This window comes from Lepisosteus oculatus, chromosome 10, assembly GCF_040954835.1.
Source record: "Lepisosteus oculatus isolate fLepOcu1 chromosome 10, fLepOcu1.hap2, whole genome shotgun sequence".
Taxonomy (NCBI): Eukaryota; Metazoa; Chordata; class Actinopteri; order Semionotiformes; family Lepisosteidae; genus Lepisosteus; species Lepisosteus oculatus.
This window is the reverse complement of record NC_090705.1, coordinates 17817636-18105993: the sequence shown is the minus strand read 5'-3', so window position 1 is coordinate 18105993 and position 288358 is coordinate 17817636. Positions and strand designations below refer to the sequence as shown.

Genomic DNA, 288358 nt, shown 5'->3' with positions numbered 1-288358 from the left:
TCGTACCTTGTTACAACATGAAACATTTCAGCAAAGGAAATCTAAATGATTTTAAGTTTGGAATCTAAATGATATTCAGGAGCTAAAGTGTGCCCCTTCTCTACACCTACTGTAACTAAGTGACAGCACAGCTAACAAACACCTCTTCCTCTCTTTGCAATAATCCCTCCTCTCCATCATCATCATCATCATCGTCGTCATCTTCCCTGAGTGTCCTTCTTGTGTCAGTTTACCTAAAGAGAGGGGGCCCAATAGAGTGTAGGTCGGCAGGCATGAAGCAGGAATAAAGGATTATACAGTATGAATGGAGGCCTAATGCCTGTGGCCAGAAGGTTCAAGATGAAAACTGGAACAGGCATGCGTGGTGGGTAAGAGAAAAGGGCATGTGGCAGAGCAACTTACAGCTCAGCATCTTACCTTACCTTATTCATCATCCAGGGTTCAAAGCAGAAATATACAGTATACCGTATGTCTTTATCTTTGAAATTATGTCCTAAATTCAGCAGCCAGAATCCTGACCAGGTCTAGTGCAAATGATCACATTACTCCTATCCTGGAGTCCTTGCACTGGCTTTCAGTCAAATTCCGTGTGGACTTTAAGATCCTCATGCTCACCTATAAGGCTCTGCATGGCTTGGCACCTCAATACCTGTCTGAACTAGTATCTCTCTACTCCCCACCTCGCAACCTTCACTCTTCTAATTCTGGTCTCCTAACTGTCCCCCAAGCCCGTCTACATTGTATGGGTGGCAGGGCCTTCTCCTGTTATGCCCCCAAGCTCTGGAACTCTTTGCCCAAGGATATCAGAGAGTCACCTTCTCTAAACTCCTTCAAATCCAGACTCAAAACCTTCATCTTTAGAAGAGCCTTTACTTAACTGGTTCCATTCATGAACCCTCTGCTTTTCTTAGTACCACCATCCAGGGTCTCCTCTGTATATTGTAATTGTGTTTTATCTTGTGTATTCTTTTTATTTATTGTTGTTGTCATCCTGTAAAGCGCTTTGAGAAGCCACCTTTAAAGGTGCTATATAAAATAAAGTTTATTATTATTATTATTATTATTATTATTATTATTATTATTTACACCCTGCAACATTATTCAGATTTGTTTAGTTGTTCCAACTTGATCTGCATGCAGAGTTAACAACTAGTATCAGTGATTGAGAGCAATATTTCTGTTGGATTCAAAGAGATGTATTCACAAGCCTGCTTCTTTACAATAAGACTGCTTCACTTCAGTGGAAGTTCTGTTGCCTTGTTCTGAATCATCTAATACAATGCTGCTCATACCTGGAAATTTTGTCTATTTTGTGATGTAAATTGAGGTTTCAGAAGTGACTGTGTACATCTGACTTTTATTGTGGTTTGGAAAAGTGTTCATCAATGCTGGTTCTTTCTCTCCCCAACATATAAAAATAGTGTTGCAGATCCCCTTAAATGTGGTGAGGCAATGAGGTTTACAGGGTTACTGCACTGGATGTTTATTTGATGTAAATTGTCCAGCTGAAGAAATGGCAACCTGATTGTAAGGTTGAGGCTGAAAGGCCCTCCTTCCCTCCCTTCACAGGAAATGAACAAGGAAGCTTCTGCCTGGGGGAAGACAGGGTGGAGGAAGAGTGTGAGACAAGATGTGCAACGGGGCGCTCAACAGGAGAGATATTTATACGTAGGAGAATGGAAGTGGACGAGATTAAAGTTTGACCTCCTCCCGAACTTCTGCTCAAAAACTCCATTTTGCAATAATAGTAAAAACAACCAAAAACAAAAAAATGTTATAAATATCTGACAGCTGGTGCTAACAGAAGTCACAAATCTCCCCAGGCTCCACCAAGGATAGCAGTTACAGTAAATTCCGAGTAACAGAAGACAGCACAGACACTGAAAGTATAACAAAAAGTATGTCTCCTTGGCTGATGAAGTAAGGGGGTATGATATTACTGGCATTCAGTCTTCTTGCATAAAAGCAGACAGAATGCAAACATTACAAAGACAAGAAACTTTCTCTGAGCAGGAATTGCTGTCTGGCTGCCTATCCTCTTAACTCTATTGATTATGCTTCACAAAGAGGTCATAAATTACTTGAGATCATTTAAAAAAAAATATTCGGAATGCTTGACCTGTCAGTGGAGGTTAATCTAATGAGCTTAGTACATGGACCTTGTCTTTGAAATAAACCATAAATTGTCCTTTTCCACACTAAAGAGCACTTGCCTTAACTGAATAAGCATTTAATAAGGAGCAGCCCTATAGCACAACAGGACAGAGTATTAAGTAAGGGCAAAATTAATCTTATGCATGTATAGACAGACATGTATATAACAATATATATATAATTCTTACCAATTGAGAATATTCAATCACTCAATATTCATTAATTCAGATAACTCAAATTCAAAATCACCTCATCATGGCTGTTTAATTTCTGTAAAAATAGTTAGAAAGCAAGGCCCAAAAATAACGTAAATACCTGAGAATTTTTCCTGAACTCAGCTAACAAAATCTTTTTACTGGCTTTTAGTACATCACCTACATCATGATTTTTATTTTCATTTAAAAACTGCACATTTGACATAAAAAAAAAAATCCTTTCAAATTTGCACATCCTGGACTTTAATAAACAATACAAGAAAAGTATTTAATATCTGTATACAGGCCAGTAGTTTTTGAAGGAAATTTTGTAATTCAGCCTATTCCTGTATGTCAAATAGTGTTCACTTACAAAGATATCTCTTACAACAGTTTCATTTAACACTATGGAAACATTGCTTTTAGTACAGTACTGATTATTTTCTTTCACAAGGTATTCACAACCAGCTAAAACTGCTCTCTCCAAATGCTTCCTATATCTAATACATTCCCATTCTGAGTCAAAAACCTTCTGATGTTCTGCTGTTGGAATATAAACTATCCTTTTACATAAAATATTTTCTTGCCAATTCCAGTCAAGAAAATGTAAACTCACAGACATGTAATGCCTGAAATTGTATATCCAAAGATGCATATACTGTACAAAAATGTAATAAGGTGTACATCTTCATTTGTAGACTGATGCCCTTAAAGAAAACAAGAATCCCCTTGATAAATGCTATTTATAAATTACAATTCCCATGACTACAAGGCACAGTGCCATGACTTTGAAAGGTTGTCTAGAATGATATAAAGGGCTAGTTTAGGTCATCTGTTTTTTTTTTTTACTGATGTTTAGTTTTTTACTTGCCTTGTGTCCTAAAATGTGTGCTCTTGGCAATTCATCTATACAGTATGCTTTGTTCAACTAGACTTTTTTTCTAGTTGTTCTAGAATTGCTTCTGCAAAAGGTTTTCGAAAGAGCAACATTAAGAAATAACATGGAAAACTTTATCAACAGTGTGTGTTCTTTTAAATCTCAATGACTTTAATTAATGGAGAACCCAACTCCAAACAATTGACCAAGTATAGTAAGGTGCAGTATTTTGGTGTTTTTTTATTACCTGACTCAATTATATTAAGACTCAAGAGTGAATTTCTTTTTTATCCTTTGCCAGAAAAACTTGTTGTAATTCAAGTATCATTTTCATGGGTGATCTGTGGAGAATCAGACCATTTCAAAAGATAGAGTTTAATCCAAAGCCAGATTTGTTAGATAGTGTGGAGATTTTGTCATGGCACGTTGTTAACATCATTGCTATTAAAAAAAAACGGACATGTCATCCTGTAACATTCGCAAATGCACTGAAGCCTCTTTAGTGACCAATCTTTACTGTGAGCCTGGATCCCCTGGCTGGACAGTCACATTGGTAATGTAATGTTCTCATGTTATGCCCACCATGCAAGACCATGTTATCCCTGGAAGTGGTGCTGTTCATAAATAAAACTACAAAGAGTTTATATGTGATAGTAAATGCATCAACGAAAACTAGCAGTTGCCAACCATCCTTAATTTTATGTATTCTTAAACACAAGCTCCATCCCATCCCTAAGTCTTGTGGTGAAGTACTGTTCACTTAAAGATAAGTTTCCGTACACTGCCAACATATCTGGAGAATGTAGCACAGGTGCAACTTGAATGGGATAGATAAAATGTGAGTGGTGACTCAAGATAGATTTTATAATTGTGTAATATACTAAGGAGGACCATAGAGAAATCTGTGTCTGGAATTCCTCCATATCTCATTACATTTCCATTGCGTCACTGGTTTGCTTGAACAATGCAAGAGCCACCATAATGCGTACCATTTCCACACAGAAATTTTCACAAGGTGCATCAAGGGCAAAATAGCATTCATTGGTCAATAAAACACATTACCACTTTCTCTGCTGCCACCTCAGATGTTCTCTGCCCCAAAGAGGATGACAATTTCATCTTTTAGCTGTCAGCATTACTCTCCAACTGCCTCTGAGCATGAAAATCATTTTCATGCAGACAGAAAGCTGAAGTCAATCTTTCAGGAATTGTCTGGTGCTGTAGCTTTTGCTGTCTAAAAACAACCATACAGGTGGATCACACAGATGTGACATTCCTGGGACAGAGTGGAGATCCTCTACAATCCATGCCCTGTCCCTCAGAGAGCTGGTTTCCTGGTTTCTTGGAATTTCAGAATATTGCTCTATTTTACTGCTTGTCATCTGCAGGATTCCACAGCAAATAACCTGGAACTCAGAATGATAAATGCAGGCCTGTCACATTAGTTGACCTACATTGTTTTAATGTCCATGAAGAGGCAATCATTTATCATCTGTTAGACTCTACTAAAAAAGATCATCTTTGTCCTGGTACCCAACGTCACCACAACAAGACAGGATCAGAGCATTAGGCTTCAGGAGCTTTCTGTTGAAGGGTCAGAGATACAGTAAATGCTGTAATCAGAATGAAACCAAATATGTATTATCTAAATTAACTTTCACAGCAATATCTGGCAGCATGTAGAGTTACCTTTGGTTATTGAAAATGGGAAGATAATATGTCCCTGATGATTCTAGTTAATCTGACCTTTGTAAATCATGGACAGCGTATCTACCAATGCAAGGGTTAGCATTTTCAACAGAATTGAAATTTTGGATGAGATGGCTTGGTGGCAGTGCAATTAATGATTGGTTGCAGAATCCAGAATTTGCTGTTGAACAGAGCAGTCTCACTGTCCAAAGCTACTGAATGTGAACAATATCTTACAACCAGCCCTCCTTAGCTTATTAGACCAATCTTGTAGCCTGACAGCTAATTTACTATACTTGCTCAGGAGTTACAAAGGCATTCTAGTGTTCATATCTGTTTAAAGTGCTGTATTGGCCATCATGATGCCACAATATGAACCCAACTGACAGCAACATCTTCAAACAGAGACATCCCAATATGTTTGTGGGCCTTCTCATCATCACTGAACATCTCCCATAAGCACTTTTGAGACATTTTTGAGAGCTGACTCCACTTAGATTTGAACCATGTATCAGGGCACCTCTGATCTTCTACTGGGCATCTGTGACACTTGATGCTTTTATGACATCTGTTTAATCAGTCAGTTCATACCACGGTACACTGTGGTTGTTTCCCCTTCTTGCTGCTATTAGTGATAGTAACCACAGTACATAAGGCCAAATCCTGGTTTAGTACTCATCGGGCTGCAGTCTGGGTTCAGGTTAAGCAAAGTTAGAGCATATGACTCATTCCTCAACGGGATGTAAGTCCAAAGCAGGATTACCCCTGGTATAGCTAGTACCTATTTATTGATATCAGGTGGTCTGGAGCAATTTGGGGTAAAGTACATTGTTCAAAGAAAACAACAGCGGTGTACTATTTAATATGGACCTGAAACCACAACCCTCCAGAACCATTAAAATATGGAATCAAGATTGCTTTGGTGAACTAGTGCAATTTCTAACCACATCCAGACAACAACACTACTAATCAAAATTGGGGACCCGGGAATCAAACTGATTTTTAGGGAAATACCTGAAGCTTTCGACATTAGCCTATTCTTAAAAAGACCATCTATCCCTAAACCGGCCTACCCCTGGCACACATATCTATAGGTTTGAAAGTATCTGCCCAAGGATGTTTTCCCTTCAGAGTAGTGTGGGAGGACAAAAGGCTCCCACAGGACACTGATGGGTGAAGTATTCCTTCTCCATTTACAGGTTTCCTTTCAAGATCGGAGATACGTGCTAGGCAATTGTTATTCAACAATGAAGAATATTGAACTCTGCTAACTGTGTTAAAAAGTAATATAGGATAAACAATCCTGGACAGGCTTGATTATGCTTCATTTTAATATAAATCATCTAATTAACTAATTTCTCACCTACCATACACCTTTCTAGGGAGGCATGAGAGTACTTAATAATGAAATGTGTCATTCAAAAGTACAGATCAGAAATGTGTAACCAAACTATTGGATATATTATATACATTAGATTTTTAATTTTTATATTAGGATCATTCACTTATTTCATACAAGGTAATTGTTCAATTTGCAGGAATTAATGAATTAATTATTTTAGGGATTGTAGGTGATTTTTTAAAAATACTTCTGTTTCAATTGCCAATTGTCCATTGCTCACTTATCCACAGCACCTATCAGTGCTTATAGGAGAGGCAGATTTGATTGGAAGTGTGATGTGGTCCGCAGTGACATCACAGAAAGCCTTCAGGAGATGCTGTTGTTTCACAACCAGAGAATACCCCCAGCGACACTCTCTAAATTATTTAAACAACACTGGCAGGATTTGCGTTATAGCCAGTCAACAGCATCATCCAGACTCAGAATGCAATATCTGTCGATAAAGCTGGTTTTAGCCTGAAATTAAGCTATTTGGAAGATACATCCTGGTATTTACTTTTCACAATCAAACATTTGTTTAATTGAGTGGAAGAGGGAATAACAAGAGATTTTGTGAATCACACATTTTACATTAAACCTAAAAATCATGCAAGTATTTTTGTTTCAAACATGACACAAACATGTATTTTATTATCTTTTCCTTTACTCCAGTAAATTTGTCTGACTTGTAAATAGTCTTTTTTTCCTGTTACACAAGAGGGAGCATATGTTTCACTGAGCACAGCCCTCTCACCATTCTGAATGAATAACAAACTCTATAAAACATGGCTGAGGTAATTTAAGGAAAAGAGAAAGAGTCATGTGTTTGTTTGTGTTTCTTTTTTTCAACAAACAGCAGAAGAAACAGGAATTCTCTACACAGTAAACACTGAGTGGCTTTGAACAGAATTCCAAGGTTTGTACAGCGTACGCCTTGATAAACTAGCTACAGTAGGAGGCTCCACAGACTGAACTATTCCATTTTGGTTTTCAAATGGAATATCTGTTGTTTTATAAAGAGCAAAGGATATAATAACCCTTTGTGAAAATCTGATCCTGGCATTTGTAGCCATGCAAATTCAAATGATGATTTTCTGACGATTTGTCTGTGAGGAGCTGGCATTGAACCCAAGGATCACAGTCTGTTATGCAATAAATGAACAATCATTTTTTAAAGATTAAAAACACTCATGCTAGAGAATAATATTTTTTAACTGCTGTAGAGAAGTTCAAAAGTAGAAATTTTACATTACCTGGAGGATCAAAATAATGAATTCATCCAGTCAATCAATCCAGCAGTTTTTAATTTACAGGATACCTTTAATCTCACCATAAAGACAAAGCACTTTAGCAGATTGGCAGGGCAAAAGTACCTGAGAAGTAACACAGAAAATAGGAAAAAAAGCTAATTTAAACAATAATTTACAGTAGTCTGACAAGCTATAAAAACGGTAAAGTATTACTAAAAAAATAAAGTATTACTTTTGGCATAGAACAATTTTACATAGATTGTAAAATTGCAAGAAAATGCAAAATGTCAAAGATACTGTACTTTACATTAAAGAAACAAAAGATTAGCAAACAGTGGGGAGGGTCATAGGTTGTTTTTATTTCTGCCAGCTACCATTTACAGCTACTATTATGATGGTGATGAGCATAATTATTACTTGTATAGTCAATTGAGTATTTTAAATCTCTCAGTAATAGAAATGTTGTCCCTTGATTTTGTTGCACTACTTAAAGCTACAGTGTTTTAACTACAGTGTCTTTTAATAAGATTACATGGTATTCTATATAGAAAAATAAACAAATACAAAATCTTAAATCCACTTGCAGGAGATAATCTAAAGCACAAATCCGTGCACCTGACCCATATTTTCTGGGGAAAACTACCTGATCCACCCCAGATTGTGTCAAAAAGAGAAGTAATACCGAGTCATACAGCAGGTGCTGTGGTATTATGAAAGTACAAATTTGCAATTTCCAGAGACCTACGGGACAGTAGGAGACAGAGACGGAGAAAGCACCTGTAGAGTCTGAGGATAGTGAGAGATCCCTGTTTTAGTGACAAACTATTCTCTTTCTTATTCATAACATTTTAACAAATAGTTAACTATTTCTAGAACTATATCACATTCATTATGATTCACCACCAGCTCAGAAATGTTTATGTAACATTAGTTTTATTTTCATCACTAAGATTAATATCATACAGTATGTGGTATTGAAGCAGAATGTGCAATTTCATAGTATTATGCAAAAAAAAACATACAAAAAAAAAAGATTTCTAAAAAAAGTTAATTAATTCATCATTGTGGAATGCACACACATTTAAACCAAGCCTGATTAGCTGGTATATTTGTGTTTCATTCTCTCACTCAGTACAATTTTGCATTTTTTAAAAATAAAGTGAAGTATTTTTTTTTGTTTAAATGTTCGAGTCAGCTCTGCTGAGTAATTGTAGACAAATACTGATACAGGTAAAGGTGAGCAAACTCCAGTAACTTAAAATAAGTTCATGTTTTACCTCCAATAAAGCAATAAAGCATCCTTGTTTCCCTCCCACAATGAAATTCAAAGGTAAACAAACCAAGCACATTTTCATGTACAATTAAAGCCCTTTTTATAGGAGGATATGATCATAAGAATTCCATGTTCACTGCCATGGAGACAGCATATTTACTGGTAAATAGATGGATTTCTACAACTAGCCTATAAAATATTTGGTATAAAACACCCCACCCCCTCTGCAGCAGGAACAGATGACAATTAAATCTATGGATGTAAGGAACTCACCTCACGCCACACTGGTGTAATTATAACTTTGCTGTCGACTTCCAGATCTGACAGGCTCCTTCTTGTCTGCCCCTCAATGCTGTGGCATTTATTTACAATCTCAATAACATCTACAAGAAAATGAGTTGCTCCAACGCCAAGCTTGATGGATGGAGATGCTTTGTGGACATCCAGAGAAGCTGATTCACAAAAAAGACAAAAAGCGCCTTGGAAAATGTTTAAAAGAAAAGGATATTTTCCTTTTGTCAATTTCTCAGGTGTTATTTAAGATGGACTCATAAAACCCAAAGTCCTGCTATATAATAAAGTCCCAAGGTCCAGTTGTCGTCCAAAATAACGTAAACAATTATGGTTATTTGTTTTGCTTCTGGACGATTTATGGTGTATTTGTAATGTGTTTCAGAGGAGTGCTGGTGTTTATTCTGCTTCTGCCTGTGCTGTTTCAAATATGTGTCTCATTAGAGATTTTAATTATTTAATAAGAGTGAGGTATTCTAATTGGCAACCCGTTTATATGACTTATTTTTTCCCCTTTTTCCATTGCAAAGAAGAAAAAAATTACAAGTAGCTTAAATGAAAAATGAAATTCCATAAGTTGTAGTGACAAACTTTTCAGGTAATAAATTGGTGTTGTCTGAGACTGTACAGATGTGTCTGAAACGTACTGTACTGTAATATTGCTGTGTTATCACTTCCACAATTAAAGATATTATTAGACTAAGATATTCAGAATAAAAAACTGAAGTGTTACTTGTCTCCCAAGAGCAGTCTGAATCTGAGTGATGAATTGTGCCACAAGATTAAAATTATTCTAAAGTATAATATAGTGGAGTGAAAATTTTACTTAAAGATAAATTAACATTTATGTTCTTAAATTGCCAGACTCAAATACAGGTATATCCCAAATTTTTTAAAGTATTTTTTTAGTTAAAAAACTACTTTAATTCATAGTTTAGAAAAAAATGTTTCATATTGGACTATTTCAAAATGCATATGCTTTGTTTTTAAAAATGAAGTTGTTATTCATATTTCATTCAACATACATAATAAAACCTTTGTAAATTTACTTGAATGGCTCCTGATCTTCCCATTAAAAGGAAAAATGAAAATACTTACCAAAACAAACTATTTTAAAAGAGTGTTAATTATGATAAGCCTTTGTTCTTTTCTTATCTTAAAAGGCTCAGGTCTAAATGTATATTATTATTATTCGCAATAGGGGTGTTGGTGGTATTATTATGTTTTTATATTCTTGCATTTTTTGTACACTACACTACCATAAATCTCGATTCCTACCTAGAATGAAAGCCTTCATTCATCTAGTATAACATCATGGCTAAACATTTAAATTCTTCAATCTATCGACCATTATACTCTAAGCTTGTAAAATGTACAACCAAAATGTACACCCTAGAAAGGCCTTTATCTTAAATGGAGACAATTTCTTCTAAAGAGCATCCTTTAAAGTCTTAAGGATTCAAATTTAGGACCCCCTGTGATTTTAGCACACATTGAGCTAGAATGAGATTTTAGCACACATTTAGCACACATGCTGAGACCCATAGATTTAAGTCAATAACTCAGAGTAATAATTCTTTAACAAAAGTAGATGATTGAAATTACTTCATGAGAAATAATGGAAAATATGAATAACCTACTGTATGAATATGTTCTTTTTAATGTGTATTTAAAATCTTGACGTTTTAAAGAATGCAGTTCCAGAAAAAAAAATCTATTGATTATGAAAAGTTAAGCATGCACTACTGTTAGTCCTTGATAAAATCTAATCCGATAAAGGCTCTGTAATTATAAAATTAGTTACTGATTCATTATTATTAGTTAGAGGAGACTTTTACATTTTAGAATAGTAAGAATTGAGTTTTAGCTTCTGTGCTTTGATTCTGATCCAAAGTGTGTGTCAAAATAAAAGAAACAAAGGTACAAGGAAATCTTTTTTTCAGAGAAAAACAGCATTGTATGGAGCAGTGGTTACAGGCTCTACATTCGTTGTTGAAAGACTGTGGGTTCAAATCCTAGGTGAGCAACTGCTGTGATATTGTTGAGGAAATTACTCTACTCAGATTGCCCCAATAAAACTTCCAGCTGTATAAATGGGTACAAATGCATGTCACTTTGAATACAAGCATTTGCCACATTAATAATAACAAGAAAATGGTTAGAAACAAAAGAAGGACCATTCATCTATCTATTCAGCTCATTGGGTAGTTAGCAGTAAATTGATCTGAGGAGTTCATCCAGCTCAGAACCAGTATTTTTTTTTTACGTAGTTAGATGTCACAAAGGATACATTTATTTCAATACACTGTATAAAGTTACAGCCTATTCATTTTTATTTTGATAACTTTATTATATCAAGAGACATGTTGCTATCGTGAGTAGTGGTATGCTTGTGTTTTTATCTTGGGTTCAGATCTACGAGTTAACCTGGTTTTATATTTTTTCAACTCCTTTCTAAGGGTCAGGAGACAGGCTTAGAGACAAAAAGCTCCAGCTAAAGAAAACACTGTTCAATTTTAAAAATTGATTGATGACGAGACATCTTCAAATTGGTCTCTGAATGCTGCAAAAGCTCTGGGGCTGATGACACTTAAATTCTTGAGGGAAATTGATGTTAATTGCTGTCTAGACATTTTATTACTGGAACAGGACACTAACGATTCACAATCTTTTTTTTTACACATAAAAGTTCTGATTAGACTAAACTGTTTGTTTGTATCTCTCTTAAAAAAAATCTTTTCAGGTTAGAATACAAGTGAGAAGTATTTGATCTGTCCCCATCTGTTGCACAGAATTCTTAGTAAGACTGGACAAGTAGCGACTTGGTGCCATTCGTTAAAAGAACACAATTTATAGAAGTGTAGTTCATCTATAAGTATTTTATAAGGGCTTAGCCATATTGTACAGTTTGTGACAGTAATTTACTTCCTGGAGAACTCCACAGGATCACTCTGCCTTTTTGGACCGGAGCTATGACATTTATTTACCCGAAAAGTGTTTTGCTGTGCAAAATTATTATTAGCATTAGCAGTAATAGTACTAGTATTGAGTGAGTGAGTGCTACACTGTGATCAGCAGTCTTAAATATTAACCTTACTGGGCTGTGTAATAAGTTCTAGGTTGTGCTGGTTACTTTTTGTCTTATTTTAGGGGTGATATTAACATAAATATACCATGTATAAGCAGCCAGAAGCAATATTCATGGTATTATCCCTCCTTTATCCCATGAGAGAAGTGAAGGTGTGAAAGATGGCTGTAGAATAATTTGCAAGTGCAATTAAAAGTGAACATTAGGAAGCCACTCATGGTTTTAGGGCTCTAATGATATCGAGGCATAAAGATGTACCATGCAGGCTTTATACAACACATGGTACAGAAAAGCATGATGTAAAAACTGAATTATTCATTATTTTATTTAATTCTGTCTTAATTTAAACATATTCATTTTTATTGCTTATTTGAACATAAAATATATAAATGTAGTGCACGAGCTTGGAAAAATGCATTGCAATTAGTTCAATTGTTTTGTAAGGACTCCCAAGCGACTCAGCCAGTTAAACAGTAATCATTCTTACAAAGTTTTGCCTCTTCTCTTTCAAAGCTACTTTTCTTTACTGTGACAACAGCATTCTGCTATGTTAACGTCATTTTTTTTCTAAACTGAGCACAGATCCGACTATCATAATTTGCATAGCTTGATAACATCAAGAGATGTGTTGCTACCAAATATCTTGAATAGTGAGGACATTTTGGCATATTAAGGTTTTTGGGCATTGTAACAGTGACATTCACAATCTAAAGCAAAATATTATTCTTTATGTAAAAGATGGCAATCATTCTTTTGGCCATAATTTGTGTTAGGGTGCAGTGAAGAGGTTTGAATGGCTCAATTGTGTTACTGCAGCCTTAATGCTGACACTGAGACAGTTTACGTACACTTGGTAATCTGAATTAAGACACAATAAATGTATTGATTACCAGTTATTTTCTATGCAGAGTGCTCCTAAGGCACATCAACATTTCTATGTATATCAAACTCAACTCCAAAAAGAAAAAAGAACTTAATTATGTTATATAAGATCTGCACTGTAGGCCCCTGTCCGCATGGCACTTTAGTTGAAAATTACAGCTCTCTGACCATTTTCTCAGCTTGACTTGCATCCTTAAGTGGATTTATCAGCAAATCATAATTATTTTCTTCATACTTTGCTTTAATGGATATTCCTACCGAGATAAAGGATGCATATTTCTATTCATAAATTTATTACATGGAGGAAATGATTACCGATTTCTGGAGTCTTTACAAATTAATAATTTCCAGCCGTTTTGGCCTTTTTAAAATTGAAAACATAGTACTGGCTGCCCTTCCAGCTTTGCTTGTGCATATTTAAGTTCTTTGTGGAAGAACAGTTTAAAATTATTGTAGTTCATTATTAATAAGACATGTAAGTGCTGTAGGCTTATAGATGCCTGAAGAGAAAGAATTTATGACACCCAACAAGGAAAACAAAAGAACCAGATGTTGAAGTAATTTGGTGGAAAAAGAAAAAAAATTTCAGAAGCACTGCTATTGTGACAATAGCCCTTCACAGCTAACAAGCACAGCATCTGTGTGCACCACATTGAGTGAAACTAGTAACCTTCAGAAAAGTTTCCACTGGCAAAGAAACAAAACAAAAAGAGCCTCTCCATTTGTAAGATAAATGATATTTCTCAGATTATCTATAAAGTGAGGTTGCCTATGACTAAAGCTCAGAGGAAGTCACAGTTTCAAACAGTTTGCACAGATGGTGGCCACCCTCAGTCAACATTCTCATAAAAATGGGTATGAGACGTTTTTTTTTTCTTTTTGAATGTATGCAGACAGAGATAAAAGGTTGGAGTGTAAAAGTGTTTAAGTAGGCAGAGGTTGTAAAAAAATCACTATTCACTGCTTGCTCGGTCCTTTCTGCCTTGTTGAACTTTATTAAATTCTGTCTTTCTTTCTCTTTCTGGCTCCCTTTGTCATCTACTTCTCAAGCGTAGCTCACAGTATTTCTTTTTTTTGGAGAGGGAGACTGAAAAGAATGCACCAGTGATAATACCTAAGGTATCAGTAATGTGTTGTGCTTTTTCTATAAATACCAGGGAGAACAATTTGCTGATGGATGTTCAAAAACAGGAGTGCCATGAATAAAAACTGGAGGGTTTGTATGAAAATGCGCAAGGTTTACTTTACAAATGATTGTGCTTTTATTTTATTAAACATGCGAATTTCTATAACAGATGAACTAGAATGCTGCTTAACTAATTAACATTCAGCAAATTTCATCTCTCACAACAGTCACATTAATAACTCTTTGTGATAATCATCCTGAATGATGCTTAGCTGCAGGGTTCAATATTTATTAGTTAGCATTTCTTATAAATCAATTTTTTAGTCAATGAAAAATGACATGGTACTTAATCATGAGGCCAATCACAATGAGTGCTGTGTCTGACCCATCTTTTCTCCTCCGCTAGAATTTTTCACCTTACTGAAGAATTAGAAGTTAAATTCACAAATGTGGGAAAATATTTTTAACTGAGGTCATTTATTAGAGCAATGAATGTCAGTGATGGTTTTCTTTGTTCTTGAAGTAGATATGCTTTTCAGAGTGACAAAGATAAGGCCTGGGTTCACCACTGCCATCTTAGTCATGTCAGATAAAGCAAACTCCTTTTAGTTCAGCAATTCGAAGTTGTTTCTCTGACTCCCATGCACATTTCAGTGTTATTTCAATGCAAAAAATCACAAGAAATCAGAAAAAAGGAACAGGTCAATGTTATAAGTGGAGTGCCATGTTTTTGACAGCTATATTAACCCATTTCAAGAAAGTTAGAATGCACTTTGTAGTTAACCCATCCATAGATTTGAAGTCCTGAGATAGTAATTTTAGAAAATGTTCTAATTGACTTATTCAGACTCATCTCATTTGTTTGCATATTTTCGGTTATATAGTGTTTGTACTGAGAGCCAAGATTAGTTTTTTACAAACTCCTAAAAATTTCCTTGTAGAGCATTGTTCCAGACTTTGACCTTTCTCTGTTTAAATGAGCTCCTCCTATTGTCTGTCATCAATGTACTGTACTTGTTGTTAACATTGTGAGTGATTTTGGTAAATTATTTTCAAGATTTTGAATACCTAAATAAAAGTGTCACAAGCTGTTGGGTACAGTATGTAACCACTTGATATATGACATATTTTTCAGTCAGTCAGCTATTTCAACACAGTAGTTATTTCCTGTTATACACGAACCAGAAGTGAGCATTTTGGAGTGTATATCCTAGCTTTCTTTCTGGTTAATTTGAATTGTTTACAACATAACACTACAGTTGTACACTCAGTATTTAAGTACTATTATTACTGAAAAATACAGAGGAAAAAATAATAACCACCATCATCACTCCTAGCACCTCTGATAGGGGAGATGACAATGAGGGTTAATATTTATGTTCTCTGTATTTTGCAGGTCATATTTCAATGGCATAATAATACTTAGTGAAAAATACTATGGTAAGTCACAGTAATGATTTACTAGTAATGGGATGTGAGCCTACAACATTCCAGGTAGTGATACAGGTAGTTCCAGTTATAGTCCAGAATGCTAACCACCACATTTAAGCATTCACAGTTCTTTTTGTACCGACTCATTTACCATCACAAAACACTTTGTATTCTGATTTTTATTGCTCCTTCTGTATGGATAGGTGTTGTGTAAAGTCAAATTCATAGTGCTTTTTTATTTTAACTGCAGTTGCAGGGGTAATATACATAAAGAATACAGGCCGTGTTTATGTGTGATATTCAGTACTTACAGGTTTATTACTTTGACATAGCTGTGGCTGATGCATTGACGTTGCACAATATTTAAAGCAAGGCATTCTATATGTATTTATTTAATTAATTATATAGTTTTCCATGCTAAATGTGTGACCTGTTCGTTAAGTATGTGATTGAGATATCAAAACCTCTGCTATAAACGAGCAGAGCTGGCTGAAGGGGCCCTCTTTGACATTGCGCTCATAAATTCGGCTCAGACGCATTTGATCATCATCTGTTTATTCCCAAGAGCTCTTAAAACTTTGTAAATGTAACAGGCATCTGTGATCTCAGCCCAGAAGCACGCTAGTGCTGTCTGAGTGGCCCAGCCGGCAGTGGCCACCTATGGTAGAAAATCACGATCCTTAAAAACACAGCGACCCACCTGCTTGCTTCTCCAACACTGAGGGAATAAACTGAAGATCTTAAAATCTCATTTATAAAGAATCCAAGACATGGTGACATTGTGGTCAGTTGCTTTGTTCCATCTGAAGCTACCAAGGTTATACTATGACTTTGAGTTGAAAAATTGGTTTCAGTTATGTTTTTTTTTCTTCAGGTCAAAGAATTCACATGCTGTGTTAAATATATATGAAACAATGTACAAGAAGTGATCTTATTGTTGATTTAGATTTAAAAATATATAATGCACTTGTACAATATACACAGTAAAATCTAGAATTGTAATCAAACACTTATCTGAAGCCTTACTGGTCTTTATGAAAATCTGTCCGTAACAATAATGTGTGATGAAAGTGTCAGGTAGAAAAACATTTTTCCTGTTGTAGTGTATATCGTCTTCTCTTCTTCTCTTCTTACTGTTGTTTTGAAATGATCATTAATGATCATTAATGATTCATCATCATTATCATCTATGCATTCGTTTTCTAATTGTCTTTCCAATTCAGGGTCGCGAGGAAGCAGGCACCAATTAAGCATCCCAGCATATAACCTGCCACTTCATTGCAGAGCAGACTGAGACAAACAGACACACGTTCACACCAGGGCCAGTTTTCTCGGTACCCAATTAGTATACGAAGCTCTGGACTGTGGGAGGAAACCAGAGAACCTGTAAAAAACCCATGCAAACATTATTATTATTGTTGTTTAGGAGGTACACTTAGGAAGAGTTGCAACACATTGGAAATTGTATTATGTCTTAGAGAAACTGTAAAAGTACAACAATTACTCTTCAAAGTATGAAAAGCAGTTTTTGCTAATAATACAAATTAATAGATAAAAGTGAAGCATCCCTAGTCACTCAGCATCATGAACTACATTACATGGCAGCAGAACAAGACTCAGTTATTATTTTGCTCTCATCTGACACCTCAGATGTGTGTTTTAAGTTTCTCCAGGGACATTTTGATAAGGAAACATCAACTGTTTTGTGTCCATTCATCTACAGTATACTACAGTGTTTGTTGTCGGGAGTCAAAGCAACAGCAATGGTTGTGCATGAGATTAGCAAGCAGAAAACTCAGACTTAAAGAATGCAGTTTCAGGCATCCCAGTGATGAACTTCTACTTATCAACCTCTACAATGATTTTATTGCTATAAAACCCAAAACACATTTCAGTGAAGAATGGGGATAGTCTGAACAGTGTAAAGCAAGCAAACATGATGATATGGCATCACCAGCTCTTCTTAATGCATCTGTAAACCCTCTACTTCCTCTGCTGATGAGGAAAAAGGATTTTCTACTATTGATAAAGACCAGCTTGTGGATACTGATCTCAAAGTACAAAACTGTTACTCATTCTGCTTAATTTCTCTAGTATGACTAAATAATTCAGATTTTTTTAAAGTGAAATTAAAGAACTGCTTTAAAGCGGGCTTTAAAACTTACACCATATTGCCTCAGTGTTTGAGCATATGTGGGTTAGCTATTGAACTGAAAGGTTAAGAAGGGGAGGCCTTCTTTTAAACCACTGTGCTTGAAAACCCATATTATCCATTGCCACTGACTTTAAAGACTCGACAGAGCTCCCACACAGGGCAACAAATCTTCTGCAGGCTTGATCAAGGAATCATTGCATTGCCCTGCTTTTCCTTCAGTGTTGGCTAATGTCATTGTCTCTAATTGTTCTCTTGTCCCACCCATTGACTGAGGGATCCTCCATGCTCTCCAGGGCACCAATTGGCTAAAGAGAGAAAGAAGAAAAAGCAAAGAGGCTTAACATACCGCAGTGGTGCAGATTAAAAGTCTCTAAAAAGATGCCAGCTCAGAAGTGCCAGGTTTGCCTTATACTTTGCCTAGCAACCTTGTTTTAATTACAGCATTTCATATCACCAGATGGAGAAATTGAAAACAACAAGGATGGTGATGTGGATGGGAGGGTTAGGTGATGGAAAATAAACCTAACTTCAAAAAGCTACAGAATATAACACCAATACCAATAACAACATCAATAACTATTTTCAAGCAGGTATCTTTTGTTTAACACTTTCTATCCTTGCTTGCCTTTCTTCTATTCTTATTATAAAATGCACCACCAGAATTTCCTGAATCATGGTTAACGGGACATATTGTACATACAGATATATACCAGGAATAATTAATCCATTTGGTCACCGACTCCATAAATTAAATATCTCCCAACTGTTGAGACTCTTCTATTCTGGGTCATAAGAAAACAGATATTGAAAGTAGAAAGTAGATCTATATAAGCAAATTTAGCAGATTTATATAGTTTATTTACTACACATCCAGTATACAAAAAGTAGTACGTATAATAAAACATTCCTAACTGAAGGATGGAGTTCAACAACTAAACATTAAAGATATGTTGTATTTTTAAAATATTTGTAACAATGTTTGTGTGTTTTATCTCAACTATATACGGTGTTCTGGGTAAAAGTAGTCCTTCCATCAGTGTCTTCTGTTTGTTGAGTGTTTTTGGTGACCAGTTGTCTAAAAAGGGGATACAGGATGCAATACTGGAGTGCCTTTTATGTTGTTCAGATACACATATACAACAACAGGCATTGTTATTGTCACCTTTACCAGCAAGCAGAATGTATGGGAACTGTGGAAACAGAAGGGCTTACAACATGACTGAAAAACTGGACTTCCACTGACATTCAGCACAAAATGTGAACAACTTGTCCATAAAAACACTGCAGAGTCCCAAAAACATATTTTAAAGCTGTATCATTATGTGTAATTGAAACAAAGGCTTCCCATTGGGAAAAGTGGTCCCTGCAAACACAATTCCAGTCCTGGGGCCTCCAGGCAGATCACCCTGATCCACATTCCACAGATGATTTCATCAGGAAACAGAGATGGCAGTTCTTCACACCCCTTGCTTCATCCAATTCTGCACGGATTTTACTACCTGCAACAAATATGTGTGACCATGATTTCCCAGTACTTTCATATATGCTGTGGTGGTGCTAAACTGGAAACCATCCACTGGGTCACATCATCCACTCAGCAGAATAAAGCTAACAGGGATCTCTGGTCTCTGTTAATATCTGATCAAATATCACGTTTTGTGTAAAATCAGGTAACAAGTGAAGGGAAGGCTGAAGAAAACAGGGGTGTGGTTAATACTTGAACGTGGAAAATATAAAGAACCTTTTCATTTCATTATTTCCAATAATACATACTTTACTTATATAAGTACACAGTGCCATTTCAATGCCATGTTTCTAAAGCACATTGAAATGCTTACTTCTTTGTATGTCTATGTTTAAATCTGTCAAACTAATAATAGTATTTTAAATATAGATTTTAAAATCTGAATTTGTAGATGTTTCACACTGACCACTCAAAACTGTTGAACATAACAATATATTGTCATTCACGTTGGATAAGATCAGTAAGCATATTTTTGTCTTGGACAAGAGGAGGATATGTTCTGTTTTACTGAAAAAGCCATCTAAAATTCTGCAAGAATTTTTGTAAAAACTTTGTCAACTGCACAACAAATGTTTCCACTCAAACACTTCATTAAGCTATGGTTTGTGATGAGTAATGTTTTGAATGTGCTAAAGGGTTGTACAGATTTTTTTTTTTATGAGGCTCTTAGTAAAGTATACTAATTCCTGTTTTTGGTGATTCCAGGCTCATTTCCGAATTGTCACACAGTGAAGAGACAGTTCTACAGCTCAAACTTTATTAGCCTGAATTCCTGTCTGATAAAGAACAGAGAGGAACATCCTTTACTACAGTATAGCCTGCAATTTCCTTGCAGCTTTTATGACAATTGAGAAACTCATTGCAATCACTGAGGATTATTTGTTCCCTAAAGAGGTAAAGTAATTTGTTGCCCATTCATCAGTAATACAACACAGTACTGTTCTAGTCATACAACAGTAAATACAAGTGTACTAGGAGTTAGAAAGGTTTGCTGAAAGTACTACAAGTAAATATATTCAAATTTCCAGATAAACAGGGAGAATTAGCTGTTTCAAAAAAGTCATGTGTCTGGTATTAATACTCATGTCAGAAGGGCGACAAAAGAAAAGAGGCCATTTGGCTCAGATGCTCAGATGCTCTTTTTGTTCTATTTCACTGTAGGCCCATAGCCTGTACCAGCTGTCCTGGGAACAAACTCTTCTTGAAACCCGTAAAGAAAAGGAAAATTTAGGGTAGCTACTAAATCTCGTTGTCTTTTCAGCAGAAAAATAAAACTCCCTGGATATCGCCATAACACAGAGCCAATTTTGTATACAAAAAAACAATATTCACAAAGTCATAAACAGGGTAAGATAAATAAGAATGCATAATTGGTTGAAATCAACCCACTGAAAATCTTTCTCATAATCCTGGCATAAATAAGGGCTGTTCTTCATCGGGTCTTAAAGGTTAACAAATGAAACTTTACCTTTTTCTGCCCACTTTAGGCTACAGGAGTGTAAAGGCTATAATTAACAGCTGCTTTATTGCTTTCAGAACAGTAATTGCCTTGTATACCCTAGAGGTAGTAAAAATAAGGAATCTTTTCCTTTTTCCTTACATTTAGTCGCTGTGTTGGAATAACTGTTTCTTAATGCTGGATTTAATGCATCTTCTAAATATCAACCATGTTATTTAAACACCCTATTACCTTTGCAGTATCATTGAAACAACATACTCTGCTGCGGAGTCAATCACTTGGTGAGAAAGAGAGAGACAAGCAAGCAGAATCTTAATTACTGTTATTACAGGTACAATTTTTACAAAAGCAAATACATCTGGTAAGAACTGAAGGGTTCAGGTCTCCGTCTGAACAAAGTTGGTATCTGTCAGTTTTTAATGTAGAATATTCAGACTGGATAGAATTTTATAAACCATTGTACTGAGAGTTAAAGTTGAAATGAACCTCACACAAACCAGGACAAATTCTTTCACCAGACTGATTGTCAGCAGTAATCTGCTAGTTCACTTACAGTACATTTATTAGTGACTCAGATTATCCCTTTACAGTTTATTTTTCAATTAAGTAACAGATTTTTGGTTTCTTGATTTTCTTTCTTTCCCCTATGTGACAACTAAATACAGAGATAAAAGTCAAATTTAAAAGGAATTAGTCTGAAAATAAAGGGATTTGGCTGCATAATAAACCAACAGCTTATGTCGGCAGACTGAGCACACCGGAATAAGGAGCAGAAACACAAGAATAAAAAAGAAACTGTACAGTTAGGTTTGTACCCAGATCGGCATTCTTTCAGATTCTTTTTCCACTTTTTTTCTAAACATCCAGTGTGTTCACCTAAAAATGTGGAACTGGAACCTTACTGTTTCCAGCTGGTACTATTATGGCCTTTTTGAAAGGTTCCATCTAAAGTTACCAATTTATATTTTTCTTTATGGCATCTTCCTAAAATGAGAAACACTGGAGAAAGAGTAGAATCTGTAAGAATGTTAGTAGAGGGTGGAAATCTAAAATGACAATTGTGATGAAAGACGTATTCAAAAGGTAGTAGTAAATCACTTCAGAAAAAATATGTACAGTCTATATACACAAACCATATGGTGTATACATAATCATATACATAGATGGGCTACATTTGAAAAATAGAATTAATATTCCTTCTTATTCCTTCCTTCTTCCTACAAGACATTTTAGTATACAGCTTGTTTTTTGTAAACAAAATAAAATGTATTCAATGGAAGTCTTATTCCTTTCATTTTAAATTATAAGACAATCAAGAGGACTTATTTTTTGCTTTATATGAAATATTTAGTTTAACACACTCCCCTATTGCCAAGTTCTACCAAGTCCCATTTAAAAAAATGATGCTGAATTTAAAATATCATAAGAACATAAGAAAGGTTACAAATGGGAGAAAGTCATTTTGCCCAACTGCACTAGCTCATTTGGTAGTTAGTAGCTAATTGAAATTCTAATTGAATACTTGTCTACAAAGTATGAAATGTTACAAACAAAAGGCATGTAATTTAGCAGCAAGAAACTGCCACCGAAACCAAAGCCAAATTGGGTTATAAAGGAGGACTAGCAATGGATTAAAACATCAACCTGTCCTAATGCTTTTCTACACTTTTACAAGTGTAGCTCTCTGAAAGTGAAGGAAATATACTAAAGTGGCACTGAACCATTTATATACTTTATATTTATATAACAACCCTGCAACTTTTATTTCATTCAATAAGAGTTTATTTTTGTATACCCATCCTTACTTGTAAAATCGTGAAATATTGTGTCCTCTTTGGTTTTTTGCTCTTCTTGTACATGAAAGGCAGTATTACATAAATCCAAAAATTATGTTATTGTCTTTTATTTTTTAAAATGGCCTCCACAAACAGGGTACAGGATAGGTTTAGTTTGTATCAGAGTACCCCAAAGTGTCTGCGAGAAATGGCATAGCACACAGATTAAACTCTTTTCGCTTCTTTGTGGCTTGTGGTTAAAGACTGTATTTTTGTACTCAGTTTCTTTGACAACATCGAGTGTGCATGCGTCCCACAGACTAAAGCAATTTAGCTGCTGGTTTATTCCCTTCCCGGATGGTATACTCTTTCATTCCGAGCCCCATTCTTTCTTTGACTTCCGTCTCTGTCAGATGACTCCCTGTTAAAAAAAAAGAAGGACTTTACCAGAGCTGAGTTGATTCTGTGTCTCACCTCTGAGAGCACTATTTCAGCTTTTGTGTACATCACCTTGTGCTCCGAGGCAAAGCCTCTATACACTTTAGACCATTGCTGCTATCATGCAGCAGCTAACATTTATTGCAGAATCAATTCCATCGTCCAGCTCAAGGTACTCTGGCATTAGGCAGCCAAGTTAGTAGGAGAACAAACTACCTCTGGTTAGTATTTGACACCACATCTCTTACCACCTACAATTTTGGGGCACTCTCTGGCCTCACATCAGGAACCTGAATATTATCACAGATCTGCATTAACAGTCTCTGCCATCACATCATAAGTGGAGTCCCATTGTGTGACATCCTACTACACAGTGCAGGGTCATCGAGTCTCACTCCAGCAGTGGAGCAGATGATCAAGATCTAGCAGAACATGAAGTAGGCCTGTGCAGACGGTATAATCTGGAGGTAAGTGGAGAAGGTCAACAGGGAAAAGACGTAGAAGATCAGGGCGGAATGACAGACAGGGGTGCATGACGGTGGTGATCCGTTGCTCGGGGGGGGGCATGGCACAGGCAAACAAATCCAGACAGCCCAAGGGGGGAATTTGGGGCACAGTCCAGAGTCCAGAAACCGGGGGATCCATCCAAGACAAATAGGTTTAAAACCAGAACGGGATCCAGAACAGAAATAGGGAATAAAAACCAGGGTAACAAGGCTAGCCGCTCTGAAGCCTTGACTCAGATGGTCAGGATGCCATGAGGAAGCCTATGACGTCAGGTATCTCCTTGACCTGCTGCTAGGCGGGCTTCCGGGCGTCCATCTCCCAAAGCTGAGCCAGGAATAGTGGGAGCAACAGGCTTAAATAATGGAAGACTAAACAGGGGGCAGGTGCACATAATGAACTAAAATATGAAAGGGTCAGAGCACCCATAAGAAGAGGGATGACAATCATGAGACAAGCACTGTAGATCAAAAGGACTTACAGAAGATAAAAGACTGGGCAAGTACCTGACAGAAGACTTTTAATGTAAAAAATGTCATATTTTAGAAAAATATGGAGGAAAACACTGAGCTTTGTAAAATTTGGTATCTTATCATACAGTATGTATTACTGTTAAGCCTGACATAGTCCAATCTTTCATTTTGTGGCAGCTATCTACATTTTTGTGCCAGCACTTTCAGTGAGAAAAAACATACAGCTCTGTGTTCACTTGAAGCTCATGAAGAACCTTTGCTCCCTCTTCACACTAGCTTCAGGTTTCCCTCCTGAATAAATCAAAATACAAAATAAAAACAAATTACAGAAATATGAGTGGTTTGGATAGTGTCTTCATTCCCACCTATCTCTGACTTACCAGTATAAGACAATCAGCAGGTACAGCACATGCAATTTGACTAGATTACTCAGTAATATGGAACCAACAGTACACTATATTTTGTATTGGTCTTAAAATTAGGCTTCTGGAATATAATGTAACTTGGATGATCTTTGAAAATACAAATTAAACTGGCATAGACAAGACATATCTTGATCAATGTTACCGTGTCACTACCTTGCGTATAAGTCACTTTTGGCAGAAAATTTGAGTAAAAAATTAGTTAATGAACAACAATTTGGACATAGTTCCTCACTGAAGGGACTGATAATTAGTCTAGACTTGAGAATGAGAATGAGATAAATTGCCCTCTGTTGCTTTGGCATTTTTTCTTGTCGTAGTACAATTATATGCAAGACCAACACGATTCTTAGACACTATACATCTCATCTTTAACTTGATCTCTCCTCTGCATCAATCAAGCAGTGCTATGTGTTTTGAGGCTGTACCCTTATGATAGAATAATACATCAGTTACAGCTTGCAGCCAGTGACAGGAGAAGTGATGTCTTCAGATTTTAATAGCAATGCAGTGCATGTACTGTACAGTGGGAAATTGAATTGAAAGGTTTATAATATTATAAAGGCACTATCCAAAAAAAGTCCTTAGTGACTGACCAAACCAGCTCTCTGTAGCATATGGAGCCCTCAAATGATGACCTAGCCATGCAGCAATTTATACATGTGCTGTAATATTTCCTTTTGTGCTATTCCAGGGCTATGCCTCACTGAGATTAGATTATTATTTATCAAGAAACTGACTGCAACTTCAAAAAGATTGCAGAGCAAAGGAAACTGAAGCTTATCTGGACTGTAAATGTTCCACAATTATCATTCATGTCACCCAGATGCAGAACAGAAAACAAGGGGGATGGCAGGGGTCTTGGCTGATAGAACATTGAGAAACATGAAATATAAAATAGACTGTTTCTTTGAAAGAGGACTCATTGGCTTTAAGTCACATATTGACGATGTGCAGTTCTCAAATCCAATATGCTTGTGTATCTTTGCAGACTGAAGATTTTATCAATAGGCAGACACAAAATCTTTTTTTTTCTTTCGAAAACTCCAGTTTTTACATAGGTCAACAGATTGTTAATAGTCTGTCAAAGAATGATGCATTGATTGTCAGCAAAATGGCAAGATGTTTGTCCTCAGTTCTTCCCACAAGCATTAAATTTGCAGCTCACTCAAATAAATGACACTGTAGACCTGTGAATGGAGAAATGAGGGAACCTTTGTAAATGTGTGACTTTGACTCTTTTCCCCTCTGCTTTGCAACAGTTCACTTTCTTTAAGTATTAAGCAAAACAATTCCCTGTTTACAACAGTTCTTGCCATGAATTCCCATTTCCCCAGATTGTCAAGACATTGCAGAGAGAAACATACAAGCTTGGCCAAGTAGAAAATATGTAATAACGTGCAATGAATGACAGGTCTGTGTTACAGGGCCGTTTGGAATAACATGCAGTTGCAGGTTATGTCATTCAGGTGATGAAATTCAGCGTTAAATCTCAGAAGACTGTGCTAAACAGCTTTAGTACAATGCCTGGAGTGTGGGACACTTCTGGTGTTTTTTTCTGAAACAATAGAGAGACAAGGAAATGGTATTTGCAGTTCTACTGCTGTCACACTAAAAGATTTATAATTAGAAAAACACAAAGTACTGCATAAAATAGGATTGGAAAGCAATACCAAATGAATGTAAAGATGTAAACAAACTTGGAAAAAAAACAAATGACTAATTACAAAGTAAAACAGTACTTTGCTTCTAGTTTTAAAGGTTTTTGTCTGACTTAAAAAAAACAAAATATAATCATCTATGTGGAAACCCTTGATGGTATTTGCAGAATGGCTACCTCATGGTATTCTGGTCTTAGTTGTTTTCTGTGCTCCGTGCATGCATTAAAAAAAAAACTTTGTTCTGCATGAACCAAATTGGCTAAACCAAATGATGAAACCCTCTCAACATGAGCTCTTCACCACATTAAAAGGCACACTGCTATGTGCAGTGAGTAGCAGTCTGGTGTGGCCTTGAAAGGTTAAGAAGAAATTAGTTTTCTTGACCTGGAACCAGGTTTTTTTTTTACTTCAAAGGTCAGCTGGATGAGAAAGTGGTGATTTTATTGCTCTCCTAAAGTACTGTAGTCCACTGAAAGGAATCTCAAAATGGAAATGATAAGCATGGAGTTCCCGAAGAGAGTAGTACATCTGGATTGGCCTTTGGCTTTAAACACTGTGCATCAGTAGAAAATAGTGACTTTTGGAAAAGGAAAGGCCTCAGACACATTCACTTGCTATGCCAAGTACAACTGCTTAAATTTGTATGTTATTTTTTAAAACAGGTTTCCCGTTATGGGTCTCAAACTCAGTTCCTGGAGGTCTGGGTATCTTCTGATTTTTGTTCCGCCAGAGTTCTGAGTTAGAATGTTGCGCTAATTATTTAATTAACTTAATAGCTGTAATCCATCTAAATAGGCGTTATTTTAGGGAACTATACATTTAATGAAATAGTAGTTATGAATTATTTCATAATGCAGTCTTTTTTTTTCTTTGACTCATTGCTCATTTGTTCCCCATTTTTTTCTCCAATGTCAGAAAACACAATTTGCACTCATCCAGATCTGCGTTTACAATTCCTACTTATCAGCCCTGGAAGACATTAACAAAACACATGCATCTTCCTATGATACCTGGATCATCAAACCATCCTCTTCTTTAAGAGCCTGAAACACACTGCAGATCTCGGATGTTACCAATGACATGTTAAACTTGTCAATGATCAGTATCACTAGTCAATGATCACTAACACCTCCTTGGGCTGCCAACACTAGTAATCAGCAGCCAGAACGCACGGGTCATTGTTTTGTGACGCAATGGCAATAGCAATAGCAGGTACTGTTTTCAGTCAATGGTGACATTTGCAAATTGCCATCTTCCTAATTTGACTGTAATAGTCTCATGCTCTTGCACAGAAACTTTCACCACACTGAACAAATTTAGCAAGCATGACAACTTTTACCACTGGCATCTGCTGCTCTTTATCACATTCTTCAGGGGTGGATGTAAGCATACGTACAGGATGTTCAGCTGATTCCACCCGACATACCACAACTGTTGGTAAGTGATATAGCCTGGACTGGACCAGGCAATTTCCAGACTGGTGAACTCAACCTGCCACCTGAGCAGAGGATTTGAGCAGGCAACAATATTTTTATATTAGCCTACTAAAACTAAGGAAGTACTAAAAGTTTGGTGGGCTCGTGTAGTTTATGTCCTTGTTTTGATGAATTGAAAATGACAGAATGTAAAAAAGACCTTAAATTATGAATCCAAAATAAAACAAAGAAAGACGTGTGTCATATTATACTGCCTCTTACAACCAATACCTCCTACCTAAAGGAAAGGATAATTGAATTAGGAAATGTTGACAATAAGTATGTGTTACATTATGGTAGCAGGCACGTGTTTGCTAAAAAGTGGCAAAATATAAACAGCGGTCAGTTAAAGGTAATGAGTTTGCATGTACCACCATTGATGTGGGTTTGATCTTGGGCCTGACTGCCTTCCCCTCAAGAGTTGTATATCATTCGAAATAAAGTGCAGATGTGCTTTAAATATTGGTGTTCAAAATGACCTAAAGGTTATATATATATAAGGTAAGGTTACATATGTTCACTCGATTCCAAGAGAAACGTACAACCTGTTTGAAAAATTGCCATGTGTCCCTTTTTGTGTTAATTTTAATTACTGTAGCATGTGTTGTCCACTTTCACAGTTCTAAGATGAACCTACAGGAGTTACTAGCTATGACAGCTGTAAGTCATCAACACATTGAGTAAGGAAGGCTGCTCAGAAATCCTTGAAGCTGTTCTATGCTGCCTGATGCAGGGCTCATACTAGAACCCTGCCAACTTAAATATAAATCTAAGGTTTACATCTGTCCTTATTGTGGCTCAGTCTAGAAATGATTGGGTGACTCCTCTGAACAGAGTAGATACTATCACCACACAGCAAAACAAGTCAACAAGTCTGTTAATTATGCTGTGTTAAAAACACAGCAAATTAGGGATAATGAAAATTTAGCCTGATTAAATTAACAATGAATTACTATTAATACCATTGGTTTCCATTGCATTCCAATGGTCTGACAAGTTTTACTAGACACCGAAAAATAATAATGATGTCAACAGAAGCAGACAGTGGTCCAGTCTCGATGCTGTAACATCACAAGTGGATGAAGATGTCCAGGTTAGCATGCAACACTGTTCATGTGCTTGTGGGGGATCAGTTAATAAACTGATTAATCAGTTTAAACACATAAATGATCCTTCAACAAGCCCTGCTACCTGTAGCAGGTTCATGTGTACTTCCATTCTCCTCACAGCTTTTCGGCAGTCAGAAAACTGAGATGGGGTATTGTGTAAAATCATTAGTTAGCTAATTAGCTACTGTGTGTGACAGTATAAACACTCAAAACTCTAAGTGAGATGCTTGTACAGGTCATTTGGTTCGAAACAGTCTATAATGTGTGTCCCATTTTGTTTACTAGCTGTACATTTCATATATGCGACCTGCACTGTGTGTTATTGGGACATAATGTGACAAAATCCATATGGTTTAGTTTTATTATGTTTATTTTTTTAGAACAAATAATAAGCAAGTAAGAGCAATAAAATTCACAAAAGGGAAGGTTATAAAAAAATTAAATAAATATGGGTCTAAATAAATTCTTTAAACAGAAAAGCCATTTTCCATGCTACTACAGTGCAGCTGGGCTATACTGTACATCTTTCTATCAGAACCATTTCTGTAGACAAATGCAGCTAAGTGTGATTTAGAAGTATCTCCGATTCCACCCAGCCACTCCACATTCACCAAAACATGTGTTTAACTGCAGTTACACCTGCCAGAAAAAGAAATCTTCAGATGAAACCTGAAAATGAAAATTATGGTAATTTATGGTAACCTGGAATTGCATTGTTGTTGTGCAGCCTGGGTCTCATTGGCACAGTCACACCAATTACATATAAGAGCTAAGTAGTCACATGTGTTCAAACGCACTCTATCATAGGACATTTCCATAAACATAAATAGGTACTGATTACATCTGCGATAAAAAGGATCAGAAGCCATTTTCATCAGGAATCACTGGTGTGGTGGATAAGATAATGTGCTATAGTTTTAGAGAAAAAAAATGTTCTCCCAGACTGCATCCCAATCAGGACAACCATCCAAGTTCTCTAGCCCATGTAAAAATAACTGATTGTTAGCCATATGAATGAAGACATACAGTATAGAGAAGTCTTTTAGTGGCTTAAATTAAGTTGTCCGCTGGACGTGTGCATAAAACACAACCTCATGACACTGTGTAGTCACGAAGAGCTGAGTGGAACCTTACCTATTTAGTTGGGTTTATCTGAAATTAGTGCAGGTCAGTGTCATCCTATGGCACTGTAATTGCCAAGAGCATGGTTGTTCCTTGTGTATTGGCACAGTTAGGTAAAGACTTGGAAGGCAGCCAATAAAAGGTAATTATTCCATATCAGTAAAAGACGAAAACGTCAAAGGATGAGTACTATGAAAAAATTTGACTGTTTCTATAAGTATTTTAGTCAGTATTGATAAAAAAAACTATAATCTGGACACATCCAGCATAGTGCGGACTAAAACCTTTTGGAACTATCTATACTCTGTCAGCAGCCATATCACCCTGCAACTCACAAATGACAACCCACTGAAGTTAAGCAGGTGTGAGACTGGTCAAGGCTGCTGCTGGAAGCTCACCCTGCGGTCTATGTGGGTCCTAATGCCCTAGAATAGTGACAGGGATATTATACTGTAAAATAGGTGCCGTCCTTCAGATGAGATGTAAAACCGAGGTCCTGACTCTCTGTGGTCATTAAAACTCCCTGGGCATTTCTCGAAAAGAGTGGGGGTGTAACCCTCCTGGCAAAAATTCTTACTGGCCCTTACCAGTCATGGCATCCTAATAATCCCCATCTATGAATTGGCTTCATCACTCTGTTCTCCCGATTGATAGCTGATGTGTGGTGAGCGTTCTGGCGCACTATGGCTGCCATCGGGTGGGTGCTGCACATTGGTGGTGGTGGAGGGGAGTCCCCATTACCTGTAAAGTGCTTTGAGTGGAGTGTCAAGAAAAGCACTATGTAAGTGCAAGCAATTTTTAATTATTAATATATGTAGAAAGTATTCACATGCATGTTTATCTTAACGTTTTTCTCATTTTTTTTACATCATAAAATTCCTATGTGTGCACTGTCTGCTCTTGGAGCTCAATTTAACATGACTTACATGAAAACAAGTAAATCCTAAAGTTGTACATACTTAGTAAAGAGACATGGAAAAAGGACTTTCAGAACCGTTGTAAAGTATACTGTAACTTACACTGGTCTCCATCTCCAACCAGCCTCCTCTGCCATAATGCGTTATAACATTAAAAGATTAGGACATAGATATGGGATAAGTCCCATATTTTTACCAACCATTACTGCACTGAAAATCTCTAACTATACTGTCCTTAATATTCTAAAAACCTCAGATTGCATGCTTAGTGCTATTTCATAGTGTTAAGATGATGAGTGTTTTGTTATAATGTTTAGATGCATGCTTTGGGATCAATAAGTCTTCTACCATGTCCTTTTAAATCAATTTTAGCTTTTAATTAATTCTTTTAATATTTGTGTATTGTTTCTTCTGACAGGTCTTATCTTAGCTTGTCACATGTCATCTGAATCACACACTTTGTCCATAAAACTGATTCACTCATTTAATGATCTTGGTGTGCAAGGTGTGCCTTTTTCCACCATGATCATGCAGAGTTGATGGCCAGGTTAGGAAATCGGACTCACCCAAGAAGCTGCAACAGTTCCCAATGGGAAGTCAGACATGAGCACAAATGTGAACTAACACTGACAATGGTCCAATTAACCCAACTTTAGTTTTCTTTAGTTTGTTATTGTAGTTTATTGTTGTAGGTTGCTATGTGAGGTTTGGTGCTCCTTAAGGAGCCCCAGAAGGAAGGAGATTTAAATTTGGTCTTGACAAGGCCTGTAAAGGCAGTTGAACAAACAAACTTTTTCATTCAAGCTATTCCTGTCCACCTCGTGCACTTCACCAGATCCTGGTGCATAACAGTGCATGAATAAAAATCCTCAGAAGATATCAATGTGGTTCTATAGCCTCTTTCTTTCACTGAGAAAATTTTCCGACACGATATTAAGAGGCAACAGTTAAGTGGACAGCGGTAGCTAGATTGGCAAAAAGGTCAGCTCTTGTTTGTAACGTTTTCATTTGTTCTTGGTATATAACTGTGGAACCATCTTATTATGTCAAGATGTAACATTGAGCAATTAGACAAATTAGATTCTAATCTAATATTCAGATTAAAAGAAGAGATATTTAATTTAATTCTGACTGAAAACTAATATCTTCAGGACTATGCTCTTATGTTACTATTTCCTGTTTGTCAAGCAAGACTGAAACTTTTAATATTGTGCAGCATCCTAGTACTTAATCAGGTCTGCATGTATGCTTCCTATGCCTTTACTGGTGTTTCATTTTACTGCTATATGCACCCTTTGCATTTTGCCAGGATGTAAGTCACTTAGGATAAAATGATTCTGCCAAATGAATAAATGTAAATATAATAAACTTCTATCCAGTGGGAAATCCTACAATCATTTTATCTTCCATTTCATTTTCAACCACACTGTTTTATTTTGCTGCCAGGTTTAGGAATTTCTACACAATTTGTGCCTATTTGTCAAGATGTGAAAAAAATCCTACACTTTAACTAAGTTACATTTTTTAGCCACTAATCTGATAAAAAGTGTACGAGACATTTGGTTCCCAATACCATCAGAGGCAGATGTTACTAAAATGGGAAAATAGTTAATACTCATGTGAAAAGAGGCTATTCAATAAATCTTATTGCATTTTTAAACCAAACACAAACCTAAATCTCATGATACTCAAGTCAAAAGTCGACACGCACTTGACTTGGTGTGAGAGTTGTCTTGGCCTTATCATAAGAACAACACAGACTAATCTAAACAAAATAAATAGTCGAAAATAAAAAGTTCATATAAGATCAAATGTGACTTCCTATCTATCTAATTTTCTATCTGCTGTAGGAACTGGACTGAAGTAACACCTCCTTTCAATTCAAAATGCCTAGTTTGATTTTTCTTCAATTATCCCCCAGTGGAATGATAACATATTAATGCTCATATAATTAAACTGAATTTGTGGGCCACTTATAATCAAACTTGAAAATGTATTTCTGCATTTTTATGCTTTTATAGAAGTTTTTTTTACCCTCTCATTCCTTCATGAAAGACAAATTTAGTTTTACATAGTTTTCACTGCTTACATTCAGACTTTGGTTACCTTTATTTGAAAAAGTATGGACTAAAACATTTTAACTCTGTAGTTAGAATATGGAACTGGGACAATAAAGCCTTAAGTAACGTTGAACTACTGGTTTCAGTACATTCTTCATTTGAATTGTTCTGCTGTTGAAACAATGGAAACACACACATCCTCTGGCTCTTTGTTTATTCTGGGTGTAAAAATTTCCACTCTTTTAATTTCCTCATGATCGATTTGTCATAGCATTATAACTATAATAGCATAATTTTGTTTCCTTTGATTAAACCACAAATAGAGTGTGTGAGGTCTATGCCAGGCTATTTTAATAATGCAACAGTTTCAGTCAGACATATGAAACTTTTTCAGTGTTTAGACAAAGAAAAGCATGATTAAAAAGCATCACAAGAGATGGAAATAATCAATTTTCAACAAATTAAGAACTCTGAAAGCCAGATCATACTGAATATGTACTTATTATCACTTCGGAATCTATAATATATGTCCTGTGTGTGCTGGATGACAAGATGGCTCTGTGTATATGTTTCTTTTTAATATTAGAAGTTTCATTTTCTTTGTCAGAAAAATAAACTGTGAAATGCAAACTTGTTGAAAAATCTATCCTATCATCCTTTGACTAACAACTTTTAAAAACAATGTCTCAAGGCAAGACAGTCAATCAAACTGATTCCTTTAGTGGATCCATAAAAGCTGTCCAACATCACTAATTAACATTCTCAAATGATCCTTCTTTTTTTGTGAAACTGTCACTTTATACTTGACCCAAGGGAAACTGCCATCCTAAAGCCTATTTTTTTCACATGGCTTAACTCCGGCACAGCTGCAGAGATGAACATTGGTACGAAGTGCATATTTATTCCACACCATGCTGGTGTGAACATTATCAATTGATCTAGGATTTAAGTGACCCGTCTGGAATGCTTGACAAACAAATATTCTCATGAATTATACATATTAATGATAACTATAATTAATGGCAGGCTGGAAAGAGGGCAGGTATTTCCATCACCTAGGGCTGAGAGCTCTGCACATTAGCAACACAACGGTTCATTGAAGCAGGTAATGGATTGGACTATGACCACAAGAAAAAAATCATTGTGGAAATAAGCATGATTATTCATATAGCATAATACTGTGCTAAGTGGGCTGAGCTTAGGCAAGACATCAGCAATAGTGCATTAAATACACTCGGGCACAGATAGCATGTCTGCAAGTGTACTTAAAGAAACTCACTTATTTCTTTTTTCAACCCATTCATACAAGTCACTGCAGTTGTAGTTTGTAAAAGGAGTTTTAGAAATTGTATAAGAATGGGGGAAAAATAAAATCAGGAATTTCATCTGTTCATACAGTTACAGCAACTCACATAAGAAGATTATGGAATCAGCAGCTCACAGCTCAATGTCTTTGTGAACAGGTCCATATAAAAATTACAGGTAGCAGTCAGACTGAGTCTAGAAACATCTACCTAACCTGCAAGAACTGTTCAAATCTACTGCTAGGACTATGACTTTGAGGGTTATTGTCAATACACTTCTCAATTGGTCAGATCACAAACATCCTAGGACTTCCTAGGACTATGCATTGAAAGCTTCAGAAAAGATTTTTAGGTTAAAAGTAGAGGGTACTACCACACACAGAAAAAAGAACATCTTGGTTTTGAAGCCTCTTCAAGTGTCTGCCTAAATTCTACTTGATCCATTGCAGCTTGCACATTGACATAGGTTCCTATTTTAACCTCTCAGAGTAGCTATTATTCGTGGGAACCAACAGATTTGACTCCATTAACAGTCAACCTCAAATAGCTGCAAATATAGATCAGATAAGAAGTCTCAAACTGCAGGAACTGCCAGACAGCCTGAATTAGACAAGAAACAAAAGGCTAGGGAAGATACACATACTAGCTCCCCTCTGACCTTCTTAAAAAGAGCTTAAAAACTCTTGTAAGCTTTGTTTCTGTGCATTAGTCTTCCTTCTATTCCTTCACTCCAGTGGATGGAGTGCAAGTGTAGTACACTTCCACTGTAGGCAAGATGGAATGCATTTGGAAGAGTCATCCCAGGACTACAAGGACATCAGCTCATGTATCTCAAATGGAAAGTCTTATATCACTGTGCAACCTGGTCATTACATGTCAACTGGATACACAAATGATACAAAAAATCAAAGTAGCCTGGAAAGACACATTCTCAGAATTAAAGAAAACAAGAAGATATACAGACAGATTATTAAACCAATAAATATTGGAAATGTTGTCATGGGAATGAAGGAGTTAATATGACAGCGTGCTCCAGACAGTGGAAGGAGAACAATGGTGCAATGAAGTTGTCAGGGATGCCTAAATGTAGGCTAAAAGATGGACCCTGTGCGTGGACCGGAGAGGTGGTTGAATAAAAATCCAAAACGAAGCAAAGGTATCCAAATCGTTTGACATTAAAGAGGAGTCTTGGACGTTAAGCAAAGGTTGTTATCAAAAGGTCGAGAGAGAACTAGAAATTAAGATCGAAGGGTTGAATAGCTTTAGCTGAGAAATGTCCCAATATTGAGTGAGGACTGATTGAGGAGAGAGGGTTTAAAAAGGAAGAAGTGTGGTATCAATAAGTGCATGAATATGTGCGGTGCGGAGTGCGCGTGAGTATGTGGTGATGCCTGCGTGCTCTCGTGCGATTTCTGGCAGAAGTGGCAGAATGCACACCAAGAAATGAGACACAGCTGAGAAGATGAGGACAAACATGCTGTTTCTTTCCCTAAAACTTATCTTTGTTAAAGTAACGCAAAAGACCAGGTGCTCTGTTTTATCATTTGGGTCTTACCATGCTTTAAGTATTTTAGTTGTTTTTATGTTTTATTTTTTGTTCTCTGTTCTCAATTAATGTCAAAGCTAAGCCAGATTAAGGTGGTTCCCATCAGAATAAAGTTGTACAGAGGTACGCCAGCACAGTGACAAGACAACATCTATACAGTATATTGTATTTTGGGCTAAAGCTTCACAATAATGGCCACATGTTTACATGACAATTTGAGTGCATATTACAGAAATAATTCATAAATACCCCAGGCACTTCCACCTTGAATTCCTGTGACTAACACTGCTGATCTCTAACAATCCTGAGTGCATGTGGATACTGACTGAATAGACCATTATTTTAAAATGTTAAGCATTTTAGAATAAACCAAAACAAATCAGCCTGTAGAATGTAATTTTGACTTTAGTTTGACTAGAACATGGTAACAATAATTTGAACTGTTTCAAAACAAGTTGTTTTTGACTTTTGGATTAGCTCACACCTCACACTTGAAGAAGGCTCCACAGATGAAACGTTGTGTTTTCTCTCTTCTCTTTTCAGCATGGAATATAACTATTGTATGCCCACCTTGTCATGCTTTTGGGTACCATTTTAACTAAAGATGAGATAGCAACCTCACTGACTGTTTCTTAGTTACTTGGTCTTTTTATGGACAATGAATGACGAAAATTAATAAAACCACAAGCTAGATCATGTTCAAAATGAATGGTTTTGGACTTAAGCAGAAGTTTTCTTTCTTGAAAAATACTTGTTGTAAAAAGAGGCCTAGGTTATGAATGTGCAAAGCTAAAAAACGAGAATGTGTTTAGCTTTACACATTCAAAGCTAAAAAATAATCAAAGTTTACTTTTGACATTTCGACTACTCTATAGAATACTTTGATAGCTTCTCCTTCATCATTTTGACAGTTCCAAATGAGATGTTATAGTCTAAATATTAATATTGCCTTGAAGCTCAGGAAAGAATGAAAGACCATTGAACAAAATTATGGTATCCCACAGTTACCAAAATCATCCTCATCTTCATTTTATATAAACAAACACAATCCCAGTCCTTGTATGTTGAAAATAAAATATATTACATGAAAAATAGCAAATTTATGTGAGATTACTTAACCTTATACAAATTTATCAATAAATCAAATCAATGAATGAAATTATTTTTAAAAAGTATATAATGTTTATGTGGAACCTAATGATCTTCTATCACGGTACATATACTTCACATAGCACCTTTTCAGCCCTGTGAAGAAATCACAATTTAGCCTTTAAATATTTGCTTTTAATGAGTTTCTGAGTGGCTCAACATGTAAAGCCTGTGAACTTGCAATTCTGTCAATAAGACCCACATCACTCCCCCCAATCAATGCTAACTCTGCTGTGGGACTTGCAGTATGAGAAATGGTCGGTGGCTTTCACAGAGTGCTTTCAGCGGGAAGCAAGCACATTCCTCATCTCCCTAGTGCTGGTACAACAGAATAGCACTCAGCTAAGTTGATTGAATGCTGCTGATCCCCATTCAAATATAGTCATATTGAAAATGATTAAAAAGACAGATAATTGGTATTTTCATTGCATGAGGTTTGTCTATTGAAATGTGTTTTCTTTTTGGTGCAAATGGAAAATGATTCCTGTTTCCACCTTTCTAAGCAAGACACATTATTAACTATTCATTTATAATTTCACTAAACTTTGTCATTTTTTTGAAGGACAAAATGTGTTTTGCTTTGTTTTTTGTTTCAAACACAACACATCATTTACTGTGCCAGACAACTCTGGGAGGAGCTGTTTCAAACTTACAAGGCAGACAGACATCGTTGAGCCTGGGTACTTGTTGCATGTACGTCTGTTGTACCATATAATGTGAGCTTCTTATGTGCGTATAATGAGAAAAAAGACCATTTCACTTTTATAATGCACTGTATCCATATCTTTACAGCATGTCCAGACAGAGTTTTTTCTTGTTTGTGCTCATGATAGATACATTTTTAAGTGTACTGCTGTTCCTATTGCTACATTAATTTCACTGTCTTGAATTTCCTTTCAAAATAAAAATAAACCACAAAAATTGCTTGATTTTTAATAAGGGTTTATTCTCTTGAAGTGCCAAGGAAAACCTCCTCCTGCAATACATATACAGTAATTAAGTGTAGCCATTTATAATCACTGGAATGAAATAATTTCAGTTTCATCTAGTAAAACAATTTCATAACTTTTCAAGGGGACTGAATAAAGTGTGTTTTTTAAGTTGTATATAATTATTTAGAATAAAACATTATAAATTATTACAAAATTCTTCACTATATGAATATTTGTACAGTATAACCCTTTATTTCTACTTGAGTTTTACTTTCAGCAGTTTCATTTCCTTTTCTTGAATCATGAAATTTGTAGACATGTCGTTTGAATGTATTAGCTGCAACATGCAAAGACAGTTACTAAAACAATCAGTTATAGCTGATGTACAGCTAAGGATTATATTTAAAAATGTAACATAAAAGTCATATATTACCTCTTAAAACTACTATCAATAATAGCATGGTCCCTCAGACCGCAATCTTCATATTAAAAAGAAAAATGTGTCCATTAATTGTCTGACCGTGTCAACATCCAAGAATACATTTTATAAACTATAAAAAACTTCCCTACTAGTATAAATCTGTATTCAGCGTCCACCCATTCATTCCCCAGCAGTGTTTCAGTGCTTTAGAAATGGGAGATATTGTAGCTTCTTGTAGTTCACTCCAAGGGCAATGTAGAAAACAAAATCCGACATTTCTAAAAACTCAGGAGACTCACACTTATAGAGCTTTAGAGTTAAAATAAAAAGGAACAAATCATCTTTGGAAGAAAAAAAGTAGAAGCAAAACAAATAAAAAAGCCCTTACCTTGCGTGAGACACTCGGCTAAATGAATTACTTTAAGATTGCATGTTGCAATGAATCTGTAGAGGTCTTCAGTTTTAATTAGAGAATTCAAGACATCTTTTATCAGACTGTCAGTTACCTCTCTGCAGAACAGGAGTCCACTTTCTCATTTCTCCTCAAGGCTTGGTGTGGACTCTCTTGGTCTGCAGCTTCATTGCTTCATCTAAAAAAAGACATCTTACTAGTAAATTAATTTCTAAACTCTTGTCATACATATGTAAAATTGATTAAAAAAACAAAACAAAGAAAGTGGCCTGTTTATTTTATTTTTTGCAGTATATTTTAAAGTGAACATAGTTCTAAGCAGAGAATTGATTTTAAAGGGTACATTCTGTCAGTGAAATAAGGACAAAAATATTATTGACTAAAAATATTCATACACCTATTCCATAAATAAATCTCTTCATAGGTTAATGGTGTTAAAACACATATATGCTAATTAGGAATATTATTTCAAACTAAAACAGCAGGTTACTGGATACCAGTTCAGCTAATAAAGATACAGGTACATACACTACATAAATATTCATACTGTATATGTAGTATGTATTTTACATATATTTATTTTGTTGCTTCTCTGTAGTGTTTGTATACGTTTATTTATTTTTTTATTTAAATAATTAGTGTAATTGTGTAAGTGTTCTGAAAACTACAAATGCAGGCATCTATCAACTTAAATTATTTTTGAGAAATTGGTATTTTTATCTTTAAAAAATATATAACAAAAATAAAAACACGACCAGTTCAATTCCATGGAAAATTAAAAATAAAAGGCTATCAGCTAAAAAGTAAAAAATATATATATTTGTGCTTCCTCTTTCCTCAGATGTAAAACACTAGTTCACTAGTTCTACCTTTTGTTTCCCTTTCATTGGAAGTAACTATATAATTTTCTGCAAAACAAACAAAAAGTATTTTATCAACCATAACATCATCATAGTTTAAAAAAAAGTCTCAAGTCCTTTTTCTTAAAAAGGCCATTACTTAAGAAATGAAGGTGCTTTTTGATAATTTTGAAATATATTCCAGTAAACTGTGCTCTTTTGCTGTGTTGAGAAATGTATTACTTCCCCTATTCATTTCTTTCTGTTTTCTAAGATCTTCTGAGGGGAGAATTATTACATGACATGACAAAAAAATAGTTTCATATACCACAAAGGTTAAAAGCTATTTTAATTTTGCTTCTTATTTTGGGGCATAATGTTGTTTATATGGCATTTGCACACACTTGTTTTTATTTTCTTCCAATTTTAAGAAAAATAATAAGCAGTTGTAGTAATTTTAAAACTAAACGTTACAAACACTGTCCTACATAGAAGAAAAGTCCCACAAATCAAAGTCCTCTAACCTAACAATTATTTTCTAATGGAAGTCATGCACTCAAAGTGCTAAAATATTCAGGAATAGTGATCTTGTTAAGTGCCATGCAATATTTTCTTTTCAAATAACGCAGTTTATAAATGGAGAAAAACAGATTAAAGATCACTTAATGTGAAGTCTCTTTAAAGTGCTGTAGCAGCAGTATAAAATAATGTGTTAACCAGACGCCTTGCTTCTGCTGTAAGTAAGTTAAATAGAAACATCAATGCATAAAAACTACAATTCTGTCTTAAAATCAGTCTGCTTAAGGTTGTTGTCCAACTGTGTTGTCAACAGGCATGAGCCCAGCCGTATCAATGCTGTTCTGCAAGTCCTCAGCAAACACAAAACCAACTTATTATTCATCAATGAAAATCTAGCACCAGTTCTGAGAATCTGATATGGATTTATCCAAGGTTGCAATGAACTTTAACTTGATTGGGAGACCATTGATGCATTTTAATATCTGACTGCTGCATTGATTTTGAGTTCTCAGACATCTCTTTTCATTTCAGATCACCCGATTTAACTAATTAAGAAGCGGCGCAAACAGGCCCAACACGTCAGCTGTCCTTAAGAGGGACCTTTCCTTTTCACAGCTCTCACTTGCAAAGAAAGCTGCTTTGTCTTTTGTTTCTATTCAAACTCGGTGGAGTCAATTGTTCAAAGGAAGAGCAAGGTTTTCCTTACAGCGATTTTCTGTTTCAGCAAAAAAAATACAAATACGCAATTCCCCAATAGTTTTCATGACAGTTAATATGAATCATTACAAATGTCAAATTGTATTTGATTTTTTTCCCCCTGGTTCTTTCTTATTTCACAGAGCTTTGAAATAATCTTTCGTGAAAAGTGTTTTCTAAAATAAAATGTGTTGTTCTAATTTTATTTAAACGGTCCAAAAAGGCAAGAAAAGACACTTGTACAATAAACTAAAAAACTCAGCACTGGTTTATTTTATGTGCCTTCGATACTTTTTCTCTTTTTCTCCTATTTTATTGTTGCTTTCTTACTTTTACCCTTTGAGTCCTGCTTTTTTTTTTCTTTCTGGCCTTTTCCATTGTTATTCACCCTGTTTATTGCCTGAAGCAGCCCTGACATACTGGACATCATCTGAAACCACAAACGACAGGATGCAATAAGCTGGAGAATAGCAGTAATCTGAGGAAAGTTCTTCATTCACTCTTGCTCCTAACTCTCTGTCTTCTTATCCTACATAGAAAATAAAAAAATCAATACCACCTCACAGAGCTTGATAAAAGCGCTGGACGAGTAGAGCAGGCACGCTGGATATAGTAAATTAAAGTGATCAAAATTTTCCAGTCGACTCAGCCTACAGCCTACATAAACTAACAACCCTGTCTGCAGACTGCCTGTCATGATGCACACTTTCTATCTTCCTTTCTTGATTTTCTTTTGTATTTGTAACAGTGTCTGCACTTCTTTCTTTTTGTCTTAATGGTTCTGCACTACAGTATATATCCACAAATATGTGGACTTATGTGCTATATATTAAGTTGTTAACATGCACAGGAATAAGTAGAGATACATAAAATTTTGGAATTATATTTATATCACTTGAGTGTTGACAGAAAACTCCCAGAGAGAAAAAGTATATGAGGATCTGATAAATGGCTTCTACATATTATCCATAAGGTTATTTTAACTTTCCAATGCTGTGGCTTTGTCTTACAACAGCAGTCCCTGGTTTTATTATGTGTTTTCTCAAAAATGCCTTCGCTGGGACGGAAGTTAAGGTTCAGTTTGTGTTCATTTTCTTTTATTTTCATTTTTCATCATTTCTTTTTAAAAAAAGCTTACCCTCATGTCAACATTTCGACACGGAATCTCTTTGTCACCAGTGCTGCGAAAGTACACTTCTCTGTGGCCGAATTGACACTACAGCCATTAGCATACAGTGTGCATCATTAATTGCAATGAGTCACAGGGATGAAGGGTTGCCTTTAATTACCAAGTTAGCCACTTCCTTGAAGTTTTTAATAACCTTCCCTATTAATGCAGGAGGGACATGCTCACATTTTGTTTCGTTCCCACTCTAATGCCGGATCCCCTGATGTGGTGTTAATGTTAAATCACACAAGGGGCACAGCAGCACTCGACCAGAAAGGTACTACTGTTAACATTTCAATGACAAGAGCAATTTACAATACAAGACAGGAGGGCAGGTAACCGAGAGCCTGAAAATAATGTTCAAGCAGGGAGAGACAAGATGGGACAACGAACGGTTCAAGCTATGGAGCTCTTGATGTAATGTTGAAACAGAACCTACTCCAGAATGTAAAACAAAATCAAATTAGGAATTTCTTTTCCCTGTTTTACATTTGATTATTTCAAAAAACTCTATTATTATTCAATATACCTCACTATTATATCCTTCAGAGCACCTACTGGAGAAGCTGGTATTACTGCAACTTACACATCTTCTGAAAAGTTTTGAACTATCACCATTTTTCCTTGATGTAATCCAAATGGGCATTAAAGCATGGGCACAGACCATGCACAGCTCCACCTCTGCGAACTGACAGGTGCCTATAAACTGCCCATCCCAGTCAACAACCAATGGGACAATATGCTAACGCTATCACATGGTAGGGCTGGGAAAAAGTGCTGGCAAGGACCTGAATACCTACTGTATGCATCACGACCAGGATTTCACAGTATTTCTGACAGATGCAGCCACCAAATAATTCAATGCCCATGCACATGCAGGCAGCAGAACCTGCGCTCTAAGAAAGGGTCTATGGTATGGCCTTGCCTCTAGTGCAGTAAAATACCATCCTTCTTCTGTGTGGTGCAATACCCCACATTTTCTTATGCTATGGAAACTGCATCCACAATGCAACTGGAGAGGCACAGTTTTAACAGGGCCCGACTCAGCATCCTAGGCCTTCCACAGAGCAAGGCTTGTTCAGATGTTGGCCCTCATTCAAGGTGAAGGCACAAAGATGGAAAGGCATCCTAAGGGAGGCGGTGGACCCCCAGGAATGCGTAAGAAATCTACAGACTTCACACCAGAGCAATGCAGACAAAATGTCTTCACTGACAGGTAATGAAGATACCTGAAGGAGTAGCTGACGAAAACTCAGTCGTCACAGACAAAATGTGAAGACCAACCATCTACAAGGACTTGAAAGGTGCCTGAGTGAGAGCATAAAGGGAAACATTGATGTAAGAGAGGGAGTGATGATCAGTCCAAGAAAGGCCCACTTGCAGTTATATCTATTGGGTACGTGCACTCATGCAGAAACACACAGAGGTAACTCCGTCATTTCCTGTCACAAACGAAGTGGGCTTGTTAACTTATTTCCCCTCAGGAAAAGGAGCCAAGGTAGGGCTTCAGGATCCTGATTTGTCTAATGCGGTAGGGGTATAAAGATTCAGTAGCCATGCCTTGGCAGCGATATCCCATTGGTTGGTGTCTACTCATTAACATTAAAGGGAAAGGCCATTACCCTTCCCATTTACTGTCAGTTTTATACAGGCTTGCTTCCTTTGGAGATATGCACAAACTACCACTACCAAGCACTGGCCTTTTATTCTAATGAGACTCTGTTAGACTGAGTACCTCTGTGTGCTTAACAATTTAGAATCAGTTTCTTTACAAAAAAAAAACTAATATTTAAGCCACAAACACAAACTCCCAAAACTTAAATATGTTGAAACTTCTCAGTTCATTCATTTCACTTTTATGTTAATGTTAAAGCATGTATCAAAACTGCAAAGAAGTGTCTACCTCAAATTTGTAACAAATAGAGTCATTCAACACTGTGACAGCTTAAGGAATAAAGGCATTTAATAAAGAGAAAAAATAACTAAGTAATCAAAGGTTAACACCTTATATATATATATTCATACGTTTGCTGCCCCATGGCCCAACTGAAAACTGAATTAAATGTTGTCGAAGCTAACTTGAAACAGTAAACTTTAATAGGGAATGTGCTTTGTCTCTGCAATTTGTGCTTTTCTAAAGAACACACACTGAAAAGGAGCAAATCTAGTTATGCGGATATTTTCAGTTTGGCTAATGAAAGGTACAATTTTTCGCATGTTCCTGCTTTCTTGTTTCCCTGTTGTTCTTCCTTCAAAGAGTTGTAGTACTATATTGTAGGCTAATATTATGCCTTCAGATTGCCGAGAGATATTTATTTTGTGGAAACCACCCCCTGCTAGCATGTTATATCCAGCATTACACTGAGCATTAAAGTAGACCTTCTTGGAATTTAGAAGCAATTATCAAAAGCACGGCTGCAGACAGCTTTTCTAATATGTTTGTGTGGGTTTCAGAATTCAAACAACTCGCACACAAACACTGAATTGAAGAAGGATCTGATACTTCCACTCGCCAAATATGATAGTTAGGAAAACCCGTTCAATATGGAGGTCGTGTTCCCTGACCCTATAAATTGCTTGTATCTAACCAAAAGCACCTTTGTTCAGTCATCAGCAGTCCACGTGTTATGCTCCTTTGACAAATGTTAACATATTTTTGAAGTTTATCTCCAACAAAACAAGCTTTTTACCCCTCTGTTGTATATCCCTTAAAGCCACTTTCATGGAGTCATCTTTGAAGAGTAGTCTGAAATGTTGAAGTCAGGCCCACTTGGGAACTCCAGAGATTTTTTTATACAGAGAGGTGCTGCATTCCAGTCTTTGTGAAAGCTGTTGAGGAGTTTGGTTGTCCATCTTTGTACAGCAGTCTACACATCTGGTGCATTTCATCTGCTTTGCAGTGCTTCTATTGAGACCCCCTGGGAAAGGGAGTTTTATCTGAATTCTTTCGTCTTCAGTTAGCAGGACATTTACACTAATCTTAGTAATATACTTTAAATGGAATAATGTACAACTACTCATGCCATGGTTTGTGGATATTATTCTCCTGAGACGCTTAGCAGTAATTTGAACAGATGTCTGTCAGACAAATATTACAAATTTTTACATATTACAATATTCCAAAATATAAATAGTGCAAAGGACAAATATTCAAAATTAAAAATTGTAAATATTAAAATTAAATATCCTTAGTAGAAGATTTCTGTTCAATTTATTGCCCAGTATCCAAATTTTCCAGATTATTCATGGATACTAAAGAAAACTAAAGAAAGTCTCATCAGCTATTCAAATGAAATATACTCCTTCTGCTTAATGCTCATAAAGCTTAATGATTCACATTTTTCAGATTTATTATGTAATTACCCTAGTTAAAAAAAGGAAAACATTTCTTTTTCAGAATTTCTATTTTAAACTGTAACATACATAAAAGAAGACATACTCTAAAGCCTATATACAAACATATACAAAATATGACCATTCATTCAATTTAGCTCACTAGAGTCCCACCTGCCAGGCCTGCAGTTGCTCGTCTTCAAAGGGTAAGATTTTGCCAGGCATTTCTTGCGGCGCTTCATTTCTTGCACTCCAAGCCTAGAGCACCAGTGCAAGTGCTATGATGTTAGACAGAGGACTTTCACGGCTTCCACTAACAATCACATTCTCTCATGCAGCTGACCCAGGATTCCTCTGCTGACTTCCACCTGCTCCAGCTCAATGGAGCTCAGTCAGGTGTACACAGCCCCCTAGGAGCTGCCTAAGCCCAGAAGCTGGAGACCTGGAGTCTGGTCATAAACCAGCAAAGGCTGAATTTGTGGACAAACCACATGGTCTAATGCCTTTAGACATCAACACTTTATTCAAATAAGTCCATTAACATCTTTTACTTACTGTTGAATGTTCCTCAGCTCTTAGATATACATATCGTATAGTCTTGTGTTTTCTTGTACATACTGTATGTGTTATAGAAAAAACAGTGTGAGAGTGTGAACTTTATTTAGTTTCATTTCACTCTGGTTGGGGTGTAAAATAAGACTACTGTTTGCTGTAAGCACCATACCCACACCTCAGTTGCCACCAGTTGTAGCCTGGCAGCAAATAAATATTTTCCTCTGATGAGAGAGGGCCTACATCTAGTGTGATACCAGAGACTGCCATGTTCATAATGCCTGCTAGATTTCATCACTTTTTGGCCAGGAGTTTTCACATATTGAACAGAATGAGACATATTGTGGGAAAAGACTAATCCAATAAGGAACTTTTCTTTCAACACAAAATTATGTCTGTAATACTTATGATGATTACTAAATCACCCACAGGACGTGTTTTGTAAAGCAATACATCTTTGGAGAAATACATAATCACTATTGATGATGCTTACTTAATGTAAAACTAAAGCTTGGTGGCATAAACACAGTTAAGATGAATATGCAGTATTAACTGGATAGGCAACAGATAATAAAGTAAAAATAGTAGCTGCATCAGCATGCGTAGACTGCCAAGGAGCAAGTAAAGGTTGATTCCATGCTGAAAGGAAGAGAAAAGAGACACATCCTTCTTAAAAATATAGATACCTTCTAACAGAAGGCCCCTTGATACCCACATAGATTAATTATCTTTATACAGTATATGTAGTGAAATACTTGTTTTTAATGAGAATTTGCTAATAGTGGAAATGCATGCATTCATCCATTTTCTAATTCCTTCTTCCAATTCATCTGTCCTACCTGGCAACCAGCAGGTGCAAGTCAGGGTACACCCTGGATGAGATGCCAGTCCATGGCAGGGCAGGCACACAGACCCAGTCAAGCCTCCAGTCACAGCTATGGCCAATTTTCCAATTATCTTACCAGTATGTTTTTGGACTGTGGACAGTTTTGGACTGTTGCAGGAAACCTTAGCTTCCAGAGGTAACCCATGCGAACACCCATGCGAGTACTCCACACAGATAGCACTTCAGGACTGGAAGGGAACCCAGGACCCCAGCAATGTGAGGCAGTAATGCTCACCACTGCACCAAATGGTAGAAATAATATATAGAATGAGAACAATTTGAAATGTAAGCTTTAGAAATTCACAATTGCTTTGAAAACCATGTTATGTTTGTTTTTATACTGTAAGTATGGAAAAAACCTGGCATCTTGTGAATACTTCTCCAAAAAATAGCATTGAAATCTCCATTGTTAATTGATCATTAAGAGTAAAAATTATTTTCCTATAGACACTTTTCTGCCAGCAATGTTTTAAAAGAATTGGTGATGAAACAGGACAATCCAGTTCTAGGGAAGAAATTAAATATTAGCAATAGAACAACAGTACATTATCATATAGAAAAAACAAATTATGCATTCCATTTTATTGCACCTCTGTCAATTTGAATTACAAAAGCAGATATTTTTGTGAAACAGAAAGGCATCAAGCCAGCAAATGTGAACTGATGTTTTAGTTATACGTTTTTAGATTTAAAACTGTTTATAGGTTTTATTGTTGTTGTGGGCCAACATTTGTACTCCTATTAGTGTCGTGTAATTTAGACATTTATTTTTATTAAGTTGTGTTGGTAAAATATTAATTTATTTATAGAAGCACACTATTTGTATTTCCATACAAACTACATGGGTTTCAACCAGTTTATGTACAAATACTGTAGATATTTTAAACTGACAGAATCATTGTATACTTCAAACTTCTGAATATTAATAAGTTTACTGTAGAAAAGCATATGAATTTCCAATTTTAAAACAAATTCAGCCATTCAGTTTTTAAACAAACTGTTTGCTTTTTGCATTACATATAAATGCTTTCTGAAATACCATGTGGTGTCAGCACGCTCACTGTTGAAGAGGTTCAAGGGTAGGTGATTATCATGGTATTCTCTAAACAATTATATGAACCCATGCTAAATTAAGGTACAAGTAGAGGTTAATTTAATGCAAAAAAGTATGTTGAAATGTTTCAGCTTTCCTCACATGTGAAGCTTTGTTTTTCTTTCTTTTTACTTTTTAGCATAAATTTAACCTCTGCGTTTCCCTTTGTAGCTCATATATACCAAGGCGGTTATCCTCTCTAAATTATTATATACAGTACCATCATCTGTGCTACAAATTCATAGGACACTATTAGTGTTACAGATCAGTGGTTTATCAAGGACAATCACTGTAGGACTTGGACATAGTAGACTATAAAAAATGGAATGGTAAAATAACATTAATTATAAATACTTAGTGAACATAATCATGTTAATCACAAATTACTACCATGGTTTTCACATGAATATATATATTCACAACTGACAGCATACAATCTGCAACAATCTTCATCACAATCTTCTACTCCTTATATTTAGACCTACTGTATATAAAGAGACAACACTGCACCTGAAATAAAACACTGAATTAAATTCTTCCACTAATGCAGTGACATTCTCTGCTGTAAACAAAAGCTCCATCTCTTGAATAATTATGCAGGCTAGTTCAACTGCTGATCATTTTTGCAGGGGATCATGTACCACCCTATTTATTGAAGATACCTCAGAGTTTGCTACGTGTGGCTACACTTTGAGCCAGCCATGACCTAATAACCAGCTGACCTACAAAAGGTCAGACGGCAGGCAGACAATCTTGAGACGCTTAAAACTGGAGTAACCCAGAGTGCCCTGTTATCGTCCTGCTTCACAGATCAGCTTCAGTTTTCTTTGAGAGCGATGATGGCTTTGGTGTTACTGTGTTACTAATACACAAAACCAGCAATTGATTTTTCACCCGTGGTCTCACTATCTAGCACACACAGCGAGTATGACGATAAAGCTAAGTTTAAAAAAAATCACTTCATATTTTTGACTTAAATGGTTTGAATTGATTACGCAAGAATTCCCAGGGATGTTATAGTATATGTAATCGATAATATTTTAATTGCAAATCAATAGCCTTCTGTATGATGATGACAGCTCAGTTAGATGCATATTGTATATCCCATATCTTTGTAAGTCAGTCATTTTTTTATTGTGTTGAACAGTTAGCATATTTTTCTCATGTTTTTTCTTCATCTTTCATTTTGATGTGCTTATAAATATTTGACTATATTTAACTTTTATAACAAGGAAAATAATATTTCAATGCTATTTGCAGACCATTAGCTAAATAATACAATGTTGAAAATATTTCCAGCTAAATAGTAGGCTGACTTAAAAAAATAATAATTACATTAATTTGTAAGAAACAAAGCAGACCTTTTGGGTCAGGAGGCTAAAAGCACCCCAAAATACAACTGATCTGACAATTACAGGTACAACTAATGAAAGAATAGTTATTTTAATTTGTACTTGTACTTTTTTAAGGAAATTATGAATATGTGTAATTTATTTTACAATAATGTAACAGATTTTTTCAAAAGGAAAGTTGGCAAATATTTACCAAATTATTTTTAAATTACCAGCATAATATATAATATAGCATGAAAAAACCTTAAGGAGTATCATGCTACACATCTTTTCTTTCGACAATAATTAATTCAGAAATTATCTAGAAATCTAAACAAGGTCTCTTCTAAACAAGTGTATCCATACCGAACAGCTTAATGTATCTTTCTCCCCTCCCATTTGACAACACAAAATGCCGTTCTATATATATCTATTTTAATCTCTTTATTAAGCAAAAGGATTGCAATAGCAAATGTCACTCTTGGCAACTCAACTGTATAACAGTTGGTACTCACATGTTTAAGTAGTGGTTTAACAGTTAAAACCTTAAGAAAAGATTATGCACCTACTGTAAACAGTATGTGATGCATTCTTTGGATGAAATAACCATATGCTTTCCTAATAAACTCTTTTTAACAGGTTTTATATTATAAAGGAATATCAGCTGCCTAATTCATTTCCTTCCTTACTGTTAAATAGTACTTTGAAAACTACATATCTGTTATGAACGTGTCACATAGGTAAACATCCAATGAATGTTCTCATTGAAAAAATCATTGTACTTGCTATTCTTTGCAATGCTTCTGTCTCAAGACATTGTTAAGGTTAAATGACATTCTAATTAAATCAAACCTTAATAAAAGGATACATGTATGAAAAAAACGAATGTAAAGATTAGCAAACAGTTGAAATATGGAAATATGATGATTGATTATTCAATAATCTTACATAATTAAATATATTTTCACAAACAGTGTATTCTAATTTGGAAAACCCAAAAAACCCAGTGTAGTTTTGTTTGGTTTTATTGCCAAATATGAGTCTTGAAACCTCTGCATTTCACAGAAGTTGAAAACTTCATTTACACACTGGAAACACAATCCCTGTTTCTCGTGTTTCAGGTGACAAAGAAATCATGAGACAGTCATATGGACATTAGTGTGCAGACGCTGAATGGCTCCTCCAGTTTCTCGTTTTACTCAAGATCCCATTCAAGGGACAGAGCCGACAGAAATGCTGGAGACACACACGCGAGCACAGACACACACATCGACTCAGGCCACTTCTGCTCCCCTCTGAAATTTCCTTGGGTTTTTAATCACAGCGACGGCTGACTGATCAATGACAGATATGAGAAACAACTTTTGCATGCTAACAGTGCAGGATTTTTTATCTCAGATAATATTTCTCTCTTAAAGGGTTCCCACTCTGCCACATATTAATTAAAATCTAAATACTAAATATTGATTGATGCGTTATCAGGCCATAGCAGTTGGGCTCTGCCACATTGATTTTTGCTGTGATTTATTATCATATTTAAGAAAAATCATTTTGTGTGATTATACGAGGAAATAGACTTTAGTGAAGGTGTAATTCTTTTGTATCACTTTTGTTGTGTGGAGGACGGGCCAATTTCTCAATTGTAGCCAAGATTGCTGATATCTTCCAGTGCTTCATCTCAGCTGCCTCTGAAGGCTAATACGTTAAGCTTGTATAAGCAAAAGATCCTGGCCATGTCATTAGGAATAATAGGTATTAGGATTACCTCCTTAATCACAACAAAGATTAACAGATGGTATGAGAGCAGTTATTAGCAAACATCTTACATTCATCACATCAATAACATGATTCGTAATCAGGCTGTCTGTTATAGAGGGGTCGAGGCAGTTCTTTTTGAAGGTTCCTTGCAATCAGAAAGTACTATGTAACAATTACCTTTTGCTGAAACTAGTGTTAAATCTGTACTTTGGGATCAGTCCAAACACTGAGAAGGCAAACAGGAACTAATTCTGGTGCTAGACCCTCATAAATAAAAAAGAGGCTTCATTTGGGTACATTACACAGGTTAGATTTTACATTTACATGTATTCATTTGGCAGGCACTTTTATCTAAAGTGACTTACAGTCGCATCCGGTCAAGATGCTAGGGGTCCAAATAAAAATAACGTAAAAAATCAGTGAACATGGCATTAATGAATTGCTAGGATGTTGCCCAGCTCTAAGGAACTTCAGTGTTGCTTGACAGGCAGAAAGTACTAACACAAGAGCATAGTCAGTAAATGAGGGTTAGTCACAGGCCACTTTTAATGTAGATTTGAATTTTCAACAATCCTGTGCAAATTATTTTATGCCATAATATAAATGTTATTGATTTAATTGATGCTTGTGTTAATGTTTCATTTAAGAGGAAATCCTTCGAAAAGAAAGTATTTTTTTTCCTACTGGATGTGAAGCCTCCATGAATGCCATGGACGTATTTTGAACATACAAAATTCAGTACAATTTGAATCCCAGTAGTGCATTAGCAATTATTATTACTGTCTTCTATGTAGTGACACAGTGATACTTTGACAGAGCCTGCATATCCCATTACCCCGCAGTTGTACAGTAATGTATATTACTATTAAAATGTCTTGGACAAATCCAACCAAGATCTCCTGAAAACATCTGGATTGCACCAGGTGTTTTGGTATTGCCCTCTTTGACTATGATCCATTCGGACAGAGTAATCAGATCTCATTGGTCACCAGTCTTCCCAGACACCTCCAGTGCAAGATAAGCTCTCATAATCCTTAGTCAACATGGGTGGTCACTGTCAAACAAAATGTGGACACAAACACAATGTCACACTACTGGATGGTGGATTTCATCTCAGGATCTAACAGCTGTGATGGTGCCATCCTTGGTGACAAGGAGAGATCTGGCCTTCACTGCATGCAATATTGAAGATTACAACTGGAAACAATTCTGATTTAACATGGTATTCAATTGCCCCCACTATAGGAAAGTAGTATTACTAATGCTTTGGTAGATTTGAAGTGTTTTGAAAATACCATGCACTACATCTTTCACTCGAGTTGGCATTTACAGATTATTATTGCTCAATAAAACATGCATTGTCTGCTGACAGGTTACAAATATTTATTTAAATTCTTGTCATCACCCTGTATTTCTAAATACTGTGTACACATTATTTTGTGCTGTAGTTCATACCTGCTACTTTGAATTCAAAACTTAACTATTTAAAGTGCCCAGCCAAGGTTATCTGTGCCTGTAACGCACTGTTTTAAAGGTGTCCTTTTGTGCAAATTATATTGCCCTGTTTTATGGAAAAGGCAAAGTTCAGATAAATATGAAGGATGGATAATAATTACATATTTCTGGTCACCTCCACTTTAGAAAATAGCAAAGCAATAAACTAACTTTTGTGTTTCCCCACATAAGGTGTTGATAAGCTCAGCTATATCAGCCATAAAGATGCAGGGAAAAGGCTGAATTTAGCAAAATGATGAGCAGTTTAATGAATGTGTATACAATAGGGTGTCCCATATCAAAATAAGAACGAGGTCAAGTTATTAAATACACTATCAGTGTTTGCATACAGTAAATGTGGGTGTAGAGTTTAGATTGTAAAGAGATTAAGTTTGATAATTATATTTAAATGTAATAATACAACAGAGATTCTCTCTCTCTTATCCTTTCAAAAAGGACTTTCTCTATCTGCATGTTTATACAAGTATGTAAACATAATGAATGTGTTCTCATTGCAAGATCAGAGCAAAGGTTTTAAATAATGTAGATTTTATTGTAAAAGCATGCTTTCTGTGCTGTTCTTCATTCTTGCCTTCATATAGCAGTGATTTTTGCTCTCTTATTCTTTCTTAATTCAATCAATATTATTTGTTTTTATGTCGTTATATTATTTCATTTTTGCCACTACTACAGTTGAGAGTGTTAGAACTATCTGAGAAGGCAAAGTGGCTATTGCCCGATCTGGTTTGGTATTGCTATCACACTGAATGAACAGGTCCCTGAGCAGTCTGGTTCCAGCGAGCAATGTCACTTGTTGTAGCGAGTATGTTCCCAAGGTCAGCCCTGACAAGGAATTCTAATGAGATTAAGTCTCATCACTGGGGTTTTAGTCCTTTCTGCTCATGGTTCTGAAGTGGTCAAATAGTCTTACCGCACTGACCAAGCTCCCTGGTTAAACCTCAGTTCTTAATCTACTACCAGCTGCATTCCAAAGAACCCCAGAAGAATTTTCTCCTATTTTAGCCTTTTCACATTAATTTCTGTTTTTTCACTCTTATTTTATGTGTGACTGGACTTCTCTTATTCATTTCTGAGAAATCGAATATTTATATAAAAAATGGTATACTACTGATGATCTTTCTAAAACATTTTTGTCTAGTGGAAGACAACATTTTTGCTCACTTCATCATTGTTGACACAAATCACTGATTAATCCAGCATTTTTTAAGGTAAACAGTGACTACTTTTAAACAAAGAGATTCTGTGAACAGCACAATAACATTCATTAGATGTCACAGTAGGTTATGCTAAGGTGACTGACCCTCAACAGCAACTAGGATCTTGGCAGATAATTTGAGCAGTATCCAGAGAACAGTGGATAACTGTACTGCACTAAATGACATAAAAAATAAAATAAAAATAAAAAACACAAATCATTGATTGAAATGGACAAAGGCTAGCTTTGAAATCATATACAGTCCAATGAATTCAGTCTTGGAAGCATTTCCAAAACTGGATTCAGATGTAAACACAAAAAAGAGGGTATGAGTTTGAAGTTTATAGAGTAGATGAAAGCCTTTTCCCAGAACCTAAATACAGCAAAATGCACCGACTCACAGAACTGATACCTAATGATGGGTGATTCTTCGGATACTGCTATGACAAGACATTGTATATCTAAGGAGGTAAAGGATCAAACTGCTGAAGTAAAAATCAAACAAGCTTTTCCTGAACCTAACAAACAATCTTGTCCTGAGCTATCATGAAACCCAACAGTTTGGATATACTCTGGGCAAACAACAACCTGGCTAAGCTACAAAGAAAGTCTGTAAATGAAAGGAGAATACATGAACTTAAGAAAATCTAAACATTTTACATGCCTGTTAACAATGGTTGCAATGTACTTGCTTCTAATTGAATATTTTTCTAACAAAGCAATTTTCTTTTACATGTGTTAGATCTTAGGTGTTTAGCAAATGTCTTATGCAAATGAATTACTTTTATCTTATTTATTTACCTATAAAGGTATGAACAGTGAAATAAGAGGTTTTGTAATTTTGATCAATTAAAAAGAAGCGCAGAATAGCAAAATACACTACAAACATTCCCTGAAATTGTATAAAATAAAAGCCACAGGATGTCTTACTATCTTTTTTGTAACGAGCATAAAAAAGTTCAAAAAACATCTGAAAATCTAGAAACAATAAGACTAAAGATAAAAATCCAGTTTAAAATTCCAATAAATATAAAATGTGTGTGGAAAAATTCTCGATGTTTATGATTAATAATAATGCATAATAATCCCATTGAATACAATGCACAGCTGAAATAATTATTGAAAAATTCAGGACTGACAGTGATACTGCCGCAGACTCAGAAATGTTTTTAACATTTTAGAATTTGATTTTATATTTTTCACATTGGCTTTGTGTGTGTGTGTGTTTTTCAAACACTGATGACACCTACACAAGTAATCCACTTACAAAACTGTACTTTCAGTTTCTTCAGTCAGAGCACTATTTCTGTGCTCTGCAGTCATGTTCAGTATGACTATTTCTTTGTCTGCATCACAAAACAGATCTGATTCTTTTATTCATACCTATCTTGTCTCGCTGTCAGGGCTCTGGCATTCTAGTCTTTTCTCACTGTACTAAACCGTGTTTTTTCAGATAAATTATTTCACCAGTCTTGGCTCACAGTACTTGATCTGGCAGCGTGGATAAACAATCCGTGTGGTGCAGCTATCACTCTAAATCTTGAGCAGAGACTGTTTCGGTGGCTGCACTCCCTTTATCTTGGAAGTGTCGTTCCTAATTTCCTGCCAGTGGGGCCTCCCAGCATCATTTCATATGCAATCGGCTCTCCCAAAGATACATCCTGAGAGCATGTCAAGCTTTGGGGAAATAAAAGACAACTTGGAAGAAGGAAAAATGTACAGTATATTTGCTAATTCCTGGCTTTACATTTTTTTTACATACATGGCTGAGGTTACAACTGCAGCTCCATCGTTGTTTTTTTAACAAAACCGCCTTTTAATGTAATCACTTGTAGCTGGAGATCTGTTTGTTAGCAAAACACAGGAAAAAAAGATCCCAGTTTTGATTTCCATGAAAATAAACAAATCCATTCCAAGACCCTCGCTTCATTACTGGGCAAATGCCACCTCTTGACATATTAAGATGTGATGAAATCATGTACTTCAATAAGAAAATATGTTAGGTGCAGGATTCCTTTGGCTTCTGGTGAAAGTTTCATAATGAATTAATTAAAAAGTCCTCTAATTACAATATGCACCATGTCACAGTAGCAGGATACAAATTAATTGCTTACACTTTTATATATATAGCGCTTTTCTAGACACTCCACTTAAAGTGCTTTACAGGTAATGGGGACTCCCTTCCACCACCACCAATGTGCAGCATCCACCTGGATGATGAGATGGCAGCCATAGTGCACCAGAACGCTCACACACATCAGCTCTCAGAGGGGGGGAGAGCAAAGTAATGAAGCCAATTCATAGATGGGGATTATTAGGAGCCCATTATTGGTAAGGGCCAATGGAAAATTTGTCCAGGACGCTGAGGTTACACCCCTATTCTTTTTGAGAAACGCCCTGGGATTTTAGAGAGTCGGGATATCGGTTTTACGGCTCATCCAAAGAATGGCGCCTGTTTACAGTATAGTGTCCCCGTCACTATACTAGGGCATTAGGACTCACGTGGACCACAGGGTGAGCACCCCCTGCTGGCCCCACTAACACCTCTTCCAGCAGCAACCTTTGTTTTTCCCAGGAGGTCTCCCATCCAGGTACTGACCAGGCTCACACCTGCTTTGCTTCGGTGGGATGCCAAATGTAACAAAGAACATAATCATGAAGAGTTCAAATATTAAGGTGATTATTTTACTCTGATCAATTTTTATTTATAGCCTGGAAGGTGAATTAGCAGACTTATTCTTCTCGGGTATTACTTATTATGGCTTTTACACGGATTTAACCCCACAGACACCACCAATGAAAAATAATACTTAAATATATGTTTAAAACTTAAAATAACGAGCAAACACATTCTGACATTATCACTTTGAAGCAAATTATTCAGGCATTATCTATAAGCACTCAAAATTAGATTGTATTTTGGTGCATTAAGTCACTGTGTTTCTTTTTGCATTGCCATAAGCAAAATAAGGCTGAAAAATAGCATCTACAGATAAAATCACCTGAATTCAGTTTTAGGGCTTATAAGCATACAAAGAGATTACAGCTAATATGTAATTCAAATCCCCTTTGCAGTGAGAGCACCCACAGTAAGACCTGGGGACCACTAAGAGGCAGGGGGTGAAGGGAAGACAAGGCAGGGAATGCTGGGAAGGGCTGACACCTCCACTTGTACTCCACAGCTCATGTCAGTTCAACTCATAACCCTTTTGTTTTTTGCAATCCTTATGAGGTTCAATAATAGCACAATAAAAAAATAAAAATCTGTAAGACACAACTGTCAAACTACAGCTTCCCATGAAGCAATATTCTAAATACAGCTCTACACATACTGTATACTGCACATCAGATATCAAGTGGAAACTTGTGATCAGAATGATGCTGGTCAGATAGTTCCTGATCCAATGACAGTCATGCCCAGGATGCAGTACAGGTGATGAATTGCGTTCAATGAAGTCTGTGCAGGGGGACACACTGTTCACACTTTGTCTTGCTACAAGCGGTCCAAAACCAAGACCACAGTTCCAGAGCAGCAATGTGGAAGAAGAAGGAATTCAGCAGAAGCTACATAAGCTCAGACATAACATTTTTCATGGCTGAATTACAATATACTGCCTTTCCCATCTGCACGGAGGATTTTAAAGCTCACACCTGTTGCATAAATATTAAAGACTAAACTGACTAAACAATAAACTGATAGGTATCTGCCAGTTCTACCCCCTCTAAGTTAAGATATCTTCTGAGTGTATCTAAGATATCTTCTGAGTCACCATTCAAATACCCCTTCCACTGCAGTTACTATTATCACCTCGCACCAGAAACAGGCATATTAACTGATTTATTACATGAAATAAATATTCTTCATTATGTCACCTCTTCTAAGATTCTTGAAGACCCTGTGGTTGATAAAGCAATCTAGTGAATAAACTGTGTTAACATAGAATGCCAATATATATGTCTGGGTTTTTTTTTACACTGTGAAAAGATAACAACACACATAATTAGCTTAATCTCCACAACCTTCAAATCTCACATTGAACAAGAAAATGTGGATCTGCTTCCATAATCATTCCTGCTGTTGTATTTGGAATGCTCAAAGTGTTAGCAGAGCATTACTTGGGATGCATTTTAAGAAAAGGTAGACTTCATAATAACACTAAATATGAATGAGAAAGTAGCTCATTTAAAACACCAGTTAATGTAATAAAATATGTTTTTTTCTTTTACCATATAATAAAAGTGGCTAAATCTCACAATAAGTGGTTGATTATCTCTCTGTTTAAATACTGTATATATCCATTATCAGAAAGCTGCTTATTCTTAGTAAGGGTTACAACAATATATAAATATTGTAAATAAAATATATGTGACAGTCAAATGCTATCATATGATGCTGTCATCTGATGGAAACTAATGCCTTGAGGAATCAAGAAAGACACGTTGAATGTAATGTTTAACAGAAAAATTAAAATGATTATTTTTTTGTTCATTTTGCAGAACAATTCCTCAGATGGATGAAGCTGGTTTACTTTATGGCATTATAAATTTTGTGAAACAAATATGTTTCTTCAAAGGGTGTTTCCTTGTTGGCTTAATATTAAACTGTCAAAATGCTCTCTAGTTATAAATTTAATTTTTCCAGTCTGTACAAATAAAGGTTTTGTCTTAAGACAAACAACCATCCCTCCTTCTGACGCCTTTTGTCACTCCATGTGTTAGCGTAACATTCTATTTTCTGATACAGTGTGCTCAGTTTTAATTATGATATGGGTTTCAAAGGTTTTAATCTACAGATTCCTCTATTTCAACTAGATTTAAGAAATATTTACACTCAGATTTCAAACAACATCAGGTTATTCTGGAACCGCTTACAGTATTGGCAAAACACAAAAGGTCCTGACATTTGAGCTAACAGTTTCAACAGAATATTAACATGTTATGTGGACAAAACAACAAATCCTTTGGAGTGTCCGGAGTGTCTTGTTGTACCAGGCTGAAGAAAGAGATGCTTTGCAGACCTCCAGCTGTGACTGTCCAGTGGTCCAGACTATACTCATGCCAAAGAGATTCAAAGCAACTGAGTCTACTGTGGCCTGGCCAGTCACCAGGCATGAGCCCCATTAACCATCTGTGGGCTAATTTCAACCAATCCCTGTGAAATTGTTCCCAGCTAACCCACTTCCGAGAACTCCCTCACAAAGATTTTGTACCAGGAATGGGCCACAATCCCACGGACTAGGATTGTTAATCTCATCCAGACAATGCTCCTTTACACTAGTAACAAGGCTGTCTCCTCAGATATAAACAGCATTCAGATTTGGCTACTGCGCATAATTCTTAAAGAAAGATGTGAGTTCAGACATTTGACATATCTTTAACCTTTTTTTTATTTTAAGGAATCCAATCTAAAATCTGGGCTTTGCTTGTGTTTTTCAGACGCAGATGGTAGTTCTGGGCTCTGTCTTTGATAAAATGGGCTCTTGTTTGAACAAGATGAATTCAGAGATTCATACATTCTGAACTGCATACAAATACATCTGACAGCAGTCCCCCCATACAATATCCTCTCTGTCTTAGGTGTTTGGATCTGACACTTCCACTTTATTTTTCAACAGATGTGACATAAGGCAGCTCCTCCGCTAAAAGTGCTAATATCTTTCTGTGCTGAATGTTCTGTTTTTAAAAACGGTGTCAGGCGTTTAACAGTAGTTTTTGAGTGATGTCACTTTGTGGACTTGCTGACGTTAGTGTAAAAGGTGAAGGGCATTTTTCCGAGTTTCTGGTTGTACTTTCTCCTTTACTTTAGGAAGCAAATTTCTTAAATGAACCTTCTCCAGAATCAATGAGAGATTCAACAAGTAAAGGCTACGTCTCTTGTTCAGAGAATCTTGGCTCCAGCTTTGTCAGTAGCTGTGTCTAATGTTCCCCAAGTTGCGAGACACATTTGTTTGAGGCTGCCAGAGTTGGGTTGCTTGTAAGTCAGCACATGCAAGTTCAGCACATGCGAAGCTCCTCTGTAGACTAGCTGTGTGATCAGAGAGTACTGTGCCAACCATCCACCTGTTACATGAATCTGCTGCTTTACTGTAAGCTTCTAGCATAAAACCAAACAGGTGACTACAGTGCAACTTTTTATCAACAAGCACGTCCTTTCTATGCAGGTTTGGAAGACACAATCACAGATGTTTTTATTTAGAGTACAGAAGAGCAAATAATTCAATAAAAAAATTTGTCTGCCCACGGTCTTCAAAGTTTGTTATTTTTTGCAGGCGTTAACAGTTCCTATTAAATTGGGCAACTTCATTTCATGAAAAAAAAGACTTTTTACCTTTCTTGTTTTACTTCTGAAAACTAACTTATTGGTTCTCATTAGAAAAAAACAAACAAATGTTAGCCAAAAACAATGTTTTACATTGTATATTTCAAATTATTTTACTGGGTATATCGAAACAACTGTTGCAATTGTATTTGAAAGTTATTTGTTCCAATTGTTTCATCTAGACCTTGTTTGAATGGTCAAAAGAGAATGCACAACAGAAGGCACAACCTTACACGATGAGTTGTGGGCAATATGGAACAAACTCCCCAGACAGGAAGTTGAAGAATACTCTGGAATCTAGAATCTCTCTGATCAATTAGCAGAAGGAATCAAGCGAGAAAACACACTGGACTTGAATGATTCATTTTTCATGTTCCTATATAAATAGCATGAACACTGTGCTTCCTGTGATATCTCTACAAATTAACTGCTTTACAGTCACACAAAAGGTATTCAACTTCTTCCACAGGTGCCTTGGGGCTTAGAGACCAATCCTGTAAGAACATATGGGACAGGTCCAAGGGGCATCAACAATTAACACATTTTAAATTCCACTGATGTTTCCACCATCCAAAGAACTCTGTCATGGCAAAATCAGAGCCAGTGTGCAATTTTAAAAGGTGTTGAGACGTAATACAAGGTTGCAAATTGTACAAAAACACAGTGTGCCCTTCATCCCACTTGGCTATGTATAATTTCAGTGTCAGATTTAGAGTTATACCTCTTACCGTGATGGTGGAGAGAGATTCTGAAAGAACTCTTTGTGATTTAAGGTTTACAGTATGTGCACAAAAGATTAAAAGTAGGAGTCGACCTTTGCTCTTTATGCCCAGCATTTTTTATTTAATATATAAGGGTAATACATTAGTACCTAATGGGGAAAAAAACATTGTGGGAGTAAATACAGTATATAACATGGCAAATCACCCATTCTGCCACACACACACACACACTACGTCTATCATTTTTCCTGTCAGTTCCCAATTTGTCGTGTATGCTGGATTCGTTATATTTCTTCCCGTACAACGTCGTATCTTGAGGGAATATGGTTGCAGCTCTCAACAGAAATACACCACTGTGTCACAGTGTGGATACTGTACTGTAGTTAGTAGTGAGGTCCACCACAGTCGGAGAGCTTCACAATTTACTGAACTTACGTCATCATCTGGTGAACTGGTGCAACTCGCACAGTTCTAACAAATAAAGTGAAGTTGCTCCTGTAATGCGTTAAATACGCTGTATGTCTGCATATTAGCAGAATTTACGGTACCGAGTCTGCAATTTACAAGCCAGAAACTTTGAGCGCATTAAAAAAAAAACTCTTATCCAAACTCTATACAGTTACAGGCGACTTGTTTCTTTTATAGGTAGGAGATTTTAAAATGTATCTGGATTGTGTGTTCTAAGGTTTTATTGTTATCTTTTTGTTTATTTTTAAAACTAATTATTTTTAAATATGTATATGTTACGTATAGTTATATGTATAAACAGTACAGCAAACTAAAGTTTATTATTATTATTATTATTATTATTATTATTATTATTATTATTATTATTATTATTATTAAAAACGGTCTATTTGTAGAAAACAAGTCTCGGTTTACTCTATGAATGAAAAGAATACATTATACCACGTGGTTCCGCTTGGTCTGTAAGATGTATGCTTAACACTGTAATATGTACCTGAGGTACAGACTACTCGGTACGCCGAAAGGCTAAATTAAATCTTATTAACGCTTTCACGTACGACGGCGATGTGATAGCAGACCACCTCATCCACACTACAGCTAAACACCACAAGATTTCATTCTCTGTCATAAGGTTAAATTAGCATCACTCTACCTTAGCGTCCCGTTAAAGGATCTTCTCCTTGGCCTCCAACGAATCTTCACGATTTAATGTAAAAGCTGGTGGTATCAAAAAACGGAACCAGATGAAGTTTTAAAAAGTGTTCTGTTTGTTTTAAACGTTACTTCTGCATCGCAAGGAGTAAGGGCTACGTAAACACAAACAAGCAAAACCAAACCGGGGTTGAAGGGCGGACGGTGTTGTAATTTCGTATTCTGTTTTCTTTCCTCGCTCCCCTCACTCTGCGGATGTTCCCTTTAATATCGAAGGCTCAGAAACCGTTCCTTTAAATTACCTCCCAGATTATTGTAAAGTTAACTAGCCATTAAATATGATCAACATAGCGTGCACACTGGAAATAAACCTTTCCTATTCATGATTGCTCCAAAGGGATTCAGTTTCTTTCGACCACCTTTGCAACATCCTACTGTAAATACTTCATTCTAGTTCTGCGTAGCAGAGATTTTTAGTTTTTTTTTTCTCGTCGTAGGCAATCCTTAGGAAAACGTTACTGGTGCATTTAAGTGTTTAAAGATATTTGAAAATTAAAGAGATCCTCAGAAATCAAGGGCAATAAGATTTTCATTTATGTGTGTATATATACAGTATCTGAACGATGAACTCGGATATATCTCAATTATTTGAGCGAGTATTTTCAGATTTTAGATATTTTAAGAAACTTTTAAGATAAAGAAGGTGAGAACACAGTATGTAATAATATTTTTTTAAAAGTTTGAAAAGCAGTTCATGGGTTTTTTTTACTACAGAGCGGGGGCTGAGAAAATAAACCAATTCATCGCTTTTCTACCTACTGTTCTCGTTCCTAATAGATTTTCGGAACTGATCAATATTTTGATAAACGTTTCATTTTGCCTTGAGCAGATGAATTGCGTATTTTGAGAAATGCAGGCTACTGTATGTATTGGTTTAAATAGAAGGGCTTTTCTCTTCATCATCAGCAAAATAAAGATTAGGGTGGAGATTGTAAAACAAGCACTCTGGAGCACCACCAGATCTTTATTTCAGCGCCTTTGTGATGATATTGATGATGATGATGGCCAAGTGGACAGTTTGATTTTTGTGTGCCGAGCTAGTTATAAAGAATCAATATTATATCAAGGGGTAAGTTTCGTGATAAAGGACTTCAGCCACTCTGGCTATTCATCATAAGTCTGTAGCAAGCAGATAGGTCAAACGAAATTATATTGCACTAAAGAGTGTGTCTTCTTATCTCTATATACCAGGGGAATAAGGGACAAGCCGATCGATACAGTAGCTGCTGTATACTTCTTGCAATTATCAATAGCTGATTTTGTCTTCCCAGAGCTGCATCTATTAATACCACCTAATAACAGCCTTTTGGACATAACTGCAACCCGAAGGGATGAGTGAAAAAAAAAGTTTGTTCGTAGGACGACCTTCCTGTCACAGAAATTGTCTCGCTTGGCACAATACAGCTGAAGGATATACATTTATCAATTGAAAATAAATAAATTGATATACCATTTCAAGTACTATAAAATGTATTTGCTGAATATCAGTCACGATTGTTGGGTGGTATGTTGGTTTAATTTGTTCTCTGTTAATGTGTTAAATATTTCTGACATCTTCGATTAACACCCCAAAACGTCCCTGATAATGATAATTTCAATTACTGACAAATGACAAACAATCCGTAAAATAAGTACAAACGCAAAGAAAAAATATATCTGCAAAACGCTGTGTATGCTGTCGAACAACTATTGATATTTTCCCCATTCACATACTAAAGCCAATATGTAAAATAATACATTTTAAAGTTCAGAAACACTTCAGAATTATTTTCATATCATTGGCTAAAATGGATCAACTACTTCAGAGTTCGAAATGTTATCTTAATAAAATGAAAATTAATGAGTAAATGAGACTCTGTCTTAAGCCCTGCCTAAGCTTCAGACACTTCATCAAATTAATATTCAGGGACACCCCCGGCTGACACACACCTCACTCCCGCCCCCACACTCCCTCAAACTAAATGATGTCAGTATTTTAAACTTCAGAGAAGGCAAAAGTAGAAAGAGTCCACATTTCCTTTCAAATACTTGTACTAAACTACAGGACACTTTAATGTACTATATAAACAAGGGGTTACAGGAAAAGGCGTCAATCTGTGGTGTTCAATATAATGAACTTTGCTGGGCAGACAAGTAGTTGCACGTTGTGCTGACAATACAATTTAATTGTGACCCCTCGTTTTAAAAACGGATTTGTTTTCATATAAATAATTTAAATCCGTTCACCATACGATTTGATCATCCTTGTAATTTGTGACCGAAGCAACATTCATTCGTTTTAAAAGATTTGCACAGAAAAATCATGAAATACTAATTCTGCTCAATGTCATGTTTACAGAGACTTCAGTTTAAAAAATGTCAGATTTTGTCGTCACACACAAAATTTCGAATAAGAAATGCAACACAATTCAAACAATAACCTGACAAACACGGAACTTCATTATTAGATTTCTGCATTTCTATATATGATTAATCTATTAATCAAAATATTTAGTCGGTAATTTATGTATGAATGGGTGATGTGATTATTCGTTTAATTTAGGGGTAAAAGTTTGCTATTATCTATCTTTTTTATCTTTTCTCTAGAAAGTACAGAAACAGGAAGACAGGATGCTCAAAGTAATTATGTCTGCGGCTATCAGTCTTAAGTCGGATTAGTTAATGGAAAGGAACCAAAGTCATTCATTTACGCGTTTCAGATTAAATGTCATTACTACTTGTTAATTTTCCTTTCCGTTTTCATTAATTTTAAAAATGCAACTGCAGAAATGTACTAATTGGTCGCACATTTATATAAATATGTGAGGAAGACAAAGTATACGAAGAGAGATTTATTTCGTATATATAAAATATTGCTACATGTTTAGTACCTTTTGCGAACCGTTGGTATTGAAATGCAGCATGGTTTATTTCGTTTTAACTAATTTTGTTTTCAAAAGAAATAAAACACGTACTGTATATGCAATGTATATAAACTTTGTATAAATTCGCTATATTTTCAATATTAAATGTAGCTCACATTTTCAAGTTGATTTGATTTTATATTGTCACACTTTTAGGGGAACAAGCTTAATAAATAATAATTTATATCATATCAAATCGTTAATTAAAAAAAATAAAATACGGAATAGAATTTGACAGTGCACAATCAGGTTTGGCAATATAAATAAATGGCGCCATTTGTTTTTTAACGGGCTTTAAAAAGATATTAAAACCTCTTGGAAAAAAACTGCGGTATGATATAAAACATGTTTGAAATTGTGAAGATGTATCATTATAGACTCTCATGGTCCGGATAGGGGACGTGGAATCGCTCAAATTGTAACTGTGGTACATCCTAGCGGTGGCACGACGCAATGTAGAGGCTGATCTAAAACTTGGAGCTCAAGACTCGTTCTCACACGCAACACTCGGCTGTCTCCACGCTGGGAGCAATAGACATGGGTAACAACGGTAACGTCAGACCTCTTTTTTACTGAGCGGTCATCTTGTAAAGATCCATCACAAACCCTCGTCAAACTTTTATGACCATCTCCTCCGCGCAGGGAATCCGAACAACTGAAAAAATTACACGTTAACCTAAATAACGTCTCAATCCGAACGAAAGGACCAGAGAATTTGGACAGCGACTCGAGGTTATCGCGCAGCCGACGGTATAGCAGTGGGAAGAGGGGGAGAGAACCTGACCCGCACCGCTTGTAACCTAAGGGTGTTACTTTCTCTCTTTTCATTTACTTTTTTTAAAGAGAAGAAACGGAAGGATCGTCGCATCACACATTTGCATGCCGTTTTCAGTACTAAAAACAAATTTCAAAAGCTCCGACACTGTTCAAACAAACTAAAAGTAAGAACCCCTTAGGAGTTTATTTTTGACCGACGGACTTGAGGAAACAGCAAGCGCACCTGAAAGCAAACACTTAAACAAGAGCTCCCAGCTGCTGTCTAGAAACACAAAAAGAAGAAAAAGTATCTGCAACCGTCTTCAAAACTTTTTTTTCTTTTCTGCCTGTCTCTCGGTGGTCAAAACGGACTGAAATCCATCGGACAGGAGTTTCTTTAATGACATTCTGTAAAAGAAACATACAGTACCACGTACGCGAGTCAATTAAGATTTAAAGCTGCGAAGAGAAAAAAAACAAGGGGATTTTGGGAAGCACTTGAAAAAGAAGGCAAACATGTAACATGTACGGAAAAAAAACAAGTTAAAAACAAGAAAAACAAAAGAGGGGATGGAAAACGTAAACGAGCGTTACATTCGTCTTCTGTAAAATATTCAGAAGCCAAAAGGGAGAATCTAAAATGAAAATGGTTGAAGCATGGGATGTAAGAAAGCCAACCCAAGCAGAAATGAATTTTCACAACTTAGAAGACGTAGCCCCGCGGAAAGAAGGAAAGAACCTGACCTTCCTCAAGTGAAGACCCTAAGTGCAGGGTGTAATAAGCGGCGCTATTTGCAGTGTTGTTGGAGGAGGTGGACAGTGAAGCAGAGACAGATAGTTTGAGAGTGAAGCAGCTAATTGCCGAGTCCATCCCTCATTTCCATATCCTGTGTGTGTCCGCTGGACCTCAGCCAATCCCCCACTCACACCACCATTAATCGCAATGCATTATTCACTATCATAATTATATACCGACATGCGCAATCCACACAACAGCAACACCAGCTAATTTCCGTAATTTTGCAACTCGACTATTTGTGAACATTTTTTTTATTTGCTCGCTGCTGATGTATCTGCAAAAGCAGAAACAACTCGCAGCTTACCAACAGCATGTCGCGCCGCAAGCAAGCGAAGCCACAGCATCTCAAATCGGACGAAGAGCCAACACTAGCTGAGGTAGTTTCTGAAAATGGTAAGTCTGTTTAGGTGTTGTAGTAAGGCGGAAAAGAGGGGGGTGGGAGATTTTTTTGTGAATAAACAGGTCAGCAGAAGTTGCACAATTTCTCAAAACGTGCAGCCACTTTTTTCAGATCTAGATCACTGTATGCAAACGTAGCCTTTGACATCCGTTGTAATTTTACTGATTAGATATGGACTTCGTACTGAGAGAAGCAGTGATCTAATTTGACCTGGTAGTTTTGGAAGGATTTGGTGGGGTGAAGAGGTAAAAGTTTTTTTATTAATTTTAAAAACACGTTTTGTAATGTCTTACGTTTTCACGGCAGTTAGGTTGTACATTATTCTTCACTTTTTTGATATGATGTTTTTGTATAAACAGACATATACGCGTTCGGAAATATATATATATACAGATACACACGGTAGTTGGAGAACAAGGACTAATTCAATGTTCATTAAACATATACTTAGTTTCCTACCTTACAGTTTCCTACCTTACAGTTGTTAGCTGCCACCTAAAGCAGTTATTGTTCATTCTGATTTCACTTTTTTTTCCTTTTTCTGGTATTATTACAGCGAATGACCTTATTATTACCTTTGAAAAGTCATATTTTTTACTTGCGGATTGTTGCTTTTTTAAAGTTGTCAGTATAGCCTATACTCTACTTGACTGATGCTGTTTTGACTAGTTTAATGGATAATGTACACCCGAAGATAAAATAGATTTTAAACAGATAAGTGCGGCAATTTGGGTAGCAATACATAGGGCACGGATATTATAAAGATGTTTAACGATTATATAGGCATGTGTACTTTGCGTTATCAGTTTTGCTTGAGAGGAAGTCGTACAGTTGATTCAGAAGAAAATGCTAAATAAAGCTCTGTAGTGTGTCCCCTATTGTAATATGGTGGTTATATATTATTTGTTTACATGAAAGAAAACACTTTTATCATTTGCCAAAGAAAATGTCTAATTCAGGACCTTAAAATGTGTTTTTTTCACTAATGCAAATATTAATTATCAATATTAATGATATTAGTATTAACACTTTATCAGTGGGATTTAGTGCTGTTTCAGTTAGGTAAAGCAGAATGCCATAAAATAAATGACAAATAATGAATGCATTCTGGACAGCAACCTTTGTCATTAACCTTCGTGCTTTAATATTAGCTGTGTAAAAACGCATTTTGGAAAATAAACCGGGAAGGGGAAAATTTCGTCGTTAATCTTCTAATGTGTTCTAAAAACAAAGCACAAAATATTAACCTCATTTAAAGCAACGCACAATTGTAAAGACAACAGAAAACTTTTCTAATCTTTTGCGTCTTCCCATCTGATTTGAATCAAGACTGGGTAAAATGCTTGCATATACTGGGGTAGATTAAGTGCAAAGTCTCTTTGTGATGGAAATGTTTTTTGTTTACTTCATCACGTAGAATTTCTCACACTTGGTTTGTTTTGTATCGCCTCTCAATTACTGTGAGATGAGTTGGTAAAGTATTATTTTCAGAATGAAAGAACGATCTTTCACTTAAAGAACTACACCGCATCACAGTTTGGAATTTTGAAAACGTTATTATGAAACTATGAGAATAATATACCCACACACAAACACACTACAACAACCATTCAATGCATAAACACAACATAAAAATTAAAAACGAAACAAAGAAATCTGCACTGAAGAACTTTTAGTTTAGGAAATAATTTTAATTTATAAAACGCATTTCTTTCTTCCGCTTAATATACATTAAGTTAAAATGATCCTATTTTCATGTCTGTGCCGTTTGTACTTACGCTGAGCTTTTCAGAGCTAAAGGTTAGGGTCGAATACAATTGTAACGGAAATTGCATGTTGTATTACAAAGTAATTAAATGTGATTTCAAACAATTGTAATTAAACGCAGCACACGCTAAGATACATATGTATATAAGAATTTTGTATCAAAGTGTTTCATATCAGAATTGTTTTGCAAATATGCAAAAAACTAAATTAGTATTTTTGGTTAAACACACAGTTACATTTTCCTCTTGTTTGGTAACAGTAGTGCAAGAGAATTACTTTCCAGATATTACAACCAAAAACATAAACTATGAAAAATAGAATAAGAATGTAAATGTCTTAGTTATTGCCCTTTATTTTTATTTCCATTTCAAGAATGGTGTATTTCGTCTTTTGAGAGATAACAACAATCATTTAAGTGAATGTATTTAAAGCATTGCTTGCAAACCTGTTTGTTTCCCTAAGCTATTAAATAAATAGGCTCAAATATGCCAGAGACAGATGTATTTAATGCTTCAAAGCAAATTGTAAAGCCTTTCCCTGCATGTAATGTTGTCTCAGGTCATGGAAAAGTGGTAGATCATCCTAAGATTGGATTTCCTGCAGTTTACATTGTAATGTGCTGACATAGTTCAGCTCAACACCATTCTATTTTACATAGTAGTCTACAGAGAGGAATACTATGGTCAGCATTTCTTATTGATGACATTAAGTGCTGTTTTGGTATGCCTAACAAATCACTGCAGTTTCATTTTCTGCCTTTCTGAAGTTATCCAACACTATTTTACACTTCTAACATACAGAAGAGTTTGAAACTGCGTTGTAACATTCCATAGTACATCAAGCCCAGCAAACTGTATATATATTGACAAGGGTTTCACTTCATCTACGATTACTTGTGGGTTCTTGTGTGTCGGACTGAAGCAATTCCACTGAAAGAGAAATCATTTTGTCCCTTTGCCATTGCAGAAAGGGGTTTTCAGGTCATGTATATGCTAAACAATGCTTGTATTCTACTCATGTGCTTGATAACAGTGCAGGTGTTCAACTTTTAGATTGTTTCACCAAATATATTGTTACACAGGTTATTACAAACAATTCAGGCCATTTGTTTTAAAACACGAATTCTGAAATGTCGATCTTGCCTTATGTAAAATAGATTTAGTTTTATTCTTCCTTGATCAAGACCCACGGTAAAGTAATGCGATTCCCTTATGCATAACAAATAACTACTGATATAAAATGTGCGTATGATTTGTTTACCTGAAAATAACCTGTTTATTTTATATTATGGAATTAAACGTGATTTCAATGATAGCAGCTTGTCTTCCAACACTCTTATAATTTAATTGAGTGCATTTTTTTATTTAAAGTAATGTGCCGTTGTTCATAAGGGAACACCATTGTTGAAATACAGAGAGAACACTCTCCATCCAAGAACAAACTCTTAAAAAGAGCATGGGGTTGTTAACTCTATTAGACCTGGAGGCCTCCCAAACTCAGGGAAAAAATTGCAGACTATCCAGAAATAGAAGATTTTTTTTTCACACCGACAAGGCTTGTGTTAGCAGTTCATCTGCTGGGAATGTCAAACAGTTCACCACAGATTCCATTTTAAAAACTTCAGCACCTTTCATGCAGTATCTGATTCCTGAAGACTTAAACTCACATGTTAGGTAGTTGAATTGTGGGCTTGAGGTTGGCGCAGGTTGTAAGTATTGCAGTCTCTTGTTCTGTTTTATTTGCTGCTGGAGCACAACAGTACTTTACTTTGCTGAAGCACTTCAATTTAGTCTTCTGTTTTTGAGAAGGGCTGAGAAAGCTGGCATCAGGAACTCGGGTGGCTGGACTGATCACTTTCTTTTTCATCCCTTTAAAATATGGTCTGTGGGACCTTACCACATTTATTTTTCAGTCACTTTCTCGTAATGAAGAATCATTAGAAGTCATTGTGCAATAAGTGTATATAAGAATAAATACATGCAAGGAGAAAGAAAGATTTGTTTGCACACTTGCAAACACAGATATGCAATTATGTGTGTATAATGATTAGTACAACTGCATATACATTATGTAATTATAACATACGGTGAATTCAAAAACAGAGATCTTCAGAACAATGAGCGTTCTTCTCATAGTATTTAAAATTGTTGCCTAACCATCATTTGTAACAGATATTGTTCTTAAAAAATGTAATGAAATTCAGTTGGTAAGAAAAACAGCATATAATAATTATAGGAAAGATGTGGAATATATAACAAAATAGTAGTTTGCCATATATGCTTTAAATCTGTAGTTATAAAATGACATTTTTAACTCTTTCGTAATTGTAGCTAAATTCCAACATTTTTTTGTGATTCTGTTTCACAAGCAGAAAATGGATAACGGGTGTCTATGCAGCTAATTGTATCACACCGCAGAATTTCTCCAGCAAACCTGGAGCATTTGTTTCATTGTGTCAATGCTATTCAGATTGTGCAAATCTTTTCTGTACACAATCACTCCCAAAATCTCTGTTCCCCTCAGCACTGTGCATGCTGTGTAAAGCCTACTTTAAATGTTATACAACACCTAGTCCGGACACCATTTTGTCTCCAAGAAAAATGACAACAAACCAAAAAATAACAACAAACCCTTTTCTGTACAGACTGAAAGGTGAAGTTATGGGTTGTTGGGGTTTTTAAAAAAAAAAGTGTAAAGAGCTCTTTTTCTCGGGTAGAATTAAACAGGAGCCTACAGCTGTTCTTTTCACTTCTCAACCAGTGTTTAATTAGGATTTATTCATTATTTAAACCCTAGAGTTGATTTGACCTTTTTGTGTGTCTCTTTTGTATTAGGCCTGCATTGTTGTCAAATGTAGCACATTAGGGTCCTTTTGTGTGATGTCCCTGAAAAGGTAGGATCGCATGGAGTGCCAACAAGCTTCTGATGGCCTCCCCCTCAGGGTGGGTAGTTAGAAGTGCTTTGATAGAGCCTGCTGACTTAACCTTTGCCTGCCATGCCCTGCCAGGGGTGGACGCTAGATGTCAAGCTCATAATACAATTAGTACATCTGTGCCATTGACCTTGGCAGCATAGCCTACCAGTGTTCTGTAAAGTGTTAACACTGATTTTTGAGTGTTAACTCCAGATCGCTGTGAGCAAGCACTTGTGTACTGACTGTGGTGGCAGTGGGTCTCCCGAGACAGTGTGGCTATTAGGGAAAACCTTTCTTTTTCTTTTGCCGATACACATTTTATCGCAGAGCAGTCCTTCTTGCATTATTTTAAATTGGGCCAATAAGAGAATGGGTAGTTCCAGAAGTGGATCAAGACTCCTCGGTTTAAAGAAAAAATGAACAGTAGAAACATTTTCCTCTAGTTTCAATATTCAGCTGCAAAAATTGCATCAGTTCTTTTGAGTAGCATGTATTGTTTTAAAAAAAGTAATTAAAAGTCTAGAAGCGTTCCAAATAGTTTTAGCAGAGACAGGTCTGGTATGTTAATGGGTAATTTAATTTAGTGGAGTGCTTCATAGAGAGTTTGTTTTTTTGGTTTTCTGCTAAACAAAACACAACTTGGTAACTTCTAGAAAGGGCAGTGACAACATGGCTGCTTGTTTCTTCCTTTGTGCAATTTTATTTGGCTTTTTTTCATCACGCTTCACCATTTGGTGGAGATCTTAGGACCACCCACTTGGATGTGCCAAAGATGCTTGGAAGGAGTTGGCTCTCAGCTCACAAAGATGGCTCTTTTAATTACAACCCAGAGCCTTAAAGCGCTCATAAATACGAGGCCCAATTGAGAACACTAATCAACATGATGTAATGCAAGCCCCAAAACAAAAGTTTCATTATGGAATACTGTATCATAAGCATACATAAACAAATCGTTAATGCTTTAGCTGCTTGGCATCTGCATACAAGCACAAAGGCAGCACTGTGTGTGACCAAAGAGAGTTATACTGTACCCATTAAAAAGGCCATGGCTGTGAAATAGAGCTCTCTTGGTGACTCTACCACAGGTGTTAGCTACGAAACAAACGCTGAGATCTGGACCACCACATACATCATAATAAGCGTGCTGAGACAAGGATATTGTCAGTATATCAAGAGTGCCCTCCTCTGTTCATCCTCTTAACTGGCAGACTTCGCAAACAGGGAAGCAGTGGAAAAAAAGTGTCATTCAAACAGGAATTTCTCTACATTGTTAAACTCAGCAGGCTCCCTTATTTGCCTCCTTCTGTCTCACAGCTTGGGTTTGGTCCCTGTCGATTCATTTTTTTCCTTCTGTTTTTTTTTTAAAGGATTCAGTGCTTTTCTCAAATACTTAAAAGAACGAATTTGAAGGGGGGTGTTGCCAATCACCTTGCCTAATTTATAGCACTTCTGAAAAGCCTCTGGTCTGTTATCTTGGGGCACGTAACCAAGGAAATCACATAAGCACGTGATGCCACAGGACAGTGATTTTATAAGACAAAACAGTGGTGTTTAAATTAGGAGGACTTATGACATCAAAGCGCTCGTCCTGTTGAGCACAACAAAGTCTTGAAATTCTCTCTTCTATAGTATTTTTATTTTTGTTCAAAGAGAATTTTAAAAGAATCTATAAAACAGTTTTTTCACACTAGAAAAATAATTTTCAAAGGTTAAAATGTAAAAACCAAGGGAAGTTTATATTTAAAGAAAAAATATTTTTTGTTTATTTTTTCTGTCTGTAATTTCACAAATCAAGGAACTTTAAAACCAAATTGAGAAGCAGTTGTTTATTTGTAAATTAATTTGAAAACCAGAGTTTTTGGGTTCTTATTGTTTTGCTAATCTGTATTCAGAAATTCTGCAAGGATACTTCAGTTCAGTGTATTATGTTGATATTTTAGACTTGTATAAGACTTGTGAACGTTGTTTTTTCACAGATGGTGGATAATGTTTTTTGTTATTCCTTTACATTTTATAAGTTTTATATCTGTGTTTAGATACCCCATCAACAAGCTGCTTCATTTTGTTCTGAAGATGTATAATAACAATCCATTTAGTTTTAAAAAAAGAACACACACAGGTTTTTGAATTATACTTTTCTCATAATTTATATTAATCACTGAAGATCCTTAACAATGCTCAAGAATTGCTGCATTATGCAATGGTTGCAAAATAAAATTTGAAAGAAACTGTTTATTATTCTTTAGTTTAAACAATAAGCATAAGTAATAATTGAAGGGAAAAACAACACTATACTTTGGCAATATGGATAAAACTGCTATAGTCTTTATTTTTATGTGCATTTGGTGAGCCTTTTATGACAAACGGTGATGTAGAAAATAACACAACGACATTACACTGATAATGAGAAAAAAATGCTCTAATTCGGCTTGCAAATCGCTTTGTAAAAAGTGCCCTTGCTGCTCCAGTTAACCCAACCTTTGTACCTCACTCCCTCTATAATCTCCTGAGAAAGTAAAATACCCCATTAAAAGAAAGCGCTTTTTTTTCTTTCAATTTATTAAGAACTATTTTATTGACAGCTTTTTGTCTGTGGATTTTCGTCACCATAGACCAAGCCATTTATAATCGGAATGCAAGATCTATATTGTGTGAATCTCTTTTGAAAAAAAAATATTTTCCTTTCTTTATCTTTCAGTGAAATGTTTTAAAATCTAAACCGGAGAAAAAGTACTGGTGAAACCATAGTTTTTGTAAAAGGAAACTGAGATTTGGTGGTAACCTTCTAAGGATGAATATATATATATATTTTAAAAAGAGAACAATCTGAACAAAGAGATGATCAGTAATAATAAAATTACATGTTTAAAATATCATTTTTTGTTGCTGATAAGACACCTGTGTGTTAATCCTCTTTACTTATGAATATAATTTGTTTTTAAACATTGGGAATTATAATATTAGATATAATAAATTAATCTAAATAATAATAAAAAGATTGTGTGATAATTTGTATTTATATGAATAGTAAGACATGCTTTTAAAATGCATTAATACGTTACCTGCACTTTCAAAATGAAAAACAATATTTTTCAAACTTTTGTCATTTCAGTTTGCTAGCAGCATTTATTTTCAGAATATTGCAATATTTTATGAGACTTTGCAATCAACACAACTTTCATTTTTAGTTTTGCTTAACTTAGAGATTCAAAAACCTAGCAAGGCTAATCACAGAAAATAACAGAATCTTGTGGCTCTCTCATGAAAATAGGGAACCTCCTGAAAAGAGGCAAAGGAACCTACAAATAAAATCTATCTATTTTCTCAGTAAAAGGTAATTTCACAGTACAGCCTCTAGATAGGATACATATGTGGATTATAATAGTATATTATAGAGATATGAAAGATATATTACTTTTAATCACAACAAATATAAATTGTGTCACTGCTATGTATTTTAAGACAACCACATTACCCACATTAATACATTTTTCAGAATGTATTTATTCTAAAATAATTTTTAAAGACAATTTTGGAAAGTCTTCAGTCATTTTTATTCCACAGATATGGTGACAGAAGATCAGGGATTTTGCGGGGAGGATTATTATGTTGTGTAATGACACCACAGAAACTCAAGCACCCCAGCATGACTTCTACTGTTTTGACACAGTCACGCAAAGAAAAAAAAATATGCCGGAAAGAAATGTGTGCGTTAATAATTAATCTACCCCTAACCATTCCTACTAATTTTCCCTGACCTTTCAACCCTCAATTATGTAAATTTGCAGTTCTGTCTGTTGATCACTTAAGGAGATTGTGTTTATGCGCGGGTGTTGTGCTATTTTCAATACGCTGTTTGGCTTTGTTTGCTGTGAATGTTCTAGAAATATAAATTACATGTGAAGCTGTGGATTCAGCAGGAAAGCAAAGCAATCTGTTCTGGGATAATTGGATGTAAAGTGTGAAAGCACAAGACAAGTTTAGGATTTGAGCAATTGTTTTGTTTTTACCAGGCTGATGTCTTCTTTTACACGATTCTGTTTTCTTTCTCTCTTTAATCCACTTACTTTCATATTACACAGCAAAATAATAAAATTTTAGATACTGGGCTGAATTTTGCCCACGGTGTTTGAGAGGGAAGCGGCTGAAATTAGCTTGGTTCTTCCAAATCCTTTTGCTGATTATTAATTGTGTTAAAGAAACTGGACCCTGGTGGCAGACATGACCCTTTGGCGAGAAATTACAACAGGGCTGATGAATTCCAGTACTAATGAATCATTTAAGAAGACTGAGCCACAGCAATGAAATGTGTCTTCTAGCCTTATCTGCAAATGACAATGGAGCAACAAGAATAGGCCGAACTTTTCCTTTGAGCTGTTATCCCCATCTTTAATGTAGAAGAATTACAAAGCCCACACACTGTGCAGAAACTCTGTAAGGAGATGACATTAGTGGGCCAAGAAAAAAAAACAGAAGGGATTTTATTTTCTTCCAAATCTTGCCTCTGGAAAGAAAATGCTGTTCTTTGTAAAACAGTTTGTTTTTTTGTTCAAGTTGCAGATTTCTAATATGTACTGTCATATTGTTAATTTTCATATAGATGATTTTTTTACATGATATATTCTAATTGGGAACGCAATGCTTACCTTTTTCTATATTCATTGTATATTTTACATTGTTTTCTTTCAAATATTGTTAAAATATGTTTATGCAGGTCTTTCACAGACATATATATGCACCTGAAAAGGCTTCACAGTTGATCCCCCCCCCCATTTTTCAGTGTGGAATTAACCCCTACATGTTTCTTAATAGATATTTTTCATTTTTATATTACTAAATAGCTTAAGTGAAATGTCATCATTCATCATTATGAAAAGAAGTAGTTCTTAAAGGATGCGAATAGGGGAAGAGTTTTACCCATAACAGTTTTAGAACTAGCAAAACATTTTTCAAGACTGTAAAGATACTGGTAGTTTACAGAAAAAACTCATTAATGATACTATCGAAGGTAGCTTTCTCAACATTTCTGTCTCAATACGCTTATGATTGTAATCTGTATTATCATTCATATTGGTAGTTGTATGTACTGTATGTAGAATATAAGTATACTTTTTCTTTTACTGAAGCTATTAAGTTGACAAGATATCAATCCCTTCCATGTATTATACAATTTAATTTGTCCGGGCTATCTGTCTGCCTGTATCTATCTGTACATCTTTCTCTCAACCTGTAAATCTATATTGACCTCAGTTGCCTAAGCAGAAGTTTTCTTGTCAGTGTGACTAAATGGGTTGATGCTACTCATCTTTGGTATCACATAACAGTTGAAATAACTCAGTGATGTAGCTTGCCATGTTCAAAGTAGCAGGCATGAGCTGTGGAATAATTACTGAATCATTCCATCCTGCCTCACATTTATAAGAATTTATGAAAAGTAAATGTTACTGTAGCTGGTTGTCTCATTCCTTTGCAGCTGCATATTTGATCAGGTGTGAATTAGAATTCTGTTCATTAAACATGCTTGTTATTTGGCACATGATGGTAACACTAGTCAGAGGAAGTGACTGCCTACAACAGTAATTAAACATGTGTAACCAATTAGTGGGTTTTCTGCTATGGCACTAGCATGTAATTTGTTGAGTCCTTTTTGAAAGAAAAAAAGAAGAAAATAGGTATAAAATAAGTCTAACTGAATGCTACTGGTTTAAAGAGAAAACCTAAGTGATGAGGAAGAAGAAATTAAAATAACTGTATTTTTATACTGAATGTTAAGTTAAAAGCAGGATCTACCTAAAGACTGACATCTTGCTTGCCTTATAAAATGGTCTATTATGCAAATTGTATTTATAAACAGATTATTTAATTTTTTGTAAGTTCTGTATTATTCAATTACATAACTGTATTCTAGAACTTTCTTTAAATAAATAGTGATGCTAGATCACTTCTGTTTAAAATAGAGGCCAACACAATAAACAGAAAACCTTATGCAAACCCTGTCTACGCATTTTCTGAAGGACAATCATACCGTCAAGTTCTCAAACTGAATTAAGTTACCAATGGCAAGTTTATCTAATCAAGCATTGGTTTAAGACACACAGGGTTACATATAGTTTAGCAATGTTAAGTGAACTGGCAAAGGCATTTCAAATTCTAGTGGAAATGAGGAAACTTGATAGTGAAGGGGAATCCTAATGAGTCCATCAAAGACTTGATTTGTACCCAACAGACAAGGCAGCTGTGAATTGTATGAAAATATTGGAAATCAATAGCTTCTATGGAATTTCATTAAGAAGCAGTATCCACAATTGGTAGGCCCTCATAATTTGATGGATTGTGCAAAGAAAATTATTAGCTTGGTATGGGGAGAATGATAGCATACACAAACTAGGTCCTGAGAATTCTTGAAATAGGGCAATTTGTACAGAGTTAAAAAAATATTGATTTTAGTGATGTGCCAAAACAACTTCAGAGTATAAATCAGAGGGGACATTGTGTGTGTGGATTTCATTCATTGTCTGATGACATTCCTCTTGATTTTCCTGTAGCTCCAGGAGAAGGAGTGGATGATGCTGACAGCGGGAATGAAAGCCGAAGTGGCAGCGAAGAGACTCACGTCTGTGAAAAGTGCTGCGCTGAATTTTTCAAGTGGACAGACTTCCTGGAGCACCAGAAGAACTGCACCAAGAACCCTCTGGTGCTTATCGTGAATGAGGACGAAACAGCACCTGATACCCAAGAATACCCCACCGAACCTTCACCAGCCCCCAGCTGCCCCAGTGACCCAGCTGAAAGTGAGGACGCTGAGGAGAGCAGCGTGCCGATAGAAGGCAATGAGAGCTCAGAGGTAGCAAAGACAGGCACGGAGAAGGAGGACGAGCCCATGGAGGTAGAACAATCTCCCGATAAAGCAGTTGAACCCGAGCCAGCTGCATCAGATCCCACCGTTTCTCTACCTCAGATCCCCAATCAATCTTCCGTGACAAACTATAACATGCCAAACACTAACGTAACTTTAGAGACTTTACACAGCACGAGGGTAGCAGTGGCACAGTTCTCGCAAAACTCCCGAACTGGCACCAGCCCTGGAATGACCACTATGGCTATCCCAATGATCCTGGACCAGCTGATGGCCCTTCAGCAGCAGCAGATTCACCAGCTGCAGCTGATCGAGCAGATCCGCAGTCAGGTGGCCATGATGAATCGACAACCCATGCAGCCAGCTCTGAACCCAGCTGCAGCTTCCCAGGGCCCACCTTCGGGTGCAGCCACCAACCAGCTCCAGCTCCAGGGATTCATTGCACCGCAGGTTCATCAGCTACCAGCCGCGGTACCTTCTGCCGTAAATGGACAAGCCTCGAGCTCGCTGCCATCTACATTGGAGGGACCTCAACAACACGTTTCACAGCCTGTCTGTGGGCCAGCCAATCCAGGAATACCCAGCACAGCTCCTGTCCCAGCTGAGTCCAGCCTTCCCACATCAAGCTGCAATGTGGTGTCATCTTTAATGCCTCACTGCACTATTGCTAACACGAGTAACAGCTGCACCCAGCCGCAAAACACTTCAGCCTCTACATCAGTAGGACACACAAGCCTCCTTAGTCCGTCTTCAAACCTGCCACTACTACCTCAAAGCTCTTCAAGTAGTGTCATCTTTCCCAACCCCCTCGTAAGCATTGCAGCAACCGCAAATGCCCTGGATCCGCTCTCTGCCCTAATGAAGCACCGCAAGGGGAAGCCGCCCAACGTGTCAGTGTTTGACACAAAGCCCAGCTCAGAAGACCCTTTTTTTAAGCATAAGTGCAGGTTCTGCGCTAAAGTCTTTGGGAGTGACAGTGCTCTGCAGATTCATCTACGCTCTCATACTGGAGAGAGGCCCTTCAAATGTAACATCTGTGGAAACCGCTTTTCAACAAAAGGAAATTTGAAGGTTCACTTCCAGAGGCATAAGGAAAAGTACCCCCACATCCAAATGAACCCTTATCCAGTCCCAGAATACCTCGATAATGTACCCACAAGCTCGGGCATCCCTTATGGGATGTCTCTTCCTCCTGAAAAGCCAGTGACAACGTGGCTCGACAGCAAGCCTGTGTTACCGACAGTGTCCACTTCTGTTGGGCTCCAGCTTCCCCCTACACTCCCTAGTATGGGCACTTACAGTGATTCTCCAAGTATTACTCCCTTAAGCAGGTCACCACAAAGGCCCTCTCCTGCTTCCAGTGAATGTGCATCTTTATCTCCCAATCTTAACAATAGCGAAGCCAGTGTTCCAGTGTCTTCAGAGTCTCCCCAGCCCAACATTGGCAGTGACGCACCACCTGTCTTGAAACCAGAGGGGATTCACCTGCCCCCAAACTGTTCTATAAGACCAGGTGACAGCTCCACCACTGTGAGTCAATCCATCTCTTCAGCTTCCATCACTACTACAACCGCTGCTACCACAGCACTGGTCATGGAGCCTGGCACACCCACCTCCACTGTCTCCAACCCCTTACTTCCAATGATTTCAGATCAGTTCAAAGCAAAGTTTCCATTTGGCGGCCTGCTAGACTCTATGCAAACTTCAGAGACTTCTAAGCTGCAGCAACTGGTGGAGAATATTGACAAAAAAATGACGGACCCCAACCAGTGTGTCATTTGTCACCGAGTGCTCAGCTGTCAGAGTGCTTTGAAGATGCACTACCGTATACACACAGGAGAGAGGCCCTTCAAATGCAAGATCTGTGGCAGGGCATTCACCACAAAAGGCAACCTGAAGACACACTTTGGAGTCCACAGAGCCAAGCCTCCTCTTCGGGTGCAGCACTCGTGTCCCATCTGCCAGAAGAAATTCACCAACGCTGTTGTCCTGCAGCAGCACATCCGTATGCACATGGGGGGGCAGATCCCAAACACACCTTTGCCCGAGGGCTTCCAGGACAGCATGGACACTGACCTCTCGTTTGACGAAAAGAGCATTGATGCCATGAGCAGCTATGATGATGATCTTATGGATGAAAACTCCATGGAAGAAGAAGGAGAACTCAAGGAAGGAGAGATTGACCCTTCCAAACCATTGATCTCTTACTCTGGCTTGTCCCCTAACTCACCTCCATCTGTGATTTCCAGCATCGCCGCACTGGAAAACCAAATGAAAATGATTGACTCCTCCTTAAGCATGCACCATTCCTTTGGACTGAAGCCGGTTGAGAATGGGTGCGCAGAGAGCGATCACCTGACTAATGACTCTTCATCAGCTATAGGAGACCTCGAGAGCCAGAGTGCAGGGAGCCCAGCAATGTCTGAATCATCCAACTCCATGCAAGCCCTGTCCCCTGCTCACAGCAACACAGAAAGCCATCGCTCCAAGTCCCCAGGCATCAACAATCCAGAAGAGCTGCATGAGGTAGTAGCAACGGTGAAGTCGGAAAAATCAGATACTCCATCACCCGCACCTGAGAATGGAGGGGCATTGGATCTGACCGCCACCCAACCTGGCAGGCCCATCATCAAAGAGGAGACTCCATTTAGCATGCTGTTCCTGAGCAGAGAACGCGGTAAGTTTAAAAGCACTGTTTGTAATATCTGTGGCAAACCTTTTACCTGTAAGAGTGCATTGGAGATTCACTACCGCAGCCATACTAAAGTGTGCCCTGCTGTTTGCACGGTCTACAAGCGGGGGTGTTGCACTGTGGGTAATTTAAAGCAACACTTAATGACACACAAATTGAAAGAACTACCTTCTGAGATATTTGAACCAACTCTACTCTAGGTCCAAGCCAAAGTACCCCTAGCCTGGTTACCAGCACAGCGCCCAGCATGATCAAAATTGAAGTGAACGGGCACAGCAAGCCGATCTCCATAAGTGAGGGCCCACACCTTCCGGTTGGTATCCAGGTCCCTGCAGCGCCTCAGACGGCGATGAGTCCTGGGATCAACCCCATGCTGGCACCGCCTCCCCCACGCCGGACCCCCAAGCAGCACAACTGCCACTCCTGCGGGAAGAACTTCTCCTCAGCCAGCGCCCTGCAGATCCATGAGCGTACCCACACGGGTGAAAAACCCTTTGGTTGCACAATCTGTGGTAGAGCTTTTACCACTAAAGGAAATCTCAAGGTATGAAGCTGTTCTTTCAAAGAATTAATAATCTCTTGGTCATAAATTAGAACTGGATCGATGTGTATTTTGTTTAAAAGAGGCATTGTAGTCTGGAATTTACTGCCTGTGTGCCTATGAATGAAAGGCAAATTCTTAAACGTTCCTTAACTGGGAGAGAAGTTCTTTATGTGATGACAGGAGCATTTTCTAATAACAGCAAATTTACAAACCCTTTTCTAGCCAAGCACAACCTCCAAATTAAAATGGCATTGTTGTGTTTTTAACTTGCAGCTTTAAGACTGGTATAGTATTGAAGATATTTAAGAAGTATAATTTTACAATATAATTAACTGTAGAATTAAAGCTTTCAGGTCAAATGTAACTAAGAAAAAAATGATATTTAAATGAAAACACACCAACAAGTAACCTTAGCACAGGTTTTCTTGGGTATACTTTTATGATTCAATTCAGAGTGGAAGCATTCTGATCTTTTACACTATTGTTTTTCTACAATATTATGACTGAATTTTGAGACTGGTTTTACTGTTAAGGAAACTAGTGAACACAAGTTGGGTTCAGGAACAGATTCTTATTTAGATTTAATGGAGTTTGTAACGAATGTTCGGGAAGGAAGACAACAGGCAAGTTCAATTAGACTTGGCAGTCTATAATTTGAAATCACTCCTTACATCATTTCCTCTTCAAAAACTATAAATACTGTACGTCATCCCCTTCTCTCCCTCACATACGTCTTTTTGCATCTCACCTCCACCCCATTTCCACTTCTGCAGCTGCCCCTTCGTTACTCCTCACTCTGCATGGGGGTCCTAGACTCCTCGTCTTATGGCCAGGAAGTTAGCCCTCAGCCAAGCAGATTAAACTAAAGTTTTGCTAAAAACTCCATAATAAATCAATTTATTAATTTAATTCTTGGGTGTACTTCCTAGTGAATTTCAAGTAAATTGTACTAACAGGCCACTGTTACAAGAGGTGAAATATTATCAACAAGAAGTACTACAGAATGACCAAATCCGTTAGATTAAATAAAATAGCTACATTCATACAATTTACAAACATCATGTAAACTGTGATATAAAGTATATATAAGTGAACGAAAAAAGAGAACAATTTTCTGTTTTAATCTAAGGATATTTACCTGTAAAAGCTCAATGTTCTGCATAACCTGAAAAATGAAATATAGATATTTGAGGCTTTTCAAGACATTGAACAGAAATCCATTCTGCTTCCATAAACTGATCCATTGTGCTTGTATAGGTATGTACAAAATAATTAAGGATTTTCACCATCTGCTGAATTTCATCTAGATTTTGTGCTTCTTTTAAAATTCTAACCTATATACATAAATGTTACAGTCCTTATTTAAAATATTCATTTTAAGGTACTTGTTTCTTGTTTTGTGAAGTGTAGTTCTCATTGCTGCACTGTTTAGTCTGATGTAAAGTAAATGCAATTCTTGGGATGTTCAATATTGTAGATGATGCCATATTTTTACTTATCAAGGTGAGACTTTAAAATGGTGCTATCGAAGAGATGGGATTACAGCTGGAGTGAATTTTGCCAAGAATCAGTTCCTTCAATTTTGTCTCATCTGCATTTCTTTGGTTGCTATGGAAGGATAGGATATTCGAATTACTGCTTAGCAAATTCTGCAAATGAATCTCTTTTGTAAAATCTATGATTGTGAAAAGCAGCAATGTAGTTTTCTGGGTTTAGGTATATCACATTAGTTTTGCTAAAAGCTCTTAAACTGTAAATACGTCTGTGTGTTTTTTGTTAATGCTAGTGACTGGTTTATTTTGCATAATCTGATAAATTATAGCTTTTAATTTTTACTACATTTAATTTACTGAATTTCCATAAAGATACATGGTATTTTCATTTTTTTTGGGGTGGGGGGAGGCAAAGATTTTTAGAAGAAAATCAAAGGAAAAACATCCAAATTCTAAAAACTGTAGAATGGCCAATTCACATAAAGCAAAAACACAATTCTATGACCATATTAAACTGTATACTTCCTTTAAGAGCATATATCATACCAGTAACTGTTTATTCTTTTAAAATGTACTTTCAGTGGTAACAATGGACCTGTTTAAAAAATTACCTGACAGTGTTTTGCTGTTCTCAGTTTTGAAGATAACTACAATGTGTGTAAAACAAACAATATCAAAAAAGTTTTTCTTTGTCTTTGAAAAGATAGACATAATGAGATTAAGACTTTCAAGCCATTTAATTGTCAAAATAATCACAGTATGCATATGTATTGGAAGTGTCAGAATTTATTAACTTTATTATGGTAAATATTTCATATTTCAAATTTGAATCATTTTTACAAATTGGTTCAGTCTGGTACAGGATCTTAAAACACATCTGTTTATGTTTTTAATAGTATGGTTGAAATCGAAGGTGATTTCAAATTTTTAAAGAGTTAAGGTTAAATAGCCAATAAGAAAAATAATCTCATGTAGATGCCTTTGAGTGAGAGTTAAAATAATCTACACTTATCTATTTAATCTATTATACTTGAACACTTATATTGGGATTACTTTGTTATTACTATTTATAAATACATTTTATATACTAAAGTTTTGCTAACACAACCACTCATAATGTTTCTTGTGAAAATCAAAATGTTTATGTGCTGAGTTTGTGCACTAAGATGTTGAATCTTCAGATGATAGTGGCAAAGTATAAAAATCTAAGAAGTATACATTTTAATAAAATGTATTTAAGTACAAAATAAAACATAATTGATATTGGGTATTCATTGTTTTAAGGTTCAGGCAGTGTTATTACCTAAATTATGATGCTCTATATTAAAACAATATACTCCTATAATAGGTTTATTAAAAAAAAAAATTATGACCTCCAATTTATTTTGTATTTTACATGTATCTTTATCATTACCTTTTTCCATTACACAACAAAATGGAGCAAAATTCTATCATGTTAGTTTAATGATTGTAAAACACATTATTTTTCTATTAACATAAAAATATATTTTAAGTTGTTCATCATTTGATTTGATTTGATGTTTTAAAATGTCCGTACAAATGTGGTACAATTGAGGCCCTGGAAATTATTTTGCTTCAGAAATCTAAAAATCTGCACTTGTGATACCAAAACGTCTACTGATAATTTTATATGACAGGAATTATACTAATTTATTATTATTATTATTATTATTATTATTATTATTATTATTATTATTATTATTATTATTATTATTATGTGGTGAATAAGATCAAGCTGCCAAACTCAACCAATAAGGCACAAACAGTTTCTCAGTAGTACTTAGTATGAATACATTTCAATTAACTCCTCCCATATATAGAGTTAAAACATAAATATTACATTTTTATCAGGAACTTCTAGTATGAGAGCCCTCTCCATAGGGAGGACTAACTAAACTGCAGTCTTGATTCTCAGGAAAGTAAAGATGAGGCCATCTGAAAGCTAAAAACGCTTCTGTTGTTTTTTAATGTCCTTTTAGGAGCTGGCAATTTTCTTCCTGCCATGTGTGTGTCAAAAATTTTTCAGGTTAATTTCAATAAGTGAGGTCATTGTCGAGCTGTGAACTTATCCTTCTCTTCACTTGTTTGATCAAATTCTAATAATAACAAAACAAACCGGCGAATCTAAAACAATTGTATCCTTAATACTTTGGTGTTAACATGCCAGGAGGAAATAATAGTGCTAATTTCCAACCATACCCCCTCACTAACAAGGAAGAAAATTGCGCGGCAGACCAGTTGGGGGTAGAGAAACGGGTGCAGCCCAGTAAGCCTTTATGCCTTCATGAGAGCAAAAGAGAGAGATTAGAATTTGATCATCCTGATCTTCTGTCCAATAAACACCGTTCTTCTCTTTTTCCTGTCCCAGGTTCACATGGGGACCCACATGTGGAACAACGCTCCAGCCAGACGGGGGCGCAGGCTGTCCGTGGAGAACCCCATGGCCTTGCTTGGGGGCGATGCCATGAAGTTCACCGAGATGTTTCAGAAGGATCTGGCCGCCCGGGCCATGAACGTCGACCCCAGTTTCTGGAACCAGTACGCCGCAGCTATCACTAACGGGCTGGCCATGAAGAACAATGAAATCTCGGTCATACAAAATGGAGGGATCCCCCAGCTACCAGTCAGTTTGGGAGGAAGTGGTATTCCATCGTTAAACAACTTGTCAGGTGGAATGGACAGGGCCCATGCTGGCAGCAGCCCCCCCATGACTGGTCTGGAGAAGACAAGCATGGATGTTGGAGCGAATCGCCCCTTTTCTAGGTTTATTGAAGATAACAAAGAGATTGGTATCAATTGAAAGACTTGCCTTGAATGCAAAAGGAACTGAGTGATCAGTTCGAACTTTACCTTTATGTACTATATTATGTACAGATTCCTTTTTTGGGGGAACTATAGTGTTTGGTATTTGTTAGAGAACTGGTCGACCTTACCTTGCTTTTGTTTCCTTGCTATGTCGCTCACACCAAGAAAACTTTGTTTCTTGTTTGAGATTCAGTTGTCTTGCAAAATTTGCATGGTACTTAACTTTGGTTTCTACCAGTATGTTTGACACTTTTCGAGGGGGACAAAAATTTAAAATGCTTAAAGATTTTCACAATGGAGAGGAGAAACTCTCATATATATTCTGTTACACAGACATGCACCAGTTTGTTCTTTGTGTGCATTCGAAGAGACTAGCCATGATCTAGTGACTTTGCAGTGACTGTGTGCTCTACAACAAAGGGCCTTGAGTTTGTAAGATTAAACTGCATTGTTTTAGTGCTTGTCTAATATTTTTTTCTTCACATGAAGTAGAAACTTGAACAATGTTTGACATATTTTAATCTTTACATTTAGGTGCCCCAATATTGTCTTATATAAATGTCCAGTGTCTTTAGTATTTATAAAATTGAAAGAAATGCGGGTAAATGAAGTTATATTTAATAACCCCAATGGTTTTATTGATCCTTTTTCTATACTGCAGACTACAAATAGATTTTTTTTTTCAATAAAGGCAAAAACAATGTCATTTTAGCTTAACAAAACAAAATCATTGTTAAGTTTTGTTTGGAAGTCTAGCATGAGAATTGTGTGCCATTTATGGTACATGTAATAGAAGTTCAAAAACCTTTAGCTGCTATTTTGAAAGTTGTACTATTCCTAGACAACCTTTTTGGAGTTCAACTGTTGTCTTAAAGAAGAATAAAAAAATTACAGACAAATCTTAAAGAAGCGTATAATGTATGCGTATTTTTATTAAATATAGAGTTTAACCTAAAAGTCCAACTGTTTCGTCTGCACTTTTTAATAGAAAAGGTTTGTCTGCAATTTGTGTTTATCCTTAACTCTCAAACATTATTTTAATCACTTCATAGTTTGTGCTTTTGTAACAAAATTCAGTTTCATCGAGTCAGTCGATCCTTCATGAACAGACTTTCTTGTCAGTTACAACGTGACAACCGCGCACCTCATCAGAAGACGTTTTTTGTCCTCTGCAAACAACGTTTGACGTCTGTTGTAAATTTGTCTCTTTCTGTCTAGGAGGAGGGTGTTGTGCAGGCTAGACATAAAAAGGGATGTTTTTTTCAATTACGTGGGTGCTGCTTGTGATGGAAATGCACAGAAAAACAATGGTTATTATATGGATTAATTAAATTTTTTTTAAAAAATCACCCTCTGCTCATTGCTGCTTTTTAACCCCGGATTGCTGCAAAGCACAGTGCTCTTTGATCATCAGGACATCACCTTGAGTGTGGTTCTTGTATTAAAAAAAGTAATCACGCTCATATTGACAGTTTTCACTCAGAGCTATGATGCTAGGGAGGGTGGGGCATATGTAAAACTTGAACTAACAGTGTGTGTTTTGTGTACTACCTCATTTGTTTTTGCATTAAGGCATGGTGGGATTTGAAGATTGTGAAAACCTCCTGTGTAACACAAACTGTTCCAGTGAATCATTATGTTGTGCAACATTACCGAGCAGTTGTACCCCCCTTGTCCTTTTGAAAAAATGAAGAAAACAGGAAAGACCCCCTTTTCCCCCGTGGGCATTGAAAGAAAAAGTGAACTGGTCCTGGACAATCATTCTTACAAATCCCACCTTCTTATTGTAAGGAGATAACTCCCTTCAGCCATCGTGTAATTTAATTAAAAAAGTATATATAAAAAGAGAACAAAACTGTTGGAGACTTTTAACAGCTGTATATTCTTACTGGGAGAGAACAACTTGAAACAGACTTGTCAGCGATGCTACATGTCATCCCTGTGTACTTCTACTTTTTTTATCAGCACCAGGTGTGGGAAGGATTGCTAACTTAAGAAGGAAACTAATCAAGGTGGCTCAATGTTGCTGTGTGTTCAGCAGATGAATGTTGTTTCTTTTTATTTATCTGTCATTTTTTTCCCTCGTGCTTTTATTTTTGTTGATTCTATTAGTATTTGGTACCATGTAGTGTTATTTCTGCTCCTCTGGAATATTAAGTTAAAAGAGCTGTAAAAGTACTGTAAATAGGATGGTTGCTGGAGGTGCAGTAAAGACTGAACCCATTTTGTATTCGGGGACTTGGCTTTTCCTCTCTGCATGGTGAAGAGAGACACTATTTTTATACTGTGATACCATGGAGGGCTGGACAGCCACCTCGGACCAGCTGGGAATTGATACCTAGATAAAATATTTTTTATTAGTATACCTTGTTGGCTTGACACATCTACTGATTGAAATGGATGTCTTAGTCTTAGGTTACTATTTTTTTGTCATATGGAATTGAATAAAATCCAGGATGTAATATTATTCCAGAGGGTTTGGACTTTTTCAATAGGTTTGTTTGCTGAGAACTACAGTACAATAAAAGAGAGAGGCCTCTTGTTTCAGGTGTAGAAGGAGCCTGTTTAACATCTATCTGCTTTGAGATCTTCACACTGCTACACATCAGAGAAAGGAATGCATACAAGCAAAAAATAAGGTATTTTTTACGTAACTGTGAACTTCACATGAGATACCAGGAAGTTAAAGTGCATCTTTTAATCAAAATAAATATCTAATAGCTTGGTGCATGTCAAATTAGTATGTAGTTAACAGTTCTATGTGATTATTTCTGAAATTTAGATGTATTCCCAATTATTCATTCTTCCACAAGCTTAGGTTGGTAGATGTGGACTGGAAGAAATGTCTGAAGATGGTTTCTAACAATGCACAACGCACTTGGCAATATGTGGAAGAATTCTGTCTTCAGTGTAAGCGTGCAGTAAATAAGTCAATTTCAGCTTCCCCAGAAAATGAGTCAATATCTTCCTTAGCTCCCTGAAAATGGCTGCAGTTTTCTTAAATTATCCAGAAACAAACAGCATTTGTTACACAGGAGCATTTCAGATACACACAGAAAATACTTGGGACTCGGTTCCTTACATGTTTATCTCACATCAGCTTGAATCTATAAGCAGTAAAACCCTGGACTACATTAGTTAAAGTATATTTTGCAAGTGGCCCGTGTTGTTCCTGCTTGATCATAACTGAAACTCTTAATTCAAAACAACCACGGCTGCCACTGCAGTAATTGCTTCCAAATTTAGCTCCAGACAATTTTAAAATCCATTGTTTTCCTTAGAGTGTTTGTACCTACACAATGAATGCTTTTTAAAAAAACCATCCGTTTATGACATTTTCTCATGTATTAAAAAAAATCACATTTTGAGAAGATGAATGAGGAGAAATTAATAACATAAAAGTGATAATTATGTGTGCTTAAAATATTACCTGCACAAATACACTATCAAGAAGATTTGATAACCCTGTACGTTTGTCTTACAACAACTGCACAAAGCCACCCGATGGAATAACTTTAAGAACAAAAAGGAATGTGCCAGCCCAGTTTCAACAGAGAACTTTGAAATTTGAATCAACCTACTACAAAGTTCTTCTCTCTGTAACTCTCTGTGGCAGAACGCAATGCTGAGGACCACTGATGTATCGTTAGACAGTAATAAATGTTCTCATACTCAACATTGCTAGAAGGCATTTTTTGGACTAAGTATTCAGGAGCATATAGGATTCTAAGCAGGAATCTAAAGAATTAATCACTAAAGCAGCCCATAATGCAATGCATACAGAAAGTATGATGTCTAAATGTAAAATGTGCCATCTTAAAACTAATTTGTTTAATTTTAAGCTTAACGCCACATTTATTTAGCATCCTGGAGTCCAAAAAAAGATCAATTAACATACCCTGCAGATAGAAACTGCTGCTTTGGTATTTTATATAAATTTGTTTTCTGTTTTGGTACTGCATTTACAGATATGTTACTCAATAAGTATTTTTTGCACTAATAATAATCACATAGCACTCAAAATGCAGTGGAGAAATTGTGTGTAAAATGTATTAAAATGTCAACTTGATCTAGTCAGAAAGATTGTCTTACTACTGAACCTTTGAAGATGAAGCATGTCTAGATTATTATATAATTATATAATATATTATATAATAATAAACCCATAAAATAAAAATGAAATATCTGAAACTTGTATGTTTGCTAGTAAGTGAAAAGTATAATATTTTCAAACACATTTCACTGCATTGATGGATTGCTTTTTATAATTATTGTAACAAAACATTAGTTATTAAAAAGAGTACAAATGTCTAATTATAATTTCTCAGCTTTTGAAGATCTTTAGCACTGTTATTGTGCAGAATCATTTTTTTTAATTTCATGAATTTGTGAACAAGTAAAAAAAACACATTCCATTCAATTAGCAGACTTACATTATTTTTAATGAGGGTTTCACAGTTAATAAATAAAGCTATTAGTTATGTATACATAAACATAGCTTTCAGGATGAGTATTGGTACAATAAGAATGATCATTTACAATAGTATCATTACTGAACCTCATAGTTTGTTTTTTGATCTCTTGTAATATAGTTTATGTTTGCTATAATAACAGAAAGGTAGACCTTTGGTATATAGAAACAATCTGAAGATGTAATAATATATAAAGCATTCATTCAATAATTAGAAACTTTTTGTGTTCCTGACAATTGTGTTCATGACTGTAACTGCATTTTGTGCCCCTCCTGCACCTTCAGTAAAGCCAAATCTGAAACAATTAAAATTTTTCAATAAGCCCGCTTACATTCTCCTCAAAACTCAGCAGAGTTTTCGCATTTTTTTCCTCACAGTCATGTTTTCTACCGTTTAACCAAAATCAGCGTCCAGTGATCTGATGGAATTCATTGTTAAAAACGCAGAAGGTAGAAATCTCCTCACAGTTCTGATACTACACAAAAACGTGTGTTAAGACTCTTTCTCTGCAGGCACTAGTCCCCACAGGAAAGAAACTATGTGATTAAGTCTTTTTGCCATTGAACAGAGAATAGGCCAATTTAACAAAGGTAAACCCACATTGACTGAATTTTATATCTTACCTTTCTATTACAAGCTGCTGATGAGACAAAATGATCTGTTATAGGAACATGGAATGAACACCACGAATTATTTGAACAAACAGTAAATTCTCAGATTCGCAGCTTCATGTTAGATAATGTTTCTGCTGCTGCTCATCATCATCATAATAGTAAGGAACAATTCATAGAACAAGGATCTACACTAGGTATTCAGCTGTGAAATATATTGTTTTCATCAAATACAGCCAAAGAATTTAGGAAGCATCTGTTCTCCAGCTTAGTTTTAATGGAACGTTTCATGTAAAAGAACAATTAAGCCACTGTGCTGATATAATCTCCACTTAGGGCAATCATTTAACAAACAAGGAATGCATTTCAGACATGAGATTCTGCAAATAATATTACAGAAAACCAATTAGACATTTACAGGAGGTAGGCAGCATGTAAGTAAATACTACACAACTACAGTTTAACTGTATTCTGTTTTATACTACTCATATCTATTATGACTGCATACAGGCTTTTGCCAATACATACTGTAGTATTTAGCATAAAGAGTGTGAATACATATTTCTAACTTTAAGACATCTATAATCACATACATCTAAAAGTATTTACGATATGCCTAGGTTCTACAACATCAACATTTTCTTTGTAAAAAAACAAGAGGTATTCTATTTTGGGAAACTTGAAAGAAAATTGCATATTGCAAGAGCTTCTGGATTCTAAATCTTTATAGAGAGTTTTAACTATTACTGTATGTAGAGTGTTTTGTACAAAGCATTGTTTTAACTGCCATAGTTTGCTAATAATGAAAATTACAATGCAGTACGACATTAAACTAAAATTTCAAGATCTCTGTAAGGTTCATTAAAATAAATGAAAATCTAATCATACATCTCAACTTCCACAGTGTAAAAGCATTTGTTTTTAATTTCCTGCTGGTTCACAAAATTAAATGTAAAACGCAATTCAAATTTACAAGCTGATACTCTAAGAAGTGCAATAATGTATTAAACTTAATATGTTTAGAAAGTCTGAAATGTGATCATTACAATATGAACCATGAGATAAGAACTCATATCCCCTAGGAAACTTAGATACAGTACCCTTAGGCCTAAGAACCATGAATAGCTCAGAAAATACAAAATGTGGTCAACTGGAATGACAAATGGAAGGAGGAGGAGAGTAGAGAGCACAAAGCATTTGAGATGGAAGAAGTTTTTTCAGAGCTACTTGTCTAATTAATGAAAAAATCCCAAAACTGCTAAAGCAATCTAATATTATTCTACACTGATTTCAATATGTTGGCCAAAATTAAAAAAAACAACAACTAATAACTATTAAAAATTATTCAAATAACTTGGCCTATGTACCTTAAGCACAGTATGGTAAATTTCTTTATTCCAGGAGATTGATATGATTCCCTTTGTGACACACCTTTAAGTATTTATATCGTAGCATTGCTGCCACGTAGCGCTGGAACCACGGGATCAGTTCTGGATGTGGGGTGTTAATTGTTTGGTTCTTGTACGTACACCCCATGTTCACATGGGTTTTGTCAGGGTGCTCCAGTTTCCTTGGTGCCATGGTGAGTGTGCCCTGTGATGGACCGGCATCACGTCCAGGGTGTACCCCGACTTTGCGCCCATTGCTTGACGAGACAGGCCCCGGCTTGCTCATGACCCTGAATTGAAAGAAGTAAATATTGATATCTGGCTACAGTTTACTATTCCTATTTTAATTACTCAACTGCTCAAGACAATGTCTGGAAATGCTTAGAGGCACTTCACATCCAATTTGAAAATAACACTTGGCTCATGTCTGATGATGCAAGTTACATTAACCAAGCTTACAATGACATACTGTATGCTTCAGTGTTTGTCTGGTGATGTTAGCATTTGACTTGTCATAATATTTTATTAAATATTTTTGTAACATCTTGAAAAAGGTACTTCCCAGAAGAAGATTGAGCTCATCACAATGATAAAAAAACATATTTCAATGTGAGCTGAAAAAGCAGACCATCTCATGACATGACTCCTACAATACTGTTGCTACCTTGAAGAACAAAATTATGCAGTTGATATCATGTTTGTAATTGTGTGTTAATTTCATGTTTCTTTAAACCTGTTTTTATGGATACGGATATGTTTTATGGATAAAGTGTCCTTAATATTAATTGTTAAAAGTAATAAGTAGATAGTAAAGTAAACTAAAATTACGCATGATGCAAAATGTTTAAGAACTTAGTTCTGCCTCACTACAAATAAATTGTGGATTGCATCCAATAATTTGAAGGCCATAATAGTAACAAATAGACACACAATTTGCTAAAAAAGTATTAGTACTCTTAACTCCCTTTTTGTTTTGTTGCTGTGGGTGTTGCATATCCGTTATTACACACCGATGTTCAGGTCAATCAAAGTAAATGCTGAAGACATCTTGGGACACAAAATTTGCACAGACTACAGTTTCTGTTGACAGTAGTGTTGGGATTATTCAATTCTGAGTACTCTGAATATTTAATATTGATATTTAATTCCCAGGGCACCTGGATTTCTGTTCAGTATGTGATGGCTTTTAGGTTCAACCTGCTGAGTAGGTTTAATCACTATCTTTTGGACTGTTGATTTGAAATAACTATATTCTGATTCCAGTTTCTTCAGCTTGTCCCATGCTCTTCCAGCAATTGGATCATGTCCAGTGGAGTACTGGTTTACAGTTGGCGTAAAATTCTGTAGGAATACATTTAGGTTTTTCTACAGTTTGTTACAGCCCAAAGGCTTTGGTCTCTTCCAGGTCACCATGCTTTTAGCCAGTCCATATCTTTGCGCTTGGAGAGAGTGATATAGAATATTTTCAAATCAATTTTTTGTTTTTACACATTCACCTGAAATAAAATTAGATATTCAATGTTAAATAAAGGATGTTTAAGAGTTAAATAAATTATAGCCTCTATCAAAATTGTCATTTTTTGTTAATGGGATTATCTGTTCACTAAACTGGAAATTTAATACTGAATATTTGATAAATGACTGCTAATTGACTTGTTAATAGCAGAAACTAAACTGACATCTCCTGGAAGTATGAATTAAGTACAGGTAAACAAAGAACTAATAAACTATCCACAAAGAAGCCTTGGGTCTTCTTATTCTTATTGCAAAGAAAATGAAAATTCTAACCTTAATTTATCATGTTTCAATTTATCAGTATCTCATAAACAAAGATGCCCCTGGTATGTCGTGAAATTAGATCAGTTTGTTTGTATCTTTAACTTTTAAAACAACTGCACATAATACATTTGGAAGAGATTTGATTTCCACATGAAACACATTTAGCTGTATTTTAATGACAGATAGACCCCAGAGATAATGATCTATTAAAATTCAATTTCTATGGCTGCCATCCACACTCCTGTATTCAGTGACCTATAATTTGATTTAAGAAACATTCTGCAGATCTGAAAATCAAGCTTCCCATTTATTGGAGCCATTTATTGGAGATTTCAGATTAATTAGACTTCTTTGTGATCAATCCTTCCCATACTAATCTGTAATTTTTCCAACATTTCTCCACTTTCATTAATCAAATATTGTTCTTATACCGAAGTTTATTTTGTCTAAGGCTGCTACATTTTTAGAAGTACATTTAAAATCTGGGTTAAATTTGGGGAACTGCACATCCCCAGATCCATGAAAAGTGGATCACTTCAATTTTTACAGGGGAGTTATCTCTCAATAAAAACTATTATGTCAATCTCAGATACATTATATCCATAATAAACAGAATTGTTTTTCACATACAGTAAATCACACTTAAGTAACTTTAATAACTGCCTAATTCTTTCCGTGTGTCTCTTTGCCTCTGAGCATCATGGGAATCATTGGGAATATATAACCTCGTCTGCACAAGACCAAGTTCTTTAAATTAATTTTAAGCTGCTGCTTAGTGGGCAATTAAACTTGGCCAAGTAATACTACAGCATTTGCACTCCACAAATATTTTGGCAAAGATTTAAAAAAACTGGGACCTCATATTTAACTGAAATCATGTTCTAGTGAAAATAATAGCTTTGGTTTATTGGAGACCATTGAAACAAAGTAAGAGCCCAGGAAGCAAGAGTGAGCATCTGTTGAAAGCACATGTACCCTGTAGTTAGTCAATTTTACTGTTACACTTGAGTTTGATCTCTTTGATAAATGTTCTGTTTATTTTAAGTTTATTTGTTTCCTTGTTTTTATATACCAAAGTTAATGAACACAAACTCTTGTCAAAGTTAAGATATTGCTATTTATTCTTCTCTTTATTGATAGACAGTGGGCAGAAAGGTGAGGCATGACAAATACTAATTTGTATCTTGTAGCTGTCTAGCTGGAATCCTGGATGCAGAACACTTTAATATTATTATTTTTCTATCCTTTATCTAACCAGATAAGCCAATTGACCAGTTTGGGTGAAGCGTCTTTCCCAAGGGTACAACAGCAACATCCCACATGGGCTTTGAACTCACGACCCAGTTGTGAATTGTTTCTTTCATCATCTATCTCCTGCTCTGCACAGTATCACAGAGGAAGGGTAAACACACTACCTTCCTGATCAGGTTCCATAAGCTTCACAATGGCAGACACAAGACTGATGGAAAGATGGAGAGATGTGCAGAGATGCAGTCATCAAGAAGGTCATAGGATATGCTATTGCACCAAGAAAGCTTATAAACTGGGCTAAATAATTCTAACTATTCCCCTGGCTGAATTTTACTAAATATGTGCTGCCACTTACAAATCCTATTTACAGTTGACGAGTGACATTTGTCTAGTTTGCAAAGCATCTAAATTTCTACAAAGAAGTAATAGACAGTATGGACAGTGCTATGATATTTTAGATCTGGATTTCAGAAAAACATCTCAATCTTATTCTTCAAACGTTAAAGCTGTGGGAGTTAAGGGTGCACTGTATAGATGCATTCAGTGCTTGCATGAAAGCACATTTTTGAATAATGTGCAAAAAGACAGCTGCTCTTCCTTATAAAAATGAATGGTATACATCAAGGCGTTAATAGTCAACTCTTAACACCTGCTGAACAAACACAGCTTGTGACAACAACAATAGGCAACAACCAAGACACAGTTAAATCAATGAGGAAGACTCGATTAGAATTCAGATATGAGCATATATGTCACAAAGCGTTCTTTCCCTATGCAGACAGCACAATCTGGGGAGGATTGAGGAAAACATGGGGAAAAAAGCATGGAAAGGGCCTGGAAGGAAAACAGAGGCCGTGTCCAAGGTGCGCTGGTGTTCAGGGGGGTGTGTCCGAGGCAAACAAGTCCAAGGGAGTCCGTAGCAAATCCAAGAACGCTCCAATGTCCAAAACCTGGAGATCCATCCAGACACAGACAAACAGAGTTAAAAGCCGGAGCGGGATCCGACGAAGGGTCGGGGGAATAAAAAGGGGGTAACAGGACCAGACACTCCAATCCCGGACCCAGAAGGTCAGGACGCTTTTGGAACCCTGTGTCGTCGAGTCGCTCCTGGACTCGTGGGTAGGTGGGCTTCCAGGCGTCCATCCTCCAAAGCTGAGCCCGGATAGGCAGGAACACCTGGCTTTTATAGGACGGGGGGCAGGAACCGGAGGGAGGTACAAGAGATGAACACTAAACTAGGAAGGGCTGGAGCATCCTTAAGAGGAGGGGTTTACGAACGTGACAATAAACAGTTCATGGCAAATTAAGTTCAATGATAGTAAATGTAAAATTTTGCATATAGGCAAAATATAGTATATAATTACACCATGGGAGGAAAGGTGTTTGAAAGTGTACAGTGTTGACAGGACTACAGGATGAAATGTATTCATTTTTAATAGAATGTAGGCAATGGATAGAAGATACAGTATAAGAAGTACTAAGAGTCTAAGATACAAACCAAAAGATGTTGGAACATTGCATTAGTTAGATTAGTCTGACATGCCAAAGATGGTTCTAGTGACCACTTCACCACAGGGATTAGGAAATATTTGGGTAAATCCAATGCAACAACAATGATAGAAGGGTTTAACAAGATTCCTTTTCAGGACAGGTTGGAGGAACTTAATCTATTACATATAGTAAGATGTCAAAGATGGGATCTGATTGCATTCTTCAAACTTTTAAAGGGTATCAACAAGGTATATTCTTACAATTTATTTCAGGACCAGTTAACAGAATGCAAATATATAATCTGAAATATTCTAAATGCCAATTTTGTAACAAGAATAGAAAAATCTTTTGACAGCATACTTAATGAATGGAATATGATATCAAAACACATAATTAAGCGCCTTGCGGTGACCTTGCTTATGAAAGGCGCTATATAAAAATACATTGAATTGAATTGATAATTGAAGCAGATACACTGTCATTTCTTTTTTAATGGAAATTTTCTTGATTGCCATTTGTAATTAAAAACAAGATTTAGATTTCTACATTAAGTTCATCTAAAACTGTGGTTCTTTAAGTAGCTTTTGCTGTCGGTCACGTACACATAAAAAGAATGTTGTGAATGCTTACAGAGTTTATGTATACATAACAGAAACTCTACAAGAATGGAATGGGATGCTAGGGAATGAAAAAAAGTGGGAGAAGAAGAACAGAATTTAATTTATGATTGCTATTTAATAAACTCAAAGAATGTCTAAGCAAGCTTTCAGGTATTTTGCCCCGGTTAGAGATTTTGAAATGAAAATCTATTTTCTATTTTCTAATCACTTTATCAAATACAGGGAATGGGGATAGTAGGAGACTGTCTCGGAAAACAACAGACACACCATGGATGAGACGCCAGTCCATTGCAGGGCACACTCACACCAGGGTCAGTTTTCCCAGAAGTCTCAAATCAATGTCTCACTTAAAAATGCCTAATGCTTCAAATTTTGAATGAAATGACCAAGTTTCACATTCACATGGGAAATGACAGGAAACTAAGGAAAATTGTATTCAACTCATTATTCAACCCAAATTCCCTTTTATTCCAGTAAAGATTTTGTTATGCTCTACACACACATTAAATATATTTCTGTGTGAAGCTTGCAATGAGATAATTTAGGCCTTGCTGGATTTCTCTATTTAGTGACATTTCCCCATTTTTATGAATGGAAGTTACATAAGAAATGCAGATGAGATAGGCTGAGATGTACCCGTGGGATGTGGCTGGCGCGACACATGGAATCCAGTTTCCTACGTGACTCTGGCTGCAGTGATTTGAAGCCAAGTGAGATGGAGTCCTGGTGGTCTTCCACTGCCGCTGCCTGAGAGCAGGAGCCAGAAGTGCAGACTACCACAGGCCCAGCTGGGAAATATTATTACAGCAGAAGTGGGAGTTCAAATACTGATGGGGCAACAGCACAAAAAGCAAAGTGGCATCCCCCTTCTTTATTTTTTTATTATTCATAAAACACAACTGTTTCCAAGACAACACAACTTTCAGCAAATTAAAGCCAACAGTCAAGACCGCTGAGCTTTGAAGATGCGATGCTTCATCAATATTGTCTAGGAACTGTGGTTAAAAAAATGAAAACATAAGAACAGTTACAAATGAGAGGACGCCTTCCAGTCACCCATCTGACCTGTTTAGTAGGTTGTACCTTTTTGATCCAAAGATATCATCCTTCTGTTTCTTGAGGAAGCCAAGGTATTGGGTTGAAACACATGGCTGGTTAGGTTGTTCCATACTCCCATGACCCATTGGTTAAAAAAAGCACTTCCGCATAGTTTCCTCTGGTCATTTCTGGTTCATGGTTTAATTTTAGCAATACCTTTAAATATTTGTAATATTTGTATTAGTGTCCTTCCTAGTCTTCAGGTTCAGTTCTTTCAGCCTGTCAGTGTAATATGTTCCTTTATATCTCAGAATGCATCTGGTTGCAATTCTCTGGGGTGATTTCAGAGCAGGACTATTTTGTTAAATGACAACCAAAGTTGTACACAGTACAACACACAGTTCACAAATTCCAAATGATTGTTGTTCATCGCTTGATTTGAATTTTACATTTTGGGGCTACATAGACTAATATAATTTAGCTTTTTTTATTACTTCCACACATTGTCTGGAAGATGTAAACAATGTGTCAACATAAACACCCAATTGTTTTTAAAAGTAAAGATATAACATAAATATACAGTAGTTTAAATATTCTATATCAGACTGCTGAGGGTGAAGAGTCTAACCCCCATCTCTCTATATATAAAATGTACAGCTGTTATCAACAAGCGCCACCCACCAGGGAACAGGGGCGGGTGCTGAGGTGCTGTTACAGACCCAAGAGCAAGGGTGTCACAGTCCAGGGAGAGAGGCTGGCTCACCTCACCTCCAGTGTCTGACAGGCTGGCACAAAGCCAGCTTGAGGAGATACTGTCCAGAGAAGTCAGTGGCCAGACTCCAGGAGCTAAGGCTGGATGGGATGTCGGACTCCACAGGTCCGGATTTCTAGCGACTCCTGGAGAAAGGGCCACACTGGGTAGCAGACAGTCTGTTGGAATCTCCCGGCATGCAGGCGGACTGGGACTTGAACTGGAATGCAGGGAAGGAGTGCAGGGAAAACAGCTGTTGGGCTGAACAGAGCGAGCACTCATCTGGGAGTCTTCTCTAAAGACCAGGCCAGTGCTTTTCCTCAGAGTGGACTAGAGAGACACGCTATAGAACAGGCACTCCAGTCCACTCTCAGCAGCCCGGAGAAGCTCTGGACAGCACAGGCGTGGGCAGAGCTCTGTGGCAGAGACTAACTGACAACTCTCAGCCAGATACAGGAAGGGCTCTGCTGGGATACTGGAAGGTGGCTCAGGACTGAACTGGAGAGAATGTCAGTGCTGGATCTCCAAGGACAGACTGAGCAATGTTTAAATACCCCAGAGCACCTTCTGCCGTGTGAGTTCTCATTACAGCCTGGTGCTTTGCATTAGCAGTCTCCATGGTGATCAGGGAAGGGCAGAGGTGTGGCCACTGCCCACTGTGGTTGTGACACAGCCTGCTGTACAACAGCAGGGAGGACATAACAAGGCCCCTCTGTACACATAACAACTGTTGTTTGTCTTCTATCTATGATACTACATATTGTTGCTGAAAGGAAATTAAAATGATAAGGCCAAGTCCATTTTTGGAATGGAAGGGGCTGTGTATGTACCTTGCATTGTATTCTGAATTTCTGACTTCAGAAACAAATAGGAAATATAGTTCATTATATTGTTGTGCCCAAATAATAATAATAATCCCATAGTTTTGCTCTAGTAACCATGAAAAAAGCTTTCTTAAATTAGATAATACATTTTTACTCCATACAGTTCCTCTACAGACATTGATATAGCAAAAACAAACAACAACGAAAAGCTGCACTTCTTTTTCAAGAAACAAATGTGTCCCTGTTGGATACATTTACTTCGTAACACTCCCCACTTGGATCTTAGATACTGTAGAAACTGTTTTTAATTTTTCATTCCAATATTAAGGAAATTTGAAATTGCGATAAAAATGCCTAAAATTAAACTTTAAAAGAGCTGTTTATTGGATGAAGCATATGAGAACTGAAAGTCTTCCAAGTGACAAATAGAATTTTGTCAATTGTGGTCTGTTGTAACTCGTACTATAAGCTACAGTGTCTGTAGAATTAAATTAGCACAGCAGCTGTAATATTTGCATGTCTTCCAAACCATTTTTTCTCCCATTTAACAATCCATATAAAGCAGATAATGTCTGTGTTTTAACTAGAACCTGAAAATAACTTCATGTAATCAGATCTAAAAAAGTAACTGGAGACAGGAATAACTAAAATGAAAAAACAACATTTCTGAGCAGCAAGTATTGCAAAACCTTTAAGTCTTGATAGAGAATCTCAAGTCATTTTGGGTCCTGCTGGTAGTTAATTCCACCCCTTGTCTTCAGAAGCTACAAATTATCTCAATTTTAGTGCTTAAATGCATCTTTTTTAACTGACGTGACTAGTGTTGTGGGAGTCTGAAAAAAGCTACCCAGTCATGTTGTCAAAATTGATACCACGGCTTCTTTCAAGACACGACTGGATAACATCCTTGGACAAATTAACTACTAGCATCCAAATGACTGAGATAGGCTAAAAGAACTCCTCACATTTGTAATATTTCTTATACTTTTAATATAATATGTAACGTGTCATATTTTCCAGGGCGTAAAAAAATGTCAGCACTTCCTCTTTTAGATCTGTTTGTTCTTGTGTTCATTTACAATTTTTGAAAAAATTCAGGTAGATCAAAAATGTTTAAACCTACACTTTTATTAGCACCATCCATCGAATGATACACAGGTGATCTATTACAATAGTTAAATCCTTAGTCTTTTATTGATACTGTTACTGGAGGGGGAAAAAACTTGCTTTCACTAGTCAAAAACATTTCTTAGAAAGAGACAAGTCTCTCTATTATATATAAATCAAAGGGTTGTGGGAATTTGGAACATGCTGTCCAACCATTTTGTTGAAACAGATCCCCATGCTTCCAAAAAATGACATTGGAAGGTAGTCGGATCTCTGAGCTACTAAAAATCAGAGCTAGACGGACCAAATAACCTATAAGAAAAAGCAACATACCACATGGATGAAACACACACAAGGGAAAAGGGATTAACTTCATATGGTGAAATAGAAAATCCTGAATTGTTTGATCTGGATTTTTGTAAGCTGTACTTTATTGTCTCGAATGTTGCCCGATAAAATCTGTAGAGTTCAGGTATCTGTTTCAAATAGTAACAAATGATAGTAGCTGTATGAAGTGAGTAATATGAAAACATTGATAGAGCGTGCCCGCTCCATTGTTGTGGCTCCTGAAGTCCAGCAGATTATGCTTATTATTATTAATGAATGGGACTGACAAACTCTGACTTTTGAGATTCGAGGGGTTTTGAGAAGAGACTCAGACAGAGAGACTATTGTGGAAATATGGTAAACAGCTTAGCTGCCCAGTGTGATATTTAAGGATTTAATAAGTCAGTCAGGATTTTGAAGAACAGGCAGGTTTTGTTTTGTTTTTGATGGCTGCTTTGTTTCACACAGTGTAAATAAAACTACACTTGGTTCGTTCTTCATGGCTGCCGTATGTTTTACTATGACTCTCCAGTCAAAATCCCTATTTTAAAGGGCAACTGCAACACTATTTTTATATGTCATGGATAGAAAAAATTAACATTGGTAAGTGCGTTTTAAACCATAATAAGTAAAGTGTACACAGTAAAAATTTCCAGGCATATGCAGCACCATATTCTGTGATTCAAAATGAGGCAACAAAATTTGCAGTACGGTGAAACAGCACTATTACAATGTAAACAAGCACACTTATGAATACATCTTTTTTAATCAAATAGAATATTGTTCTCAACTTCGAGATAGTTTTGTAAAAAAATTGAACTTACTTTTTAACTCTGCAGATCACATTGGAAACTTTCTGCGCTGAAATACCTGCTACCAAACCTGTACTTATTTGCTTGTACATCGCATTACATTCGTCATTACAGTGACTAGTGAGCAGGAAGGGCATCACATCACAATTGATGGGAAGTTTTGCCCATGGTGAGACCAGGGGTTTGCGACAACATGGCAACTTACAGAACTTTTCACAGAGTTCATGAAGTTTTGTGATTTATTTGAAATTTTTAAAGATTATCTATACCATCAATGAATTTATTTTATTAGCGAGATTTAATAACCGGTTTGAGAAATCGGGGGTGTAGTTCCCCTTTAAGAAACCCCACATCAGGACTTTGTGAGTCTTTCCACTGAATGCCATGTCATAATTAATTGAGTGACATGTGGGCACATTACACATAAATGTTTCTAAGATACATTTGCAGTTGCAGGACTCTTAACACTGACATCCATTTGGGAGCCTTAAAGACTCACCTTCATTAAAAAAAGCCTCCATTCAGCTTGTCCTGTAGGAAGGAGGTCACCATTCAAAGCCTTGTGTAAACTGAGAGCAGCCAAGGGGTGGAGCCTTTCTGAACAAGTGCTGGTAAGTTTGAGTGGTAGAGGTGGAGGCTGGTGACCCAGCATACGCAGGTGCTCAAACTCCGAGCTCATACAGCAAGAAGAGGCTGACCTGAACTCTCACTGATGGATAGGTTGTATTGTAGAAAATGCCTATTTTTCTTAATCTCAAAGGTTTTTCACACTGTAACATTGACTATCAGCTAGTTTTATGTCACAGATTTCAATGACAGATTAAAGCATTGCCGGTATCTCACGGAAAATACACTATGTAGGTTAGATGTGTGCCTTTTAAGAAATCTTAGAAAAAACTGCAGTTTAAGCACAAATGTAAACAGACACAGCTTCAATGAAGTTAAAATATTACAAACAAATAACACTTTAACATCTTGGTGTATTTTGCTAAGGGTTCTTGCAGACTAAATAGAAACAATGCAAATTTATAGGCGATAAATCCTTGTTTCACAGTACAATGGAAGACATTTGAAACAAGCTAACATTTACTAATTACCCTGTTCATTTTTTTTTTGAAAAATATTGGCTTGTCACCAAAACAGGAAAAACAAACTTCTACTCATCTAAATGTTTTCATAATTATGTCATTTAAAATACCATGTTCAGTACAAACATGCAAAATATCCAATACCTACAGGGTTTACTCATCAGAAAATGTATGTTAGTAGTCTTTATGAACAAACAGAGGTTAATTCTGTATTGGAAAGGTGTGGAGGCACAACAATGGAAAAGTTGTGTTTCTTTCTTTAATTGCAGTGTGAAATCAACCTCTATGTGCTCTTTTGCGGCAGACTGATGCAGCTCCCGGCTAGAATCACTTTGGGCTCAGATGTCTTGTTTAGCAAACAGGATTTAAAGGCTTACTGGTAATATTTACAGTGGCACCAGGCATCAGCAGAGCTTTGAGAACTTGAGAAGGGTGGCCTCATTTATGTAAAAATTGAAGTGATTTGACAGAGATTCGTCTGAGATTTTATTTTCCCTCAGAAACCATGATTGAACAGTACAGCATCACAGCACCAAATGGATTATTGTGCTGAAATGCTGAGTGAAACAGGAAATGTAGTAAAACACAGGTTATATATAAATCCGGAAAAGTCACTGGAATTTTCCATAAGAAAGCAGGGTTCCATTGTTTTCCAAGGAGTTATACACAAAAACATGGAGTAATTTTGCCCAAGTAGACAAATGAGTACTCTCAAACTACTGGTAGAAGCTGACCTTGAAGTACATTTATGGAATGTAAATGAATTTGGGCGATTTTTCAAAAATCAAATAAGAGGTTAAAACAACATCCAGAATCTTTATTTTATTCAGTCGAAACTGCTTCTTTTCTCTGAGTATAGTTTTAGAAACTGGTCAGACAACAGCATGGATCTATTTAAATATTGGAAACCTTCCAAGATTGAACATATTCATTGATAAGATTAATTGTTGTCCTCTAAGATCCAATTATACATACTGTAGATGTGTTACTTATTTAATATCTAAGTGAATTGTTTGGGTTTAATCAATGTTTTTTCTGAATTTTGCCACCTGTGTCTGGATACAGATGATGGAATTTAGTCATGGCCTAAAACATACTCTTACAAAGATACAAGTAATAGTGAGTTATGCACAGAGCTCAATATAAAACAGTAATTCTATGTAGCTGGTATAAAATATATTAATAGTACAGTATATTAGTACTTTCATGCTTTCATACTATACTACTGAAACATTCTGATTTTCAGCCAAAACTTCTGATTGAATAGAAATGGTGACCCATCCCCCAGTTTTGAAACTCACTACTTCATGGAGCTTTTCCATTGTGTAGAAGCCAAAAGCATCTGGCAAACAGAATCTATCCACCAAGTGACATATGTGGAATTTGGCAATTGGTAGGTGGGTTAAAGTTTTAATTTAATCTGTGCCTAAAAACTGATATAACTTAATCACTTCCAATTATTTTGTTTTTAATATATGATGTGATTTTAAAAGTTGTTATTAAAGTTCAAGTGAACAAATGGTTCACTGAAGTTTAATAGTGCTGAGGGTTTGGTCCTCAGTCTAAATGAAAAGGACTTTGCTCTGTCCCAACCACATTACATGGGTTTCTGAAAATAATAAACTAGAAAGTATTCTAGAGCATTACAAATAATTTCAAAAATAAAGGACATAGTTTGACTATAATGCAAATCAATAAATAAATTAATAAATATACATCAATTAAGTATATACATAAGTTCGTATATTCTGTGTGAAAAAGATTTTTTCTAGTGTATAAACGTGCCACTTACAGTACTCTGATTCAACTGCTTATTAGGCAGCTCACTAGAAAATTGTACACTGCATAAACAACATTGAACAATTATACAACTAGTAGGAATGATTTACAGATGTTTTATACTTTTTAAAATTGCTGATTTAAATCTTTCCCAGATACATAATTATTTTCGAAGCAACAAGTTAATAAAAAACATAATATCAAAACATATTTTGCAGAGACATGCAGCTGACAAATTTTTTCATTGATCCATGTGAGTGCATATGTCCTTAAAATAGTTTAGTGAAAACTAGTATTCAAAACTACAACAGGTATTCTCCTGTTCTATGTATTCACACAGAAAATAAATGATTTGATTGGCTTGGACTGGAGAACCAAATGCAAAAATATAAACAACATTGTCATCCTGATAAACTATTCTAAGTGCATAAAAATAAACTCGCAATACCTTTTGTTGAATGTCTACATTTATGTTCAGATTCAATATCTGTTTGCTTTGAGAATAAAAACCATACTGATCCAAGCTGACATCCTTCCTTAATATTTATAGATGATGGATCAATCCCATTTGTATTTGCAAACAGCTCACTGTACATGAACATCTCCCTCTGTAGAGCTAATTTGTTACAGGATACTGCTCAGTGCAATATACAGCTGAAGCAAAATGAATGTAATGGTGACCTCACAGAGAAAAGACTATAAGCTATGAATGAGGCAGATGATGAACCTGAACTCCCAGCAGCAAATGCCTGGGTAGCCAGATGTGCTAGACTGGGATATTTTCTTTTGCAAAAGTATTTATTTTTTCTATATCTTCATTTAAAAAAAATCCCTGCTGCTCAATGAAATCATTCAGTGCGTATTAACCACTTGCCCTGAATATTGAATCCCAGCAGTACTGTATGTGCTGTACACATGTCTTAAATTCATCTTCCAGCTCTCATCTGCTGTCACATTAGTTCACTACTGGATTCCAAAGTTCATCCCCTTGTCCTTGGCAATGAGTAATGTACTGTAGATTCAGCATTGACACTTTTAGTCTGGGTGCTGCTTCAAGTATTCTGAAGGCCTGTTAGGATTCCCGCATCCTCCATACTTGACAAACAGGGCTCTAAACAGTCACGTCCTCAACAGCAGAACAAGCAGAAGAAGATGAACCAACTCACTATTTCAATAGGTGTTCTGGTATGTGACTTGTGGTAGACTTGTGTGGACGTTGGTGTAAAAAAGAAGTCATTCAAGGCTACAGTATATTCAATCTTCAAGTGCTGCGGCCTCCAGCTCATTGTAACAGGAGAAGGATAGCGAAGTCTGGAAGCTTGTAGTCATCATCGGGTATTGAAGCATGTGTTACAAGAGGTCACGGAACAACACCTGCTCTACCTGCTACAGACCATGTGAATCAGTCCCCTTCAGGTTCATAGAAGACAATCGCTCTTGCTTGTGAGAGAGATATAATAGTTCACTATTGTTGTTGCCTTGCACAAACAAATGTGTCTGTGCATACTTTTGTGCATATGTGGTCACAATGGTTGGATTTTATTTGAAAAAAAGCACAACGCTATTCTAAAAATGAAATTAAAAGACATAGCTGAAACATGATAGGATATAATTCAAGGAATTCTTCTCTGACTAAATGTGAAAGCAGTAAAAAGGTAAAGAGAAAAGGTTTGAGTAACACAGTATCAGCACATTAGCTTTGATATATTTAAGAAAGAATAACAGTGTTATCCATGCAACTTAAAAAATAACTGCTTATAATCCCTGAAACACAGTACTTTCAATTTCCTTTACTACATAACACATACACACATACAGTATACAAGTGGCTCCAAGCTGCCAGTTATTGTGCTCACAGTTGGTTATTCCATTAAATTCTTGCTAAATTTATACTAATGAGTGGGCCTAAATTATCTATATCTGCAGCATCTGATTCATACTTATTTTTAAATGCAGCATTCCAAACATATTTATGCTGTTTATCACTAATTATCAGATGAAAATCTTTCATTTCTTCTGAGTGCCCATATGAGTGTAAAGACATTTTTTTCAGTCTTGGAGTCACTTAATTTAATTTTTTTTATGGCGTTCCATAACTTAATATGCTGAATTTTTATCATCATAAAAGCACTTTGTTGGAAGTGTGATTTTTCTACATGTGATTTTGTTTTAGAAGTAACACAATGACAAGGTTAAACAAGGATTCAAAAACATGTCTGTTGACTTAGAACTCCAAAACAGTTCTAGTGCTCTGAGTCAATAAAAATCTGTGGGACAGTATGTAGAGCATAATAAATCATCTAATTACCAAAAACCTGACACCAGCATCCCAAGATGTTTGATACTGCGCCACGGCACTCTCATTTAGATAAGATGTAAATCAAGGTTTAAAGATTCTATGGTACCTTTTGCAACAGAAGGAGAGTCATGGGCAATCTTTTTTTAAAAAATAGGCTTATCTAATGTATCCATGTCATTTCCTCATTTGACATTCTTATTTTGATCAAGCTGCTGTTACCTCCATAGTAGTTGGTGCGCCAGAATCAGATTGGCTCCTTAAATAAGGGTTTGTTGATCCATGGGAAGTGACTGCTTTTGAAACACCCAGTGTTTCAATCAATCAAAAATCAAAACTGGGCTGTGTTTTTTGCTGATGTCTCCTGTTCATCTGTAAACTTATTCTCAATATCTGAAGCACTTCTCTGCTTCTGCAGATCTGGTTTAGAATCTTGGTTTAAATATGTATTATGGGATAGAGTAACACCCCCCCAAAATCAATTTTGGTGCAGACCAGAATAGCTCTGGAAATGCCTAATATTGTCACTGAGTCATGAATGTTGGTCTGAGGAGAAATGGAGACAAGATAACGCTTGCATGAACTTTGCTTCTGCCAGTAGTGACAGGATATGAGAAGAAAACAGATGAGCGACAGTAAAAGGGCAGTATCTGTAGAGCTGACATTTAAACTTGAAGCAGTAACATCAAGGTTTAGGTTGCCTTTGTCTTTGCACAAAGATTTAATACAAATGAAGGCCTACCTTTTAAATAGTAATATAATTTTCCTTTTAACAGAGGCCACTTTCAGTATGGCAGTATTCCTGAACACAAATCCAGAATGAAACCTAAACAACCTCATCTATCTCAACACTGATTTGGGTTTCGGTGTGAGGTTGTCTTCAGCTATTTGACATTGAAATGTTATGGGATAGGCTTCAAAGGAAATAATGTCACCAGCTGTGCATTGATGAGGGCGATGTGAGACACTTGTTTGGGAATTTTTGTAGCAAACTGTGTTTAAATTGTGATTTGGAAAGTTTTGAATATTGTCCCCATGCTGGTAATTTCAATGCATATATGATTATGCAGAACATCTCATGCCTTCTGGAGCTGGGATTTCCTCTTCACGTGAAAGGCAGCATCTGTTTTAATTGTATGGGATTTTTATTAAATGTATTATTTAAAGATGAATAAAGTGCCACCATTTAAAAACAGTAGCCAAAAAATCCCCAGATAAAACCTTAATAACAGGAACTAAAAAAATGCATGTATCCTTGTTTATCAAATGAAATAATGAGTCAGCTTTAGTAACACACTATTTTATTCCTTCAGGTTATGTCATCTGAGTGGGAAGAATTTAGTGTTCCAAGGGATACGTTCTCCATTTATTTTTACGAAAGATCAAAATGTATTATTTGTGGAATTTTAAGCAAGGTAAAGGGACAGAGAGTGGCAAGCAGCTCAACCTTTTTTTTATTTTCAGCTTTATCCTCAAGTCGGTTTCTTTTACGTTCCTCCCCGATTCTGAACCACTTTCTGAATCATGCTTTTGATTCAGGAGGGGAGCGACAACAGCAGCTGTCACCCAGCGCTTGTTCTCTCAATTCACCTGCTGTTAATCCAGGTGTTCCGCCGTCTCCCCCTCCCTTCCCAGTTCTGGGCTCCCCATCAGCTGATGGCGACGTCACCGCTCCGGGACACACTCTGACGTCATTCTGTATACAGTCTGGCCAAGATGGCTGACAGCATCCCGCTGCACCCGGTGCGGAACAACTCGAAAAAAACCTCTTACTACAACGCCGGGAGACATGCCAGGTAAAGGACACACGCGTTTTTCTTCGCTAAGGGATTGCACAAGGATGAAATACCAGGGCTGCTGATTGCACTGCCAAAGCTGTGAATACCGGGAAGCAAGGGAACTGTAGAAGCGAGACTAGCTTGTGGCACAGTCCAGTGATGATGTCTCTGGAGAGGGGTGCGCAGTGCCAGCCATCGCAAGAAAAACCGGAATACGAGGCCTAACTCCAAAGGCACAAACGCGTGTGTTACTGTAGCAAAATTCAGTTAAACATGAGGGCTTGTTTTGTAAACATTGCAGGCGCAGCTCGCTTACACGCGCACTAAATCACCCCTCCAGAGACAGAAGGATGATTTCCTCGCGTTGGTGTTGGCTTAAACATTGACAAAAACGAGTCCAGGATATTGTGTGCAAAATGCGCACAGTATTGCCCGTGAAGTTTTAGGAAATCGCAAATGAAAAGGGGTTTTGTTCATGATACTCTGTTGACAAATCACATACTAGGAAGTGCAGGAAGCACATGACTTTGCTAGCTAGTACCATGTGAGTCATTTAACTTAACTGCAACACTCAGCTGCAGGAAATCCTCAGGTTAAAACTAAGGTGCAGTCCAAGGCATAGACTCATGCACCAGTACAACAGAGTGTGACAAATACACAACACCTCTCAGTTACACATTATATTTTGGAAAGGTGTAGCTCATAATTATTTACATTGAGCAAAAGTCTGTGCTCCATGTACTCATTTTAATTGGGTATTCTATATTTCCAGTTTATGTGCTGTTCAATTCAGTTGCAGATGAATAGTGTTACTGTTAATATTGCAACCAAAATATTGCAATCCAAGTATAGTCTCTGGTAGCCATTTTTGCAAACAAACTTAATAAGCTTGTTAAAATTAGATTAAAAGAAGATTAAAGTTCAATAGATGTTCATTACATCCACAATGTTAGTGATTTTCACAGCCAGCATTGAGTTGTACTTTGTGAAGTACTGTTAGAAGCATTTCTCAGCTGGGACTTTATCCACTACAAATTCAAATCTCCTGAGTTCCAGCAGGACTTTCTCAATTATTGACCCCCTTACAGAACCTGTACTGTAAAAGTGAGCTTTTTACGTTTCTTCTTTTAATTTAACCAATATTCAACATTTGAATGATGTAGAAGGCACAGCCACCATCAGTGAGTAAATAGTGCAAGACAGGTTTGTAGAATAATTTTGCAGTAAATGTCCAGGAACATGTAAATGTTTTGCAGATTAGAGTTTGCATATACAAATTAATTTAATAGTTACTCTTTAGTAACAGGCATATGCAGATGTGAAATGTCCAGCCTGAAAAGCAGTGTATGTTTGAAGCAGGGAAAACGAAAATATACATTTCACCGTTGGAATTTACATTTCTGATTGCAAGTAGGGAGTAATCAATTTGTGAGGACTCACCTTATGCTTTAGACTTTAATTTTCACTGTGTTTAATTATTACTATTTGCTTTTAACCTTATCCTTTCTGTGTGTCAGCTGAATAACATTTGAATACCTGGAATTTAGTAAAGGAACATGAGTGTGATAAGTGGAATTTGATTTGCCATGTGCCATTAGCTTATTTTTATAAAATACATATATTGTTAAAAGGCAAAAACAGCATTATTCAAAATGTAGATACTTATTTTAGGTCCAGTAGGTACTGTAGCTGCATCAGCATGCGTAGGCTGCAAAGGAACAAGTTAAAGGTTTATTCCATGCTGAAAAGAGAAGAAAAGAAACGCAACTTTTCGACTGTGGAACCTTCTTCGGATGTCATACTTATTTTATGCTAAAAATTATTATGTTACAGGGCCTTCTGACAAAGTGCTTTTGTCTAGATAATTTAGATAATGTTACTGCAAAATTAACAGTATGATAATGGTACAAAAGAAGTTAATCTTCAACTCCGTTTAATATAATATATATGTACACATCTTGATGTGAAATATCGACACCTCTGATATTGATTGTTACCTTGTTATGATGTTAAACAAATATTTTTAACCCATAGCATAATTATTCATCTATAGCCTTTTTTCTAATATTATGAGTGATATGATATTTTAAATTGTGGTTATACTCTAAATAATAGATGTTTGGATTCACTAGATTTTCAAAAATGCAAGTGAAAATGTTAAGAGCTTTAGGACTATATCTGGTATCATCTTGGACTCATATGAATCATCACGTGATCATCTTAGACATTTCCCTTCAGCAGTGTTATCATTTAAAATCATACAAGATTATTATGTAATAATATAATGAATAGCTCTTTATATTTCTTGTTGGTGCTAATGGGCTTCCACAGAGAAAATCACTGAGCCAACTGTATTTCCAGTTGCTGTTAGCAGGATTGTATGGTATGTATTGAGGTGTGTTATGGGGGTACTGAAGTGTAGTGTTTTCATTCTTCATTTTGTAGTAAACAATGCACCAGCACCAGTGGGCCAGGTGGCTCTTTCTCATATAACAGACTACTTGCTTAAGATTTGAAAGTTGTCACTCTGTCTCTTCTTGTCCAGGAAAATGCCTGAAAATACACACTTGGGTCATCAAGAGCCAGGTTGCCATCATGCACTGGGATTCAAAATACAAATGGATAGACTTAAGTGTCCATGGGACGGGGCAGACAGGCTGACATTGACTTGACCCACTCTGGCACAAGCCTTTCCAATAAGTGAAAGGTTATTGTTACAGATGAAACCAGTGACTTCCCATCCAGCTCTCATTCTCAAAGTGCTAAGGCAGGTTTACACTGCGGATGTATAGCTCCTGGCAGCCAGCTGGCCAGGATGGTAACTTGCTGTCTTCTCCTGCCCTCCAGGCACGTGGATGGAGCGTGGAGTTCGCGCTGTGGAATTGGTCCATGTTCTGATTTTAAGAAGTGTACAAGGAGTAAGTGAAAGTAAGTCTTTAGTTAAGTGCAGGCTTGTTTAGTAAAGTGATGAGGAAAACGTGTGTGGTAACATGACAGAGCAGTGACTGGAGTTCCTGTAGTTTCCTCTGGAATCTCAATGTACATTAGTAGCGTATCAATACAGGCAAAGAGGCCTGACAATAACGGCTGTGAGCCTCCAGAAATGGAATTAATAAACACTTGAAGCAATGCAGTTGTTCTGGCCTTGTTAGACAAAGGGAATAAATGGCTTCTCTCCTATTGCCCAGTTGAAATTGAAGACGGATTTACATGACATACAGTATGTATGACAAATAGAATGCTACAGTATGTGGAGGCTCTTTAGAGACTTACCCAAAAAGACTCACAGCTGTAAATGCTGCCAAATTACCAAGCATTGACTCAGTTGGGAGCATACTTACGCAGTTAACATATTGTAGTTTGTATTAAACATTCACTTTAAAATTATTTGTAATAATTGTAGACAACATTTATTATTCAGCAGAAGTTATGTCATTGGAAGGAGGTGTCTACAGTACGTTTGCACTGTTTATTATTACAAACACCAAAAAAGTCAATATAGTAATTTAACCGCATGTGTTAGTTTTCAATAAATGATGAGAGGAGTTTTGTTTTTTGAATGTTGAGATGTAGCACTAGAGATTGAAGCTGTATATGTTTACGATAAGAAGGGGTGCTTCAAGTAACAGTGGGACAAAAAAGGATTTGTCGTCTTATTTTTGGGACTTCCTGATGCTGTCTTTTAATCCTCTCAGTTACTGAAAGGTGCAGAATTAAGTAGAGACTGTGGATTGCTTGTCACTATGTTGGTTTCCTGTAAACTCCGGCCAAGAACTCTAGAAGAGTAAAGTGCATACTTCACCAGATATTCAAGTAATGGAAGTCACAAGTGTCTTAATTTGTACTCCCCAGAATCAAGCAAAGAAAACTAGAGATAGAGTGGAGGTTTGAAAAGAAATATATTCAAATGCCTGGTTTGACTTGCAAAATAAACCAAAAGCTAGTTATCATACTTTAATAGGATTAGAGACCTTTATCTTGTTGGCAGCCATGGGACGATAGTGTGTCTGGTGTAAATACAATATTTGCTGCCTGTTAAATGTACTCCCTTCCCCTGTCCAATCTTTTTATTGATTGTGTAGGCTGTTCTGTGTCTTCAACTTTAGAGTTTAGTAACATTTGCCCCAAAAGAGCAGTCAGACAGGGTTCTGTTTCTGTTACATTACAAAGAGTACAAACATTAAGGTGTTTGCTTAATGTTTTTTAATGGATTTCACACATTTTTATAGGCCCATAGATGATATAGTGAAGAAGCCCTGCAGCAGTAACCCTGTTAGGATAGTAACTCAATCATGGGGATCAGTTTTCGTGGGTTTTAAATTGGTGCTTTAAACCTAAAACTTACAAAAAAAATAATGCACTATTAAATATCTAAGGTATTAGAATTTCTGCACTGATGGGAAATGAATCAGTGAATAAGTAGAAAATTAGTTTGCTTTATAGCTGTACGAATGTTGTAATACTGTTTGCTAAAACAACTATCATTGCTACTTAAGGTAACTTGAGTGATATAATTGGGTTATTAAAAGATTGTTTTGCATATTGAGATTTGTTGACTGGGCTTCTGCTGATCTAGCAGAATCCTTACCTCCAAGATAATTTTGGAAATAGTTTTTTTACAGCAAAGACCAGCTATTTTCCTTTGCCGGTATTTGTTTAAAATCTGATCAACTCTTCAGAGTTTAAATGCATGTTGGAAACTTCCAACTGTGATCTGAAGAACCCCAAATTAGAAATATGTTTCAGGAACTCAGCCTGGAAGTGTTGATCCTTGATCTATAATTGCCTCGTGTTGTTTAGACTTGAAAAAAAAATAGAATAAATCTGTTTAATTTTTTCTTTAGTTTGATTTAAGTGTAACGTGTATGTAAAATCCCAGGCTCCATGAATTGAATAATTTATTTTCAATACTGTTAATACTCATTTACAGTTAATCAAAAAGAACTGTTCCTGCTGACTGACTCCTGAAAAATATGTTGTATACTGTCTCACTCATGCTAGTTAGACTCATTCTCATCATGTAATCTTGAAATTTGAATGACCTAGTTTTGGAATAGAACAGGTCTGAATCCTGTATGCAGTATAAGCAGTTACGATGATGTGTGACATTTTTTAATGTTTAATTTATAATGATTGTTTAATTAACATTCAGTTGTTATTGTGTTAAACCTGATTTCTGGGCACTCACAGTTGCAAGGTGACATGGTTCTGAGTGCCATATATTTTTTCTGCTGTCTTAGTTTTACAATTTTAACTACAGTACATTGTTGTACTCAGTAGTAATCAATATTAATCTTGGTTGCATTAAAAAAGAGCAATTACATGGTCTCTTTCATTAAAGCACCATAAATTTATATTATTACCGCCTTGTAGGGAGAACCCACAATGCGTGGAAAAATTAGTTTCTCTTGTACTCACTATGCCAATGATATGTATAATTAATTTGTTTTAAATGTGTATATATCTGTGTGTATGAGTAAGTTTCGCATATATACACCACGTGCAAAACATCACCGAGATTAAAGACAACAAAAGTACATAAAGACACTGGAAGGTACCATCCACACGAGTATCCCGGAGTAGCACTGAATACTTTGTTCACTACTAGCCTGCATTCACAATTAAGAATACATTTAATATATGAAACCAGAATTTAAATCTATTAATATATTTTCTGTTATATACATTATACCATAAAATATCTTCTTGGGCTTAAATCGTCTTTCTCTTTTCTGCACTTCTGTTTGCAGAATTTAATTTTCTCTGTGTCTTTCCCCTGAATCAATATGATATGTACATTGTTGACTTTAACCTGTAAAACCAAGTGAATATTACAAACCTCCTATCTGATGGAGACCTTTTTTTTGCTTTGGTTCACACGTATTGAAACTTGCCTTCAGTGTCTGAATTTCCAGGTTGTGATTGGCAACTATGTAGAAGTTTGGATATTATCCAGGCCTTAGTCATGTTGTGTTCTGGCCAGCTGCTTTTTAAAATAACATTTTATTAACCGTACTGTTATACTCTAGGTAAAAGTTATTTTTTCAGCATAGCTGTGATGGAACAGAATCTGTTAAAATGGGCAAAATCAGTCTTTGGTTTTTGTAAAATCATGTTTCTCATTGAGCCTTGAGATAAGTTACATTCTCCAGATCAGCTCCAATTGGATTGCAAAATTTACCCATTTAAGCTCTTTTCCTGAGTGAACTGGGATGGGCCCCTTGGATGTATGTGGTGCTTTTTTTCTTCTGCTTGCAAAAAAATATCACAAAATAAGAATGATAACGATTCTAGAGAAGCTGAGTTACATCTTATGTTTGTTTGTATTTTTCACCATTTGTTGCCATTTGACACCAATTGTTAAAAGTAACTTGCAAGATCCACAGCAGCAAAGATGAATAAAGACTGTTCTTGGCTCCCCTGTGACATGTGCAGTCAAGCCACCTGCCTTTTTTGCCACAGTAATCCTACATTGCAAATAGTAGGTCTTAGGTGACACATGGAGGACTGACAGGCAGCCAAGAAGATTAAGCCACTAGGATTCAGGGTACTGGCGATCCAGAAGCTCAGCATGTGTTGCCTGACTCTGGTGTAAACCCACCCAGATTCAGCGTTTCTGCTAGGAAACACTGCTACTTGTCAAGTGACAGGGTGCTCACAGTAGACAACAATATTCAGTGTCCATCACAAAGGTACAAATGAAGAGCATTCCCTTTAATGGACTATTTCAATGGGGAAAAAGGTAACAAACATAAAGAAACATGCTCCTTTTCCTTCCAGTAGTGTTTATGTATGTATTTATTGGTACTTAAACTGTTTTCCAAAACTTTACTTAAACTAGTTGAGCAGACACAAGTGTTTTGAGTCTTTTATCAGTAACAAGGACTGGGAGTGATGTGCTTTGAGTACCAGGAGATAATTAATGATACAAATATTGTGCTTACATTTAAATATTTCTATTAAACATTTAGATGAAAAATTAAATATTTTAAAATATTCAATGTTTAAAAATATGAGTATAAATTGTTGGCTCTTTCAAATTAATCGTGAGCCATCAGTAGGTCTATGTTGGGGCGGGCTTGTAGGATTCCTGGGTTTCAACTCCACTGGTAGTGACCTTTAGCCCTCATGGTCTATGTGGTGAAAGAAAAAGTATTGCGAACCAGCCTGCAGAGTAATGCTTTCCATCTTTTTATTAAGATTTACTGTATTCTTAATTAATTTTGAAGCTTTAGCTTTAGCTCTGAAAATATCCTCTTTAGCTGCCACACTGTTGTCTGGCAATGCTTTTACTTTATGCCTTGACTGGAGTGGGTTATCCGCTTTGCCTTTGAACTGACATGGGGCCATGGTAATCTCTGCTCCAGGAAGTGCTCCTGCTAGTAATAGCCATTGTTATCCCACATACTGTACCAATCACCTTTTCCAAAACACTCAGATGCAACAGCAAAAGATCCAAGTAAGGTTTCCTAAATACTTAATCTTTCCAAAAGCCTGATGGTCAGAAATATGGTTTTCAACTTCTGTGCTAGAATGAGACTACAGCATGGACTTGGAAATTTCCTCTTGAATATTGACCTCAGGCAAATGTAGTAGAAGCTAACAACATTTTCTAAAATCATGATAATTCAGTGCTTCTTACAGATTAGTTATTTTGCTCCTCTTTTTAAGTTTAAATCATTAGCATGCAGTCTGTATATTTTGTGTTCTTGAGGTGGAAAACCATTGTAAGAAATCAGATTTCTGTAGGCCGGTGTGAAGCTTCAGATAATCAGGTGTTCTCTTTGTCTGTTAAAGGTTGTCTCTAAAAATAAAAAAAAGCTCTGGACATAAAAATAAAAGGTGGAGGGCCCATCTATTTCTCCACCTGACCCTAGTGTGTAAGTATTTCTTTACCTGTTAAACATTCAGGGAGTTTGCTAAGAGCAGTATACTTTTTTGTTAATGTTTTCTAAACTTCCTTTCATTTGTGTCATTGTCTTTGCTTTTCCACCCAACTGCAGAAATTTCTGGAAAGAATTGATCATTGGTGAGAAACAACATTGGTGGAGCCTGATAGTTGGGTAACTTATCAGGAAAACACCTGTGGTGGATCCAGTAATTACTCTGTTTTGTTCTTTACAGAAGAGTCATCTTTTAATCATCAATCAACTTTGGCGCAGAAAAATACATGATAAGTTTTAGTCCATAATGTAGGCATGTTTTGGGAGGAACAGGATTCATAAAGATTTTGGATAGCAGAGTTTAGGCCAGGTTGTAACCTTCACCCCTCCCGCCTAGCTATCCAACAGCTAAATGACTGTGCCAGCTTCCAAATTCTTGCTATCTTATTAATGTAACCAAACAATATTATCTTGAACAAGATGTTATTTGACAACAACTAGTTAACAGCATACTATATGCAGTTAACAGCATATAGGGTTCATCAAAGTTGTAGGCTACCATGCTGCCCAGAGAAGACCTTTGTGCTTGAAGCTCTATGCATCGAGCCAACATTGTGTTCTTTTTGCTTTTGAGGAGCTGTTATTTTATTATTTATTATTTTGTGCTCATTGAAGCATTAAATCTTTTTTTCACTTTGAAAACTAAGTGACAAGTAACAAAGAGACACAGTGAAGGAAACAACATTTTGTTCTACACCCTACTAACATAGCTCTTAAAGCTCCAAATCCCTAATATGTGAGCTTTTCTGTCACAAATAGTGATTGCATGCTATTTGTATTGATGATTTATTTTATTCATCGACAAAAAAACACATTGGTTAATTAAAGGAGTCTCTACAAAAAATTCAAAATTTTATGTTCATTGCTTCATTTGTTTTTAAATCAACCTAGACTTGATGTGATGATGTGAGACTTGAGAGCACCTGAAGAAGGCTTCATAGCCGAAACGTTATGTTTTCTCTCTTCTCTTTTCACCAATGAAGAAACCTGTTACTTGTTCCTTTGCAGACTACACATGCTGACGCAGCTACCCACCTGAACTATGGGTATTGGATGGCTGTTTAGCATTCATGCCTTTTTGAGGTGCTTTTTAAATAGACCACAACAGCACCAAAAACGCTATATTTATTGCAATGTGAGTATACCTTTGTAAAGCTAGTGGGATGTTGTGCTTGTCTTAATCCATTGAATTCTGGACTCCAGATATTATGCTGATGGGGGGATAAGAAATGCACACAGTATTTGGAGAGATTTTGACTGTATTCATTGGGAAATAGGTAGAAAAATATTCTACGCAACTTTAACAAAAATCTTACTCTGCCCGACATGGTAAAACAGGTGGAAATCCCTTAAGAAAGGAAAGAAAAATTGGAAAATGTGTTTGTTTTAATTTCTAAGGGAAAGTGCAGCCAATGCTGGTGAAGCCTCTCCAAAAATAATTTAGATTACATCTTGGTCTTCTGTTTGAGCCTGCGTCTTCTCTGGGTGCTCTGGTTTCCTCCCATGTTCCAAAGACATACTGACTATGGCTTGCTGTACTTCCTGGGTGGGCTCCTAATTTCCACAGACCTTGACAGGAATAAGCGGCTTTCTGCTGATGGATGGATTAATGTGTTTCCTTTCACAAACATCCCATACAGTAGCTTTACCTCAGCACGCTTCTCCGGAAACATAATGAACAGGTGTTGTCCTGTTTCTTTAACAGTTTTTTGACTGAAGCTCTTATGCACAGTGAAGTGCTTCTGAAGTCAAAGTGGAATGTAAGGAGAAAAGTGAAAATCAGTGGTTTTATTTTTGCAGTTTGTAAATGGTTTTGTTAAGTTCTTCGGAAATGCAAATATGTCTCTAAGGTTGTTTCTCTAGAACATTGCCACCGGAGACCTGTGACTTTTTAAGTAAATGGCGTACAGTAATCTGCTCGGATACCCATTTAATTGTCAGAAGACTCAAGGAGAAATGCCATTTGCCACTCACTGTTTTTCTATAAAAAATGACAGGGTAGTACACTTAAATAAAGGCTTCTTTTTTCACGAAACGCAGTACATGCTGTTGGAAATGATCTAATTTCAGAAATAAAATACTTTTGAACTTTAATGGAACAAATTAGCGTGGGTTTCTCTGCAAGCTGGGAAGAAGTTCATATAATTGGCACTCTGTGCTTGGTGGGCTACTGGGGGTGGGAATAGAATTTGATATACTATAGAGACTGTACTGCTCCTTGTGTATTACAGTAACACTCTGCTTTGTAGCATTTCAGCATTCTATATCCATTCAGAGAGGGGGTGAACAGAATACACAGAGAAGTGCTTGTGTTTGAAGTGTGTGTCTTAAACACTTGTTGCACAGAACTGTGTTAACAACAGTAGGCAGGTTTGATAGTTTTGGATTCCCGCTAGATTGAAGACAAGAAACCTCTTTTACAAGAGACTAAGTATTAATGTCATATAGGTACCAAAAACACAAAACATTAGTATTTACAAGTTCTGGGATACTCATGTGGAATATTCAGATACTCAAACTAAATATTCTCAATATTAAATATAGTTACAGCTGATAGAAATGGCACCGTCTTGCCAAGACAGTTGTCACTTGAGCTCATTGGGGAGAAAGGGCAGATATGGTGTTTATAGAGTGTTGTAAGTGGGAAAAAATGTCACTTGCCACTTGCTACTAGAGATTTTTGGAAAATCAATGAAATTCCAAAGGTTTTTTTGCTCAGCATCTGAACACAAAAAAACAGGTAACAGCACTATGATTTGTACTATATATATATAGAAATTAAAACCCAGTCAAATGGAAAAAAAAATAACCATGAGAGATATGCCAAACATATTAATATCAAAGTTCTCATAGTTTAACTTTGCTCTGAAACATTAACATAAAGTTCCACATTAGTTCTAATAGTAAGTAAAAAGACATTTTACTTACAAACACAACACACCTCCAGACTTCCAGTGTTTCTAGTGTTCAAGGTAGTATCCATTGATGTGTTTGTATTTAGTTTCTCAGACCTTAATGATTTAAAATCAGCTAATTAAGCAGATAAGAAGACAAACCAGCTGTGGTTTCCAGTTCCAAATGTAGGTCTGTATGAAAACATACAGGAACATGGCACTCAAGGACAGGAATAGCTGACACAATAGACTTGTAATATGACTGACCTGTTAATTGTACATATAGTTTGTAGCAAAATTTATTTTAGACAGTTAATTCAAGAGAGAGTTGAGAAATATATGTCAAAGCAAATTGATTTTGAAGATAATTAATAATTTAATTATTGATAACATAACTGTGGAATCGAATAACAACTGAATGAATCCCATTTCACTACACGAGGTAGTGTTCCTTGAAGTTGAAGTTTTAATCAGTTTGGACCAAATACTCTACCTACAGGCACAATAGATCATACATAGCCCTATTTGTGCAGGGTCTTTGTTTTCAGCCCAAAGACAACAAAATGCAAATACAGCATGGTGTCAATAGCAACAGTTGCTCTGTCAGATATGGCATGTTTGAGACACCTTTTTTCACTCTGGACGTTCAGTCCTGAGGAAGTTTTCAGAATGAAGATTTTTACTATTTCCAAAGCACATTAATTCAGCTGTCTGAATTTTGGACTTTGTTAGATGTTTTAGGTGAAATACCAAAGGTACCAAGTGTTGTGTGACACTTGGATTTGCATATTGTCAGAGACAATGTGGAAATGGGTTGTATATACATTATTTCAGAGTCCTTTTGAGTGGTTTGAGAATGAGACTAGATAAATTAGCAAGTATATTTTAATACATTTAAATATAAAGACAACTGTAACCTAGAAATGTTTTCTATTTACAATGTATCTGAAAAATGTATAAAAAAGTATCTGACTTAATAAGTGGTGCACTAACCACATACAATATCTTACTTCTGGTGGATAGTTTGCAGCATATGAAATATATTTTTTTCAGCAAGGTGTTAACTGTTGATTAGAAAGAGAGAACAGTTAAGTGCTAGAGGTCATTTGGTGTTTATTAATAGGTTATAGTAAAGTGAAATTGAGGCGGTTTAAACCTTTATTTTTACCTTTTCTTTTTATTGTTTTATTTTTTTCACTGATGTAAGCTTTCTGAGTTCACACTTTCCTGTTTTAAAGCAGGTCCCAGGACTTACATCTGTATACAGTTTATTTACATTTTTCCATTTTGAAACATTTGTTTTTTTATCCAGGAAGGTACAATGTTGTTTTTTTGTCTTTTCATTGTTTAATAATCAATTTAGAAATACCTTTACCTTTTTACCTGCTCCAAGATAATTCTTGAGCCTTCAAAGCCTTCATGAAACCAGCATTATTGCATTGATGCATGGTATTTAATTACACCTGTATGCAACTTCATTGACAAGAAAAGGCAAACTAAAATAAAGGCACCAAAAAAGAGACTTGGTTACAGCTTGCAACAAGCAGGATGAGAGTATTTGATATCTAGTACCTTGGATACAGGCTCTATATTGTGTGGTCACTGTGGCCTCCAAAGTCTTTTAAATAAAATATTTAAAAGGAAGCTGCATTCAATCAAACCTAAGTAATTAAATATACCTGAATTGTAGAGAGTTTCCACTGTTGTGTTTTAATCTGATCCATTTTTAATCCACAGTGGAAATGTATGTACACACATGAAGTGTGAAAATACCATATTAGCCTCTCCAGCAGTAATGTTAGTGACACCCCTCTCCCCCTTTATTGTCTGAGAGATCCTCTTTGTTGAACACTTGTGTCTTTATCGGAGTTATTTTATTCTTTTCAATAGAATTGATAAAAGCTTTGCTAGCCTGTTTATTGTTTACTTGAGGTTATTTGGTATTCTGCAAATTAATTTATTATAGTTTGAGACCGCCTTGTACTTAAAGATGAAGAGCTGTAATTCTTGGGAGTCCACAAAACTCATTTGGATTCTGGGAGTGAAGTACCCAGTCATGTTGTTAAGGCTTTTTTCAAGAAATAAGTGGATCGTTGGAAAATAAATAAGTAGAACAAATCATTTAATAAACCTATAGATTCACAGGAATTGATTGATTACTCCACAATGATAGCAGTTATTTGATATTAACATAGTAGATTTGAAAAATTAATGACTTTCAATCAGTATACATAATGAAATGTTGCTTCAAGAAAAGCTTGCATAAAGCAAACTTTGCCCCCCATCGTCATTTTTATGCTTTAAAGTTTTGTTGCGCAAAACAGTCTCTACTCATATATTTAGCCATTTTAGTGCTTTTTTCTGAATATCCCTGACCTTTCATTCATCTTCAATCAACTGCCTCAGAACCTCAGTCACTGGCTTCAACGTCCGTCAGTGTTGAATAGCACAGTTTCCTTTTCCTTCGCAGTTTTGGTTCTTTTTTCTTTATACTATATGTTTGTTTTAATTAATTCTATCTATTTTGATAAATGCATTCTTATATGCATACTGTATACTTTATTATTATGCATTATCCTGGGTTATACAATTCTAATGATTGATTTTTGATTGGAGGGAAACTCATTTTTGTGTAACAGATTTTCACTTAATGAAAGGTTTTTAAGCGGTGCGTCTCTTTTGTAAAACAAGGAGTTTGCATACAGGAGTTTGCATATGGGGAATAAACACTGGGTGGCCAGTGTAGCATAGCCAGAAAAACCTAAATGGCACATCTTTGGAAGGTGGAAGATAATCAGAGCCTCATGGAGAAAACCCACGAGAAACATAGGGATGCACATGCAATCTCGAAATCAGGACTCAAAATCTGTGAGTTAGCAGTGGTAACTAAAATACCACTGTGCAAAGTACTGCAACTGTTGGATCATTTATAATACATATTAATTGTTGGCTTTTACCTGTACCAAAATCTTTTGCAGAAGTCATAAATGTTTGAGTAAAAATGGTTATGCAACATTTTGGAGACCATATTGCACTGCTGTCTTTGTGTGTGGAATTGAACAGTGAGTGTGTTTCTTTGCCCTCTGTAGTGCTCTTTTTGTAAACGGACTGTTATCTTAATAAAGAGCAGTGTCTTCATATATTGGATGCACCTTAAGATTTACTGCATTGCAGACTGCTTATCAAAATTGATATGTGCACATATAAGTCTGAATCAGACTATTTTTGTTGTTTTGTTTGTCATGAGAAAGGGTTGGTTTGGAAAATCAATGCATGCAGTAAAGTACAGCTTAGTATGTATTGAAAGAACATATCATCAATTAAATGAATTGAGCTTTTCTTGAAGTTTATCAGACCCAGCTAAGATCAGGTATTGGGCTTAGCAAGGCTGTGACAAATGTTAGCCTTTTGCTGTACCAGGGCTTGCGGATCGATAGAGATCATCATTCTGATGTGCCTTTATCTTTCTAGCTCTCCCAAGTCTTATGCTATTTTTTAGCTGTGAATTCTAGGAGGTTAGTTTTTTATCAGCAAAATAGTTTTAAGGCCCCGAACTGTACTAGTTTCTTTTTGTTTTAACAATTCAAAGGGTTTCACTCTATGGAAAGAAAAATCCAAATCAAGTGGTTTCTTTAACTGGCTGAGATGATTTCTGCAGCTAAAGAAATGCTTCTGTTTGTTAAGTAAGACCTGCTAATCTGTATGCAAAATGCCAGCAAAAGCCTCTGTAATGGCTGTGACAAAAACAAGGGTTTTGTTTTAGTCCGAGACTGTGGACATTCTTATTTTTGTATCTGATTTGTGAACATGCTCACATTTTCCTTCTGTCATCTGCTTTGCTTTACCTGTTTTTCTTTGAATGACGAATATTTTTGTTCTAAAGATTTCTCTCATTATTTTCTATGCATACAAAGGCTATTTGTACTTCATCTGCTGCACAGAAGTTTTGCCAAAGGTTTTAAAGTTTCTGTATAAGGTACTAAAAATATTACTGTAGCAGTTGTAATGGGAATTTCACTTATTTCATTTTTGTAAGATACTTTCATTTGTTGCAGTAATCTCATAAGAATGAGTAAAGTCTTCAAATGTGGACAGCAAAATCTTGGCATGGGTTTTTAAACTAAAATGTATTATCCGGACAAGAAAGATCTGTCACCAATCATTTACAACCTCTTAATTCCTCAGGAATTTAGATGTGATCTTACACTAAATTATGTGAGTTTATGAATGGTGGAATAGAACTGAAATGTAATGAAGATGTCCACCACTTCCTCCTTGAAATTAATGAAACCTTAGGACAGGAATATCCACACTTGTTCCTGTAGATGCACAACTTGGTAGTTTTTATTGTTCCCCCTTAAATAATCAGTTTCTAGACAACAACTGATTTTTAAGTAGGTGATCTGTTCAGTCAGGTAATACAATGATCTTCTGAAATGAAAATATCAACACCTTGTAGCTCTCAACTGGTCTATTCTGGAATTAAGTGAATTGATGAATTCACAAAATTGTTCAAAACTCACGGGTTCCTGGTCTTAACACATTTCTGATTTAAGATATACGCAAGATCTGAGGGATTGTGTTTTATGGTGTTTTACTAACGTTAGAACGATCTAGAAAAAAAATCTTGGATGAGCTAAACTTTTTAATTTAAGCTCTGTTCCATTTAGTCTAAAAATTACATTCTAGATATTTGATGATTACAATAGTAAATGAGAAAATAAATATTTCCTCAAAGGCAGTAGAGTTGCCAACATACCATATCATGTTAATCTCACTGCACTGGTAGGACATGTATGTGTTCTCTATGTGTCTTGGTGGCAGCTGTTTGTGCTGAGCTTTGCTGGTGAAGGGTTTGGTGGTGGGTTATTTTTGTTATGTCTGACGCGCGCAATTCAATTCTGACAACAGGTATCAGGTGGAAGATGAGTCCTCCCACTTGGATGAGATGCCCCTGATGATGTCCGAAGAAGGTTTTGAGAATGACGAGAGCGACTACCAAACCTTGCCGAGAGCCAGGGTCACTCAGAGGAAACACAGCTTGGGGTGGTTCTTGCTGGGCGGGTGGAAAGTACTGTGTACCAGGTAGAGTAATGTGCTTTTATGTTGCCTCCATGTGGGTGCTTTTGGTGTGCTCAGCAAAACCAATGGGAAGATGTGCGTTAAAATGTGTGTTTCACATTTTTCTTCATTCATGCCGCAAATTTCAGGCATTTTTTTGGAATTAGTTGCTGTGTTAATAGAGCAGTAGCAGTCCACTGGAAATCAAGCATCCTGAAACTATGTTCAGATATCCGAGATTTAACTGGTGTAACAGACTGTACTGCATTGGTAGAGTCATGCAATTCTTTGAGATGCCCATCTGTCAGAGAAATATCATCAGTAGACAAATGCCTGACAGGATAGTTAGCTCTGAAGGGAATAGTAACACATCTATTGAATAAAATGATACAGTTGCTCTCATTTGTCATGTAGTTATACATCAGAATTCCCCATAAAGAGCACATTTGGTCGACTTGGAAAATACAAGGTGTTATACCTTAGTGTGATCTCTAAGCAAAACAACAAAATGTCCTGTAAAAGTCATTAGGCTCAGCTTCCTGTCAGTAGTGACGTTCTCATCACAGAACTTTAGGGAGGAGAAATTTGATAAGAAAATAAATTCATGAATGAACAGTGTTCTCTTATGTTTTTTAGTCTGGTTTTATGTTAGAAAATTGTAAACAGTTTTGTTCCCACTACCCATTCTGAAAATTAATCTGTCTACCTATCTGTCTATGCAGGAAGACTTCATCACATCATACAGCATCCATTCCAGATGCGTTATACATGCTTTTCTTCCAACCTCCTAACACATTGCTATCTCTTACTTCAGTATCAATTACCATTTTTTGTTTTACTGCATATCTGACCCTCTTTTGCATGTAGTTGTGTTTATGGGTGCAGTTTTGATTATTTGCTAATCATTGACTCATATTTCCCAATGTGTCATCCTCCGGATGGACGCATTTGAAGTGCAATAAAATGCATTAACTTACACAGGCATTGCAGAACATACACACAGATTTAAGTTTTTGTGCTGGGTAACCATAAGGGTTTTGAGTATAGAGTACTAGAGATTCCATCCTCTTTTTATTCTAAAAAATAGGAATAAAACCACTGCATTTGGAGGTCAAACACCAGGCAACAAATGTGTAATCTAGAGCTTTTTGGATATGTCTGCTTGATTCTTTCAGGATTTGACAGACTAAGAGTGGCATTTGAATTGGCCTTAGTTTCAGTGACACAGCAAGTGGGAGTTAAAGGCGTGGAGATCTAAAAATAAGTTTGTATGAAACATATGTATGAAACATATGTTGTGTCCCCTTTCAGCAACATAAAGGTTATGTTTAATGTAATTAGTTCACAGTAATATCAGTCGTTGTGCTCTTTCTTTAGCTTAAAACAATACAGGTAAAGACTTCAAGTGTATTTACAGTAGTAACACAATTTTATCATTACTTATATAGTGCACCCCGAAATACAGTGCATATCAAAGTAAAGAATACACTGTAGATCATCTGTCAGTGGGACAACACATATCTTGACTCTAATTAACTTCTCACAAAGGCCTGATTTCATTCCCTTGTGCTGGCCTGACCATTCTGGGAAAAAAATGGTATTGACAAGCTGGCTATCATATTTGTGCTCTTCACAGGAGCAATTTCTTTATGGGTTCCATGTTACATAAAATATGTAACTTGAAGGTAAAAACCTTGAAACCTGTAGGATAAGTTCATTTGAGTAAAGAAATCTTTTCCAGATAACCTGTATAGATTTACATGGAATTTGTGTCTCAGGTTGAAGCATATTAGTTAACAATGTCCGTGTGAAGAATGCATCCAGTGTTTTAAGCATAGTCTGGTACACAATACACAATAACAGTTTGCTCTAGGATCTTGATTATCAGAATCCTCACGGTCTCATGGCACTTTTAATGGGCAATGGATACATTTTTCTTTTGTACAGTAATGCTAACCTTTTGTGGGAGGCGTCTTGAGTATCAGTGTTTTAAGAAGCTGTCTGGGGTACAGAAACACATGAACATCATATTTCCTGTTGTTCATTCAGCTCTTCTGCAGTGTGTTCCTTGAAAAAACATGTTGCTTATGAGGAGCAAGAGCTCTTTTTTAAGGTGTTGTTTTAATTTTTTCTGTAGGCCATTTTATTTTCTCTTTTAGTTAAAATTGAGAGCATGTACCATTGCTTTGCTTAGTATGAGATTTTTGTAGAGTTTCAAAATTAATTCCTTTTTTATGTCTTTATTAAACTGAGATTGTAAGGTATATTGGTGGCTGGGGTGCAATGTAGAAAAACACTTTTGATTTGCCCAAGCTTCAGCTGATATAACGATGGATCGCATCATCAGCTATATCACCCTGCAACTAACAACTGGCAGCCCACTGAAGCTTGGCAAGTGTGAGCCTGGTCAGTACCTGGATGGGTGACCTCCTGGGAAAAACTAAGGTTGCGGCTAGAAGTGTTAGTGGGGCCAGCAGGGGGCGCTCACCCCACTGTCTGTGTGGGTCCTAATGCCTCAGTATAGTGAAAGGGACACTGTATTGTAAAAAAGTGCCGTCCTTTGGATGAGACGTAAATCTGAGGTCCTGACTCTCTGTGGTCATGAAAAATCCCAGGACGTTTCTCGAAAAGAGTCGGAGTGTTAACCCTGCATCCTGGCCAAATTTCCCATTGGTCTTTACCAATCACGGCCTCCTTATAATCACCTAATAATCTGTTCTCCTCCCCACTGTAATGGTGCACTATGGCTGCCATCTCATCCAGGTGGGTGCTGCACATTGATGGTGGTGGAAGGGAGTCCCCAAAGGCTGTGTCCATAAAAGTGTTATATAAGTAAGGAATCAAATATTAACTTCATTATTTTGGTGTTTTACAGCAAGAAAAGTACTATTGATTCTGTTTCTTTCTTTTTATTGCAAAAAGCTGCTGCAATCCTCTTCAAATCTCAGAAACACCATGAGTGCACATGCATGATGTTACATTGCGTATTGCAATGTCAGTGAAAGGTCATGTTAAGGGCTTTCACATGTTGTGCCCTGTTCTGTGTTGTGGAGAGGGCCAGAGTCAGTGTTGTGCTATGGGAAAGAATAGCAACCACCATCTTGATTGTTGATGGTGACTCTCATTGAGAGAGGCCAGGGACAGCATTCAGAGCCCAGCTTGTCCAGGCAGCTTTTGCAACATCAAATGATTCCCCTTCATGTGAGCCACATCAAATTATGAGGTAGATCTCTGTCTTTAACCCCCCTGTTGAACCAACCACTTTGGAACCTAGGCAGGGATCTGCTCAGCATTATGAACAACATTCCACATCAGACTGATGGTCTCCTCTGTTAAGCACAGATGCCTTGTGTCCAACAGTCTAGGGATGGCAATATAAGATTACTTCTAAGGGGACCAAGATTTAGAACTTGAAGACTTGGTGATTGAGGAATATACCATATTTTAGGAGAGGATTCTCCATCACAGGTTTAGGTATTTCACATCTTATACATCATCAAAACACCAATTTATCATTCTAGTTCTCTCCCACTACATTCCAGTTTCTTTCTTAGGTAGTGTATGTGATAGGTTGTGGCTCTTTTAAAAAAAAAAATAAAAAGCAAACTGCTTGTTTTCTTCTGTCAAAATACTCTTACTGTTTTTTTTTGTAAGCATTTTAGGTTATTAAATTGGCTCTCATTCCTCATTGGTTCTTATTTGTTGATGTGTCAAACAGCGTAAAACTGTTGTGACTATTTGTAATATTGGTGTTGAATTGAAAAAAAACCCTTGCACAGTTTTGTCTCAGTTTCCAAAGCATCTTTGAACAGCGCTTTAATGAATGTAGGTTCATTTGAGTTGCTTGTATTCACAGTTGCCACTTACAGTATCTGTGACGCTCAGTGCACTGTCATGCAGTGTAGTACTAATAATAGTTATATTAAACTTTATTTTAAATTGAACCTTTAAATCAGTCTTTTATGAGAGTATAGTCCACTTTTTTCCATTAAATAAATTCAGAAAATGCCGAAAGGGATTTCTACTTTTTATTGTAACCTTAGGCAAATTACAGGTGTTAAATGATTACGGCTTATCCAATTTTATAATGTCATGTATTATCCCATAACAGTGTGTACGATAGCTTAAAAATGAATCTTTAAAATTCAAAATATTCACTCAACAGTAATCTAATACTTTCTCTGGCAACTCTATATGGCAGTTTGATGTCCACTGAAGTAAAAAATAAGTCTTTATATCACGCTAACCTGGTAATTAACTAATCAGTCTTTTAAGCCCAGACAGTTACATCTTGCTAGCACCAATCTAGAGAAACAAAGAAAGCTCGCCAAAGCACTATTATGCATCATAAATGTGCAACTGCAGATAGCAGCCATTGCAGGTTTAGTACAAGGACAGACACTGCCTCCACTCAACCTCTCTGGTTTAACGAAACAATTACAAATCTTGATTGGTAAACCCCAGCATTTACACGAGTGTTTCATGGTAACATTGAAACTGTGGCACAGCAGGGGTTCAAACCTGCATTCTTCTGAGTATGTGACACATACTGTAGATTTGTTTTAACAGCATCAGCTCTGCCTCTGTCCGAAACATTATAGAATGCAGTGCCATATATTTCAGAAACGGTGGAAGCCACTGCGATGTCATCTCCATTGTCATAGATGTACTGTGTTGGTAAACTTGTGTGCCCTCAGTATGTTTGTCAGTAGTGGCTGCACATGTCAGAGTAGCTCAGGCCGGATTGTGAACGCACTGGTGACTGTGCGTGAAGAGCACGCTACACAGAGGACAAGTTTTTGGTTGACTTACTCAATCCGCGCTATTGGTCCAAAAAGGGCTTTGGGGTTAAAGGAAAAAAAAACACCAGCAGTTTAGCTACTGAATAATATAACCTGTTAGACAGCCTTTTGTTTTGTGCTAGGTTAAAATGATGGGAGCAGCCAGTTCTTCCAAACAAAACCTGATATGATGACAGGATTTCTCATGTTAAAAAAGTGAAGAGCTCTTCACTTGTATTTCTCATACCTTAGAAGAGAAATGAAATTGCCAGAGACGACCCGCAGTCACCTTTTTAAGTTATTACATTTCATTATTATCAGACAAATTGTGCTTCAATAAACTGAGAGCAGCTTTTAATAGCTTTCTTATGTGACTCATGTTTCCAGATTTATGCTATTTAGAAGCCCCAGTTCTTTGGGGGGGGGGGGGGTGACTCAAACGCTCATTTAACTGTTTTTTTTTGGTAAAAATACAAAACATATCCATATTCTGATAAACAGTAATGCATTGTTAGTTTTTGGTTTTAAGAATGTTTTTAAAGGATATTAAAAAAAAGCAATCACAGGTTTCACCTGCAGTGTGATTATCACTGATGCATCTCTATTCTGAGTTCAAATTGATTTTTTTTGTGTGAACAAATTGGATTTTTCACAGTTGACAAATTTGATGCTTTCCAGTAGTTAGTGTGCTTATAGTTGGGATTATAAAATAAAAATAATTCAAGCAGAATAACTCGGATGATCCCAATTTTCTGTATTTAAACAACTATCATTTGTGCAAATAATCTTTCATATGAGCAAGGAATTAATCAAATTTTGGCACATGGTGAGCAGCAGCAGGAAGGCCAATACAAACATAATTCTTTCAGTTTTATAATGTGTTTAAAAGTTGGAAAAGTTAAATTAATCAACATGTCAGATGACATTACTCAAAAAAACGTAACTTCTTCCTCCTGCTTCTAGGTATGTTGTGTACTGTACTGTATGTATCGTTTTGTGCAAGTAGTTATTTGTATAACAAACTGCAGGCCTGCCTGCTGGTTTGGTCCCATTTCTATTATGCACCACAGCCTTTTTGCATAGGTTATGGTGAAAACCACGATAAGAAAATGTATTAATATCTAACATAAACTCTTAAAGGTTTCCTGTTGAAATACTGGTTCCATACTTTTGATTTTGTGGATTTCTTTTATGCTACAATTTGAAGTTTGTAGTAGTTTTTGTTAGATGTAAAAAAATGGTGTGCAAGCACATGTAATATACACTATAATATACCATATAAAACACTATACAGAGTCCCACCATTTGCCTAAAATTAACATTGAAGTCACTTACTAAGACGTTCAGATCATTACATCAAGTGATAGCACAGCAATGAAGGAGGACTATACTTATAACATCTTAAAAAACATTAAAAAGGCCAAGATTTTTACCAAACTTTTATCTGAAATTCACTGCACTATAGTATTGATTGTGACGATTAAACCAATGAAAGAAAGTCTGATTCTTAAAGTAAATCCACAAAAGTAGTTTTATCACTATACTGTATATTACATATCATCATGGTTACTTGGTATGGACTTTAGATTAAAAAACATGCACAGTATTAAAATTTTTTTTACTTGCATCTGTATTTGTTTGGTTAAGCCTATATAGTTTTACTTTTTGTTATTCTTGTGCACAAGTCAGTGTAAGTCTACATACAATCTTCAAATGTACTTTATATGTAGATTTGTTAAAGGAATTAACCTGGCTGAGCTTCAATTTACATTTTTTTCATAACCCATATTGATTTTGGCAAAGTGCAATGTATTCAGAAGATCTGGATCTACAGTATGTAAAATTTTATGCCGAGTTAAGACATCATTTTTGATTAACTTCCTCGGTAGGCACTGTTGATTCTGTGCCGTCAATGTCTGTCGGCAATGATGTTGCTCAAGATGTAGTTTTCGTTTTCACGATCAACATTTAATACGAGAATATAATTGTGACCTATGTCAAGTGGTGTAGTGCTTGTTTTGCATTGTTAATGCACTAGGGCTGCATACTCTATAAGAGTTTGTATTTACATGCCACCCTCCACCCCCAAAATAAATGTGTTAAGCTTGGGAAAATTAGTGATACATAATGCAGGCAGATCAATACTCCAAGGTCTTTTTGGGCTGAATTGATTTTTTTCTCATGAGATTTTCATCCCTGGTTCTTTCAGAAACAGTTTATCAGTATGAAAATTGTGTGACTGAATGGCATTTCCATGTGAAGTGCAGGGCATATCAAATACTGGGATTAATCTGCTCTGCAAGATGGTCTAAAACACTTTCAATTAATCTGTAGCCCATTGTCTGTGCTGAAGCATGGGAAAATGCTGATCTTTGAGGGTTGACAGGACTAGAGAGCTGTGCTTGGCCTCATTACTTAGGATACCTGTAGAGCACAATTATTACAGTATATTTTACACAATGAAAGTATGTGTATTTCAGACTCTTCAGAGTTCTACACTTCAGTGCACAAAAGGCTAGGCTCTGTACTACTCTGCTCTCCCATTAACCCCTAGTGGGTCATTTAATGCCATTATTATAGAATTGTCTTGAAGAAAGATTTTCAGTCTAATTTGTTTCTGCATTTAATTAGTAGAATGAATGCAATCTAGGTGATAAAGGAACATATAAGGAGTTAAAAACAAGCATTTAAAGAACATTAAAAGACCAGCGTTCTGTGGCATTTCTTCTTCTTTCAAATATATTAATTTTAGTTTTTACAAACATCCTCAGCGTATTGTTAGCATGCTACAACGCTAAGGCGTGTTAGCTAAGCATTACATAGAACCACAGGGACTCAGCTGACAAACTGAAGGTGCATGGTTTTATTGCAAAGGATGTGTAAATAGCTCCTGTAATGCGGATCCTTACACAAATGAACTTTAACAGTAACAGGCTTATAGCTCAAAGGCTTTTTATAAGTTATGCTCCCAGTGTTTGTGTTTTTCTAATTATTTTTAATAAATCTTGAAAGGGACCATCTGGATAAAAACACATAATTCTTTTTAATTATTTAGCAATGGATTATTGCCTTTAATAATTATTCACAACACCTGTTGTTTAAGGTATCTGTATAATACTCTGCATGTTAGATTTTTGTAATCAGTTGTTTTTGCCTTGTAATTCAAAAGGCTGAGACAACAATATCTGTTTGAAATGTTAAGGGCTATTGTGCACAATCTTGCATGCCCACTTCAAAGGGGACATAATTTTAACATAATATTACTACATTTAAATTGTACTTAATGAGAATGTGACCTTTTGCAATCTTATTTGGATGTGTGTTCCCTCCTATTTGCGTAGCCTTAGGATCTTTTGGGATGAAAAATGTTATGTAAAAGACAATATTAAAAATATTTTATAGGGCTTATGTGTACATAATTTGCAACCTTCATATAAAGCAGTGTTACATGCTGCTTTTTCTAGTTCAAATTGTTTATATCCTAAATTACATGTATATACTGTATATATACACGTGCATACATAGTTTATATGCGTATGTTGTATATTTTTATGTCTGTGGAGATGCTTGTGAAAAGGCCTGACTCTGATGGCAGAACCGTATAGCTTTTCTGCAGTTTAAGGTGTCACTGAATCTTTACCTTTCAATTTAAAACTAAGACTGGGAGGTTCCTTGATATTGGGAAGGAAAACTGGGTTTATAACTTGCATGTATCTATTGAAACAAAACAAACTTTAAAATAGTTCAGGTGGGTACAAACTATAAAATTACAAGGAAGTCCACAGTTGTCTAGTTAAGATTCGATTAGTTATCAATTACACCAGATTAGACCTAGCCGTGATTTGCGTGGATTGGGAATCCATAGCACAAGCCCAGTATTTGAAGTCAGTTTTTTCCCTCATGATCTTTATTGAAACCCTGTGGGAAGCTTGTGCCAAGTATTGGGTTGTGACAGAAAGTGGGTTTAAGATTTGAGTTGATGCTGGCTGTAGGGTACATGCACATCTGGATTTTGTTTCAAATGTGTCTTTTTTTTTTCTGGACAGCTGCTGTGACTGGCTCGTGCACACATGCCGACGGAAGAAAGAGTTCAAAGCACGAACGGTGTGGCTGGGCTGTCCTGAGAAATGCGAAGAAAAATATCCAAGGAACGCCATCAAGAATCAGAAGTACAATGTCTTTACATTTGTTCCTGGGGTAAGTTGAACAAAATGTCACCCTCTGTTTTTTTTCTGTAAAGTTTTTAAAAAAGGAATATACAATTTCAATTTCTTTTCTGAAGTACAAAGAAGTCCTTTAGTTTTTACTCTTTTTTGATGAAAGTGTAGTTTTAGAAGCCTGAGACTTGCTTTTTTTCATTCATTTTTAATACAAAGGACTTCACATGCTATTAAAGAGTGTTTTATAATGGAAAAATAATAAAGTGTCTCCTTTTATTGGGTTTGTGTTATATAGTAATGTATGGGGCCTGTAATAATTTCATCTACTAATGACTGAAAATCATTTGTTATAGACTTTTCAGTTAATCCTGTTCCCCGGAGGTTTTCAATATGTATTTTTATTACTCGACAGGCAGACAATTATATTAGCAAACCTGTACTGTCACCTTTTCATACTGTGGTGAAAACCACAGACTGTCACCTGAGATAACAGCTGACGTGTATTAAGTGATAGGTGGTTAACTAAGCCTTCCTGTGTAGCACTGAGGACTGAGACCGACAGTCCAGCAGGAATCTGCACCAGCCAGAAGAAGATAACATTTGTGTTTTCTTCAGCTCAGCTGTGGCTTTTGTCCATCGTACTCCCTATTCTTTTTAATCAGTTAGGACATAGGAGTATTATGGACTGATACAAGGTATAATAGAGTATGTTAAGTGTAACATTTCACCATTATTTGTATCCCTTTGAAAGGAAAATTAATTAATTATTTAGGAATGAAAATAACCAAAATTATTTAAACTATAAAATTTAAATTCTAAAAAGACACTAGAACAAGAGGCAATCTTATGCTGTACATTTTTCCAGACTGTTCTGAGAGGCCCCAACTTGTAAGATTCAAGTTTTTCCAGTTCTGAAGAATTAATTTTTCTGCTTTAACAGATTTCTACTTAATCAAACAGATCTGGGTATAGTTAAATTTGTTCCTGTACATTGGTACTTAGTAATTTGTCTTACATTTTTGCTGTGGTTATATGTATTTGGTCTCCTTTGTGTTCAGCAAGTTTACATCTTAATGTTTGTGTCACCCTTGTCAGTCTTGCCTATTTAAATAAATAATTATTATATCTTCACAGCTTGGACATCAGCTCTAAACACAGTTATTTAGATGGATAAATACAAAACAAACTAGACAAAAATAGAGGTATTGCTTCTTGAGATAAAAGCTGAGAGCTGTACTGTGGGTTTATTTTTGTCTCGCTAAGAAATACTCTGTGCCGTGGAATTCATATAGACCAGTACAGTAGCTGACCACTTATCCGACAATATTAGAACGTGGTGCTCATATTTAAATGTTCACAGCTGGGCCTGCTTGATTTTGACATTTGTATTTTTATTGCACACCAGATGCCATTATAGGACACCGTGCTTTTAGTCTGAAGTGTTTTCAACACCTTGGAAGCTTTCCAGCAGATGCAATGCGTCTAGATCTCTACTAAAAGAATATTAAGAAAAAAATGCGCACTTAATTTAATAGTAATTTCATAGGCCTGCAAAACATAAAGTGCACAAAATAAAGGTGGCCTTTTATCCCATTCAGCACATTTGGTTTTTAGTTGAAAAGCTGTTGGAGGATCTCATCCCGCTGTTTCTCGAAGCAGGTGATGGTATTGGCTTCGACAGCATGGCTGGGCAGCATGTCCCACAGCTCCTACAGGTTCATCTCCGAGATACTGTTTTGTGTCACTGATTCCCCACAATGGTTGTTTGTAGAGGTAAAAATGTATTATGCTGTGGTATTGCTATTCTGTAAATTTATAGAATTTTTTCTCTTTACATTTAGAGTAACACTGTGACTGTGACTTTTGCTGCTTTGTTTACTCTGTAAAATGTGAAGTGTTAATAGTTGTGAATACTTTAGGCTACTGATAGGTTTACCATAGTGTACATAAGGCCATTATTTTCCATTCTGTTTTATAATTATATTAGCTTTAAAATAGTTGTTTTGCAGGAAATAATGCAGTGATATTTTTTATGAATCATTCTTGTATAGGGTAATATCAAAATATCAAAAAACAATGTTCTGCTTTGTTATAATTCCACATTGTGTTTGGAAAATATACTGTAATGGACAGGAGTTACTATTTTTACACAAATATCTGTTTATAAAGATACAGCACCACGGACTTGATACGTTATTCTTGATAATTTAAAAAAATACAGATACATTTTATTCTAAGACACATTTTAAACCATTTAATTTAATGAAATGCTGCATGTAAAACACAACTTTAATGCAACTATGTAAAACAGTTAATTATGAATCTGGATGTGCTTTCTGTCTTAACTGAAATTAAAACATGGATGAAGTGGTGAGCTGAGCCTATAATTTTGCTCACAACTATTTGTGTCTGCACAATACCTCTAGCAACAGTACTTGATCAGTGGAGGTTATTTCCAAACTAGATAAGAAATTGACATGTCTTGTAATGCCTGATGTGTTTATCTGGATGAAATATGTATTTATGATCTGATTGAGCATTTCTTATTCATTCTGTATTATAATCACCAAGCTGTTTTTACACTCTATCCTGTTCTTTTGTAGCCAAATTGCTCATCATAACTGCAGAATTATACCGTGCTGTTGGCACTCTTCCCTTCAGGTTTTAATTTAACGAATCATGCTGACTTCATATTGGGCATTGATTTTCCCCATTAGTCTAATACCGGGCAAATGCTTGAGATCTATTATGCCTCTTTATTAAAACGCACAAAAACTAATGGCTGCATAATTAAGAGACTGATCTTTTGTCAGTGCAATAAAATGTCAACTGTCATTCAGACAGATAAATATTCTCATCTTTATTGAACCAAGCCTGTGTTTTCTCCCTTAGTTTAAATTATTAAACACACAGAGATTGGTTAAGTAGTGTACATTTTCCTAAAGGTCACAAAGTTCATTAACTATACAGTGTCATTGATTGCAGCCCCTTAACATCACTGCTGTGGTATAGGCTTTCTACTCAGATTATAATTGATATAACTGCAGTACTCAATCTAGACCTGTCATGAAAGAAAGCCTGTTGCTTATTGCTTTTGTGGTTGTATAACGTAACTTTAGTACATCCCAGTACTTCATAGATATCCTGATGTGTTTGTTCCAATACAACATACTTTTCTTACTGTTCAGTTGTGTTTCTTTTGCCATTGGACATTAATACATTGAATTGTATTATGTGTTCCTAGTGCTTTGATATTCTGTTGTTGTGGCTACATTGTTAAAAAATGTTCTTTTCAGAATATTTTATTTATATTGTTAGCAATATCATTTGTTTGTAGTCACACAGACATTGTGATTTTTCTAATTGTGTGCAAAGGCATTTCATGTATACTTTCTACCTCTTACTAATTTGTAATAAGATAAGATCACTTTATTAGCCATATACGATTTCTTGCATTAGGAATATATATATATAATATATATATATTTCTGATATATATAAGGAATAATATATACTTCTTCCTGATACTTAAACTAGCCTCATGGGAGAAAACATCTACTATTTTCCAACAGATATCACTGCTGTAGGGCACACTGTCACAAAAAAGATGTACCATGTTACCAAAAAACACATTCAGTACCTAATTTGTTAAATGTTCAGAATTGTTTTAAATGCACTTTTTTGATATGCTTCCCCTCTATTTTTTTAATATTTACTCATTCTAGCAAGTCTTACAAGTTGAAAGTTTGTAGTTTATTTATACAGTATACATACTAGCAAGCTGGAACTGTAATACAAAACATACCAGCAAGGCTTCATTTTATACCATAGTCCTTGCCTTTTGTGAAGTCATAGATCTGAATGTAACAATGAAACAAAATTAAAACAACACAATTTTTTCCTGTTTTGTAAATATTGGTTTAGGATCCGTTCATAATGTGTTAGAAAAGCACTGCAAAAATATAAGGATACAACAGGTATTCATTATCCTGTGCTTTCTCCTTCCAAGACAGGTGTAAGATATTTTACAGAATTCCTGCTTGGTCAGTTACCACTCTTTTGCTGTGTCGCTGGTTGAGGACTTTACTTTTTTAATAGTAGTCACATTTTTGGATTATGCTATTTTATTTTATTTCTGTTGAACACTATTATCTCCAGCCAGGGAAAATCTTTAACCTTTGGTGAGCTGCTGTTAGACTGCCACACATCAAAGTGAAAGGTCACAATGTCAGTGATCCTTAACTGAGCTCTATTGTTCTAGTAAAGTTATCAAAGGGGTTTTTGCAATGAATATGGAGGCCGGACGTATGGTTTATTCACTTACTAATCCAGCAGATCTTTTTTTAATCAAATTAGATTGACTGAAAGAAAAGTGTTAAAATATCTAACATTATGAAAAGATCTAATGTGAATTGAATTTGTTGCTAAGAAATGAAACAGAAAAAATGCAGTTGTGCCTGGTACTTTGTTAAATGCAAGATGTGGAAAAGTGACCTCGTGAGCTTTCAGTTTCCTCCCACGCTGACATTATGTGTATCAAACTGGTGTCTACAATCAGTCACCTGATAGAAGGTTGAGCTATCTTCAACTGGGAAACTGATCACTATGGAAGTTTGAAAAGAAACAACATTATGGATACCAACAACACAGACACTTCAATATAGTGAGAAGGTTCTGAGGAGAAAAAGGAATGATGAGCAAAGGCTGATCAATCACTTAACATTAAAGCACTAAAGACTGTGTTTCAAAATGCAGATTGCAAGTGACGCGCACAAAGTGACTTAAATGCAGAAATATCCAGTTAGATAGCAGCACTTGTCAGCACTTCCATAGTGACTAATGATGAAGTCATAAGCAATCTAATAGTCTGCATTGTCTGCTTCACAGGGGCTAGTGCAAACTTTTGGATTTATTTCAAACTGACTGAATCATTTCGTACTTTAGCAGAAATAGATACTCTGTAAAGGAAAAGCAGAGTAAAAAAAAGGTCCAGCACAATTGTGACTCGCTGTTCCAGAAGCATTCAGATTTTCGTTTTTCTCTAAAGAGCAAGAAATGAATGCTGAACAACACTGAATCATCTGCTCAGAATTAGGGAATAATCCACAGTTTTGAGAAGCCTACGTGATATCAAGGTTTATCTTCCAGTTTTAACTTATCTTCTTTTCTTATCTTCTTAGCTTTTCTTCTTTATCGTATCTTCTTTTATCTTCAGTGTTAAGCTTCCAGTTCCAGACTTTAAAAATATAACTGTATTGCATATACTTATTCTTTTCTTGGGGGTCTTGTAGCATTTGCACACACACTCTGTGGAACATCTGTGGGAATGTAATTGCAAATTAAAGTTAATCAAGTTCCCAAATTAATTGTAAATGAGAAATTGTTCTCAATTGACATATCTGGTTAAATAAAGGATTAAACTCCTTGATCAGCACCTGTAATTCTCACTTCTACAGCCCACTCTCAATGAGAGGTTGGATGAGGCTGTAATTTAAAAACTGGTTCTGTCCTAATCAGGTTAATGCATTACCTGCTGCTCACGCAGGAAGTAACAAACACTAATGGATCTTTTTCCACTTTAATGTGTAACATGCTTCTGCTTAATCACAACTAGATATATGTCAGCTGTCTGGTTTGGAACTGTTCATGTTACTCTAGAAGGATGCTGTATCTGTGTACATGTTCACTGTATTAATTAATTGTTTTTCTATGTCTATTTTTCATTTAGGTATTGTACCAGCAGTTCAAGCTATTCCTGAATCTGTATTTCCTGGTGGTGTCCTGTTCACAGTTTGTGCCATCGCTGAAAATCGGATACCTTTACACTTATTGGGCACCTTTGGTAAATGCACATCAGATTGCTTTAGATATGCTATGTATGTGTGTGTTGGCAATTTGCTCTTTCTCCAGACAGACTCATTGGATACCAGTCCTGTTTGTAGAGGCGGCTGTGTGAATCACTCCGTGTACTCGGGGCATTCATTCATTCATTCGTGTTTTGCATCCCTTTTAATCTTTCTGTTTCGGTTGCTCGACATCCCCCCTTTCCTGAATGTCAGCTGTGTTTTTATCTTAGACATCACCCAAGAAAATCCATAATTCCCATGACAGCTGGGGTATCAATTACATAACAGTTGTCTTGTGTCAGTCCGTTTGACGCAAGATAAAATCTTTATTTTTGATAGAATCTGTACTAAGTTGTTAATTTTGAACACTGCTGACTTTGAAGTTAACCAAATTAAAAAATATATATTTTAGTTTTTCAGAGATGAAAATGGCTAATCAGTCAGGCTTTTTTGTTAAGAAAGTGATCACATTTCAGTGTCATAAATAAATCATTGGGAATACATATTTCACTGACCTTTTTCATTTGGGATTAGACAGCACACCTCAGTCCACTGACAAACACTATTAACTTTGCCTAGCTGTTGTTGACCTTGTGTAATAATTGGTATGTAGAAAAGGCAGTTGATATTTTACATTTGACTATAGATGGGTATTTTATAGTCTGTCATTACTTTTGTATTTAATTATTCCTTAATTATGCCTGTGATATTTTTTTGGATCTGTATTGATTTGTTTATGTAGGAATTTCATACTGTTGCAAAAAAGTTTCAGATCCGTTTACAAAAAAAGGGTAACACCATAGAAAATAAGGTTGTCAGTGTACATAAAACATTCATAAACCTTTTCAGGTCCATGTAAAAATTCTTTAAATATAATTACCGTTATTAAAACAGTAGGATTTATAAATCTCATGTACCCTGCTGGGAAGAGTTTTCAGATGTGTAATTTTCCAAGGCCTTGGCTTACAAGTATTAATTATGTTGAAGTTTTCAATTACATTTCATCTTTTTGATTTAAAAATTGTTGGGCCCTTGTTTAATTAGATGTGTAAATGTAACAACCCATATTTTGTACTGCCGCCATATGCACTTCTGCCACAACAGAGGAAGAAGACTAATGGTGAAATATTTTCTTAAAAAAACAAACACTTTTCTTGATGACCAAATACTGCCAACTTTGACAGTTTAAATATTTTTATGGCTCATTTCCTAAGCCTTTAGTTGTGTTTGGAATGAAATTATCGATATTTATTTTTTGAGTTTAGTTTCTGTTGTGCAGTAAGGTTTTTGAGATTCTATTAAGTACATCTAAAATTTTGTTCTCATGGCTTGCAAATATTTATCTTACTAGCATGCGTGTTTAATGTCATTTTGTGCTGTAAAGTTCTGAAAGCACCTCTCTTCGAACTTTGCTCACAGATCAAAGTGACGCAGAAATAAAAAGAAACAAGAAAAGAGGTGTTTTTTCTGCTCCTGCGTCAGTAAAAACAACATTACTTGAGCATGTCCCTTGACACCAGCCAAGAAACACATGATTGGAAGCCTTTTAAGAAAGGTTTTGGACAAAGTAGTTATATTGTTTTCCTTCCTTTTTTAATGGGTGTATGTGTAATTTGTGTGCTAGTTTCTGGAGTATACGATTCTCTATTAAGAAAACTATGCATTTGTAGACTACCCATTTTCAACCTTTAAAACGAAGCAAAAGCAATAAAATAGTCATTCCCTGAGCACAGCAGTAGCATTACATCTTGCTTTAATTTACAGTTTTTGAAAAGGCATGTTTGTTCTTCAGAACTATTTATAATGACACATCTCTCACAAAGATGCAACAGGAATGTATTTTTATGGCCACTGAAAGCGCCTGTGCTGTTGATACCACTGGATTATCTCTGCAAGCTCTGTTGCATTTGAATGTGGTTTCTTCCAAACGTTCAACATCCCTAAAAAGACTTTAACCACAGCTGGGCCGTTGGTAAGCCAGATGCGAGAGAGTTCTGTAATATACGTTTTTTTTAAAGCACCTGCGATACCTGCTAACAAGAGTTGTTGTAGATGAAGTGAAGAGACTAATATGGGTTTTAGGACTTATTAAGAATTGCCTCTAGCAGTTACTTTCTTGCTAAAACAGGTTAATTATGGTCAACCTTTGCTACCTAATTGTGTATGCATTTTTTTAAAGATATCTATAAAACATTTGGCCTCCTCAGGCATGGTCTTATATGATGTCATCCAGAATTTAAAACAACGTGCTGACTTTAACAGGTTCTTGTATAGCAAATCTGAAACACAAAAAATGACAATGTTTATAACTTTGTAATGCTCTTTGCTGTGCATCCTTGTGGTGCTCTGTCCTGCAGGGCTTTGTCCTGGCAGTCACTATGGTGCGTGAGGCTGTGGACGAGGTACGCCGCTGTCGGAGGGACAAGGAGATGAACTCCCAGTTGTACAGCAAGCTCACAGTACGAGGTTGGAAAACGTAATGCTTACACTTTTATCTGGTGCTATCTGATCGGGTCTAAAAATAGAAAACAAAAAAATAATGACAGTCAAAGTCGTGTTTTGTCTAAATGAGTTTGTGCACATTTAAAAATACACCAGGGAAGCTCTTACATCAATGAGATTGAGTTTTTCTTTATTTTCCGGTGAGTGGCCTGGATATCTCAGCAATATATATATTAAACTGTCTATCAGCATGTCTATCTGGCTATCTTAAGTGGCAGTACCCTGTTACAAAATGGTTTAATGTTTCAGAGACATGCAATTCAATACAACTAGTAGAAATTACTCTCAGTCATATTGCCTGTACTTGTCACAACTTTGTTAACATAGTTTTACAAGGCTGGAGAGAAAAAATAATTTTCCTGATAATCATTAAAGTGATAAAACTATGAAGTTTTTTTTTGCTTTTCATCTGTAATAACAATAAAACTGATGAGCCTAAATAATTTTAAATCACTTTGCTATATTTGTATGTGAATAAAAAAAAATAGGTTTTGGAAAATTATAAATTACATTTTGTTCTTTTCCTAAATCTGCAAGCACCTTAAATGTCAGAACTATATTGACCTCAAATGTATTTGATCTGTATAGCACAAAAGTGCCTTATGCACAAGAGTTTTTAAAAACTAGATTTTGTTTCACTGTGATTAAATGTGTTAAGCTTACAAACCAAAATTCTAGGGCAAAGTCAAAGAGCAGGACAGAAGACAGACTTGTGAGAAAAGTAAAATAATTGTAAAAAAATGAATTGAAAGGTAAAAAAATAACAGCTGATATTTGTTGGGATCTTTCTGCATAATCATTTTCTTCTAAAATGAAGACCACTAAATATTTCTTGGATAATGTTCTATATGATTAAACAGGAACACCATAAAATGCATTTCTTACCTCAGTATTGCCAATAAGATGGGAAAAGAGGCAACAGATTTTGTGATGTGCACAATGTTTAAATGGTGTTGCAAGGTGTTTCATATCAAAGTCCATCTTCATCTGTATAGAAAGAAAAGTGTGGTAAAGATTGTTTTTCTTTTTTTTTCTATCTGTATATGTATATATTTCTATCTGTATATGTATATTTTTCAATTTGTCATAGAATAAAGCATAAAACAGAAAATCTCAGCAGCACCTTGTTTAGTAACAGGACTCTTTCTCTCATATCCTCTTGTTTGCCTTGTGATCATAAAGCAGATAACTGGTAGAGTGTCACTTTCGCAGCAAAGTTATATACTCATAAGGATAATCTCAGATCTACAGCAGTTAAAAACACGACCTGGTATTCAGCCTCATGTTAAAGGATGTTAGTGGAATTTTCTGAAACATCAGAATATATCCCTATTGTATATTCTAAGTCCCTGTGTCACAACCCCACAAAAAATAAAAAATAAATCATTTTTAAAACAGTTTAAAAAGGTCTCTTAGAGATTTAAATGAACACACATCCACTCAGTACACTTGTTGGAATAAGAAATAAAAAAAAAAATGTGTTCGACAGTTCTGCTACAGTGGAGTGCACGATCCATCAGTGTTACATTAAAACAAGTCAGGAGCTTTTTTATTATCTTTTCCCTTTTAACGTAAATACTGTCAGTCGATGTGGTAAGAAGACCATGTTTGCAGTGTGACAGTGCCCAAAACATGTTACTTGCTTTACTTTGATGAGGATAAACATTTCCTTTGGTCCACCTGTAAGCCAGAGTTAATAGTAGAAGTAGTAGTATGTTGCTACTTCTGTTCATCAGCACATTCTGTTGGGCAGTGAACTTACACATACTGTACTGCTAGACTAGTTGTCTTAAATTTGACAGCATCTGCATTTCGTTTTAAAAAGGGGGAACATGACGTAAACTGAAGGCGTGCTGCACGTTGGCCTCACAGTGTATATGCAACGTGAAAATAAATCCTCATGTGAGAGTATTTTTCCCTTGCAGGCTGGTCTTTCTTTTCTTTGTGCAACTGAACAACATTGACTCACAGAGCAATGACCACAGTATAAACTTAATGTTCTCCATCATAAAAAAATCTGAACTGTTTGTTATTTGTTAAAATAAACTTTTAACTGGCCAGCTTTATGGAGACATCCGAAAACCTGGAAAGAAATACAGCCTACAACGTGTGTTAATAGGATTGAACTTCACATTTTTCCAGCCTATATTCCTGAGATTACTAAAGAAAGCATTCTCTGGGTCTCCAGTGTGATATCTCTGACCCCAAAAGCAAGATGTAATCTTCACTGGGAACTGATTTGTAGCAGACATAAGTGGGTATTAAATGGATATAATTGACAGTGACCTGGTGTGTCTCTGATTTGTTCTGGGTCCCAGACCAGGGATCATAATGGAGGAGTATTACATTTGCATGGGAGAATGCAATCAATCTCTGAGAGAAAGATGAGGTGAAAGAAAAAGCATAGGACTGTTGTGTGGGCTTTAGGGTCCTTTTCACAAACTAAAGACCATAATCACTTTTCACTTTTTTGAACGATGAAACTCAAAAACCTCTATATTTATGCTTTTGATGAATTTGCTTTGCATGGAATTTTAAACTACAGTTTCAATATTTAAAACTGTGAGATTCTTTTATCATTTGTCATTGAAAATGTCACTGATGTCAGTATTGATGTCTTCTAGGTAAAGTTCAAGTTAAGAGCTCTGACATACAAGTCGGAGACCTCATAATCGTTGAAAAGGTAATTAAGTTTTTTCTCTCTCTTGTTTGGGCTTAATTATTGTAAAGGTGGTGCTTGTTATTCGCCATCAAGCCAGTTATGTTGACTGGGTCAGTTAAAAACATACCTGCCATTCTAGAGGGGATCAGTCAACAATTGCAAACAGTCACTGCAGTCGCCACAAGAAGGTGGTGACCAGTTGGAATCATCTGTCAATTCTGACAGAAATCGTCAGAGCTAAGAGCTGTAAGCAAGTTTTCAGTCTTTTGTCATAGATTTTGAGTAAATTGAATAACGTGAGTCTTCATTATCTTCTGGAATAGTTTAAATAATTTAAGCTTCATAGATCCCAATAAGAAAAATAAGGGAAGGTAATAATTGTAGGAAACAGGTTGTTGCTGAACTGTGTGAACTCCATGAAACTGACCAAGAAAAGTAAAAGTGCGGGTGCTCAAATATATTTTTTTAGGTATTATAAAATTCTTATTCTTATTAATAATAAAAGAATAATGAGTTCTTGTTTTGAAAATCTTAGGCCCAGCACAACACTGGTGCTGATTTTCTACTCACATATAATTTGTGTCATATGGTGTGCCAATCTGAAGCAGACTTTAAAGTATTGTGGTGAATTAATTGCTTTGTCCTTGAAGTGCCCAGTTAAAACTGAAAGTAATCATCTATATAAAGTAATAGTCTAGATAAACTTTTTCATAATGTAGAACATACAGCATGATGAAAGTGATAATCTCACTCTTAGACTGGATGTAAAGACTACAACCATATATTAATAAACATTTTTATTTTGATCGAATTATTTTGTCTTTCGTTTGAAGCAAGTTCTTTTTTTCTTCCTTCTGGTTTCTGTCACTTGTTGATGTTGTACGAAAGCAAGTTTGTTGGCATGATACAAGTAACCTGAGACTCCAGTGTAATGGATTTATACCAGACTTAGTTGGCAGCTTGAATATGATCATGTTTAAAGCCGATGATCCACTTGCATAGTGGTAGTTATCTAGTTTCTGATAGCTCCTCTAAAGTGGTCTGTTACCAGAAGTCACAGATTTGGGCTTTTGTGTGCGTCAGCTGAACATTCAGATGTTGTGGTGGCAGCTGTTTTGTAAATTTGTGTTACAATTTTTCAAAACTCATTTTATTTCAGAACCAGAGAATTCCAGCTGACATGATTTTCCTGAGGACATCAGAGAGAAATGGTAAGGCCCAGTACACTTAGTCATCTATGAAGAAACCTCATTACAGACTAGTGGTGGGCAATGTCAGTTACACTCCCTTACACTCTCAGTAACAGAATTAACAAGAAATTGCTAAAACATGCACGGCAGTTAAAGCATTTCTCATAAATGTTTTTTTATTTCTAACCTCTTGTTATACTACTGAAATTCATTGGATTTCTCAGCCATTACTGCTCAGTGTTTTCTCTCCAATCCCTGGACCCGGATACTTTAAATACCTCTGCTGTATTTTGTTTTCCTGTTAAAGAAAATCACAAACAGGTTTGGAGTCCAAAACACATTAACTTGTAAATAGTCCACCATGTTAATGATAATTAATTAGTGTAATTGTATGGAGCTGGGATGTTTTTCTCTGAATATATAGAGCTGTCTCTGAGCCAGTGGGAGTCATGCAGGAAAGTTTGTTCCTGAAGTTTTCCTTTTCACTTAGAAATCAGGAAGTTTCAATCTCCCAATTTTATGTTCAATCTAAAATTTGTAAAACGTACACACTGAGAAGTGTCTCTACATTTTTTTTACAGTATAGTCCACAAGACCAGCTTCAGGAGGAGTTATCCTTATGATTTAAAACTAAACCCAAATGTTCCTTTACTCTCATCCCTACCTGATGTACAACATATGTGGATGCAACCTTTTTCGCTTATATAAATGTGATGATCCCAATTATGAAGCCATACAAAAAAAAATACTTTGTTACAAGCTGGTTCCAGAGAATGCCACTGTTAGCAGTGATGTAACTCTCAGGTCGCAATAAATAAGAAGCCTATGCACAGGAATCCTATGTGTTTTGGCAGCAGCTGTTTCTAACAGAAGAAACACTTTTTTATCAGTGTGAGAAAAGTGCAAGCTTAAAGATAACCACGAAAACACCATTCTATCTCTTGCTTTCTTTCTTTTTCCCCTTGGTTGGAGAAAGACCCCAAGATCAATATTTCTAAAACCTATTAGATATATTAGAATTTTCCATAAGTACTTAAGTTCTCTTAACTGCCATGTACCACAACAAAATTGCTTATAACATTAGATTTACCAGCAGTCCCTCTTTCACAAAACCTTAAAACCGGATTCAACTTTCCTCTTTCCCACAGCCACTATCTACACAAGGAAAATCTTACTCTCAAACCTACCTGTCTGGAAACTAAGAAACTTTGAAAACGTAATACTTAAGAGAATAACAAATGGCTTGAGTGAAGTTTTGCACGTACAGTCGGATAAAGTTTATCTTTAGGGTTTGTAAGACTGCCAACAATGTGTTCAAACTTCCTTAATCATTTTTTCCCCAAACCAGTTTTCTATCCTAGTTTCAGAGTTTGATTTAACTCGGGCTAGAAATGTTTTGACACCCGTCTCAAGCCACAGAATTGTATTGCTTCGGTATATTGCGGATGTTGCTGTGAACTGAAAACCGCACAATAGATATTGAATTAACAGAGTACTTCAGGAAATATCACAATGTCTGATTTGAACTTTACAAAGGAGAATTGGGGAGAAGGGCACTACTGTATTGAAAATTATCCATCTGTTTGATTTGACAAAGGTAATGAATTATTAACTTTAGGGTACATAATAAGGAGGTTATGAAATGCCACAGATAATGTGATCTGCTTGATGCAGTAATAACGTCCTTCTTGTAACTGTAGTCAAAGTTTCGTTCCTATATGGTAAAGCAGACAAACTACATTACACTTTGTCATGCAATTATAAAGAGGTTGAATTTTTTCAATGACTGGGCTCCTCATCAAGCAAATCTTGTGCCGGTGAGAGTGTGCTGAGACATAAGGGATTATGCAATGAGAATCTCAGAAAAATAGTGACTAGCTAATATGAATCATAATTAAGCACAGTTGTGTTATCATTACCTGGAAGGTGCCGTTATCTGAGGTTTCATAAAAAGATTCACAGTCGGTTGTCATTTTAATTCCAGATTTTGGAATTGACATGGAGTGCAGACATATAGTGCTTATATGGCACTATGACCATCATGATCTGTGTCAATGTTTGTTAATATCCTTTATATATATTTACTGTTTACTACTTACGTCTTTGGATGGTCATTATCTTCAGCTTGTCACTTCTGTGGCTCTTTTGGGTACCCCTTCCTCCCAGGCGGTCTGTGTGTGGGTGCCATATTGCCAAAGCCTGAGGAGATGAAGGTAATATGAGATTAATCACCTTATGCAGCATTTACAGCATAGAAATGGAGACTGACTTCTCGTCATGTCAGCTGAGAGAGTGCACTATTGGCATATTGTCAACTTGTAAGATACGCTACATGGAGCGAATCTGAGGCTATAAAACATGAAAAATTGATATATCACAGATCAGGTCTCCAGACCTGTGGATAATTCACAGTTTGATTACTTTATACTGCTTCCCTGCTTACATTTGCCTTTTTTCTTGGATCATGTGTAAGGCTTTGTTCTGAAAGGGTTAAATGTCCTAGTTTAACCTGATGCAGCAAAGCCTGCCTGACCCACAGCAAGTAGAGATTTGGGACCTTGGTCCCAAAGTCAGTTTTCTAATAAGGCTTACTACTGTCTGCACTTTGTAGCATCTGAGTGTGTTTGGAAATAATAAAAATAATATGTAAAGAATAAAAAAAGAACTCTCCTTCGGTTTTGAAGATGCATAGAACTGGAAAAACATTATATATCCAAGCAAACCAGTTGTAAGCAAAGGCAGTTGTTTTGCATGACCAGCATGGTTCAAATCGTACAAGCTGAAATGGTCTGGCCTTTGTTACGCTTTGTTAAAAAGAAATAAAGGGAGAAATCTGTAATGCATTCCCCAAGATTAAAAATTCATAAGACGTATTGAATCAGTGTGGAAATCCCGAAATATATGCAATTTGATCAAGCCTGGATTAAAAGCGTCATTGTGCTTGTCAATAAGGAATTGTGATGAGTTCAGTGGTATCATATTGACTGTGTATTAATACTTGGTGTCCTATTGGCCCATCAGCTGATTGTTTAGAATGTAAATGATGCTGCTGATGGCTCTAGTGACTGATGGCTTAAATTCCAATTAATCAATTGCTTCATCAGTTTCCTAATTCAGATCAAATATCTCTTGAGTGCACACTCTTCTTTCAGTGGTATTAGGAGAAATAAATGCTTTGGAAGTAATTTTCATCAATCTCTTATAAATGCCAATATGCCTTCTAGCAGGATTCTGGTTGATGTCTTTATGCCCGAAATGTTTGCATTGTATTATTTGTTTGTTTAAGAAGTTGTCCTGATGCAGAGGCTAAACCTGGCTGTGATGCAGATGTAGCCTTTCACACTACAACCATTTTATCTTGCGCTCACCATGAAAACTGCACACATCACTGTCATTTCGGCTCTTATATAAAGGCTTAAAAAATTAAGATGCTGGTAAATGATCTGGTATTATGTCTCCAAAGTCAATGTATTCTGTCTTTTGTTGATGTGTATACTAATATTTCAGCGTTGTTATACCTAGCATGCTGGCTACTAATATTACACAGTACTTTATTAACAGTTTATGATAGGTTCACGTGAACCTTCTGACAATGACCCTTCAATTAATTCACTTGGCATGGCTTGTCTTTTGTGACAAATATGTCAGCTGATCTTAAAGTCTATTGCCATCAAAGCGATCCGCTCCTGACACCCCTTGTCAATTATACAAAATAAAATCAAGTATTCATAAGTAGGCTGTAACAGGATATAGGCAGACAGATTTAATAATTCAGTTTTGCTGAGGCTTAACTGGCATTAGTTGTAGCTAATGGTCGCCTTAGTAAAAAATTCATTGGAAACAATGCTTGAGCGAGAAGATGGGCATAATTATGCGTACTTAATTTACATTAGGCAGCTGCAAATTAAATGCTGACTTTAAGGAATGCATCTGACCATGTAGTGAAGCTAAGATAGTGTAACCTTTACATTCATCATACTTTAAGTTTTTGAAATCGGTAATGTTGTATTACAGGACCCTTAACTACTAGTTGTAATGAAATTATTTTATTTTTATGATTATTTTGCAGACTTATTTGTTTGTGTGCATGTATACTATGTATGAAGTTTTGATGCTGCTCCATGAACTGAGCTATAAAAAATAGCTTAAAAGCTTCAACTTTAAAAAACCAGAACAGAATCCCCTAGAAATAAAAATGAATAGGTGAAATCAAAAAAGTTTTTTTAAATAATTCTATTTTAATAATTCTATGTGGTGATTTAGGGATATCACAGTGACCTTTCAGTTAGAGTTGCTTCTTCACAGGAGCTCCATGTGCAAGTGTTCGATTCCAGAGTGGAGTACTTTCTGTGTTGGGTTTGTCTGTTCTTTATCCAGGTACTTTAGTTTCCTTCCACCTTTCCTCTTGTGGTAGTGGTTGTGATTAGGCTGATAAGCTCTTGATTTGTCCAGATTCATAGTCTTTCTAAAATGATATTTAAGTACAGAAGACTTAATAATAAATTAATTGAAAATAAACCTAATTAAAAGCAATGTAAAAATGTAATTTTGAACAATATTTGAGTGATATAACATAATATTATATAATATTGATATTATATCAAATTGAATATTGAAAAATGAAAATGATCCTGACTCATTTTTTATCAAGCAACTTCTGAGGCATGGAGTGGTAATGTCATGGCTTGGACACACATGACACCCTTTAGAACCAACTCACTCAGTTTTATGAATTATAAATTGCTAGCAATTGCTATATTGTATGTTTCTCAAGCAGAAGGCATTTTCTGGAGCATCTGGAAATATCCTGCTTATTTAGGTAGTGGAAAATCTTAGACTGGCCAAGTCCGATTTAAATCCAATTTTGTAAGCATTTTGCATGATGAAAAAAAAAAATAAAATCAGAGCTTTCCAAGAATAGGCAAGGACTCAGTGGCTGCAGCAAAGCATCTCAAAACACAAACAGTCAGATGAGCTTCATGGGTAGCAGACTTCATGCAATAATTGCTTCATTAGGGTATGCTACCAGATACTGACTTTTACACTATGACTGGGATACTGTGTTACACTGTATTTAGTAAGTTAATGTGGTAGTCACTTGAATTCACTGGGTTTAACACAAAGTATGTTTTAGTTCCAAGATGATCAAAAGCATGCATGGAATTATCCAAAAACAACATATTGTCCTTTTTCATTCATATTAATCTTTGATATCATATACAAATTGATTGAATATAAAACAAAAATAACAGTTTTGACTGTGTTGTACCTGATACTTTAATGGAATCTGGAATGATGTGATCTGGTTAAGAGAAGTCATCTTCGGACCTCTATCACTGCCCTCCTTTTGGTTGTTGTTCTTCTAAAGCTGTTAAGCTACTGTTATATCAGTATCTGCTAATCTCAGTCTCTGTGTAGAATGGTAACCTCTTTCTGCAGTGTTCTTCCATGTGAAATGTAATTATTGATGAATAGTTGACATGGTTTTTACATCCCTCTCTTGAAGCCATTGTAACACACGTAGTATGCACTACTCTGCTCCTCATTTGAAAGAAACCAGCTGCTGATTGACTGTAGCTTGTTGCTCTCAAATTTTTTATGTACTCTCTCATACTGTTTATGTTAGATTCTAAGTGCTGTGCATAGAGACAGTGTTTCTTGGATGTTACTGAAATGAAATGGAGGTTAAATACATCCTCTGTTACATTTTAAGCTGGAACAGAAATATTAGTATGAAACCAGTGGCTTACGTAAAGTATAGTTTCCAGTTTTTAGGTTAATGTGTTGTATGTTAACATTGTATTTACTGTATGCAGAAATTATAGTTTTATTCCTTAGGTTTTCTGTTAATGTATTTTTGTGGGTTGAAGCTTAACGAGCTTAAAGTAACTTGCTTATCCCTTAACATAACGGGTGTGTGGCAGAAATAGGACTTGAACTTGAAACCTCCAGGCAAAAGTTTAACTGTTGGACTTATAGTCTTCACATGCATACAGTTGTTTAAGGGAAGTATGTTCACATCAGCACAATTATTCCAGTGAGATATTTATAAGGTGATACTCTGTTTGCTGTACAATTTCAGAAGTGACAAAATCCTGAGTTTTTTTTCTGTGTGTAGTATTTATATCAATGTAACTTGTATTATGGCCTTTAAGCACACATGATGCTTGAATTTAAACTCTGACCACACTATCTCAATTTACATATTTTTACAAACACACCTGTGTATTTGGCCATTATATTATTGCAGTTTTTGGAATAAATGCTTTCTTGAGAGTTGGACTACCACAGTGTATTTGAGTATTTCTTTACCAATTGGCAGAAAGCACACAAGCATTTTTCCCACAGCTCAAGAAGTCTGCAAAAAGCCTGTGAAGTGGGATGTTCGATTGTTTTTTTTAAATCACCCAAGATCTATTCTGAAAAGGAAACTGGCTTCAAAAACAAAGATATGTACCTTTTCTTACTTTGGTCATTAGTTTTGCATTCAGAATTGGTTTCTTTGAGATGGTGTGGTCTTTGGCTGTTGTTTTATCGAAACTGGAAATATGACACCTTGAAAATTAAAAATAAAAACAGGAATTTTAAAAATGATTAATAAGAAATATTTCCTTGTATTTATTCTTAATTCCTGCAGTGAGACCTCATTGACTTTGGTTTATGCAATCTGGAACCAATGTTGCTTTTTATTTTTATTTAGAATAGTGTATGTTTTTATGTTTTTTTAAATGTTTTTGTCTCGGCTTAAAAAATATTTTTTTCTTTGGTGGTAAATTAATACTTTTGGCAACTTGTGATGTAATTTGCTGTTATATGTGAAAGATATTGTGATCTGAACTGTTGAACAGTTTTTTTTCAGCACTCCCTAAATATAATGTATTTGTTGGTATGTGAATGTTGCTGGTTGTGCCTGTTCGCTCAGGACAGTGAGACACTTTATTTGCTAAGTTTTGATAAACAAGCTGAAGCCAGAACCTGTGGACCTGACTTTCTTTGTATTCCATTCGCGCACAGGATTTCATTACTCTGCGTAAATTAATTACAAGTTGCTCTCGTTAAGCATTATGTTGCCGCAGTGCCTTAAAATGCGCTGTTGGAATTTCAGATTCAGTAAACTACTCAGAGTTTTCCATTTTCAAGAATAATAAAACATTGTGGTAAATGGTAAATGTTTTTTGAACTGAGGGAGGTGTGTGTGTGAGCAGACGGCTGCATTACGAGGACAGGCGTCTAACAAACGCCTCTCCTGATGTGAGCTCTGTATGAAGTGAATGATAGGAGAACCTAGTGAAGCGTTTACAAGAGCCCTCTGAATGCTTTCTGGTCTTGAACTACATTGATCCCTGGTATAATTCTCTATGAAATTGATGGATGAGGGCACCCATTGACAGAAAGGGTAAAGACCACTTTGAGGTGCCCCCAGTGAATAAGTATGATGGAAAATAGATTGTTAAAGAAGATTTATGTATTTCTCTCTCCGCTTTCTGTCACAGAAAAGACCTGTGTCTGTGTCCTACCTATTCCGCATGTGACACTCATTTTTTCTTAACCTCTGTTTTTTTACACCAGGACATTCAGATTTTAATTCATGCTCATAGATTTTAAGCAGGCTTCAATAATAAAGTATTACATTTATCTAGTAATAAAAAAAATGTTTTTTAATAAATCTTCAATACAACAGTGTTAACATTCTCTGCATAGGATTCTAATAGTTAATTCATTCCAGTGATGTCTGGAGGAATGCACATATAAGAAAGCTTAAAAGTAGAGTAATATGTTTTGTAAATTACAAAAAAGAGATTCCACCTTTTTACACAAGAAAAGGTTTGTGACAGTTATATAAGATGAGATTAATTTAATGTAAAAACTGTATTTTTACATGTATTCTTTTGCTAATACTAGAATATGTCATTATATTATCCAAAAAGGACTGCAGTGCATGTTACTGAAAATGCTGAAGGTGTTTTCTTTAAGGATTTGTCCTTGTTTTGGATGGTTTTTGAATGAAAAGCAAGTACTGTTATTTCCAGGAAAAAAGAATGATGCCAAGTTGGCGGTGTGGCATAACTGTGGGTTCAACAAAATCTACACACAATCTTAAGCAAACACATTTTGGGCTCTGTGGCCAGGATATCCAATAGCAAGTCTGTATAATGGTGGGGGTCAAATTTGCTTTAATGGGAACTCTTCTCTTATGGCAGTGACATGTGATTTCGAAACACTGCAGATGAAAGCGTCATTAATTTAGAATGCACTCGATGGAAACACAATTACTGGGCAAAGGAGTGGGTGCAGGCACGGGCTCGCTGCAAGGAGCACAGTGTGAAAATGCTGCCTTCAGGTCAGATATGGTTTCAGGTGCTTCTCTCTCAACCATGTCCTTTCAGGTTGTTAGCTCTGCAAGCTGCTAAATATACAGGCATTAATGAATAAAATATGGGGTTCTGCTAGACTTTACTTACACCAGGGTCCAGGTACTTTGATTGTGACACCAAATTCATCCCGACTTGGGCACCCAAACAAAATGTACTTGCTGGCAGCTTGTCAGCCTTCCTCTTGACATCCAATCCTCTTCTTAATTTTCTCCTCCTTCTCAAAGTCTCTCTGCCGTAGAGAAGTATTTTCTTCTTGTTTAGTGCTTGATGCATTTTTTTTCCATTTTATTTTAAAATCTTCTCAATTATAATTTCTGTTATGTCAAAGGGGTGATCTGCTTATTTTTTGTTTGACATTTTCTTCTCTTTTGTGAGCAATCTTGATGATTTTTTCCGTTTCTTTCTCTTGTCGTGCAAATTGGATTTTAAAACCAGTGCATAAGATCAGGAAAAGAGGCAGAGAAGTACAGTAGTGCTAACTTTGTAGATCACATTTTCCCTATTATCTTCAGAGCGTTGTGCAACTTTGATTTGTTTCCTCACCTACCATCTTTGTAATCAACATTTAGATGTCTAATAATGCACAGTTCTCAGTAGGTAATCAAAGTGACAATTAACAATATGAGTTTAAACTTCAACTTGGATTATGAACACACTGAGAAGAATCATTTTGTACTCATCTTTTCTCAGCGGTTTAAAAAAGTAATATGCAGTTATTTGTTTTCTGTAAATTAAGAGATATGCAGTCTCTAAAAATAGTATCTGAAGACTGTCATTGTTGTTTAAAATAAGTTCCGCTATTAAATTACATTTAATACTTAATACTAAATACTTAGAATATTTTTTAGTGTTCCTTGTGATTTAATTCTGATTATTTTATTAAATATTAAAAAATGCCACCCTTTTTTTGAATATTAAAAATAATCTTGTGGTTTCTTTTAGACAGTTTTTATTATCTGAACATAAACTATGGGTTTTTGGTTTGGTTCAGATTTCCAACAGTAATATTGGGGGATGGCTTTAATCAAATTGGTTCTTAAAGCTTTAACGACAGGCTCTTAATTTAACAAGCAAGCTTAAATAAATGGTTCTTAATTACTGGCTAAGATTTATCCTGTGCAGACATTAGCATGAATAAGAATGAGAAGGCAACAGTCCTTGATTTGTCTGAATTACAGGGGAGATGTCTGGGTGCTCGGTTGAAGTCACTGTCTGTGGCCTTTACAGTGATGAATTTCAGAAATAATGTTAATAGTAATAATAAACAGTGGAATGAAGTGGATAATGATGTCATTTTGTAAACATTGTATGGAATCCTTTAAAACAGTTTCTTTTTGACTGGTAAGAAACTTAATTTTACTCAAATTGCATTGCAGGGAATTTGAAATGAATGTGCTGTGCTAAACTCTTACTGCACTCTTACTCTGACCCCACTTGATCGAATAAGAATAGATGCAAAAGACGCACACAAACTGTTGTATTTGGAACAAAGATTTATATATTTAAAAATATGAATATTCTCTCTGGTAGCTCCATAACCACAGTATATTTACAGTTTTCTTTCAAAGGTAGTCAAAGATACTGTATCTTTGTTATTTCAGAAATCCACAACTCCTCAGCTAACTACGGATTGCTATAAAGCACTGATATTTAGATACAGTTTAGAGTTTCTATTTTGTTACTTGTACTTTTCTAAAGCATTTATACTGTAGACTGTGAAGGATTTTTTTAATATGCATTTGGTTAAAAACTAAGTCTTTTAATTTTTAAAATGGTGATCTTTCGGGTTAAGCAATGTATTTGATGACTGAATAATATTTTACTATTTGTCATTGTTAACTTCGGATCATCTCTATATTATTATTACTACTATTGTTCTTTCACTTTGCCCCAGGTGTCCAAAATCACAGTTTCCTCTCTTTTTGGGTGAGATAAAGATAACCAAGAAAAGAAACCTGCTGTTTAGGGATAAAAGGTTCTTCTCCCTGGACATTCCTGATGAGGTTCTCTCAAGAATTCATTTCTTACAATTAGTTCTCTGTTTGCATCGCAGTTAGGCTTTCAAGCATGAAATTTCAAACATTGATCGGAATTTGTACTTTGTAAACACAATCGCAAATGCTTGCTTTTTAAGGTTCCATTCACTCACCTTAAATAAATTTTAATTGTGCTTTATCACACAAAAAGAAAGATTAAATACTTTGCTTACTAAGTAATTCTGAAACCTCTAAATGCTTGCTGTGCAGGAGGTGTTCCTGCTGATGAAAAAGTAAAATGCAAGAAAACTTTATTAAAGCAGTGTTACACTTCTCTGTATAATGTGCAGTACCATGTGTACAGCACGGCTCTTAAATCATGTCCTTTCAGACCTTGCTGCTACTGGCCTGAGTTTTGGATTTCCTGGTTATAAAATAGTTTTAGAGAGTAGAGTTTTTAAACCAGGTGAAACTTTAAAAGAAGGAAACACACTACACTGTCTGTGGGAGAACTCTAGTGGAGTTCATTCTGTGTGTAGATGACCATCTCCTCTATAAATATATTCTAATGATACTCATCAGGAGGTTATCTCATAAAGCATTATGTCTGCTCATCATTGCCTTTTTTTCTAGAGAAGCTGTATAATGAGGGAATGTATGTGTGTTGGGTGCTAAAGTGGTCCTGCTTCTCTCTTTGTGCATGACATGATTATCCAACCTTTCACACTCTTGTTTGTCAGTGGTATTTACATAATCTAACTGCAGATTGTCAGGCTGAAAGTTTCAGTTTTACAAATGGAAAGAAGTGATCAAAACCAATTTCCAGTATTCAAAATGAATCTTCTTTTTGATATTTTGAAAAAGTTGATATCAAACATTCAGTCTCGGAATACATAATTAGCTCATGCTTTGGGAGTGTTTTCTTCAGTGCAACATTTTATGTGTTTAACATTATGCTTTAGGTTTAAGTAACTTCTGTATACCTGGGTGGTTAAAATGGCTTATTATGAGGTCCTTTTTGTTTTCAATATTTCTGTTAACCTTTGTTGAAAGAAATGGCAACATGTTATACCAGATCATGAAGTTTTTGGTAATTAGGGCAAAGAAAAAGTATAACTTGCATTGTTAAAACAGTAGCCAAGCAAGTTGAGTCTCAGTGATATTTCTCCATCATCATTCTTTTACTGTACATCGCAATGCAGTTTGTGCTTAAATACTGAACATTATGAGTTCATAATATGTTCGATTTTACATGTGATATGGTCTTCAACATTAATCTGTTTCCACTTTTATTAATCTGACACTTTTACACTAAATGCAACTGTGTTTTTCCTGCTTTACCACTTCACTTTTAGATGTAAAAAAATTGTGTCATGCTTAATGAGGTATTTTAATTTGGAAGTGGGTTGTGGAAAAAGGACATTGTTTTTACCCAAGTAATACCTTTACGTATATGGAACATTGAGCATACGTGAATAATATTATGTTCTATGTTATGTTTTTTTTAAACATTTCTCAAACTAGCTATCAGTCATGCTCAAGTAAATGGTGTTCAAGATGGCGAGAATGTGCATGATCACCTGATACTTTAACATATTCATCAGTTTCCCCTAATCCTATTTTAAACATTCTGCAGTGCGTCTGCAGTGCTTTTTTATGGCTGAGGTTTTTTTCCCAAATCATGTAAACACATAGTTAAGAAAAGCCATATATACATATAAAGAGCAAGGACAAGGCCAGAGAAAGTCTTTCTAAACAGTTACGTCATTACATGAAATAACTGCTTCAGGACCAGGACAAGAGCCAAAGAAAAAAAAGATGCTAAGCAGAAATCCTTCGCAATTAACAGACTTCTATGCTTTAATTAAGAGAGAGCTTAACAACTGTGATTACATTTTTAAACTGATTACATGTTTTAAGACTGGTACACCTGCCAGAAATATACTGAGTAAACATTGTACTCCAATCATAATAGAACATTTTCTAACATCTGCTCATCTCCACTTATCATATTGTGTTTTGTGTTACAATTAAGAGTGTTTTTTATTTGATGGAAGAATGGATTGTATCGGTCTCCAGTGTAAATGACTTGTCAGTGGGCAACACTTATGCACTGAGGGTGTCGTATATTTTAATAAAGGCTGACGTGATCAGATAACGGGGTGAAACTGCAGGTACACTGCAGATTTCAGCTTCAGTGTTTTGCCACCCTTTACAAACAAAAACGTAGGCACTAATCTGCACTAAAAGCACTGCATGGCGTTCACAAAGTAAAATGTTTTTGTTAAAGTTCTTCATGCTATTTTTGTTTAAATAAACAAAACAGTATTTTTTTCAGCATTTGTTTGGACATGAGCAGTAAATGGAAAGAGAACATACTTCTCTGAAGTTCATTTTCTGCCAAGGCCAGCTGCAATGAAACTATATGAAGTTTAAAGTTGCTCTGAATGTAATATTTGCATTATACAGTTTGCACAAGATTTTAGTTTGAAATGGTCATGTTTATTGAGAGTAACAGTAACACTCATGGTCTACGGACCTACATTAAAGCCAGCTGAAGTCAGACACCCTCTGTGTTATGCCAGTTTTTGGGTGCAGTGGCCAATATCACACAGATATATGTTATTATTGAATAATAAGCAGTAAAGATAAATTTTACATTGAACGACTCCAGGATTATGATTTGTTTCTATATACTTTCTGTTTTTCATGTACAACTTTTGGACATGTGCCAGTTTGCTAGCAAACCCGGTTGTTTTTGTTACTTGAAATCTGTCAACACTCTCCGATTGAAATGTTGCAATATCTAACAATACTTTTATTCTAATTTTGTCATATCCATTGTTTTCTTATATTGGATAATCGTATAAGTTAAAGAGCCTGATGTCGCTAGCTCAAGAAATGGTTATGTCTCTTCCTGACTCGGACCAGGATTCTCTGAGCACTGGCATGCCCTTGGTTCAGCAGTACAGGGAGGCGAGCTGTGATTCGTTGGCCAGAGCTGTCTCGGGTCCCAACGAAACAGTGACCCCTGTGACCTCCTGGACTCCAGCAAGCTTGCTTTGACATCGGTGGACTCCTCTATCTGGTGCTAATCCTACTGCAGAGCCTAAATCTCATGAAGGTGTGGGCGGGTTCATGAACCTTATCTTCTCTTCCTCAGGCATCCTATAAAAGGACTGGAGACATCACTATGAATCGAAGAATAAAGGCAATTTGTAGAACTTGATGAATATCTTTATAGAAAAAAATATATATTTTAAATATTAAAAAAATATGATATAAACATATTATATTTTCACAGACTTTATTATATGCCCTAATTTTCGGCTGTTATTCGTATACTACAAAAGCAAAGGTTTTCTTTATTTGCCACAACCCATGTCTTAAAAAAACTAAAATATTTTGTTTATCAATTTACTTTTTGTGACAATTTAGCTGAAATTGGAGAGATTTTGAAAAGTTTTTCAAGAAACACATGGGTTTTGAAGAAAAGTGTATAGTGACATGTTTTGTTTGAGAAAAATGAGGAAAGAAAAATTAGGAAACATTTACAGGCTTAATGAATATCCATTACAGGGCTTTGAAGTAGCTGTACACCATACTGTATGTACTTTAACATAGTGAATTTTTAGATAGAATATCAGGGTTGGAAGACAATAAGAGAAATAAAGTAGAGAATTCTGTGTAATACAGTGGTTGAAACTTCAGCACACCTTTTGCTTTTCCAGCCTGTGCACTGACCCTGGTATAGCCATGAGTCAAGTGGCCATCAGTGAATAATGGCAGAGTCAGTAACTCTTTCCATGAGGCCCTCTTGCACGCATCATTTAACTAAGCTGTATAAACTCAGATGAACTTGTTTGATTCCTTGATGCTGAACCTTTAGTAAAAGGCTTGACTACCTTTGCACTAGAAGGTCTGTTCCATCTCCCTGTTTTCTTCAAGACTCTTAAAAATTCCTTGGCACATCAGATCAGCAGTTGTACTGTATATTGTATGATATCCCTAATTCATACCTGTTACCTAGCTGAAATGGTGCTGTATGAGTGGTAGTGCTGAAGGACTGTGAAAATGGAAGAGACAGAATAGCTGTTCTAACACACATGCAAAGCCCAGGCGAGGAAGCTGTGAAAAGGTTTTGACTGGAAATTAAATAACATTGTGTCACCAAGACACTAATAGCATTTTGGAATCCATACACAACATAAATGCAAGAAAGCTGGTAGAAGCCTTTTCGTAAAGCCTTTTTTATTATTTGTTTGTTGTTTTTCTTGTTTTCTCTCAAGCGACCCAGGGAAATTGCATTTGACCTTGTTGAGAATGAGGCCTGTCAAAGGAAGATGAGTGTCAGTAAAGCAGTAATCTGCAAGCCTTCCCTGGTGAGAGAGAGGCTGTGGACAATTCATGTTCCTTTGATTCTTTTTCTTTTTAAGTTTGGCTGTTTATTAGTATGCCAGTATTGAATATAACAAACTGCAGTTTGTAGAGACATTTGCAGCTTTTTTGAACCCAGTGTTATAGCTGACCTTACTGAGAGTCAATATTTAGGGTATTTCCTGAAAGGTCAGCACCATGCTGTATATGCTAGTAGCATGGTGAATATACAAAAAACATAAAGCTGTAAATATGCTGCCACCGCACTGTAATAAATTAAATCCATCTTTGGTTCTGAACTGAAGAATGGAGTGATTGACTCTCAGATATTTGAAAATCAATAAATAAAAAGAGGTCCATGCCCTTTTTTATACAGTGCATACTCACAGGCATAACAATGGTATTGAGATGCACATATGCTCAATTGTCGCTTTAAGAAACTGTCCACTTGAAGTTGAGAAACAAAAAATATGATTTTGGAGGATTATTTTCCTTTTGGAGTAGCAAAGGTCCTATTATTGCAAATAAGATGTCACGAGAAATGCATTCTTTGATGTTGACATAGAAAATACAGACGTCCAGGAAGAAAAGAAAGAATGTCAAAAACAGAAGGGATCATGAACAACAGCAACGGAGACAACTGCTAAAACCAACAATTCCTCATCCCATCTGAGTTGTCTTGCACCGGTCTGACTTTTGGGCCTGGAAACATGTTGTATTATAGTACTCCAGAGTACTGTAACAAATCAGCTCCACACTCGTTCAGAAATTCATATGTAATCAGTAGGGTTTATAATGATTTATAAAGATTCCTAGGAGTTTTTGACACTTACTTTATTAATGAAATAGGTATTATTGTAATAAAATGACGAGATGAAATCGCTTATTATAAAAGACACCTCAAAATGATTAATTGTAAACCTCCCTTAGCCTTTAGGTGAGAACATTTTTTTTCTAGTAGTAAACCTCCGTGCTCTTGCTGTCTGAATGTGGTTTTTATGATCAAGACTAATCGCTAACAGTAACATTTGCAGGATGTGACGCAGACGGCCCTTTTATTTGGCGTGTGTGTGGAGGCATCTAGCAGCGTGTAAAATCCAGAAATAATGATTTATGGTGTATTAATGATTTAATACAAATACATGTGTCTTATGGCTTCTATTAATTATTTTTACCTAACTCTCCTGCAAGTGTTGCACAGCTTTAGTCATTTTACCAGACAGAATAGCAGTGGTGTCTTCACTTCACTCTTAGGAATTGTGAAAAATCCTGATCAGTGAAGCTGGTGACAGGCACATACCCAGCCAGAAAAGTTAAAAACAGTTATCCTTGTTTATTCCTGAAAGCGTATCTTGATCGTGACCTTAAAAAAATTATCCCCTTCATGTGTGGGCTTCGTCCAGACCACAGACCCTCCAGAACTCTACTACATACTGCACTGTATTGTACTTCTTTTATGCAGACTGAAAATGTTGTGTGTTATTTATATTAGCTCCCTAAAAAAAGGCAACCTTTAACACTGAAGTTTAAACAAGGATCAATTAGGCATTAAAAATATTTCAGCAGATGATACAATCAAACCAAGCCTTTAGTCATTTCTCTGTCATTGCCTTCCCAGTGATTGTTAATGTTTTTTTTCTTTGTTTTGTTTGGCAACTGCTCCCAAAAACTGAATATCACTGACTTTTTAAATAAAAGTTAGAACAGTACATGCACTTAGATGAACTTGTTCGGCTGTTATCACTTTGGATTTTGTTGGAATTTAATTTTGTTGGAAATGTTTTTGTTCTTAGAAAATGGTTCTTTGTTCATTTTCACTTATGCCATAAAATGAAATTTAAACATAACCATCTGGCCACTTTAAGCCCCTGGTATTTGAAGACGAGCTAGAAGTGCTAGTGATTTTAAGCTGTAGTTATATTTAAGTTATATTCTTTTTTCCATTAAAATTATTCAAAGATTGTGTCCTGTCAGTGTTTTCAATGCATTTTATTTCCAAGACTGAAACAGCACTGCCTAGGTGTCTGTTTCTCACCTATTAATAATAAGTCACAACATTTAGGAAAATTTCTGAAAATTAACAAGTTTCTTTGCTCTGTGCAATACTGTCAGTGCAGTGGCAAAAGAAATGTTTAAAATGATCCATGATGGGAGAAATGTGTGATACTGAGAGTCACATTTTTTAAATTGTTCTCAGGTGCGTGTTTTATCCGGACGGATCAACTAGATGGTGAAACTGACTGGAAGCTGAAAGTTGCTGTTGCCTGCACCCAGCGACTGCCTGCATTAGGGGTGAGTAGATGTTTTTTTGCTTTATTTTTATTTCTTATTATTTTTTCAGGAATGTATTTTTTAAAATAAATTACTTGATCAGCAAGAGAATTCTGTGAATTGTGTGTATATTTTGTGGTATTTGTTCTCCTAAGTTTTAGAGGTATAAGCAATTCTGAGTTGTTTTGACATACATGTTTTAGTATTCAAATGAGTGGAATAATTGGGTACAACTCATACAATATAACTATCCCCAATATATACCTAATGAAGTGACACTTAAATTTTAAATTGGCTGAATTCTGCCTTTTAGACTATGGTGTTTTCATGCCTTTTAAAAAGGTAAAACGATTGTACAGAATTATATATAATAAAATACACAAACAAAAAACATACAGTAGTATACATTATAACACAGGGCAGTAGTTTAGTTTTTTTAATGATTGTATACAATGTTAATACAGCTAATGTGGTAAGAGGCTATTCAGTTATTGTAAAAGAATGCCAGTCTTAATTGTCTTATACAACATTTATCCTGAACTTATGTCAGTTGACAATGAAGATAAAAATGAAGAAATTAAGACTTTTTGAAGAATGCTTTTCATCAGATTCTGGGTCAGTAGAATATATGATCATTGAGCAGGAGGTACGATTGGTTTCGATTAATTCTTTTTTGTCTCTCACTATATACAATAGAGCATATTTGTAAACATTGTCTTCTATTTTTTAAAGATAAATGTCTTTTTGACTTTTAGTAAAAATCTATGTGTCTGTAAAGCCATGATATTTGAACAGCAATGCCCACTCTTTCTCCGACTTTCATATGGAGATCATTATTCATTAGGTTATTTTAGTGAGGCACTTCAGTGACAAGATTACAGACGACTTTGGTTTGTGTGGAGGAATCTGTTTCAATAGATGTATTATCAAGCTTAGTGCTATTCATGAATGCCACCTACTGGGCCTGTATTACAACAGCTGTGGTTAGCAGGGATGCTGCACAGGTGCAGCTCTTCTGAAACAGGAAAATATGAAAATAGAGAACACATTTCTGCCTTGTAGTTTTTTTAGCTTCTTGGCTATTTTGCATATGGTAGTCCTTCCGAAGTACCAAAGTTATTTTTCAAGATACACATGTTTTTGTGTTTCTATTCAGATGCTTCTATTATTCTGCATTTTGGGTATGTGCAAATGTATTAATGTATATTTTTCACATTTGTTTTATTTTCCTCAATGTTCCTGCAAACATAGGGAAAAGCACAGAGTCTAGAATTTTATGTTTAACCGCTTTTTGCACTGTACTGTATCTTTCTGTTTGACACAGAGTTCAGCAATTTGATTATGGAAGCTGCTGCAGTAATTCAATCATACATGCACCAGCATAATACTGCTCATACCTGTCAGTCATCTGTTTGATTTCCACATCTATCTGGTGTAATGGACTGTGGGTGTCTTGTGTTGACACGAGCTGTCAGTCCCATCATCTGCTCAGCATTGTAACCTTATCCACTGTGACACTGAGAATAAATAAGCCTGCAGGGTTTCCAGCCTTTTCTTTAAGAAGAGATGACACCGCCGAAGATGATCAGTTCAGATTTTGTTGTCTTCCTAAACCACTTAATGTGATCAGAGAATTAAAATTTCAACAAGTCATTTAATGATAGCTGTGCAGCAAGATCTGTAACACCCAGGTCAGGTTTCCTGCGGTATTGCAGTAATATCTAAGGCAGGTTTTTTTTTTCCTTTTGTTTTTTTTTTTACTGGACTCACTCCAATTCCTAGGACATTCTCTCCTACTTTATGTGATCAGGTGAATTTATTACAGGCTATGAGGTCACTGTGATTTTCAATAATTGGAGGCTTGCTGATTTATATTAAAAGATCCATAAAGTAGTAAACTGTACCATTTACATTTAATTAGTTTTATTGAGCTGTCGGCTGTTTTATTTGTAATGAACCTCATGTTATGATTAAGGACATATTTTAATGATCTTTAAGTGAGGTTAACAAATGTTGCCCTTGACCTGGTAGAGGGCATTTTTCCCCTTCCATTATAAATGGTAAGAGAGAATACTTGAAATTTTTTATTGTGGAAGAAACGGAAGAGAGAGCCATTATAATGGCATTATTTAGCAGTTTTAGCATCTTACGTTTTAGGAATAGCTGGCTTGTTCTGGATGTGATATCACTCTTCTTAGAAGATGTTTTTCATTTGCTTCTGAGTAATAAGAATTGTAAAATGTGCCCACCTCTTTAGTTCCTTTTTACTATACTGTATATTATTGGCAGAAAAGTTGTGAGTATTTACAGAAAGCTTTTTATCTGTAAAATAGAAAGTTATTACAGCTTGTTCAGGCATTTTGGGACAATGTTTTAAGTTGAATGAATTTAGCTGAATAATAAGTTAGTTGAATTTAGAATTTAGCCGAATTCTAAAGTCTGTTTAGAAAGACTTTCTCTGGTTTGTTCAGACATGGTACAAGCAGTGGAGGTGTCACTCTGCTACAGTGGGGAAAAAAAGATGTGGCCCATGATTGGGCAGACCTGGATTTCTAAATGGGCCTTGAGAAGACAACCTTCAGATGTTTTTGCTTTGAAAGCGCTCCTGAACGTAACTGAAGAAACGCATCTTTACAACGGTATCCTGGCTGAATTATTCAGCATTTACAATCAATTTTAACCCCCTCAGCTGGGGTCCCGGTCAGACCACAGGAATGTTGACGGGTCACAGCAGAACATGATCCGGCTCCTTACTGCCACGCTTTCCACCGATGAGGGGGGCTGATTGGTTGTTCTCACTTGACGCTTTCACTTTTCATTTCAGTCTGACATCTGCATAAAGTCAAATAAATCAAAAGCAAAGGTTTGCTTTAAAACTTTCTCATTTGCATTGTGTCATGTGTAGTTTGTTTTTCAAGTGCGATCCTGTGGTCTTCAAACTGGAGTCTTGGCACATGTTTGAGCCGAGTTTATATTCTTTCACATTTTCTCTTGAATACATATAGTCATTTGCATATGAACACACCTGAATAATACACCACAAACACTGTTTTTTGTTGTTTCACCTTACCGTTCAGTCTGCAGCATAAAATAATCTCTGTTCATTCGCAGCTCATACACTCTTTTCACCTCATATAGTATTTGTCTTCCCATTTTCATGAAGATATTTTGGGTATTTCTTCGGCAATGTGTGTATCAAACCCCGATCATTCGTGATCGTGTAGTTTTCTTCCAGACATTTTGGTTGTGCAAAGGCTGATGCTTTAGCCAAGTAAGAACTGTCTTGACTTTGAATTCTCTGACACAGCTGTGACACAGAGATTCTGTCCCTTGTCTGTCACCTTCCATGATTTACTGAATCAGTACTGAATCTGAGCTGCTGTGAAACACACATATAACAGTCTAGAAGTTGTCACATGGGGCTTGGTCATTTGGCTTTTTTGCAAAGTAAGATGGGTATAATGGAGATTTTTTATTGGATAAATGCAGATTTATAACATTATTTGGAAAGCAAGGTAGTGGAGAAAACTTAAATACATTTCTTAAACATTTCTCATTTTCTCATTGAATATCAGAAGACTGTAAATTGGAAACAAAAATGAAGTTAGTTTGGGGGTGAACCTATTAGTAAAACAGAAAGTTAAGTTCTATTCAAATTACACTTAACAGTAACCAATATACTGTACAGCCACATCTAAAGCTAACTAGGAAAAGGAGAAGAAGCTGAAATTTACATTTCCAGAATAAAACATTAATGTACAAAAATAATAAATGACGTGTAATTTGTACTAAACAGTTGTCTAACTTTTAGAAAGAATGTGCTCCCACTAAACTAAAGTGAAATTTGACACAAGAGTGTGTGTGTAAAAGAACAGGGCTCCTCCCACACCCTGCACCTAACTGCTGTCCTTGCAAATGCAGTATTTTTAATTATAGTTGTTTGAAACAGTGGTCTTTTTTATGTTTTCTCTGTGCTTTTGTAAAGAAGGGGTATTTGGTTTCTTTGTGAAGTGTGTAAACAAATCCTCCCATATCATCTTCAGGTGTAAACATTGTGTCTTGTCTACTTAATTTAATATCTCACTTGAGGTTTTAGTTCTTTTTTCATTTTTATGCATGAACACTTTTTTCATTTTAGTGCATGAAGACATGTTTGTATGAGTTGTGCTTTTTAAAGGTTAATTTCAGATGATGTAGTTTTAGAAATTCTGTATTTCTTAAACTTATTTCATGAAACACTAAGTTAACATAGTACTCAGGAGCAAATGTGTTTCGTAGTGCCTTGACCAGGAAGCTCCCAGTTACAACACACACATCACACATAACACATAACACAACTGGATGCTATCTTTTTGTATTTTTTCTCTTGAAATGACACATCTCCTACTTTCCAGAAATACAACTAAGAAGAATACTAATTTCAAGGATTTGGGAGATGTCTGGGTGAGGCATCTTTTTTTTGTTAAAAAGTCTGTAATAGTTGAATAGTAAAACGTTTTTTTCAATGAAAGCGCTACTACGGCTTTAGTCCTGACTTAGTGAGACTGAAACTTTTTTTTAAATTGTAACCATATTAAAAATACCACCTCAGCATCTTTTCTAGATTTTCGTATTGTTACAAAATTTGTGAACAATTTAAAACACTTTTTAGTCTCGTATAGCAAATATTTCCTTTTCTTAAGAAGCTCGCTTGCTTCTCACATTTTCCCAAGTTTCTTGACATGGCTTTTATGTGGTGCTGCACGACTGTGGAAAGTGATCTGTTATTCTGCTCGCCCTAAAGAGGAGCTTCAACGAAATATATGCTGACTGGTTTGTGATGATGATCCCCTGAGTTTAGGAAGGGATTGAGCCTCCTACTAGTGAGGGAGACAGCACATGGTTCTGTATCTCCTTCAACAGCCTTTTTGATAGGGACTTGTTAATTTAAAGCTTAGCTCTTTTACAGAGGAGACAGTCAATAGAAGCTCTCCTTTTCCTTTTCAAGGAAAAGAGTTGGCAAAGTAGCGACATAACCTGCTCTGGTCCTTAAAACAGAGGCAGCAGCTGTTGTCTGCTTTCTCTTTCCAATGCTTGTATGTTTCACAGACACTAAGACTCAATTCACTGTGCAAAAATTCGAAAGCATGTTACAGTCTACTGATTTGATTAAAAAAAGAGAGGTGTTTTACCTGACGTACTTCAATAACTGTCTCCTTTTTTTCTTAGAGTCTGTGTGTGGTGTTGGTTTTCCATAGTAGGGATTCAGCTCTGAGAGACTGTTATTTTCCTCTGTACAATAACCTTTATATAATAGCCTAGATTATCTCAATTGTGGGTGATAACAGATGGGGAGAAGAGTGAATGATGAAGATATAGGACACTGCTTGCGTTCCGGGATCATATGAATTATTTCTTGTAAACCCGTTGAGTGTTGGAAGGGGATGAACAGGAGCTGTGAGTGGCCAGCGTGTGAATGATTTACAATAGTTGGCAGGGAGCTTGAGAGGGAAATGGATACGAGCTCTCGCTGCTTTTCTAAGATTGAAAATCACTTGATTTACTTTTTTATCACTTTTTTTACTTTCTCTTTTTCTTCTAAAGATGTGAATTCTTAATTCCTCTTAATGGTAACTGTATCAAGTAAAATTTGAAGGAGCGTAGAAGGACAAAAAAGAACTGCTTAAGTTTAGATTTAAAGGTATTTTTAGAAAGTCAATAAGGAGGAAAGAATTAAATTTTAGGTCTTAGTATGCTGTTGGCTATAGATTTGACATTTGCTGTATAATATTGACTGTGTTCTATGCTTCTTGGTTTTCAATAGGGTTATTTTTTAAAGTGTTTTTGTAATGTATGATAAGTGTAATGGAATGTTGTCAGTTTATGATATCTTTTGTAGTTTATGATGTTGATGAATTTGTGCATGTACTGCTGTTTTTGCAAATGTTACAAATAAAGGTTAAGTACTGGAAAACCATCATGTTTTGGCATTTAGCTTACAGTATTGGTTTGAAAGCTCTTTGTGAGACCCTGCACATTCCTTTCCTTTAGGTCTTTATTGATATTATGGAGCGAAATTGTGTTACACGAAAGATGCACTTTGGTTTGTACTGACTGCACATGAAGTGTTGCTCAAGTGGCCACATCAAAGTTTCTTTCTGCCTGCCTGCCCCCCTGTGACCCACCTGAGTGGAAAGTTGAAGTCAAGTAAACTTGTTTTTATCATAAAACCTCCACTGATGTATGGATAGCATGCTCAGAAATCACATTTGAAATTTATTTCAGTATTACATTAATTATGAAAGCTAGTATTCATATCATATTCTTATTGACAACATGTTCATGTTTGTTGTAAATGTTTACTTTATGTGTGGTAAGTCATGAAATTGGATAAGACCTTATATATGTCTCTGACATTTGTAGCAACAAAGAGCATATACTGAAGAATATGTTTCAGATAACTAAAATGTGTTGGCTGAAGTATGTTCTTTGTACAATACAGTATGATGGAAACCTAGGTATTATACACATGATAATCTTTAAAAATTAAAGGGATTTCATAAATTATTTTAATGCATATAAGATGCCTTTGTATCTAACTATAAAATAACAGTGCCTTGTATTATTATTTACTGTAATTAGATAATGGTCACTTGAGAGATATAAACGAATTTGCTGCACATTTGCCACAAAATGTATGTGCTGTTATTGTACTAAATTAGAAACTAGTAACTTTTCATCACTTTACTGTTAAACTTAAGAAAAATTGATTTATGCATTCAGTACTACTAGCAGGTATTCTTCACCCCCAAATATAAAGTTTCCATTAACTGTGTCAACAGTAATGAGAAAACAAGCTGCCCAGGTGTTGTTCCCAAGGTCATATGAGTGCTTCCGATACCATCTAATTTCCTGCCGCTCACCCATGTATGACTATGCTTGATACTTGTACAATTACTGAATTTACCATAGACTTTCTCAGTAAGATGTTGGGAAACAATAGAAAAGGCAAAGAAAATAGTAGGATATATAGTTACATGCATAGAATTTAAATCAGGGAATGCTATGCTAAAATTGTATAATCTCTTAGCAAGGCCACTATTAAAATACTATGTGGAATTTTGGTCACCACATTATAGAAAACATATTGCTGGTCTGGAACTACTTCCAGAGATAGATACAGGTAGAGGCCAAAAAATAGAAACACCTGATTAAATGAGGGACATCGAATGCAGTGCCTTAAAAAATATTCAGACCCTATAGTATCCGATTTAGTGAAATTACAAAGCCATGCATTTTTCACATTAATAATCAAAACCTGAAAGCTCAGTCTCCAAAGGGGAACCTAAAGAGGAAAAACTGAAATTCACAACTGAAAAACTGATTTATTATGCACTATATGTAGTGAGATCCATGACCTCAATATTTTGTGGAAGCACCTTTGCCAGCAATTACAGCCACAAGTCTTTTTGGGTAAATCTCAGCCAACTTTGCCCACTGGCTTGCTGCAGTATTTGCCCTTTCTTCTATGCAGATATGCTCAGGTTCTCTCAAGTGGTTTGGGGATCGCTAATGGACACCGGTCTCTCCACAGATTCTGAAAAAATATTCAGTTCAGGACTGTGACTGGGCCACTCAAGGTCATTCACTTCCTAATTCTTTCAAAAAAAAACTCCAGTGTAGCTTTAGCTTTGATCTTTGGACCATTGTTCTACTGAAAGGATTTTCACCGTAGTTTTATGTCCTAAGCAGGCTGAAACAGGTTTTCCTCGAGTATTTAACTGACTGTGGACACAAGTGGAAGCTACATAAATGTGTATTACAAGAGTGCATTTTAAACTGAAAACAGCAGGCACTTCTTTACCCAAAGGATTGTGGGAGTATAAAACAAGCTACTCAGCCAAGCTGTGGAAGCTGATACCCTTGCTTCCTTCAAGAAACAGTGACAACAACCAAACTAAATGTTCCTAAAGTCTTCCTCTAGTTTGTAACTGTCCTTATGTTCTTATAATTATTATGCTCACACCTGAAGAAGGCTATACGGCCAAAAAACTGGAATAAACACATTACTTGTTCCTTTATAATTATTATGTGTACAATCCTCAGAATACATGTGATTAGTTTGTTGCTGGGACTTCAGTGTTCTGGTACAAGTACTCTCTCAACAGAAAATTCTCACATTTTGTTGTTCCTTTTTTTTCCCATTGTAAAATTATTTCTCTTGGACCAGAAATAATGGCTACTATGTTCCTGCGTCAGAATTTATACCGATTCTAGGATTCATAAGGAAAACGACTGCTGTTTTTGTGGATAACAAACAGATTGTAGTTAACTACTGTACTAGATGCACTTTGTATGCAGTGAATTTTAGATGGAAAATCAACATTTCCTCATGCAGCTTTTGATTACTTTTCCACTAAATGATGATAAAAAATATTGCTTAATCTAGTGTCAGATACAGGATTTCATAAAGCTGCAAATGTTTTTTTCCAGTGTGTCTGTGCATGTATTCGGAAAGTAGCCTGCTGTTCAGTGGTATGATTCTCATCAGATTCATATGAAAACCTAGCAGACAAAAGGTCAATTTGCTTCCTGAACATCTGCTTTCTGATCAAAACGTTTGGACTATTTTTGATGTTTGCTTGTGGTTTGGAATCAGTTTTTAATATTTGCTCTTTTGTCTTTGTTTGTTTTGTATGCACACAGGATCTGTTCTCAATCAATGCCTACGTTTATGCTCAAAAGCCACAACTAGATATTCACAGCTTTGAAGGCACCTTCACGCGGGTAAGTTACCAACAAAAAGCAAGTGAACATGGATTCAAAGAGGACTTTGATAATTTTTGTTCAATTAATCCTCTTTGAGCTCCTTTATGGCTAACATGTTTTATAAAAAAAAATAGCCTACACTTTGAAAAGAGGGAGAGTTAAAGACATTGAGGTTAAAGACCACCATATTGATTTGCAGTCAAAAGTACAGACATCCATGTGATGTTATATGCTTGTCATGAACTATCAGAATCTCAACGTCTTGATTCATTGAAGAATGCCCTTATGTTTTGCCATACATGGTTAAAGTTAGGATTCCTTCCATGAACCTTTAAAATTAAAAATGTTATAGTGTGTTATATACAGTCATGGCCAAAAATATTGGCACCCATGCGCGTTTCAAATAATGCAACATTTCTACCAGAAAACTGTTTAAATTAAAAAACGTTGGGTATCCACATATGTATTTCTTTGGTTTGCAGTGGAACAACAAAAAAAGCTGAATAATATACTAAATCTTAGCTTATTCCACAGGAAATCCTAATATAGCCAAGACAATATTATTGGCACCTTCTACAAGAAGTTAGAGATAATTAGATTTCAAGCAGGTGATTCTTCTTTGAATAGGGAAAAGGACTCATTCTCCTGTTTTGTGTCACTGTGTGTACCATAATGAGCATGGGAAAACCAAAGAATTGTCAGGCACAAGACACAGATACAGAGGTCAGACACAAGATTGTAGCTAAGCATAGACAATCTCAAGGCTACAAGTCCATATCCAGAGACCTTGATGTTCCTGTTTCCACTGTACGTTATGTTATGAATAAGTTTAAGGCCCATAACACTGTAGCCAACCTCCCTGGACGTGGCCGAAAGAGAAAACTTGATCAAAGATTGCAGCAAAGGATTGTTCGAATGGTGAAGAAAGCACCTTGATCAACTGCCACACAGATTCAAGCTGGCCTTCAGACACAAGGTACGACGGTTTCAACTCACACCATCCATTGTCAACTCACTGAAACTGGGTTATATGGTAGGAGACCCAATAGGACCCCACTGCTGAGAGAGAGACATAAGAAAGCCGGACTACAATTTGCCAGAACACACCTGAACATGCAAGAATCCTTCTGGGCGAATGTCCTGTTGACAGGTGAGACCAAATTAGAGCTTTTTGGTAAAACACACCATCTCTATGTTTACAGAAAACAAAATGAAGCCTTCAAAGAAAAGAACACCTTCCCTACAGTGAAACATGGAGGAGGTTCAGTGATGTTTTGAGGTCTCTTTGCTGCCACTGGCACTGGGTGCCTTGGACGTGTGCATGGCTTCGTGAAATCAGGAGAAAAACCAAGGCATTTTGGAGCGCAATGTCATACCCAGTGTCAGAAAGCTGGGTCTTTGGTCATGGGTCATGGGTCTTCCAGCACAACAATGACCCCAAACACATTTCAAAAAGTACCCAGGAATGGTTCAAGACAAAATGCTGGACTGTTCTGAAGTGGCCAGCAATTAATCCAGATCTATGACCTCATTGAAAGCCTGTGGAGATATCTGAAAACAGTAGTTGGGAGAAGGCACCCTTCAAATCTGGGAGAACTGGAGCAGTTTGGACAAGAGAAGTGGGCCAAACTGCCAGTACAGAGGTGCAGGCAGCTCATCGATGGAAATAGGAAGCGCTTGATTGCAGTTATTTTGACCAAAGGCTGTTCTACCAAATATTGAGTCTGGGGTGTCAGTAATTTTGTCAGTACCATCTCTTTTTATTTTCTGATTTAAAAGGATATATTAAGTTCTGAATCTAAAACAAAGGTTCTGTAATATTAACTGAAGTAAAGAATTGTGGAGACCAAATACTTTTTTCAATTTCAACTTATTTTTAGTGGAAATTGTGAGTTATTTGCAAAAAGTGCTAGGGTGCCAATATTTTTGGCCATGACTGTACATTAATACATTAAGCATTATCACCTAGTATCATAAAAAGATAAGTTTATTAAGAATAGGACATGATATGTTAAATTATTCTTAATTTTGAATAATGTTTGAATAATTTTGCAATAAGATTCTGGTTCTAGTGAATTAGAAAACATAAGATTCAGAGATGCTGAAGTGGCTATCACAGCACAGATGTTTGTTGGATACTATGAAATGCTTCTTTTCAGATACTGAACAACCCTTGTAAACATGTTGTTCATTTTATGGCGTGTTGTGTAAATTGAGAAACACTGCATCTTATTTCATTGGGATACGCTATAATCCTATTGCATGGGTGCGGGTCGTATAAATCATTCAGCATTGCAGTTCTTGGGTCTTATTAGTTTTTAAATGATGTACACTTTGAATCTCCAGTGCAGTGACCCAGATAAATGATAAAGCACTTTGCCACACTAAATGCAAGCAACCTTAAGCAGTGTGCATCCAGTGACTTCGACTTTAGATGCAGGTTTTTCTCCTTTCAGGTCACAGTTTCTGCAGTGATTTTATTAATAGCAGATTAGCTTTAACAGCCTGAAAAAGGGGCCTACACTGTGCATACAGCCACAAAGAGCATCTTTGTTTATTGCTTTCATTCTTGGCCACACACAAGGCTTAGCAAGAGAGCATTTCCTGTTCTGATTCATTCTCTTCTGTCTTTGCGTAACTTGTCCTCTAGCTTTTCGATTCACTTTTTTTTATTAGAAGCCTTTTTCTCACAGACCTCTGTAACTAGCCCCATAGTTAAAAGGGCCTTTATTGAGTAGATTCTGAGCTTTCACCTTTCGTAATACACTGTGAGCAATGCTATAGCTAGCTATAGAAACAGCAATTTGTTTAAATTGTCCTGATGAACTTTTATTTTCACTGTTGAAGCAGTGAAGTTAGGTTTAGCTATTTTTTAGAATAATGTGACTTACTTGAGTAAGCACGAAGTTATCATATTCATCATATCAGGCAGGCAATTTGAGAAGGAACACAATCCCCGTTTCCCCTCCTGACTTTACCCATTTTAAGCAGACATCTTTAATTAAGAGAATGACCTGGGGTGGGGAGGGAGGTGCCAGGGGAGTGGGGTGGGGGTTGGAGTGTAGATCATAAACTGTAAAACTGCAAGTCATTAGAACAGACTCAGCGTAGTTGAAATCTCATCTGATGTCATCCTCAATCTCCTTCTAGAGGGGTTCAAGTGGCCAAATATAGTCAGATAACTGACATAAAGAATCCTTTCACTTAATGTTGTAGTTTGATCTTAGCAGAGTTTAAAGTAATAACCAGTTGCTATAATGAAAGTTAAACCTTGTCCATTTGCATCATATTAAGAAGGGGGGGGGGTGCAGAATACTGATTGTGTGGCCTCTGAGCATAAATCAGATTCAAGAGAAATGGATACACATGTTGTAGTAGCTGATTAAACTACAGTATTAAGGTGCAGTGATTGTTTTATTCCGTACATTTTAGCCATGAAAGTATAAAGCCAGGTTTCTTATAAGGGATAAAATAGTCAACTTAACTGTCAATGACTTAAATTTAATGCATAAAAAACAAATTTAATTTCTCGTAGGCTTTATACAACAGAAATATATTTTCGTCATTTAACCTTAATTCAGATTAACTCCTAAGCATTTTGTATGTTTTCATAAAAAGCAGACTCTGAATGACGCAATGAGCTCCCATTATTGTGAATAAATTCATACAATAGCATGTGCAAACCATATCTGTTTTCAATGCTTATGTTCTATATTTGGATCCCCTACTTTGCAGCAGACTCTCTGTGTGTGGGCCTTGTTTGTAATTATTTTTCCTCTGAAATTTGTGTTTAGGCATCATCTGTAACAAACTAACCACAGCATGCTGTCTGGAAAGTTGCATGAAAAAAAAAAACACAACTCGATTTCTTGTACAGTAAAAACCCTGCTCAACACTCAGCACACTCCAGTCCTAACTGCTAAATCATTCCTGTGGGATTCTGTTTACACTGCAAATGAGATGGGATTGTTTTTTTCTTTGTGCGACTATAATTTATGATGTACGTCTACTTAAATTAATATTTCCATTGTAAATTAGGGATTTGCATTAACGAGAATCAATTTTAGTTTTTGAACCTTATTGGCATTTCTTTTTAATTACAATGGAGTAGTGCAAATCAAGCACTCCTTCAATATCCCTTTCATTTCAACGGGAATTTATAGTAAAAGTCTATTGATTGTCGGCGAGTGCCTAGAACAAATTCAAGCATTCATTTTTTTTCTTGACTGCTCGGAGCTTTAGGTTCTAATTATTAGTAATTGCAAAAAATTACATCACCAAACTTTGGAAATACTTTATCATTCCAGTCAATTCAAAGGCAATTACTCTGCAGGTTCAGGCAGCTAACATTTGTAGTGAATTGCGACAAGTAGTGAGTTAATAACAAGCTTGATTATTTCTACAAATGCACTGAAATTAGCAAAAAAAAGCCTCTCCTTTACAAATCATTGTTTAACATTTGGTGTAATGAAGAAAACCAGACACAGTGTTCAATTTTTTGAATGTGTATCTAAAATAAATCTCACTTTCTTCAAAATCTGCTGTCTCGTACCCTTCACCCGACTGGCTGAAGAATTGTCCTATTTTCTGGGATTGTATTTGTGCAAGGTCACTGCTTTGCAAAACCTCTGTACCGTGTGTTAACAACCAACTCTGTTTATAGAAATGCTTTTCTCTAATAAATGATATTTTCTCACTACTCTTGATAAAGTACAGCTTGCCGGAGAGATTAGATTTGAGTCAGAATACTGGAGAAACATGGTCACCTAACCTGAGAAAGCTGTTTTAAGAATAAATTACAAATGTGACAGCCATACTTTAAGTGGAAGTTGGTTGTTCATGATAATCCTGCTAAAACACACCTTTGTAAATTTGAATGGATGTGCTTGTTCATCCTCTTAGTGTGGCATATTGTGGGAAAGCAGCCCTGTCAGAAGGCTCCCTCTGGGGTGCAGAAGTGATGCTGCTGTCGTTTTCATTGCAGGAAGACAGCGATCCTCCCATCCATGAAAGCCTGAGTATCGAGAACACACTGTGGGCAAGTACAGTCGTGGCATCCGGTGAGAATCGCCCGTCTTTGTTTTCAGTTAGTTACGGTATTTATCGCGACAACGTGTTGTTTTTACAATCCGTTTGAAAGTGAAGCAACTCACTCCCACCCTCTTCGTTTTCATTTCCCTGTAGTCTGCCTCCTGTCTGGCCCTTCTATGGCAGCTGTGTGCCACTGCATGTGTGAATAATGCATGTAGTGAGAAGGCGCTTATTTTAACTGAAACATTGTCAATATCTGGAATTTGGCCTGGGATGTAACGATTTCATTCAGCCACTTCACTGTCTTGAGGTTATAAAAAATTTGATAAAGTTCATTTACGAAGAGATGTTTTTCTTCTTGAATGTGCTGATTTCTTTAAAAAATGTGTTTTTTTTTTCAAGTGCACTAAAAAACAAGTACAGTTTAGTTTGGCCTTGCTGCCACTCCACCTACAGAGTGTATTTGTAGAAGAATACTGTTTATAAGAGGACTTTTTTCAGTAAAACTACATATTTCTTAAAAAATGTTTTTTTCTAATACAAAATGTTTTTCCAAATTATTTTGTGCATAAGACAAAAGCATCTTTAGGGTAGTGCAGTTTACATTAAAGCAGATATGGCTTTTTCAATACATGCGATCATGCATGTAGTTATGTATGTATGTATACTTTAATCTGTAACACGAGTAGAACATTCTCATGACCTTTCATATCTTCTACAGAATATAGACCAAGTCCTGAAAAGTTCTGTACAAATATACCTATAAACGTCACAGAAAAAATAAGAAAAAATGCTAATGAGATACTCAGCTATCTGGGTTGATGTCATTTATTTTTCCAATGTACATCTTGTACCTCATACACTTGCTTCAGTGTGCTGTTAGTGATCTTCCAGCCCATCAATTTGTGGTCTGTCTTCTCTGGAATTGCCAGTGCAGTGGCAATTGGAGCCAGAGGGTTCTGAGGTGTTCCCCGATCATTGCTCCCTTGGCCTGACCTTGACCCGCAGAGGAACCTCATTCCTTGACAGGGCACTCGACACACTTTAGCAAGAGGTGTGCTCTGTTCATCAGATCCTTACATCGTGGCTGCTTTTGTCAGCCTGAGAAAGTTCGTACCTATATCTTCCCCGGCCTATAACATTAAAGTTTTCACCATGGGTCCAGACGCATAATGGTCTGCTTGCAGCCAAAGCACAGCAAAGCTTGACCTCCCTGGGTGAGGGACTGAGGTGTAGGTGGTAGGCATCAGGGAAGGTAGGAGACAGTAACAGAAAACCAGACTCTGTAGGAACTAATGATGGGGAACCAGGAGTTGATAGATCACCAGCTGTGCAGTAAGGCTTGAAAGAAACATTGTGCCATAGGGAACATCTTTATTCACATGACCACTGTATCCCTTTGACCTATAAACACTTTATGATGGGCTTTTGAAGACGCCATGGTCATGACTAATCTGTAGTGACATCAGTTTCCCCATCACATTTCCCTCTCTCCACATCATGTTTTGCTGTTCAGCCTAGTTGTTGTCTAGTGTGCTGGGGTCAAGCCTTATGTCTCATACAAATGTGGTAAAAGCTCCAGTGTAAAAGTGCTGGGGCAGCTGGAGCAGTTGTGGCCTTGGGAAAAGGATGTAATTATCTTGATGAACAGAAGTGGCACTGGAGCCAGCATACATACTTAATAATACATATACATATCTTATCTCGGAGATACACCCCTTTATTTTTTAGAATTGTTTTGAATTCTTTAAATTAACATTAAACACATTAAATACATTATTTTATTATTTAAACCAATACATGAAGAACATATTAGATATCCACTAAAAATGCAAAGCAGCATATAAATGGCAAATATTAATGTTTGATAAAAGAACTTTGAGCTGCTTTCTGCACATGTATGGCAGATAAGTAGGGATGAGGAGGCTTATTTATGATAAGCATAAGGCCTCTTCATGTGCAGCCCCTTGGATAGAAAGGTTATCTTCCGCACTACAGTGACTTAAATCCTCTCTGGAGAGACGTAAGTGCCAGTACTGACAATATCAGTATGAAAGAGATTTAAGAAAATTGAATATGACACTACATATATCCATTGAAGGATGAATATGTTTTCGGTGTGGTGTTAAGACAAAAACATACACATCCTATATTTTTGCAAATTACAAATGGTAAGAAAAATAACAACAATGTAGAAGCAGATTACACATTTGACACATTTTTATATGGGCATAAAGAATTTCTCAACATTAATAATGAAACAAAAGATAAGTCAAAGAAAGGGTGATGCTCTACAAAGCTGTCTGTTAAAGCCATAGCTTTTATAGTGAAGTTTAAAAAATTTGGAGAGGACCAAGCTTAAAATGCTTATGAAGGAGACCGCTCTTCCATGAGCTTTAGATTGAAATTGTTGATTGATCTTTATTTATCTTTTCTATTCTTATTATTCCGAGGCCATCCCAGAACCTTGCTATACACTGAGCTTGTAATGACTGAAGCTATGTTGTTATGGCAGTAAATTGATTAGAGTTTACAGTGTACAGTATCGATATCATTTATTGCGATTGATTTCCTTAAAATGAGGCCCTGGTTCTGTAGGATGACAGGATTTACTCTCTTCTTATCGCAAGCTTTGGTATTGTAGGTAAAATAACTTTTGCCACTGAAAAAAGGTTTAAGTTAATTTCCTGGAATATTTTCCTCATTCCTTTTGAACAAATTGAATTGAATCAATTTAGAGTTGAATGCCTGATGCATTCGGTGTGGTAATACTTTTATTATTGGGAAATGTGTGACCAGAAATCTGAACAACAGTAACCATGTACTTTTCTTTAATATTGCTTCTGACCGCAGAACTGTCCAGCTTTCTCTGTCTCTGTATTAGGGGAGACAGGGAGCTGGGACATTGGCAGGCTCTTTTAGCTTTCAGTAGGTGATCCCAGGCCTCCACAGGTGCACAGCTTCACGATATGTTGCCACAGCTCATGGTTCTTTACTTCAGCCTATTGCTTTACCACCTATCCTCTGAAATCTCTTTGCTGTGCGTTAGAGTCTCTGTAGAACCTTTCCATCAAAAACCCCATAGCCTCACCCAGGTGCAGGACTCTAAAAGGGCATCTGAAGGTTATGGATCATGTTAGGGGTTTGACATGCCTGCTATTAACGATGTTCATTGTAATGCCGATCTGTATCTACTGTAATTTAGCACTGATAATAAGTTGCACACTAATTTTTTTTTCGTCGCCTCCAAGACAGCTTGCCAGACATGATTCATTGCTTCTAATTTTTTTTCTCTGGGTCCTGATGACTCTAGAAGTGTTTAGGATGTATTTAAGTTTATAAGTGGCCTTGCTTTCCCATCATGTTCATTTAATATTAATAGCACATTCGTCTTCAGAACGAGGGCGTGATAATGAATTGGCAAATTAAGATGGGAATATTGATCAGAATTTATATTGTTCTATGAGGATGGCGGAGACTCTGAGAGCTCAGTGTCTTCAGTTTTCTCTGTGTGTGCACGCCTACGTGTCTGCAAGTGTTTCATGATAAAAATGTTTTACCCCAGTGCTCTTGCTTTTTAAGATTCAGAATAAAACGTGCGGGCTGTTAATGGGTTTTAGTACTTAAAATAAATATTAGGGATTGTACAAATGACAATTGTTAGCTATTCTGAGTGAAAGGCAAAGAAGCTCTTTATAGTCAGGTGGTTTGCTGCTAATTGTGCAAAATAAAGATGTGTGCATGCAGAAAGTCAGCAGAGGCCAAGCCTGCATGTCAGTAATAGGAATGAGGTGTACTATAATGAAAACCGCATTTGCTTTTTTCTTATTAACTGTAATGCAAGGTTTCAGCCATAAGTATCCTCATTCCGATAGACTACTTTTCTTCTTTGTTTGACTCAATTAGAAATTGTGCGGCACTCCATTTAAGCACCTGTGTAGCGTGCAGTTCTCTTACTTGGTTCAAAAGCTTCAAAATAAATACCGCATGTACAGAAATACATAGATGACCTAAATTGATACTCCCAATCTGGATACAAGCGAACATGGATATGCATTATCCAGAATTTATCAGCCATAAATTCAACATGTTCCTGTATATTAAACGACAATAGCTCACTTCTCCATAAAAAAGCAACAAACGGTTACGACAAATTGGCTGAAAAAACTGAAATGTTAGGACCACAAGCTTTGTTTGGTCATTTTGTAGTTTTAATATCACAGTTGCAGTTTTGGCAGCACTGTGTGTGGTCTGTTCTTTCATTTCTGCTGATCACTGTGAGTTCTGGAGTGGATGCTGCCTGTATCCATTTTTAAAGTGAAGACCTAATTTTAGGGAATGACACGTGTTTTTAGTAAGCAGTTATGATTGTAATATATTCCTGCACTAGGAGAAGGGAAAAACATTATTTTTTTGGATGTACAGAGCATTTAGAAAGTCTAAACACCCTATCTAACGTAACATATTTTGTGACCTAACAGCCTGAAGTCAAGATACATTAAATCAGAATATATTTTACTTGTATTTACACATTGTAACACGCAACCTCCTAATGAAAAACAAAATAAACAGTAAGTTTGAATCAAATTTCTCTTCTTCAGCTCTTGGCTCTTGCAAGTGATTTGCATTTCTGACACAAAAGCCCCCGGTTCTTTAAGTCATTTGCTGGGCTTAAAGGACTGGAGTTGATGGCATTTTCCAACTCACACTGCAAGTTATTTTGCAGATAGTCCTGAAGAGATTCTCATACGTGAGTGTTTCTATAATCAAGTAACAAGGTTCCTTGCAGTTAAAAATGAGTTACCCTGGCAGGGTTGACTAGGTTCTGTTATGCCACCATCTGCTTCATTATGAGCTTGTGGGAGTATACCACTAGTTCTTGTTGAAACCAGCTATCACCTTAAAGATGGCTGGGACTTAGTCGGGCATTATGGTGCACAGTGTTATGGAAAGGGCAGAATATCGGCTGAAATTCATTGCCATAATAATTTTTCCTTTACCTCACTGTCTTGACCTGGCTCACAGTGATTTCCCTTAAAGAAGCAGTTAAGTTTCAGCCAATGGGAAAATGATACAGATAGTTAAGCCTTGGATTCAAGAGCTTGCCATGGATTTCTTGTGGTGGGACACATAAGACACAAATCTCCAACCCTAGAGACATGTGGAGAAATAATGAGTCTGATGACCTTATTATTGGTTGTGCTTGTAGCTGTGTGCAAATAAAGGCATAGCTCTTGTAACCTTATTTGCTTGAATGCCCTTGAATATTTCATATTTGTAAATTATGCAAAACCGAGCTTCAGAGAGCATTACAAAGCTTTTAGAATATCGTAAATGTGTATAGGAAGCTTATATGCTAGTAATGTTCAATGGGAAATGTAGTAGATATTAAAATATCAGCTTTTGGATGAAACTTGGCAAACCCTGCACAAATAATGGCGTCATAATTTACTGATTCACATAAAATACTGCAGTGGAATACAGTACGTAGTGAATCCCTAATAGAACAGAAGTCATAGCAAATTATTTAAAACTAATAAAATGAAACAGAAAGACAAAACATTGATCAAGATTGTACCACTGAAGACCCAAATTGTGTGGTTTGGTGTGCTAAACCTCAATTAGGATTTCCGTACAGTGTATGATGCAAATGTATGCACAAGTGAAATTTAATAATGTCTTTCAACTGTTGTGATCTTCAGTTCCTAAACCTCTCAATTGCTGTGTGCTGTTTTGACAGGAACTGTGATAGGAGTGGTGATTTACACTGGAAAGGAGACTAGAAGTGTGCTGAACACATCCTATGCCAAGAATAAGGTAAATACCAGAAACACAGACATTTTATTTTTGAAACACAGAATTATTGTTGTCAGTAGCAAAACTACCAATCCTAACCATAACCTGATTTTTAATAACCATTTGGTGCAGCATAAATGAGGTTTCTTTTTCTTTGGTTTTCAAAGCTCTTTGTTTACAAGAGTTTTAATCATCCTATATTAATTCCTTTTCAAGGGGTTTCTGCTCCATCTACTGTGTTGTTTTTTGTCTATGGAAGGACTCATATCAAAGAGTCAGATCATCTTCAGATTTCTGTAGCTATTGTTTGAAATGCCTGTTAATTACAGAAGGAGGAGTACATATAGTTATTAAAGTACCCAGGATAATTGGTCATGGGAAAGATTCTTTATATTTACTAAATCTTAAGTAGCTCTGCAGGATCCAAAGTGTATGTTCATACCAGTTCCAGATTTGTGATGATGGGTGGGAAAGCTTCGAAAATATTTTCAGTGCTTCCAAATAATATAACCAAAAATAACACATAACAACAACTCCTAAAATGTAAAATTACTATGTTTAATACATTATTATTTTTTAAGGATAGTTATTCCTACTCGGACACTTTTTACGATGTATTTTTTTGTAAGGATTACCTACCACCGAGTAACACTGTGAGGCCCTTTATTTACAAAACATTCCATTCTTCCCTTCCCATGTGAGAATGTGACCTTTAAAGCTTTTATCAATTATTTAATCATCACCAGTGTACCCTGATGGTTGCAATTGTCATTCAGATGACAAAAGAGGATTCATCAAACGAGAGGTGTCTAGAAAAAGGCAACACAGCCATGAAGGCCATATTCATGCATGGTGCTACGAATGGTCATTTCTGACACTGTATCTTGAAGATGCCAGCTGTTGCCCTTGGATTTACAGGTGCTTGACAAACCATGTGTCTCACAGCCATTGGTGAAAAGATACACTTGCATTCTCTTCCTGGCAGGGGCCACTATAAAGCCACAATACCCATATCCTTAAGTGTCTTATTAATTGACACTAGAGCAAAAAGTGGTGGATTCAGCTTTTTGTGATTTATTTATAGCCAAACCCCTACATATGGAGGACAATGGACAAATTGTTGTGTATTCCATACATTTTGACACAACAAATAACTGCTATTTTAATCATGCAAAGGCTAAATACCCTGAAAGTCTTTTTCATATTGTTTTTTTTTATAGTAACATGAACTGCAGTTGAAGCGTCGCATTATGTGGGAAACATACAGTGTAGGAAGTGCATTGTACAAAACGAGATCCAGCACAATGAATAAGCTTTCCTCACAGAGATTTATCAGTATGTCCTTAATTAGAAGAAACACTGTAGAAAAATCAAGGTTTGCAGTTTCTTGTGATACTTCAGAATAGAAGACCTGCACTATCTGTAGGGGCTAGACTTCATGCCATACCTTATTGGAGACAAGCGAGGAGACAAGGCTGTATCAAAGAAAAAATTACAAACATGCAAAGCCATCGTGTTCAAAATAGCAGTGTTTTGTGTTTGGGGGAAAAAAAACAGTCCTGTTCAAGAATAAATACAGACATTTTTTTCATTACAACCAAACATCTCTGCTCAAAGTGAAAGAAAAAAAGTAGAAAAAGGTACAGTAGTCTATTATTTCCAAAGGACAGTTTAAATATTCCTTTGAGGAGAAATTATACCTGCAGTTCTCTAGACCAAGTACTGCAGCTGTATAGTCATGTGCGTGATTACAAAGGCCGGGGGGATGAAGGGGAAACTGAAGAACTACAGAAATCAAGTGTGACAGGTTGCCATTTTCCTGCCACTCATTGTCATATGTTATTCAGAGAGTGGGATCCCAGTGAAAGAAGTGATAATACAAATTGCCTGCAGCAGTTATTGTAAGCCCTTGGGCATATTGATTTGTGTTTCTAATAAAAAGATGCTTTCAAACGTCTCCATGACAAAGAGAAAGGTGATCTGCATCTATATGTGAATCATTATATTCTTTTTATTAGAGTTTAATTTATTAGAGTATAACTGCTTTTTAAATAGAGGTAAGGAGAACAGACCTCTCACACTTATTCTTAGGTACTAATCTTTCTCTTCCTTATATTTTGTTCATATTAAACTTTGGTTATAAAATTTTAATGGGCTGCACGTACAGTTACCAAAACCTTCTGAGTGAAAAACATTAGTGTTGTTTTAATTAGGAGCTTTAATTGGACCCTTTTATATCATGTAATTCTGCTTTAATCGCTCAAATTTTAAAATAATGCTTCCATGTGACCAGCTTTAGAAAAAAAAAGTTAATGACCATTTACAAAAACAAATATTCAGTGTTTCTAAGTCTGTGATGCCACTAGTTTGAAAGTTTCTAGTCCTGTTTTTTTTTTAATGGGCTGAAACTATTTACTAGGAATATTTAACACATTACCATTATATATATATAGATGTGTCCAAACACAAAGACTATGGAAAAAGAATAAATGCTGTCCCTTTCAGGTGCTATGATACCTTAAAGTCAGGCAAACCTGATTTTTTCTGCAACACAAAAGGCTTTGCTGTCAGTCTGAGTAAGATGTCACTAAACAAACATAGCTACACCATAATAATAAAGTCATTGATTCAGTTGCTATAAAGACATACTGTATAAAGGCAGCTTCCTGGAGATGACTCATGTAAAAGCATATGGGAAATACCTCTGCTGTCAGTGCAGAGAGTCTGTCAAAATATCAGCTTGAGCATCTCTTCTGAAAGGACAAGATCTCCTGCCTTGAGGGCTGAAAACCTCCCCTTCCGCTACCATGAAGGGGGCATTAAAAATCAGCTTTTTTATGAGCGCTAATCATGCAGAGCAGTTTAGGCTTTCATAAACAAAGAATAAAAATGAGGCCAGTCTAACAATCTAGTAATTCAGTAGCACATGGACCTGCCACAATTTATTCTTCAGGATTATGGATGTGTACACAATGCTATTGCTCCCTTAATGAGCACACTTTGATATTACAGCTGCTAACAATTAAAAATAGTACTCCATAGCCTGAAACTCCAACGTAAATAAACTTAGAATTTCTGCTGCTTTTAGAAGGGAATAAGTTAAATGCTGGAAAAACAAGCTTGATTTGGACATCTGGTGCAGTATCAAAATGACACTTCGAGCCCAACGTTTGAAATAAATTGGTCGAAAAACATGTATGCTGTCTTAATGCTTATGTGCACAGCAGCAAAGCAATGTACCAGTGCCCCACATTGCTTTTTAACCTATATTAAACAGGTTTGGGGTTGCTGCTTTCTGGAGTAAAGCTAGTTGTATTCAATTTATGCTTCAATGGGAAAAAAGCCTACCTTTCTTAATAATCTGAACAGCAGAGAAGTAGGATAAGCTCTATAGTGTGAATGTCAATAGTTTGGTTAGTCTGTGGCAGAGTTCTGGTGCCCTTTGATTTGTAGTATCTTTTGAGCTGGTTCGTCACCTCAAGCTTCTGAAAAGGGCTACACAGAGTCTCTGTATTTCCTTGTATCAGTAGTCTCATCAACTTTTTTTGAAGGGTCACTGTATCTAGAGTGGTCAGTCATGAGTCTAAGCAAAGTGTTTCTATAGAAGGTTGGGCTTTTGCTAAGATGAAAAGATGAAAATTAAAGCATCACTGACTCCTCCTGAGCTGTATTCCATTCAATATCATCCCAGTTAACCTAATTCCCAGGACTTTCCCATAGACCAGGGCGGTTGAACCCATTTGCGTAATGAGCAGTGTGTGTTGTTTGGAATAAGTAGCAGAACACTTAAGAATACTAAGGTGTTTTCGTGTTAGGAAGTTCTTAGTCTTGTACCCCAACTTTAAGATTGTTTTTGCCTTTTATAAACTGCATACTGTAGCCATCTTATTGTCAGTCAGAAAAAGACTCAATCATTTTCTGTGAACCTCTTCGACTTAAAAATACCAGTGCCTGCTTTGTGCCCATTGTAGTCTTTTTAATCAGTAATCAATCCTGTTGAATAGATAGTTTTTTAACCTTGACTTTCAAGATAAAGTTGGACCTGTCAATGCTAAAGGTCACTCCTCGATGTTAATTAACCAAGAGGGAAATTAACCAACGAAGAGTTTAAGTGTGACATTTTGTGCAGAAAGTTAATCCTGCAGAAGACCCAGTGTGCTGTTTCCTCAGAAAGGACAAGATTAATAGATCTTATATTTAGAACCCTAAATGCTGACTCCCAAAAATCTGTTGTGAAATCATCAGAGGTTATTATTATAAAAAATAATGTATCAATTTGAAACAATACTGAATATTAATTTTGCAGTGGAATATTCAGAAAGAAAAAGAAAAGAGTTTTAATTATTAAATTATTGATTCCTTAATTGTGAAAGGATGCTGATGAGGTTAATATTACGCAGATACAAAGGAAAGAAAAAGTATCAATATGGTCATAACCATGGAAATTTGCAATTTTAATGTTTGTGGTACATGCCCAGTCTTACCCAATTAGAACATTCTTAACTTTAAAACATGTCCTAAAAAATAATTTAAAATGGTGATGCTTGAATATAATCAATATAAAACAACAAGTCACAGTAAAAATGGTGCCAAAACAATAAAAACAAATTCAATTATAGAAGACAGTTGCAAAACTGTAAAAATAACAGGGGGGATGAGGATTTCCTGTAATACAAAAATAATTATAATGACATGTTTCAAAGAAACTGCACCATTCAGTGATCAGAAAGGCATGGAAGGGCCCAAAACAAGGCCAGCATTAAATGGTAGTGAGTTTTCAGGACAAGCTGCAGTCCAACAAGCTTAGGTCATTTGCAGATGCAGGAAAAGTGGATGCGAATGATCTACTGCTGAAGACCACTTGTCACGGGTAAAGCTGGGGGAATCATTGCCATAAAAACTATTTACAGAGAGACTTCCAATTAAGATTGCAAAAAATGGACATTGAAGCACTTTAATCCAATATTATGGTCCAAAAATATGACATTGTCAAATGTAGGATCTGCCAGATTGATCAGAGAAGAGGCGGAGAAAGTAATCCAGAACTTCTGTAGTCAGCTGTGAAACACAGAGATGTATTTGAGACTGTCTGAAACTATGACTCAGCTTTTGGGATCAGAGAAGAATAGAAGAGATTCTAGCCAAGGGAAGTACAAACATTACCAGGCAATTCCATCTGAAAGTCATGTAATGAAAAGTGCATTGTTTTATGTACATGATAATAATTAAAAATGTACTGCAAAGAATTGCTTATTCTTATTATTGTGTTATAAACTGAACTGCTGTTGCACTGCAGTTTCTCTTATGGGATCAATAAAGTATCTATCTTACAAAAAACACAATGAAAGATAGATGTTGTACAACAAAATTGTATGCCTGTGTGTTGGTAATTGTATAACCTAGACTTTTAACTGTTATTGCATCTGATAATCTTGATATTCTGTCAATCTGCTTTTTTGATATTGATTAAAAACATAAATGCAATTTCAACAATGCAGAAAAAAGCTCAGTGATCTGGATGTTTCCGGAGAGAATACTGAAAAAAAAATAATGTAGATCTTAATTCCAATGTAACCCTTTTCGCTCTAAATCTCGCAAACCTCTTTGATCAGTAATGAGGTCTATTTAAAGCCGAACTACTCATGAAATCCCTGTACACTACTTCACTGTATTCTTTAGCCAAATTTAATCTTCGGCTACATATAGGTAGCAATTAAGGCTTCTTGTGCAAAACAGTATATTGTAAAACCATAAGTTAAATGTACTAACTAGTGTTGAGCTGAGCTCACTATTTTGATACATTCAGTATTTGTGAAATCTGGACATACAGGATAGTTGCTATCCCTGAAAATCCTTCTGGAGTGATGTTTTTAAGCTCATTGTTTTTCTTACCATGCTGCCCTCTCCTAATTCTGATTATCTGAATCCAAAGCCTAGATGTGCAGTCTCTCTGCCTTTATACATCTCTAAATAAATCACCCTTCACACTGAGAAGGAGACCCCTGTGGGGAATGTCATTCAGACACATCGCCACTGCCTCATGCTGCTTTACTGGTCGGCAGTATGTAGCCTCCATAATTATATTGTTGTGTTGTAATGTGAAGTGTAGAAAAAACAGACCTCTGGGGATGAATGTTCTCTTTTGTTCAGCAGTTTTGATATTTACAGGAGAGCAATGCATTTGAAAAAGGACACTTCCAAGGCTTTGCTGACAGAACTGTACATCCCTTTTCATACCAGGCAGCATGTGCTCCTTTGAATACTTTCTTTTAGAAAAGGAGTTTAGTTTGGGACAACTAAATGGGGTTGTGGATGAGATGGAATATGATTTCTGAAAAAGGATATGAATCATATTTACTGACTACTTTCAAGGTTCCTCTTCTTTTTCCCCAAAATTTTCTCCAACTATTTGAGCAATAGGGCACGCTGCTTTGACAAGGCAGTGCCTGTTGCTTACATTTTCTGTTCATGCTGGTAGTTAGCATGTGAAAAAAGATAGATTTGGACTATTTTGGCTCTTAAAAGTATTAAATTGCATACACTGATTAGTCAAGCGGGCAATGTGATATCCTTTTTGTCCTTGGAATAGTGTCAGAAATGGATAAAACATAACTACATCTTTATTCATGCATGTCAAATGATAATATTGTCAAAATTGTAATTTTAGCTTCGTTTTGTTTTGTGAGAAGGAAGCTGACGGTGATTAACTGCATCACATCTTCTTTTGCTTTACTACTGTGATTTTGTTACATGAGAAAAACAAATGGAATCAGCAAATGTTAATGCCTGGAAAAAAAGGTGAAAATAAGTGGAATTATGCAGTTCAGCAAAGCCTGTCACAAACCATTATGAACACATTTTATTGTCTGAGCATTATACAGATATGTCCGGTAGTTATTCTAGATTTGAGGTAACGTACCTGCACAGCTTGTAGATGAATGTTATGGGCGTGATGCACAGTGCTGATGGGTGTACTAATGAAGGAAACTGCCAATTTCTTTTGCTGACTTTAATAACTGTCTGGCTCAGATTTATTCCGAGATATGGTGCATTTCTTGTTTTTTTCCTCTTTATGACTTTTCATTTACTGCAAATCATCTGAAGGTCTGCAATTAGTGGTTTTCCATTGGTATAGATATGTAATGTTTTGGCTGCACTCTGTTCTTCCTTTGGTTGAGTAAGTAATTTGTTTGGAGTGCAAGTGAGCTAGATAGATGTTATAGAGCACAACCCTTCCCTTGTGGAGGGTTTGGTAGTTTGCAGTGACCCTTAGCCACCATCTGGTACACATTGTGAGGGCTTCTGTCATCTGTTGCTAATTACTGTCACCTGCACATTGCGTTCAGTGATAAACACTTTGGTATTACTAAAGCAAGATATGCATGTGCTTGTTTAGACATTCCTGCCGTTTGGAAAGAAAAGATGCAGTAGCTGGATGTAATGGAAGGGTGATGCAGTCACTGAGATTAGTAATTAGACTGCTCACACAGCACGTCCCAGGGACTGAAATCAAAAGGAACATCTCAGCAGGCTATACTTTTGAATCCCCTTTTCACCAAATGATGTTGACTTGGGCGGTTCAAGAAGTTTATGTCACCGGCTCAACAGTTATTCCATCAAGAATGTCAGAAAAATAACTTGGGGGCTTATTTTGCATTGGCTTTAAAGGTTTCTTTATTTGCTATATGTTTTATTTCTTTTCAATTTCTCTGCAGCTATGCAAAGTTGATTCAACATATTAGTACAAACTCTTTAGAAAATTGTGTTCAGTTTTTGGATGCCATGATGCAAAAAGATATTGCTTGTCTTGAATCAATCCAGATAAGTGCGAACAGGTGCTTTCCTTGGCTGAAAGGAATATCCTACACTGACAAGCTAAAATCTGAATCATCTTAGTCTTAAACAGAAAAGACTATGAGGGGACATGATTCCTGGGTAGCTCCTGACTTGCCCTTACTTCACCAGCCCAGTGCCCATTTTTAAAATATTTTTTCAGTCTAAAATTCAGCCTTGAGCAATCTATCGTCTTTGTGACAGACAGAAAGTACATAAATTCCCCAGTATATAAATGGTGAGATCCCAAATGCTTAAACACCAAGTTCAGTCTGAGAAACATGAACAAACACAACTCTGCGAGTGCCCTCAGTGACAGACTGAGAACAACAGAACATCATCTTCTTTTAATTTGAATCAAAATGTAAACACACACCCACAAGTTTAATGTAATGCATTTCAAGTGGGCTGACCCTCAACAATATGAAGTTATAATGTAGAATATGGGGAAAACCCAAGAAAATAAACACAATTCAATACAAAAAGAAGTACCTTCTCACTTTCCCACCATCAGTAAACTACAAAACATAATTGTCTACAAGAGAAATAACAGAAAAACCAAAAGAAAAACCAACAAAAATCAATCATATAACAATAAGAAGCTCCAGGATAATGTTTCTGCTTCGTACACCAAGTCAACAGACTGGTTTAAATTGGCTGTCATGGATGATCTTTAGCTTCTTCAGCTTGGGTAGGTAAGGTGGGACGTCCCACACTACAAGTTGGAGAAAGAAATTCATCACTGCAAACTATTTCATCACTAAACTATCTGCCTTGTGGTGCGAGAGTGGAACAAAGGCTTGAGTCTTTGTCATACTGGGGTGGTGTATCTTAAATTTCTGTCCACCTGAGGGATGAGTTGTCAATCAGTATAGTAAAAAAGTTTAAAGGCAATTGTATGAGGTCTGTCTCTATGAGAGACAGAACCATCATACTTTATGTCCATTTTAGTACAAAGCTTTGAAAAAAATAATAGAATGAGGATCGTCTTCCTCAGTGCTCTTTGACTGAGTGCATTCAAGTGATTTTTCTCCTGTAGATAGGATATAAGCGGCGGTATTTCATTGTCCAACTCAACACTTGATGTCGTCATGCCTCTGGAGCTGTGCTACCTGCAGGATGTCTACCTGCTTAGTTCCTGTGTTGGCAGAAAACAACAACTGCAATCCAGTTACAACAACATACAGTTACAACTGTAATTTACGAAGACAAGATGGTCTTAAGAGTAGCACAGACAGATTCATTATCAGCACAGAGATTAACTCGAAGAGAGACCCGGCGTCAACTCACTGAAGCATTGCATGAGGGAGCTATGGTATTTTCCCATCATGAGAAAATATGAAGGGAACCAAACAATGTGATACGATAATACTTTATTGTCCGATTTATCAGGGTTTGTTTTATTCACAGAGAGTCTTGTATGTAAAAATGTGTAACATTACATTAAAAATAAATATAAAATTACACAAATGCATCAGCCTATACATATTTATTACACACCACTCCTATCCACATAACCTGTAAGTTTACTTCCCCGCTTTCACCCTAAGGTCCTATAATTGCACAATACCCCTTCATTTTTGCATATAACCACTAATTGCACTTGCCCAAAAACTAGAACTCCTTTATTGTGAACTATTATTGAGTAGTTTGAGTGAATGTGGGATACAGGAATTCTTCATTTTGTTACATCCTCATTGAAGAACTCTAAAACATCTGTTTGAAGCCATAACTTGGTGTTCTTGTGTTGTCATGTTCCTGGTGTCACTTGGTGTTCTTGTGGTATGTCGGGAGTGTACTGTAAATTGAATTTCCCGAGTTGGACTATAAAGCTTGAATTTAAATTCATGCAGAACATGTGAGGGATCGGAGGACGAATTAACAGCTAGTTTCAACACACTTTTAATTTAAGAAGTTTGAAAGCTCTCTTCAAGTGCCTTTGCCACTATCTTAGAGCACATTCTTAAGAGTCTTGGACTTTTGTTGCAAAGAAAAGCTATTACACCAGTCAGTTATACCGTACTACATGACATTCTGTAACACTAAGCTGAATAACATGGACAAATTCTGACTATTGCCTCCAGAAAAAGAAAGTAATTTTGCTTTTGTACTTTATTAGAAATAAAGTTAACACGTGCCTTCCAAAACAGATCAGTATTGTGTATATTCCCAAATGTTTATAGGATGTTAGCTTTGCAGCCAAAAGCATACTAATGTAGTAACTCCTTGCTCAAACTTGTATTATTAATTAATTATGTGTGAAACTGTGTTTATAGCAATAAAAGACTATAGTACAAAAGGGTGAATATTATCTTGTAGGCTAGAAGAATACAAACCATGCATTTAGTTAAAACCAAATTAAGCTGTAACAATTAAATATAACAAACAAAATACATTACTATTAATTTAGTGAAACAACTATTCAGTAATGCGAGGACTTGCTGTTGCATGGGCAGTAATTTAAAGAATAAAAATTTCCTCAATTATCCAACTAACTGTTATTCTAACTAATTCTGTATTATTTCATGTGTTGCTGACGTACTGCTGCTGTCATGGTCAGATTTTATTTATTTAAGTTGCTGGGGATGCAGGCAGCCATAACTGAATCGTGGAGCTAAAGTCTGTTTTCTTCAGTTTCAATTTAGATTACCTAAGAAATACATTTTAATAGATAAGTCCCTTTATTTCATGAGTGTCATGTAAATAAAATGTGAATACAGTAAATAGATTTCCTTAGATAGCTAAATACTAATTAGTGAAATCTCAATAAATAGGTAAGTGTTCTATACATTTTATATATACAACATACACTGAGCGATCTGCTGTGACGATTTTTCCTTTCAAAATGATCAGTATGTACTGTTTTTTATACTGATTTTGCGCATAAAAAGCTGAGTCTCAAACAAGCTTTTCACATGGCAACTTTAAATCGATTTTTAGAAATGAAAGGAGTTTTATTCTTTCTTCAGTTTTCTTACCTGTAACTACTAGCACAGCACTGGTGGGTTGTGTTGTTGTTTGCACAGGGATTTTATAGTGTATATATGCCCGGGTCAGTCCACGTCAATTTGCGTCAGTATGTTTTGAAGCTCAGTTAAAGTGTGCCTGAAGCTTAAGGACAGTGCACGGATGGTGCTTATTTGGCACATTAGCAGTGTGCATTTATACACGTGTTTTGAATAAGTGCACAATTAACAAATGTGTTCACAAACAGCAAGGAAGTTTACTGTAAGCTTTCGTGGCCTTAAAACCCTCAACTTTTCCTATTAAGAAGAGTAGTGTTTAATAACAAATAACTATGCAGGTAAGTATTCCCTGAGTTTTCTAACTGTTTGTTATGCATTTCTGTTTTCTTAAACTCTCATATGCAGATCATATTAAAATGGAAGAAATAAAACCAAATGGAAATTAGAAATTGTTTGGGAGAGTGGACAATCTTCAATCACTGCAATGAACTACTCGCTCTGTATAAATACCCACTATCCAACTATATACAGCCCTCTCAGACAAGCTTATTGTTGTCCATAGAAGGTGTAGAGTTCCCACTGTGACCCTTGAGGTTCACCTTGATGGTCTGGTCTTTTTTCACATCAGCAGGTACACACCAGATATGTAATGTTACCTTTGTACATCACAGTATTATTTAATTGATTTAGTAGTCTAATCTAACAATATAGATGTATGTCTCTTGTTACGCTTTATAATTAAAATGTAAACCAAATGTTAACATCAAAACCATCAGTTTTGATTTATCAATGCAATATTTTTTTTATGCATCTGAAAACTTCAGAGCTTAAATATTGTTTAAAATATACTATGTTTAACACTGCTTTCAATGCTATTATAAACCAGTGTTTAAAGTTAATTTAATATCATTGCAAATGCTGTGTATTTTTACCTAATTATCCTTCCCCAGTCTACTTTATTGTTACAGAAGAATATCTGGAAGAAAATCCATCATGGATGAAGATCTCACGAGTACTTTCTTACACACATCGCTTCAGCTGGGTAGTTCTCCTGTGAATCTTAAAAACACTTCAAAGTAGTTTTTTTAGGAGTAAAAAGTCTTTTTTCTACACATTTATCAGCGTCTGTATCCCTCCGAGTCTTTAAGTTTAGAGAATTCTGTTTTGTTTTGAACTTGTGCTACAGAAACAATGCCTTGCATGCACACAGGGAACCACAGAGCTGAGGAGTATGATATACAGTATGTGTTGAGTGGGGTGGAAATCTATAGCTATTCAAAGGAACAAGTAATAGTTTTATTCCGTGCTGAAAAGAGAAGAGATAAAATGCAACATTTCGGCTGTGAAGCCTTCTATAGGTGTGACATAGACTGCGCATGCTGACGCAGCTACCCACCTGAACTACTTCAATGTATAACTTAGCTATGTTCATGAATGTATTGGACATTAAACAATGTGACAGTCACTTGTGTGAGGCAAGTAAGGCAGTAAGGCAAGTTTGATTCGTGTGACAGAGTGTCTAAGCGTTCATCCAAGAATGTGCTAATACTGACTGCCTACCAGTTGAGTGGTTGCCTCACAGTCAGTTCCCTTACCTGATAAGCATATACCAACCTCAGGCCCACAACTGCACTTCACAGCAAGTGTGAAATGTATCCAGTGTGATTCACCTGAACTCTGTTTCCAAAGTCTCTCCAGCATTGCAAGTACAGGGATTCAGAGGCACTTCAAGAAAATGTCCTGAAATCCAGTGAAACCTGGATGCAAAAGGTTTCTTCCAATGTGGTCAAGTCCATATAATATCAGGGCAAAGGCAACTGATGTTTTTAACTCGTCGGTGTTCTTCACAGCAGGAGTAAAGAGCAATAGGGGAAAAAGAACACATAATTAAGGAGGAAAGTATTGCTTACAGGTGATCATTAGAACACATTTCAGATCATCACATGATCACTAATACAGATAGCAGCAGTCATTTATTGAACATATTTTAACAGTAACACAAAGTGAATGATCAAGGGATCAAATAATAAATATGCATTAAAACAAAGCAGTGTCTTTTAACAATGTAAATGTACCCATACCATGTATATTAAAAAACAAAGATTTAAGTGTCCTTAAGTCCACGTGGTTTCAGTGTTGGTGTTTTAAGTACCCAATAAGCTTCCCTTCGGAATATGAGATCCCCCGGATTACCACCACTACAGGGTACTTTGATCTTCAATGAACCACGAACATAGTGGGTGTGGAGAAAATCAACTGTGTTTTGTACAAATATTCTATGTGCTTTGCATTACAGTTGTCCCAATTATTATTTTGAATTTTACAGACACCATCTGAATTACTCCAGTATTATTAGAGTTGAAAATTAAAAAAAAATTCTTCCTGATCGAAGTCAAGAAATCTATTTAGTATTACTTATTTGATCAGTGTTGGTTGCAGTATCAGAAGTGGCCTCTGTTTATCAACCTCCCCATTCCTCTACAATCTGTGCACACTGGAACTGCCACATAAATAGGGAAATGAGTGTTCGTAGTTGGCTACTCCTGCTCTGATGAATTTCCTGCTCGCACCCAGGAAATATTTTTATCTGCTTGAATGTAGTGCTGGTTTAATATCACCATCTAAAAGTGTTTTCTCAATAACCTAAAGCCCTATTGAGCTTTTGGTGCTTGCAGTATCTCATGGACTGTCAGGGAAGCTGCCTTTGCCACTTTTCTTCAACCCAATCAAGCCAAGTTTTTCTTTAACTTGACTTTACAGCTGCAGTCACCTTGTAACCAATGTGGGAGGAACAAGGAATATGTGCACATTCTCCTGAGCTTGTCAGACCCATCTGTCATTTTTTTAAGAGTTAGGTGCCTACAGTAGAGTTAGCGAGGACTGTAGTGGATGTACAGTAGCTCTCGCTGACCACACCTCCAGCTCACACAGGCATAAGCCTACCTGATCGTGACAGGACACAGCCTGTTGGGGTATCTTCTAACAACACAGTTGAGATTTACTTTATCAGGGGCACAATTTCATCTCTGAATACTTCCTCCATTTATTTATCAAAGCTCTTCCCCTTACTTTTTCAAAACCATTGAAATCAGGGCTGAATTATATAGGCATTCCTTGCGATTAGAAAGCATCGTTGTTGGTAAATATATTTTCTGTCATTTGCTAAGAGGACCTTCATCGTTTTTATTTTTGTGGCTATTACAACAGAGAAAGACCTGAGTAAAGAGGTGCAGTGCATGGTCTTAACTGCTACATATCAGCTTAATATTAAAAGTATGTTTTAATTCACTTTCCCCATCATGTTATATATACATTTTAGTTCTGTCTCCTTGCTACTGCTGACAAATGACTGTCATGTTCAATAATGTAATTGTGACAGTATCAGAACTCTGTATTCCCTCACATGTCATCTTGTGCATGGGTGGGTCACAACCTTTATTGTAACCAGGGCTTGTTTCCTCCATAAGCTCTTTCACATTTTGTTTTCATTTTTGGACAGGAATTCCATTAATTAGAGGACTGACACTGTTGACCGGGGTACCACTGTTTTGTATTAGCTTTGCAGCTGAGAGGAGTTCAATATTTCAAGGAGATGGTGGCAGAAGTGCCAATATTGAAATGGAGTATGGGAGAAAGTCAATACTGCACAGCTGAAGTCATGAGTGGGGTTTGCGTTATGTGATTTATTGTGACATAATACGCTCAGAGCTTGTGCTTTTACTTGTTGACAGCTTATTAAGAATTGCTTCACAGTCATTATGCAGTTTAAACTATGTGGTTGCCAACATTTTACAATGGACAGATGAAACCATAGATGTGCCTACATACTGTCTGAGGGTATTGAAGTCTCATACCGTTTCTGTACTATCCCATCCGGTTTGGACATATTTAGTTAGAAAGACTTGCTGAAGTTAACAAAAGTACCAGCAGTTCCTGCTGTTCTGTTTCCACTGGTAACCTGTTTTTTTGAAGCATAAAGAGAGGATCCTGATCTGTAAGGTTACCACGGACTAACTGAAAGCTTTATGGTTTTTGTTGTTGGAGATGACTATGAGACTCTTGAAAGAGAGCTTATTTATTTTTATACAATATTTTTATATATATAAAAATGCATTTAGTCATGTTTTCTGTTTTAAATGTTTTTGGTAGGGTCAATTACTGCGGTAGTGTTAAACTATACTTTACACTTTATATAAATTCTCGTTGATTTTTGTAATCCTCTGTTGCCCTCCTCTCTCAGAATCCCATTTATCTAGTGAAAAAACATTGTTACATTAAAAAAGCTTTTGAAAGATTTCTCAAAGCTATTTTGAGATAAATCTGTAAGTCAGTGGCTGTAACAGTACCTGTGATGTCTGATCTCATCAGATCTCAGATGTAAAGAATGAACACGGATATAAGGAAGGAAAATCAGGTTGCTGTCTGAAAAGATGTTGGTGACTCTTTGCTGTAGACCACAAATTCCACATGGAAGCCCAACTGTGCTGAGCTGCCTCTCAGATGAGACGTTAATGTTACTTTCTCTCCATACCGAGGACATTAAAAGAACACATGGTACGTTTTGACAAGAGCAGGGGTGTAAATTACAGTATTGTGGAAGTTCTGTGTCCTGAATTTTCCTTTGGAATCCAGGGCCTTCAATTTTATAGACACAATTTTAAGGACATTTGTCTATTTAAACCAAGGAAAATAAACATTCATTCATGAGTTTATGAATCCAGGGCCTCTCTAGAAACAATTTCTCAGTTTTAGCTTGGTTTTCTAAGTAAACATTGAGTAAATAAAACAGACCTAGCAGAATCAAAATGTTAGTCTTGCACGCAAATCATATTGAATATTTTATGTGATATGTTACAATCTTTATTTTTAAACAGGCAAATTATTTAGGGACAAAAAAGGCCTTAACAAATTGCTATTGATACAAATTTTAAGAAGAAGACCTCTTAATTACTTGATTAATTATTTTTAAAATCTTATGTCCACCACAGGGCAGAAACAAGTGTCTTTAAAGTCCTTAAAATACCCATTTTTTGCAAGTTATTGAAATATATTAAGCTGGGTTCTTTTGTGAGATTTTTAACACGTCAGTTTTAATACAGTATTTCACGTTTAATTGCAGTATTAGAGTTAAATTTTATTATTTTATAGTAAAGTAAAAATAAGTTTCAGAAAAAAAAAACTTGGATTCATGTTACCTTTAACATCTACAGATCTGGATGTGTTCTGGAATCATATGTACCTTGTAGCCACAACTTCATTCATATTTTGCATTTAGTACACCTGTGAAGGGTGAGTACCAAACCACAGAAGTGTAATGCTATGGTTCTGTTTACATCTTTGTGTTGGTTCATGGAAGCGAAGCACCCTATTGTAACTGCTTGGACTATATGAAAATATGGTAATTGATATGGGCACTTATGACTTACTTCTAAAATACAATTATGTTCTGGGCAGAAGTTAGTATTCCTTTTCAATAGTACCAGCTAAAGGTGTCCAGTGGCCAAATTCTTTCCCTACAGCATCGTAACCTGGCCATATACAAGACATGCTTTCCATTGTTCACGTGTGGGCTGACCTCACCAGACCTCTGTGATTCATCAAACCAAGCTCTGACCAACAAATCTGTTCCTAGATTTATGTACCAGAATTTCTAGTCTCATTAATGTCATGTGCAAGTGTGCTTATCACTGTTCCCTGCAAAAGCAAAAAAACAACTTGTATCACCAGTTCTTTCCTGGCATGCAGGTGTTTTTTTCATGTTATTTGGTTAGCATTAGCCTTTCTTTACAGAAATGCGTATGATCTGCACTCCAGTGAATTTCATGGAATATTGTATCTGTCTTACTGTGCCTCGGATTTAGAGTTTAATTAACCTTAAGATTTAAGGTTAATTTTAATAAGTTTTATTGGGATGCTGTGAAATAGGGAAACAATAGAAAAAGATTAATTTAAACAAAATCTTTTTTATCCTTCCCTGCTTATTTTCTTTGCAGGTTAACTACATGTTTCCTTTTTATTTAGTATATAAATCACACATCCCTTTTGTGCAGTTTCTGTTTGACTTTCAGAAATATGTATCCTGTGACTGGGTGTTGATTATGAGGCAAACCTAAGGCATAGGTAAATCATCGAGTTGGAAATGAAATGTTTCGGATGAAATGAAAAGTAAAGTGTATGGTGCTGCTGCTGATTTGCAGATTAGAGCTCAGTGATATAATGGTCTTGTCTTTTTTTGTCCACAACTTGTCATAGTTAAGGTTGGTACTTAATAGCTCTTGTCTTGAGCAGAGCATTCTGAGCCATAAAATCTCACGGCTTCCTCTGACCAACTTGCAGCACTTGCACTACTTTACAAGCCTGCACTAGGAGTATTATATTAATGTATTTTGCTTGTAATTTCGAGAATAAGGGAAATATCCTGATCTAAGGGCTAAACTGTCCCCAGTGGCACCAGCGCAGCTGACGGTTGTGAACTGGAAAGATGTGTATATCAAATAGTTTACAAAATGAAGCCAGCTGTGTTTCCCTACATACTGTGGCTTCCTGACATGCATCATTAAACCTTATTAGCTACTTCCTTTTACAGAGATTGTTGTAGTCTTGAACGCCTCATATTAACATTTTCTGTCCCTCCAACTGGAAATTATTTGCTTTATTGTAGAGTGTCAACTTGCTCTAGTTTCTGATGCGTTGTAATTGGTACTTTAGAGTCTAATCATTGTGAAATTCCATGCGCTGCTTTTCTTTATCTGGAGATTACAGCAGACATCCCCATCATTCTGTTTCTTTTCTCTGTTCTTTGTAGTTTATCTGTCGATCTGAGTACCTTTTCCCACACCCCCTAACTCTTTGGATTTTTTACAATCCATTATGCATCAGATAGTTCTTAAAATCTAGTCCCAGTTCTATGTTAATATTGAATAATGCTCTAGTAAGACTTCATTTACAATATTCTGTATGACATTTTTGTAATGTCATCACAGTACAAAAAATATGGTGTCCTTGAATCTATCCTTAGAAAAGTAACAAAATACATTCCTGTGCTTAAAAGAATATCTTAAAAAGTCAGAGCCTTTATAGTCTTTATCAAAGGCTGTGAGAGGAACTGATTCAAGTATTCAACCCATTGAATTAGTGAAACCAAGTTTGCTTGGGGAAATGCTTTTAAAACTAAGAAATGGAAGCACATTTTACACAAAGGTTTGTGGGAGTATGGAACAAACTACCAAACCTTGTTGTTGAAACCGATACCCTTTCTTCCTTCAAGAAATTGCTAAGAGATTAATTATCTACTAACAACCAAATGAGATAAATGAGTTGAATGCCCACCCTCAGCTTGTAGCCTTTATACATGTATAGCAGTGACAGAGGAGGAAAGACTTCATTTTTCTCTTGAATAGAAATTCCCTTTCTTGAAGACTGGTACAGTAGCTTCCAAATCACGACAAGGGGTCATTTAAAATGCCTATAAATGCTATAAATTTAAAGTGCCTATTTGAAATAACTGGTGAAAAATATTTTGTTCTTTTAATTTATAAATAATTGAAAACCGTGATAGTACTGCCTCTTAGATAGTGTTATCTGGTCTTTGTTATACTGCTAGACAATATTCAGAGTGCTAAAAGGGATTTCTTATGAAGAGATTTCTCATTTCTTATGTTTGCTGGTTGTGAAGTAGAGGGGATTTTAAAGAGCATTTCTACATGCTGTGTTATATCTAGTGATTGCTAATGTGTAAGCTACTGTACTTAGAAAATTGTATTTCATTGTGAAATGGTGCCATGCATGTTTTTTACAACACCCATGACTTCTGTTGACTTTGCTTTGTTGTGCATACAAAATCAAACCTCTGTAACTTTAAGTACTGGAAAATAGACAATACAGGCTATTTTTGTAATCTTATTGATGAAGTTTACACACCATTGACGAATTCCTAATGCAAGAAACTTTATATGGCTAATAAAGTGAACTTATAAATGCCCTTAGTTTAGAATAGAAAGCACCAAGAAACAAAACAGTCAATGCCCTTACACACTCTAGAAGTTTTCTGTTGAGTTTTTTCACAAAATAGGTGGAATTTGAAGTTCAGTGTTTTAGTCAGCCTTGCTATTATACCAGAACAGATACACGTCTTTGTTTTGAATAAGCCTTGCACAAGTATAATTTGTCTTAGCAAATGCATATTCCTCTCTGCAATGCTCAGTAAATTCCAAACCTTTGTAATAAATGTGGAGATTGCTGTTCTCCCTCAGTTTTGTTTTTGGAACTAAATTAGAAAACATTTTTTGTATCAAAGCATGGTGAGTGAATTTATTTAATTTTATATGTAGTTAATTTATTGTATTTACTATATGGTAAGAACAGCATATTGCTTAGTAAAATCACAGCATTGTGTGTTTATATAGTGTATGTAATTAAGAATAATGATAACGCCCTGTGAAAACAATACTTAAATATAAGAATAAATCTAAATTGCTAGACCTAGTTATTATTATTGCACAGTTAAGTAAGAGTCTCTGTTCTTTACTTTTATTCCAAAGCATTGCAACTTTTTTCATATAATTTTCAATAAATGCAAAAATGTATATTAGTTTGTAGCACATAAATGCAGTACATTGTGGAGCCCTAAACAAAATGTTTAATAGATTATTATGTTATTATAACTAATGAAGGCTGTTCAGTATAAGCCCTAAAAATTTGAAATGAAAGTTAAGGCAAATGTGTATTTTGGATTCAGCAATTCAGCTCTTGCTCTACGCTTAGAAAAGTGTAATGAAATGAAATCAGAAATGAAATGACTTTATAAAGGATTAGCACTGTTCTCAGCTTCAATGAAGGTGAAAACAGCGTTGCATTTAGTTAGTGGATTACTGATGGAAACCAACTTATTGTAATTCTGAGTGTACAGGCACGCAGCTATAAAATTACAATGGTGGGGGGGGGGCTTACCACTTGAAACTTAAACCTTAATATTGGAGCTGTTCTTTAAAGATTTTACTGTTTGAATGTCTCAGCATGTTGATGTTCCTTCTGTCATCGGATAGCTCAAGTTATTGAAGTAATTATTCTGAATACCTGGGTGGTCTGGTGAATAAAAAATAGTGTTTACAATTGATAGCTTCCTATGCTGAAAGAAATATTCATAGCGGGGATGTCTGACGTTTAAGGGACAATTAACCTTTTCAGTACCAAGGTTTACATGCTTCTGCTTGACTTTAATAGAGCTGTTCAGCTGTGGGAGTTCAGATCTGGAGTACATTGCTCTTGGGCAGGAAAAGATTTCTATAATGGTGGGAACAATAAAAATGTCTGTAAAGTCATGTCCAGTTGAGTCTTCTTATCTGGTTTTGACAGTGTTACATAAATATGCGTGATTCAGACTGATATCCTCATCCAATTGTCAAATTGCTCTCATGGGGTAATGTTTTAATTTTTTCCCACATTAAATCTGTAGGTTAAGATGCTGTGTTATTTCTTTAATAGAGCTGTAGGAAAAGGCATTAAATGCACCATAAACTCAGATTGTGTTGAGGATAAAAAAGAAATTACCTGCTACAGCTTACAAATGACAGGTCAGTCACATTTATCATAATGCATATATCAGACTCATTAAGTAACTGAAAGTCTTATATTGTTCTTATAATTAAGAAAAAAATCTGACATGTAAGATGCAGCAACCACAGAGCACAAAGGTGTTTGTTTTTTTAATTTTGAAATTGCACTCTTAACCCTTTTCAAAAGCAAACGCATTTGTAGAAGAAAAGATATGGGCAGTAGTAACATTTTTAATAACAATCAATAGGCACTTAAAATTAAATTGGATTAAGTAAAAAAATATATATTTATTTTTAACTGAAACTGTAAAATTGTGATTCTGTTTTCAATTTGTAAGAACATAGTACCATTCCTATCTTAGCAAGATATGGTTTGTATCGATGTCAATATATTTGATGTCATAATAATTTGTAGAGGGCAATTTTCTACTGGAAGCAAAAAGATTTTGAGAGGCAAGTCTCACAGCAATCTGGATCCAAGAGTCAGGGAAATCAGCTGGAGCTTACTGTTTTGCACCTTCCTCAACTGGCACTGCTATCCTATTACCACGGTAATTAGTGTGTACTAATTAGCCTAAATATTAATCCAGAACTATAAAGCAAACTGTGTTGTAACACAAAGGTCAATAGCATGCACATTTTTTTGTAATGTTTATAAAGCACACTAAAATAGGTTTGATGTATTTCTCTTTCTCTTGGTAAACTCCTCTAAAATGGGTGCCCACAGACAGTGCAACACGTTTTAGCCTCCATCCTAGTGCATCCCAATGTGATCTAGCCTGACCTTTTAGGAGCAAACGTTTCTGAAGATGGTTCACAAACCTTAATGTGGAACTCCACCATCTGGCCTTGCAGTATCCTGTTTAATGTTATAGCAGTGGACTTTGACATACCAGTGCACTTGCACATAAGTAGCAAGAGATTTGTCAGAAGTCCCACAATTAATCACTGCTAACTTCACACTTCTCTTGTGAGTATGTCTACTCCCGCTGTCAAAAAGGTGACAATTTGCACTGCTTGTATTGCAGCTGTCATTAAGATCCAAATGAATCTTATTTGGTACATTCTTAGCAGCCTTTTTTTTACTATTTTGTTTGCTGGCTCAATCCATGTGGTAATATACTGTAGCATGTTTATATACAGTACAGCACATACAGTACATCCATTCCCCAAAAGGCCAGTTACTGAGTTGGAATTCCACATGCATTAGCTGTCTTTCACAACTGCTGTATTTCTTACAATGATTCTGTGGGAAATTGTGCTACAAAAATTAAAATGTTAAAATAGAATGTGATTTAAATCCATTTAAGGACAAATGGATATTGCTCATTTAGAAACAAACACAACAACTCAATTTGCCATCTTTTCTTAGGTAAAGCAAAAGTTGTTCATATCATGGTCCATTCTGTTTCTGATTTTCACTTTAGTCTCAGATGAAATATTTGAAAATGCAGGGGATTGCTACATTCATAGCAGCTTTTCAGTCCGTAAAATGAACAATAATAAATTGTATACGTTAAGAGTGATTTCACCCTTGTGACAAATTATTTTTACCCTTGAGCTATTGACATCGTCAGGCAAATCCATGTCTGCCATTCCTGAATATTTTGTCTAAAATTTCACAGCTTTTCTATGGTACGATACAGAGGAGCAGTTTGAGTTAGTGGTTATGCATATTGCAAGACAGCCATTCTTTATTTTATTACAAAAAAGACCAACTCTAGAAAGCCAGATTAAATCATTCCTTTCACTTTTAATGGGATTTGGATGAATAGAGTAAAATATGCACTTTGCATTCATTGATAGCATCTTTAGGTTGAGGTAATTGAGTCTTTTTTTTCCCCTCCTGACTGAATGAATAATGACTTCATCTGATCCTCAGTGAGGCCTGAAAAGTTAGGCTGCCTTTGTCAATGCAAAGAGATCTGGGCTTTCAAACATGTTCTATGTCTTTTAGCTTAATTTTTCTTCATTTTAATCCCCCCAAACCTATTTTTCTCAATAATTCAAGCATAAACTGTGTAGTAGTTGAGGCGACAGAAATTGGAAGATATTTGTCTTTGCTGTGCTACTTTTTAAACACAGCTGATAAATCAGCAAATCTCGTTGCTGTGTCCCTCAGTTCTCAAGGGAAGGAGCAGACCATGCTCAGGAATGTTGATTTTTTTCTGAACTATTTAAATATAGTCTTCTTTTCAGACTGTTTCTTTATTTAGGGAAATGTTATGTTTTACTGTTTTTGCGAACGCAGTCCGGAGATAAAAGGCCCACTGTGATGGAGGTTTGCTGGTTGCTTTGGCAGGGAAAAAGAAATCCTTTTTGACAATTTTCCCACATGTTTCATTGGCTGAGAGACACACTTGAAAAATAAAAGAAAAGTTAGACCAGAGAAAGAAAGCATTTGGATATGGGAACTTTTCAGTGTGCCTTTACATTCAGAGATTTCTACAATAATGCATTTTATGGTTATGGGCTAGTACCACAAACAATCTGAATATTGAAAGAATTTTCCACACTAGCTTAGTATACCTAAAAAATAACGTCTTTGATTTTTTATTTTGCTTTAGAATATTCTTAAATGAAATACTGAAAAGGATTTTTCAAGAAAAGTAAATCTTGTGAAATTAATTACATAGGAAAGTGAGAGTACTGCAGCAGTTACAGCCTTTTATAGCCGGTTTTGTCTTGCTCATGAAATATAAATCTGGTAGCGTTAAAAAAGAGCACTGTAGTGCAATAATTTGGATTTCAACCTCCCACACTAGTATGATTATACTTATAAAATAAAGGAGCTTTGTCCAGTTTGTAAGGAGGTCTCATCTGCTGTTTTGATACCCCCAAACAAACGATAGTAAAATAAAAATACTATCATCCACAGTTTTATCCAATGTAAAGCATTTTGATTGCTATTGTTTTACTCATCTTCAATTGATACAATGCATAAGAAGGATGGTGGAAGTTGAAATTCAGTCACTACAGTAACAAATGTAAATTAATAAAAAAGCAACTTCACTTAAAAGCAACAAAATATGCTACAGTGTGTGTATACACTGTAGAGATAATCCTCAGCTTCTGTACTTCAACTGCCTTTGCCATCCAGTCTTTCAGGTAAAAAATTAACCACTGGCAAGCAACTCTGTCACTTCATGTGGGAAAAAATTACTTTTTCAAAAAAAAGGTTAACTAATACCCAAATTCAGAACAGCTTCAGTCATATAAGGATATTTTCTTTATGATGTAGTTGCCTATATTTTTGTCTTAGGAGTGCTAATATTCATACATTCTTCCATCCATTATCAGACAAAGAGAACCAAGTTAAGGTTCATGGCAACCTAGAGACTGTCCTGTTAAAAAGAAGATGCAAGGTGGTATTGTACCCTATATAGAATGCAAATCCATTACACACTCTTTGGGAAGGAACTGGAACACCCAGAGAAAGCCCATGCCAGCACAGGGAGAATTTTTGAAGTGAACGTGAGACACAACAGTTTGAGTTGAGTATTTTTAGAACTTTGACTTTTCCCACCTGGCCAAGGGGAGACCCTCAAAAAGCCCAAGACCAGGAAGCTGCTCCATCACTGGTAGTGAAGTGGCTAGTGAAGAGGTATTAGTGTAAAAAATACTAGAAGACCAGACACCCTTATTTTCAACCAGGTGCGATGAGAACTGAAGTCTGTTCTTCTCCTGAGATATTGTTTTCTAATTCTTCCAGGTGGGCCTGTTAGACCTGGAACTGAACAGCCTGACCAAGGCCCTGTTTGTGGCACAGGTGGTCCTGTCCGTGGTCATGGTGGCTCTGCAAGGCTTTGTTGGACCCTGGTACCGGAACCTGTTCCGCTTCATCCTGCTCTTCTCCTATATCATCCCTATCAGGTACTGGCATCAGTCTACACACAGGTGTACAGCTCTATTATTACATCTCTACATAAAGAAATATAATTACCAAGATATCCATATAGGAGCAGCCAGTTAAATCAATATATGTGCTTATAACATTAATGGAGAGGTGGAAAGGTAATGCAGCTGCAGAGGTGGCCTGTGGTATAGTTTAGAGAACATAACCACTCTATACTTACCTAAACAAGTCTAATAAAATTAATCTTTGCGCCTATGACCAGGGTGTGACTGTATGATTCAGTGCTGTTTATGTGTTAGAGCTGGAGTTCTCAGTTCCAGCCAGAATTCCAGCAGTTATGCTTTGTCACCCTCAATCATAAATATAATCATTCTATTCAAACCAGAAAGAAAGTTACCAATATACAAACCTTCAGTGTTAGAAATGAGATTCAACCAAATTAATAGACCTGATCAAAGGTGACAGGGTTATTAAACACAGGTTATGTTTCTAAAGATTGCTATAACTGTATGCTAGTTTCCTCCTTGAAAAAAATTTGGAGATAGCAAGTTTTAATTGATTTTTGAAAAACATATCTGTCATTAATCACTTTTGTTGGACTTGGCACAATCCCATATCTAACCGTCTGGCCATTTTATGGCTTTGAAGCTTCTTTAACAGCAAAAAAAGTTTGTGTTTACCAACTAAAATTGGTGTACATAACATATCCTCAGGTTTCAACTACGTGCACACAGTTGCTGTCTTATGCACAGTTTCTCACATCTAATCCATGGAAGACTGTAATTTTTAGTTTCTAAGCCCTTTGTAACCTCCTTGACTAGTGTTCTTCTCATCCAAAAACTGTTTTTGAGGATGCCCTGTTTCAGAGTTGTGCCATATTTTCTAAATTTCTTTGTAATGGACTTTGCTGTGCTTTGCGGGATATTCAGTGCCTTTGAAATTCTCTTATACCCTTTCCGTCATTGGTGCTTTTCAAGAACCCTATCATGGATTTGCTTTTCATCTTTCTTTCATGATTTTTTTTGCTAGGAGATGTGCTAATCAACTTTGGGACCTCCTAGAGATAGGTGTATTTAACCTAAACTCACATGAAACACCTTAATTGTACACATAAGTATAAATTTATATTTTTAGTAAATTTAGAACAATTGGTAGAATATATTTCCATAGTGTAACCCAATAAAAAGTTCAAGAGGGGGTGAATATTTTTGGTAACCACTGTGCATGCCCATATATGTATAAAATGTCCAGATATGAAATGGAGAGAAACTGTAAAATGTTGATATTTTGTATTCTGAACAAGAATATTGATCTTCCTTTTCTCTTTGTAAATATGTAAGGTTGGGCACAGCACGCCTCTCTTTTTCAAAAAGTATATACAGTATGTAATCATCCCCCAGGTATGGGGTTTGTATGGTGGACATGCAAGTGACTTTGAGAAAGAAAAGCCTACTGCAGCAGCACAGATAAATATGTGTATGTACAATTTAAATTGAAGAAAATGTTATAGTCTTTGCAACTTAATGTGTAGCAAATAGTCTAAAAGAATAGCAACAGGAACATGGTCAAGGTCTGGCTGTACTGTTTTCTAATACTTATTACTAGCTGGCACACTGGAAAACAGTCATCCAGAGAAATAAACAAAAGGTATGTTAATTATATTGTGAACACATTTTCTAATTTCTGTATTGTTCAGGGCATGATAAAGTAATGAAAATGAAAACATTTAGTGCTAAATATTTCAGGTATTTGTTTTTCGTTTTTTCAGCATATTTCTCTAATGGTGTATAAACCAGATTCTTTTAATCACTTGACAAAGTCCCTGCATGAGCTCAGTGAGGCTAATGTGATTCTGGCGTGTGTCATGAATCATATTCTTGACAGGTCAGAATTTAAGGAGATGAACACGTACTCTTTGGCATTAAAGCATTAAGGCATTGTATGTCTTAACTACAGTACGGTAGGTGTAGTAGGTATAAGACATGTACCCAATCATCAAAGAATTTACTTTTTTTTTACTAAACATAAAAATTACTCACGAACTTGACTGTAATTGTGCTTCTGAAGCTTTCTTTACGTGATACATAATGATGAGAGTAACCCATGTAGCTATCAGGTTTATATGAACACAAAAATCTTCACTTGCTGCTTGCTAGCATTTTAATACAATACTGTTACAAAATGAGACAGTTCTGGATTTTAATTGTCACATGATCATTGTCCCAAGATACAGTTAAAAACTTTACTAAAAATAATTGCAGTGTTGGCCTCACAACCAAATAAATCTCATCTTAATAAAATGTACCAATTGGAAACCAAGTTGGCGTTTCTAGAATATGATCAACAACTCACTGCATTGGAACTCAACCTTTTGGGAAATAATTTAATATCCAAGGTGTTCCAAATTATCTTTATGTATATCTAATCAGAATTATTCATTGAATTGTAATTGGCCTAAAAAAACAGTTTATGGAAACTTCTTTCGCCAGATCAGCACATGATATTGATGTTAGATCTAATGCAGATAAACTCCACCTTTTTTATTCTAAAATATGTAGTTTGAATATGATCAGAAGGTACATGACATTTCTCCAGGTTTTTCATCTACCTAGTCTTTCTCTTGAAGAGGTAGCAGTACTGGAGATGTACCCCTGTCTGAGTTAAAGGACAGCAGTACATGACAGAAGATAAATCCCTTGTCATTGATGATATCCTTCCTGAGTTTTATCCAACCTTTTGGCCACAGTTAGATCCCCTTCTGCTTGAAATGATATATACTGCCATTCAAAAAGACTCCATTTAAAGACATGTTACATTGCTGTTATTGCTAAAGACAAAGATCCCACAATTTTTCAAGGTTTCTTATGTCTATGATCTGCTCTGACACCGAGCTGATAAAACATGGACTAAAGCCCAGGTGTTGTGGGACAAAATTGCACTCTTCTTATTATTGTGAAAGTCTGTCTTGCATCCTATAATCTTCATCCCCACACAATATATACGGCCACAGTTATTGCCTACTCCAACCACTCATATCAATGGTTATTTCTAGACATATCAGGTTTTATTCTCATTAATATTTGAGTTAATATTTTTTTTACATTTGGCCAAAAAGCCTTTTTGAAACTAAATCTTTCTTTCGGTCCTTTGTGTCTGTCACTCCTTACAGCCTGCGAGTTAACCTGGACATGGGGAAGGCAGCATACGGCTGGATGATCATGAAGGATGAAAATATTCCAGGCACTGTGGTGCGAACAAGCACCATTCCCGAAGAGCTGGGACGATTGGTGTATATGTTGACCGACAAAACAGGTGGGAAGCGTGAATGCGAGTCAACACTCATGCCTGTCATTGCTTTTTACTGGTGATTATTTTGTTTCAGAAGAAATGTTAGTTTTTTGGGGGTGGAAAATCGGAATGCAGTGTTTGAAAATTGACTTATCAGAATTATTGAGCAATCAGGTTAGGAATCCATTTAATCCAGTTTATTCCTATCTCAAGAAAAAAACAAACTTCCACTTCTAACTTCACTGTACCCCTGTATGAATGCAAAAATACACTGAGAGAGAGTGATGATCTTATATTAATTGTTTAGTTGTATATCTGTTCTTTTATTTACTTTTTTAAGGTTTGCTTTATCATAAAAGTTACATATTTTAGTAAAAAACAAGAAAAAAGCTTTACACAAAGCCTACCCTGGTGTATTTGCAGATGTACTGTACAGCTGCTGATAGCCCTGTGTCTCCTGGCTTCAAGTATACTCATAGAACACGTTGAGATGAAAGAGCATGCCAATTTAAAGGGGGCTGTGTTCTTTACTTTTGAGACACAGCACCCACACAGCACACTCTTGCTGGAGAGTGGGTACAAGCAGAGCATTTAGCAAGTTGCTGCAGTACCTCTGTCAACAAGCAGGGTGCAGTCTGTTCAGATGTCTTGATTGGAACTGGAAATCAGGTCTCCTGGATGCTAGTATGCATTCTCATAGCTACACAATGAAAAGGATAGGAAGGCTGCATACACAGGCTTCAGAGTTTCACAAACTTGTAAGCCCTCTGGCACAGCAAAGTGGGCAGTAACCAAGATCCAGTGAGTTCCTGATGCACATGTATGACCTTATATATGATCAAATATAGGCCGAAAAATGATTATAGTAAGTGCCTTTCTGAAAAGAGCCTGCATTAGTGGTTTCATGTGGGGAACAATTGGAAAGGACACAGAGACAAGTCTGTTATTACCTGTTTGTCAAGTGTAGTAGGTTAACCACACAGAAAGTGAAAAAGAATTGGAGTTGTTGGGTCTGAGGAATGCCGTGTCACTAACATAATTGGAAGGTAGTTGCCTTATGACTGCAAATTGGGTTTGCGCTTCATCAATACGCATTTTGACAAGAAGCGTCCATCACTGTGGCTCTTGCATTTGCCACGGCAGAATAGAAAATGAAGTGTCCCAATAATTACATTATAGTTTCCTTATTGTTGGACAAGAAAGCAATATGGTATAATTAGGTTTGATTGGAGAGCATGTTTCCGGTAAGATCTGAAATTAATGATGTTGCTATAGTGACACATCTGTGGCCACCGGTGCATGAAACATAAAGTAATTCATTCGACAAGAGAAGACATCTGTTAACTGCAAGGATGCGGAGCATATTGACACTGACCAGAAATACTAGACGTTCTGTGATAAATGAACAAATGGTGCTGAAACAGAGAGACAGATAATTTGTACTTAATCTGCAGGGAGGATTTTAATCTTCTCACTGGTTGTGTCTGAAAATGCCATTGTTAAAGGGAGGAATTCCACTGAGAACACACCAAATTCAAGGTTTAGCCCTGGCTTCATCCTTTTATGGCAGAGCTTTATTTTGAGCTTGGATGCTTTTATCGGTTTGGAATGTCACACTGTTAGCAGAGGATCTTTATTTCAGACAGTGCTTTAAAAATCTGTCCATCAGAGGTGTCGGAGAAGCCATGATTCTTGACATGCATCGTGCTTGGGACAAGGTCCTTTTTTCAGTTTGCACAAAATGGTGTTGGAAAGATTTCTGAAGCATGTCTTATGCCAAGATAGGCCTTGAGACGAGGAATGGGGGTAGGTTACTAATCTAATAGTGAGTTCACAGAATCTAGCTGTATCTAATTACAAGGCAAATATTAACCAACACAGCATTTCCAAAACAGTGGATTTTGCATAGTTAAGATGTCACTAAATACAAAATTCATAGGATGTGGAAGATATCAGGATTTTATGTGATACAATAGCTTAAGTGAATAATTTTGAAATAAATGAAATGTGTTCATTTTCTAATCTTTACTTGGAAAGTAACAGTGTTTTCCCACTATCCAAGTGAACAGTGATCACCAGTGTGTCCTTCAACATACCAGAATCAGATCAGTAAACAGTATCACTGTGGGGAGTGTTACTGTTACTGAAGTGTATCTGCCTGCAATCTTTCTATACCTCCCATGTAAGGCCATGCAACAGCAACAACTCAGGATCCTATTTTGTTTTTTTCTGTTTCTCATGATTAGGTAGAGAACCCAGACTTGCCGCTATTTTTCTTTACAGACAATGACCAAAGTAGTATTTGCTATTAATATATTTTTATGTGACAAAATTGCTGCACAATTACAGGAAAATTATCTGTTTGACAGGGATATAGGTCAGATCCTTTAGTCCACGCACTATTCAGGTCTGAGCTTTGTCATTAGTTGACCGTAACCAGGCTTTCAGTTGCTGCCAAGCAACTTACCAACCATTGCTGGGTAAACTTGAGCCTGCCAAGTTATACTTGGCATGCTGTGCAACAGCAAATCCTGTCGGTAAGTCACAAAATCTCCTTCATACATTGCACAAATCTGAGTGGTGAATGGTGAATGGCACTAACTAGTGCACTTATCAGAGGAAGGGATGCAATGTCTTCATTCTCCCTGTCGATTGATTGGTTTTTATTTTTCATAGTACCCTTTGCAACAAGTTTCACATACAAGTGTAGTAGAGAACAGGGCATGGTGGAGAGGAAAACAAAAGCTGCCAAAGGGAGAGAATAAATCTGTGGGGGCCCATGGCCCCATGGGTGCCTCCCTTCCAGGCTTTTTTTTATATAAAGCTTATAGTATTTATTCAAGTAGGTAATAGGCTGTAAGAATGCATGCTTTTATATAAGCATACACAGTCAGCAGTTTGTTTTTATTTTGGGGTTTGTTTTTCAGTAAAATTGCCCAGGTGTCCACATAATTGTGACTGCCAGCAGCTTTAGACCATAAGAGGGTAAAAGGGGGTACAAATGTAATGTGGCCCTCAAGTTTATGCTGCTCATTTGGTGTCAGGTACAGTACATCACATTGCGTACAAGTATTCATATTCGTATTAGAAATTAAGTGGTTAGGGAAAGTGCATGGGACTGCGTTGGATGGCATTGGAACTTTCTCGGGAACTAAGAAAGTGCAGTCTTAGTGACTAAGTGCAGTCAGAGACATAAATATTAGCCCACTCCACCTCCAACAGCGTAATTCACCAGTGTAAGTGTAAGAAATATTGGCAGGTGATACTAACTTCACAATAATGTCTCTTCCAAATGATGGAAGGCAGGTTCAGAAAAGTGCAGCTCTTGTTTGAATTACTGTATATTCCCCATTAAGCTATGGGGAATGACCTGCCAACCTCAGTACCCTGACCAGTTGAGAGAAAACAATTGGCTTGTGACTTTTAAAAACCAGAAAGTGGAGGCTTTCAGATATCTTTCTACATCTGATGTCTGTAGAAAGACATCAGATCCCCTGGTTTTCTCTGCATCCTAAGGAAAAGAGAGAGAGAATCTAAATGCGAATGGAACTTGTTGAGTGTTTCAGATAAATTTTTTAAATGTTTCAGATAGATACTTTTGTCTTGGAGAGAAACTTTGGAAGCAGATTGCATTTTTTAAGGAGGTGTTAGCTACCTGGTGTGTATAAAAAGGGCACAGAATAATATATTACACCACCCCACACTGCTACCCACCTTCAGTAACTTTCTTTTACTGAATTATTTCGTTTAAAATAGAGCACATCCATATTTATGTCACTGTCTGCTCATAATAAGCATTCTCTGCAGAAACTGCCAGAAGATTCAGTGTTTAAGCTGGTATGATTAAATTCAATAGATCAGCTACTTTAATAGTTCACAGAGATGTTTCTGTAATACTAAAAGAGTGTTAGATGCCGCAGTTCAGAGTAGAGAGGATGAGGAACTCCTGCCAGAAGAGCTAGAAAAAAGGGTAATATCTGCCTGTTGAAAACACCTCTGTGAAATCTAGGAACCGTGATGTCCCCACTGAAAGGGAACAGAAGCTTAGCATTATTGTCTGTTTAATAACAGTCATAATTATTTAGTGTCATTGTAGATAAATAATACCTATGATCTCTTTTTTTGATTATCCAGTAGATAGGTTGAAAGATGCTGTGAAAATGAAGTTGAGCACACTTTGCTGTGTACAAAGCATGCCAATTAAACTCTTTGGGGGAAAAAAATTGCAACAGCTGAAGATGACAGATGCATTGCGTGAATAGGGCTGTTTGACCCCACTTTGAATTACTTTGGCCATTTCAAAACTTGATTTTCCATGAGTGGGGGAAGATTCTATTTCCCACCAGGTGCTGTTTGCATGTGTGTGGTCCTCAAATTTCTAAGCTTCAAAGTTAGAGTGGGTATCTTAATGTGTTTATGGTACGTTTGAGTCACAATTTGTGCTATTATTTTCTTTCCATGTACTCATTTACTTGTTTACTTGTTTTGTCAAATCTTTAAGTTTTTCATGCGTACTAAATACAGCTTGAATGTCCATGTGCTTACATATTAAATAAGCATTGTGATAATGAAAAGAAAGACTGAGGAGTATTTCAATATTGTAAAAAACAGCAACATAAAACAAGTATATAATTATTTATTGTTTTCATTTCGTTCACATGACCTCCAATTTAGATTATATTTCTGTTTTTCACCTCAAATCCATCTTATTGTAAAAGCTGTTCTTGACAATATTATTGTTTTTATTAGCTTGTGTACTCTCTGAGTGAGCTTTGAGAACATAAGCAGTTACTGTAACAAGAGCCTGTTTAAATCTTAATGTGGATTTCTTAGTTATGATGTGGAAATCAAAATCGGATATAAAATTCTCTTTTGAATTTTGTCCTAATATGAAACTCATAATTTTTAGTATTTTTGTGTTCTTTTCATCATATGAGCTAGTACTACAGTCGGGACACACAAATGTTTTCCAAAGAGAACTTCATATTTGGTTCCTGCTAGACCATAATTTTGTCTTTGTCAAGTGTAGCGTTCAGATTTCATGAGCAGACCTGTATTTCAGAACTATCACTGAACAGAGGTAATTTGCAGACTTAAGGCACAGATTATACCTTTAACATATTTTTTAGTTTGAACTTTTAACAGTTCTCTAGTATGTGTTGTGCCAAGGTGTTATTTACTTGAAACATGAGGTTTCTCTGATTTTATAGTAAAGCAAGTGGAATGTTTTACTGCTGTTATAATTAATTTCAGAAGTAATTTTTAGAAGAGTAAACATAAAATCGCATATGTCCTGTGACTTTAATGATGAAAGGGACATTTTTGCTCAATATCAAGTGAACATGGTAAAAGAGAAGTTAAACTAAGTAGACACGTTTTGTTCAGTGACTATGACTTTTACATGTTCAATCAGGTGTACTGTCTCCTCATAACTCAAAACAGCAGGTCTGATCGATGCATCTGTAAGAAGGGTGCAAGCTCTACGGATTGGAATATGGTAGTCCACACTTCAATTCACTTGAGATCTATTTGCTCAATATACAAAACTGAATATCCAATATCATTTCAATGATAAGTCACATTGTAATACTGGATTGTAACAACTCTTCAAAGCGGTTTTAAAAATTAAAACATACACTATAATTAAAATTGTAGGCAAATGGAAATATTCCACTGTTTAGGAGGAAAAATAATTAGAAGACAATGTTCAGATATTTGTAAATATGTATCATTGTTTTATTGCTGTAGACACAGGGGTACATAGGGAAACAGGAAGTCAAGAGACGTGATGGAAGCAAGCTTTTCGTACAGGGGGAAGAAGTACTTTTACTAATATTACTTGAAAAATGCTTCAGGAAATCCACAGAGATAATTGTAATGGGATAATTACAATTTGTTTTAAAACAATTGGACTTGATGCGGACGGGTACTTCCTTTAGATGGAATAGTTGGAAAATCTGCAATAAACCTAAGTGCTACAATTAAGAAAAAAACTCCTTTTAAAAACCAATTTAGGGTGAAAGGCACTGTAACGAAAATTGTATACCCTTTAAGATATTAAAATGGCCTATTAATCTCGTGAAATAAACAGACACAACAGGTAAATAAAGACGAAGTCAAAACATAATACAAAGGTATGCAGCTCATTTAAGAAACTTGTTAAACACTATATAGAAGGTAATGAATGGCTCCTTCAGAGCGGAGGAGACTGACTTAGTCTCAATAAAGCTGTCATTGTGCCAAGCAACTACATTTGCAAGACAATGAAGTTGGAATGTGTCTAAGGAAAAATCAGTGTCCCCTAATTCAATGCATTTCCCCAACTATTTTTTTCTGTGTAGTTTAATAAATGATCCCAGCAAGTCCTGCCAAGCATGGATATAATATTACACTTGAATTTGATACAGTGAAATGTGCCTTGAAAAGTCTTCCATTATCTTACAGATCTTGTTTTGCACTTCAAAGACTGGCAGTATTTTCTTTTTAATGAGCATATCAAATAATAATCACATAAAGCCCTTTTGCTGTAGTTTTATTTAAAAAAAATTGCTAATAAATTCCAAAAGTGGTTTTACATTTGGCAAGATATGTAATCGGAACGTGTTGCCAGTTACTGTGCCAGTTTTCGTATTGTGGGTTTTCGATCTGTTTCTTGAAAGTAATATTGCTCTCACAATTTAATGGCGTTCATGGCGTTTCATGACTGTCCCTGTCCAAAAATATTCCCAGAGAACTCCTCTTGACAACTGGTGGAGCCATTGCAACACATATTTTACTCCTCATGCACCATTACTCTCAGCACAACTTCAACTGAAAGTAGTCCCACCAGAAGAGTGGGAAGAGACTGGGGCGCAGACATTTTTAAAACTTATGGTATACATCCTGTGTCCTGTATAATCTGTTCTCGCATTCTAGACGAAGACAGGATTTTGTAAAAGATATTTTGGCCAATGAATCCAGTACTGCTAGTAATAGGAATAGCTGTTACTAGTTATACTTGTCAAGTGTTAACCCACCCTCATGAAACCTACACAGTAATTGAATGTTGTTTTCTTGTGATATTAATTTATTTTTTCTAGGCTTGGTGTTTTCTTCTAACAAAAGAAGAATGTTAAGTTAAGTGGTGGTGTTGTTGGTGTTGTAGTGCCTTCATTGGAACTGTGCTTTGCAAAGACTTTAGTCAAAAGCCAGGTCTTTTGCACCATTGAGAATTTCCTTCAGTGTGACAGTGAATATGTATGCGGACAACCATTCCCCCCAGTTTTATTAAGTATAAGAGTACTGGGTTTGGGTGGGCTTTAGTACACCAGGGTCCCCTCAATGTTTGTCATAGCTTTGCTTCCTGCAACCTGCTGCTGACTGAGAGATTATATTGATGTCAGTGAGAAATCTCAGCTACAAATTCTCTTGGTGTTTGTTAATGGGGCTGGCATTTCCAAAAAGAATGGGTATAGAAGTAAACAGATGGAAAATAATATTGGAAAAATTTGAAAAGTTTTTCCGTTGCTGATCATGAAAATCTTGTCTTTTTAGTTTAATAAGCTAGTTTGCTTTGATTTGTGTCAGTCGTCATATTCTGTTTTATAACACAATTTACAGTATATAGTGCATTTTCCTGCTGATCTCAGCCAAACTACACAAGGGCAGAATGAAAGCTCTGAAAGAGACTAACATAACAAGAACCACAATGCCTGTGCTTTAAGAACATACTGTAGTTTCATATACTCAATACTCAATTTGTTCAAAGTTTTTCACAAACTGTATTATTTAACCTTTTGTCTTAAGTTTTGAAGGATTTGCTTGTAGCTTCTAAAAAAGTCATTTTTCTGTTATTTTTTTTTCAGTTTTCATGGACACCTTCTTTACATATAATTGACTACAGAAAATGTATAGAAATCAAAGACCTCTGCATGCAGCTTTGTATGAGGATACACTGCTTTTTTATTTTACTTTTATATAAACATTATTTTTAAATATGTTAAATGTAGAATTTCTGTAGTTGAATTTTTTTGGGTTTAATGGTTTAACAGAAAGGGATCTCCCTTAACCTTTTTTAACAGATGTTTTGAACAGCACTAAGAGATGTGATTATATGTTATCCTAAGGGTGTGGGATTTTGTTGGTTGCTAGAGTGTAGTTGTACAATATAAAGAAGAAAACATCCTAGTCTTCTATAACAAGTGTTCTGCCTTTCACTCTGCCCCTCAAAACCCCAGACATCCTCTGCTCACAATCTGCAGGAGCCTTGCATCTGGGTTTGGAGGTCTGCTGTTAGTAACAGCTGCTATCACTCAGGGAATAGACATTTAGGCTTTTTTTTCTTAAAACGAATTTCCTTTTTCCAAAACTGCACAGTGCTCAATTATTCAGTTTTTTTTTTCATTTGTTTGTGGAGAGAGCATAACAATTTTCGAATACAGTATGTCTTACATTGAACTGTGTTGTGGCACAGTTAGTAAAGTACAGGTAACAGCAAAGTATCTTCAAAGAGACATTGGATCTGACCTAACTTGCCTACTAACTTATTCTTTTGTGAATTGCAGGGACGTTGACACAGAATGAGATGATATTCAAGCGTCTCCACCTGGGCACAGTATCCTATGGGACAGACACAATGGATGAAATTCAGAGTCATGTCATACAGTCATACGCCCAGGTAACACACTCTTGCCAGATACAATGTCTCCTTCTGTGCATTGTGACAGACTCCAGAAGAAAAGAATTACATAAGAAATAGTTTACATGCTGTATAGATGCTCTAATATGCCATTGTGATAAAAGATGCTGTTGACTGGATGTAGCAGTTCTTGAGAGTCGAACACGGTCGCAGTAAGGCTCAGCTGGAGTTCTGCAACTCATTTGCACCTACTGTATCTTCATTCTCATTCAGAATTGCATTACCAGAAAGCATTAAAAGAAGAACATTCAAACTTCTGGACAGGTTAAATGTGTTGTTTTGTTCAATCCCGATAGAAGTATTAAAAAAGATGGGCAAAATTTGAATGGCTTATTTTAAAGAATAGATATATAGTATTACTGTGCTCAGTTCTTTAATAGCTGATCATTGCACATGAAAATAATACTGCTGAAAATAAAAGTCATCATATTAAGTTCACTGTACAGCACATTGATTATATAGAATTTGAGATGTTTTTTTAATTTTTTTTTTTACCAAGTAAAAAAAACATGAAAAAATTAACATACAGAATATAGAGGTCCACAATAGGTAGTGAAAGTATGTAAGGGGAGAAATTATTATTTTTTTAAAGAAAGTAATCTGAGGTACAGTATTTCTGAATGAATTTTATTCATTCACTTGTTGATACAATCATTTTAAACTCCATTTGCAGTATTTTTTGTGCTATGGTGCATATTAAAAAGAAATAACAAGAATCAGACTTATCTTTTCTTAATCAGATTTTGTAACCACAAGGAGCTTTGGGTTAGAACTCTGTAGATAATTTGCTTTCTTTTTTGTGTGCTTGGGTCCAATTATGATAGCTAAACCTTGGCTATGTAGTTTTGTTAAAAGGAGACCAAGATTAAGAAATGGGTATCGTACAGACTCAGCAAACATCCAGCAGTTGTTCGAAGCTAAAACCCATCTGCTGGTGTCTTGTCTTTAATCTCTGGTAATGAAAACTGCCAGTCACTTAGTACAGTGTGACGGTAGTGCTTTGGTACCATTGATTTTTATCCCCTTGTTTGTGTGCTCTTTTATTATTAAGATGACAATAGTCTAGTAGGTCCACTGTAATGCAACACACAAATCTATTATAACCTGATTATATTTCCCCACTGGAAGCATTTTGTGACAGAGGGCATAATCTTTAATGGAATTTGTGTGAAATTAAATTATACAAGCATCAATAAACATAACATAATTCAGAAGAGTAAATCGGCTTAATTTATTTGACGGCGTAATGGCATCGGTGTTTGTAGAATGCAAATGCAGAAGGCTTAAAGCAGTGGCTGAAAGGCTGAAGCAGATGAGTAGAAAAGTTAAACCTTTTATTAGACAACACTGTAATTTGATGGGCAGAATGTTCACGGTTCAGAGGGCCGCACACCCAGACAGGCAAAAGAGGGGGGGGGGGCTGAATGAGAAAGCCAAGCTTTCAAAAGGAGGATTGCAGTAGTCTGGAGCCAACAGTAAAGTGTCTGATAGCTCTGGTGGGATCAGGAAAGGTTGTCATTTCACATCTTAACCTTACAGGACTTCTCCTCGAGTAGGAGGTTAATCATCAAAAATGATTTGCTTCAGTAGAGCAGATAAACTCTGTCAAATACAGCTGGGTCAGTATGGTGCCTACCAGACACCACAGGGCTAAATTGATGGTTGTTGCGGGAGGAAAAGAGGAAAAAAAAAGGCCTCAAACAACTGTATGACATGAAAAGACTAGGTGTCGTCTTTTTTCTTCTAGTATACCATTTTGTTATGAATCGCATGCAAATAAAATTCACTTAGGTCTGCAATGGCATAGAAGCTCTCCACTTCAAAGAAAGAGCTGTCAGCTGTGCTTTCTTTTCTGATTGTGTGCCATGACTTTAGGAATTAGAGCATAATCCAAATGGAACATAAAATACAAAGAAACAATTATGTCAGGGTTTTGACTGGTGGCAGGGTATATAATTGTTATTGGAGGATTTTTGCTTGTTAAATTTGATTTCAGGCAGTTAAATAAGAGGTCAGTTAGATGTAAGATGTAACTCAAGATTTTGTTTGTAAATCTTCATTAAGTGGCATAAAAGGATTGTTTTTAATCGAGGCACTAAAAGAACAAAATTCTTTAAACCGTGATTTCATTTAAACAGTAGTGTAAAAATAGATGCTCAATGTTATATCATTCTTATAACCATTACCATTAACACCTGGTAACATGAGTTAACGAGATCTCAGAACCTATGCAAGTCTGAGCCTGGGCACTGAGAATGGTAGGAGCCTATATACAGTAGCTTATGCCAAGGGAGCTGGTGGACCAGTAGCTGACAGTTTTCCCTCTGGACCAGAATTACAAAACCACTGCCTCAGTATGGCTATTGAGGTGACTGAGGCAGCAGAGGGTGCCACCCAGTTAAATGGATGTTAAACAGTCCCAAGGGACTTCTCAAAGCAGTAGGGATGTTTTTTTTTGCCTGGGCTACATTCCACTTCAAGCTTCCTTAAAGTAGCCTACTTAATTGAATTGGTAAAGTCATGTCACATTCTTGCATCTAATCTGCTGTGTAGTGGGCTTGCTGGTTGAAATGTGGCTGCCATGTGTCACCCAGGTGGGGGTTGAAATTTCTTGGTAGTCAGAGTCCCTTTCTATGCGTAAAGATCTTTGAGATGCTTTGGCTGACAATGATGACAATGCCGATAATGATGATGGTTATTATTGGCTTCTGCTTCTTGTGTTTTAGGTAAGCGGTCAGTCCAATGGAAGCAGTAACACTTCCACGCCATCCCGTAAAATCCAGCAATCAGCACCGAAAGTACGGAAGAGCGTGAGCAGCCGGATTCATGAGGCAGTGAAGGCCATTGCCCTTTGCCACAATGTTACCCCGGTGTATGAGTCTCGAACAGGAGTCAGCGGCGAGCCGGAGTATGCCGAAGCAGACCAGGACTTCAGCGACGAGAACCGCACCTACCAGGCCTCCAGCCCAGACGAGGTCAGTAGCTGATAATTTGTACAGAAGGGATAAGCAGCCTAAATCAAAGAATTTGATTTTTATGTTTTAAATCATGCAGTATTTAAGGATGAAAGGCATACACTGATGCACAATAAAACTGTACCAGTCTATGCTTTGTATCAAATAGGCACAGTGAACTTAACATGTTGCATTATGTTATTTGCATTTTAAATAGTGATCATTTAGGTTTTGTTAATTGTATGGAGTAGTAATGTTCTTAGTTATACCACAATACTGAGTTCAAGTCATGTGATTTCATAAATGAATGATCAAATACTAAGTATTTTGTATGTGTTGAGTTAAAATAGCCAAAATTAGTTGATTCGTTGATTATTTAAAATTACTTTACACCATGTCCATATTAAAGATTACCTACAGTAGCTGCTATCTCCATGATTGAAGGTAGCCTGTCTGTGAGATACATTAAGACTGAAATATTTTACTCCAGCACGTATAGGACCAAAGGAAACTAGCTCTGTAGTTACCAGACCTTTTAAGGCAGAGAGTCTCCAGATTCACCCAGAACCCTCACATCTCTCTGATCCATCTGTATGACCACTTTCAAATTGCAATGACAAAGTAATTCAAGCAAGAAATTAAGTATAATGGCAGTATCATCTGCTTGAAAATGATATCATTCCTCAGAGACTGCTCGGAAGTAATGTTGACAGCTGAAAACCTAAATTACCATATTCTTTGGGTCAAAGATTGTCTAAGTTCTTTGGTGGAGTGTTTTAATCACCTGTGAATGTTTTTTGCCCTTGATAGGCCTGGTGAGAGACAATGTGGAGATGTCTTTGGTGAACATTATGCTGCTAGTTTGTTCAAGTTAACTGGTGGGGCAGTGGAAGTGAGGGGCAAAAGATAATATGGGGAGAAATAACCTTTAACACAAAATTGTATTGGGTACAAATTGAAGGCAACCTAATGGTCCAAGGTCCTTGACAGTCACCAGTGTTTTTAACAGGAGACAACCATAACTGGTGGGGCTTTACCAGGCAACTACAATTTCTCAGGAAGAGTGGTGGAATATTGTCCAGAAACTGCTCAGGTGTGTGCGTCAATGCTCCAAACACTTTAAAAGCACCTAATGAAACACATACTGTAAATAAAAGTATCCTATGATCCAATGAGAAAAAATTGAAATAGCATCCAAGAGGAATTGTATATCATGTGAAGATGAGGAAGAGTTTATTTTTCTTTATGGAAGAGTAGCTCACCTGGGTTTTTGGTAAAGGTTCAGTGAAATCGTTTTACCATCCTAAACCTTCCTTTTTCTGTGTTCTATTTAGTTTTTTTCATAATGTGTCTTAATTTGTTAGCCTTCATTATGACCCTGATCTGTTTAATTTTTCTTCAGTTATAATTTCCCTTTAAATAATAATTATTATTCTTCCTTCCATTCAAGTTCTGTCCAGGTTGACAGTTTATGGATTTAAACTAATGACATAGAATACAAGTCTTCAGCAGTTGGCGCCGAATCAATGAGATTTTGACACCAGGATTGTAAACTAGCTTTATGAGATGTAGACAAGTGAGCTGTTTGTGAAATTTGGGATGAATCAGATTGCAGCCACTGGTTAAGAACACTTGAACAGTTCTCTTAAGGCCTGAATAGTGTCACACAAATGTAAATTCTTTGAGGAACATTTTAAGTAAATGTTCAACTGTTTACAAAGATTTTATTTTTCACATTGCTTGAAAAAGCTTACTGTTCTTTATTGTGTTTTCTGATTCATATACGGATGTGTCATAAAGTCAGTGTACTTTCTGGTCTTTGTTAAAACAATTGTTTTTGAAAAACTTATTTTATAAAATCCAATATTTATATATTTAAATATACTGTAGCCTGTTACACACTCAGAAGATTGAGCTGTTTTGTATGTGTTCTGGCCATGGCATACAACTAAACAGAATTGGTCACGACAATCTGACCTAAATAATTCTTCAATATTTTGTGTGGAGAAGGTACGGTGTGATTATCAATTTCTCAATTGTGTTATTCTGATTATGTTTGGAATTATATCAAAGTTCGATCATTTTATGTATACCTATAGAAAACACTGTAGCTGAGCCATTTACTTATGATATGAAGTTAATATTAAGTTTCTTCTTCCATATTTTAAACAGTGCATACTGCTAGTGAATCATATATCAAAGACATTCTTTTGTTGTAGCCTGAAAGTATTTTTCAGAAAAAAGGTCAAACTGGTTTACTATATCATTTCTTTTTTACTAGATTTATAGCTCTAATTGAGGATAACTTACAGTATAATCTTATTTTTTCCTTTCTTAAGTGGTGAGATAACATCACCATGGATCATGGGGAGGTAAAAAAGAAAACTTGATGCCTGTTTAACTTTATGTTTAATCCCATACTTGTGGCTTTTATGACCAGGACTGTGATTCTACATCCCACAATTTACAGCCCATTTTGCTATCAGGTAAAGTCTTAGAAAGAGTGCTATAAATATAAAAGATATAGGGGTCAAGAAAGGTTAGCACCATGGAAGGTCCCTGTCATAATTTGTTTAAAGAGCTATTTTCAGTAGATATTTGTGGATCACTGATGCCTAAGGAAAATAATGCAAATGGCTCATTATTTACCTCAATGAAATTTGCTGCATTTACATTGACAGATGTGGCCAGCTTTCCCAATCACCAGAGCACTGTTTTGAAAGCATTTTTTATTGAACAAAGTGCTCTGAAAATTGTACCCTGGGGCTTTATTTAGGAAAATCGTTCAAATTATATTTTTTTTCAGTTAACCTTTATCAGTGATATAACACGGTTTGGTTAATAAGCAGCATTATCTTTTATTCAACATAACTTAAGTGCCGTGATAGTCTTGGTTTTATTCTCATTTTGGCATGTTTATTATGTTTTTGTAAATGTTTTTCATTTTTTTCTCTACTTCTTCACTGAGAGGTTCTGCTGCACAGACTTCACAATACAGACCAACAAACCAGTTCCTAATAGGCTAGCATATACTAATTAAAAATGTGTTGCATAATAAATAATAGTGTGTCTGAGGTTTAAAAAGAGAGTTCTGCTCACATGAATAAGACACTTTAAGTTCAGTAATATACAGGTTTCAGAATACCAAATTGCTTTTATAATCTATCTATCTAGTATCTATCTAATGTTGGTGCACATACATTTATTAAACTTAACTAAACAACCTGTAAACTTTATCATAACTGGCATGTTGTTGATAATGTTCAAGATGGATTTAATATTTAGCTTCTGTAATTAAGGACGTCCCCTGTAGACACGATTGGAAAATGCACAAGACTGTTCAAATGTATAAAGCACACTTCACTTAGACAGGGAGATTACCAGTCCTAATATTTAAGGAAAACCAAAGAGTTTTAAAGATGTGATGATAATAAAGTTCAGAGATGTGGAAGAACCAGTTCTTTAAAAAAAATAGTGTTAAAAAGGGTACAAAAATTTACCCTATCAGTTTTGCTTCTGTTAGTGGTAAAGTTATGGGAATGATAGCGAAAGCTAAACCAGAAGGACGCTCGTAGATGAAATATCAAAATCATAGCATTTAAGGAGATAACCATCATTAGTATAGAAAGCGAAGACCTTGTTGAACAAAAATTCTTTGTGTTTTTTGGATTTCCAGAAAGCTCCTGATAGTGTCACTTGTAAAAGGTTCAGTCTCTCATTAAATCCCTTAGGAATCTACGCTACTGTATGCACATACCATTGTTTCCAAAAATGAAATGGGAGCAGCACGTCACCTTAAATGGTGTAACCTCAAATTGGGCAGATGCAAGCAATCCTGCACTGCAGTGATAAAATTAAATGTGGTTCACCCAGGAAGCAGTAACATGCATATTTCATACTGCAGGTAGCTACTGTATACTGTACATTAAAGGAATCTGAGTGCTTATATCTTTTTTTTCTATATCCCCATCAAAAATAATAAGTATTTGGGTATACAAATACCCAAATTTGGGTATTTTATTATACAAAATGTATAATAAAAACTATTATACATTTTTTATTCTTACACAAAATACTGCTATTTACACTTTTCAGTTTAGAAAACTGCTATCACTGTACTTGACAGTTTTCAGAAGCCATTATTTGTCTCTGTAATAGGTATAGGTTGTATGGATAACTCAAAGGGAGTCATATCTTGCCATGTTTTACAATGCAATATCACAAACTCTATTTAGTATGCCACAAAAAGGACATTGTAACCTAAGGAGTTTTAAAAAAAGCAGCGGGTATGATTTCTGGTCTCAGCAGAATTTCCGTACACGGACACTTTAACAGAACTAAATCTCTCAACAAAGGAGATTGATAAGAGACTTAATCCAAGTGTTTAAAATCCTGAAAGGTTTACAAACGATGAATACAGAGAGTTGGTTCACACTTAGTGAAACAAACATAGTGTCATAGTTGGGATCTTAAAGGGAATTAATTTGAGACAGAAAATATAAAATACTACTTTTCACTAAGAGTTGTGGGTAGCAGGAACAGCCATCACAGCCAGGTCCCTGAGGCTCAAACTTTGGACTTTTAAGAAACAGCTGGACAACATTTTTGATTTACTTAGTTACAAACTGCTAAACTAGCCAGAATGGTCAGATAGCTTCCTCTAGTTTACCCCTTTCTTTTGTTCTTACACTGTAAATTGTTTTTTGATACACAGTGATGAGCAACCATAACCACACGGGGAGAAGGTTCTTGATGCTGGATATTGTGTTAGACATTTTAAATGCGTCCAAATTTGAAAGAAAAGCAAGATGTGTATCTTATGTACATTTGCACATTGTATTTAACTTTTTAAAGAATAAAAATACACAATATGAGAAATGACAAGCTTTTTCTCTCTTCATCTTTTCTGAAATTTTCTTCTAGTGTTTTGAAAGCAAATCCCAGAAACACCTTACTCTTGTGCCATTCACAAAAAAACTGAAATGGACGAGTACGAAAAGAAACCTTCATTAACCTTTTGATAATTTTAAGGGTCCACCATTCTCTTTTTTTGTTTTAGGGGGTTTCTTTCTTAGAAGGATATTTTTTGTCTTTCTGTCTTTGGGAGCATCCAGCAGGAGTAGACCTTTCAGCGGCAGCTGTGCGACCTTGCAGGCACATGGCCTCTGGGACAGCTGGGCTCATCGACAGAATCATAACTGTGTCAGCGCTCAATTGTCATAAGTGTATGAGCATTGAGTAAAAAAATCATCAATTTTTCAACTGCGGAAAGACAATGCTGACCTAATATAATGAAGGATCATAAAAGGAGATTAAGTGGGCAGGGCACTGAAGTGCAAAGGTCGCAGGACCTGGTGATCTGGAGGCATGCTGTGAACAGGGCCCTTAGAGGACCTTTGGCCCTGTATGGTCAAGGGGGAATGATCGGTCATGCCCTTTAATGACTGCGTAGTCTTGCGAACTAGCTATTTATTATCTCAAGGATGTAATGGCTCTTTACAGTTTGAGATTATCTGAATAATTGTGGGAGAATTAAAAAAGAAGACAACAGAGCCCGTGGTTCATACAGTAATTCTGACAAGATAGTCGTTTTTTAGACAGACTGCTACTGCACTTTCTGATTAATATAGCCTTTCAGGTGTACATCAAACACACATCCTGCCAGAGAAACACGATTCAAGCCTAAGGTGCTCAAGGTGGGCTTGGATGTTTGACAAATGCAGAAGCAACTGCTTAGTCAGGCACAACTAATCATGGGCTTTTGTCAATGTATTTGAGAAGGGGGAATCATTGTCAATGACATAAACCATCACAGCCACGACCTCGGGAGACCTAAGGAGCATGAATAACCCATAGATTTTCCTTAAAATTGACATGTGCTTTTTCCATACAATCAAGGATTTTGTTTAAGGGGATTTTCAAAAGGCTAAAAGTTCATACGCTACATATTTTTATTAGTAATTAATTGAAGATGTCTAAGAATTGACTGGTTTCTTAATAATTGTGTTTCTTGTGATGGATTTTGTCTTGCATAGGTATCAATAAAAACAACTGTTGAGTGTGGCTCTTGTAAATAACACTTCATCCACTTGTTTCTGTTTTTGCCAAAATAAAAATATATGACTTTATGTATTCCTAATATGAACGTTCAACAATTATAACAGTGTTGCTAAAAAAGGACAAGCAGCTAGAGGATTATTCTTATTTTGTCACCTGACTAAACTGAGAGTAATTTATTAATTTTCTGAATTGATATTATCTCTGAATAACCAGCATCACAATATAACTCGTCTATGTTAAAAAAAGTGTTACTTTATCTGGGGTGTAAACAAGACATCAGATTATTAATACAGTAAATACCATGTTTAAGATATGCCTACAAAAACGTAATGACTATTATTTAATATTGGGGAGAAGATTTAACATTTTGCAATATTTATTATTGGCATTGTATTTATGCAATGTATTTTGTTTCAAAACAGGAATATCAGAAGAGCAACACTGTTTATGAATTTTCTTCTTATTTACATTTGACATTTTTAGCATTAAAACAACCTTAAAACAGGGCTCTATCAGCCTCTCTGCACTGTAATGGGACAATTTGGTATCCTTAGACATATAACGTTACTTTTATAAAGCATAATATTGTTTTCTTGTTTGTGTATACATACTAAGTGCAACTGGTGAAAGTGCAAAGGCTCTTAAGTCAGTCCCAACCAGCAAGGCACTCATTCAGATCACTGAGTCCTACCATGTGTTTGATTCTGGGTGGTATTGTTAATCTGTTGTGACGGCTAGTGCCACCAGTGGCCAGAATATCCTCAGAGTTTGTACATGTGAGCTTGCATTGTAGCCAGTTAGAGCTGCATCATATTAAAAGGGGAATGAAATTTGTTTAAGAAGCTGAATTTTCTTTAGTGGTAAAACGCCTTCTTATACAAAGTAAAGAGAACTGCTGATTTCTCTCCAACTAAAAGCCTGGGAACACACCTTGTCCCATTGTAACCATTAACATAGATCACCAAGGGTTTCACCTAGTAATAGGATACATTATTGTAGAATGTTCTGTCCTTAATGAGTATATTTGCCAGTTTCAGAAATGTTTTATGGAATAGTGTTCTCAGGACCCCAACTCCAGGGACAATACAAGCCAGAGACACCAACAAACAGCTCTCTGTCACAGAGCCCTGGCTCCTGTAACCTTTTCAGCTTGAATGTCTAGTGATAACTCCACAGTGCCTCAATGGTTTTGTATCACTAGATAGATTGCATACTTCTCAATGGAATGGGCCACCTTGTCCTCGAAAGCTGTAATCCTCTCTCTTGTGCCTTGGAAATGCTTCTGCAGTGCACTTTGGCCGACTCGCGACAGTTCTTTGAGGAGCATTGCCCCTGTAATGCTGAATTTGCTGGACATCACACATCACAGAAACGGGCAAGCCTGTGTGTCACGCGCTGAACAGTGTCTTGTCAGGAGATGTTGTCTTCACAATGGATTTTGTTTTAAATTGGAACATTTTCCCAAAATGAAATCTTAAATCTTAATTTGTCACCTTCACAGCATGATTTGTCATTAGGTAAATTATGTGCATATATACCGAAATTCCATTTCATGGTTTTCCAATTTATGCTCTGTTTCATTATAGATGTTATATATATATATGTGGGTAGTCAGGGTGACTAAGTGATAATTAGATGGCATCCTTTAATAATGCTGTCAATACGTTTGGCCTAATGAGTGCATTCATCTAGACTTTTTTTACCTGAAGAAATCCCATCTCTAACAAAAGCTTAAATTGCGTAGAATATGTCAGCGAGAGAAAAACGGTGCTATATTTATCCTAATTCATACAATTCAATGTGAGGTAGAAGACTGTATCCAGAGTTTTAATATGTGAGAAGAAAAAGTCATGCAATATCAGTTAATAGAAAATGAGCAAACTGAGATCAACATTTTCTCGCAAGATTATTTTAGTAAATTGTTCCATTGGGCTCTTTTCTGGAAGTCTTAGCACTGATAAACATTATATGTAATGCTTACTCCATTGCTGAGTTTGTGTCTTGCTCAGACAGGTGGTTTACAAATAACTTGTGAGGTTAAAGAGTACTGTGAATTTCAGTGGACCATAAAGTGAACACCAAAATCTGTTCACTGGCATTTAAACCAGAACGTTCCTTGTATTATCCGGTTTACCTTCTACACATTTATTTCCTTGGTTTCAAACTGTATAAATATGCATTTTTTTCAAACGACATTTTCACAAAAGAAAATGCCAAGAAACTTTTTTTAGAAAAGATTTTAGACTAGTGATATGAAAAAAGATCATAAAGCAACAATACTTTAACAACATCTTCTTCCAGTCTGTGAAATTGTGTCTGCTCCCTTGTTGCTCTGGAGCTCTGGAGTTAGGGCTTGGGCTTGGATCTGTAGCAATTTTAAAACTGAGCACTAGGGTGGTACAGAAGATTGCACCATCAACCATTGTGTTGTTTTGCAGGTGCATTGATAAACAAGTCTGTTGCATTTACAGTCCCAAAAATAAATTCCATGCTTTGGAACTGTACTCAAATATTAATATACTATGTGGTTTATAGTTTCTTTTCAATTTGATTTTGATCTGTAATCCACTTCATAGTAAGTTTTAGTTCTGTTTTCTTGTAGGAAGGCTATTCTTTTGTTTTTTCTCTATACCGTTCTGAGATAAATGTTCCCGATTTCAATAGATGGTTCATAAAAAATAAAATTTTAAGAAGCAAAAAAATGTGAAGGATAGCCGTTCTGTGCAGATACTGGTCTCTTGTGAACAAGAAAGTACTTTTTTCACGTTTGATCACATAAGTTAGTGGATTGTTTACTATAAAAATGGTCACCATTAGAACTTCTTTTTTAGTTCTTCTCGTGTGCAGTTATTATTAAAGTTAACATGACTTTAATAGGTCCAGAGAGACTGATAAAAAGATTCTGGGGCCAGGTATTGTAGCTTGAAAATTCAAGGCTGCAAGCCTCTAATTCAGACAGGCTGTGTAACCAAGCATGAGCTAAATAATAAACAGATGTGAGTCACCAAATATAGCATGCTTAAGTCCAAACTACAAAGGGACACAAAATGAAATGATAGGGTATTAGCAGGAAGATACAATTTGCAGGTCAAAATGTAATAGTAACCTTTCACTGTGCAAATTGAAAATTAACCTTTGGAGTATTGAATCATTTGCAGCTGATACTGCATACTGGGCGGAAATTTCTCTTGAGCAGAAAATGGGGAAAAAAAGATCATCTCTAATGATGAACTTGGGTAATATTTATTGCTCTGTGTGTCTATTGTATGCAAACTTCAAAATTAATTTGGCCGCTAAAAAAATGTAATAGTAAAATTAAACTTGAGAGAGTGGAAGAGTGGAAGATTCTGAGTCATAGTTATTGTTTTTAGTTCCCTACCGTGTGAGTTTACAGTACAGTGGTTTATTATACGATAAGCAACATAAGCCATGACGGTTTTCATAGCATAAATAATGTGGCCATTGACTTGAAGTGTTTTCAAATATTTTTAAAATTCTAAAATGGTTGTTTTAGTTAAATGTAGCCACAGCCAAAAGACCATTAGTTCATAGACTTATTATGTGCACAAAATAAAATATTTACCTTTTTCCTTGATAGATAGAGGTCTTGAAATGTTAGCTTGGACCTACCGGGGATTAATGAATGATTAAATTCTCAGCAAGAAAGGCTTATAATTCTAACCTTGTCATATTTAGCTGCTGTCAGCAAAAATGTACTTTATGAGGGGAGACTCATAAAGTGCCCCATTCATTATGCTAATCTCATTAGTTAAGATCTGTTAAGTAGAGAGCAGTTTAATGCATGCTTTTCCGTTTTAATTATTGACCATAAATACGTTTTAGTACATTAGAAACCTGAGTGCAACACTGAGCGTTTAAATAGATTAGGAGGCAAACACATTATCTAAAGGTACATATTTAACTAATCTAGCATTTTAAGGATATTAATGCAGACATGACATAAATTGCAGCTTGTCATTTGACCCCAATCTTACCCTTCAGACCTGTGTTTGTCGATAGCATGGGTATTTTGTATCATTGTCCAGGACTGTGTACATGCTAGCTTTCTGTAGTCTCATAAATCTCATAGTCTTTATTCTTTTTTAAGGCCCCCTCATAGTAGTAGTTAATTCACGTTAATTGTACTTATTAAGATATGGATTCATTTTCAAGCTATTTTATTCTTTTTTAGTTGCTGATTATATTGGAGTCAGACAGAGCATCAGATGGCTGGGTTACAGATAAATTATCATAGACCCCCCATTAAAGGAATTAAAGGAAACTTTGTAGTGAACTTATATACATCATAGTAGGGAGGCACAGTGGTTAGCATTGCTGCTTTGCGGTATGGGGGCCCTGGGCTCAGTTCCTGGCGTGCTGTCTGTGTGGAGTTTTTGTTCATGTGTGTTTCCTCCGGGTGCTCCAATTTCCTTCCAAAGACAAACTGTTAGGTTAATTGGCTTCTGGGGAAATTAGCTCTGGTATGTGTCTGTGCATGTTTGTGTCTGTGTGTGCCTTGCGATTGACCGGCATCCCATTCAGGGTGTATCCTGTTTTGCACCCATTGCTAGCTGGGATATCCTCTCACTATCCCACGACCCTGTTTTGGACCAAACAGTTAGAAAATGAACAGATGAATATTATTGTACAGCTGTGATGAGTATTTAGAATCATTTGCACTATCAGACAGCAGAGACATACGTGAGGCTTTCAGACTAATGTTTCACAGAAAAATATCCAGACTATACTGCCTTTAATATTAATACTTGTGAATCCAAAGACTTTAAGTGTTTTGTTTTTCCGCAAAAATGAATAAAACTGAAACCTTCTCATCCTTAACTAAATAGGCGCCAGGTCCTTCATTGTCCTGGCTGAAGGGAGTCACTGCACGGGGAGCCCTTTTTGACTCTGTGCTTTTGCATTGCTGGTGAAAGAAATCTGGAGATGCTTCACATGGCTGTGTGTGATGGGCCAAGCTTTTGAGAAACCAGGTGCCCCTTTGGCCCCCTTGAACTGCGTGGCCGGCTGGCTGTTTTTGAAGGGTGTGTGCTTGACCCCTGACCCTGTGAAATCTGATGTTCTTCAGGTGGCTCTGGTGCAGTGGACAGAGAGCGTAGGCCTCATACTGGTCAACAGAGATCTGACCTCCATGCAGCTGAAGACCCCTGGTGGACAAATCCTCACATTTTACATCCTGCAGATTTTCCCATTTACATCAGAGAGCAAAAGAATGGGGATCATTGTTAGGGTAAGGGGTTTTATAATCTTTTCAGAAATCTAGCAAATCTCTTGCTGTTTTATTTATGTTATTCATCTCTCAATAAAAAAGCCATTGTCGGTTTGTAGGCAGTACATAATTCAGTAGGTTTATGTGTGTTTTTCCTGCAATTTATGTTAAATGACCTCTGGACAGAAAACTGCAGTTCTTGCTGTTGTATTATTTGTAATTTATTTGGTAATTTCTTTACCCATGTCACATTTAAATAATACAATTTAGTAAATACAATACTACAATTTAATTAAAAAATGACATTATAAAGTCATACATAATTGCTAAAAAGTCCTGTGGTTTCTGTGATATTATAATTCAGTGAAATACACAATACAAGATACATTGCAGGCAGTTATGGTCCTTAAGTGGTAAGAAAGTAAGATTTTCTGTTTTTTGGGTTAAATTTAATGTGATCGTTTAAGCCTAATGGTGCAATTCAGGAAGACTACATTGGAAAATAAATGATAAATGTTGTTATCTTTATATTTTTAATTTGTTATTTAAAAAAAAAACAGTTTTCCTGCAATGTTTGTGAATGTTATTGTTATAGTCTTACTTAAAAAAAGTGTACAGAACTAATCAAAGATTATCTCTATAACATGAAACCAATCAAAGAGCTAAACTTAGGAACATCCTTAGTGTGATTTTGTTTTTTGTTTCATTCCTACTGATCCTTGAGGGAAGCCAAAATGAAGACATACCTGACAGGATATGTACAAACCAGTGCCGTGCTTTGATGACGCCTTTTTTGTTTTTAGAGTATATAGTTTTTAAGAGTTTTATTTTGTAAAGCTCAACTTTCTTTTGGTCTTGACTTGCTTTTCAGGAGGAAGCTACTGGAGAAATAACATTTTACATGAAGGGGGCTGATGTTGCCATGTCAAGCATTGTACAGTACAACGACTGGCTTGAGGAAGAGGTAAGGAAATTGTAAAGCTTTCAATTTACCCACTCAGCTAATTGTGTGTTGCCTGGGAAAAAAACATCAATAATAAGACCAGTAATATGATGCAAGTATCACATAATTATATGGATGCATAACTATTATGTAGTTGAAATTAATTGTCTCAACATACCTGCAATTGGTACAGAAACAGTCTTTGATAAAATTACGTACTTTACATACGAATGAACACATTTCTTTTCCATGTCAGGGACCAACCTCTTAACTGGAGGTTTATAATGATGATTCTAAAAGAAGGCAACAAAAAATCCTATTCCAGAGCAGATCCCATCTCACTGTGTGAATGCATGCTTCACAATGTGGTGTATGGCCCATTTTGTATCTGCTTGTATTGTGCAATGATTTTTTCAATGGTTTATTACTGCCCATGCCTTTTATACATAATGAACACTTAATAAGCAAAGGCAATCATCTACACACTGACTATGGAAGCCAAGGATTATCGAAAGATTCATGTGCATATGTTCATGATTGTATTGGCAATATTTCCAAGTCAATATCTGCTGGAAGGCAATTTTATTTAATTAGTGACCTGAATAAACTTCTCTCCCATGAGGCGACATAAAATGTCATAAGCATAGCTATGGTGTTAATGATGTATGATTAACTGTAATAATCCCATTTCAATTCAACAGGGATATAAGGACATGTCAATATACAGTAGACTTGGTACAGCAGTTTCTGTGGATCTGATTTTTATATAAAACATAAACTGCAGATCCCCTTTTATCGTGTCCTTTAAAATTACCCTACAGCTATATTTTAGTCATTGATTGTTTTACAGTATTGTACTATTTAAATCTCTGAGGCAGCTGTTAATATGGGTTCTGGGAGTATTCTGGACATAACATTGTGGTCCTCAGTTCTGTTTTGGATGCTTTGTGCAGACATACTGTACTATTTTAATCCTAAACAGAGAGTCACGTTTGCGGAGGTAACAGCTGATATGAGACATGTTGAGAGAGTTTTAATCGTTGATTTTAAAGTCTGATCTCCCGTTGCCCATAATTTGTTACAGAAATTAGAATTTCCTTTATTCTCTGCCCCACTAAGTACAGTGAATCACTAAAACCTAAAGCTACTGTAGGACACAGGTGTAGCACAAGGTATACAAGAGGTGTTCAAGTGTTGGAGCTTTTCAGTTGAATACCTTGACTGTCTTAATGATTATGAGATGGAATCTCAGATAACTATGTTGTTGGGTCATTGTTGTGTGTCATTTTTTATTATGTCTTTTCAAGTGTGGGAACATGGCGAGAGAAGGCCTGAGAACTCTTGTGGTGGCAAAAAAGTCTTTATCAGAAGAGCAGTACCAAGACTTTGAGGTAAGCACAATCACCCTTTATGTTTTGTAGATGGACTACTTTCATGTACATATTAGCTGCAAAAAAGGGAGAGCTGTTTGTAAGATGTTGAGTCATTTATTCAGTAAAATCTCATCCCCAAATGACAGACAGGCTTTACAGCCATGTGAGGTTACCAGTTCGAACACAGACATGGTTCCTAGATGTCTTCAGTTTGTAATTAACGGATTGTACCATGCATGTCTTCATCTCGTTTAATTGAGGGCTCAGTTCTCTCTTTTGAATTTCTTTTGCTCTCAAAAAATGCAAAGTAGAATTCGTCCCATTGTCATCATACATTGTCATCCTGGATCGAGTCCAGTAGAGGAAACAAAACAAGTAATATGCAAGAAACTGTTGCCTAATTTGAAGGCCTGTCAGAACCTAGTATTAAATAATATTATTATTTAATACCAATAATAATAAGTTGTATTTTTTTAAAAGCAATTAGAAGACTAAATTTGCTAGAAAACAACATATTCGTATACGTATAATCAGTGCGCTCAGCTTAATTTAATTGCATTATATTGTAACACCTTCTGTAATTATGTAAGATAGAATTTACTTTTTATAAAGTTGATATCATCCTGTATTTTAAATAACAGTACATATGCAATGTTAAACTCAGTAGTGTATTGAAAAAAAATAACTCCACTGTTATTGTAATGCTATTGGGATTAATAACACAGCTGCGTAATTTCAGACTCCAGTGGCCAATGTGTGCAGAAATGCTTTCCATCTTAAATTTGAGCTTTCTGCCGTCCATGCAATGTTGGACACATCCATTGGTTCAACTGCATCAGTACCTTTCAGGATTCGAATACTTGCCTTCAGTGTTTTCTCAAAGCCACACTAAAGATATTTAGACTTTTTATTGTACATATCACTGTAGGAAGTTTTTTTTCTATATGTAGTATTAAACATCTGGTCTTGCAGATACATTGTACAATTTTAAAAACATAACATCCGTTAAACAGATGCATTTTTATTTATTGTTTCCCCTTATCATCCGGAAGAGGGCTCTGAGGGGTCAGCATAAATACCCAAATCTTTGATATGAATAGTTTCTTTAAGTTGTGTTTTTTGTCTTATTTCATCTGCTGCAGAATCGATACAACCAGGCCAAGCTGAGTATACACGACCGCAGTTTGAAGGTAGCTGCTGTGGTGGAGAGCCTGGAGAGAGAGATGGAGCTTTTGTGCGTCACTGGAGTGGAAGACCAGCTGCAGGCAGACGTCAGGCCTACATTGGAGATGCTGAGAAACGCTGGAATAAAGGTAAAGAAAACCTTGTTAGCAATTGCACTAAAACTTTCTTTTGTGTACCATAAACCAACAATAAATTGGTATGCATTTGTAGATTTAATGTACATTAAATGAATTATTACTTTTCAAGTAGTGTTTATCTAGAATGACTGCAGTTTTCAATAAGCGAAGATAAACAGAGGAATATTTGTTAACCCAGTTTATTTGAATTATCTTTAATATGGAGTCTCTTCAATCTTCAAGTGAGCTTCCTCTTCCACAAATTATATTTCTATTTCCACTATTGTGTAGAAATATAACTATGTTTTTTTTCTTTCAGGACTGTTCTTATTTCTTTTGTCATGTATTCATTTGTTAAAGATTGATAAGGCATCATTTGACATTATCTTACATTTGCACAATATTTTAATATTGATTTACACTATTGTATGACAGAAGTTACCATCACTTTCAATTAATTCATTAGAGAATCTTTTTGTGTTTTCCTTTTTGGTGGTGAAGATAGTTATTGAGATAACTACTATATGTTTCACTTCTGCAAGCAACTTTGTTTTATGCCTATTCCAATGTCTTTGTCTGAAAGGTCCTTTTGAGCACTTCCAATCAAAGTCAAATACTCATCACCACATATACTGTACAAATGTTATAGAAGAAGCAGCATTATGACATTACTTCATACATTGATCAGATGTTAGAGTCCACTGCTAGTAAAATGGTCCAGGCTAAACCAGTATGATAATAAATGCTTTACAGAGAAACATCAAGCTTGTTCACAACACTTTGGTTATTTCTAAGATGTCCCTGCATGACCTCAGTTGGACATTGGGTTTTGGGAAGCCAAAAAGCATTTTTACTGAACCACTGTCATAGCCATGTACAAAGAGGCGGATTGTCATTCCAGTGGACATCAGAGCACCACAGAATTACTTTGAAAGTGTGTGTGAATGGGGGGCGGACAGTGTCACCATATAATTGCCCCTAATCTGAGCCCATACGAGGAGCTACAGCCCTAAACCATTATATTTTCTTCTTTTTTGCTTGTCCAAATTTAGTCACTTTTTTACTTATAACTTCAGGATTAGTACATTAGTTGTATTTGTTTTCTGCTCTTCTTTATTACATTGAAAAAGAACACGTCTACCACTGTCTGTCAAACAGATGTTAAACTCTAAGCAGAAACCAAGCTACTCATCTCTAGAGATCACACAGAAACAAAACTCCTACGTGGTACTTTCTACCTCATGTCTTTAAGTAGTTACAGGTCATGGATTTGACCTGATATGCAGGATTTTCTAACACATATCCTGTGTCCTGTTTACCTCATATGTCAGTGAGCTTGATTTTGGTTAGTCAGCTTTTCGCAAAGCTTTTCTCCAGAGATCTTAAATTACGAGGTAAAGGAGATAAAACGCTCTTCATAAAGCATTCACAGTAAGTGCAGTACTGTTAAGTCAGGATGTTATGTGGGGTCTGGTTTATGTCATTGTGAATTCCCTCTCGCCATATTCTCAGTCTCTTTCCAGTAGAATCTCTTTGTCTTTCTCTCTTAGCTCTGCCATTGATGGCTTGAGATTCCACCATATTTGTGGATTCCTTTTGAGGAAGAGTAGATTTTAATGTACATCTCCCATCATGCCAGTTATCTAGTTATAAGTGTTATTTCTGTCCTTGAACTCCTGTCTGTTCTGTTTTTAAAATCTGTCACTCTGTAGAAAATGCACATTGTAGACATGGGACCAACAGATGCAAACACTCCAGCAAGTGTACTATTCCAATGCTTTCAGTTCTTTTGCTGCATGACTTCACATATGTAACAGTTGTTTTGTGTTTCAGATATGGATGCTGACAGGAGATAAACTAGAAACGGCCACTTGCATTGCAAAAAGTTCCCATTTGGTAGCCAGAAGCCAGGATATTCATATCTTCAGACCGGTAGGAAGTTACTTTATTATATATATTTTAAATGACTTCCAGTGTTCCAGTAAACTGTTCCACAAATGAAAATTGTTATCAAGTACTAAACAAACTTGACATTTCGCCTTTCCAAATTCTTCAGGATGTGGAGGCAGCAAGTGTTAAAACCAGCCTTAACTCGGCATGTATTATACAAACCTAATTAATTTGCAGACGTAATTATTTAGATATAATTTACATATAAATGTGTTTTTTCGTAAAATAAATAAATAAAATAAATATATAAAATAAACCAGAATACTAAATGACACCCTCCAGACTGCAATTTACTATTAGAATGTTAAAGTGTTTGGTGGCATTGAAGTACAATTTCATCATGACCTTTTGGGCTTCAGGAATGAGAAATAAAAAAGAAGCCCTTTCATGCATTAATTATTGAAAATAGATTAAAATAAATGAAAAAAATACATTTGAAATTTTTTTACCTATTGTTTTTTTATTGAAAATAGTTTTTAGGTTATTTTCATTTGGTTTATAAAGGAGGAATCCTGAATATGAAGGTACAGAAGAAAAATAAATAAATACTCTTATGTTTGTGACTTGTCCCAATATTATTAGGGATTAGAAAAAAGTAAAGACATTTTTAAAGTTTACTGCTAACATTACCAAAAATGACCAAAATTATTTCATGAATTAAAGAGAGAAATACAATCTTTCAAAGTGACTTGACTTGAACAAGTCACCTTATTAAATCATTCTCCTACAAGGAAGCAGTATAAGTGAATCAGTGCATCTTCATTTTCTTAGGTTTGTAAAAAAAATGCATTTTGCTCTTATTAATTAATAGCCTTTAATGTATTACTAATAAGTAGACTATCACTAATTATCTAAATCAATTGTTTGTAGACTATATCCTATATTATATAGACTATGTCTGACTATATCCATGCATATTAGTTTTAATAATGTAGATACAAGTTGGTATAAAACTGATAATTAGTTTTTTGAACGACTTTTTTGAACAATGAAGAACCAAAACTCTGCTGTCAAATATGTTTGTGGTCCTTGTTTTGCATGATTTAAGAAGCAAAAATGGAAAAATCCTTTTCTTTTTGATGTTTGGTGTCAACACAAAATAACTTGTCATATCGAATCCTGTTTATACCCACAATTTATAGGAAACAATGCTGGCACTCATCATTAAAATAATTATAACATTGCCATCTAGTGGAAAAAACAAACTGTAAGGTCAGGCGGTACGAGCTGCAATAAACTCTTTCATAATTACGTTAGGTGATATTTCATTGTAATAGGTTTTTTAATGTTATTCTCTGTCATAACTTTTCTACTGATCCATCATGTGAGTGATATTACAATTAGGCTGTGATTATTTAGTGTGACTAGAAATGAAACAGACCCTTTTGTATGAAGGGATTTGACAAGGAGAGCAAAGTGATGCTAATTTATTGTTCACTATTCAAGTCTATTATTTAGAGTTCCTCACTTTGCACCTTCCAGCACTACTTCTCAGAAGAAAGACTTGAGGATCTGATTTGGAAGAAGCAACAGAGATTTTCGAGTGGTGTTGCCTTGTAACGTTTAAATTTCTAAAACAATATGTATAAAAATAAAAGAAAATATGGGGTGCATTCATTTATCTTTTGCATGATCAGTACACAGTTTATTTTGATTTCAAAAGAACTCTGGAGGTTTTAATTTTTTTTCAGTAAATTAATATACGTCACCTTTCTGGGCATTATAAGGCTGTAAAATAAAATGTATCATCTGAATTTGTATTATATAAAAGCCCTGACAACTGTTATCAATGTAGCAAAGTAATTTGTCTTTTTAAAATTTTTTATGTTGCATGAAATGAAAATTAACATAATGTCTTCCAATGTGCATTAATAGCAGAGATTTTTGCACTCAATATAAAGCAGAATTTTGATTATTTTGACTGATTATTAGTCTCTGAATAATAATACAATACACGCTTTCATGGAGCTTTTTCCACAGTATGAGGCTTTATAATAATGATGTGCCCAATTTACTACAGTGAATACATTTTTAAGTGCTAATCTTGACACAGTCTGTTTGGAACATGAGAACAAACCTAATTTCTTAGTGCCTGCCAATTTTTCTCATATATTTACAGATTTCTGCATCATCCAATAAGGAGGCAAATTACATTACAAAAATTACAATGAGCAGTTTTCTGCCATAAAGCATTTTTTCATTACGTTTAGTACAAAAATGTACTTCAAGTAAAATATTGAAATTGTTGTGGGATTTAATTACCAACTGCTTTTAGAACGTTTGACAACAGCCATCGAGTGGAACAGGTTGTTCTCACTATATACAGTATGTTGCATGAAATGAAAAATACCCATAATTTCTTCAAACATGCATGGATATTTTAAGAAGGTTTTTTATAGTATGTTCAATATAATTATCACAGATATCTGTGCAAATCTGTTGCACTTATTTCAGTTTTTGTTTTTTCATCCCTACTGTATGTATTACATTTTCTCCATCTCAAATGTGTAAATTCTATAGTCATATATATATAAGTCCTTTAAAACTCTATAGAATGTATAAGTGGCTGTATTACTAAATTCTAAAACATTTAAAAATGTGCTCAGTTGAAGCATTATGTGGATCTATGGATAACATTGATGTTTTGCCATGCTGCAGGTAACTAACAGAGGTGAGGCCCATTTGGAACTGAATGCTTTCAGGAGGAAACATGATTGTGCACTTGTCATTTCAGGGGACTCTCTTGAGGTAAAACCTGATTGTGGTTTTCTTCAGTCATGAAAGGCAAACATTGGATGACATACTTTTGTTCACCTTTATATTACTTCTGTCGTGTTACATGGATTGTACTCTAAAACTGCCTCTAAAAGAACTCTTATCTTCAATCCAGTTCAGTCTGACATTAATCACTACATTCACGCTTTAAGAGAATTGAAATGTCAAAATCTCTGGATATGCAGTATTGATTTTTGGAGAGGAATGATGCAAATTATGGATTTTTGTTTTGCCGTTTTTTATCATTTAGCTACATTTTGCAGAGTTTTCGTTTCTTTGATTTACCCATCAATGCATAGAACTCATCAGTGCATATCCAGAGAAATATTTTTTTTCTAATAGCAAGGCAAACAATAACAGAGGGACCAAAGAAATTGTGTATTTACCCGTTTGAAATTAAAAACTATAAAAAAGCATGTAAGTCATATTTCCTTCCTTTTTTTGGTTGTTGGACATTGTATCCAAACAGAAATGTTCCTTTAAACCTGTGTTGTCTGGAAATGATTAGCCAGCCCATCCAGATCTGGTTCTTTGCTTCCTCTGGTGTCTTAACGGGCTTTGTCACATGTGCTCCTAGGTTTGCCTGAAGTACTACGATCATGAGTTTGTGGAGTTGGCATGCCAGTGCCCTGCGGTCGTGTGCTGCCGCTGCTCGCCAACACAGAAAGCGCAGATCGTGAAGCTGCTGCAACAGCACACTGGCAAACGCACCTGTGCCATAGGTGAGCAGAGAGATGGGCCTCCACAAAGCCCTGGTTAAAGTTAGCCTTTTTATCTGTTCTGACTGTTGCGTCGTATGGGCCCCTTTTTATTGTTTGTTCGCCACGCCCAATTTGGAGGTGCTGGTTTGGTGTTCTCTGTGTCTCGCAGCTTGCAGCTGTCAAACCCAGCAACCGCACACAGGGGAAGAACAGAAAGTACAGGCCGCCCACCTTCAAGCTGCTCCCCTTCCAACACTTCACAGGCAGTGTCTGAATAGCCCAACCCAAACTGAAGGTTCAGCACTGATTGGAAGAGGGGCCCAGTGTCCTTGAGGTTGCGGGGGTCACTGGGTAACTAAGAGTGACCTTTGGCTGACCAATTCCACCCTACCTTCATGGGTGTTCAGCCAACTGGCCACCACCTCTTGGCAATCTGTGGCCACCTTGGCTAGTGCCAAGGCCCAAGCTTGAAGCCTTTAATGGTTGAGACCCTCAAGAGGCTCTTGTTCTGTACTTTACCACAGATGTACCAGTTTTTACAGTTGTATACATTTAGTCGTTTTGTGGTTTGATATAATTTCAACATGCCCTCATTGTGTTGTTCCATAGGAATATCCATAGGAATATCATGATATAGTGTGTAATAGTGAACACTCTTTAGAGACACATAGAGGTTAAGTCCAGGCTGACAATTAAAAAAACGCATTTTGTCTGCTGATCTTTTCTTCAGGTATGACATTTGAAGAAGGGGTTTTTACTTCCCAAACAGGAATTAACCTCTGCTTGTACCTTCACAACCAATGCAAACTGACGCAGCTGTCCACTGTAGTTGGCTTTATCATGATATTCCTATTCTCCAATGCTGGCATGTACAAATCCCAGAAAACAAAGATTTTTCCAAATCTTTTTTTTCTTAAACTTCATCCTTCAAGAGGAATTTAAGATAGATACTTTATTAATCCCATAAAGGAAATTGCAGTGCAACAGCAGCCTGGCACAGTCAACACAGCACAGTGTTAAGAAATGATACAATAATACAACAATACAATACAGTAAGTGCAGTCAGTGAGACGTGCAGTAAAAAATGGAGTATAGAGAATCACACACAGTATAGAAGATACAAAACAAACCAGAATGTACAGTACACAAGAAGATGTATTGCACATTATAAATATATTGCACAGATCCCCAGCATATATTGCACATCAGTTGTAAACAGGAAAACCAGCTGTAAACAGAGAATTCATGTTTAGTCCAAAAACAGGTCAGTGTCGCCCCTGACCAGACACACAGTGGATGAGTTGTAAAGACTTATGGCAGAAGGCAAGAGTAGCCTCCTGCAGTGCTCCCTGTTGCACTGTGGTTGGATCAGCCTATTGCTGAACGTGCTCTTCATTCTCACAAGTAAGTCATAGAGGGGATGGGAGACGTTGTCCATGATGGCCATTAATTTGGACACCATTCTCCTCTCAGCCATTACCTCCAAGGGGTCCAGATCAGACCCAGTGACAGAACTTGCTCTTCTGGTGAGCTTGTTCAGCCAGCAACCCCTGCTCTAATCCCAGAGCCCCAGCACACCACCGCATAGAAAATGGCACTCGCTATAACTGACTGGTAGAACATATGAAGAATCTTACTACACAGGACCTGAGACTTAATAAAATAAAATTAAGTAAATTAAATTAAATATTAAATTTTTTAAAATACTGATAAATAGAAATAAAAAGTGTACAGTTGGCCAAAATTAAGCATGTAATTACATTGTTGAAGTCTGCAGGTTAGTCCTCACAGTGCACTGCCACTGTAGGATTTGTAATTGAAATAAATTGTTTGTGTCTGAACACATAAACCTGACTAAATAGTATGGAGTTCATTGTGATTTGGACTGACTAAAAAGGAACAAAATATCACTCTCAAGGTTAGTTTAGTTTTATTCAAAGACACATACTGAAGACTGAGGCAGCTAAAGACAGCATGGAATCATCTGAAAAAAGCTTCCTCTTCTCCTAAATACTCTCTATTCTATCTGGAGTATCCAGATCCTATGCTGTGTCGATTGTCGATGTGTTTTGTCATTATTTCTTTAAGAGCTTGACTAGTACAGTATCTCACTGAGATCCGATAAATGCACGTTATAGGCAAACAGTCGCTTTCTAAAATTACCAGGCCCATTTTCCATGAGGTGTTGCTAGTTGTCATTTCTACTTATTGTGGCTTAGAAGTTGATCTTCCATCCTGTGCAGAACTGTAGAAGTCTTCTGTCTTGAGCTGAACGGATTTCAAATGAGTTTGTCACTGCAGTCTTCCTTTTTGGGAGTACGTACTCTAATAAAGTCGTATACAGCAAAAAGGAGCCTCCAGTCTTATTTTTTTGTATTCTCCTAAGAACTTAGCAGTTTGCTTACTTTCGTCCTTTTAGTAACAGCTCCCTAAAGCACAGCAGCTTCCATTTCACTCTTTTTTACCCAAGCCTACCACCTGTACTGCATGTGACACAGATGCCTTTATGCCTTACAGGTGATGGAGGAAATGACGTCAGTATGATCCAGGCAGCCGACTGTGGGATTGGTATCGAAGGAAAGGTAAAGAGACAGGGAAAACTCAAACATGTTCAAAATGCTTTAATTTGGGCCCCTAAAATAACTGCCTTCTGGAGTCCTTGCCTTTATTAGTCATGGTTCCACCTGCCAGTGACGCTGTGGGTTTGATGGAAGCAGTTGCTTATTATGTGTTAGCACTGCTACAGGAAACTCAGTCTGAGTATCTGAGGGGATACGCGGTGTTCTAGAAAATATTAATACAATTGTAGAACAGCTTTTTGTGTCTAAAAAAGTAATTATTACATACCATGACTCTTGGAAGAGTTGAAAACATTTTTATTGAAGTCTGTGACTAAGAAAAAAAACACTGGCTTCCCTAGAACAGCCATTCTTCCCCTCCTTAACCTATTTTCAGCTGTGCTTATTAAATACTGTTTTGTTTCATATTCGGTTCTTTTTTAAAATAAATTAAACTGACTTTTCTGCTTTTAGACACCTTTACTTAACAGCATTTTTATGAATTACAAGAGTGAAGTTTGTGTTGTGTAATATGAGGGGACTTTGTTTTTGCATAGGAAGGGAAGCAAGCTTCTCTGGCTGCTGATTTCTCCATCACGCAGTTCAAGCACATTGGCAGGTTGCTGATGGTTCATGGACGCAACAGCTACAAGCGCTCAGCTGCTCTCGGGCAGTTCGTTATGCACAGGGGCCTTATTATTTCCACAATGCAGGTAATTCTACCACTGTCTGTCAGAGAATTTAGGGGAATTGAAGACAGCAGTCGTCAGGTTGTCCAGTCAAATCTTTTGTAATTAGAAAGTTTGTACTACTTCTCAAAATGTGTAACTTAAAGGAAAATGACTAGAAAGGTAGATGTTTTTTACACCAGTTGGCTCATTTTGCTACACACTGTGGCATTGTATAACTGTGTTGTCAAAAAAGACTAATACTGTCTCAGTCTATTTAGCAGGGTCCCAAATGCCTAGAAATTCAATTGTGAATGTAAAACACTCTTAGTGATATAAGACAGCTATATGAAATGTGCAGTATAGTCTCACCCTTTGTTTCTTTATGCTGGGTTTAAGGTCCTAGTGTTGTTTTGCATTGAGTTCTAGAAAGTACACACTTTACTTCTTTATGCTTTTAATAATTTGAATTATTTTTTGTTATACCCGCCCAATTTGAAACTGCTTACTGTGTTGGTCACTTCTCAACTTGTAACTCCAAACTCCTCATTTGCACATGAGGGAGAAAGGGTAGACAGACTCCTTCCAGTCTTCCCACCTTCCAGCCTTTCATCTTTTTACACAACACAGCCCCCTACCAGAGGTATAGCAGTGTGCTCAGTTAATTCCACACCACTGCTGCCAGTCACTGCCAGACCCAGTCAACAATTGACACAACTCAGGATCGCTGCTCCACTTTTAAACTGTTGTTTTTAACATGTGTTTCATTCCAGGCAGTGTTTTCTTCTGTTTTCTATTTTGCCTCAGTCCCCTTGTACCAAGGATTCCTCATGGTTGGGTATGTGCCTCTCTAACCTGCTGTAATAAGGGAGTCATTTTACTGTCTGCCAGGCCAGTTCATACTTCATAAAGGTTTTACAAAGACTCCTAAGTGCCTCAGCCAATAAAGCCCTCCACTCAGAGCCTAATAGTTTGCACATGAGTATGTATGATTTTTCTTTAGGATTCTACTGGGTGTCTTTGATTGTGATTGTCAGTTTAATTATTTCAATTAGTATGGGCACTTTGGATGAATAAACAGATAAAACAATTTATCTAAATGGATTATATTTTGTGTAATTGTGTATTCCTTCAACAAACATTTTTGTAAGTGCGACACCCAGATTCAGCTCAGATTCATTGATGTACAGGGTGTTTAGAAAGTTATCTGGCCTATTCAGGCAGCTGTATTAGGAAAACTGTACATTGGGGAGCAATGTAGTGGAATGTAGTCATTGGCTGAAATATTAGGAGTTCTTATTCAAATTAATATGCTTTTAGTGACAGAAAAAGTCACTGAAAATACTTGACTTGATGAGACTGATCATCCATCTTTGGCCAGAACAATTATCAGATCTCAATCCTGCTGAAAGCCAGTGGAATCAGGGAGCGTGTAGTTTCTTACCATACAGTTTCACTCTCAGCACACTGTCTGCTGAAAGTCATTCTGATAGAGGAATGGGGTGAGACTGAGCTACAAATATTTCTGAACCTCATTAAAACTCATCCCACTTTATTTTTTTTCTTGCTTGTAGCAGATATTTAACCTGAGAGCATCCACATTGAACCATGATAATCAGCTTCAACCAGCTGATTACCCCAACTAGTGCGGTGCCCCATGTCCTTCCACACATTGTAATTATGCTTATTGTAATTGGCATAATTGATGTTCACATTGAACCAATGCAGTGCCCTCCATTGTGTATTGCTGTTATGTTATTCCCATATGTGTGGTCCAGGTTCCAGCAACAACAGATGGCAGTTGTTGTCATACATTTAATCGAGCAGGTCACCTAATTTTAGGGCTAGATTAACTTTACCCCTGAAGTGAACTGTGCCACTGACTTGTCGTTGTTTCGGCTTTCCTAGGTATGCAACGATATACACAATGTTTCCAGTCTTCTCCTTGGTTTTAGACCAGGATGTGAAACCAGAGACTGCACTCCTGTACCCAGAACTTTACAAGGACCTCACAAAGGTAACGAACTCCAGCTTTGCAATGATCAGGAGATTCCCAGCTGAAAATGGAAACCCCAGTGTGAGCTGGCTGGGATCATCCTGTGTCTGCTTGTATTTGTTATAATTTAAAAATTATTGAAAATTGTCAATGTTTTCTGCTGCATTTATTTATAATAATTAATATTTATTTTTTTCATTAACATTTACACAGAAGTTGGACTTGTAGACCCTGCCACTGTACTACTTTATCTTAGGTGTAACAGAGTTTGTCATAAAAGCCTGTCATGCTGTCATAAAAGCCTGTCTTTAGTATTTTGTGGTTGCACAAGTGCACTGGCAATAAATTATGCCATACCCAGTGAGCCTGTAACTCATACCTCTGAAGAAGAAAATTTGCATTGTTCAGCAAAGGACTTCTACAGGTGTTGAATTTCTCTGATTGGTTCTGAATCTACACGGTTAAAGGCATTAATATGTCCAAGTGCCTCATAAGATAGGCGTTCATACTGTTCCCTGAAGAGTAAAGGAACAGAGAGCACAGGACTTCTCCTGAATGTGCAGTGGGTCTGGGAGGAGGCTATCACAGTTTTGCCCCCCATATTTAAAAAATATGCCCCCCATATTAAGAGCATTCTGCATTGCTACACTTGCATATTCATTTTTAACACATTCGTTTTTCTTCTAGGGCCGTTCGCTGTCCTTTAAGACTTTTCTCATTTGGGTTTTGATAAGCGTGTATCAAGGTAAAAGAATTTCAATGTTTTGATGATTATTTGATGGTTAATTCCCTGTAGAGTTTTATTTCTTTTCTACAGTGTGTTTCCCAGTAGCTTAGGTTTCCGAATGTCATCAGCAGTTACATGCTGCCTTTGGTCTATCTGGTAAATCGATATTTCAGTAAGCGCCAGCCAAGCTGTGCTCTGTGCTATAAGGATTGGTATTTTTATTGATGCATGACATCTCAACAGTTCTGTTTTTAATTAAAGGCTAATACTAAAAAAAAAGCAAAAATTTTGACTGCTCATCTATCACATTTCATTACACAGAGTTTGCCTCTGTGGAATGTGCACAATGTAAGAAAACGCAATTATGTGATCGGTTAGAGGCTATTAAGCACAATTTATGCAATGTTATAAATAAATGAAAGACGATCAAAATACAGTAAACATCATACAGATCCGTTCAGTGAAAAAGCTCTAGGCGATGCAATTTTTTCTTTAAAACACTTAATTGCCAGTATCACATTTCCCCAGTTTCCCGTTTCTGTTACCCAGCTCTGAAGGCAGCCAATGTAAGCAAGTATATTAGAGCTGTTACCACCACATGCATACTGTATACACAGTAGATCCTACTGTGAAGGAATGAGATTGGAGATAAAAGACTGCAGTCTGCTTGGAGGTTTTAAACCTGTTTACGATCTCAGCTCCTTGGAGCCCTGTCATTCACAAATCATACCATAAGGGTTTGACAAAACTTTGTAATGTTGACATTTAGGAAGCATATGATTACGGAAATGCTTTTGTCATGGTACAATAAAATACTGTAGGCCTATTACAGTTAGAATTAGCAAGTATCCCAGGTATCTCTCGGTACTTACAAATATAGAATTTCCAGTTTTCTGTAAGCAGACAGTGGAGTGAGTCACAGCAGGAAGTGTTAGTTGCTCAATCAGAATACTATTGCTTTTCAATCAAGTCACATCCTCCTCCAAATTCCAGATTTCCTCTCTACACAGCTAAAGCACAGTGTTTCTTAAACCCGCTCAGCAAAAAGCCAAATTAATTGTTTTCCATTATAAAATATAATTTTTGTATTCATAACACATTCCTTTGATCACCAGTACCACCCTTTACAAGACTTGTCAAAACATTGGGCCATGCCTCTCTGAATAAAAATATATTATTACTCAATACAAACACTCAGATGCATACTGTTTAAAAATCTGTGTGCCTGCAGTTTAAAGCAACTTAAGTCCCATGTTTTTAGACATTTTGTGTTCTCTCTCGGAATATATGTTTGTAATAATGTACCCAAAAATCTGTTATGGTCACTGGTTGATTAACACTATGAAGAATGTTTAAAACAGCATTGCCTTCTGACTTCAAAAAGGGTTTGTACTGTATATTGTGCATGCAATGTACTGAAATATACACATTCCTTTTTGACAGCTGTCAAATGATGATTAATATTCTCAGAGTTGGCCAATCCTCTGCATTCAACTTCATAGAGATTTCAAATGCTCAGTCCTAAAAATCATCATCCCTTCCAAGTGTCTTCTGTTATAATATGTTTAGAATTATCACTGTTTATAAATACATTAATTTTTTATTAGAAAAAAATATCTAACCAAAGCTTTTTTTTTATTGAGGAATAAACAAATGTTTTGTATACAGTATAAACTAAGTGGGGCATTTTCTGGATAGGAATCTGACCTGAAGTACTGACACTCCAAATGAAGCTAAACAAGGAGGCAAGGAGACAGCAGCTCTTAAACTTGTATAAATCCCAGCTGTAATCATCAATGTCACAATAGATTGAACAGGACCAAGGGGTTAGAACTTAATAAAGCCAGTAACGCTTGTCCTGTTACAGTAAAATAGGGAGAAAATACACAGTTCAGAAGCTAAGGTAGTCACTAACTTGGTCCCAAGACCAAAGTAAGCCTCATTCTGTTTTCTTGATTCTGAAAGCTCATGTGGCATTTGTACAAATAGCATAAATTCTGCAATTGTTTTTTTTTCCTATTTTGCTATATGTGTTTCCATGTTGATTTAGTAGATGTCATCTGAATTGACTTTGTCAATGCCTTTGATGACATTATTGGATCAGGTCCCAGTATTGACTATCCCTATGGACATCTTCAGAATCAACAATGGAAACAGCCATGATTTAAAAGGAGCAAGAATTATTTCTTTTTTTAAAGGAGCTGTTGGGAATGTCTCTTTGTCTTCCAGGAGGTATTCTAATGTATGGAGCCCTGGTGCTGTTTGAGTCAGAGTTTGTGCATGTGGTGGCCATCTCCTTCACAGCACTCATCTTGACAGAGCTTCTGATGGTCGCTCTCACAATCAGAACGTGGCACTGGTTGATGATCGTGGGCGAATTCCTCAGTCTTGGCTGCTATGTGGCCTCCCTTGCCTTTCTTAATGAGTATTTTGGTAAGTGTGGCTACTTTCTGACCGGCGTCTTCATTACTTGACCTTTTACCTGCTACCTTTATGAAATGTGTACTTCCACATCATACAAAAAGGGATTGTATCAAATAAGTGCATCTGATAAAAATCTAAGGATCACAATCTCATCTGATTTAAATAATTAATTTAAAAGTAGGCAAGGCCAATCATTTTTCTGATTTTCTGTGTTTAATACCTGCTGTTCTGTCTTCTCTTTTCTTGCTTTCTTGCTTTATATTTGTGTGTGCTGTTGAGATTTCTCCACTAGAGGCCCCCACTTGATTTAGTTGTGGTGAAATTCTAAAGAAGACAAAAGAAGTGTTGCAATAGCTGTGAGATGAACATGAAAGAATTAATTGGTGAAAGATGTGCTGAAAAAATAATTCTGCAATTGACTTTGTAAAAAAGGACATTGTCAGGTTATGATGAGATTCTGCTTTAATCCACTTTCAATATAGATAAAACACTAGTAACAGTAATATCAATCCCCTTTGACACACTGCTTACAGTTCTGTGGACTAGAGCTTTTAATCTTTGTCCTTTTTCTTACCACTCAAGAGAGGGTGACTGGGTTTTGTGTGATATGTCACATTGCCCTTGACTGTGCTTGCTCAAAGAATACATCAGTTTTCTTTTAATAGCAGTATCCAGAATGTTAACTAAGTGTACTTCAGATAATGAAGTAAAAATTGAAGAGCAATCAGAAGACTTCCTGATATAGTGTTGTACATCACCACATTACTGTAACTGTTTACGTAGCATGTCCATATATACCTGTATATTTAATTTTAGAGCCCTAACGTTATAGCTTGCTGCTGTGGTTGTGTTGTGTTGTCTGTTGTCACAGATTGTTTTATTTTAAAAATAAATTCCATTTCATCACGGCTAAGGGAAGGGCTTTTCTTTAGCATCTTTGAGTGATGGCAGACCAACAGGACACCCCTGTGTGTCACAAATGCAGGATGAGTTCAAATAAATTGCAAAGATGTGAACAATGAAAATGAAATTTAATATAGCAGACTCATTGTTTCCAAATCCCACTGCCGGCTCCATTCAACAATTCATATTTTCTATTTGCATAGGACCTCTGAGCACTCATTAATGACAAATGGGCAATTTCCGAAACCAAAAACTATCATGCCAGACAACAAGCAATGGCAGAACAAAACAAAAAGCAAAGCATTTGGAGGACCTTAACAAGCTGTAGCATTTTCAGACAAGCACTGTTACAGTGGCTTGTAACAGTGTTATGACGCATTGTGGTGCAGATCATGCAGGCTTAGAGAATCTGAACTTCATCTGCACAGTAGTTTTCTGTTTTTTTATCTTCTGTTTGTCTTAGGTCATACAGTAGGTGTTTGCCTTAAATGAAAATTGTAGTCATAACTCTTTCCTTAACTCTACAAAACATTATAAGAATGTGAAATATACTTTATCTATTATTATTATTATTATTATTATTATTATTATTATTATTATTATTATTATTATTATTAGTTTGGTTTTTATGTCCTTGTGAAAATGACTTTTGATGGCACATGATTATTCATAACTGTTTAGAATGAGACGCATTTTCAGACAGAAGTTAGAAGTAGAACTGCAGATAGAGAACTTCCAGCTGAAAATAAAGACATCAAGAAATACTTGAGAGCTGACAAGGACTATCTTTAAATGCAGCTTAGCAACAGAGCCCCTGTTACTGTACATTTATGTGAATTTTGCTGTATGGTTTTTATGCATTTTGTTCATGAAGTGTTCATGAAGCGGTTATGACAGTTTGTAGTCTCATTCAATTAAATGTATTTGATAAAAATGAACCCCTTTTCATTCCATTAGTACATTACTTTTTGAAGCTGTGTGGTTCAGTTTCAACTGTATAAAGCCAGTCATTAGTGTACCAGTGAAATATTATAATCTTTGATTAGTCATGGCAATAATAAAACAAAAGTCTATGGGTCATAGAGTATTACGGTTTGATTAAATCTACTTTGTATTTTTTTTATTTTGGTAATGGAGAAAATGACTTGATAAATGTTTCTCCAGGCAAGTTGCTGTAAATGTTTGCTTACAAGACTGCCTCCTCGTGCGTAATGAGACCAAACATTCATGCAGTCGGAAATGTGGTGTTGTAATCAATGGTCGCTTTTAGGACTGCATGAATTTCTTCCTTTTTAAACATAACAAATGAGAGGTCACTGTTCTCCTAGATTCAGTGTTCTGTGTGGGGTGCTGCTTTTATGACTTTGTGTTGTATTGCCTTCTGTGGTGACTTTTAAACTCTGCCTTTCTCTTCCATGCTGTCCCTGCCATTTTTCCATTGAACAGGTATAGGCAGAGTGTCATTTGGAGCTTTCCTAGGTAGGTGCTTATGTACTGTAAATGGGAGTGCTTCTCTCTTCTTCTTCCTCAAAGGATTCTTACAACTCAAATACAGTCAAATACATACCCTCCATCCCCAACAATGGTATTCACTACTTTGTTTAGCATAATAGCAAAATAAATATCACTTCTTAAGCTGTACTCTGTTGTTAGGGATATCTGAGCTAGGTTTATTTTCTGACAAATTATTTTTTTAAACCTAGTTGATTTATGAAAACAAAATTTGATGTGAAAAACATGAAGAGAAAAGAGCTCATACACAAAATGAAAGGGGGCTAATTGAAGACATTCTGATGAAAAGAAAAGAAAACTGTGCTTTCATAGTTCTACATTGACTTATTTCTACTGTATATCAAAGCAATTTCTGCAAATTAGTGCAAGCAAGTGCAATAATCCAACCTCCCAAGAGTTTTTGTCTGCAGTTAGACTATTCCAGTAAAATGCCTTAAGATTAATAGGAACCTGAAAGACATCATTCAGAAGGACCAATCATGGGCTCAACAGCACAGTCCCACCAGTTCCACATGAAAGTTCATACACTCAGAAGAAACCCCATTACAAACCAAGTGTAAAACATGTAAGCATATATTAGGTACACCTTGAGTTCCTCTGTGACTGATAACGTCAGGAGCAATCTTCATCTGGAACCATCAGTTTTGTGTTGCACCCATAATGTGTAAGTTACTATGGAGGAGACTGGTTTTAGGTGAGAGAAGAATATCAGTCCAGACCCCTAGTGGTGCTTGTTTAAAAAATTAGTGAATTTAAAACAGAGGGTGTTAATACATACAGTAGCTGATTGCAGAAAGAGTGTGTAATTTAATGTATATTAGTAGAATATGTATTAGAAAACTGTTTCTAGTAGTAATTCATTACACATATAAATGTACACTTAAGAAGAGCAAATGTTCAGTGTTAGGCTGTCTTAGTAAACCTGAAAATATATGAAGCAACTTAAGGGGCTATTCTCAGTATTCCACAGATTGTGAGGCTGTGTCTGCTCATTTCATTAATTGCTATACCTATACCTTTATATGTAGCGATGGGAAATGGTGAAAAGACAAATTTGGTGATTATGCTTCTGTGATGATTGGACTGTGCCTTAACTCACACTTGTTTCTGTGTTTTGTTCTCTTTATATCTCTCCTCAGACCTTGCCTTTATTGCAACCCTGGCCTTCCTATGGAAAGTGTTAGCCATAACTGTTGTGAGCTGTCTTCCACTGTACATTATCAAATACTTGAAACGCAAGTTCTCCCCTCCCAGTTACTCCAAGCTTACCTCATGAGCTTTGTTTTGGATTTTTGTCCCCTCCTTCTACCGCGGTGGTGGAATCGTGCCCCCTCCCCTCACTCGGACACTGCAGGAGAGGTGGTGGTCGGTGGATCAGAACGGCTGGACCTTTTAAAGTGGATTAAGGAGACAGAAGTGAGCGGGACTGGAAGTATGGAGAGAGGCTGTGAGAAAGGCATACCGTCCCTTCTGTTTTCAGGGACATGAAGGCTATACAGACTTATGTTTTCGGATGTCTCACTTAACGCCGCAGTTCTAGTTTTTCCTCAGCTTCTCCGTCATTCCTCTTGTTTTCTACTTTTCTTGCTGTTTGTTTCTTTTTAAATATGTTTTTTTTACCTTTCTCTACTGCTTTCATTAAAGACCATCTAATTGTTTTGTCCTAAATCTGCGTTAGAATTACCTCTGAGTTTCTTTCAGGAGTTTCCAGGTTGTGGTTTTGTTCCTCTTCTCATCTGGGAACTCCCACTGTAAATAAGAGCTGATATGTGCAGCTTTTTAATGTCCTCAGACTGCATCCCCTGTACAGTTCCTGCTGCTGACATGGTCCTATTTGTAATACAGCGAGTATTAATAATGAAGCACTAATAGAATTAAGTGCAGCCGCTTTTGTAGCGCAGTATTTGTTCCGGGAACAATTACCTAGATTGCTTTTCCCAATTAAGTTTTTTTCAGTTCTATTATAAACATCAAATGAAGCCAAATCACATGCATTTTCTTTATTACAATCAATTTACTTCTAAATCATAGAAGTTTTTCTTCATGTTGGAATTTAGTTATGTGTAGATTTATATACAGTTGCTCTCTTGTGAATACAGTGGTAAGCAGTGTTCCAGGAAGACGTTAGAGCACTGTATGTAATATAACTTGTAACAGGTGGTGTGTACGTGTTTCTGCCTTCCCAAGTTAAACCGGCAGAGATTTGTACCAGGCTTGGAGCATTTTGTTTCATATGGAGCGGATCAATGCCTGAAGACCCTGTTGTCAAAGCAAGATGTGCCGCTTAGAAAACATAATCATGTTTTTTAAGGATTATTATTTGTTTGTAAATACTCATCAGACACTCAAGCAGTGAAAATCGTATACCAGTCGTTCGCAATTCTCCATATGAACCCAGTCATGAATCTGCTCTTTTTTCATTGATTTGGTTCAGTATGAGGTTTCTCCGTACCACTGTGAGATACTGGAAGCCAAAAGCAGCAATTGGTCTGCACAGAGAAAAGTCTTCTCTTTGGTATGGCACAGCTGGTAAAGGCTTCACTCAAAGTGCAGTCCCAGCCCTGTACAGAGCAGAGATCACTGGGCTGTAAAAGTCGCCCACTTTGACAGTGAGCTCTCACAGGGCAGTGCACAACTGGCCACCAGAGACAGAAAATTGTCCAGGTCGATCCATGCCACACTGATCCCTGTGGTTGGGCAAGACTGTGCTGATCTTGTCTTCAAACAAGAGTTGAGTCAACTCTTGTTGTTTGGGCCTTACTGTGCAACGGAAATGGCTGACCTGTTTTCACAGGCAAGGTTTCACAAGCAGTGTCTCTTTGGATGACATGCTATTTGTATCTCAGATCCCTCATATGCTGGTATTAAGACTGTGAGCTTGTGAGTTTGTGAGCAGTGAGCCAAGCAAATTCTAAATGGGGTGTAGAAAATAGAATATATTCATAGTAATGAAAACTAATAAGAAGTTTGATAAACATCCATATGAGTCTTTTTGCCTTTTTTGGGAGACTATGTGTTTTCAGATAAATCATCTTGTAGAACTAGCAAATATTTCATTAAAGAGATAAAACATCTTATCATTTGCTTTACATAGATTTCAATCTACATAATTGCAGCAGTACCTCAAATACTGTATGATACCAAAAATGCTTTTCCTTTTATCACAGTGCAAGAATTGAGCGAATTCAGTGTTTTCAGTTTGCACACTTTTTCCAGGCAAAGCAACAGCAAAACTGTTTTTATGGCAGTTCTGCACTGATCACCCATTCAGAACATTTGTGGTAGTGCCACGTTCATGGCAAAGACTGTTCATTGAAAGGATTTAAAAAAGTACATGTTTTTTCAGACACACTAACAAAGCAGATTTGCATTAGCTGGAATTAGATTTATCATATGAAACATCTACCCTCCCAAACTGTATTGCTCTCATTATCTCAGGCTGCCATTGTACTCAAATGCTTTCCCCATTCATATACAGTAAGTGTATTTTAAAGAGGCTGGTTTGGCGTTATTTGATCATGAATACTAGTGTTTGTACAGTAAGACAAGAAGATTGAGAATACCTTGTCTTTCATGATCTTACCCACAGTCTCTGTAACATCATTTGCAGGGCTGCCATCTTTCCATTTATTCCAATCAAAACAGCTTGTTTTTAACTACTGTATGCACCAGCAACACAAATCCCCTAAGAAGACCAACTTCAGTCTTTTCACTTAGTTACATTAGTTCTCTTGCTTCTTCCTGCAGTTGAAGCAGGGATAATGCAAAATATATTGAAATTGTTCACCCCCACCAGCTGGTTTTGTTAATACTGCATTGTTATTGTAAATTTACCAAGACGTGTGTTGTTCCTTTGGCAAGTGTATAACGGGTAGAATAGTGCCCACCCTTTTAATTAGTACGAAGAGCAAAACACCCAGCCTTTTTTAAGGAATGTTTTGGCAGAGAAATATCCGCCCTCATTCCAGTGTTGTCTGGTGTTTGTGAGTGCAAATCCTATCTTCATCTCGGATAGCGATGAAAGGCATGAAAATGAAAAGTTGTCAGCCCAAACTTTTAGTTTACCAACGTTTCTGTGTGAAAACCTGTGTGAATAAAAATATAATATATAAAACAAATATACAGTATATAATTAAAATGCCTTGAAATTCAATCTTAATTTTGCTCAGGTGAATTATTCAGCCTAAAACTGCTTTCAATTTTTAGCATACAGAGCGGGAACCTCGTTCAGTATATTCACATTCGGAAGTTCATTCAGAACTGTTTCATCAAACCATTTCATCAATGTAACCAACATTTTACTGCACAAGGATGTGCTCTGTAATACTTGTCATCTTTTAAGGTCTGCAAATGAGTTTTTCATGTGACTTCTGAAATAAACCACCCTTTGAATGGTTTAACTGGCTACAGTTCCATTCGATGCCATTTATCTCGTCTACTTCATACAGTAAACTAGACAGTAGTAAATCCTTCCTCCAACAGTACCTCTGAACACTCCAGTTAACGTATAAAGATGTTTAAACCTTTGTGTTGCATTATAGCTACTATATTTTGGTTTGGTACACTGTAATTCAATATGCTTTCCATGTAGTTGGCTCCAGATTTCTAACAGTTATTCTTGGTAATAAATTGAATATTGAGCAATAAATTGATTTTTTTACAAAACTCTGACACAAGTGTTTTGTTATTCCTGTGCTGCCAGTTAGGTCGTGTACATGCTGCATTTTCTTGAATGCAATGAATTCAATTCCAATTTTTCCCCACAAGGTGGTGAAGTTTCACATGGTTCATATTTTTTTCCTCTAACAACTTTCAGTGTTTTTTTTTACTGAGGCATCATTCATGAGAGAAACCCTTAATGTACAGTCTGCATACTTGTATTTGAAAAAGGTTAGAAATGTATTGAATTGCAAACATTTTAATACAAAATTAAAGATTTGTTGCAAATATGCATCTTCTGAAGTATTGATATCTTTTAGGTGTGTAGCTGCGTCAGCATGCATAGGCTGCAAAGGAATAAGTAATAGGTTTATTCCATGTTGAAAAGAGAAGAAAGAAAGTTTTCTTTCTTCTCTCTTCAGCATGGAATAAACCTATTACTTATTCCTTGATATATTTTACTCCATCAACTGTTTTAAAATACATGATGCTAGAAATGAAGGCTGCACCTCCTTAGACATCTCTAGTGTTTTGACATGCTGGGTCTGCAATATAAAAAAATATACCAATATCTCCAAACATGTTCTTAATCTTGCATAAAGCGTGAGCTCAGTGCTCATATGCATAATGTTTATTTTTTTAGAAAAAAGCTTGCTCATTAGATAAAGATTAATTGTTATGGGTAATTCAGTATAAACACGAAAGGCTTACCCAATTTGCAGTATAAGGCTAATATCTAGTCTCCCTGATGTTGAGTACAGACACTGAAACATACATTAACACACTTTCCAAATGGATAACTAATACCATTTAACAATTGAATCAAATCATTCATCCTTACATTTAATAATGCCAGTTCAGGATCATAAAGGTAAATTTTCCAAGAAGCCAGTTAACCTATCGGCATGTTTTTGGACTGTGGGAGAAAACTGGAACAACCAAAAGAGAAGATTAAACACCACTAAAGCTGTTAAACCATTGGGCATTGGTTTTGTAAAACACTCATTAGTTTGTAATTTATTCCTCCTGGGTATTAGCAAATGTTACAGTTTGTTGAGGAACGAACATCCCCACGTGTAAAATGAATACACTTTTCTTTATAGAATCTCATGGAACATATTCTCTAAAATACTTTGTGAAGTTACCTGTGCAGTAGTTAGTAGGAGTGGGGAGTTCTTCTATCACTATCTCCTTTTGTATTCTTTGTTAATACACCATTTGTATTTATTTCCAGTTTGAGCTAAAATCACTTTCAAAACTACATATTCTTCCACAGTTTGCTTGAAAAGCTGTTTTATTATGATCTATAAAAGTATTTCAGTATTGCCCAGGTTTCATTGTGTAGTCTTTTACATAAGAAAAAAAGAAAGATGTCTATAACTGTTTGGCTCTGAGTTTGCCAAACAGCCTCTTTTGTAATTGTTCTTAGACATTACGAATTAATACTAAAACATGTCTCAGTTTAGTAATGCCTGGGTCTGTTTCGATAGCTAATTTTGTTTACAAGTGCTCAGACTAAGTTCTAGGTTAAGAAGTTTGGGTGGGGAGCTGTGTCAGCCTGCATTGACTGCAAAGGAACAAACAGGTAAATTAAACACAGAGAAGTACAGTAGATAAAGCGTTTCTACTATTAAGCTTTGTTCATGCATGAGGGTTAGAGAAATAGGAAGATATAAAGCAAAGGAGGACAAATGTGAGAATGGGAATAGCAGGTGCGAAAAAGTTGTCAAACTAATGGAAATTTGGGAGACAAACTATGGTAGGAACGTGAAAAGCTGAAATTTAAAAATTGAGAGGTTTTAGAAAGGAATTAGTCACTGAAAGCTGGTGCTAGTGGGATGCGAGTTTTAAGACTGTCATGTCTTTTTGGAATAAGAGTCCTGGAAACCCTGTAAAAGGACGCAGTCAGAGATCGTTAGTGTAACGATGTCCGTGTGATGGGGGAGCACTCCGATGTGCTCCCTGAAGTGGTCGGCCAGTCTCCTTCCGGGTTTGTCAATGGAAAAAGCACTTTCTGTAAGAGATGCCATAAATGTTATTATTGTTAATAATTGCTGTATGAACCCGATGCTCTCTGGGTGATCTTGAAAGGGCCATATATGTGAATATTTATTTGCAGATAAAGTTCTGTTACAACAGATGGTGCTGTGGGGTATGGATGAGGACTGAGGGCTGTTAAGAAAACCAGACAAAAAGGCTCCCTAGATTGGGTGGTTGGTGGTACTTGCTATTATTTTAATGAATTTTACTTTTTTTTAATTGAATGTTAATTTTGATTTAAATTTTAATTGAATTGGTTTAGAAGTGTAAATTGGTTCTATGCTGTATAAAGGATCATTTGAGATGAAAAACACTGTTGTGAGCAATATACCATCTCAAACATTATTTTAAACCCAGGGTAGTAATATCTTTGTGCCCATTTGGTATAATGTTTATTAAGAAGTTTTTTGGGGTCTCTGCCACTATTGTGCCATAGACTTTTTCTGCTTTTAAATTCTTAATGACCACACATATTGTGTTGCATTGCTAGATTATAAATGCTTTCCCAATAATAAAAATCGTTTTCTCTCCCAAACGATGCTTTATTTGGCCAGCAGGTGGCACCACAGACTTACATTTCCAAAAAAAGGTTAAGGCAGTCAAATGTCAAGGCTGGTCTTTAGGAGTTCTGGTCTGGATAGTTTCATTTCATTTTCTTTTTTTTTTTTTAGATTTTTCTAACTAATCAGGAACAAAAGAAAGCAAGGAAAACAGAACTAATTAACTGTCTCTCCAAGATATACCAGTGCTGTGGAAATACTAGCTTCACAGTCTGCTCTCATGCTATGAATCCCATCTGTATGGAAAAAGTAGAATTATTTCTCCATGTGAGTGATGGTAACTTTTGTAAAGCATGAAATGGCAATGCATGCATCTCAAAGTTCTTTGAACGGAACCTAAAAACGCAGGTGGACAATAAATTGTAGATGTTGTAGGTGCAGGTGAATGAATTGCTGCCTAAAACATGAACTGAGTTGTTTGTATTGTAAACTAAAATACATTTGTGTAAATCTTCTACATTGTGCAGTCCTATTGTCAGCTGCCCCCTGGGTGATTGAAATAAGAAGCATATTTATCGTGATAACCCTGCCCACTTTATAACCCCAAATCAGAGGTCTATGGGAATCCTGCTTTTAATCTGTGACTTCCATAGAAGAAGGCAGGTAGAAAAATGTGTGTTGCAAAAATCATAAAACATTGGCACCGTGCCCACCAAAAACTCTCCGGGGGACGGTTGTCAAGCTGCTAAAGGGGAACCTTTATGGTATTTATCTTAGTTTTCACTCCCCTTCTCTTTGCTTCGCTATGACTGTGAAGGAGTCATGGCACATGATCGTTAGTGCTCCCTGGAAACATTATTTGACAGTATGCCCATGATCCAGGATTGTGGATCACAGTGAAGGTGCATGAAAACCACATAATATCACATAAAGCACGAAAATGCCATGATATACACCTTTATCATCTTTCTTAAAAACAGACACACACATGAGAACACACAACGCTCAGTATTACAAAGGGAGCTCCACAGGTCCAGGAGGTGGGCAAGCAGCTCACAGCAGCCAACTCTAAATAACAGCTGAACACCCCAAAAGTCCTTGTCCTTTGCTGAAATATTTTATGATTCAGTTCACTGCACAATTTTATTCAAGCATAAGATTTATTAGAAACCTTTGGAATCCTACCTTCATAAGGCTTCGTAGTTCTCAGAGGCAAAAATAATTCATTATTTCTAGTTGTATGATTTGCACATACTGTACATGCATCCAGGTTCATAATATTTCCTGCCATTTTTGTTTTAAATGAGCACTGGTTATTCAGGATTGTTACTTTTTTTTAATGTAAAGCCAAGTGAGCCTAGGTCTTCGGTCAAGGATAATTCAAGACAAAACCTGAATTAATGTAGACTGTTTAAGTGCAGTATTTGATCTAGGTTTTGTTTTGGGGTTTATAACATTGAACAGATGCATTCAATTTTCAGTCTCTTGCCTTGATCTACCCCACATGTAAATCTGAAAATCACACTTCTTAACGTGAGAAATCAGCACCTGCTTGTGTGAGCATGAATCATGGATGTGCAATGTCAATCTTAAAGGCACATCTACAGTATGTTATGCCTTTTCATAATCGTATTAAGACTTGAAAATTTCATTTTTTTCATATGATCGTCATTTACTTGCTCCCTAAATGGAGATCTAGTCTACTTCCATCACTGATACTAGCTAGAATATGTATTGCTGTTCAAGGGCACGTCACCAAACAGCATTCAGCTCTGCTCTGCATAAGATTTGGGTAGCAATGTTGTCGCTTTTATATCCTAAAATTGCCTCCTTTATTTTCATAATTGCCAGCCTATACTGTACCTTATTAACATAGAGGGTGTGAGACCTGACATGCCTTTAATGTTACAGTAAGGTTGTGCCTTTTAAGATCAATTACATGTACATCAGCCCTCATTCTTTAACATACAGTATCACAGTGAAGAAAAGGACTAGGTTAGGTTATTCTCACATGAGTTATTTGTACAGGGTATGCCATTTTCCAATATACTAAGAATAAAAAGGTTGTTACTTTAAATTGTAAGAAATTGCAATGTTATCATCAGGAAAATGAGAAATGTTAGGGGGCTACAGTGAAAGCTATCATTAGAAGCAATGCTCATGCTTTGCACTAGGTTGCACCACCTGTCTTGGATTGTCTCATTCCACTCATTATGTTTGGGCAAATACCTGTTCACTGGTCACTGAACCCAAGATGTAACACACCATCATACTGTAGTTCATTCCACAAGTGAACAATGAGTCTCAGATCTGCTGAGTAGGGGATCCACAGCATCCACAAGTTGCCATCAGTCACTAAAGTGGAGGTCTGTAGCAACTCAACGCTCTTGGGCCTCCAAACAGATTGGTCTGTTGAACAAAGCAATTATCATTTAGCAAGTATCATTGCGCCTGTCTGTCCTACATTTGTTAGCATATCACAGTGTGGTCTACAGAAAAGTTCGATTTATTGCTAAATAAGATTTGGTTCCAATGCTGGCAAGTCCACCTGAACTGTAGCTCACTCCACCTCATGTGGTTGTTTTGATGAACATCGATGAGCACTGGCTCCTGTGTTGCTGGCTGGCCTGAAAACGATGACTGACTAGCTGAACTGCTGATGTGATGCACAGGTTGTTACGGACTGGTGCTTCTGATGCATTGGAAAACGATGCATAACGATGCGTCAATTTTAGTGATGAGTTGTGACTCATGATCTGCCAGATCACAGTTGTGGCAGGTCAGTCCTTAAAATGACTTTAGTAACAGCCAAGGTTTGAAGCCACTAGAGAGGCCTTTGAAACGACAATGCTTTTCAGCCTCCAACATACAAATGGCATGAGGGTGATGCTCTCTTGATAAGCAAGTCATATGGGTTTCATTTGATGTTTTTCTTACTTTTTACGTGTACAAGACATCAAACTGGTTTTAGTGTCTCATCCCAGTCTAGCACTAAACAGGTGATCTAAGGCCTAAGTAATAGTTAATGTCCCTCGAGCACATAATTGGCCATCAATAAAAATTTGATAAAAATACCAAATCATATACTTTATTAACCTAAAACATACTGTAGGAGTATAATGTGATATGTTCCTTCTGATGCTCACTGTGTTTTCCTAGGGCTATGAAGCTTTAAGAAAATCTTCAGCGATAAGCTATGCTGAATGTTACCCAAGAAACATTGTCTATGATGTGGTTAAAATGGTAAGTTGCTTTGGCATTGGAGTTCCTGGGCTTACATCATGTGTTTAGACCAGAAGATTAAGATTGAGCAGTTATTATAAATGTATAATCAACCACCCCCCTTCCAAAACACACACACACACACTCATATGCCTTTGGAAACACTGCTATAAAGCACCATTTCACATTTGGCTTGGCCTGTCACTGCATGCCTGTTATGGCCAAGAGACAATCAAATGCGCATGAGGGCATCTTCCCAAATGCAAACTGTCCACATAACTGCAACAAAAATAAAATTGGAAACATTCAACAGAAAGGTGCCCACCGGAGAATGGACACAAACTGTAACTGCCCAGCCAGTCACAGGAAGCTCTGGCAATTAATCAGCAGAGGAAACGTTGGCTGACTCTACCCCACCCAGCTCCGGGTGAGAGGCCAGGTTTGTGCTGCTGATGACACATACTGTACAGTCATTGCTGGCTCAGGGACTCTGAATACAGAAAGCATTCGGGTTCAGTTCTGAATAACACCCAGGCTAGTTTTAGGGTCCAATGGCGAATCCTTCAGTAGACTCAGATATACTGGGCTACTTAGTATTGGTGCCACAAATGATGTTGGGGCCCATCATGAATTAGAACATCATCATCCTATCTCCTCCTCCTGCAGTTTAAGTTTTTGGAACCATTTCAGAATAGGGTTAGTACTACTGTATTACTGATAAAAGGTGGCAAAATGCCTAGTGCGTACCTTATAAGTGATACATAAAGGGAATGGTATGTATTTGTTATTACTAACATAAGTTAATAGATACCTCGTCCAACTATGTGTTGATTTCTTCACTTGTTAAGTGCTAGGTTTATCATTCATACAGTACAGTAACTAACACACACTGTGCCTGTCTCCTATTTAATACTAAGCTGTTGTTTTTTATCGGACAAAAAACTACTTGGGAGTACCAGGCCTGCAACACAGAACCACAGAAAAAAGCATCGGCTGAACTTGGGAACCAAGAACTTCAAGCCAGCACCTCCTTTTGCTGTTAACCTCATGTCAATGTGAATTTATCAGATAGCTCAGTAAACTGAAGAAATGGAACTGTAGAACTGTAAAGCAGTTGCCATCTCATAAGGCCAAATGAGCGGTTTAAGGTTATTATTAAGCATTTATTTATAAGGACTTTATAATGGGGAAGTCATTTTTTTCTGGCCAGCAGCCTGGTGCTACCGTGAAAGGTAGGTGCCAATAGACGAGCAGCTGTCAGCGTGTGAAGTACTGACTCACTGTGGCACCGCTGACATTCTCCCGTGACGGGTAGTTGAGTGGGCTGTCTGCAAATGAGATGTTCCATTTTAAGCAGTGCTGTGGTGAGTGTCATGCTCTTCTTTGTACCTCAGCAAGCCTTGCTGTCACCTCAAACCTTGTTATTAAAGCTAGAACCAGGCAAGAACGTATTAAAGGTCCATTTGGGCAGTCTTGCTCATTTGGTAGATTAAGAGTTAAAATTTCATCCAGCCAGTTGTTAAAAGAATCCAGAGACATGGCCTGTGCCACCTAACAGATAAGCCTCTTCCAGACACCCACAATGCTTTGTGTAAAGAACCAATTTTCTATTCTCCACCTGGAACTGTTTTCCATTTTAGTTTCCAAATGTCACTCTGTGTCCTTGTTTCACTACTGTGAGTGAGAAATTATCCCATTAGTTGAACCTATCTGTACCCTTAGGAATTTTGCATATGTGAATCAAATCTCCTTAAGGATTTTGAATCACTTAATATATGCATACATTGCAAGCCCCCGAGAACAGGATATTTTTCCTTTTGCTCTTTTTTTAGCTGTTTTTAAGGGGATAACACCCTTTTTGTGTTGTGGTGACCAAAACTGAACACACTATTGTAAATTAGGTTTTATTAGTATTTTTTAAAAGCTTGAGGATAACCTTCTATTTAAATTCCACAACTTTTGTTATATAGACAAGCATTCCCATTGCTTTCTGCATTGCTTCCCCATATGCCTTGATGAGGTCATAGTAGAAACGATATTAATTCCCAGATCCATTTCATGCATGGCTTCTTGTAATTCAGAGTCAGCCTAGCAGTGTGTCTAGTGTGCTTTTCTGCTGCCGGTGTGGATGTGGACGGTTTCCCCTAATCAGTGTGGAATATCATCTCTCATGTGTCAGTCGAAACCATGATTTTGTTTAATTATTTTTTAAAAGTCCCTTGCGGATGTTTCTGTGTTTCTCTCTTCCACTATTTTGTATCATGTATAAGTGTAATTAGTTTACCTAAACAGTATCAGAATATAAAATCATTTACATAGAACAGAAAGAGCAACAGGCCTAAACATTGGCCCAGTTAAAGGCAATGATGTTGTATTGCTTTCTGCTTACCTACAGTAGGTTTCGACCCATATGCAGGCATTACCTTGGATTCCTATGGATTTTAATTTGAGAATCAGCTTTATGAATATGCTCTCGTGCTACTGATTGTCCTTGTTGCTTGTCTGAAGAAATCTAGCAAGTTCATTCAACAACACCTTTGCCTAATCCATGTTGGCTCTCTCTTAAACCTCCATTGTTTTCTAACTATTCCTTCAGTTTAGGTACATTCCTCTCTGAAAAATAGAAGTAAAAATGCAGAGCTTCAGCTGGAGTCTTCTTCAGGTGTGAAGGAGAAAGAGTGAACAGGAATTTGATGAAAAGGGGTGGCTCAGGATGAACGAAAGAGCAAAGTGAGTATACACTAAGTGTGATGAGTGAGAAAGACCCTCCAAAGACATGGAAATCTGGAGAGGTGTGAGAAGTTGAAGCCTGTAAATGAAAGCAGAAATTACTCTACCATTGAGAGCTGGTGGATGATGTGATCTTAGTTTATGGATGTAACTTTTCTTATCTTTATGATTGTGTGCTGTATTATCGATCCTCTGTTATTTTGTAATATTTTATTGCACTTTAAAGCACACAACATTCCTTTACTTTTGTGGTTCTGAAAAAAACCTTTGCCTCTATTGCAGGCTTTTCCATTTCAGCCACAGTAATAGCTGGGTAGAATGTTTTTTTTTTCTGTTTCTGAAAATCAGCCATGATACACGGAACATATTATGTGGAATACTTACGTAGTTGAGAATCTACTAATGTTTTTAAAAAATCAAATTTATTTGCATACTGTCAGGTATATAAGTTTGGCATGGGATATGTAGATTCTAAATATTGACCCTTTTGAAAATACCAAACTCACTCAGCAGCTAAATGTGGAAACTTTGCAGGGCGATGAATGTTTTTGCAAGGCACTGTACGAATGTATAGATCGGTGTGTGTTCATTGAGCTGACGTTTATCGCCCTATTCTATCCATCTCAGGGTAACACACTTTCCAGAAAATACTCCTGCCAGATTCCTTCCTGTGCCATGGGTGCTAACTCATGCTGAGCACACAAACTCCAATGCATTTTTGATGGTCTAATGTTGAGGATACTAAAGGAATAGTAAATGATGCACATCGTACACCCCATTTTTTATAAAACATGACTTGACGTGTTTGCCTCACATGACAAATGAAATAACAGATGACATAGAAAATAACATAGCAAATGACATCAAAATTGTTGGAGACAGGAACAGGGTAGCAGCAATAATTAAACCAGCATTTAGCAACTGTGTGCAAAATTCAGCAGTGGTAGTGTTTTCAGTTCAGTGGAAAATACAAGCAGTGGCAGGATTTTGAGTTCAGTGCAAAGCAGAGGGGTGTAAGAGGGGTAGGAGTGGAGGGTACGAGGATTTAAGAGGTGGAGTTAAAGGAGTCTTATGACTGTGGGGTAGAAGCTTTCTTTGAATCTAGAGGTCTGGGCTTTTATACTCCTATATCTTCTGCCAGAAAGAAGAAGAGAGAAAAGTCCATTCCCAGGGTGGTTTTGGTCTTTGATTATATCATCCTCCGTTCTGAGGCAACATGTGGTGAAGACGGTCTGGATGGAAGGGAGTTCTGTACCAGTGATGGTCTCAGCTGTCTCCACCATACCTTCTGTATTTTTTTATGTTCATGAGCTGAGCAATTGCCATACCAGACTGTAAACTAACCTCAAATCTAAAATGTTGAGGTTAGCAGTACTGAGCACAGATTACTTATCCATTATTAAAACACTGTTATTAAAACTGGATAATTTTCTTAACAGTCTTATATTAGCAGTATATTTCCTGAGTAACCACAGATTGCCATTGAAATTTATAGCAGTTCACTTACAAAAATTTACAAATCTCCAACAATCTGTGTACTTCACTGTAGCCATCGCAATACAGCTCAGACATGACCTTTGCTGACATCATCTTCATCAGAGCTGAATAGATAAAATGACTTATTGATTAAGATTCAGCAGCAATGTGTTCCTTGAATTCACACACTGTATATTCTTTTTTTCTTGCATTCAAAATAATATTTCAGTATATTTTACTGTCAGTGGCATACATAATTGCTATCAGAACAGAATCCATGTAGCATGTTCTATTTGTGTTTTATGGTTTCTGTCAAAATACAGTGTTTCTCAGAAGTGATTGTACAATCTTAATATATTTTTTTGTGATTGAGAATTCAGTTCATTTTCATGCCTTTGTGTTTTATGAAAGGAAAAAGGTTTAATATTCAAAAAACCTCTGAAATGTTCTTGTTGTATGTCTAAGTTCAAGATTGCTTTAGTTTTCAGTGTTGCTTACTTGGTTTCACAAAAAATGTGGCAAGTTAGAAAGGAAGGAACTACAACAAGTGTTGCTAATACTGTCATACAGATCTTCATAACTCATGTGGGAAATTACAATTTCAAAGTGTGTAAGAGAGATTTTTGAATATACAAAACAGTTGGTGGAGTCCTTGCTGGTGTAGCTTTAAACATGTAATAAATTAAGTTGCTGTGCAGCAGAGAACTTTTAGGGTTGCTTTTACACAACGACTTAACAAGCACCTAGATTTTCTTATTATATCATTGACCTACTGTAGGTTCTTAAGGAATGTTAAAAGTAAAGTTTATACAATGTTCCTTCTCCTTGCCCCTTTCCTGCCCAGTTTGTTGTTTGCTTAGTAAATCGGTAGAATTTTGACTGGCAAATCTGCTTTCCCAGAGTTATGCACTAGCTGCCCATGCAGCACCAACATCCTGTTTCAATAGCTGTGCCTGTTTTTCCTGTTTGTGCTTTTACAGACCTCAAAAACTGTATTTGCCTTTAGCACACAAAGAGTATGATGTACAATAGGTTCATTACTTATTTACATTTGACTTAATATTTTCAGGATAGCCCATATTTAATCACTGATTTGAATCTTCCTGAGCATATTCTTTGTCTGCATATAAACACATGCAGTATTTCAAATCTGGTGTTACCCATAATATGTAGAGAAAGCACAACCCTTTTGCATTTCTTTTAATAAAACCATAGATTTTAAGTTGGTTTTGGATGTAATCCCAAAATATTTAATTAGTTTCATACCAAAGCAATGTGTCAGTAGTTTATCTTCGTTACTCTGTATTAAATCCTCTGACCTATGTTTTAGGTCTTAAAACATAGACTATGGGTTTTGCTTTGGTTCAGAGACAGGGAAAGTCAAAACAGAAAAAAATATTTTTCATGAGATTTATTTGTGAGGAAGAAGCTATAGTGAAGTGATTATTGAGGTGAAGCAAGAGCTGCATAAAAGAGATTATTGAGGAGAGGCAGGAGCTGCGGTGAAGAGATTATTAAGGTGAGGCAGGAGCTACAGTGAAGAGACTAAGTGAGGCAGGAGCTACAGTGAAGATATTATTGAGGTGAGGCAGGAGCTACAGTGAAGAAACTAAGTAAGGCAGGAGCTACAGTAAGAGATTATTGAGGTGAGGCAGGAGTTACAGTGAAGAGATTATTGAGGTGAGGCAGGAGCTACAGTGAAGAAACTAAGTGAGGCAGGAGCTACAGTGAAGAGATTATTGAGGTGAGGCAGGAGCTACAGTGAAGAGACTAAGTGAGGCAGGAGCTACAGTGAAGAGACTATTGAGGTGAGGCAGGAGCTACAGTGAAGAGATTATTGAGGTGAGGCAGGAGCTACAGTGAAGAGATTATTTAAGTGAGGCTGGAGCTGCAGTGAAGAGATTATTTAAGTGAAGCAGGAGCTACAGTGAAGAGATTATTTAAGTGAGGCTGGAGCTGCAGTGAAAATATTATTTAAGTGAGGCAGGAGCTGTAGTGAAGAGATTATTGAGGTGAGTCAGGAGCTACAGTGAAGAGATTATTAAGAGAGGCAGGAGCTACAGTGAAGAGATTATTTAAGTGAAGCAGGAGCTACAGTGAAGAGATTATTTAAGTGAGGCTGGAGCTGCAGTGAAAATATTATTTAAGTGAGGCAGGAGCTGTAGTGAAGAGATTATTGAGGTGAGTCAGGAGCTACAGTGAAGAGATTATTAAGAGAGGCAGAAGCAGAAGTGAAGAGATTATTAAAGTGAGACAGGAGCAGAAGTGAAGAGATTATTAAGTGAGGCAGGAGCAGAAGTGAAGAGATTATTAAAGTGAGACAGGAGCAGAAGTAAAGAGATTATTAAGTGAGGCAGGAGCAGAAGTGAAGAGATTATTAAATGAGGCAGGAGCTACAGAAAAGCATGACAATGCTGAGATAATGAAATCTGAGATGCAAGGTCACAATTGGACAAAGGGAATGTTGAAGATGTAAATTATGTAATTAGCAACCTGTTTTAAGAAGCAAATGAAATCTGGAATTAAGTATGCATCTTTGAAGCCAGGAATTAACTATTATCTTTCAAGTTGCAGCAACACATTTCTCTCTTTTTTGATTATTTTTGTTAAAATATATATTTTTTTATTTTGGTCTTGATCTTGATTCAGTTATAATCTCACCATGTTAGACTTGCAATGCTTCCAAAGCTGTTGCTGACTCATTCCAAGTTTCTCTGGCTTCTGACTCCAACTTCATTTTATGGCATACAGTAAAGTAGTAGTTACTTTTTGTTCAGTTAGAATAATTTTACCCTTCTTACAAGGTTTTTTTCACTTACACATTTTTGGGTGATCATTATAGTGCCTTCAGATGTTAAAAATTGATAATAATACAAAAAATGCACTGACACTTTCAGTATACAGTATTTTTTTTTTCCTGAAGTTTATCTTGTTAATCTTCTTTGTAATATTCTTCCTAAACGGAACCTTTTATTTGCAGTTACTACTAATACTGTACATTGATGTATTTCACAATTTTTGTAATCTCAGAAAAGTCTGAGATTTATTCACCTTAATATATGCAGTTTGCTTTATAGCATTGATCAATTTCAGGCTTGAAGTTTTTTACCTAAAATTTTGGTGATGTGATTGAAAATCTGTTACTTTAAATGGATAAAAATCTGTGTTCTATTTGGATTGTTCATCTAAAGGAAAAGTGGAGTTAATTTGTGTTATACAGTACAGTACATCATTTACAGTGTTGACTGTAAATCTATAACTTGATTTATTTGGAATTTGAAGCCAGTTATTATTAAATATATGTGGTGGTTGCTGTAAGCTATAGACATCTTTTGTTCTGCAGTGAGCAGCATCATTTAGTGAAATTCTTTCTCATTATATAAGTACTGGGTTTATTTAAATGAGAGAATTAATCCTCATAACATAATTTAAAGACAATCAGACTCATTTTCAAACTATAACCAAACCTGCTGCAACTTTTCTGTGCCACTTAATAAGTCAGCTTTCTTGACATTAGCATTGCTATTTTATTTGGCTTATGCTTTTATTCAGATCATCTTACAGCTATGCTCATTAATACAGCTAGGCATTTTGCTATCGTAACAGGAGTGTGGTTGCTTGAAACAAATGAAGTGTCCCTACACAGGGCTTGAACCCATCATTCTTTAGTTACAAATCTAGAACAGTAGCCACTGCTCCACACTGCTGTTCTTATGAGGGATAGGGTTAGGGTCCCCTGTCTTCTGTGGAGCTCTCTGTGGTACTTGTTTACTAGTATGTATTAGAGGGGTTCATAAGAGAAGCTTCATCATCTATCTAGAAGATATTTTAATAATCATGATCTCACATGATTAATATCATCTAACATTTATAAATTGGAGCAATATTTACTCTAATTGCATGAGTGGGAAAGATTCTTGTTTGGTAAAAGGCGAGGGCCTCTAAGGATCACAATGATTGGCTGTCCTTCAGACATATTAGAAGTATTTTCACACAAGCAACAAAATTGTAAGCAACTCCAAGGTGAGATATTATAACAGTGAAAGCTTAAAAAGTTTTAGAACTTCATTAAAACTATGGAGAACACATCACTTTTCTCTTATTTACCTGTTTAGGTTGCTAGAAAAGCACAGTTCCATCCATCCATTTTCTAAGTGCTTTATCCAATACATGGTTGCATTGGAGCTGGAGCCTGTACAAAGATATATACTATACACCCTGGAGGACACCAGTCCATCATAGGGCAGACAACAGCCAGTTTTCCCAGACGTCCATTAATTTACCATTATGCCTTTGAAATGTGAAAGGAAACACACAGCACACAGAGAAAAACCCACATGAAGAACATATAAACTCCACAGAGATAGCACCCAAGGGCCAGAACGCAGAGACACAGCACTGCCAGGCAGCAATGCTCACCACTGTGCCACCCTAAAAGCACAGTTGTGATGGAAAAATAAGGCCTTAATTGTATCATGTCATCTAAAATCTCCAAAATCTGCAAGAGTTTCAACACTTCATCTTCACCTTCACCCACAACCTCCTACACTGAGCCTTCTCATTCTCCACTGTTTCCTTCATCTCTCACTGGTTTTCTCACAGTTCACCCTCCTAATCTGATTCTGACACCCATCTCAGATTCTGACATTTTCTCTTTGCTTCACTGTCACTAACATGCCACTTAAAGTATAAAAAAGTATGAAATGGTCAACTTCACTTTTTAAACAGAAGAGAATTCTGGACAGATTCTCGCTTGCAATGATGAGCCAGATTGTACCCCTACAGTTTATACCATACAACAGTTTTTTACTGGAGTGAGTGAGTGAGTGAGTGAAGTGCTTTGCTCAAGGCTATAACAGTAGCATCCCACAAAGGTTCTGGGGCCCACAGCTCTCCATTCCAAAGGCCAGAGCCTTAACCATGTTATTGCCCCTGCCCCAAATCATTAGTAAGACTTACTCAAACCCAGACAATTGACAATTAATTAATATTCTCTTCATCCATCACGTGGTATAAATGGTGTATACTGTACATATATTTACAGCAGCCCCTAAACTTGATGTCTTACCAAAGGATCATATAGAAAGTACCACAATTGATTTGTTATATGGATGTATGAATATGAAAGTTGAACCTTAAATCTGAATTTTTTTATTTCATTGCAGTGTGTATTCTTTGTTCAGCTTTATCGTGTGAAGCAAAAAACTTCTAACTTTAGCTACATATATATGAAAAACACATATTTCTTCAGTGCCTCTTCACTTGAGAAAATCACGTTTATTTCCTGGAACCATGGAACCTGAATCACCACTTTTCATGCACGGGTCGACTCATCCGCCCAAACCACACTAAACGCGACACATGGCGGAGTGTCTATCTTCAGCCCCGCTCAGACGATTCCTTCTGACAGGACGTAAGCCCAGCTGATGTGGAGGGGGGAGGAGTTGGGGGGAAGGCTGCTTGCGGTTTACTTTTTCGAGCTCTCCTTAAGTAAAACCATGTGAGGGAGCCCGTTCTCCGGTTTCCCTGATTGGGAGTCTGGTCCTGTCCAATCACGAGAGGTGGCGGTGGGCCAGCTGTGGCAGATCACAGGCAGACTGCGGACTGCACTAGACAGTCAGAGGGGAGTGCAGAGGGTTCCCTGCAGGCTGTTGCCAGGTGGGCAGACAGACCCACCGTGCTGCTTGCGCAGTAGGCTGATGAGGAGGGGTGAGAGGTCAGAACGTTTCCCAGAAGCTCAATAGTTTACAGACCACATTCATGACACATCCCATGTCTGAGTAAGAGGCATGCAGTGCCAGACCCCGGGGAAAAAGAACATACTGTAATTTTTCAGAAATTATTTAAGGTGGAATAGGGCAAGAAATGTCATTTTAAACCACGCTTGGCATTTTTCACAGTTTTGAACATACTTCCATTATTTGTGGATTCTGGTTTTTACCTTTCCTCCCCTTGTCTCCACCAGGTCCGACTCCTCAAATTCTAGCAATAAAACGGGTCAGCATAGTGGGCATTCCACTTTTTCAAACATACCCTCTCTTTCAAGTCTTAAGAAGTCTTAAGAATGAGAGGAAGAATTGTGTGTTATGTCTGTATAGATTCCATGTTGAGAGTTAAGATCTGTAACATTAAGACTTTTATGATAAATGAATTCTAACACAAAAAACTAATTATTTTTCACATAATGCAAACACAGACTCTTTGTATATATTGCCAATACAAACACTTGAATCTCTGGTCCTAGAAAAGGAAGAGCTCATCTGGAAACTAGAAGATGTATTTTGTAGCAGGAGAGTCTTGTGAGATATAAAGCTTGTAAGAACATAAGGAAGGTTAAGTTAAATGAAAGGAGGCCATTCAGCCCATCTAGTCCATTTGGTAGTTAGTAGTTAATTGATCCAAGGATCTCATCCAGCAGTTTCTTGAAAGAAACCAGGGTATTCTCTTCGGCAACATGGCTTTATAGCGTATTCCACTCTCCCAAAAAATCATTCTTCAAGCCAGATTTGAACCAGAATTCTCAGGAGTTTCTGCACTACAGAAATGCCTCCATTCTGCCAGCTCTTGGAGGTACAGTACATGTGCTTCACTTTATGTTTTCTCTTACACAGAAAGACAATTATATTCACTACTGCTCTGTGAGTTAATTCTTTTTTTAGAATTCCTCTTTGGTTTGTAGGAGTTTTAAAGTATGAAAAATATAGCTGCTTCAACCATAGATCCTTTTCAATACCATCAAACACTGAGGTTCCTTTTTTGTTTGCCTAAATATAGAGTTCCTTCAGTTAAATATACAGCTCTCTCTAGTCCATTAAATAAATCCACCCATCTCTAACCGACCTATTCATTCTCAAACACAACAAATTCAAGTTGTGTTAAACCTGTCTGTAAGCTGTTTGACGTTGTAGGGAAAGACAGCATATCCTGTTTACTTTTGCTGAAATGGGTCTTGAACTCCTGCGACCTTTAAAAGCTCTGTGGCTTTTGCATATCTGCAGTTCTACTTATGTTTAATCTGTACGATTCTTAAAGTACATTGAAACCATTAATAAAAGCAAAGCTATCAAAATTATTAATTTGTAATAAATTAAAATTAAAGTAACTTAAATGCACCTCCTGTAGCACGGCTCAGACCTAGTACAGAGGTGGCAAACAACTCACATCTATTCTCTACCAGTTTTTCGTGGCTTTTTTTAGAGTTTTATTTACTATTTTTTTCAGTTTTCTTGGGTCTAAAATTATACTTCAGAATCATCAACAAAGAAACAAACAAGGATGCATTCTCAAGTATTGTCTGTAATTTACATCCATGATTTTTCATTTTCAGAGAAACACATCTCTGTGTCTCACAGTTTCAATGTAATAAGCAACATTCACGTTTCTGTTTCAGATTTTACTATTTTATGCTTTGAATTGGATTGGAGAATTTGCTAAATAATCATAGCAATAAGACATTTTAGACTTTTTTCCAGGGTGGTCTGTGCATTTCAAGATTCCCCTAACCCCACATTACAGCACTTCTTCTCTAAGCTTACTAGTCCTTAGAACTTAATTTCAAACATACCGTATCCTTTTAGAGGAAACTTTGATATGAAATTGTCTCTGACTGACACTAAGTAGTGCTCTGTTTTTCTCAAGGACTACTTCTAAAACCAAAACTTTGTCAAATAATGGAACATTGGAATATCAATTTCATTCTGCAAGAAATTCTCTCCTGATAGGCAGACCTATAATTTGGAATGGGTGAAGGAGATAAAAATTACTTCACCAATTAGGTAAGAAATTTAGAAAAAGCAGATTACACAAACCCAGGGTGAAATTTAGCCAGGACACCAATGTTAACACCCCTACTTTTATAAACAGTACCATAGCATCCCATAAGTGGTCAGGACTTTGGTATAACATCTCATCTGAGAGACAGCATCCCTGGTCACCATTTTGGGACTTTGGACTGGAAATTCTGGTCCAGAGGGAAGAGGGACACAGCAGCAACCTGACATACCCTGGCCTCCTTGGTCTTCAATTCTGGCTTGACATCTGAGATCTGACAAGATCAGGCTACAAGGTGGTAACATCGTATTAGATAATGCACCTAATACTACACTCCATTCTTTCCATTACACAATTAATGTGAATTAGCTTACATTTTGGTCTTCCCTATGAGTAGCTCCTATTATATCGATGTCAAGATTGTCTAACCAGTGATTGGCTGAGCAAAGGCAACTAATAATCCCTAAAGTACAAAAGAACATTCTGCACATGCAGAATTATTGGTGTACACAATGTCAGTCTGACATTAGCCATGCCAATAGTACAGCAGACCAGGTGAGCAGAACAATTCTGATTGCTATCTCTGAGTAAACACTAGCCAGTGGAAAGTCCCTGCTGGTATCTAGATTAGTGCTGCATCCTTAGCAATCTGATAAGGAAGTGGTATTGCTCTTTTGCTTTGTTCTACAGGGCAGTGATACATGCATACTGTATCCAAAGATCCAGTAGCTGCCAAATATCCCTGTTGAGCTCTGGATCTTGACTGCTACCACCAGTCAGGATCATCCATGCCTGTGGTTGGAATTCGTGTAATATGGAAGAATAAGGACAGGAAGAATATCAGTGTGAGTCATGGTAATTTTCTGATTGCAGATGCAATGGATATATTTGGGGTTGAAATCTGAGTACATAAATTCTGGTGGGGTTTAAAAGAAGATCTAAGCTTGCAGAGTCAAAAAGCTTGCAGTGCCTTACATTAGATTTTTCTAGATTAGTGCAGCATTCAACCATGAAGTCTTGCATGAAGTCATGTCATGCAACAGAAAAGTCAGATATTCATAATGGACTATAAATCTGTTCTTGAAGACATTACACACGTTTAATTAGTGAACTGCTTCAGTTAACAGTGAACAATCGGTTAACAAAGCATCAAAACTCATGTGAAACTGTTCCTCTGACAAGTCAGTCTTACAAGGCGGTAGATGTGGTCTTCAATGGAATGAAAAAAAGTGTCTTCTTAAAATCATAACACATACAATGCATAAACAAGTACATCTGCCTTTGTTTTTTTTGGTACAAAAGAACTGAGGAGAAGCATTGCTAGAAAACCTTCATAACCTTGAGATTGACAGATGGTCTCAGCTAGTCTATTGTACATCCATGGATTTTCTACTTCTTTGAGAATCATAGTACTGCTCTTTTATTAAGTGATATTTTCTGGATTCTACCAAACATTCTGTAGTTTTCCTCACCATTAGTCTAGCAGTTTTCTCTCAAACAAATTGCCTTTTGTTTATCCATTGTACATTTAGATAATTGATTATGCAGTGTTTCTGTTTAACCTTCACTGTTTAATCCTTTTTTTTTACACTAGCAGGTTAGGTAGAAAGAATCTTTTTGTTGTTGTGTGCATTTCCTTAGAAATCTGGTCAGTTCCATATGATTCTTGTGCTTTGTAAGATTGTGTACTTGCTATCATAAAGAAAATTACAGAACTTATTATACAGTATGAAGATTACTGAGATGTCTGATTCATGTCCAAAATATTCTAACATGACTAAGGACAAATTTGTGTCACTTGTCTTATTCATATATGTTATTCAAAAATAACATTTATTTCATGTACTGTACATTTAATGAAATAGCTGTTATTAAATGTACAGATCAATATTCTAATTTAAGAACAATGTGTGGATATTTCAAAAGACTATTTGTTATTAGCTCTTTACAATTAACTTAATAAAGTGTGTATAAAAACGTATTTTCGGTCAACACAATTTGGGAGTTTTGTAACAGCTGCGTCTATACAGAAGAATTTCAAGTACAGTGTATACTGATCCCATTCTTTCCTTTACAGAAGACAAAACTGGTTCAATACATGTCTTATTCAGATAACTGTCTTCTTCCTGTTTTGTTGAAGTATTTAACTTAGTTGGAGAAGAGAGGACAATCATGTTATTATGCTATTTTGTTTCAATGAGAAGTAAAGTGCTGGTGTAGTGCTATTCTCCCTGATTAGGTTTGCTGTTGAATTTGAGTGCACCCTTCTTAAATTAAAGTGAAACAGCCCGATGGAATTACCAGCAATTATAGTCCAGATTTTGGCAGCATTGAAAGAGAATTTAATTGTGTTTTTCTTATGTTTCAGACTATATTCAGAAGATATCTTTCAGCTTCTGATGATAATACCTCTATGAGCTAAGAAATCTACCAAGCTGCTTGTCTAGTGAATTAAAAAGCAGGGTGCAGGTTTCATTTTGAATTTTGCCAAATGTTATACACAAGTGCTTATTTGTTCCCTTTCTGTCGCCACAATTGTAGGGGTTTAACCAATTGCCACATTTCAGGTGGAGTCTGAAAAAATGTAGCCACTGTGGCATCTTTAAGGGACATCTATCCTTTTCATTTCACCATGTTTCATCAGAAAAGAAAAGTGGTCAAATAAAAAGGGTAGAGGGTCCAGAAATTGGTGGTCGGATTTACTTCCTTTCTAGATGCAGGAACAGTTACACGAGAAGCCCTCGAAATGGCTGTCTTTTGACATTTGGCCATCCAGTGTGAGATATGTCAAAAGGGACATTCAATTGCTCTTGCTCTTGCCTTTAAATGACTTTGCCAACCAAAAGAGAAAGTAAAATATAAAGGTAAAATCAAACCTTCGTTGGTTTTGAAGTTTGAACAGGTTAGGAAGGAATCCTCTTAATAATAAATCTATAATACCTTTTTATGAGGAAAATAACATTTTACAAGAATGTAAACTGAAAAACTGCTGGATATCCACAGTAGTTTTCCAGTTACAACTTGCTCACTTACAGTACAGAATATAGACTGAAAAAAGGCTGAAAATTACAGTTAGTCATAGTTTCACTACATTTGCACTGTGGTTTGTTCTAGGAAGTCTAGGAAGGTTAGATGGTTTGAGCCAGGCTATCCCATTTTGCCGCTGTGAATTCAGCTCACATGTAAAACCAGCCCGAGAATGTTTGAGTTCAGCCGCATCCTCGCCTCAATAATTTGGCATATTTGAATTACTTAGATTTGAAAAAAAAAGACAAAATTGGGAAAGAAGTGAGTGGTTTGCGAGCATTCTTACTAAACATTTCAGCCTCTAAATGGGCTCTTTCAAATTGTCCACCAGGATGAGGTAATGATATATTAAGATATCACGAGACAGCAATTCTCAAAAATGTTGTATTTCATATTATTTTTCAAGTCAAAGGCGTTGGTCATCAAGACAAATTCTATTAACTGGTTGTTCGCCATAGAAATGACAGATTGAACAGTGGAGTTGATGCTCATTTTTTTACAGAAGATAGTAAAAAAGTACGGTGAATCATTACACAGCCCTTAATTGCACCAGAATTTGATACATAAACCATCAGCCACAATGGAACTGTTGAGTAGTCCCTCATCATTTCTGCACCTGAGGAACAAACATCATCCTTCAGCCTGAGTAACTGTTGCAAAAAGCCAAGCTAAAAGATACTGAGGTGTTTGAGCCTGCTCCCTGCTGAGACATGCTGAGTCTTTGAAGGTTGCTTATTTGACTCTGCCATGGCTCTTTTCCTTCCAAGTGACAGTTCAGACATTCCTGGAAACTTCTGCAAAGCTTTTCAAGTGAAGGCCTGCACCTGCTATAGATATACAATTCCCTTCAAGACCCTTGCATTCGAGAAATTAACATTCAGGGTATTCAAGGAAAGAGAATAGAAGTATAGTGGCATACAAGTTAAACACCTAAAAGTAAATATAATGAGACTTAAAACAATACACTAATTGTATTTCCTTTACAAGAAAGTGATTGAGCATCGACTGTGAAATAGTAAAAGACATGGACATTAAACATAACACACACTTCAGTATGACTTACAAAAGGAAAAATCTCATCGATTTTCAAACTTTAGGCTCAAGAGTAAAAGATTCCATTATCTGACAGATTTAATCTGGAAAAAGACTATTGTGAGTAGTGGAAAAGAAAAATGGAGTTCATGTTCTTTCACTTCAAAAGGGGATTTGGAAGATGGAATCTGGAAGATAGGTAAAATCAAAAACCTGGCCTTATCGTTGTCCTGGAGAGAGAAATCTGCCTGGAGGGAGGAGAATGACACTTGTGAAAGGGGGAGAAAGGTCAGCATCTGGAGGTCTGTGTCGAAAAGAAACAAACAAGCATTTGCCTCACTGGAGCAGCAGCAGTAACTCAGGCCTAGGGAAAGGCAGCTGCGGTGAGTGTTCTCCCAGGACCCAGCGTAAGCAGTGGTGTGTGAAAAACCCAGAGGCAGCAGCCTAGAGATTGTGTCTGTGGACCTGCACTGATTCGAAACCTCAAGACATCATCACTGACAAAATGTTGGTGCTGTTTTCTTCGGAAACACAGACAGACAGAACAGTTTCCCTGAAAAATGTAGCAGTTCTTAAAGTGAAGTTGTTAGCATTTTACTTTATTTCTTGTGATACTTCATTGTACCTGTACTCATTTCTTTCAATGTCTTTGAAATATATGTCCACACTGAACTGTAAAGCAAATTCTCCAGAAGGTGCAGTGTCATCGGCAAGGAAAAAAGAAAGAAAAATTGAAAAAAAGAGCTAATTGGCGTGTCAGAAACTATTGGCCGAAATAACAACATCTGGGCCTGCGCGGCAGAGAGAATGTGCAGCGGCCGGTGCAATGCGGCCTTTGGGAATTTCTTCCTTTAGAAAACTCCCTCGGAGCTGGAAGCATGCCAGCGTGTCCAGGCAACAACCTCAAACACCAGGAAACAGACTGGGGGATTCCGTCATTTCACTGGAGAAAGAAGGAAAGCATTGAGGAGAGACAGGAAAGGAAAGTAAAAAAAAAAGAGGACCCACCTCCCTGAACCCTTGGTTGAGAGCTAAATTTATAAATGCTCCATATCCATACATGTGTACATACCAGTCATTTATCTGAAATTCACAGTGTAAAAACTGGTTTTGACGATGCTGAAACTATTTAAAGGCTGCTTTTTAGGGGAGTATTATTTTATCCTTAATTTGTACTTTCAGATTAAGAAGTCCAAAAAAACAGTTATTGGTAGTTTTAAATCATTTTAAGAGGTTATAACACATCATCCTATGAGCAAAAATGTACACTATATGCACATGGAGAGGGACAATGGCTACATAAAAAAGGGTTTAGTTACTTAGACTACAATCATAGAAATTGGGTAAAATGCAAAACAAAAAAAAGGAAAACAGTCCAGTGCCAAAGCATTTTTGTCATATTGTCTTTGACTGGACCGAAAAGTGCTTCTCTAATGTGTTGGACATGTTTCAATGCCAAGTAAGTCTTCTTACAGTTCTCATATTTCTGTTTGGAGCACACTTTAGCACAGTGTGTTAAATATGTTACCTACAACATGTGGTCAGTTATAATTAGGCTGGCAAAGTGAGCATTTATGAGCGTACCCAGACTGTTTGCTTCGGTTCATTCAAAGTGATTAAAAACAAGAAAACAACTTCACCGCCATGATATTACAGAGGAAGCAGGGGATGCTTGCAAAGTTAGCTTGTTGTTCAAACAACTGTTTCCTAGAAACTGCACAGTACAGAGCAATGAAAATTAATACACATACACATGAAACTGTGGAGAACATGTTCCGATGGACAACAGCAATACACACCATTCATACTGTACACACCGTTCTAACATTACTGGACTTGTCTCCACTAGATGCACACAGCTCATCATTATCACAAATGGTGATCATCCATACTGCAGAGAGTGTTGTGCAGCTTTCTGACTTTATCACTGGCTGTGGCCAGGTCAATAAAGAGTGCACCACACTTATGAATGGCTTCAAAACCTCAATGTGGCCAGTAGTCAGTGGCAATTTGTGCTTGCTGCAGTGTTGCTTTTAACCTGCTTGTTCATAAGGGAATTGCTCCAGGAGTGGCTCGATTCTGTTCAGTATGAGGTGATGGGACAGTTTGAAACAGACTAAGGGGTGGTAGCAGAAGCTCTTGGGATCTGTTATTAGGTTTTTGAAATTTATGATTTTCTGCAATATTGGCTCTCTTCCAAAGGCAAATAAGGCAAATACTCAGGATGGTACCTTTTCATTCTTCAGTTTTTCCAGTTAAGACCTTGCACATGACCTCCCAAGACTTCAGATGGTGAGAAGTCGTGAGTAAGGCCTCATTCAGCAGATGGGGTGTTCATTATCTGCTTAAGTGTTTTCCTGACTAGGTGAGAGGAGGCTCCATCAGGGTGCCAGTATTTTTTTTAATGTGGGTATGTGCAATGGAATCTAGGGTGATGGAACAGGATGTTCGGGTTTTGCCTGAATTTGGAGCTTGCGTGTGAAGTTCATATTTTCAATCAACTCCCACAATCTTGTTCTGCAGATATTATTATCCATTTGGGACTTTATTTAGGATGCTAGACAGGAGACATCCATGTCATCCATTCCTAAAGTAGATGTATGAAAGAGAAGACTTATTTCCCATTATAAATGGGCAAGGAATTGCAAGCACAGGTCAAATCAGGCCCTAGAAAGGCAGACATAAAAATACTGTATATCACGATTAAAGCCATTGTAACTACTGAAGGTTTTGAGAGATAACAAAATCATAAATTGTCTCAGAATGGAAAACTTTCAGAAGGCGAAGGGGAAATGATTAATTTCTTAAATTAAGGTTCACTCAGGTGTTTACGAAATAAAGTTCTCAATAGAAAGGGGTAATATACATTCACTGGAAAACTGTTAAAGTCCATACAAGAAAAGTGTTCACCAAGGAAAATACCAACAATGTGGGGCTAGTGGAGGAAAGACTAAGTTCTATATTAAATAATATTAGCAGTGAAGATGCATAAGTGTTACAGGTACACAATGTGTTTAAATCACCAGAGCAAGATGGTATGCTACCAATGCCACCAAATTAAATGAGAGATGTTATTTCTGAACCATTAGGAAAACCATCACTTACTGTATGACTGTTCCACAAAAAGATTATTTCCCAAACTGAAAGGGGTAATCCAAGGTCATGCAAGTACAGTATGTGGACTGACAACTGGCTAAAAAATAAAATGAGTACAGAAAGGTGTTGAATACAGAAATTGGGGTGGAATTGGGGCAACCAAAGTGATTGGTATAAGGCCTGCTGTTCTTCCAATTTATATAGATAACATGGATTTTGATATACGATAATTAGTGAAGTTTTCAGTTTTACAAAAATAAGCTGGTTAGAATGCACTGCAGAAGTGACAAACTAAATTCAAAAAGACAAAATTAATGACTAGGGCAACACTTGCCAAATGCAGGTTTCAAGACATACTGTATATAAATTTATATCAATAGATACTGTACATAAATGTGTATTTATGTGTAAATATACTGTACAGTGTATCTACTGTTTAGACATATACAGTTGGTAGTGTACTGCATGTAATAAAAATAAAGTATTATTAAAAATACAATACCAAATACCATCTCATAAAAAAATAAAACCTGACAGCAGGTACACATTTGGGGAAATGAGCACATTTAAGAAGCAAAGATTTATATTTAAATATTCTGATCCCTCTACTTCATTACACACTTATCAGTCAATAAATAGTTAATATTTATTAGTTAAGAGTTAATGAACAAAGAAATCATTCTGTTGTATTTTAAATATTTACAGTTTAGAAATCAGTTACAAAGGGTTTTTAGCTTGCTGAGTGCAGGTAATAAAATGTTTTTGGCATACACCACCTTTAAATCATTGTAATAGCCTTCGCTGTGACAGTCCGAGCAGCAGCAAATGAACCCATTCAGTCTCTTTATACCATATCATTACTGAATTTGCTACAATACTGAACTAATAAAATAAAATGAAACAAGAAACCGGCTTTAAATTGAAAATCACAGCAATGCCAGGGGGTCTGTTCTCTTTCAAAGGAGATTCTTTTTCCTTTTGTACTGTAAGACCTTCTTCCTTAGACAATTTGGACAGAGCTCTCTGCCACAGCGCCAGGAAAGAGTTATCTGTCAATGAATTATGTAAAGCACCTTCTTTTTAAGTCATAATTGTAGTTTAACCCTTTAACTGCCTGATAAACAGGTGCAAACACATTTTCATCTTACTGTATCTTGATTTTATTTGTGGCATTTGATTGTTCTTTTACACTTGGTAAATGGAATTTGTTCATCTTTTTTTTATAAATTACATTCCTGCAAGACAGAAGAAAGGTTAATCTTTAGGTTGTAGTTATGTACTACTTCCCAACTACTGACAGCCCAAAATGATAATCTAAAAACACCTGTTTACTTTTTACGGGCTCTTTAAAGAATCCAAGTAGACATAAATGTGACAAAACTACATACGTTTGGAGTTTGCATATTCCACTGTATCTGGATGATTTTCTTCAACTGTTCTGGGTTCCACCCAGCTCCCGGGGGGATACTGGTGTGATGAATTGCTGTCTCCAATTTGTTACTGTGTGTGGGTACTATGTGATCACTCAAGTCCCGTCTGGGGATGGCGTTTTGCCTTGCACCTGACAGTATTTGTTTGGGAGAGATTTGTTTGGGTCACAAATACCTGTGACCTTCACCAGAAATAAGAGTTTCTGATAGGTGTTTGTGTGCATATGTACAAACCACTGTGGCATTGATGTCGTTCACTGTGTTGGAAGCACAGATGTAAAGGGTATATCCTGATATTATGTGACTAAAACTTGTTAAAACAAAGGTTTGATATAATGTGATATAAAAAAGGCTCAAAACAATATGTTATGTATTTTTCCTTCTTCAACAGGACCCCAATAAGCAAAAATGTGTCCCAGACTAAAAGATTAAAGCAGTTATATACAGTGAGGTGATTATTCTTAGAAATCTATTTCAGTCTCAACTGAAATGCTCAGCTGCAAAATTTAAATTTGCATTAGGGATTCATCTGGAGCTTAATACTACATTTAAATAATTTTGTTGCTGAATAATGTAGTTGTCCTGGACTCCTCTTCCTAATAGTTTCTTTTTTGTGTCGTATTACAAAAAGCTTCATGATCTAAATATAAATCCTACACAAATATCCCCGAATAGAAAACTGAGAAGATTCATACAAAACAGCAGGATTTTGTATCTTAACCATCTGTGTCAGGCCCTACACATCATACAGGGCCTGACTCAGACTCTCAGATGATAGTACACATCTTGCAGGTGCATCAAGAGTACAATGAAAACTGGCCAATAGTGGTGGGCTCAAGGATGCTTATTTTAAAGTGTCAATGTATTTTAAACAACTTCTGTTTTTGATTGTGGGTAGTCAGTTACTAATGGTCCATGTGACAATCATCTTCCTGCTGTCTCTTTATCAGCTGCAGGCATACAATCACATTGCTAGAGGGAAGTTAAAAAAAGATTGTTGCTAAACATACAATCTCAATATGTCCAGACAAGCCTAGGACAGCTTCCAGAGACTCTTCATTGTTGACGTTAAGCCTATTTAAATACGTTGATCTATTAATAGCTCAGCAGAAGAGAGAAGTCTGAAAATTCCCAGGTCTCAGTTTTTATGAGTGGGTACTTCTGTCCCTCTCAGGAGCACTTCTGAGTTTACTGAGACCAGGATGATCTGTGCTTCTATACTAGACTAGACTAAGCAGTACCTTTGCGTGAAATATTTGAGTGAAAAAAGTCACCAAAAGCTGCGAGTTGTGGCCTAGTAGTTTCATTAAGATTTATATCGCTATTATACTTGAATGTAAAATTAAGGCTGAGACACAACAGCAAAAATAATTAATTTTAATTGTATTTTTCTGACTTTAAATGTGCAAAATCTACACCTCTGGGCATACTATCAGCCTTTACAGTTTCCTTCTCTAAAGTAGACATCAACTCAGTCTCTATATTGAAGTCTATATTTGAATATTTTCAAAACATAGCCATTTATTTAAATGACAGCTGCTAATTTTCCTTTTGTTAGTTACTGATATGGTAGGGCTCTGAAATGGACTCCATTTTCGAATAAATAGCTATGGAGACACTAAATGTACATTCAATGTTTAATCTGTGAGCTTCATAGAACAGAATGTTTGAGTTAATTTATTAAAATGAAAAAATCTGCAACAAAGACGCATTGGTTGGTTTTAATTGAGGACACCAAAAGTATAAAAAATAAAATTTAAGTATTATTACACTTATACTGTTAAGCCAGTCTGTATTTTGTATTTATCTGACAAACTTTTAATCTTTATTCATAGACCTCACTACGCTAGACTCTATACAGTGATGTGTACCATAAGAAAGCAAACAAATTGTAACAGCAGGCACATATTTTCCAGTCTGCAATTAATATATTTTTATAAGACCAAGTAATAATGACTTTGTGTCAAAGTGTTTATGAAGATTGTGTTCTCATTAATCATGTAAATATAAAATAAAGTCTTAATTTTTATTGTTATAAACAGATGTGTTGTGACTGGTATTTCATTTTACCAATCAAAGCTCTGTTACTTTGTGAAAGAGTGGACACTTGTAAAGAGTGTCCGCCATCATAGTTAAATTTTTGCTTGATCCCAGGCTGAGGATGAAATTACATATAAATATATATTATAGGACATTTCCTACACAGTTTAATACATGATGGTGGAATATGTTTTTTAAAAGCAATTTTTGGGATACACTCTTCTCATAAGGATTTCTGTATTCTACATCTTTTATAAACCTGCAAAAAAACAACCATAGCAATAAAAAAAATATATCCATAATCCATCTACACCTAAGAGTCTCTTTTGTGAACATTGAAATCTGTTCACGATTATTTATATGTAATAATCTTCTATATCAGCTGCCAAGTGGTTTTTCAGGTTCAGAGAAGCCCAAAGTTTTATCACCACCTTTATATCCAAATGAATTAGTGTCCAGCTTATTAAAACTGTCACGAATTACAGAGCACTGGAACCTAAATGCTGATAGTGATATTGCTAACTACTGTATAAACCAGTTCGGCAGTAATAACACTGTGTATTAAGCTAGAAATGGACAAGGGGACTGCCTTGCTGCCCAAGAGTTATTACACAACTTGAAACAGATTGGTTTTATAGATTGGTGGAAAACAGAATGGCCTTTCGTTACACAAGTTTTCCTAAAATGTCTCGTTGCACAGGGGAATGTCTCTACTAACCATTTTCCTTCATAAAATTCCCATAAATGTTTTCAATGAAAAACAAAAACATATGTGTTAGAGTTCAGACTAGTTTCCTCATTCTTACTTCTTCTTAGCTACTACTGTATTGAAAACCCAAATGGCAGAAAACATAAAAGACTATAAGATATTATCTTGTTGAAGGAAACAAATGAGAGGAGTCCAATTGACCCATATTTGCTTTGGTTTGCTTTAAACAAACAGACCTCTGGGTTTGTGCCCATAATATTACACTAATAACAAGCAGTGATTTATCTTAAATGAAATAGGTAAATAATATTACATCTCTACACAATTGCCCCATGTTCTGTTTGAGAAAAATACAGATGTTGAGAAAATGGAATTGTACCCCTCTCCTGATGAGTGACTTGTGCTACTGGTAGAAATAGCTGCTTAAGAAAATCTCACACGCAGATTGATTAATTAATAACTAAGAGTAAAATAACAACTCAGAATGCTTTCTGTATGAGAACAAAGAGACAGTCAGCCCCAAATTCAAAAGGATATTAGTAAAATGAAACAAACTGTGAAAGGAATATTAATAGAACAATGCTGTCCCCTCCCCCACTATTTTTCCTTTTGCAAAGATGGAAAATATGCAAATAAATACCAACTTTTATACTCTGAAACTAACTTAAACTGAATTTGTCCCAGTACGCATGGTCACTTGAAATCACAGAGTATGTTCTTATTCTAAAATGATCACATGCATGAATGAGATTATCGAAAAATAAAATATAAATGATATTGAAGTTATCATTTATTCTAAGCTTAACTGAAGTTCAAAATGGCTTTATTTCACTAGACAAATAAGCTTTGACTTTGCTGCAATACTTTTGGTGAGCAAGGTATACAAATGTTGTCATAATAGTGATCTGCAAAGAGGATAAGTTTTTTACCAGTAATGAAAAAAAGTTTGTGAATTACAGAACCAGGGTAATCTGGCACATTAATTTTCTAAACTGAAGTATAAGATAGCCAGACCAAGAGGTACTGTATAGAGCTAAACCATAACACAAGCAAATATTTTATTTCATTCTCGTCCAGTCTCTTTGCTGATGTTATAACATTTGAGGTGTTTGTGAGGAACGAAGATGAAATCCAAAGACCAAGAGGATTAGACTCTGAAGTTAAATGAGATCAGTTTGTTTTGTTAATTCTTTAAAGATTTCCAATGTAAATGCAGGGCTACTACCCTGTCAATCAGACAGTTCTGGCAATATACTGTACAGTACTGTAGATCAGGCAATACTGCTCTCTTACATGTGTTCAGCTGTAACCTGAAGGGAGGTTTGTGACTTCTTTCACTTTTTTTCAGCCATTGCTTCATCCCTTGGCATTCTCTGATGTGTGGTGAAAGGATTTTCCATTGCAGCATGAAAAAGGAAAACTCTTCATCTGGCTACACAAATCTCAGCACTTGTCTTCCTCGGTGGCTTAACTGCAGATGACAAAGTCTCGAAACATTTCTCCCCCCCCCACCTCACTTTTGAAAACATTTCGGTCAGAAGTGACAAGCCATTCAAAACAGTTTCCCCTCTGCTAATTTGATACTAATCTGCAAGCAGTGCAGCAGGTGCCTAACATAAACATTACTCAATAATTAGTGTTAGTCTACTGTCAAGGGCAAACGCACCTGCCATTTTACTGCAAGAAGGCTCTAATTCATACTAATATTACTGCAGCTTAGGACACAAAGATCATGCATTTATATACTGTACACAATTGATTCTACTCAACAATTATAATTTAACTTTTGTTTAAAATACCCAAGGA

The 288358-nt window shown here is 36.3% G+C and overlaps 2 protein-coding genes and 1 long non-coding RNA gene across 7 annotated transcripts; 2 read left to right on the top strand and 1 right to left on the bottom strand.

Moving 5' to 3' along the window:
- Positions 1–16058: 16058 nt before the first annotated feature.
- Positions 16059–61975, bottom strand: LOC107078649 (uncharacterized). 2 transcript variants are annotated; one of them, XR_011190682.1, is made up of 3 exons: positions 61542–61975; positions 38590–38673; positions 16059–18096 (listed from the first exon to the last, which is right to left on the bottom strand). It is a non-coding gene; the product is annotated as an uncharacterized lncRNA (long non-coding RNA). The 2 variants fall into 2 exon arrangements; XR_001479601.2 differs by lacking the exon at positions 16059–18096 and adding an exon at positions 22599–22971.
- Positions 61976–64996: 3021 nt separating this feature from the next.
- LOC102697046 (sal-like protein 3) lies at positions 64997–88017 on the top strand. The gene is made up of 4 exons (XM_006635852.3): positions 64997–66451; positions 77685–80672; positions 80888–81231; positions 85114–88017. The coding sequence occupies exons 1-4, from the start codon at positions 66370–66372 to the stop codon at positions 85543–85545; spliced, it is 3846 nt and encodes a 1281-aa protein (XP_006635915.3). The 5' UTR covers positions 64997–66369; the 3' UTR covers positions 85546–88017.
- A 20862-nt stretch (positions 88018–108879) lies between these two features.
- Positions 108880–257486, top strand: atp9b (ATPase phospholipid transporting 9B). 4 transcript variants are annotated; one of them, XM_015357692.2, is made up of 31 exons: positions 108899–108980; positions 111810–111890; positions 124711–124884; positions 133688–133838; positions 139530–139643; positions 142005–142113; positions 144774–144832; positions 145971–146022; positions 162927–163021; positions 171686–171766; positions 176733–176808; positions 182520–182596; positions 206641–206801; positions 209954–210096; positions 218616–218728; positions 221476–221724; positions 232850–233011; positions 233862–233954; positions 235241–235324; positions 236449–236619; positions 238441–238539; positions 241216–241305; positions 241910–242054; positions 244551–244615; positions 245149–245304; positions 246033–246097; positions 247168–247276; positions 247943–248000; positions 250212–250415; positions 252756–252788; positions 253961–257486. In XM_015357692.2, the coding sequence occupies exons 3-31, from the start codon at positions 124748–124750 to the stop codon at positions 254095–254097; spliced, it is 3288 nt and encodes a 1095-aa protein (XP_015213178.1). In that variant the 5' UTR covers positions 108899–108980; positions 111810–111890; positions 124711–124747; the 3' UTR covers positions 254098–257486. The 4 variants fall into 4 exon arrangements, with proteins under 4 accessions (XP_015213177.1, XP_015213179.1, XP_006635916.1 ...); XM_015357691.2 differs by lacking the exon at positions 111810–111890 and having other exon boundaries at positions 108880–108980; XM_015357693.2 differs by lacking the exons at positions 111810–111890; positions 124711–124884 and having other exon boundaries at positions 108880–108980.
- Positions 257487–288358: the final 30872 nt, after the last annotated feature.

What these genes read in the sequence shown, in the direction of transcription:
- LOC102697046 (XM_006635852.3), top strand. Translation starts at nt 66,370, where the DNA reads ATGTCGCGCCGCAAGCAAGCGAAGCCACAGCATCTCAAATCGGACGAA. An exon ending in TGAGGTAGTTTCTGAAAATG is followed by an intron (nt 66,452 to 77,684) that starts GTAAGTCTGTTT and finishes ATTTTCCTGTAG; the next exon opens with CTCCAGGAGAAGGAGTGGAT. An exon ending in CCACTAAAGGAAATCTCAAG is followed by an intron (nt 81,232 to 85,113) that starts GTATGAAGCTGT and finishes TTCCTGTCCCAG; the next exon opens with GTTCACATGGGGACCCACAT.
- atp9b (XM_015357691.2), top strand. Translation starts at nt 108,901, where the DNA reads ATGGCTGACAGCATCCCGCTGCACCCGGTGCGGAACAACTCGAAAAAA. An exon ending in AGCAGTACCAAGACTTTGAG is followed by an intron (nt 235,325 to 236,448) that starts GTAAGCACAATC and finishes CATCTGCTGCAG; the next exon opens with AATCGATACAACCAGGCCAA. An exon ending in TTTGATAAGCGTGTATCAAG is followed by an intron (nt 248,001 to 250,211) that starts GTAAAAGAATTT and finishes TTTGTCTTCCAG; the next exon opens with GAGGTATTCTAATGTATGGA.